Source organism: Pseudorasbora parva, chromosome 24 (assembly GCF_024679245.1).
Source record: "Pseudorasbora parva isolate DD20220531a chromosome 24, ASM2467924v1, whole genome shotgun sequence".
Classification (NCBI taxonomy): Eukaryota; Metazoa; Chordata; class Actinopteri; order Cypriniformes; family Gobionidae; genus Pseudorasbora; species Pseudorasbora parva.
This window is the reverse complement of record NC_090195.1, coordinates 3,846,023-4,094,418: the sequence shown is the minus strand read 5'-3', so window position 1 is coordinate 4,094,418 and position 248,396 is coordinate 3,846,023. Positions and strand designations below refer to the sequence as shown.

Here is a 248,396-nt window from a genome sequence, read left to right as displayed (position 1 = left end):
TACAAATACAGATATGGACTATTCTACAGAACTGGTGCAAACTGCTGTCCCACAACCAAAAATATATTTAAAAATCATTTAAGTATTCAAATCTTAGATGTTTACCAAGCTCCTTCTATATATACATACATATAAAATCATAATTTATTGGGTACTTTCAATTGGGAGGTGGCTGTCCCAAACCATAACCCTGTTTCAACCCTAAATTTTTGATAATGAAATGTATTCCTGTGTCCCTCTGTCTCATAGCAGATAGGTACCACTGTTCTGATCTAAATGTGTTCATTAGTCTGAAAATCTGTGTGTAACTTTAAGGAACATCACTACCAAGCACCTTTTTTTCTGAAATTAAGCAAACTTTTTTTTGGATATTATTCCTTACAATTTAGTTTTTATGTGCGTACAACTGTTGTGCTGATTAGCATCTTTGAGCTAGGCTCAAAAGTATCTAAAATTGTCTATTGTGACATACTTATTTTGGTAGTTACAAAAGGGAACACATAATACATAAAAAAAATGTTTAGTACAGTTATGCAAATTATTAGTATTTTAGTAGTGTTTTAGTATGCGAGTTAAAATTCTGTAATGTGATGTGGTCACTACCAAAACATCACCGAACGTGCAGTCACGACAAAACATATTTTGATATTTTGTCAAAAATTAAGTATATTAAATTACCAACTAAGATATTATAGTGTTTAACTTATTTTCAAACTAATGAATCCTTAACTTTGAAATCAGTATGATCAACTTTATGACTTTTACAAAGATGGGATTCAAAATAGAACAAATCTCATAAATTACACTTGAAATATTGTAAGAATTGTAATTGTTATTGATTTAGGAAGGAAGAGGCCATCCCCAAACATGAAATTGTCCAAAATGTCTTGGTATGCTGAAGCATTAAAAGTTATTTTTACTGGAACTAAGGGGCCAAGCCCAACCCCTGAAAAACAACCCCAGATCATAATCCCCCCTGCACCAAACTTTACACTTGACACAATTCAATCAGGCAAGTACCGTTCTCCTGGCAACTGCCAAACCCAGACTCATCCATGGGATTGCCAGACAGGAAAGCATGATTGGTCACTCAGAGAACACGTCTCACTGCTCTAGAGTCCAGTAGTGGCTGCTTTACTCCACTGCATCCTATCACGGTGCCACGCTTGAGTTCACTGAGCTCCTGAAAGTGAACCATTCTTTCACAAATGTTTGTAGAAGCATCTGCATGCCTAGTGCTTGATTTCATACACCAGTGGCCATGGAAGTGATTTAACTCCTGAATTCAATGATTTGGAGGAGTGTCCCAATACTTTTGGCATATATATATATATATATATATATATATATATATATATATATATATATATATATATATATATATATATATATATATATATATATATATATATATATATATATATATATATATGTTTGTGTATATATGCCAAAAGTTTGGCTAATATATTTATATATATTACTCACCTAAAGTATTATTACGAACACCTGTTCAATTTTTCATTAATGCAATTATCTAATCAAGTTCAACCAATCACATGGCAGTTGCTTCAATGCATTTAGGGGTGTGGTCCTGGTCAAGACAATCTCCTGAATTGAATGTCAGAATGGGAAAGAAAGGTGATTTAAGCACAACCATTTCTAGGGTTTACAAAGAATGGTGTGAAAAGGGAAAAACATCCAGTATGCGGCAGTCCTGTGGGCGAAAATGCCTTGTTGATGCTAGAGGTCAGAGGAGAATGGGCCGACTGATTCAAGCTGATAGAAGAGCAACTTTGACTGAAATAACCACTCGTTACAACCGAGGTATGCAGCAAAGCATTTGTGAAGCCACAACACGCACAACCTTGAGGCGGATGGGCTACAACAGCAGAAGACCCCACCGGGTACCACTCATCTCCACTACAAATAGGAAAAAGAGGCTACAACTTGCACAAGCTCACTAAAATTGGACAGTTGAAAACTGGAAAAATGTTGCCTGGTCTGATGAGTCTCGATTTCTGTTGAGAAATTCAGATGGTAGAGTCAGAATTTGGCGTAAACAGAATGAGAACATGGATCCGTTTAAATGCAACGGCCTACCTGAGCATCGTTTCTGACCATGTTCATCCCTTTATGATCACCATGTACCTTTCCTCTGATGGCTACTTCCAGCAGGATAATGCACCATGTCACAAAGCTTGAATCATTTCAAATTGGTTTCTTGAACATGACAGAGTTCACTGTACTAAAATGGCCCCACAGTCACCAGATCTCAACCCAATAGAGCATCTTTGGGATGTGGTGGAACGGGAGCTTCGTGCCCTGGATGTGCATCCCCACAAATCTCCATCAACTGCAAGATGCTCTCCTTTCAATATGGGCCAACATTTCTAAAGAATGCTTTCAGCACCTTGTTGAATCAATGGCACGTAGAATTAAGGCGGTTGCAACGCTATCTCACGACCAATTCGTACTAATTCATACGAGTGAATAAAAGGTGTCTAAGTCGTACAAATTTGTAAGACCTCACTCGTACGAATTCGTACGATTTGTCTAAACCCACGTGATGGGTAGGTTTAGGGGTGGGTCAAACACGGTATTAGTATGGTGCTCCTAATAATCCTTAGATGAGTGTACATCTATATATCATTGTTCTCTTAATATATAAATACAAACTCTATTTCACTGGAAGAGAGATGTATGTAAAAGTTTCTGGCCCACATATGGGCAACGGACCCCTGTGGGGAGTTTGAGCCCCTTCATAATAAAATCAATATAAGTGGCCTCTCTCCTTGTCCTGATTTAGATCTAATAATAGATAGTTTTAACCAGCAGAAACAATGCACTTTTTAGCACTGTATAGTATATATACATATATATATATAATGAACTCTCTTGCTCTCTTTGTGTGTGTTTGTGTGTGTGTGTGTGTGTGTGTGTGTGTGTGTGTGTGTGTGTGTGTGTGTGTGTGTGTGTGTGTGTGTGTGTGTGTGTGTGTGTGTGTGTGTGTGTGTGTGTGTTTTGAGGTCACGCTGTTAAATTCTCAGAATAAATAACCACAGAACTGGCAAAGGACCTGAGAGCGGACAAGAGCCATTCATCACCAGACCTCTATACAGAGCAATCACCTATAGTAAAGTCTGCCTTACTTAAGAGTGAGAAAGAGAGGTAAATCCAACAGCCCTGTCCGATATTCCAGTTTCTGTCTTCTCAGCAGTTATTCTGTATCCCACAGCTAAATCGCCCGCATTCGGCTGATAAAGACTTGTGCACAAAGGCATTACTTATTCACAGATTTCTTTACATACTTTCACTAACACACAAGGTCATCAGTAGAAGTGATCAGACACTAGTGAGTGATCCAGCACACGCAGATCAGCTAACTCCAGCGCTGTCAGCATCAAATAAACATGACTTCTTGTTTACTGCTTTTAGATGTCTAAACAAGGACACAGTCAAGCTCCACAACTAGATTACAGACTGACACTGGACTAGATTACAGCAGAGATTACACTGGATCACACATGCCTATCAAGACGACAATGAGCCTGACATTCTGGGACAAATGAGTCAGTCAGTCAATTACACTGCCGCTCAAAAGTTTGGAATAATTACGATTTTTAAATGTTTTTGTTTCAATAAAAAAAAAAAAAAAAAAAACTTCTGCTCACCAAGGCTGCATTTATTTGATCTAAAGTACAGGGCAATATTGTGAAATATAACTACAATTTAAATGAACTGTTTTTATATGACTATATTTTAAAATGTAATTTATTTCTGATACAATGCTGAATGTTTCACATCTTCAGTGCCACATGATACAAATAATCATATTATAATGATTTCTGAAGGATCATGTGACACTGAAGACTGGCGTAATGATGCTGAAAATTCAGCTTTGATCACAGGAATACATTTAATTTAACAACTATAAAAACAATTAATTTCAAATCGTAAAAATATGTCACAATATTTCTTAAAAGACATTTAAAAATCTTACAACCCAAACTTCTGAATGATAGTGTCCATGCAATCAGGTCAAAATTATTGTTAAAAACTCTTTGCCATCCCCCACCGCTCACCCCTCCCTCTCGGAGCAAATAGAGAAGCTACGGTGGCTGACACACCTTTATATTGTATATTATATTACATTTATGTCAATAGATCTTCATATATATTACACACGGCACCTTTAAAATAAAATTGTAACATCCACAAACCATCTGAATTTCATCGAGATGTTTTTACGCATGCAAGAGAAAAAAAATGTATGTTGATTAATATGTTGGGATCAATGTGGGGTTGAAAAAGAAAAGAAAAGTCATTTAAGAGAGAGAGCAAGTACAAAGATTAACATTTTGTGCTTTAAAATAACGCACAACACGTAATTGTGCACAATAAGACCAGCAATATGCAAGAAAGAGTTCATTTTATTTTCATGTTGACTGTATTGACCCTGTCATTTTACATTCCCACAGTCATCACAGCTCATCTAGAGCTTTTATCACATCTCAGCTAAACCCAGATTTCTGCATATAACCTGTTAAAATGTAATATTTTGTGCAAGGAACTTGATAACACATCAGTTCTGGAAATAGAAATGGTTACGAGTGGGAGAGACGGAGCTAGAGAGAGAGAGCAAGCATGCAATTAGATGACTAAAGACTTAATTGTCTTTCATCTATAAAGACATGTAGAACGCTCTGCTGTTCTGGCATGCAAATACAAAAAGACACATTCCCTCGCTCGCTCTCTCTCATCTCTTTTCATGAAGTCAGCGAATCAGACACTTATTGTAACCGCGATACACTAATAGCTTTAAGTGATTTTATTAACTGCTCTCTCAGGACAGATCCCTCCAAAGCTATTAGACTGCTTCAGACTACATGTATCTGTGTGTGTTTAAGTGACATTTAGACTTTGATTGCTTTATTATAGAGGTACACTTTCATCCCAAACCCAAATCTCAGAAGTGAAAGTTCACAGAGTTGACACTTAAAGGTGCAGTGTGTGAATTTTAGCACCATCTAGTGGTGAGGTTGTGAATTACTCACTCCTCCCTTTCGGAGCACAAAGAGAAGCTACGGTGGCTGACACAGGACAAAGATGTCATTGTCTGAGACAGCAGAGAGTTACTAGTGCTCTGTAGAGAAGTTTGTCCCTTTAGGGCGACTTCACTGTAAGAGGACCTGTGGTGTGTGTAGATAGAAACGGCTCATTCTAAGGTAATAAAAACATAATGGTTCATTATGTAAGGTCTTTATATACCACTGAAAACATAGTTATGGATATTATATTGCATTTCTGTCAATAGATCCTCATAAATACTACACACTGCACCTTTAAGAGAAATTCTGTCTGTTTTTACTCACCATCAGGTCATTCCAAACCCTCCTGACTCTTGTTTTCATCTCTGGAACATAAAACAAGATGTGTTAAAGTATGTTCATGCTGCTCCGTGATATGCACTTATAGTCACTGTCAAAGACAGCACAAAAATCATTAAAAAAAGTTCATAGAACAACGATAATAGTGCAGTTAAACTTGTTTTCTGACAGCAAAACAATAACTCTTCCAAATGGTTTGTCCATGTAATGTACAATTTGGAAACAATATTTTTTGATGGAAACTCAATGTAATGAATAAGTGATTCCCCACTTTTTCTTCCATAGCGATGAGATCACTAAAACGAAATATGACCCAAGTTATCTTACAAACCATTATGAATGATGCAATGACAAATCAATGATTGTCATTGAATGCAAGTATATGTTTTAGGTTTATTGCAAAACATTCAAATCAGTTCTATTTCAGTATCATTGAGATACCATTATATTTTTTTATATTTTGAATAGTATTTATATTTATATTATTTATATATTTTTTTTTATACGTTCAGTTTTCTTTACATTTTTTGTCATTTTTATTATTTATTTAAATGTGTAACATTTATTTAAGTTTTAGTTATTTTAGTACATCAAGTTAAATTAAATTAAAATGAGAAATGCTGGATATTTTTATAGATTCTTTTTTTTATTTCAAAAACAACAAATTTTTTTGGTTTAAATTTAGTTTTAGCAAGGGTGGATTAAATTGATCAAAAGACAATAAAGACATTTATAATGTTACACAATTTCAAATAAATTCTGTTTTTATGAACTTTCAATTCATCAAAAATCCAGATAAAAATGTATTTCCACATAAATATGAACTGTTTTAACATTGCTACTAATCAGAAATGTTTCTTGAGCAGCATATTAGAATAATTTCTGAATCATGTGACACTGAAGATGCTGAAAATTCAGCTTTGCCATTTTTTTGGACAAATTATAATATTTGTCAATATTTTAGTGTACATTTGATCATATAAATACATCTCTGGTGAGCATAAGAGACTTCTGATCCGAAACGTTCAAACATTTGCAAGTCATTTCGAGAATGTATATCTAAAGAGAAATTGAATGTGATTTTACTTCCGTTCCCATGTGAGTCTTGCTTCAGACGCAGAGGTCCCGAGTTCAAACCCCAGACAAGCCCCCAATTACATTCCACTTGAGCGAAACGCACTCTTAGTCTGTCGTTTCGCAGACTTTAGGTCAGAACAGGCACATTCACCAGTAACTTGATAATGGCATGAAATATTAACACACCCACATACCCCGTCCCCCCCAACACACACACACACACACACACACTGAATATTAATGCAGCATCCTTTTCTTGCAGATTGGATGTAAACATGCATGTCGTGTATGACACATGATCTTCCCTGTGGAGACGTGATGCTTTTCTTCAAGGAGTTGAAAACAGTCTGTCTCTCTCTCTGTCTCTCTCTCTGTCTCTCTCTCTCTCTCAGCTCACTTGTGGTCATCGAGTAAATTTAAGTAGTGATACATGGTAAGTGCTTTCCGTTAATTACGGCAGAGTGTTTGTGTGTGTGTGTGTGTGTGTGAGAGAGCAATGGAAAACTCATTAATGGGGCAGTTAATATTTGATGTAGGTTCTGGCGGTTTGGTTTACGGCCTGAGTGGGTCGTTGTGGTGATGAGGAGGGTGAGAAAGGGATGCCGTCGCCGTGGTCGCCCAGTGAAAGTGAGAGAGGGGTGAACTAGAGGAGACGATCAGAGGTGCAGCAGTTTCATTAAGAGAGAAATGGAAAAACACATCTCTGGCCAGATACCTCCACGTGTGTGTGTGTGTGTGTGTGTGTGTGTGTGTGTGTGTGTGTGTGTGTGTGTGTGTGTGTGTGTGTGTGTGTGTGTGGGCATGTTTTTGTGACATATGAGGACATTGGCTATGTCCCCACTTTTCAAAATGCTTATAAATCATACAGAATTAGTTTTTTGGAGAAAGTAAAAATGCAGAATGTTTCCTGTGAAGGGTAGGTTTAGGGGCAGTGTAAGGGGATAGAAATACGGTTTGTAGTATAAAAACCTACGTCAATGGAATGTCCCCATATGTCACCAAAAAAAGGTGTGTGTGTGTGTGTGTGTGTGTGAGCAGGTTTGTGCTTGTGAGGGCTAAATGTACTCACTTGTATAGTTAAAAAGGCTATAAATACATATTTTGAACATGTTTCTGTGGTGGACAGGTTAGGGGAAGTGGTTGGCCAAAGAAAATATCATTATACTGCTATAAAATCAATGAAAGTCTATGCAATGTCCTCACTGATATATGGTAGTGAAAAAAACGTGTGTTTGTTCTATGCAACATTTTATATCTTTACAAAGCATTGATTTTATGTCTGCTTGTTCATCTCTAATATGTATGAAGTGATATAATAATCCAGGTCAATATTTATTCTGCATTTATTTACTTCTTTTGTAAGTTACTGTGAAATAGTCAGGATAATTTACTGTCTGTAATCTAGTTATAATTGCAAAATTAACCATAGATTGACTATAGCAGAAAATACTGACTGTATAATACATAAAAATCTATATCTGAGTGAGTAAACAATTAAAGAGTTTAGGGTAAGTAAGTTTTAATATTTTTGAAAGAAGTCTCTTCTGTTTACCGAGGCAAAATTACAGTAAAAATGTGAAATATTATTACACTTTAAATCAGCTGTTTTCTATGTGAGCATATAGTAAAATATAATTTATTCCTGTAATCATAGCTGAATATATCCTCATTACTCCAGTCTTCAGTGTCACATGATCCTTCAGAAATCATTCTGATATGATGATTTGCTGCTCATAAACATTTATGATTATTATCGATGTTGAAAACAGTTGTGCCGCTTCATATTTTGTGGAAGCCGTGATACTTTTTTAAAGGATTCTTTAATGAATTGAAAGTTTAAAAGAACTACATGTCTTTACAGTCACTTTTGATCAATTGAATGCGGCCTTGTTATATAATATTCATTTTACAAACATATATCAGCATGATACTAAGATATATCATAAGCACCGCTTTTTGTCTTGTGTTCTTTTTCCAAATAACATTAATTACATCCAAATTGGATTTGTTAATTAAAGTTTCTCTCTCTCCCAGAAGAAATCCCACAAGCCCCGGCATTTCTTCTCATTACTTTCAGTCGTGAAACAGACACTTATTCCACTCACTCATTCAGGCAAAGGTCAGGAGGTCATTAGAGTCATTAATGCTAAAAGAAAAAGGAAAGGTCTCCTTACGCAGAGCGTGACCTCTGACGGCGGCCCGTCCTATCCTCATGGTGCCTGAAATCCAAGAATCGCTCAGCCCTTGACCTTGAACAACACTCTCTCCGTCACACACACACTTTAAGAGCTGTCAACCCTGTAAAACTCTACATTGAGAATAAAAGAGTGCGAGAGAGAAATAGACAGAGAGAGTTAAAGGTCTTTAAAAGCTCGCAGCGCTCCCGGTTTCCTCTCGGGAACGACAGTCCTAATGCAGGATGACTGCACTCTTTCTGTGAAGGAACGACAGACACACAGAATGAAAAGAAGAGCCGTCTGATGCTGAGTTATACTGACTTAAGATAAAGACAGACAGAGAAAAGCAATGAAAAGAAGAAATGAGGAATTTAAGAAATTGTATAAACTGATAAGCATTACACCACTCAATAGAAAGGTTATACGTTTCTAGAAGAGCTAATAAAGGCTAACTACAGCCTACGAGTTCATATATGCTACAACTAAAAGTTGTTTAAATACCAAATGAAAATGTACAGTTTGAGTGTTTATTGGAGAATTATCTCTGATATACAGTTGTTCATTTAAACTTAAGATAATAGTTCACCCAAAAAGGACGATTCCATCATCATTTACTCACCCTCGTGTTGTTTCAAACATTGTTTCAAACAACAAAGAAGATATTTTAAAGAATGTAACTTTTCTTCCATACAGGTTTGGAGCATCCCTTGAATACACAGAGTTTACAGATAAAAAAAAATCTACTGAAAATGTGTTTGAACAAAAGTTAAACCTTAAATTGCCCCACAGCCTACCACTGTAAGTGCATTACAGTACTCGAGTCAATGTTATTGTCTGTGGTTATCGATAAAACGCTGATTTAAAATTGATTTGAAACTATTTTACGATCTTGTCGTCAGTGTGACACCTGTATTCGTGTGATCGTGTGTAAAGAACTGTGCATGTGAGTGTGTCTGAGCCTCAGCTGTGTGAACTATGGGCTGGAGCAGCTGTCATTCATTCCCCTGGTGAAGGCGGTTCAGATGTAATCATGATGATCGTCATCAGTCTGCAGCGATTCAGACGCTTTAGATCAGTTATTGAGTAATAACTTCATACACACTGATGGGTTACACCAGGTCATGTTCTGCAGCCAGACACAAACATGTCCAGATCAGGAAACTTTACACTTTTTCTTTGCACTTTCTTAAAGGGTTAGTTCACCCAAAAATGATTTTTTTTTTTCATTAATGACTCACCCTCATGTCGTTGGACACCCGTAAGACCTTCGTTCATCTTCAGAACACAAATGAAGATATTTTTGTTGAAAGGCTTCAGAAAGGCCTCCATTGGCATTCAGTACATTCCCACTCACAAGACCCATAAAGGCACTAAAGACGTCGACACAAAGGCCATCTCACTACAGCGGCTGAACAATAATTTTACGAAGTGACGAGAATAGTTTTTGTGCACACAAAAAAATCAAAATAATGATTTTATCTGCCAAGTTATTGTCTTCCGTGTAGGTCTCGGACGTGAACTCAAGCGATAGCGGCTCCTCCTCCTCCTGGTCATGAATCTGAACGGCAGATCTGCGTCATATTCTCGCGCATTCGTCGAGTTCACTTCAATAACTTGGTGGATAAAGTCGTTATTTAGATTTTTGTGCGCACAAATTACTATTTTTGTCGCATTGTACAATTATTGTTCAGCCGCTGTAGTGAGATGGACTTTGTGTCGACGTCTTTAGTGCCTTTATGGGTCTTGTGAGTGGGAATGGACTGAATATCTTCATTTGTGTTCTGAAGATGAACGAAGGTCTTACAGGTGTCCAACAGCATGAGGGTGAGTCATTAATGAAATAATTTTCATTTTTGGGTGAACTAACCATTTAAGGCAGTCAGCAGAATAAAGCATTTACTTACAAATGTACTTATCAACTTTTAAATAGGAGATGACATTAGATCCTGTATATCCAATAGAGCTCATCAGTGCAAATGTTTTACAATACCGGAAATAATTCCTTTAAAATATGTCTGTCATATTTTCATAAATTTCTAAGCCTGATCTCATAATGGTAATTATGCCAGCTGAACCACATAAGGGACGGTCATTATTTTTTAATTTCAGGCCATATGCTGTGAAAAACTGAAACATGCAAACACAGACAAGATTAAAAACAAATGGAGCACAAAGAGGAAATTAAAGATGAACTTTAAAAACATGTATGTTCATTATACAGTCAACAACTGAAAATGTTTCATTACTTGGAAATGAAGTTTTCATGTGTGTGTTTCCATGTTACATCACTCTATGACCCATGGAATATCAGGAGATGACTTTAGGGTCTTGTTTCTTTATTTATGAACTCTTATAAGAGGTGTATCTCTGTCTGTCTAGAGAGATTGAGACTGTCTGACAGTAAAGGTGCTCTATCTGAACGATGCTCATCTCCTCCAAACTTTCAGATTTATGCTTTACGACAAGGTAGAGGACAAAGAGACGGTCAGTGTGTGTGTGTGTTAGTCCTGTCAAAGCTTGTTTTGTTTGTTTGTGTTGCTTTGTGAGATGACAGTGTCCGGAGCTGGCTGTGTGTGTGTGTCTGTTTGTGTGTGTGTGTTATAGTGTTGTCTCAAAGATACATACAGTAGCATAAAAAACAGATGTCCACACACACACACACACACACACACACACACACACACACACACACACACACACAGTTAACAAATAACAAGGAAAAACTACAAAAAATACTACATATTGGATCAAGAAATGTTTGGGTCATATTTTGCTCCTTAAAGGGTTAGTTCACTCAAAAATGAAAATTATTTAATTAATGAGTCACCCTCATGTCGTTGGACACCCGTAAGACCTTCGTTCATCTTCAGAACACAAATGAAGATATTTTTGTTGAAAGCTGAGAAAGGCTCCAGATAGGCCTCCATTGGCATTCAGTCCATTCCCACTCACAAGACCCATAAAGGCACTAAAGACGTCGACACAAAGTCCATCTCACTACAGCGGCTGTACAATAATTTTACGAAGTGACGAGAATAGTTTCTGTGCGCAAAAAAAATCAAAATAATGATTTTATCCGCCAAGTTATTGTCTTCCCTGTAGGTCTCTGACGTGAACTCAAGCGATAGCGGCTCCTCCTCTTTCGGGTCATGTATTGAACGGTGGAGCTGGGTCATATTCTCGCGCATGCGTCGAGTTCACGTCAATGACTTGGTGGATAAAGTCATTATTTTGATTTTTGTGCGCACAATAACTATTTTCGTCGCATTGTAAAATTATTGTACAGCCGCTGTAGTGAGATGGCCTTTGTGTCGACGTCTTTAGTGCCTTTATGGGTCTTGTGAGTGGGAATGGACTGAATGCCAATGGAGGCCTTTCTGAAGCCTTTCTCAGCTTTCAACAAAAATATCTTCATTTGTGTTCTGAAGATGAACGAAGGTCTTACGGGTGTCCAACGACATGAGGGTGAGTCATTAATGAAATCATTTTCATTTTTGGGTGAACTAACCCTTTAAATAAATTTTAAAAAAATGAAATGAGAGATGGTAGATAGATCTTGTTTTGAGCTAAACAGACTCTATTCCTGTAATGTCTTACACACACCTCATTGTCTTCATGCCCGACACACCCAAAATATCCACAGCGCACACCTGGAAACCTCTGGAACCTCCACCTGTCCTCGTCCTGTAACAGCAGGGTTTCACATCAATCTCTCTTACACACACACAAAGCGTGGTTTCATTTTTATGAAGACTTTCCATAGACACGATTGTGTACATTCTATCCTACCTCTAAACCTACCATCACAGAAAACTTTCTGTATTTTAAATAAAACAATTAAATTAAATAAATAATAATATGGGGTTTTATGCACTTAAGTATAACACCTGTAAAAGTCTAATAAAAAAAAATCGATATCAAGTTTTACAAAACTTCTAATGTAAAGAAAATTAGATTAGAACTAGAACCATTTTTTGTGTAGTTTTTTTTCTCAGTGGAAACTCACCTCCATGATACTATGGTGTTGTGGATGGTTGCCAGGGTGTTGCTATGCATTTAAACAGGTTTCTGTGTGGTTGCTGGTTGTTTTTTCTTTGTAAAGTGAAGCGAGTCCTGCAGCCTCCAGTCTTTGTGAGCTTTGGGTCGGTGATGCATCGTTCATATTCATAGTGAAAACACTCCAGGGTGAGTTAATATTACTGTTTGATCATACCACTGAATCTGGGAAACAGTGATAGTGATTCAGCTTCTCATAAAGCTTGCGTATAAGAAAGAGAGAGAAAGGCGCCTTGGGAAAGGCCTACTTTTCTGCCCAAAGATGCTCAGATTAAAATAACCCAAACTAGCAGGGGAAAAACAGCACAAGGATGAGCAAACAGAAGCGATCCGCATGTGCATTCCTCTGTGTGTGTGTGTGTGTGTGTGTGTGTGTGTGTGTGTGTGTGTGTGTGTGTGTGTGTTTGTGTGTGTGTGTGTGTGTGTGACACCTGGGCATCAACCGGGGACATGTTCTGAGCGAGGCAGGTGTGTGTGATGTGTCCAGGTAGTATTTTGGGGCTTTCTAAAAGCGGGCGGCACCATAACGAGCCCTACAGTCATGTGAAACAGCAGAAACATGTTTAACCCCGCACTGGAAAAGTGTGTGGTTTTTACAGAAAAACACTGTAAAAATGCTACATTTAAAAACATGGCAATTGGTTAACTGTAAGTTACATATACTATACACAGTGAAAAATGTTGTCATTTTACTGTAAAATACTGTCAAACTTTTGCTTTTTTGCAAGTAAAAACTATGAATTGCCATATAATTAGTAAAAACATTAACATTGCAAGAAGTGCTTGCATAAATATATCACAGAGTGTGATGTGTGTGGGTTTTGTCTGACTCTGTACACCGTATATTTAGGAGTAATCGACCATGTTTTATGAACAGGGTGCTTACGATGAAATATGATTCATCTTTTCATTTTCAGCTTTCTATTGTGCCACCTCTATTAATGTGGTGTTATTAGTACATTTTAAGATTAAAAGAGATTTTGGTAGATTAAGTATATTAACTTTATATAACTTATTGAAATATACAGTTATAAGTTATTAGTAAAATATACAGGCACACTGTAAAACTGGGATTTAAGGCACCCACAGCTGCCAGTTTTCACCATAAATTGAACAGAAATGTTAGGTGTGCAGTAAATGAGCGGAGCAGGTTTTTTACAGAGCAGTCAGACTCGAGTTTATGCTGTTTACTGGTCCGTTGTTTTCAGAAGAACAGGCTGAATCTTTAGAAAGAAAGAAAGAAAGAAAGAATATATTCACACCAAAAACCTTAAGGAAATCTTAAAACTTTATTTTCATGCTAATTAACTGATTTTCATGACGTTTAAAGGGATAGTTCACCCAAAAATGAAAATTTGACATTTATCTGCTCACCCCAGGCCATCCAAGGTGTAGGAGTCTCTGTTTCTTCAGTAAAACACAAATGGAGATTTTTAACTCAACCGTTGCTGTGTGTCAGTCATATAAACATGTCAACGGGGTCTAAATCTATCAGGGTAATAAAAAAAAACATGCACAGACAACTTCAAATGAAACCCTGCGGCTCGTGACGACACATTGAAACGAGGGGTTTGTGCGATAAATGTAAGCCTATTTTGGACTGTTACATTTTTTTGTTTTTACACATCATTTCATTTTTTGCACAATACAAATTATTATGTAAATGTCATGAAAAAGTCACAATGTACAAAAAACTAATAAAACATTAGCATGCAGAAAATGCAGCTTAGCATTACAATAAGAAATGTCATAAAAAATAGTACACAATGCAATAATTCAAACATTTATTTGAAAATACTTTGTAAATATTATTTATTGCTTTTTTTTTTTTTTTTATCTTACTTCCATGAGCTTCACACAATTAAAAGTGACTGAAGACAGATCTGGTGTACTGGTCGTTTTTGTAAGATGATCTTACAATCAAAATTATTTGCACTCACACACACAAATGTCCTTGTAACCTTATATAGACTTTTCTAATTACATTACCCTGCACGACTAATTGATATTCCCTAAAGGCGTGTGCGTGTGTGTGTGTGTGTGTGTGTGTGTGTGTGTGTGTGTGTGTGTGTGTGTGTGTGTGTGTGTGTGTGTGTGTGTGTGTGTGTGTGGTTTAATTCATTAATCCTTTTTGGATATCTGTGACTCATCTGATATCGTCAAGCTATTGTATGTTATTGGCTGCAGTCTGACATGATGGCTGACACATACACAATCACACACATACACACACACACACACACACACATTCACACACACACACACACACACACACACACTCACACGACCTCCGCTGGGCCGCTGATAGGACGTCACCCCCGCGAGGGATCGTCCGAACACTGACACCCGCGATCAAACCCCACACAGTCCAGCTTCTGAGCGATTCATGACTACAGGTTTGATGTACCTGATGTGACCTTTGATAACACCCAGAACCAGGACAAGCCAACAACTCACTAAGCAAAGAAATACACAAGTACTGGGTGAGTGAACAGTTCACATTATACACTGATTAGGCATAACATTATGACCACCTTCTTAATATTGTGTTGGTCCCCCTTTTGCTGCTTAAACAGCCCTGACCCATTAGGGCATGGACTCCACCAGACCCCTGAAGGTGTGCTGTGGTATCTGACACCAAGATGTTAGCAGCAGATCCTTGGATCGGACATGTTTGTTCAGCACATCCCACAGACGCTCGATTGGATTGAGATCTGGGGGATTTGGAGGCCAAGTCAACACCTCAAACTCGTCGTTGTGCTCCTCAAACCATTCCTGAAGCATTTGTGCTTTGTGTCAGGAGCATTATCCTGCTGGAAGAGCCACAGTCACCAGAATACCGTTTCCATGAAAGGCTGAACATGGTCTCAGCAATACTTAGGTAGGTGGAGCGTGTCAAAGTAACATCCACATGGATGGAGGACCCAAGGTTTCCCAGCAGAACATTGCCCAAAGCATCACACTGCCTCCGCCGGCTCGCCTTCTTCCTATAGTGCATCCTGGGGCCATGTGTTCCCCAGGTAAGCGACACACACACCCGGCCATCCACGTGATGTAAAAGAAAATGTGATTCATCAGACCAGGCCACCTTCTTCCATTGCTCCATAGTCCAGTTCTGATGCTCACTTGTTAAACTCGCTCAAATCCTTACGCTTGCCCATTTTTCCTGCTTAACTTGCTGCCTAATATATCCCACCCACTAACAGGAGCCGTAATGAAGAGATAATCAGTGTTATTCACTTAAACTGTCAGTGGTCATTCATCAGTCAATGTTATGTATGTATGTATGTATGTACATATATTTAGTAGCATATATATATATATATATATATATATATATATATATATATATAGTTATGACAAACATTATGACTACAAAGGATAAGTATGGTGAACAGTAGGACAGCTCCTTCTTATAATGAAGCTTTTAAATAAAAATAAATAAAAAGATTGTAATTTTATTTCTGGCACTGTATGTGGTAGTATCCATGACAACCGAACTGAGAATCACTAAAGCCCAGCAGTGTGTTGGTGTGATGCGTTTAAGTGTGTCCGCGAGACAAAGAGAGACAGAGGTGTAACCGCTGGTCATCACATCTTCACTAGAGTAACTCTTAAACTCACATTTAAACACATCTGCTGAGGAGCAACAGAAGAAAAGAAATTCCTTTAACTATAATCTTACTTAGCCACTCATTTTCACGATCACACCTTCTCAGTTTTGCTTGATTTTAGCTTTTTAGAGATTTGAGAAGCCCGTCTCGCCCTACAGTGACCCGCGCAGAGGTTCAGTGCCTGCGGAAAAGTGCAAGCCGTGCTGTGATGGATAAGCACTGAATTAGTCCGGCTAAATCCATGTGCACTGATGGGAACAAAGAGGGAATGAGGGGTCCGGACACGGAGCGGAAACACTGCATTACAGCAAAGCCTGCGAGAATGAAGCTGATGAAACAGCCCAGATATGACCACACACACACACACACACTTTACAGCACATGCATTTATTAACAGTGTTGCTCATACCACACATTTACCATGGTAGGTCACTATACTGAATTACAATATTTATATACAATATTAAATACACAAACTGACTAACCAAGTTATTTACTTGGCATTTTGATGATGATAATATCATATATAACATTCTAAATAATAACGACTAAACATTTTATGTTTAATCACTGATTATAAATTCAAAAACAGGTGTCCAGATGTGTCCAAGAAAAAAATATTGTAATAATTTTATTTATATTTTGCATAAAGATTAGGCTATTATTCTCCATTCTTCATACTATAACATATTTTTTGTATTTAAATCATTAAAAAGGCACAACAAATACAAGCATATATTAAATATTATATCATTAACATATTTAGTTCAAAATGAACAAGACTGGCTTTTGTTCAAAAAATGTTGAACATTTCTTTAATTTAAAGAAGACTGCTCACCAAAGATGCATACATTTGATCAAAAATCCTTCAGAAATCATTCTGATATGAGGATTTTGTCACATGCCTGTCCTGTCTTGTGTGCACATGTGGGTTTTGTCATTCTGAGCATGTGCTCCTGTCATTGTCTGATCCCTCCCCCTTGTTATCTGATTAGTGTTGATTTCTCGCACCTGTTCCCTCTTGATTTCTTCCCCTTATAAGCTCCTTGTGTTTGTCAGTCTGTGTTGGATCCTTGTTTCATGTATATGTCTTCCGTTCCCCCAGTGACTTCTGTTGGTATGTTTTGAGTTTAAGGGTGCGTTCACACTTGTAGTTCGGTTCGTTTGGTTAGTTTGGTCCGGACCAAAAAACAAAAACAAACATAATAGTCCTGGTCCGCTTAGCGTTCACACGGGCATTTTTAACAGCGAACCTAAAGTTACCGAACCAAAGGCACAGGGAGACGCTCACAACCTGATTGGTCGGTTTATATGACGTAGGAGCTCGTTTACCAAACATGCAAAACAATGCTGTGTGCGGATTACACGCGCGGGCATTTTATGCGCATATGGCATTATTTTTTACCAGAGAACTCATGAAGAGCTCATGAAATGTTCACAACATTCAAAACAACGCTGTGTGCTGGATTAAACGCGGTCATTTTATGCGTGTAACACATAGGCTATGGCATTATTTTTTACCAGAGAACTCATGAAGAGCTTATGAAATGTTCAAAACAACGCTGTGTGCTGGATTAAACGTGATCATTTTATGCGTGTACATGAAGCATTATTTTTACCTGCTGAGAACTCATGAAGAGCTCATAAAATGTTCAAAACATTCAAAACAGCAGCAGGATTTCCTCCGTTGTACAAAAGAGACGGCCGTTCTGTCGTCTGCTCCTGCTAATAATGGGCAACACAGGAACTTTGATGAGAAGAGCCAGGTATGCTTTTTGTGTTTTTTCTAGCATTTTCGAAACATGCTCGTCAGACCAAATATTGATGAGGCTCTTCCTCGTTGCTCTACGTTTGCCCTCTAACGTTAAAGTTACTCATTTTAGATAACGTACACCGATCTTTCCGCGTCGTCAAATCAGCTGCATTATGCGTGGCATCTTGTGACATTATACGTCCGGTTTTTGGTCCGTTTACATGTCTTTGGTCCGTGTTGCGTTCATATATCAATCGAACCGCACCAGAGTTCGTTTGGAAGCGGACCGAGACCCATCTTTTTAGCGGTCTCGGTCCGCTTGTTTGGTGCGCACCAGAGTTCGGGTGGCAGCGTTCACATATGTTCAAATGAACCGCACTAACCGAGCAACCGCACCAGGGTTCGTTTTAATCGAACCAAACATGACAAGTGTGAACGCACCCTTAGTGTATGGTCTATTATGTGTTTTGCCCCCTCGTGGGTGTTTGTGTTGTATTTGTTTTATTTTGTTAATAAATTATCACTTCTTTTGCAAATGAGTCCCACCATTTTCCCTTGTCTGTGACGTGACAGATTTGCTGTTCAAGAAACATTTCTGGTTATTATCAATGTTGAAAACAGTTACTAATATTAATATTTTTATGGAAACTGTAATGCTTAAACATTTTTCAGTAATCTTTGATGATTAGAAAGTTCCGAAGTACAGCATTTATTTAAAAAATAAATATTTTATAACATTATAAGTGTATTTACTGTCACTTTTGATTAATTTAATTCATCCTTGCTGAATAAAAGTATATGTGTTAATAAAAATAACAGTGTCATATAATATTTCTATATTACAGTAATAAGAATTGTTTGTATATTTCTTCATAAAATAAATGTTTAATCTATGATCTGAATATGTAGTTTTGTTTTTGTTTTATTGTGTCAGAACCTTTCATTATTGAGCTAAATAAAGTCAATGAACAGACTCAGTTACATCATTCTCTTTCTCTGTGAACTGCCTGAAGTTAGACCTTCTTGTCACTCCACCATATGCCTCAGCCAGTCAGCATATGCCTGAATAACCCATTTAACAAACACACACACACATACACTGCCAGGACCTGCTGCGTTAAATGTGTATCTCATGCTGTTTTTCCATTCACACCTGACTTGTGAATTGAATTGACTCTAAATCAATAGACCAAATTGTGATTTGTACTTTCTTCACCCTCATATTCTCTCCAACCCTAGTTGAAGACAAAGTAGGAGTTTTTGTCAAATGATTATGCACTTTATGCTGTAGAGTAACAGTTATCATATCTGTGAAGTTATACAGACAAAAAAAAGCATGAAAAAGAAAATGCATACACGTCTTCTGAAATCATATGGGAGATTGAAGAACAGCCTGACATTTAAAGGGGTCATGAACTAAGAAATAAAATTTTCCTTGAGCTTTTGACATATAAGAGGTCATCAAACTATATGAATATTAAGACTCAGAACTGAAAAATTCCTTGTTAGTCCAAAAGCAGCTTTTATTGTAACCAAGCCCAGAGAACGACTCATTATGTGAACTGAATGAGCCTATCTATGAGGTGAAAGATCAACGCCTACTTCATCATCACATCTTTGGCCCCGCCCACTGGTGTGTTAGTGAGATGACGAGGAGAGAAGAGCGATACAGGATGGACTAAAAATAACATTCCCTTCCATTCGCTACATTTCACTGTGGATTCTTTGGTAAATCAGTTGCAATTTGGGTGCAGTCTAATATAATGCTACAGATTTAAATATAAGGCTATTAATCAACACTAATAGTTACAAATAGATTACCTTGATAAAAACATGCTTAAAGTTTTTGAGAGAGTTCCACATGTAATACTAGCTATTTTATATGCAAAGATGTCAGCCAATTACAGCACTGGGCGTTTACATGAAATCTCACAGCAGCCAATCACAGCAGTGGGCATTACACTGAAGTCTTACAGCAGACACGCCCCTTCAAACAGTCAGTAAAACTAGCCAGAATTTGCATGTCTTGGTGATTTGTTTAAAGTCACAGTGCACCGGAAGTAGCGAGTGAGTTTTCATTAGTGCTGTGACGTATTTCCAAATAAAACAGATTATTGAACAGAGGGAAGAGTTTTACCTCAGCGCTCCTCTTCTCCATCTCTCGCTCATAGCAGACTAACATTCGGAGGGGTTTGGTTACGCATTTTAAAACCTAAGCCGTCAAACGGACATTAGCTGAGAAGGAAGGATGTTTCCAGACCGGAAGTAACGTTTCACATTTTGATTATAGATTACCACGGAAAGCCATTTTCTTCTGTGTATTAACTTGCACAGATGAATTGTTCACCCTAAGACCTGTAACATGTCCTAACAAAGTAAATAGGGTCAAGTTTGATTTCATGAGGACTTTAAATTAGCCTAAAACATTTAAATGTCTTTTGTCACTGTTTGCATTGGGTGTGGGATGTTCATAAAGCTCATAAACTCAGTATTATAGATCAGGTTTGACTTCATTTAACTGTAAATATCCTCACACACACTTACGTATTTTTGCTTATCTTGGTGCAAGCATACATAACTATATTTTCTGACTGATTAGAAAGTAAGTACTTTAAAGTGTCAAAACAAACGTTGATTTATTCTCGTTTTTAAAAAGCATCAATAAAATGAGCTAAACTACAAACAGGATGAATTATGAATGTAAAGCATACTAACCAATGAAAAAATATGTTTTAGTCCTTTTCAACCAGTCCGCAGAGAAGTCATTAGACACAAACAGAAATGTTCTATAATTTATATCAACTTTTTCAGCATAACTATGTTTTGAATGCAACCTTTGCATCAGCAATTTTCTGAAAGAACTCATAAAGACCTAAAATAATGCAGACAGGAACATATCTCTTGGCTGCAGTGTGTGTGTGAGTGTGTGTGTGAGTGTGTGTGTGTGTGTGTGTGTGTGTGTGTGTGTGTGTGTGTGTGTGTTCTGGACTAAACTGGGTTCTGCTGGCAGATGGATTTAACTCCCTGAGAGCCTAACCAGCTACAAATAGCACCAGTCACACACACACACAAACACTTGTCGATGCACAGGCAGACACACATCACTCTCTCTTTATCTCTTCGACACACACGTCTCTCTCCAGCGTGAGAGGTACTTGAGGTTAAGGAGGCTAAAATTAGCATTAAAAAGCGGATGAAGTTTACAGCCAAGAAATATTATGGGACAAACAGGTGGTAAAAAGTGAGCAGTAGAGGACATTCTCTTGTCCAAATTTTCCCATGATGCTCAGGGGCTGGCAAAGACCTGGCACACTCGTGGAGAGCCCCGCTGAGAAACGGCCAATCAGAGGGAAGGAGCCGTCGAAACACATCACATCTCACGACCAGAGAAAGTGGCACGACACCCGCACACTCGACACTGACCTGCCTGTGTGTGTGGGCATGTTTTTGTGAAATATGAGGACAAAAATGTGTATAATGCCATGGGTATGACATAGGTATTACAGGAGAAGGTGTAATATGAGGACATTACCCATGTCACCACTTTTCAAAAGGCTTATAAATCATACAGGATGAGCTATTTTTAGAAAGTAAAAATGCAGAATGTTTCCTGTGATGGGTAGGTTTAGGGGCTGTGTGTGTGTGTGTGTGTGTGTGTGTGTGTGTGTGTGTGTGTGTGTGTGTGTGTGTGTGTGTGTTGGGTAGGTTTAGAGGCAGGGGCAGTAAGCGGATAGAAAATACAGTTTGTGCAGTATAAAAACCATTACGCCAAAGGAATGTCCCCACATTTCACAAAAGCAAACGTGTGTGTGAGCAGATATGGAGTAATGGATCTATAATAAATATAAATATTGAATTTATTGTGGTCACCAGTAATCATAGACCAAATTTTCTAAAATATTTAAATCTTAAAAATTACTTGCAGCTGAAAAAAAGACCCAGCCTTAAGTTATGTATCATAACCTACATTAACCCATATTAAATTATTATAATAAAATATTTTAATATAGGACATTTTATTATTATGGTGCCACATTACAAAAATGCTTTATGGTTTTGGAAAGTGACCTGGACGTGTTTCTGTGAGACGTTTGTGTGGGTCTGTGTCAGTCACAGGGTGTTTAGCGCTGATCTCAGTCTGTCATTACGACTCCGCGGGTGTGAAAAACTATCAGCCATTAGATCCGCGCTGCTGTCACCTCTGTCCTCGCTTCTCCATCTCTCCATCTCTCTACACACTCCCCTCCACGTCAACTTTAACCCAACCCGGCTCTCTCTTTAACCTTGCTGAGTCAGTCTATCTCATATCTCCACGCGTGCACACACACACATACACACACACACACACACAGTTCAGTAGATATCAAAATAAGAACACCCCTTAGATTTCAACTGGAAGTTCAATAAGGTTTAATTAATCATAATAACTACAGATTAACTCAAACCCAAAACCTACCACTGAAAGAAAACTTTTGGATTTTTAGAACAAATCATGACTTACTTTATGTATGAAATGTTTTTCAATGTGAGTATGTCACAGGGACAGTATGTATGGTATGTATGTATGTTACGTTCTGTATGTGACGTACGTTATGCTCTATTTGTTACTCATGTATGTTATGTATGTTACGTGTGGATGGATGGATGGATGTTCTCTTCTATTGATCATATCTATCAGGTTGTAGTGGGGTCAAAGACATAACATGCATATTTTTGTATCCAAGTGCATTATTATCCTTTTTAAATAATTGTATAAATTCTTGAGCTGTATCTCTTTATTTTATTTAGCATAGACAAAAGCTAATACATTCATCCAAGTAGAAGTGTGTGTAATGTAAAATTAGTTGCAAATGTCAGGTGGTGCAACCAAAACGTCAGGTGGAGCACTGTCTCTGGCTGTTTTCACTGATGCTGCCCTCACGTGTTATCAGAATTATCATAAATACCTGGATAAAAATTGCACATGAACACTCTTTGAAGTCGGCCACTTGAATGCAACGAGCTAATCACAATTTCTAATTATGAAATTAGCATGTGAAGGCACCAGGAGAACAGAGCTATGTCGTTACTTTTATGACGCCATGCTAATTCATAGACAAGCATTTATTGTGCACAGTACAGTCAGATGACAGATGACTGAACATAAGGCTGAACACCGCTACTGACAGTTTCTGACATTTTCAGTGTGTGAGATTGTCCTGTTTTGTTGTTGCCGCAGGAGCATGAGCTCTTAAGGCTCCGCCCTCTTCTTTAAAGAGGGGGAGCAGTAGCTCATTTGCATTTAAAGGGACACACACAAAAACTGTGTATTTGCTCACCCTCAAAAAGTGGAAACTTTACCATGTTATAAAAAAATGATTCCTGGGTATTGTAGGACAGGTTTGAAATGTTTTTTTTTTTAACAATCGAAACCTAACTTTAAAAAAATATGCATATTTAAAAGCTTGAAGCTTTATTTGTCATTGACCCAGTGGCATACTGTGTGGTTTTGTAAAAATCACTTTCAGCCATACAAAAAGATCAACATCTGAGCAATAAAATATTCTGCTGGGCAAACAGACTTAGAGTCACACTTAGTCACTGAATGTTCAATGTATCCCAGAACAAAATCATCACTGCAAACACACAGCGTAAAAAAGAACAACAAAATATGAAGGTGTGAAAAGGGATAAGAAACAGAAAGCACATATTATGAAAGAGGAGAGAAACAATGAGAACTGGCTCTAAGACTAAATCTGAAAGAGAGAGAGAGAGAGAGAGAGAGAGAGAGAGAGAGAGAGAGAGAGAGAGAGAGAGAGAGAGAGAGAGAGAGAGAGAGAGAGAGAGAGAGAGAGAGAGAGAGAGAGAGAGCGCAAGTTCTCAGAACAATAGTCTGCATGTGGGAGGACAAGAATCTTCTATTTTACATTTCCAGAAGCGAACACAACACAGGAGTTTGAAGAGAGGGATGTAAGAAAACCTGGAGCTGCTTAGTTAGGGTTTTTTTTAGTCAAGCATCATTATTATTAGTGATCTTACTTAGGGTTAGTGCTTTGAACTCCTATCTGAGCTATTGAATCATTCCTTATATCATGCGGCCTGTTGTGCAACTGTGCTGAAAACACTAAAAACACTTTAAACGACACTAGCAATGCTCTAGCAAACCCTATTAACCACAAAGCAACATCTTAACAATCGTAGAAAGATTTGCATGGGATATCACCATTCACATTTTAGAAATTATGTTATGTGTTAAAGATGCCATCCTAAGTTTTGCCTCTGTCGCAATCTCTGTTTGAAACCCGTTTCAAAAACCTGTTTTTGAAACCTGTTTTTGAAACCTGTTTTTAAAACCTGTTGTTTGTGGAATTATCTTCTTTACGTGGGTTGTGCATCGGCGGCTCCTCCGCGCGGATGAATCTAATGTTTGAGGAGTGTGTGTCTGTCAGTCACCGCACCTGTGGAAACTTTACTTCACAATCACAGACTCTACGTCTTGGATGTTTCGAACTAAATAAGAATTTTCTCAAGTAATATGGCCACTTCTGTTCTGACCAACTGAGAAAAACATTACAATAAATCACGCTACCGACTGTGATTAAGGCCCTGTCCACACGAACACGGGTATTTTCAAAACCGCAGCTTTTTCTACGCGGTTTGGCTGTTCGTCCACACGCAAACGCTGTATCCGGTTACTAAAACCGGACTTTTTTGAAAACTCCGGCCAGGGTGAAGATTTTTAGAGACTCCGGTTACAGCGTTGTCGTGTAGATGGTGAAACCGGAGATTTCGTTTTTTTAAATTGAAGTGCGCGCCGTTCTTTCCTTTGTTTGATATCAGATTTTCCACATCTCCTTTTGATTTACGTGAGTCGATTCTATGCGGTGGACTCCACTAACAGCGCTTATCACACGTATATCCTACAGATACATGTTCAGTTATTTCATTGTATTGCAGAACAAAGGCGCCAGAATGCAATGATACAAAATAGTAAAGCAAGTGTGTGAAGCTATTACAGTCCACTTCGGCCCTGCACCTGTATACAGTTACCTGTCACTGAGTCCAAAGCAAAGGAACTTGTAGGAAGTGTTTCACTTGAGCCCATGGCATCCCTCAGTCAGTGCAATGTGCATCGGTGCAGTGAATGGGACCCATATGGAAATCAGGCAGCCAATCATAGCGTAGTTTTGCGTTCTCATGTGGACAGAATCTTTTTTAAAACCGTGCTTGTGTGGACGCGATTGCTTTTTAAAACGGAGGAGGAAAACTCCGGTAATAAAAATACCCGTGTACGTGTGGACTAGGCCTAAATCTAGCAATGGCTAAGCTCACATCACATCAAACCGTGCAATTATTATTATTATTATACTTTGTTCTCAAATTGTTAATGTTAAACACATCAGCAATGTGTGACTGAATGTGTTTAGTGTGTATTAGATTTACCTGTAGATTTCAACATCCGTACAGTCTAATCTTTGACTTTTGACTGCGGGTGAATCTCCAGTTGTCACTGATGATTGTCGTTTGGATCTTTCTGGATTACATTCTGCCATTAAAATGATGTTTAATTATTCCAGCTGCTGTGAGAAAAGGCTATAAATGATCCACACCTGCAGCATCCTCACATGCAGCCGGACTCCTCCTTTATGTGTACAGACGTGACGTAATGACAAAGACCAACGGCGCCATGCTCGAATTTCCCGCGGAAATCCACCAGTACCACTCAAATTACAACACAATACAAGCTTACCGTAGTGAATCGGGAAATAAGGAGATAGTTTTGAACATTAGCTGGTTATGTACTTGCTTAAAAATGGATTTTGGGTCATTTAGAACCCCCAAAAATTCACGGACTGCAGCTTTAATTTAATACTGACTGCGGCAGATGACAAAGCAACAGGGTGAGCGCTCTTCAACAGGTCTGTGTGAGATGCTCTTATTTAAGCCTCCAGTACTTCACATTTCCATCTATCTGTCCATTTCATTTTTGGAAACGGTGATGCTGCCGAGCTGTAGATCACCATGGAGACCCTGACTCTCTCCAGGAAACACCTAAAAACGCTTCAAAGCGCTGATAGCGTGCCAATCACCATGGAGACTTCAAGTGTTCAAAACCTGCCTGCCGGACACACACACACACAAAGAGGGGGGGGGGACTGTTTCACAACAGTTTTAATGAAAAGTGACATCTTCACAGTTTTGTGGGTAAAAACAGAACCGCTGATGTTTGGTAGATATCAAAAAATCTGAGCTAAAATTAGTGTTTTCACAAAATCTGTTGTGGCAAATACTTGCAAGAAGTGATAAAACTAGAAGAAAATCTTAGAATAGTTACTATTTTGTGATGCTAACAATAGAACTGAAGTGTGGTGTGTGCGTCATCCATCTTTTTTGCATTGTGACAATCCTGTCATGAGATTGATCCACGTAAAATCCAATCGCATTACTGTCATGCAATAAATTATATATTATTTAAATAAAATATTCATACATTATGATAGCCTAATACATTTTGATTTTATAATGAAAATGGTAACACTTCACAATAAGGTCTTATTTGTTAATGCATTAGCAAAGATTAAATATTTTAATTACAGCATTTATTAATCTTCGTTAGCATTAGTCAGTGGAAATCTAATTGTTCACTGCTTGTTCATGTTAGTTCACAGAGCATTAACCAACGTTTTACAAATGATAGTGTTCATTTTTCTACACATTATTGTCCTATAATACTCTTTACTACAATAATAAAAAAGATATGCATTTAAATTGTAATATATTTACTCATCATAATAGTATTTGTTGTTCTGCCTTTATTACTTGCTGATTTTATAATCAAATCAAATTATTTTACAATAATACTTTACTATTATACAGTAAAAATGATTCATTTAAATGTTAAAATATTTCCTCATCATAATAGTATTTGTTGTACTGCTTTTAATATTTGCTGATTTTATAGTTAAATGAAATTAATGTCCTATAATACTTAACTATTATAGAGTTAATATAATTAATTTAAATTGTAATATATTAACATTTTATAATATTATATTGCTATAATATATTGTTTATCATTATATATATTTATTGTACTATGATACTTTACTATTATACAGTAAACAAATTATACATTCAAATTGTAATCTACAAATTATAATATTTTTTATACATTTTTCAAATACATAAATAATATATTTGCTGATTTTATAATCAAATAAAATGTTTGTAATATAATACTCTTTACTATATAAGCATTTGTTAATATATAGTGTTTTTATTATTTTCAAATTAATGTATTATAATGTTTTACTGTAATACACTATAAATTACAGTAAAGCCAGTGTAATTTAGTAGTAAAATGTGCTCAGATGTCATAAAATTGTCACTTTGGGAAACCTTTTCATAGAGTAAGATGGAGAAAGTTAGTCAGGTTCTCTTTCTCTCGCTCGCTCTCTCTTTCTCTTTCTCTTTCTCTCTCTATGTGTGTGTATGTGTGTGTGTGTGTGTGTGTACGTATGACCACAGCAGAGCATCAAGTGACAAAACGCTGGAGCGCTTGTGCCGTGGGAGGGAGAAAAAGAGCGGGAGGGGTGAGAGAGAACGAGAGAGACAGACAGAGATGAGATGAGAAAAGTGCAGTACTGATAGATCTGATGGCAGATGAAGATGAAGTAAGCAGGTGCGCGAGAGAGAACTGCCGTATTCCTCCCTCGTTTTGTGGGGAAAAGAGGATCTGAGTACAGAAAGAAAAGAGGACAGTGTGTTATCCGTCAGGAGTGGAGGAGAGGAGAGGAGGAGGAGGAGGAGGACATGCACTTCTCCAAACTGAAGTATTTCTCCATGACTTTCTGCCCATCACGAGCTCACTGATGCTTTGATTCAGTCAGAACTCTTTCACTTAATCCGTTGGAGTGAGTGTTGGGGCCGTTTGTCCGTTTCTGATTTGGAATATATGTGCTTTTAAAATGGGAAGAATGAGAAAACAAGTGGAACATAGGATATGAATCTGAAATGGACAATGAGTGAGGTAGAGATGGCAGAGCTCTGGATCCCCATCACGAGCTGCACGAGCTCTCATCAAATGCTCCAGTTTGGATAACCCACAACGCCATAGCACACTTGTCCTGTCTTTGTGCGCGCGCACACACACACACACACATACACACACACACACAAACACACACACTCAGAGGGCGAGGACCCCTTACAAAACGCAAGGTAAGCAACATCCGTCTAAAACTTTACCAGTGTTTTCTAAAGTCTTGGTATTCAATATTATACTCTCATCTGCTAGAATCTCAATTGTATGCACATTTATTACACATTACATCATTGCTGTCAATGCAAATTAAAACAAAGCTCTATAAATAAACTGAGAAAGTTCATAAAGGGTTAAACACAATGACCGCACAGCAGCTGGGGTCTGTGAGTTTATTACTGCATCAAATACGACGGGGCTAAGCGTTAGCATTAAACTAATGCTTTAGAGACAATTAACATGAAATAGGAAGTTAACCAGTAAATATATTCAAATTAGATTGCATTATATACAATATTAACATATATATCATCACTAATTAATTCTTTAACAGTTATTTTAACTCCCAGTGCATGAATGTTTTACTGTGTGCTGGGAAGAATCAGTCACTGAACTTCATTAGAACATCGTTAACTGACCCGATTATAATGACCTGATATTGAGCAGAAAGTTATGCATGCTAAGTATGCATGCGTATTTTTCGGAGCATGCTGTAGGAGTATTTCAGAGCAATTTTTGCTGCTAAGTGAAGCAAAAATAAGGTACTATTAAGATAAAAATGGACAGTCTTTATCTCTGATGACGAGTCCCACTTTCATAATTTCCCTGACATTTCCGATCGTGAAGTACATCATAACACACTTCGGGCTTTGAATAACAAACACAAACACTAAAAGAAAACTTTCTGCATTCACTTATGAATTGTTTTCCTGAATGTTCGCTGACAGTTTTGTCCCTGACTCGCACATACTTCTGTTCAGGAACTACTTCAGTAAAAATGCGCAGATGAAAGTGTGTGTGTGAGAGCGTGACGGTCATGTTAATGTCATCCGTTGCCCTGCTGAAGAGGTCAGAGCTCCTCCTTCAAACTACTAGTTTCGCAAACTACTATTCATCTGATGCCCTCTTCAAAATAAAGGTGCTTTATTGACATTAATGGATCCATGAAGAACTTTGGAACATTTTAATTGCACAAAATGATCTTTAGATTTCCTGAAAATGCTTTATAATTTTTATATAATTTTATATTCTTTATATTACATAAAAATTATCTTTATTTTTAGGAGTACATTTACACAAGTTAAAATGATAGACTCCACCTTCATGATGACCAACAAAACAATGTAAAATCCACATGCATATGAATAATTTAAGCAGACGTGTAGAAATGCATCACTGATCACTTTCACATGGACACAAACAATCCGACTATGGCTTTACTCTGCATGATACATTACTTGTACTTGTGTTGCTCACGCAGCAGACTTGTATTTTTTATTTATTTATTTTTTTGCTTTTTGAGGCGTAGCTGAGCATGCAATTGTTTGGGACATGCATGCACCATTAAATAGAAAAATTCCAATAAATTTTTTTTAAATTGTACAGTAAAAATGTAAACTATTTATTTTATATAAAATTAGAGCAAAAGTTTCAAATTCAAATATATGCATGAAAAGGCTTGAATTTTAATAAAAAAAATATATTTTTATAATTATTATATCAACATTACCTAATGATCTGTCAAACATTGCATAATGCAATTTTTCTAAACGTTACCAATATTCCTGTAAATTAACTGCTTGGCACAGAAATTGCATGAAGAAAACCGCAGGAAATGTCAGATTAGCATTAAATACTGCAGAAAACTAGGCCGCAAACAGCAAACATGGAGTCATTAATCATGATATGCTCCATATCATAAGAACGGCTCTGTTAGGATGTCAAAGATGTTTAAGTATACTGTCATACTTAAACTAAGTCAAATACTCTGATATTTGGAGACTGACGTAGGCTTTGAACTTCAGGTCAGTTCATTGTCAAATGCATCCAAATCAACGTATGCGAGGTCAAAGTTCATTGTAGGAAAATGCCTGTCTCATCTACATGTTCTGGACAGAATCTCACCTGCCGTCTCTCCAGAGTCAGATGATGATAAAAAGCAATTCAATACTGCAAATTATTAAATAATTCATCAACCACATGGTAACCTGATTAAAAGCCGACAGAGAATTTGAGAGTGACAAACCGTTGGTTTATCTATCGTGACTAGAAATACTGTCAACATACAGTATCTGTTCATGTGACCTTCCGTAGTCTTGTTCTTTTGCTCATATTACATTACATCTTTGAATTTGCAACACAACTGAAAATGCTTGTTATATGTACTTATCTAAAATGAATTAAAGCAAACAATTGCTGAACATTTTGTTTCTACTTAATTTAATTGAGTCCAATCTACTTGAACTTGAGTTTACTTAACTTTTCTGAGTTGAAAAATGTTGTAGCATAAAATGAAACTGGCCAGTGGATTTTTAGTTCCCAGCATGCTTTGCATAAGGCTGGATCAGGAGAGAAAATGTTTTTGAGTAAAGGGAAATACCTGTTAAATGTTCAGCTTTTTTTGTAATTAGATGTAATGCATTGACAAATGTTAGATGTACAGAATTTCTTTAAGTGGTCTTTACTCAACAAATGGGACTAACTTTACCTAAACAAATGTGAAAAATATACTTTTCTTGAGTAAGTTTGTTTTTACAGTGTACACTTCAAGTGTATTAAACACTGCAAACACCGTAAACTTAAATTCTTACATTAACTTTCTGCTGTAATGCAAAAATTGTTCATTACTTGTTAAATATGCATGAAAAGGCTTGAGTTTTAATTCTGAATGTCTTATTATAACTTTTATAATTATTATTTTAACATTATCTAATGATTTGTCAAGTATTGCATAATGCCATTTTTCTGAGCGTTACCAATATTTCTGTTAAATAATTGCTTGGCACAGAAATTGCATGAAGATGATGCAAAGATGCACCAGGATGCACTATGAGAAGGCGGCAAACGCACATGTTCATTTGTGTTTGGGTCAATTTTTTAATATTTCCATGTCAAAAAAACACTTGAAAAGAAACCTGCCTCTGTCATTCCCATGACCTCCATTCTGTTCCGCTTCGGTTCACGGACAGACATCATGACATTCTCCGGTCGAATCTGCCGCTACAACCTAGAACTCACCGTTCCCTTACAAGTCAACTACCTCCTGAGGGTGAGCCGTAGCCCAAAAATCAGGCACCACACCACTGTACGTCACAACTTTAGGTACAAGCATTCGTTTTCTGATAAAAGATCGCTCCTTGTTCATGCACAATACCTAACAATTTGTTAAATTGCTTTAATATCTATGTAGAAGAGTTGTTAAAGAGCTATTTCTACCTGATCTGACCTTTAAAAATCACTTTCACTGGTGCAATTTTGACTATTAAAACTTGCCTTACTTTTTACATGGACATCACATATTGTTTCCTTTTTACAGTACATGCATATCATTGCATAAACTATATATATATATATATATATATATATATATATATATATATATATATATATATATATATATATATATATATATATATATATATATATATATTCTGAGTAATTTATTAATTTAGATCTATTTACATCTTCTCCATTTTAAATTTTAGTTGAAGGACAGCAGATTGTTCTCTAAAGCATTCACAAGCTTTCTCTTTCAAGCTCTGTTACCCAAGAAACCTGTGGTAAAAGGTCTGATGCTGGCCCTGAAATGATGCAAGACACCAAGAGCTCAGATACAAGACAATACTACAGTGCTTCTGTGTGTGTGTGTGTGTATGAATGCATGAGTGTGTGTACGGATCAGGTATCATGTTTTCAGGTAGAAGGCAGACAGCAGAGAGGCGCTTCAGCCGCTGTAATTATGTAATGATGTTATCATGTATCACATCAAACAAATGGACCTTGTTGTGAAAATTGTAAGAGGGAAGGAAAAGAAAATAGAAAAATCACAAAAAGTGCACTCTCTTCATAGTTAACCATAGTAACTAGATCGACTAAATCTGAATATCAGAATATCACAGAAACTTGAGGTTGCGTCAGTCACACTGTACGATTTTGGCAGTCTGAAACAAACTTTGTAAATCCTAAAAGATTCCTCTGATTCTAGGCCAAAATCTGAAGTCTGACCATTGCAATTAAATTTGACCTCAGATGAAATTCTGGCAGTGTCAGAGGTTGAGGCGCAGTCCTACAGTGTGACTTCTATCAAATGAAAAACCAATAGAAACACAGAACCTGATGATGCAATTAGTGAGACAACAAACAAACAAAACAGCAATTGTTCCACAAACACACGTCTTCCTTTTCCCCCAGTTTTCTTTTCAAGAAAAGCCATGATCAAAATTAACACTAGAGATTGTTGTCGTTTGCTAGCCACCATTTCAATCTAGCTCAGTCACTGAACGTACCATGGATTGATGTAAACTATGGACAAGTGTGTGTGTTTCGTCTGCTGTACAGTCTGACATTAATGACAGCTGAGATCACACAGTGTGATATGGCTTACAGTAGGGATCATGTTTGTACAGTCTGACAAACGACAGTCAAAAAGGACTATAATAGATCGTACAGTGTGCACTTTAGACCATTAGGCAAGCAGCCACCTAGCATTCACCCATAATCCCACAACAACCAGCTAGCCATGCTTGGGTGGATGTGCAACACAATTGTCACATGCTAAATTACATTTTAAAAGTGCATAGCAACACCCTGGAAACCACTCACAGCACCATAACATCATGAAGGAAACTTTTGCACAAGTTAACAGAATACGGACAGAGAATCAAAACACCAAGACACAGGAAACCAAGATAACACTAAAAAAATACAGTGTAACAACATACAAGACTTTGCAAAGAATGTGTGAAAACACAGGGCTTAAAGCTACACTGTGTGATATTTTCTCCCATCTAGTGGTGAAAAGGTATATGACCATCCAGTGTATAATAGTTTCTGCTCCTCTCAATTTCGATTTCGTTTCAACTCCTACGGTGGCCGATTTAGTCATGGCTTCCAGTTCGACCTCTTCGGTGAGTGTTGCTTCAACTCAAGTGATGAGGTAATTTTTGAAAACTATTATAATTTGCAGTTATTTAATTTACCAAATGATCTATGATCAAATTAATCTATGTAAAATGAATAATAGTTTTACGTTTTCGTTATTTTTAACCAGTTCATTGCTAACTTCAGCTATCAGGTTCCCAGACGAATGCAAGCTCTTAGTAAAGTAACTTTTATCAGTGCTATCGTTATTGTGTATATTGTACGACATCACTAGCGTAAGGCAAACAAATTATAATGCAATTAAAATATTAATCTTATGTTAAAATGTTATCCGTCATAGAACACGGATTTATGTTATAAGGTAAACAATACTTTTTCATCATTGACGCGAGGAAAACTATCCTAGACATCGTTCTAGTGTTATGCACAGCACACCATGATATAATTAGCCAAGCAACAATAAAACTTCCAATATACACAAATAGGCTGAATTAATATTACCTGTCGAGAAGAAAGCAGGCAACGTCGGCGTCCTTTTTAAAATCGTTGCTCCTCATGAGCTCTTTCCATCTTGGAAAGGCCACTCCCATATTTACTTTTGTCTTGTTGATTTGCCTGTCGCGTTGCCGTCTTAATTCTCTTTTCCGCTTCCTTGGCGACTCTGATACATATCCCGCAATGTTACTAGGTCCCCGACCCGGGTCGAATTCGGTAATCAATTCCGGGACGTGGTTGCTTTCACACAGAAGGCGACCCGGCAATGCTCCGGGAATATTGCGGGTCCGACGTGCAGTGTGAAAGGGGCTTAAGAGTGATGATCCTCCATCATCATATAGCAGCCTCAAGCAATCCCCCTCTTCACATTCGACACGGTGCCATCGAGTGTAAAAACGCGAAAAGCGAAGCTTGAATTTACGGGTATGTCCCTCTTTGGCAAATGTACTTTCAAGATGGAGGAGCAACATGGCGACCGCCATCCGAACCCTCAACACGTATGTATTTTCAATGGTATATTATAAAATTACGAGAATACATTATTACTTGAAAGAAGTAAATATACATTAATGAGCACATATATTTTTGAAAGAACTAAGTGATTTTAGCTAAGAATAAACTAAAAAAGTTACACAGTGTAGCTTTAAATAGGCAAGCATTAACAAGATAATGACACACAGATGGAAGTAATGAGACCATAATGAGACCAAATGAACAAACCTACTGCTCACATATAATCCTAAAAAAACTTTGTTCATAAAACCAAAACCTCCTTGTAGTGCCCAAGACAACTCGGGTATATAAAGGTGACCGAGCCATTGCGGTAATAGGGCCGATATTTTGGAACGAGTAACCTTTATCCTTCAGGTTTGCCACATCCCTGCTGATATTTAAGAAGTTGCTGAAAGCCCATTTTAATGTTGGGTGCATATACTGTATAAACCATATGTTCTTAAATGTTGTTTTATAAATTATGTTTTGTGTGTGAATGATTATGTAAGGCACTTTGGTCAACATCGGTTTTTGTTAACAGTGATATATATTGAATATAAAGATAATGAAGCAATGGGTTATAGGAAGTGTAGAGTAGATGGATGTCCTCTGGTGGAGATCATGGGCAGTCCACTGTCGGTGAATGTAACACACAAGAATTATATTGGGTCTTATGCAATTTTAAGACAATACACCAGAAAAGAGATATTGAATATTAAATGGGCATATGTATTGTGTTCGCCAGCGTTGTTATTGTTAACTAAAACTATTGACATCATTCAGGGATTGAAATAAAGCTGAAACAAAATATAATATATGGGAAAATATGTAACAATGAAAATTAGAAATGATGCCTTGCCACCTAACTGAAATAAAATGAGTTTAAAATGGAAAGATTTTAACTGAAATAAAATGAATAAACTAAGAATAAATACAATGACAAGCACAACAAAATGACTGAAACTAACATTAATTCAAATGAAAATGTGAAAAAAATTATTATTATAAATACTATAATACTATTACTATATAGTACAAAAATAACTCTAAAGCCAAACACGACTCAAAGTTCATTTAGAAAATGCAAAGAAATGATGCAAGACATTATAATCATAATTAAAACATGGGGGCATACCTGCATATTAAATGGACATGTGTATTGTGTTCTCGGATTTTGTTATTATTCACTAAAACCTTTTTTTTTTTTATTGAAAAAGCTGAAATAAAACAAAACAAATATAAGATGAAAAACTGAAAGGAAAATTAAAAATAGTGAATTGGAAATTAACTAAGATTAAGATAAAAAAAGTACTAATGACGCTAAAACAATTTGACATTCAAATGAAAATTTAATCTAATTCAAATTGCAATAAATACTAATGAATAATACTGAAATAACACTGATGTTGTCCAGAGGAACAGATATTAATTTGAAATGCAGTGTAAGTGTGACAGTAATGACGTTGCTCTACGATATGCAGAAGCAGGGCAGACAAATAAAGCACGAAACCTCTCTGAGCGCTGACCGTATATATTTAGATATCAGGCCACAGGGTTTCCTCCCTTCTTGGTCTTTGTCGTACATCAGTTCTGTCTCTCTCCCCTATTTTTTGCCTCATAACCTTCATTTTTTCCAAGTCTTATGTTAATTTTCTGTGTATGCCCAGCTAACTCTTCGCCCTCCCCCCCTTCAACCCACTTAGCGTCTCTAGAGGATTGTGGGACGGCACCCATGGTCGATGCCTCATACCGACACAGGTCTCCTGAGTGTCTGAATGATGTGTTTAAAACTCAAGCATGTGTGCGCAAACACTCATAAACACACACACAGGGCACTTGCACAGACTCCCACATTGTTAACACCCCTTTTACGTCATTTTTACTTTGGTGCAAATGTTTCGGAGGGTAAGATTTGAGTCTCTTGAGGCTCATCTGTGGTTATGGTTTGTGTGTGTGTGTGTGTGTGTGGTTTATGAGGACACACATTTGTATAACTACATGGGTATTACACTGGTATTACACTATAAATGTGGTTTATGAGGACATTTCAAATGTCCTCATATTTGAAATAGCTTTAAAAACATACTAAATTATGTTTTTTTGAGAAAGTTAAAATGCAGAATGTTTCCTGTGATGGGTAGATTTAGGGGCAGGGGCAGTGTAAGGGGGTTAGAAAATACAGTTTGTACGGTATAAAAACCATTACGCTTATGGAGAGTCCCTGTAAACCACATAGACCAACGTGTGTGTGTGTGTGTGTGTGTGTGTGTGTGTGTGTGTGTGTGTGTGTGTGTGTGTGTGTGTGTGTGTGTGTGTGTGTGTGTGTGTGTGTGTGTGTGTGTATGTGTGTGTGTGAGAGAGTGATCAGATAGCAAGAACATCTCTGTTGTGTTAAGCAGCTTTAAAACAGAGCTCTGATCAATAATGTAGAAGCCGAGAACAAAAACACATACATGAGAAACCTGAAATGAATCCAGCGTCCTGCCTCGACCTAGACACACTAGTTTCATACAATATCCAGCCTGTGCAATGACCAAATATCTTAAATATCAGCAAAACAATTTGACTGTCAATTCTCTTAAAATGACCCCCAACCAAAACAGCCTTATTTCCTCTTCATGATCATTTTTTAGTCCAAAAATAAAACATGCACCAATGTCACAGACTCAGTCTGAATCAAGGTGAAACTGAAGTAAGTGACTACACTTTATTTGGCACATTTTAGCTCTAAAACCTAGTGACCTTCCTACCCAGAAGGCAAAAGATCTCCTGTTGCAGGGCTCAACGCTAGGGATTTTTTCTCGGTCGGGCCATTGGTTCAACATTTTAACTTGCCCCACCACAAAAACTGTAATAGTAATTGTAAAAGTAATAAAAAAAGGCCTAGTTATTGTCTTCGTTGTAGAAATGTTTGCAGTAAAATATCAAAAAACGACTAGGCCAGTGTTATATACTTTGTTCCGTTGAGTTCTTACAATATCCCAAATGTTTCCAACTATTTGTTAATTGTGAGAAAATTGCTATTTTAACCAATGAACTGGGACGTGTGAGGGAGTCGCCTGTCAATTTCGTCATATCTGTGTTACATTCAGTTTCCGTTTTATTTTGCAGAAGTGCTTTACTCTTAGCAGTGTGAACATGTCACAGCAGCTGCTGAGCGAACGTACAGAGTAACGTCATAACATCATTTTCAACACACTCAAATGTATCTAATATGATAAACAGAGCTGCGTTACGTCATATTCATGACAGGAAAAGCAGATGCGAGCACATTTTGGAGTCTGCTCAAGCTGTCGCACCCGTCCTTTCATATTTATAGCAATACAGTACGTAACACAAATGCAGTAGCATGTCAAAAATCAAGATGACAACATAAGTTATAACCATAATTAACCTAACCTGTTCTCTCTTCATTCAACAGATATTCTCTCGCTCTGTGCATTTTACAACAGTTCCCACACCAGCGATTTATAGATTATCATGACAGAATATGCTAATCAATGTCTTGAAGATCATAAAGACTCTTTGAAGACTCATAAGTTAATTAACTAACCCTTCAGAAACATCGCCATCATTGTCCGACTCCGGTTTAAACATAAAAGGCTAAACAGTTTCAGACATTTTCAGTGTGTGTCTGCGTGAGGTAATCTGAGCGGCTAACACATGCTCTTAAAGCTCCACCCTCTTCTTGAAAGGGGGCCAGAGCAGCAGCTCATTTGCATTTAAAGGGACACACAAAAACTGCGTTTTTGCTCACCCTATGCTATAAAAATGATCTGTGAGGAATTTGAGCTAAAACTTGATATTCACACTCTGGGGACATCAGAGACTTATTTAACTGAAAAAGGGGTATTTTCGGACCCCTTTAATCAAAAAGTAATTTACTAATTTTTACTGTGTATTCATTTTACTAAACAAATATTTTCTATAATAAAAAAATGCTTTGCATAGAAACATCTGCTAAAACAATGACTTTGATATAAGAATGTTTTCATATGCAGAGTTACACTCAAATGCCACCATTCTTATTTACAGTTTTATGAACTGAGATAAACATGATGATCTGTTTCTTTTTCCCAAGGGTCTGAGGAAACCGAAGTGCTTCTACTGTTGACTGGATTTGTCCCAACATCACTACAACTAAACCACCCACCACCCTGGACTTGTAATACTATTAAACCACTCCAAAAGAGAGAGGGAACACCAGATTGGAAAAATAGGGAGGTGGAGTGCTTAAGAGAATGAGCGTGGGTCGGATTGGTCGCTACAGTATCGTGTCAACGGAGGAGGATGGTCTGCGTTTAACAACCATGCATGGTGGAGGGATGAATGGATATGGCAACGGCAAAATCCACACTAGACGGAAAAGTCGCAACCGCTTCGTGAAGAAGAATGGACAGTGCAATGTGCAGTTCACCAACATGGACGAGAAGTCCCAGCGCTACCTGGCGGACATATTCACCACTTGCGTGGACATCCGCTGGCGCTACCTGGTGATCATTTTCACGCTCGTCTTTGTGATTTCCTGGTTGGCGTTCGGCTTGGCGTTTTGGGTTATCGCGCTTCTCCACGGTGACCTGGACAACCCTGCGGGCGACGACAACTTCACGCCGTGCGTGCTGCAGGTGAACGGTTTCATCGCTGCGTTCCTGTTCTCCATCGAGACGCAAACGACCATCGGATACGGCTTCCGCTGCGTGACGGAAGAATGTCCTCTTGCGGTGTTTCTCGTGGTCTTCCAGTCCATCGTAGGCAGCATCATCGACTGCTTCATGATCGGAGCAATCATGGCCAAAATGGCACGTCCCAAGAAGCGGGCGCAGACTCTATTGTTCTCGCAGAACGCCGTCATCGCCATGCGTGACGGGAAATTGTGCTTGATGTGGCGGGTGGGAAACTTGCGAAAGAGTCACATCGTTGAGGCTCACGTCCGAGCGCAGCTTATTAAACCGCGAGTTACGGCTGAAGGCGAATATATCCCGCTCGACCAGCTCGATATAAATGTCGGTTTCGACAAAGGACTGGACCGCATCTTCCTCGTCTCGCCAATCACCATCCTGCATCAAATCGACAAGGAAAGTCCTCTTTTTGGCATCGCCAAGCAGGACCTCGAAACGGCGGATTTTGAGATTGTGGTCATCTTGGAGGGCATGGTGGAAGCCACGGCCATGACGGCGCAGGCGCGAAGCTCCTACCTGGCCAGCGAGATCCTCTGGGGGCATCGATTTGAGCCGGTGCTGTTTGAGGAAAAGAACCAATACAAGGTTGATTACTCACACTTCCACAAGACCTACGAGGTGCCGTCCACCCCTCGCTGTAGTGCCAAGGACATGATGGAAAACAAATACTTGGTGGTGCCCAGCGCCAACTCCTTCTGCTACGAGAACGAGCTGGCGATCCTGAGCCACGAAGAGGAGGACGACAGCAGTCCAGAAAGGATAAAGCCGGAGCGAGCAAGGAGCCTCAGCCCGGAGAGAACCCCTCGACATGATTTCGAACGACTGCAGAACCCTCACTGCATTGAGCAGAGGTCATACCGAAGGGAGTCAGAGATATGAACCTTAACTATGACCTTTTTGATACTCGAATTTCGTGTTTCGTTCCTGGAGACACTGGAGCTTCTAAACTGCAGAACAATGCAAAGTGCCATACGGAGAGAGTGAGCGAGTGAATGAGCGAAAAACAAACGAGTGAATGTGTTAAAGCTGGAGCGACGTGTAGCTGAGGGGAGATGCTGATTCGAAGAGAGAGAGAGAGAGAGAGAGAGAGAGAGAGAGAAAGGCAGTAGGAATCTTTTTATCCTGCACGGAAAACTTGAATCTTTTCCTTGTTTTGTTTCACAACAATAGTTTAGCTGTTAAACTCTTGATTCTTAAAGGGATAGTTCAGCCAAAAATGTAAATTCTGTCATCATTTACTCACTCTCATGTGGTTCCAAAACTGTATGAAGTCTATTGTCTTCCGTGGAATACAAAAGGATTTTTTCTGGAAAATAATAATAACGATATCTATAAAAAATTATAAATAAATATGAATTATAATAACTATATACACATTTGCAAAAAATATGTATTTTTTTAAATTATATTTAAATTATATATAATATTGTTCATTCATAAAAAATAAAAATATGTATACAGTATATATATATATATTACATTTTTTTTAATAAATGTATTATAAATTGTAATTTATTTCTTATTATGCGTTTAGATATATTTTATAGACACTGATATCCAACCTGCACCATTTTTGGTTGAAAAACTATTTGGTTTCCTTTCAGAAACCTACCATCTGGCTTCAGAGCCCTGAATAGAGTAGTATGGACTTGTATGGAGCCGTCGTCACTATGAGCTAGGGATGCAAAGGGGTAGAAAACTTCAGATTTTCAGAAACTTTCCATGGGAAGTTAAGCTGGAGAATTTTGGAAATATTCCAAAATTGGAAACTGTATTTTTTGGAAACTTGGGATAATTGATTCAAAATCTATCATATACAAACATAAACATAAACTTCGTTTGGTCATAAGCAGACATGCATGCAAACATTTTTGATTTGATTTATTTGAAATAATTTCATTGAACAAAAAACAAATAAATAAATAAAATAAACATATTCCCTATGATCCCTCCCCCAAAAACTCAGCAATATTTAAGTTCCCTCCCTGTCCTAATTTCTGTTCATTCCCATTTATTCCAATGGAAAGTTTTCCAACTTTGAAAATTTCCAGAATTCTGCAAGCCTACTATGAACTGACATTATTTAAAAACCCACTGTGGGAAATTTCTTTGAATAAATTAATCTCCTTTTGTTTCCACATAAAAACATACATGTGTATAGCATACACATTTGAAACAACATGAGGGAGTCAACTATGACAAAATAATTTAAAAATTAACATTATTTTTGGTTTGCTATTCCTTTAATGTGTAAATATTTCTGCATAGATACATGGTTTTGTGTGCAATATTAATTTCTAGCGAGAGAAAAACAAAGACAATGTTACATTTACAAAGAAAAGAAAGAAAGATAGAAAATTTATTTTTCCATTCAATCCAAGCACAAATGACAAGCAATGCCGGGGCAAACTATCCCTGGAGATCTACACACACACACTCATTGATCAGTGAGTCATGATAAATTCCCCTTTACAACTGCACTACCTAGACAGACCATGTGAACAATGTGAGCACCTGAGTGTGTGCGTGTGTGTGCGTGAGCGCGCGCGCGCGCGTGTGTGTGTGTGTGTGTGTGTGTGTGTGTGTGTATGTTTTGTGCAGCTGAGCACAATGCCTCATGTGAGACGCACAAGGAGAAGGTTAAATGGCAAACTCTCCTAAAACTACAACATGCTCATGCATATGTTAAATAGATATATTTACAGCAAAATAGAGATATATATATTTAGGTAAATATATTATATAGACATTATCAGTTTGCACCATGTAACCTAATATAGTGGCAGATCTTCAGAGAACTCACTGGGATAATCATCTTATTTTAACTATTTAGATACTTAATCTTTTGTCCCTGAGGCTCTGAAAGAAATGCCAGATAGATAACTCTGTGTGAATCCAGAAACTTCCCTTCAAATGTCGTATTTTAATACATCTGCCTCTTAATATATTTCAACTTCCTTCAGAATTTTTCATAAACACAATGGGATTCAAGAATGCCAACATTTACTGCTTTTCTGTAATTTTATATATATATATATATATATATATATATATATATATATATATATATATATATATATAAGAAAATACATGCCTATTAACTTATAAGGATTGAGAATGATAGTGTCAGTCTCAAAATATTCACTGATCTATGCACACGGTCGGATTGAGTGTCAAGTTTAATCTGCATTTCATCATCATCTCTTTTCTATTATTGCGACAAAACCTCACAACATCTTGATGGATTTTAGCAGTTAATTTAAAGGGATGTTCCGGGTTAAATAAAGCTGTCAATTATTACAGAAATAACATAATTTAATGCATGTCATGTAAAAGCAAACAAAAATCTTGTTTATAGTAATGCACTGGACTGGAAGTCTAAGGGGCAAGGCATTAAAGCAATAAATCACCCAAAAATGAAAATTATAGTTTACTCACCCTCAAGCCATCTTAGGTGTATATCGCTTTCTTATTTCAACCACACACAATCAGAGTTATATTAAATAATATTGTGACTCTTCCTAGCTTTAAAATGGGATTGAATAGTGTCTGTGTTTCTGAGGCTCCAAAAAGCACATCCATCCATCATAAAAGTAATCCATACGGCTCCATTGGGTTAATAAATGCCTTCTGAATGAAACGATGGGTTTGTGTAAGAATAACCAATATCAATGGAATGCGTGTTCATGCGAAGACATTATTTTTGGGACCAAATTCTAAAACACATCAAAAGATTGGCTTTGAACCAGTGATTCTGAGCACATATTAATGCCGCTTCAAGACAAAAACACATTTTGTTACGGTATAACCGTTTCGAAACATTTGGAAATTCATTCTCCACTATTGTGCATAGCTAATCTCGGAACAACTTTTTTTGGTTAAAAATGTTCCAAAATCACTTTTAGAGCAAGTACATAACCAGCAAGTGTTCAAAAACTATCTTCTTACCTTAGTCTTACCTTAGTTATAATTTGAGTGGTACTGGTGGATTTCCGCGGGAAATTCGAGCATGGCGCCGTTGGTCTTTGTCATTACGTCACGTCTGTACACATAAAGGAGGAGTCCGGCTGCATGTGAGGATGCTGCAGGTGTGGATCATTTATAGCCTTTTCTCACAGCAGCTGGAATAATTAAACATCATTTTAATGGCAGAATGTAATCCAGAAAGATCCAAACGACAATCATCAGTGACAACTGGAGATTCACCCGCAGTCAAAAGTCAAAGATTAGACTGTAGGCCTACAGAAATTGAAATTTTCAGGTAACTCTAGTCTCTAATACATATTACATACTAAACACATTTACATTAACAATTTGAGAACAATGTATAATAATAAATTGCACTGTTTGATCTGATTTTACCAACGTAAAGAACATAATTCTGCAAATAACTTCTATTACAGTTTTTAAACAGAGATGCCGACAGAGGCAAAATTTACAGACTGCATTTTAAATTTTCTCTTATTGCCTTGATTAGTCAAGCCCTCCATAAAACACGCCCGAAACTAACACAGATATTATACTAGATGTGTGATTATGGTATTTTATGATTTAAAATTAATTTAATTGTGTTTACTTTCAAGAAATTATCATTCAATCTGATTTTAAAAGATTGGATCCGACATTTGTAGGATATTTAGCTAAAAACATTGTTGGTATCACGTCTATTGTAATCCTCCAATGTGATGGTTCTTGTTGGCCTTGTGTTGCATATAAAATGCCATTTGAATGATCATTATGAGGTTCAGTTGAAGTGCTGCATTATTACAGACAGCAAGGCTGTTAAAATAGGTTTTCTTAAAAAATATGTTTTGGGGTTGTTACCACCACAACTTGTTGACATGGGATTATTGATTTAAAAAAAAACCGATGTAATTACCTTCATATGTACAGTTAAATCGAATCTCTTAGTCAGATCATGTAAAGCCTCATGTGCAACTCTTCCACGGTTTGTGCAAAGATACAATAAAGAGACTTTTCACCTGGAGAAAACGCCACCTATAGGCGTTTCCGTGCAGGAGTCGATGTTCATCCGCCTCGAAAAGTAGCTCCACCTCAAAGCGATGATTTAGGAAATTGTACCGCTAATATAACACACATTTCCACTGAATACTTAAAATAACCACTGCACATTATATGCCGCACATTTCTGAAATGTGTTGCCCCATAGATATCCATTATAAGTGCAGACACCATTTTTGGTGTGATCGACAACATGTCGCAGATGTTTGAGATGAACTTTAGCTGTATTTGACCCAGAATCATCACTCATTATTAGAAACTGTGGCTCAGATTGAATGTGCATGTGTGTGTGTGTGTGTGTGTGTGTGTGTGTGTGTGTGTGTGTGTGTGTGTGTGTGTGTGTGCGTGTGTGTTTGTGTGTGTGTGTGTGTGTGTGTGTGTGTGTGTGTGTGTGCCACTGTATGATGGTATGAAGGGCACATTCATGAAGCAATAATGAAAAGATCAAAGCAATATGTGATGTATCAACCACAATTTATCAGGACAAAAACATTTCGATTTTACCAGTTTGAAGTGAAGTGAAGCAATGTATTCATTGAGAAAGCACAGAGAGTTATAATAACTTTTGTGAGCTGTATTGTACAACTTTTTTTGTAAAAAAAAAAAAAAAAATTGAAAAAAATTGGAAAAAAAAGAAAAGAAAAAATCACTAAAAGAAAAAAATTAAGAAGTGAACACTAGGTCGGTCTCTGCTTCTGCTGTTTCATTGTTATTCCAAAGCTTTTTATTATGAGATGATACACATGTGAACTCATTAAAGATTCAATACACGGACATCAGAACACAAAACACAATTAATTAAAGGAATGATGAGGGTTATAAAACAGCCAAGTCAAAGCAGAGATCTGAATCATAGACATGAATTTCAGGGAGAAATGGGCAAAACTGAAAGACAATGACAAGAAACGCCTACGGGACGTGTTTTCTGCCAGAGAGAACGACACCTGCTACTGAAGAGAAAATGCCTTTTAATCTGTTTTACTGGAAACAAAATCTTTACAGAGACTCGTCTGACTGGTTATTTATTTCACACCCAGTATCGAAACATGCACACATTTAGGGGGTGTACAAACTTTTTCACATACTCTAAAGTCGTCAGTATTTCAACAACACTAGAAACAAATCACAAATCACTATCCGTTTTTGTTGCTTTAAAACAAGCACAATTTACATTTAAGTTTTACAGGTTGAACTTAAACTGTCAGTAATAAACATTTTATTTACTGAAATTATGTTAATATACCATAATAACACAGAACTAACATAAAACCCTAATGTATAACATACCAAAAACTAAGAAACAATGTCATACACACACACACACACACACACACACACACTCCCATCCATCCGCACACACACACACACACATACAGAGATTCTCTCTCTTACACACACACACACACACACACGCGCGTGCGCGCGCGCACGTGTCGTGTTTCCATGTTTTATGGGGACTTTCCATAGGCGTAATGGATTTCATACTGTACAAACTGTACATCCTATCCCCTTACACTGCCCCTGCCCCTAAACCTACCCATCACAGGAAACATTCTGCAGTTTTACTTTCTCAAAAAAACTCCTTCTGTGTGATTTATAAGATGTTTTCCTCATGGGGACCTAAAAATGTCCCCACAAGGACATGGATTTCGGATTTTGCGATCTTTGTGGGGACATTTTGTCACCATAACGTAGGGATTACCAGGTCACACACACACACACACACACACACACACACACACACACACACACACTCACTTACACACACATTTTCTCTCTCTCTCTCTCTCTCTCTCTCTCTCTCACACACACACACACACACACACACACATTCACTCTTATAAACACACACACACACACACACACAGAGAGGAAGACACACACACACACTCTCACACACACACACACACACAGAGAGAGAGAGACTCACAGTCACTCACTCTCTCTCTCTCTCTCTCTCTCTCTCTCTCTCTCTCACACACACACACACACACACCTCAATGACTCATTAGAACTCTCTTGCGTTGAATTAAATCCATTTATTAAGCATCAGACGTAAGTGTCACACAGGGAATTCTGGGAATGTCAGTCTATAGCTTTTCAATGTACATTATATGTTGATTTGTTTTTCTTACTTCCAAAAAGTAAAACTGTAAAATGACATGAAACGGAAGGTTCGAGTAGTTTGTCTCCGTTAAGGGTTGTTAAATAACGGCTGTTGACTTCTTTTCAGCCTGTCAGATCTGTGTCGAGAATGCATTTGAAGAGTTGAACTTTGAATTAAAGTGAGCTCAGATTCATATACTGGACATGTTGGCTTGATCAAGCCTTGTTTGACGCTGGTTAAACCTACAGATATGAGATGCAGTTGGTCAATTATACGGTTTTGTTTAATGCACATATTTGTGACCAATACTCCTGAGAAATGTTGATGATACCAGCCCGACTGAATGACCCCAGAGCAATCAAACACGACATTAAAGGGGTGGCTGCGTGCGATCTGACTTTTTTAACTTTAGTAACGGCAGTTTATTGCCTACAAAAACGGCCGGTTTGGACTACAACGAGCGTCTTCCTGGGTTGGTGACATCATAAACCCTCACTAGTCTCCGCAGATGTGACTTCAGTAAGTGAGCAAACACTGTTACTGCACTCCTGACATGTTAGGGCTGTGTGATGCCTCCAAAATCCAAACACAACACCTTGTTTCTATCAAGTGTTTAGTGACACATCACACATCTCTAGGCCAGACCCTCAGCCACTCCTCAGAGACGAAATACACACTTTAGATACATAAAGCAAAATCATAGGTGGAAAGACTCATTATAATAATATATGAAGATATTGATTAAGGCTTTGATTATGAATTTAATTAGAATATATATATATATATATATATATATATATATATATATATATATATATATATATATATATATATATATATATATATATATACATGCAGGTATATTGAAGCGGCGGTGAATTTCAGAATCTTTTACTGTGCCCATAAACACAACCAAGCCTAGAAAAAAACCACGGAAGCACCCCTTTAACACAGAAAACCAGCGAGTCTGAAGCCCTAAAGCAGAAACAGACACAGCCTACAGGTAATGCTTCAGATCATTTACATATGCATTTATTAATACACATATCTGCACCTCGCTCCGATGTGTCCTTCAGCAGGACGCTCGCGCTGGAGTTCAGCTCCGTCTCTGTGGTTTCTGTTGCCATGGAAACGCCTCCTCACGACGTGGTTCCAGGTGTCCTGCATCGTCTTACATGGGAAATAATAATTCGAGAAGAGGAAAGTATGGTGAAGGAAACTACGAAAGCGCAACTTTAAGAATCTTTCCTGATTAGATCATTACAGCAACCATGCAACAATGTCTAATTATTTATTTTTCTTTAAATATCAAAATAATTATCTACCACACGGGTGAAGAGGGAAACTAAAGCTATCACTGTTGATTAATCACATTCACTGTATTGCATTACAAGTTTTCTGAAAAGTTAAGTTTAAATATGCAAATGAGGCTTTGTATAATTTGCATACAATTCCAGAACAGAAATCTGAACACTCTTGTTTTGTTGACATACTGGAGCAGATTTTTGTTTTTGTTTTTATCACTCCATATATCCAAAAATACTGTCAAAGCCAGAAAACAAATGTATTTTCAACATGTTTTAGAAATTAAATATATGTAATATAAATCAGTGAATGAATACTTTATGAACAGTGCCTTCAGAATATAGAAATGAAACTGTAAAGTTTGGTGTATGCCGGTGATACTGACATGGACAATTCAAAAATGTTAAATGAATGTATTGTCATTGAAATGTATAGACACAAATAAGAATGTGTAATAACATAAACACTTAAAGATGTATTTTGGATGTTTTTTTTACATTATAGTCTAAATATGGAAGTAAAAATCTCAAAAAGTTCATGAAATAATGTTTTGCCTCCATCTTGTCTTGAAGCCTAAGTTCGCTACAATCAATAAATCAACTTACTGATATTGTGGGGATTGTCATTTAACATGCTATTAAACGTTTGGACACTCCCAAAATCCAGAAGACATATTTTAGACACACACACACACACACGTCCTTGAAGGATATCTTAGATATCCATCTATGTGTAAATGCAGTTATTGGTTGTCAGCCTTCTATTATAAAAATATGCTTAATTTCTTAAAAAGAGAAGTGTGTGTGGTTTGAATGGCAGCATGTGTTGAGATGAGTGACAGACATGAATTATGATTTTACACACTAAACCCACACATGCTCTTATATAACTGTGATTATAGAGCATTATAGCGGGAACATGTTTGTATTTGTGTGTGAATCCTCAGATGCTGCATCATTCTTCACTTCTGAGCAGCACAAACGCTCAACAAACGCCTTCCAGACAAATGATTCACAGCTCCGAAAGGCTTTTTCTCCTCCATCTTCTCAAACTGGCGATACAAGGGTCGTCGTGAAAGACCATCACATACAAATAAAGTTTCCTTTCGTGTGCGATATAATGAATCAAGATTTAAATTCTTTAACCTTTAATCAACACAAAGTTTTAACTGTTTCTTATAATCTGAAATACAAGCATAAAGTTTAGCCCAAAATAAAAATGGTCATCATTACTTTACCCCATCATTAAAAAACATTTATTATTAAAATGCTGTGGCATTTTGTGTTCACAAAAGATGTCATTATCAAAATGTCAAAAATGCTACTTTTAATTCAACAAAATGACATAATTACCACTGGCTGTCAAAGGCCATTGCAACTTGCTAGTTTTATTATAAAAAAGGTCAATATTTTGTACTCAAACTTTACAAGGCCAATTCAGGTACATTAAAAACTGAGAAAGTTAACTAAAACGTAAACAAAAAATATAAAAATTCATATTTAGATCTAAAAATAAAAAATTTATATTTAAAATATATATTTCAGCTAGTTGCCAAGACATTTTTCCTTTTTGTTTAACGTACTAATCTAACTCAAATTAAAACTGAATTAAAATACATATTAAAAACAGATTAATAACTACAAAAACACACTAAAATGAAAACATCTAATGATGTTTTTCATTGAATCTAATTAAATGTAAGAAAAACATTTCAATAATACTAATAGTACACTGTAAAAAAATATTTAGAAAAAGTTACCTGGTTGCCTTAAAATGTTGAGTTCATTGAAATTTAAATGTTGAGTTAATAATAAGAACATTTTTTGAGATTCAACAACCTTTATTAAAATATTAAAAGATTTTGTAAGCATATTGGGTAATTGTGTGTGTTTTATTTGTGATGACGCAGTGAAACATGCATAGAGCTATTTTCATGATTTATCAATTTTTTTTTATGTGGTTCAGATACAATATTTTGAGTTTCTATTTATTAAACAAATTTCCTTCATTGAATCAACTCAAATTTTTAATTTCAATAAACTCAAAATTTTAAGGCAACCAGGTTACTTACTTTTTTTAAGTTAAACCAACAAAAAACAAAACTTTTTTTTTTACAGTGTACACTGGACAGAAATGATCATGTCATGTATTTACCATAATTCCCCCTGATCTTGCTCGCTGGTTCTCTTGGGAAGGAAAAGAGCATGATTAAAGGAACATCCATGAAAATTAAGATTTAATTTAAAAAACGTAAAGCTGAACCGTGATTCCCCCTGCTGGCCAGTACCGGCATTCCTTCTCAAACACTGACGCATGTATGATCCTACCTTTTTTTACAGTCTATGGATCCTACACAGCAAAACGATTTTTTTGTCTCTGGACCGGAGCAGCGGCGGTTCACTGACACTATATGGAAAGCATATTTACACTCTTATACATCTACACCCTATATAGTGCACAATATAGTCACCATGTAGAAAATAGTAAAGGTGTGAACAAGTGAGCGACGTCAGCAGCAGCTTCAGCGTCTGTTTAGCATGTAGGGGGCATGCGTTTTTTTGTCTGTGTTAATAACAAAATCAAGGAAGTGTCTTACAAAATTCTTCATAGAATTTACCCCGCAAAACATGTTTTGGAAAGATTTAATAAAAAATGTCCTATACCTGTGAATTTGTGCACTGGAAAAATAAACTATTTTGCATTTGTTCTTTCACTGCATTTACTTAAGACTGTTTTGGAAAGATTTAGAAACTTTTATTAATATAAAAAATTAAGGGTATGAGAGAAATATGTGTATTCAATGTCCTCTTTTATACCCAGAAGGATAATTTAGAATGCAAAGAACAACATATTATACATTTATTAATTTTATTAGGAAAATACCATATACATAAAAAGAAGTGGGCTCAATGTAAACCAAATTTTTCACATTTTGTAAATGACTTTAAATTATATGTAAACCTCTTGGAACAAGCAAAAAACAAAAGCGTAAACATCTAATGCTTTAAAAGCACTGGACTTTATGTCATTTGTATTTTATTTTTTAATTCACTGGCAACTAATGTTAATGTGATACTATGAGTATGTAATACCTCTCGTTCTCATGGCATTGAAAAAAAGAAAAGAAAAAAAAACATGTAGGGGCGGGGCTTCAGATTATAGCGATCATTTGATTGGACATAAAATCTTTTCTTTTTTTCTGAAGAGAAAAAAGTGCAGTGATCAAAATCATTGATCCATATTGGCGGAAGTTAGAGACTACGTTTTGAACGCTTGTGTCTTCTAAACGCGAATTTTGTCCGTTTTGGAGCTTATAGATAACAGTATGGCTAACATATTAATACAAAAACTTCTATTTTGATTTCAAAAACATTTTTATTATTACAGATGTATCACATTCACACATCAAAATAAAAATATTCATACAGATATGCAATTAGGTGTAGACATACCATGTATAGATAGATATAAAGATATTTTTTTTCTCTATGAAGGCCGAGAGAACAGAATAAAGAAATTTCTCTAAAACCAAATATTTACAAAGCAAATATTGAATATTATACAGTGAGTTTTCTTTGTTGTGTGTTCAATACTTTCTGACTTCTGGAGCAGAAGGAAAATGGAATTACATGTTTCAAAACCAGAACACAAAAATCAACGACTCAAAGTGCTTCATATTCATGCAAAGGCCAGAATTAAACATCTGAAACAACACCACGAAACCATTCAAATGTCCCGTGTTCGAATTACAGGATGAAATAAGCTCACTATCAGTAGCCGAACGAACGCTTTACGCCGGAACACCCACAGCAGATATCACGTTTGGTTGCTCTATATTTTGAACGTTCATATAAACCAAAAGCAACACAAAAGCAATTAAAACAGCAATTCGATTCTCCCCAGTAAATGACTGAAGCACATAATCTCTCTGACGGTCAACAACACTCTACAAAACACACTCACACTCACGTTACCACGTCATTTCATCTCAAGGTTACAGTACTAGAAAGTCTGAAAAAGTGTTATCACGTACACACACAACTTATTTACAATATCATTGGCAAAATAACATCTCTCTCTGTCAATATTCTCTCAGAATAGTCATAAAAATGTCTCCAGCACCCACAACAGCAGCCAGTTCTCCATTCAGAAGATGTTCAGATGAGACGTCTATAGTGTTCTAGTTCAATACTGAGTGTGTTCATATATACTGTGATGATGAAGAACAGCTTCAAGGACTTATAGAGACCAAAAAAAACAAAAAAAAGTTAAAATATGAGGTTCATCCGAGCTGATGGTTGGCAATACAATGTGTCAATATTAAAACGTAACTCCCTTAATTCACAATATTAAAACAATCAGAAAGATACAGTTCTTTACCCTGCTTCATCTACCAACTGAGAAGATCTCAATGAAGACAATAAGAGTGTGAGAATACAAAGAGGAAGAAGAGAGTGAAAGAAAGAAAGTGTTATATCTTTCTGGAGTCTTTAGTTTCGAAGAGCTTCATCCTCTCCTGTACGGTCAATCCCTCCTTCAAACTCTGTAAGAGAGAGAGAGAGAGAGACAAAGAGATGAAAGAGAAATACATATGAATGAAACCAGTCCTTAATAAGACTTCAGTAAGCGCAGATAAGAGAACGCACGTTTTATGTCAATCATGTGATCTTATCATTCTGGGTGAATGAGCCAGGTTTACCAAACAATGTCTCTGCTGTATTTAATAGCCTGGAGGAAACTGGACTAAAAACTTCATTAAATAAATGTCAAAAATTTCTCCTCAGTTCTTCAAATTTAATAGCCAACATAATTTACAGTAAAATTACATTCCCGCCTGTATATAAATGCCTGCACACAACCGTAAATAAAACACAATAAATTATTAAAACTAAAATTCAGATTTTGTACATAATTTCTCTTCAGTTCTTCAAATTCAATAGCCAAGATAATTTATTTAAATTATTTTATCTGTTGTACATAACCTGAATATAACTGTAAAAAATAAATAAAAATGCAATAAAATATTAAATCTAAAATTAAATAAATTAATAATTTCTCCTCAGCTCTTCAAATTTAATGGCCAAAATAATTTACAGTTAAATCATATGATCTGTTGTATATAAAAGTCTGTCACATAGAAATATAAATAAACAAACCAACATATAAATAATATTAAATGATCAATGATGAATAAATATATGAATACTTGTTACATTGCATTTACTCATGTTTGCTCGATTGTCTAAAGTAACCACTAACAATGAACTAGATTACCATCAACTTTCATGACTTCCCTTGATCATATTTTCCAGACATGTTTATTCAGTTCATGTGCTTTAAACTGGACTAATGTGTGTTGACAACAGTCCACTGTGGGATCATGCACATTCCTTAAAGGGACATTCAAGGGGTTTTAAACCAAAGCCTGTTCCTTTATTCACTTGTTTTCCTCTAAATGGTTTTAGATCTATCTATCATTCACTGCCTGAGACTGTGGCTGCTTCATTATGCAACATGACACCTGCAAAAGACGGTCACATGAACACCACGTACCAACTCGACACACACGGGTGTCCGCTTTCTTTATTATTACACTATTAGATCGGTCTCATTGCCTTCAAGAACTAAACGAGACACACGACACTTCGTTTACTTCGTGTCATGAAGTAATGAAGAATTTGAGATGTTATTTGATGACAATTTACCCCAAGAGTACACAAAAATAGATATAAAAACCAATCATGTTTCCCAAGAAAGCGACGAAACAGGGTTTGAAGTAAAAATATATCCTTAAACATCCCTTTAAGTTGTCTAATATAGTCAGGGCTTATCACAGAGGAACACACAGGAAAAACGACAATGACACACAAAGGTCTATTAAGACGGTAATTGTTTTACATGCGAGTCAGTCACTGATTTAATTACATGTCAATGATTTAAAAATATTGGTGTTTGCCTCTATCCAACTATCATTAGCATGATATAAATCTAATCTGAATCAACGCATTTGAGTTATGGCAATATCATCAGAACCACGGCTGACTTTGTTGTACATATGAGGACCACAAAAGAGTGAAAATAAATGTGAAAATCTTTCAAGGGAGTCGTGCAAATATGCATTTACAAACAATTACCATCCAAATAGGGCTAAAGTCTTCTTAAAACACCAAAAAACACAAATCACACACACAAAGCAAGAAAATTCTGCATAAAAACAGTAAGAACACATAACATTCAGAAAAATGTGATCTGTGCTGATTATGTGTGGACTTTATGTGACCGTCAAACTGTTGGGAAGGTGTAGGACTCATGCAGGTTTCAAAGGCTGTGTTCAGGATGGAATACTAGCTCACTAAATAATGCACAGTATACAATACACACCAACTAGCATTTCAAATATATCATATGAAACAGTAGGTAGAATCCCATGCTAAAATACTATAACTATTGTTAATTTCACATTGCTCAGTGAGTGGAAATCCATGAACTAATTTAGATTTTTAAAGTGCCACTGTTATGCTTTTTCTGATATTGTCCTGAAAGTTTCACAGATCAAAAGACAAATGGAGTTATGGTCTCCTAAAAGCAAGAAGTGATTCGGATCTGCCTGAAATGAGTCACTGGTGAATCCAGTCTCATTTCCTGCTTACAAACCAATGTAGGTTTGCCGTCTGACCAATCAGAGCAGGCTCTCAGAAAGGCGGGGTTTAGAGAGACCGAATCCTTGATTAAACAGTTTCAGACACTGTGAGAAAAGAGCTGATGCTGCAGTATATCAAGTGTTTTTTTGAGCTTGGATGAATGTAAACCTGTGGTAGGAGACTCCAAAGCAAAACTAACAAACAATGTTTATTAACAAAGATTAGAGAGGAGGGCTTTCAGATAATTGAGGCCCCCGTCCACACGAAGCCAGAGCTTTCCCAATCCGATCTTTTTTTCCCCTCGTTTCAAGAAATATCTGCATCCACACGAGATCACCGAAACCGACTAAAAACAATGCCGTTTGAATGCCAGGCCAGTGTGTGGCGCTGTAATTCTGCCACAGAAATACACTAAAAATGGAGAAGAAGAGTTGTGGCTAGAAGGGGTATAGCAGTGGTCGGAGGTGAGGCAAAATCTAAAATAACAATAAATACATTTGCTACTTAACAGATGTGTTTTATTATGGTCTACACCTACCCCAACCCTAAACATACCCTTACAGTAATGCAGATACGTTAATTAAATGATACAATATTGATGTGCGCATGCCCGGTGCCTTTAGTTGTATCCCTTAACTCTTCACCGTGCTGGACGTAGTGTGATGACAGACATCACTGTTTCAGAAAATATACGGATTCGCTGTACACACGAAAACAGAAGATTGTCGTTTTCAGATTTATCCACTCTGGGACCCGGTTTCAGAAAATATCCAATTCATGCTTCCAAAACGCCGGATCCGTGTGGACGAAACGCTGATATGGTACTAAATGTATACGTATACAGCTAAACGCGTCTCTGTGTGGACGGGGCCTGAAACAGGTGCAGAGCACTCAGCTAATCAACAAAGAGGTGTATATATATATATATATATATTAGGGCCGGGACTTTAACATGTTAATTAATTACGCAAAAAAAAAAAAAAAAATTAACCACACTTATTTTTGCACCGCGGAACGTTTTTCAATGAATTAGTTTCGACGGACCGATTATACTGGAACACCAACTAGCGCTCGCTCCGGAGTCACGACAACAACAAACCATGGGTGCGTCTCAATCAGCTCCCTAGTTCAGTAGTCAGGGCACTGATCAGGGAGTCAGCCCATTGACTTATGTCTTGATCAGTGCCCTGACTAGTGAACTATGGAGCTGATTGAGACGCAGGGCATGAGTGAACATGAACGAAGAAGCTGATGAGACTGCTTTGCTTGGCTCCGTGGACGGGAAATTTTGTTTTAAAAAAACAAAAGAATGGAAGCGTCGTCAAGAGCATGGTTGTGTGCAAGCTATACAACAAGGAATTTGCGTATCACCGCAGCACATCGAGCCTCAAATATCACAAATATGCTTTTGCTAAACTTAATGGCAAACATTGTGCTGGTCTGCTGGACTGAAATAAATAAACAATATTTTGTTGATTAAGCTTATGTATTCAGTCATTATTCAATGGTATACTAAAAATACATGTGATAAATTACTTCTCATTGTTCTCAGGTCAAATATTTATATGTAATTAAAATGCGATTAATTTCGATTAATTAATTACAAAGCCTCTAATTAATTAGATGAATTTTTTTAATCGAGTCCCGGCCCTAATATATATATATATATATATATATATATATATATATATATATATATATATATATATATATATATATATATATATATATATAAACGCATTTAAATTTACTCTATATAATTATATGTAAGTGCGAACTCGTGAACCTTTAAAATATCATAACAGGGGCACTTTAATTACATTTTGTGTAAAAATGTTAAAATAACGGCTGTAAATGCTTTCGGTTCATTCCTCACACTGGATATGAAAGTGGGATGCTTTGCATTGTGGGATACAGTATTCTGTGCAATATGCTTCATATTCCATGCTAACATAACCGTACTCTCACAAGAGCGATAAATGCTTCACCTGTTGGACCTGATGGGGTCACAGCGGTCAGCTACCCCCGACAAACCCCTCACTCTCTGCCTGACAGGGCAACGTACACATGTGAGGACACACACACACACACACACACACACACACACACACACACACACACACACACACACGGTTCCATACTTCGTACACATAAATACTACGGCTGTCACTTAAAAAAAACTTAAATTAGTATGAATTCTGTATAGAAGCTTATTTTTACAAGATAAAAAGTCATTTTTTGTTCCGTAGTGGAAAAAAGCTTCCATAATTCTATAACATTTACTATTTAAAAAAAAAAACTGCACATAAAATTAATACAAATTATAAATATTTCAGATGGAATATAAGAATTTCACAAACTCGATTGTAAAATGAATTGTATATATTGACTCTTTGTATAGTATAGTTTATATCAATTTTAACTGACAGCACAAACACAAACAACATAATTTTCCACATAAATGTACAGGAATATCAGTACGCTGAGGGTTGTCAATGGCTGGCAAGAATGTTTATGACACAGACAGACATACACACTTTGAACTCTCACCTTTGACCTGACCCCACGTATCTGTCTGGATTTTTCTTTCTTCAGGAAATCTGGGTTACTCTTTGACTTCATAATGTCTGTATCAAACACAAACACACATCCGCTCATACATATACACAGACAGTCAAATGTTTAGTGTTTGTTCACACTCTTATTGTAATAATTTAGCTGGAGTTTGGCCATGATCTGAGATGATCTAATAGGAGTTCACCTGCATCAGCCAGCAACTGAGACTTAACTTAACAACTTAACTTGAGAAACATTATTATTAACAGTTGCAAAACCTACATTATTTAAATCTACATTTCTGTTTTAAAATATTTTAGGTGCATTTTATGGAAGCTTGTCTCCGCCACAAAGTAAAATATTTAAAAAATATATAATATTTTATATAGTTTATATAACTTCTATATATAAATATAACTATACTTATATAAATTATATAAATTCTGAGTTCTTTTCTCAAAATTGTGAGATATAAACCTGTAAAAATAATATAAACTCCAGATATAAACTACACAAAAAAATGGCCCTCAGAATTGGACTTTATAACTTGTAATCGCTAGTTTATATAAATAAAAAAATAAAAAAAATAACAAAATTCAGAATTGCGAGTTTATATCTCACAATTTTTACTTTTTATCTCGCAATTGCATGAAAAAAGTCAGAACTGCGAGATAAAAAGTAATTACCTTTTTTATTTTTGATCCTGTGGCGGAAACAAGCTTCCACAACATTTTCGTAAAAATGTAGTAATTTTTTTAATATATTTTTAACAAATAATATAATAAAAAATAATATATATATAAATAATTGTTTAATTCAGTGTATATGTGCTCTTCTTAACTGCTATAATTAAACAGATAATTAAACATTTATTTTACTCTCTAGTCATGAATATCAGCATCTGCCACTGAAACATTTATGATAACTGCTAGTACTTTTATGGTGCTTTTTTGGTCCTTTAAATACATTTTCCTTTAGTACACTACGGAAGAAGCCAATTCATGCGGATTTGAAATGCCATGAAGCTGAATGGGTTGCAATTTTTGTGTTCAAAAATCTCACCATATCCAGCAGTAACGCCACTTCCTTCAGCATCTAATTCCCCAAGAGCTTCTGTAGCAGCCAAAAGTTTCTCCCTCAGCTTGTTAATGTCACAGTCAGCTTTAGCCTTCACGATACTGAGCTCCGTGTAAATGTCCTTGTACTTATCTGAAGCATACTTCTTATCCTGCAACACACACACATGACACACATCAGAACGCGCTAGCATGTGTTCGGAGCTGTCAAAGAGAAACACGTGTTTGCATATTACTCGAAGTGCCGACTGCAGCTCGTCTTTGAGAGAGTTTATTTCCTGTTTGAGGTACTGGATCTCTGACTCCTTCACTCGCAGCAAAACCTGCAGCAAAACAATATTTAGATGATGTGCATGACACCTTTCATTGATGAAAAGGCAGATGAGAGAGTATGTGCTGTACCTCCAGTTCATAGATGTCTTTGCCTTGTGTCAGAGGGGAAGTTGATTTGTCTCCACTGATGCAGGAGTGCATTCTGGTGATCTCTTCATTCAGACGATGATTCAGCTCCTAAAACACACACACACTAATTTAGGTTTATATCATGGTGGGAAACGTTGACTACTTAAGGGAAGACAATACAGGAAAGAAACTTGGTCAGGCAAAGGCTGTTTAGCTTTTCATAACATGTTGTTTCAGATAAGTGGAAAAGAAACACTTGTAAGGGTTTATTTTATCGCACAATCTATTTTATGAGTCTGAAATAGGTTTTCTGAGTCAAAATGAGTCAGGAATCTCCAATTTAGCAGCACAAACTCCTATTTATATTCTGAAGGATTTGTTCATATATAATTTGCCTGATTTTATACAACATTTGTTTTGAAAGTGATGAATAGAGATATCCAAAATGTACATGTATTTACTGTAATGTCAACAAAATGATTTATATTCTGGAAATGCATGAACATGTTTGCATATTTAATTAGATAATGCCTCATTTGCATAATTAAACAATATTTCAGAACTTGAAATACAAAAACAATTATTACAAAAATTAAGTATCGCAGGGCTGTCACTAAAGGTTATTGTGGTAATCGAGTAATCAGCCGATTATTTTGATGATTAATCGAATAATCTGATATTTAATCTAGGTAAACAATAGCCTATAAAATGACTTAAAATACATAAATGATAATAACAAGGCAATACCTTTTGGTTCAAATTAAGTATAAAAACCAAGCCAAATGGCCATCCTAAAGTTTTATAGAACAACACTTAAAATACACAATATAATATAGTACATAATATAAACAATAAACATATGTATTAAGTGTTATACCAATCGCATTCAGAGGGAGCCAGTGGTCTGGTTTTGTTATTGTACCACTTACTACAGCAGATCAAACAATCATGATTATTTAATTATTTAACTCATTAAAAAAATATATTATATAAGACATTTTAGACTCTTTATCAAGCGGTTTTCCCTCTTGAAAAAAGTTTGTAGAAAGTTTTGATTGACCTGGTTGTGTATATGCAGTTTCTGGTTCTCCCGCTGGCACTGCCCTAACGCCTGTCTCTCTGCTTCCAGCGCTTGAGCCAAATGTGCATTTTCCAAACACTTCTGCGAATACTGCTCAGACAAAACCTCCAGCTCGCGATGGATAGACTGCAACTCCTCTCTACATGGACACAATGTCAATCAAACTTCCAAACATCAAAACTTCCATCCGCTTGGTAAAAAGCATCAATGAATAAATGTAAAACTTCCTAGGGACAATGATAAACGAGTGAGTGAGTGAGTGTTTGGTGTCTTACTCATATTGTCTGTGCAGCTCCTGGATGTCTGCGCTCACACCGCACATCTGCGACCGTTGCGTTTTCTCCAGTTCTTCGCGATGAGCATTTTTCATGGCCTCAATCGCTGCACACGGAAACAAACAATCCAGTGTGATGCTTCAACTCAGTGACAAACTTGTGCAGATTCCAGATAAATATCAATATTTTAATATCACATTACTATAATCAGGGGCGTGGGACTGGGGGGATAAAGGGTACTGAGTAACCAGGGCCCGAGGCAGGGAAGTCCATTTTCTATACATACACATACATGGTACGGGGGCCCAGCAAGATGGTTTGTACCCAGGGCCCAAAATTTGGTGCTACGCCCCTGACTATAATAAAAAGGAAAACGAGTGTGATTAATCTGATATTTACAACATGAATTAACTATAACATTTATTATCAGGGAGCTATACACCAATCAGGCATAACATGACATCTAATATTGTGTTGGCCCCCCCTTTGCTGTCAAAGCAGCCCTGACCCATCGAAGCATGGACTCCACTAGACCCCAGAAGGTCTGCTGTAGTATCTGGCACCAATATGTTAGCAGCAGATCCTTTAAGTCCTGTAAGTTGCAAGGTAAGGTCTCCATGGATCAGACTTGTTTGTTCAGCTCATCCCACAGAAGCTCGATTGGATTGAGATCTGGGGAATGTGGAGGCCAAGTCAACACCTCAAACTTGTTGTTGAGCTCCTCAAATTCCAGAACCAATTTTGCTTTGTGGCAGGACACATTATCCTCCTGAAAGAGCCACAGCCACCAGGAAATACCTTTCCATGAAAGGCTGAACATGATCTGCAACATTGCTTAGGTAGGTGGTGCATGTCAAAGTAACATCCACATGGATGGCAGGACCCCAGGTTTCCCAGCAGAACATTGCTCAAAGCATCACACTGCCTCTGCCGCTCGCCTTCTTCCCATAGTGCATCCTGGGGCCATGTGTTCCCCAGGTAAGCGGCGCACACGGCCCTCCACATGATGCTCATGTGCCACTGTTGGCGGTGGACAGGGGTCAGCATGGGCACCCTGACTGGTCTGCAGTTATGCCGCCCCATATGCAACAAGCTGCTCTGTGTATTCCGATACCTTTCTATCAGAACCAGCATTAACTTCTTGAGCAATTTGAGCTCCGGTAGCTTGTATGTTTGATCGGACCACCAGCCTTCACTCCCCACGTGCATCAATGAGCCTTGGCCGCCCATGACCCTGTGGCCGGTTCTCCACTGTTCCTTCCTTGGAGCACTTTTGATAGATACTGACCACTGCAGACCGGGAACAGCCCACAAGAGAGATGCTCCAAATCAATAATTTTTCCTGCTTCTAATACATCAACTTCGAGAACAAAATGTTCACTTGCTGCCTAATATATCCCACACACTAACAGGTGCCGTGATGAAGAGATAATCAGAGTTATTCACTTCACCTGTCAGTGGTCATAATATTAAGCCTGATCGGTGCATATAACGCTACATTAAACATTACATTAAAACACTTTTCACACAGACAGCTATTTTCAACATCAAAGCAAACTAGAAACAATTAATTTTCAATTAAAAAATGGTGCATTTTCTATTTGGTGGTTTTATTACCAGCAATAGTGGCATTTGTTTCCTCCTCCAACAGTCGTTCTTTCTCCTCCAGAAGTTTCCGGATCTCCCGCTGATGCTGTCTCTGGATGTCCTCGATCACTTTCTGATGCGTCTCCTCCATTGCTGTAAATCCACGCTCACATGTCGCCTGAGTTTCACAAACAAAATCAGATCACAAACACAAACAAAGACCAAACGATCTCTCTATCATAGCAGGCTCTATACTAGGGCTGGGTATCTATTGTCTTTATGGCTTGATGGTGAATAAAAAGTCTATATAATTTACTCAGCAAAGCCCATTTTTAATGTATTTGGCACTTTAATGGTCAATTTTGAAGTCTTTGAAAAAATTTGTAATCCATTCGTTTGACAAGGCATGCATTAAAGGGATCATGAACTGCATTGTTTAATTTTTTTATGTTTCATGTGGTGCAATTAGAATGGTAGTATGATTTTTACATAAAAATAAATAAATCATAATTTAGAAATAAAAAGGCATTTTTCCTACCCTGATTTTAGCCAACGCCCATTGCTCTGATTGGCTGACATCTTTTGCATATGAAATAGCAAGTATTACATGTGTAACTCTCTCGAAAACTTTTTTTTACGTTTTTACTATTACAGCTCTCAAGGTTAATTAATCGTGAAAAGTGTTGATTATAGCACTATATTTAGATCTAAAAAATTATATTAGATGAACAGTTGCAGTGATGAGCATTGTAGCGATCACTGATTGCATTAACGCAGTTATCTCATTGAAACTCGATTTCTGCACACTAACACAAATTACTGGTCACAGATCAGGCATTAGAATTAACACGGTTACTTACATGTTGTGACATTACTGATGAGTCCATATCGTAAAAGTCTCTTTGCAAATTGACCGAATACTCCCCAGTGAACCCACTACATTGGCATGTGTGATTCAATGGGCAGGGCTAAACAGGCAGTGATGTAGAAGTAGGCATTGATCGTCTTCTGCGGAGGCTGTGTTTAGCTACTCAATCACGTAATAAAGTGGCAAATTCCACATCCTGTCATTATGGCAGATTGACTTATATAAATAACCTCTTATATGTCAAAAGATCAAGGGAATTTTGATTTCTCAGTTCATGACCCCTTTAAATGATCAGTCTTGGGATCTTAAGATACAATATAATCTAATTATGCAAATGAAGAAGTTAATCAGAAAACCAATCTTTACCCAGCCCTACTCTCTACAGATCTATGGCAACCGGGACTACAAAAGGGTTGGGTAGCATCAAAGGGGATGGCTAGATTCATCATGTTTATCATTTAAACATTTGCTCATGTGATGAGAGATGATAGAGGGCACAGGAGTGAAGCAAATCAGCATGACTGATAGGGGTTAACTACAGCAAATTCATGCAATCAAACTCTCACACTAACACAGAAGACAATGCTAACACTGCAACAACACAAGGTGTTTTGAACAGAGGAAGTCCTAAGGGAGCACAGTAGAAAATAGTAATTTGTAAAGAGTAAAGAGTAAGTAAAGAGTAATTTGTGATAGGTTTCAATCAAGGTCATTGTGTGTGCTCAAGACTCCCAGTGCTGCTAATGTGCACTACAGCATTGAAAAAAGGGGAAAGCTTCATGGTTATGAGGCTACAGGGTTGCAGTGGTCATCCCAGCATTATTTCCAAAAACCCAACAGGCAAAAAAAAAACCTAGATATGTATAATACTTGTGCAGATTTGTAATTTTGAAATGTGTACCGTTTCTTAAACTTGTATAAACAAATGCAATAAGCAATATTCCCAAAATGATTATCATATAAAACCACTGCAACCCAAATTAGCAGCAACAGCCTAAAAACATGGGGCCATGGAGGTGATTGGGTGTGAGATTATATTTGAAAGGTGAAAGGTTAAACCTTGAGGCTGTCCAAGTCTCGCTGGTACTTCTCCCTCAGGCTGGTCAGATCTCCATCCAGTGGTTTCTGTTCTAGCTCCTCTCTCATTCTGCTCAACTGCATTTCCAGCTCCCGGACACGGAGCAGGGACTCTGAATCTCTGCACGTTACCCGGTCAGATCCATCCCCTTCCTCCATGGGACATGCGTCGACCTCAGCTTTGTTCTCCACTCTCTCGCTCATCTCCTCCAATGAGCAGATGGTCTGACTGTAGCATTCTTGTAGCTTGTGGAGCTCCTCCCTGTTGGTGTGTTCTAGTTTCTGGACCTTACCCTGAAATTCCTGCTCAAGTCTTCGGATGTGCTCTTTGTGCCTCAACTCAGCATCTTCCATTTCTAGCAGCAGGGTCTCCAGCCTATGTTGGTTGTTTGCAGCACGCTCCATTAAGTCAAGCTCTCTTGTTATCTGCTCCTGCTCAGCCCTTCCCATCTCTTCCGCATGCCTGCTCTTCAGCTCCTCTTTCTCCTTAAGAAACGCCTCTTCAAGCTGGGTTAAGTTCTGCCGTTGCTCCTGCAGCTCCCTGAGCTTATAGGATAGTTCCCCTCGTAGCATGTCATTCTCCTCCTGCAAGGAACTTATAGTGCCAGAGAAGCTCAGATGCTCTTTCTCCACGCAGCTTTGGTAGTGCCTTTGGATGGCTGCAACACTCTCAGCGTGTTCCTGGACGAGCACTGCCATGTTTCGGCTAGTCTCTTGGCAAAGAGAAAGTTCCCTGGTGTGACCTGCTCTCAACCTGCAAGCAACATATGCAACCTGCACCTGCATCAAGGCCTCTCGCATACAAACCGAGCTGGAGTCGCCACGCCATGAGCTAATTTGGATGGCATTCACAAGTCCGGAAAGTGAATTTGATTCCCCTTCCTCGCAGACCCTCTCAATTTCCTGAGAGAGATTTCGAAGGGCTTTTGAATGCTTCTTGAGCTCAGCAATAAGATTTTCCCAGCCTGTTTGCAGATGTGATTCTGATTCTGCGCCCTGGGATAGCGTGCCAAGTGCTAAGTGTCTACGGACAATCTCTGCCGCTAAACTTTGAGCTTCCTCTATCTCAATCTGCTCCATGTAGGGAGCAAGTTCAGGAGGAGCAACATCAGCAAGATGAACAGTATTGCTTTGGCCCATGCTCTCAATGTGAGCATACTTAGATGCACAAACAGCATGTTTCAGAGCCATGTCCCTTTGTTTCAAGGTTTCATTTGCTTTGACCAAGTCTTTTTCAAGCTCATCAAATTTTTCCTGAAAATTCATTGTTAGATTCTGAAGTGAATAGGCAAGCTCGGCACTAATGCAGGCATTTTTTATGACATCCTGTGAAAAACCGCTATTTGCTAGTTTACCCATCTCAAGCTTGTCCACCTCTGCCACGAACATGGTTTCCAACATAAGTTTTCTTGTAAGTATGTCAGCATAAACAATTGAGAGATAGCCATTGCAGTCCTTCTTGATGTTTTCAGCATCCTTGTGAATGGAGTTTAGGGCCGACATAATATCAGAGTTCAGGTCCTGCAGAGAGAAACCCATCTTCTCCAAAACTTCAGCCTCAAAGGATAATGTTTTGGCAAACCGTTTGATATTTTCCTTCATTGATTGCGCATCTGGTGCATCAAAGATCTGGCACGACTCATAGAATGTGCTGCCCTTCCTCAGGTACGTGGTGGCACAAACCAGCCGTTTCTCTACTTCTGTAAGGATACAAACGAGAGATTCAGTAGAACTGGTCTCTTTCTGATTGCTGAGAATTTCTCTGACTTTTTCTGTGCAAGACTCTACCAGTGCCAATGCCTTCTCATATTCATCAGTGTCCTGCTCACCAAAAGTCTTGAGGGATTTCTGACTGGATTCATCCATTGGTAATTCATCACATGTTTTACTCGTGCAGTCCTCCATGGTCGCTCTGGTGCTCAGCTGTTCCTGCAATGCTGAAAGATCAGGCCGGTCCCGTATCTTCTCAGTAAGGTGTCTGAGCTTCTCCTCTGTAGCCAATAGTTTGGTTTCCAAAGCATTTATGATGGAGATGAACTTCTCTGGATCTCTGCACTGCTGGAATGAACTGTCACTGATTACACTGATATCTTGGGTCAGGCTCAGGTCATGCATGTGGTCTAGGCTCAGATCTTGCGTCAGATCCAAAGACGTGTTTTCCATTCGAAATCGGTCTGCTCCCTGGGACTGGTGATAAGAATGGCACTGGATGGTAGAAAAGCGAATCCTCTGCCGCTTTACCAAGGACATTTCCGTCTCTGAGCTGCTTCTTGCAAGCATAAGTTGGGAGGGAATGGAGGATGAGGAAACATCATGTTGCATCTCTTTCAAACCCTCAAGCATGTCTTCCTGTGAGCGGCAACGCCGTATTCTGAGATCTGCATATCCAAGTCGCAAGGCATTGAGGTTTTCCTCCAGCTCAGCAATTCGATCCTCTGCAACCACCAGTTTTGCCTGCAGTTCCTGTTCTGCTCTTCGAGACTCTACTAATCCTGGATAGTCATGCTCCATTTTAGAAAGAAGTTCCTCTTTTTGCTGCAAGCAAACTTCCGTTTCTTCTAGACTACTGCCTAAGGCAGCCATCTTTATGAGGGCCTCGCTCAAGTCCTGCTCCTTCTGTCTGATTAGTTGCTCATACATTTCCTTTGTCTGCTTCACCTCCTCTTCCTTCTCTCGTAGCACATTACTTATCCTAGCAAATTCTTCTGAGACACGCTCATACGAGCTCTCAAGGGAATGATAATCTGTTTCCACCGTCGTTAAACACGCCTGTTGCTTTCCAACCTCTCTGTCAGCCTCAGAAATCTGATTGAGGAGTTCTTGACAGCGGCAATTAAGCTGGTCACGTTCCTCCTCCAGCCTCCTCACACTCTCCCGCAGCATTTCCACCATATCTGCCTGTCCCTCCAACTCCTGCTGAAGACGATGCACTTCCTCCCGGAGTCCCATAATTTGCATCCCACCACTTCCTCTCAGCAGCGCCTCCACCTGTTCTTGTGCCTCTTGCAGTTGCTCTTCTATTTCACGCCTCCTCTCTTCGGATTCTGCCAACCTCCAGGTCAGCCCCTGTCGCTCCCGCTCATGCTTTTCCTCCAGGCTCCGCTGCTCTTTTCTCTCCCGCTCATCTCGCATAGTCTGAGATTCCTCAATGGAAATCAGACGCCCAGTGACCTCAGAGAGTCTCTCCTGTAACCTCTGCACCTCTTTGTGCTGGTCTCTCTGCAAAGCTTGCTGCTGTTCAAGCTGTCTCAACTCCTGGTTCTTCTCTAGCAAACTGGCTTCAACTTGACGTAGGCGTTCCTCGCTCTCTCGCAGTTGTGACCGCAACGTCATCTCATTTCGGACCCATTCTTCCTCACGTTCTTGACAGCGAACCCGTTCAATTTTCAGTTCGCTGCGCATACGTGCCACAGCCTGCTCGCTCACTACAATCTCCGCCATGGCAGTTGTTAGCTTTTCCTCCAAGGCCTCAATCTCTGCCTCATGGTGTCCTATAATATCTTTCGCTTCACTGTAGCTACGCTTCAAGCTGCTAACTTGTTGATTTGACTTATCTTGCTTCCGTCGCTGGCAATCCAGCTCGGACTTTAAATCCTGGTTCAGTTTGCTGAGGCGCTGCCATGGTGCTCGGTGAACAGATGTAGACGCTGCATCAGGTGAAGGCTTTGCAGTGGTCGTGTCACTCTTTAAGAGATTAGGAGGAAAGTACAATTAGTAACAGGAAGTCTTCTCTTTCATAGCCACATACATGATGCTCAACAACATCTAGGCTGTGGCTGGGATCCCAGGAACGTTTGGAGTTCAATTTCCAAAGTTACATACTTACTCAAGCTTTCCACTGTGCTTTTTCAAGATAACATCAAAGATGGAGAAAATGGTGCTCAACAATGAGGGAAAAATGTGAACAACACAAAAAGGGAAATAAATGATCTAAAGAGGCTGTGGAACTACAGAATGCAACTATGAAATGCAACTGTGTCTTTGTGAATAATATAAATGGCACTGTACAGAGGAAACTTAAAAGTAGAAGGAAGAAACAGATGGAGTAACACTACACACAAAATTATAAAACAACTAAAGGAAAATGAAGAACAGACAAATGATACAACCACCATGCAAACTATGCAAAGAATGACAAGAGATGAAAGAGACAACAACAAACAATAGGTAGAAAAGCACAGCTGAAAGCTTATCAGATGTTTACATTTGTTATCTTCAGGAAACTTGTGGTTTGGTTACAAGAACTTTAACCAAAACCCAGTCAGAGCCCAGGGAAAGAAAGACATTGCAGATCAGTTAGTACCACTCATGCTGAGAGTTCCATTAACACCCCAAAATTATATTAGTATTGAAAGAGCCACAAAAACTACCGAAGATTTTGATTTCTGTATCTTTTCTGGCTAGGTTCAGTTCTGTTGGGGTACCTGTAATACGTATCCTTCCCGGGCGTTCTGCTCTCTCCCACGCGCATCCTGAAGTTGCTCCTGTAAGATGCTGTTCTGCTGCTGGAGTCTGGTTAGCTCCCTTTGTGCCTGACCCAACTTCAGATGAAAGCAATCAGATTTGAATGACGAAATTACACAAATATTCAGAACTCAACCCTATATGCACACCTTGGCAATAGAATCGCCATTGGCAAATACATTTTTTAGTTTAGTCGCCAGACTGACATACTTCATTATACTATACTTTTATACTAATAATATAATATATATATATATATATATATATATATATATATATATATATATATATATATATATATATACCAAATTTATCAATATCTTTGTAAAATGGCACAGCTTTTTAAACATCTGAACGTACCAGTAAATAACGTATACTCTTAACACCAGTCAATCAGGACTTAGACTATGTTATGATATTATGATAATCAAGCACTATTTAATTATAGAACTTTAGTAATTAGAACTGAAACTGTTGGTAACCATGTATGAATGCTAACGGTCGACCGATTCATCGGAATTGCCGATTAATCGGCCCCGATAGCTGATTGGTGGAACAATCAGATGTCATCAAAAATCAATATCGATAGTTTTTCCGGTTTGCGTCCATTGCGGGAGCGGCTGAGAAGGGTGCTGTCATTACACAGTAGCCTACGAGAGCTCTGAGAAGGGTCTGCTGGCATTATATAGCACGAGAGCGGCCTCTAGAGGCCAAATAAAAAACTATCACTGTTTACATTAACACCTGAGGGAGGCCGCGCGCTTCACCGAACGCTGCACAGAGTGTGCTGACACATCTGACATGCGTTTAAAACAGCGAAAGGGAAACGGTACGTCGCCAGATAGCTGAGAAACTCACGTGCTTATTCTGAGTGTTCAGCGAGTGAAACTATAGCTGTGTCTCATTTCGTTAAATTTCGAAGGCTGCATCCTCCGGAGGACACGTCCTGTGTAGGATGCAGTATACGGAGTGTCCTCAATCAGAATTAAACGAGACGTCCTTCGTAGGACACTCAGGCAGAAAGTATCACGTTGCTATGCCAACAAGTTCAGCCTCGTTGCGCTCTCACGCCAGTTATATGAATGAAAATTATTTATAATTTGAAAATGACTATGAAATGTTTCTTGTCTTGACAGCAATGTACTGTTCTAAACGTTTAAAATGCACTAAACAGTTGTAATCCTGTTTAACACAACTATCTGTTTGAGGTAATAGAGCTTAAAAAAAACAACAAAAAAAGCTTGAACTACTTAATTTAAACACCACACCTACGCTCACATGTATATCTGGCGGTGGTGCCGTTTTTTCATGTAATATAAAAAAAAAAATGACGGTTGTTAACGGAGACGCAAAGAATTGTGGGTTATCTCGAGCCGTGAAGGATACACCTCGTGCACACTCCGAAATCCTGTGAAAGAAGGACACATTCGAAGGTCGCATTTGAAGTGTCCTACTCTCTTTTTGAAATGAGACGGCCTTATGACGTATGCACCCTTCGAATGCGACCTCCGGAGGACGCAGCCTTCTGAAATGAGACAGCTTATATCTATGCTAAACTTATTCTTAACCGCTAACATACACAGGCGAGTAAAATCTAAGAATTTATTAGCCTATGGCTAATGATAGATATTATTTAGTAGCCCAGAGCGAACATTCACTCGCATATGCGAGTGTTTTACTCGCATTGTAGAGGGTTGGAACTGATCTGAATGCAAATCCTAAGATGATAAGTAGTCATCTTCGTCAGAATCCACAGTCATCATTTTATGATGGAGAATTAGGCAAGAAATAAATACGGATGGTTTTTACCTCCTTTTCCAATATGTTGGTCATCTCTTGTGGAGGGACTCTTTCTCCAACAGGTACATTTGAAATGTTAGGAGAGCTGCCAGCGATCGGTATCTGCTTTTCCTCTCTTAGGGGCGTTGTTTCTACCTGATGCCACCTCTGCTCAATTTCCACTTGGACATCAGAGTTTCTGGAGGCCGCTCGGTGACCATCAACCTCCTGCGCGTCTCTAAGTTGGTCCACATCCATTCTCCCCTGTTCCTGTGGCACTTTATGGGGAGGCTTTGACGAGAACTCTGACACCGTTGTCACATTGACTGCACTTGCCGTTGGTGTGTTCATATATTCCTGCACCACTTCTTCATCTCTCTGTGGCAACTTATCAGTATGGCTGGTGGTAGTGATGGAGGACGACGTCTGATGAGAAGAGGTGCTAGAAATGGGAGAAGAGGCTGAAGAGGAGGTGGAGGAGGAAGAAGATGAGATAATGATTGAAGTGTCTGCCCTCTTCATTGAGGGTTGTCTGCTCTCGTTTTCTTGTCCTGGGCGAAACTCGGACCAGTCAAAGGTTTTAGAGCGACCCTCTCGCCTGTTGACCCGACTCTTTTGCTCGGGAGGAGGCGCAGAATTTGTGATGTCCTCATGTGAGTTTTTAGCTTCAACCACAGAGCTGTTCAAAAGTTGCGAAGAATTAGGAGGGGGTTGGATGAAGGTTTGCTCCGCATTTGTTCTTGTTCGCTCTTCTGGAAGGGAACTGTGATAAGAAAGAATACTGAATCAATACACTGAGTATTTTAAAATTATTATTGGTGCTTGCTAAGGTAAGCATCACTGCCACTCTCTAAATATTTGTTCTATCACAAAAGACTGTTGCATATGGCATTGTGAGTCAATATAAAGGATTACCAAAGACACACAGAATTATTCCTTAATTGTGGACGTTAACTAAACCAAGATGAAAATGTGTTGTGAAACATGCACAGCATTAACAAAGAGAAATGTGCAACAGCTGTCTAAAAACACACCCAAACCACTGAAGACAGAATGGTTTGATTAATGGTTAGAAGGATGAGGAAAACCATCTGGTCACTGCATGGCATTCAACTCACATCAGTAAACACTCATGTGTGTCTGTGCACGGCTGCACGCCACAGGGTGCAATCTAAAAGTGGGCACTGATGCAATGCTATTTTTTCATCTCCTTCAAAGAATGAAGTGGTGTAACATCACAACAAAAAGATGTGAACTTAAAATGTGCTGTCCAGACCAAACTAACTACCTGCCATCCTGTTTACCAAAATGTCAATAGATGAAACTTCAAATTTTGAATCTGTTGAAACATGCCTGTAAATATAATTTAATCTGATTAAATTAATTAATCTGAATGCATTAAATTATTTTTTTAAAGAAAAATATATATTTATAAAAATGCCTCAACACCGTTTTATAATTATTGCATATTTGTTTTTAACTTGTTGGGCTAAAATAAGAATAAGTATCCTCCAATAACTGATAACGGATCATTGAAATCGTCATATAACAGCTTATGAAAGTTCAGTTGCATGTCTACCCTTATTTCTAATTGCCTTCAGAAATGACACAGAACAACACCATGCCTTAACCAGACATGACATAATTAAATGTTTTTTAAGTTGTCTGTCCACAATGAAAAGATTTAATATAGGTCTAGTGTGAAGCTGACAAAATGTCCATCGGTCAGACAGGATTTTACACGTATCATGTTGCGTCTGGTTAGCATGTGGTGTGAAACAGTTGGAATTTCAAATTAGTTAAATTGTGTTAAGTGGATTTTATAAATATAATACTCAAAATCTCAAATTAACAGCTCAAACAAAAACACTACTATGAAAAATAATCTGGACACACACACACACACCAAAATAACTACGCAAATATTTTTGAAGGCTGTTCTATTTCATCCATCTCTCTCCATTCTGTTTGTGGCAGAGAGGCTTATTTTTAACACGCTATTCACAATTAAATGAATTATACTAAATAAACATGTTAAATTAACAGCCTTATTATGAACAGAGCAAACAATACAGGCGAAAGGGAACAGGAATTACTGACATAACAGCTAGAAGATCATGAAAACGCATCGCTACACTCAGCTGACAACACCAGCCACAAATACACACACACACACACACACAGGTTAGTAGAAGAAGAACAGGAAATGCCAACCTGGGCATGAGAACTGAAAGTTTCAGAGACACATTTTTCCTGTGGTCAGATGAACAGAGCAGAAAAAACACAAGAAAATAAATTATACAGGTACGTTAGGAACAGAAGAAAACAGAAATAATAAAAAACAGGGGAAAAAAGAGGATAAATAAAAGCTGCCATCCTTCCTAAGAAGAGTTAATGTGCTCAAGTGCTTTACGGTAAGCATGTACTGTTTATATAAGGGTGTGGATGATTAAAGGTTAAGTTTCTGCATTACTAGCTGCACCAAACTGAACCTGTCTGCCGAACATTACTTGAGCCAGTGTTGTTTTATGCCAGGCGAATAGACGGAACAACAACTGTTGCCACTAGAGGTGCAGAAATGACACACTTCCCCTTTATTGCATAGATGAAAATATTTGGCCGCACTTAATATTAGGTGGCCTTAAGTACTACGTGCTTACATCAAAAATAAGTACAATGTACTTAGTGTGTTCAAATTGTATTGCAAAACACTTACGGGTAGAGTTAGGGACAGGTGTGGTGGTGTGGGTCAGTTTAAGGGTAGAGTTAGGGACAGGTGTGGTGGTGTGGGTCAGTTTAAGGGTAGAGTTAGGGACAGGTGTGGTGGTGTGGGTCAGTTTAAGGGTAGAGTTAGGGACAGGTGTGGTGGTGTGGATCAGTTTAAGGGTAGAGTTAGGGACAGGTGTGGTGGTGTGGGTCAGTTTAAGGGTAGGGTTAGGGACAGGTGTGGTGGTGTGGATCAGTTTAAGGGTAGAGTTAGGGACAGGTGTGGTGGTGTGGATCAGTTTAAGGGTAGAGTTAGGGTCAGGTGTGGTGGTGTGGGTCAGTTTAAGGGTAGAGTTAGGGACAGGTGTGGTGGTGTGGATCAGTTTAAGGGTAGAGTTAGGGACAGGTGTGGTGGTGTGGGTCAGTTTAAGGGTAGGGTTAGGGACAGGTGTGGTGGTGTGGGTCAGTTTAAGGGTAGAGTTAGGGACAGGTGTGGTGGTGTGGCTCAGTTTAAGGGTAGAGTTAGGGACAGGTGTGGTGGTGTGGGTCAGTTTAAGGGTAGAGTTAGGGTCAGGTGTGGTGGTGTGGGTCAGTTTAAGGGTAGAGTTAGGGACAGGTGTGGTGGTGTGGGTCAGTTTAAGGGTAGAGTTAGGGACAGGTGTGGTGGTGTGGGTCAGTTTAAGGGTAGAGTTAGGGTCAGGTGTGGGTCAGTTTAAGGGTAGAGTTAGGGACAGGTGTGGTGGTGTGGGTCAGTTTAAGGGTAGAGTTAGGGACAGGTGTGGTGGTGTGGATCAGTTTAAGGGTAGAGTTAGGGACAGGTGTGGTGGTGTGGGTCAGTTTAAGGGTAGAGTTAGGGACAGGTGTGGTGGTGTGGGTCAGTTTAAGGGTAGAGTTAGGGACAGGTGTGGTGGTGTGGATCAGTTTAAGGGTAGAGTTAGGGTCAGGTGTGGTGGTGTGGGTCAGTTTAAGGGTAGAGTTAGGGACAGGTGTGGTGGTGTGGGTCAGTTTAAGGGTAGAGTTAGGGTCAGGTGTGGTGGTGTGGGTCAGTTTAAGGGTAGAGTTAGAGACATGTGTGGTGGTGTGGTTCAGTTTAAGGGTAGAGTTAGGGACAGGTGTGGTGGTGTGGTTCAGTTTAAGGGTAGAGTTAGGGACAGGTGTGGTGGTGTGGTTCAGTTTAAGGGTAGAGTTAGGGACAGGTGTGGTGGTGTGGGTCAGTTTAAGGGTAGAGTTAGGGACAGGTGTGGTGGTGTGGGTCAGTTTAAGGGTAGGGTTAGGGACAGGTGTGGTGGTGTGGGTCAGTTTAAGGGTAGAGTTAGGGACAGGTGTGGTGGTGTGGGTCAGTTTAAGGGTAGAGTTAGGGACAGGTGTGGTGGTGTGGGTCAGTTTAAGGGTAGGGTTAGGGACAGGTGTGGTGGTGTGGGTCAGTTTAAGGGTAGAGTTAGGGACAGGTGTGGTGGTGTGGGTCAGTTTAAGGGTAGGGTTAGGGACAGGTGTGGTGGTGTGGATCAGTTTAAGGGTAGAGTTAGGGACAGGTGTGGTGGTGTGGGTCAGTTTAAGGGTAGAGTTAGGGACAGGTGTGGTGGTGTGGGTCAGTTTAAGGGTAGGGTTAGGGACAGGTGTGGTGGTGTGGATCAGTTTAAGGGTAGAGTTAGGGACAGGTGTGGTGGTGTGGGTCAGTTTAAGGGTAGAGTTAGGGACAGGTGTGGTGGTGTGGGTCAGTTTAAGGGTAGGGTTAGGGACAGCTGTGGTGGTGTGGGTCAGTTTAAGGGTAGAGTTAGGGACAGGTGTGGTGGTGTGGGTCAGTTTAAGGGTAAAGTTAGGTGTAAGGGAAGTGCCAACTTTGTAATTACAAATGTAACTACAGAAATTAATTACAGACGTAATTACATGCAGGCATTTTTTCAAATGTAAGTACAATGTAAAAACATGTATGTACACAATAAGTGCATTGTATCAAATGATTAATTACACTGCTAGTACATAGTAGTTAAGGCCACCTAATATAAAGTGGGTCCAAATATTTTAAAAGTTACAAGGGAAGTCTAATATGTACATTTTTGATGTCCTCTCCTTTTCAAACTAAACATGATGTGGAAGCTCACCGTGTGACATCAGGAGCGATGGTGGGCCGCATGTTCTTCAGAATGGCTTGAATCCAGTTTCGACGTATCCCAGAGGTCATGGCAGACAGTGTGAATGCCCCTTCCTTACTCTGAGAGGAAGACAAGGACAGGAATGATGAGTCGACTGATCAGACGCATGACAGCAGAGCTAAAAAAGACAATTTCTGCTCTCTTCAGATGTTGCAATTCAATTCGACTATAAGAATATACCGCATATGCAATGAGTTTCTATCATTTTTGCAAGACTTTTCCAGTCATGTTGACTGTACAACTGTTATTTTTAAGTTTATAAAAAAAAATATTCAAAGGTGATCTTGTAATATTTTTTAACCACTCTCAAACAAATAAGAATTTCTTAGTTATTTTTTCAGCTCAAAATATTTTGGATAGCGATATTTGGTCTTAATCCTGCTAAAGTGTCCTTATCACCTCTCCAATCAAATACTCTAGCATTCTGCTTAATAATTGCTAAGAGGCTTATATTAATGAACTGGAAAAATCCTTCCCCACCCAGTTATATCCATTGGATGCATGACTTGTTGCAGTTTATTCAAATAGAAAAAATCAGATTCACAATGGTCGGTAAATCAGAACAATTCCATATGATTTGGCTACCTTTCCTTTTGTACTTTAAAAAATAATTATTTTTCTAAAATACCTTTCCTTGGCATTTAATTCTTATTGGCCTTATTGTCTCGCTCCTTCCCGATTGATTAAGAAACATCAGAAATATTCATAAAATAAAGGGAAACATTTTTTTTCCAGAGACTCTCTATGAAGGTGCATGGTGTTTTTTTATTTATTATTATTATTATTATTATTTTATTTTTATTTTTTTCTCACTTTGTCTGTATGTAAGGAATGCTTTTGCTTAATTCTACCTGGATTTCTTGATCATTAAGCTGTAATAAATTCTGTATCTTCCCTTTTATAACAACTCTCAGATTGAAAAATATTAATAAAAAGAGTTAAACTAAAATATTTTGGATATACTGAAGAGGATTAAAGTCATTATAATGTGCGTTTAAACTCGTTTCATTTAGAGAAAAAAGTCTAAATAAAATGTAGAGAATAAAATCGTTACATTTTGAGAATAAAGTTGTGTTTTGAGAAGGAACACGAGAGCATCTGGCGCTTCAAATTATCTTTAAAGTTCGTATGCTGCTTATTATTCAGTTATAATTAGCTAAAGCTGATAATATTTCTTTTTTATTGAAAGAAAGCCTCAAATATAGCTCGACTAAGTGATCCAACTCTGTCATGTCCTCTATCAGTATGCACTGAACATAACACTGATCGAATGCGTGTTTATTCGCGACAATATTATTTAGACTTTTTTCTTGAAATTATGTTTTTTTTTTCTCGAAACACAATGACTTTATTCTCTATATTTTATTTAGACTTTTAACAAGACAAGCTAAATCTCACATTATAATAAACTAAAACCATCTTGAGATTAAAGTTTTTTTGTATTATTGCCTGGCCCTAATTCTCTTCCGTAAAGATCTAATGAAATATAATAAAATGTAAATGATTATATTTATATTATATATTACAAATAATAATATTTCAAAGCTAAGCATAAAAGTATAATAATTATAGGAAACATTATCAGATTTTATCTGATGAATTATTTTTACAGGCCTAGAAAAAAAAAAAAAAATCACAAATTTAAAATTCGTTGATATTTCCCTTTGCCATGACTGTGGGAACCTTGCACAAAATAAATGACTGAAAGTATGTCACAGTCCGGCATCTTTCTCTCAGCAACAACATTAAACCACAGGAAACGGTCCAATCACATACTGGAATAAAAGACCACGATATACAGCTCAAGTGAAAACTAGAATCTGACGGATCAGACGCGAGAGGAGCTTCAGATGGGAGTTTAGGATTACGATAGTTTATCCGTGGCATTCTCTATCCCAGGCTTAAAGATAGCAGGCTGAAGTTATATTTACAGTTGTTATTCATTTCTTGACACTGACGCCCCGCTGTTTGTCTGTACACAGAGACGGCCAACGCTTTCTGCTATATCTGACATCTCTAAAATAACTTTAAAAACAGCACCAGGGAACCTACAGTTATGAACAACACAATATCAAGTACATCTCAACAGCTTTATTAATAAAACACAGCCTCATGTAAATCAAACAGACTTTCTGCATCCACCAGGTGAAATTGCTTGTTTGCAAATTATAAATCACTAATCTTAAGAATGAATTGTATCGAATTAGTGTTGCTTAAATTTTAAATATGAAAAAAAAGTACAACTTTGATATTAAAAAACAAATATTTAATATATAAAAAATATGTATTTGCCCTTTAGTGAAGGCAAAAAAGCATTAGACAAAAACGGTGGCATTGGACCTGTGGGGTGTTATTTTAGAGGGAAGTGATGATGTCACAGCTGCCATGTGACATTAGTGATGAAACAATGCTTAGTGAGGAACAGCGTTAGAGTTACAACTAACATCACCAGGGCTTTATTTAGGTGTGAAAGCATGCCAATGTAATCCTAGTGACATATTTGTCTTGCATCAATAACTCACGAGCACAGGGATGGACGGCATCAACAAAAACATATGAGTTCGGGTTAGATCATCGAGCAGTTTTGGTATATACATAAACGTTTGGTACGCTTGGAATAATTAAGATTTCTGATGTTTTTGAAAGAAGAGTGTTATGCTCACCAAGGCTGCATTTATTTGATCAATAACACATTAAAAACAGCAATTATTTTGAAATATTATAACAATTTCAAATAAATGTTTTCTATTTAAATATATTGTAAAATTAAATGTATTCCTGTGATGCAACGTTGAATTTTCAGCACCATTACTCCAGTCCATGGAACCTTTCCATTGCACAAAAGGTTCTTTATAGAGGGAAGATTCTTCAGATAGAATGTTCTTCACACTAAGAATACAGACATCACTTTTGGAACCTTTATTTTTAAAAGGCCAATTGACACTTCACAGACAAACACCAACAAACATTTTTCACGCGACACGTGTGCACGTTGGAAGCGTTTCCAGGCAAAATAGAATAGGAAAAGATGTTGTCATTTTGACAAGAATACATATTAATACATGACATTTTCACCTTTGAAAGTCTGTAGGTTAACATAAATACAGATATAGGCCTAATTTTAATAATAAGAAACAACATAATTATCGATATTCTGTAGCCTATTTTGCCGTCAATACCATATATCTGTATGGTCAATAGGGTACTGCCGTTTTCTTTGCGGTATCAATAGGCAATATATATTCAACATGAAGTACAGGGCCTCCTGTACATCAATACCAGCAGAAGCGCCGCGTCAGACACGCTTCTGGTGTGCAAAGAAAGAGAAAACGCCACGCTCACACCACGTTGCCGGCCGGTTGGGGAAGCTTCTTGAAACACTTACGGCAAATTGTGTGGGTCTTGTCAACTACACGATTGCCATCCTTGTTCTCCACCGGGTAGCCGAAATGTTGCCGTACTTTTGACTTAAAAGTTGGACCTGGACAGGAAGGATAATTCTGGGGGTTGGAAGGGGTGTGACGCGATTCTGACTCCTCACATCGCGATACAGGTTCGTGGACCTGCGTATTGCAATTTCGATTTCATAACGCATATCATTACAGCCCTACAGCTTATCGATTCCTAATTTAGATTCCAATAGGCAAATAACTTAGATGTCATTCACATTTATTATAAGGCTAGTATTGCAAACCTTTTAATTGTAGCTGAATACCATGAACAAAAATCAGGCTAGCAACTTTTGCCTATGGTTTACAAATACCATAGCAAAAAAAAGAAAACTAATATAAAATTCAAGCATTATTAAAGACAAATAAACAAATTAGCAATTGCACAAATAAATACAACTGAACAAAGATAGGATTGAAATAAACATTTTCAGGTACTGTAATGGAATTTAAAACAACACTATTGATAAAACATCAAACATTCACAAAACTATTGATAAAACGAATATACAAATATAGATAAAAGTTATTCTGTTTAGAACAGCTAGTGAATTTTCTCGTCTTTTGTTGTGTGATTAACGTTATCAGAGTCGGCTTTGGGAAAATCTGCCGTCAACGACATAACCGGCTGTGTTTACAAGAGTATGTTGACATTTTTGTGTGTATTTGTCCATTCGCATGCTGTGCAAAAAGACGAGGAAGAGAACTCAGTTCATTCTCGCGCACTATTCATTCTCTATGGGAAGCTGTTCTGTGCGCACGTGTGTGTGTCTGCAGCACAGAAAACAGTGTGTGCGTCTTTTTTGCGCTCAAATGGTTAAAAATCACAATAAAATGCGCATACAGTAACTAATAAGCGGAATCGAAATGCGCGTTTCTAATCGAATCACAAGTTATGGCAATTTCGAACCGGTTCTAAATACCCATCCCTACTTGTTAATATCTTCTTGTTCTTTCTCTAGAATCGTCTTCTGATTTGTGCTATTTTAACTAAATAATAATAACTTACTATAATAATTATATAATTAACTAAGTACGCCCAGCACCTACACCCAGTCTTTTTTAAGGGACTTGCCTCATCTTCATGGCAACGGTTCATGGCCAGGTCAGATTATGTCACAGTTTGTTGTCGTTTGTAGGAGAATCATACCACACTGCTCAGATATTCCACGACCCAACAAACACCGATTGAACATCAGTCGGGAGAAAACAAACTCCAACCAACGACAACAAACACAGACCGGGGTATCACATCGATCCAACAAACTCCAAAAGACGTGTTTGTTGGCGTTTGTCTGTGTGGTGTGAATTGAGTATATAGAGAGTATGAAGAGAGTATATAGTCATCCTGCCCAGCCCTACAACACCACAGTCTTTATAGGGGTAAAATACAACCAAAACAAGAAAATAACATCACTCACGAGAATTTGGAAGCCATAGTTCCTCTGAACTGGGAACTCTGTCACATCGAAGCATGTGGACAGATCGATCTCTCCGTCCAGATCAGCAGCCTGAGGAACATGAGGGACATTGTTAAGTTAGTTAACAGTGCCGTTTTAATCGCTGATGAAAACACTCACCTCCTCGGCGATGGAGTCACGGTAGAACCTCAGGCTCTGGTCGGTCAGAACAAACCAGTGTTTCTTCCACTGGGACACCAACAGAGACAGAAGCAGAACAAAACCTTTTAAATAATATCCACCTTCAGCCGTTCAGCCATAACTAAAGCATTAATTCCTGAAAGGTGTTAAGCTGTTTAAGACTCATTTTAGACTCACCAATCCATCTTCGTACAGTTTGGTCATCCATCCTTTCTTAAAGTTCAGCAGGTCCGGCTAAAAAGAGATGAGAACAAAAAATTCAATGAATAAACTTCCTACATTAACAGGGAACAACCAATTATTAATAAACATTAATCAAGTTATGACCACAAACTGACCCCAAACTAAAATTAATTCAAAATGGATTTATAAATGATTACATTGTTTCATGAATGATACCAAATTACTTCTAGTCATTAGTCTTCTACCTTATTTGTATGATTTTAAATAATATTTAAACAATTATTTAAATAATGATTTTAAATAATAATTCAATAATATTGCTTGCTATATTTGTTCACAAATCATTTTTTTATGTACTTTACATGCAATCAGCAACTCTTTATAATAAGTCATCAACAGTTAAGACTTCAGAAACAAAATAAATTATTTTGTTAATATCAATGTGTGCATTTCAATACAACAAAACTAAATGAAAAGACAAAAGAGACTGCATTGAAAGTCCTAAAAAAGACTTTTGCATCATAAAACCACCACCAAACAGTCATAAGTCGGAAGAAGGGTGCAGAAGAAATAAACTGAGAGATTTGAACAGGCAGTGGCACCTATCAAAGCCATAAACAAACTAATCTACAACCTAAAATTACATAATCAACAACAATACAAGCGTTCTACCATAATATACTATAGAGCAGATCTGGTCCAGTCGAGATCACACCCACCAGACGTTTGCTAGTTCACCGTTCACAATACCTTAGTCTTGTTGAGTTTCATCTGTGACCTGTTCTTCACACTCTTCTGACTCACATGCCGTCTTTCTATGTGTATGAACATGAATCGGTGTTCTCATGTGTGCATGTGTGTATGTGTGTGTGTGTGTTTGGGCATGTGTCGGTGTCTCTGGTCCTAACTCTCAGAGTGAATGCTATTTATAATCGCGGGTGGTGAAGCGGTTCTGGGTTGGGTTTGCATGAACGCAGCGCTAACAGCTGAAACACAGAGACGCTCTTAAAGTCTCTTAGAAATAAACATGCTGTGTTCTTAAGAGCAATTAATTATATAAGTGCATTTTATAAACACACTTTAGTTTATGCAGCTCATATTCACTTTTGCATGTAATGCAATATAATTCTAACCAACAAAGTAAAAGTTAACTATTGTAAGAATTAAGCCAAGTTTCCGTCCAAGGAATAACATTTTTAACTAAAGTGACACATCACTCGAATTCAGAGAAACTAAAGATTAATGCCGATGATAATAAATGATGTGGCAAAATTTGAAATAAAAATTCTATATTCACAAAATTGACAAGTTTCTAAAATATATTTTATTTGCAATAAATAAAATTGGCTTAACTCTATGTTGGTGAATTTTAAAGGGCTAATTCACCCAAAAAATTCAATTCTGCCATTAATTACACATAATTAAGGTTAATGGCAGAATAAAAAATATTGGGTGAATTATCCTTTTTATATTCGCCAACATAGAAGTTCTATTTTGCTGTTTATAATTTCATAATTCGTTATTTAAAAATAAATAAATAAATAAATAAGATTCTAAAACTTTGTACCTGTATCATAAGCATTAGATTACTACCAACACTATTTGATGTAATACATCACCATATATATGTAACTCCTCCTGTTTGACCTGCCCGCTATATGCGGGACTCGAACTTGGCGGCATTAGTGTCGGATGCTCTAACAAAGAGGCTAAAGGCTGCCACCTCTAGTGTCAGTCGCTAGAGTGTCTCTTGAGGTCAGAAGAGTAACGCCGCATTCAAATGGGTGAATTGAATGGGTGACATCATCCGTTGCCGAACTGAATTGTGGGTTCCGTCGTGTCGCTTCTCTCGCGTTGCAAGCCAATTGCGTTCATTACTGCTCCGTGAACCATCCAGACGCAGCTCCCGGACCCCTACGTGATATTCTTCCCACTGTCGGCGCTTTTTCAGGATTTAATGTACTTAACAGCTTCGTGCACCTGTGCAGTGCACTGACAACCACTACACGGGCAATCGCACTCACACATACAACCAAATCGGCATCCATTTCGTCTCACAGACTAGCTGTCATAAAAAGGGGCTTTTTTGTGTTGTGTTTTGGTCCAAGCGGCAAGTTAATGTGATTGGCTGTTGTCACTATGACGATCGCGTCAGCACCCAGCTTCAGCCACGCCCTCCGTCAAGCGCTAACGCCTACGCCCCGTGTGAATGTGGCGTGAGGTTTACTCGCACAGCCACTACTAGACGGCCTCCGTTACTTATACAATACCGTAATTAAAAGATTCTTGTTAATTATAGCCATAATTAATGTGGATTTGTGTGTCATTTATGTGGTCTTACAGTCATGAGTGTCTCTGTGGCTCTGCGGTCCAGACTTTTGGCCCTCCGGTAACCAGCTAGTGAAGAAACTTCATCCGTCCGACTTTTAGAAGAATCCAATGAGAAATCCTGCAACAGTTTAAGACATAAAATTAAAAATGAATGAATTTCGAGAAACACATTACTGATGATTTTGATGAGTTAATGCTACCAGGCCATCTTGATATCATTATAAAACAGACATTTCTGATTCTGAAATCTGATTGGATGATCCAGACTGAACTGGCTTGAACGACACTGCAATGTACTGAACAATTAGTAAAAATGTTTAGTGCTGTACTGCAATTTACACACTATTTTCAACAGATGCAAAAGAGTAATTTTTTTATACAAAAATATATAATCATTAATTTAACACCATGTTAAATGAGTACCTGTTTCTGGCTGGAGAGGCGTCGTTCATTGCGTCCTGCTCTCTGATTGGCTGCATTAGAATAAGATGGGACGGGGTCTGTTGAAGAATTCGTTGTGTCCATTTGCTCTGGAGTGTTAACAGCGTCTTGACACTCAAATCTCTCAATGACCTGTGAACGTCTGCAGCAAAACACACACAAAGGTCAGAACAGAAACAATGGAAAATATGACAGATGCTTTCCTTTCATCACAGATCTTCTCCTAATCTATTTTGGACTCTAAGGTTTGCCTAAAATAATGGCTTAAATCATAAACCGAACAGAGTTAAATGCAATGCATTATAAACTAATAAACGCATTAGTAAATAAACTATTTTCAATATTTCTAGCAAACATTGCAGGATGTTTACATCTACAGAGGAAGGATGAAAAATCACTACTGGTGACAGCTGAGCCCATAAACAACCTCGACACAGTCATAACTCATACACAAAATGTGACTGGAAATAGTTTCTCATTGTTTTATGACTAAAGCTGTGACATTGCGTCAGAATGACATAAAACCAGAGGTGGACAGTAACAAAGTACATTTACTTGAGTACTGTACTTAAGTACACTATTTGAGTATCTGTACTTTACTTGAGTATAATTTTTTCTGGAAACTCATGACTTTAACTTCACTACATTTGAAAGACAAATATCATACTTTTCACTCCACTACATTTCTACAAATGTCCTCGAAGTCGAAAGTGGTTTCTGTAGAAGTTTTTAAATCAGTGGAATTTTTTTTTTTCTTTACAACATTTTGTTTTCGCAATTGAACCGACAAATAAAAGCAAAATGTCTGTTTTGGCGAGTATTCGCGTAAACAAAGTTGATTATGTCTTAAGTGAGAATAAACCGTTGGGAGAATGTGTGTATCAGATGTGTATCAGTGTATTGGATCCGTGCATTTGGCCTAAAAGTGACAGCAGCTTTGTAACTTTTAAACAAGTATTTGAAATGTGTTCAAGGCAGTCGTATGCTAGCATGTCGTATGGAGCATCACTGACTGGCACAAACAACCATGATGGCAAAGTGTGCATTTTTACAATGCAACAATAATAAATTAATACATTGACATAAAAAGGAAATTTACTTTTGATACTTCTGTACTTTTACTTAAGTAAAAATCTTTTTTTTTACAACTTTTTTGACCAGTAGTACTTTTACTCAAGTAATGGAGTTTTGTACTTTGTCCACCTCTGCTTAAAACAGATTCTAAAAGCCAGTGTAACGTAAAAAAAAGAAGAAGAAGAATGTAGCAACTTATTTATACTGCAGCAACTTTTGGCATGTATTGCCATTACCTTTGTAATTTGGAGCTAGCTAACAAAGACAAGCTTAATTTCCTTTGGAAAAAGCAATTTTAGTGATTGGAACAGCAAGCCTTTCTCAGCAGAGTATCTGAGATGTTAGCATGTCACTGATTTGTAGTATTTGTTTAACTAGATGAATTTCAGATGTCTTATACGAGCAGATGGCAGAGCAGAGGGACAGACACAGGAAACCAGCGACAGCAGCCATGAGCAGAACCCCAGACAGCAGTCAGTCTTTGTCCCAGTGTACACCCATGTGTTAGTAGGAAAAATTCAGCTTTTACACCCGTTTCACACCGGCATTTGTGCAGCATACGTATCGTTTCTGATGCACAACTGATTTCTGGGGTACCGCATTTAGCATTTTCTTTAATAACAGCCATAATTTTTCTAATGTATATAAAAATATTTGTATATTTTAAAAAAGTTGGCTAATAATGGAGCCTCATGGGGGCAGAGATCACATGAACAGATGAATATGAATCATTTATCTCAGTAGCTAGTTGTGGAATAAATTGAATAATATTTCGACAATGGTGCCATTGTAGAAATATTGTTCAGTTTTGCAATAGTGTGAGGCTGTTTAAGCCATTTTAGCAAAGCCTACAGTGAAACTTGAAATTCCACTCATTTAAGCAAAATTAAACTCAAACCCTATTGTGAAGCTATTAACTAATTTGTTTGTGCCACATAGTTGTCAGTCTGAATTCACTGTTAATCTGCTCATTGAAATATGCGCTGCTTGCCGTGTGTAAAAGGCTTTCGTCTTTATGACTTTGTTTTTGAGATGTGTATGTGTGTGTGTGTGTGTGTGTGTGTGTGTGTTATAGTTTGGCCCCAGCAGGTGGAATGAAAGTAAGCAGTGGGTGTGTCAGTGGGCGTGGCAGGGCGCGGCACAGGGCAGGAAGTGCAGAGTTTCAGAAGACTGCCTGAAAAAGAGGAGAAACAGATCAAATAAAAAGCAAAAAAGACATAAAAAGCACGAGGTAAAGAAAAAACTGAAATAAAAAGAGAACAGCGCAGAAGTAAAGAAACATTTTAATCACAGATACAGAACTGAACAGATACAGCGTTCACCTCTGCATTGAGATTTCATCAAAATGGAAGAGAGATTAGATTGGAAGTTCAGTTTTACACAGTGTTCACTAGGTGGCGCTAAAGCTGCAAGAATGAGATGAATGTCATGATTCTAAGTGCTAAAGGCACAGCAATAGCTCAGACAGACAGCAGCGCATCCTCCCTGCGTCTCATTTCGTTTCTGAACTTGCTCGTCCTGAGTGTCATTGACAGATAACAGGCTTGTTTTTTCCTGCCGGCTCCAGCAGGTGGAGATATAACCTCCACGCTGGCTCTGAGACGTAAACACAGCAGGCGTGTTGGCTGAGAGTGAGCGAGCAGATTGTGTTTATACTGCAGGGGAAGTAGCTGCGTATCTTAAGTTCTCTGTACAGAACTGTGTATCTCCTCAATTACAATCAGACTATAACCTATAAAGCCTAATGTGCTATAAAACAATTTCTGTGATGTATATTTAACTAGAATGTGTGTGTCATTGGCTCTGGTACAAACTCTCGTGACTTACCACCTAGACAGCATTTTTAGGCATCATGAGCTGATAAAATCTATTCCAAACAGTACCAATAATAGATATTTGACGTTTCATGTCACATGTTGACATTTCAAAGGCAATATCCTTTTGCATAACAAACCAGGAAATGGTGATTATACACTTTAGTCGCCACTGAAAAGAAGCTAATCAAATTAAAAACCAGTTCGTTCACCAAATATTTGGTTGTGCAGCATTATATTGTGCTACTTAGAGCAACAAGTAATTAACTTCACTACATATTAGTATTAAAAGTGCAGTAATATCTTTTTCTGTTAAAAAAAAAAACTTCAGAAGCTGAAAATAAATACACATTTACCTAAGACTCATAAGCGGGCTAATAATGGAGCTTCATGGGGGTGGAGATCACATGACCAGATGAATATTAATCTTTTTTTTTTATCTCAGTAGCTAGTTGTGGAATAAATTGAACATTTCTACAATGACATCGGAAACTGAATTGGAATCACATGGAGAGATAAATGTATACATTTTATTCAGTTTTAAAGATGCTGTCTAAGAAGATAGCTGTCTCACTTGGGTTTGAAACACTGCCTATAGCCCTATTCGGATGGTAATTGTTTCTCATGAAAGGTTATTCGTGTAATAACTTTCCAACATTTCAGTAATAAAAGTATAGGCTAGATCTTTAAATTCCATCCAAATTACAGGTAAACGCAACGATACGGTGCTCTGCTGTGGTAAAAAATTAAATAAACAGTTAATTTTGAAACAATCTCTTTTTGAAAACTCAGAGATGTGGATCCGGACGGCAATTAAATCATCACACGACCTTGGTGTTTGTAAAAAAACTGTAGGTAATTCGGCCGTGGATTTTAACACGGATGGTGGGAGAAAAAACACTGACATTCTGGATTCGGACGGCAATAAAAATCACAGACTAGCCACTGTAAATGATGGAAATAACTTACGACCCCACGAGAAACAATGACCGTCCGAATAGGGCTTTTGTGTATCAAATAGGCTATAGTAGGGTTTATAGGGTTAAGCGCTATAAGCTCTGCTGCCCATGTAGTGTTTTCAAATCAGTTACTTATAAAGATGCTGTCTAAGAACATAGCTGCCTCACTTGGGTTTGAAACAGAGCCTTTGTGTGTGTGTGTGTGTGTGTGTGTGTGTGTGTGTGTGTGTGTGTGTGTGGGCATGTTTTTGTGAAATATGAGGACACCAATGTGTCTAATGACATGGGTATGACATAGGTATTACAACGAGAGGGTGAAATATGAGGACATTGGCCATGTCTCCACTTTTCAAAATGCTTATAAATCATATAGGATGAGATTTTTTTTTTGAGAAAGTAAAAATGCAGAATGTTTCCTGTGATGGGTAGGTTTAGGGGCAGCGGCAGTATAAGGGGATTGAAAATACGGTTTGTACAGTATAAAAACCATTACGCCTATGGAATGTCCCAATATGTCACAAAAACAAACATTGAACCTTGAAACAGAGCCTTTGTGTGTGTGTGTGTGTGTGTGTGTGTGTGTGTGTGTGTGTGTGTGTGTGTGTGTCGCTCATCACCTTCGATCACGTCCGAACAGTCGTTCCACTTCCTCCCTGCCCGGGCTCCTCGCGCGTGCTCGCAGCTCCTGCCGTTTTTGGCTGGATCGGTACGCTTCCCGATGACTGAGTCTCCGTGCCCGCGGCACATCCGCCAGGGCGGCGTAACCCTGCCCACCTCGGCCTGCCCTGCCCAGGGCTCCGCCCACATGGCTCTCCGGACTCAGCTCAGAGTCCAAAGAGCTCTGAGAAGAGGACAGGGATGATGGGAGGATGTTTGCGTGGCATGTGTGTGAGTTTGGACTGGAGAGCGTGTCCGGGCTGGGAAGGGGACTCAGATTAGCATCCGATGAGGGTGGGAACTCCAGCGACGGGGCGTCCGCTGAAACATGCTCCACTGATTTCTGAAGTCTTTGTGGGTTGTGTTTGTGAGTGCGGGCGTTATATGTAACTCGCACGTCACTGGAAGTCTGTGTGTTAGCAGCAGTGTGTGGGTTGTGTGATGTGTGTTTGTGTGAGCTGACTGGAGAGCTGAAGAGCTCAGGATCAAATGAGAGATACCTGGAGCGTGAGGAAGAGGAGGGCGAGGTGGAGGAGGAAGAAAGCGGAGGGGACGGCAGCTGCGGCTCTCGCTCCTGCTGGCTTTGCTGCTGTCGTCCTTCGTCTTCTTCGGGTTTAGGTTTTTCCAGCGAAAAATATCCGCTCTCCACCCGTGGCTTCCGACCAGCACTCAAGTTTCCTGAGTCTGAGCGTGAGAAAGACGAAAAATCACAGTCAATAACCTTACAAAATTTACCATGGTAACATTACAGCTGCCAAAATACCTAGTTACTACTGTAAAATCATACCAAATTAATCTGGGATCTCCTTCAAACAGTGCAAGACGTCTGTCATTTTGTTTAATCTTGTTTTTAATGACAGTGGTGACTAACACCAAGTTACCACAGTTTTACTGAGGTCACAATCACTGTAGTATTTTGTCAGAAGTTATAGTTACTGTGGTTTTTATGAGTAAGTGAATCTATTTAAATGTTCTTTTCATTTTGCCTGAAATTGGAGGTCCAGTGACTTTATTATGTGTGAAGTGGACGTCTTTCTTCTAAGACCAAAATAACTAATGGTTCCTGGTGGTGTAATTCAACATTATAAATCATATGTACTGAACATGACGGTAATAGTAAACAGTGGCATAGACGCCGTAGTCAAGAAAACACATTTCTCTAGATTTTAAAGAAGAAAATTCGAGTACAACAGTACAACAGTGTTTGTCCACCTTTTAAGAGGCCATGGCTCTGAAATAATTTTTCCCATTAATGATTTTAAAACACACAAATTTAACTGCTGGTGTCACTGCTGGACAGGGTTGAGTGGTTTTAACACGCTAAATTTTGTAAAAGTTACATTGTTTTTTTTTTTTACTGTGAATTATTTTCTCATCCTCAGAGAAAGTGCCCCTGATACAAATATTTAAGTGATTTGAGAGCACTAGGAGACTGACTATCACATCATTTGCAGTGCTTCATGGGCGGATGTTAGAGTCCCTTTGGCAAGATTAGCTTGTGATTCCCTGACTGGTTGGAATTTATTTTGCATTTTTCATCATGGATAATTAATATTTTCACTATGAATTGTGCTGTTAAAGGGAGAAACGGGTCTAATGCTATTTCATGCATTCTGACTTATTCACACGTTTAAAGAGTTGATTCTCATGCTAAACATGGCCAAAAGTTCAATAAACGAGTTGGACGTATCACAAATACACTTTTGCAGGATTCAAGAATGTTTCGGAAAGTTTTTTCAGAGTATGGCGCTGTATGACGTTATAAAGGGCGGCATTCCAACCAGAGCAAGGGCAAGGGCAAGGGCAAGAGCAAGGGCAAGAGCAAGAGCAAGAGCAAGGGCAAGGGCAAGGGCAAGGGCAAGAGCAAGAGCAAGAGCAGGAGCAGGAGCAGGAGCAGGAGCAAGGGCAAGGGCAAGGGCAAGGGCAAGGGCAAGGGCAAGGGCAAGGGCAAGGGCAAGGGCAAGGGCAAGGGCAAGAGCAGGAGCAGGAGCAGGAGCAGGAGCAGGAGCAGGAGCAGGAGCAGGAGCAAGGGCAAGGGCAAGGGCAAGGGCAAGGGCAAGGGCAAGGGCAAGGGCAAGGGCAAGGGCAAGGGCAAGGGCAAGGGCAAGGGCAAGGGCAAGGGCAAGGGCAAGGGCAAGGGCAAGGGCAAGGGCAAGAGCAAGAGCAAGAGCAGGAGCAAGAGCAAGAGCAAGAGCAAGAGCAAGAGCAAGAGCAAGAGCAAGAGCAAGAGCAAGAGCGCGGCCATCAGCGAGCTTTGTTCGCAATACTACTCTATAGGTACTCAAGATTAACATGAGATTGGCAGAAACTGTGTGTTATGTACCCTACTTTAACAATTAACAACAACAAAAAAAATCTAAACAAAGAACAGAGCCTCTGCTTTTAAAAAACGACAAAAACGTTTATTCTAGCATCATCTATTGTTTACAAAAATATAAAATAGTACAATGTTAGTATTAATGGATCATGTGTTGAAGAAAAAGATGTGCCTTCAGCTGTTTCTTGAAGATAGCTAAAGACTCAGCAGCTGAGTGTATAAAAATGTAAGAATATTCAAAATATAAATATATTTTATATGTGTAAAATATATATTAAAAAAATCATAACATTAAGCAATTAATAGATTTAACATTTTTTACATCTATATCTAGAAAAAATAAATATCTCAGGTTGAGCTAGGCAGGTCATTCCCCCAGCTTAGAACACTCCTGGTAAAGGTCAGTGAAAGTTTAATTTACAAACACATTTACAAAATGATGAGAAAATGGCATTTTTGTCAAAAACTTTGTCTGGATTGGATTTAGAATGATGATCAAAACATAGATGGAGTAGATCGAGTCCATCAACACCCCAAACTCTCACAGAAATTACCGCTTTCTGGGTTGACATTTCATTCAGTACCATTAGGCAGTTTGATTTATATGCTGTTGAATGTTTGATGATCGCCTTACCTTGCTTGTGTGCAAGATGTGCAAGGTGGTTGTTTGCACATGCATACTTGTGTACAGAATGTTTTGTTCTAAATGTCAAATTTTAATTTAAAATGCATTTTTGTGTCATTTCAATCATTTCAATATTTTGTCAGCTGATTCCCAGGTTCACTGCAGTATGTCATAACCTTGTTTTTGTTAGTTTTAAATTAATTGTTTGTGTGTTGTTACCCAGTTGACTCAGGCTGCCAGTGCTGCAGCTTGTTGGCATAGTGGCTCGACTCCACGTTCCCTCCTGCCATAGGGTGGCCCGAGTGGGTGGCATTCGCTCTGCATGAGCTATAGAGCTGGGGAGACACACCATACTGCTGCTGCTGCTGCTACTGGTTACTGTCACCTTCGCAGGGCCTGGTTCCTGAACACGCACACACACACAGAGAAAGAGAGAAATGTACAGACAAGCATAATATTTAACTAACCCCTAGTCAAGAACAAAGAGCTCTTTGATGTCAAAAACACCTGTGTGTGTGTATGTGTATGTGTGTGTGTGAGCAGACAGATTGTAACTGTCTAAACTTGCAGGCTGATAACAAATGAGCTTTTGTGCCATGATTTCATACACGCTGATTTGCGTTTAGCACCACACCCCACACTAAACACACACTCGCAGATTAACGTCTGTGTCTTTCCTGTTTCCACCTGACCGCCCAGTAATACCTTTTTGATTAAATCATAAAAATCACTCAGCGCATTTTTCTGCATGAAACCAAACACACACACGCCTGCGTGAGCCACCCAGCATCCCAGCGGAAGCACACACATGAGAATTATTTACTGGACAAATTATGCCACTGTCCTATCATAGGTCCTCCAAAAACACCCATAATTCATGTATTGATCAGATTCCAGTGCCGTGCTGTGATTGGTCAGATCGTGCTGGTTTTGGACTTACAATAAACCCATTCATGTTCTGCTGGGAGCATCGACCTTTAAGAAGAGCATCAGCCTGACAAAACACAGGTCAGGAGGTCAGAGCAAAGTAAATGATCCCTTACAATACAAACACAATCCGCTTAAAACACCGAGCAAAAAAATAACCCCAAAAAAAGAGAAAATGGCTGAGATTTGTTCTAAAAAAATATTTATATATATAAAAAAAATACATAAAATATTTATTTATACATTAAATATAAAATATGTTTGTTTAAATAAAATAATACTGTATAAAAAAATTATTAAATAGAAATATAGCTGAGTTTAGGATTGTTTGTTGTAGAAAAAAAGTAAGAATATACAAACTATAAATATATTTTAAGTGTTTAAAATATAAATACAATATTAAATAAAAATTCATAAAATATTATGGAATTAGTAGATTTAACATCTTTAAGATCTTGATCTTTTTCTAGAAAAAAAAAGTGAAATAAAAGAAAATAATAATAATTTAAATGAAGTTCATATAATAATAAATAAGGCTGTCCCCCTAATTTTTGTATTGGCTATCCAAGAAGACCTGGGTCTTATCCTGCTTGGTAAATACTAGTCATTAAACCATTTTAACTAAGGAAGAAGGATTTTTATGGGCAAAGATGACATCAAAAAAAAAAAAGTCTCTTAATATTCAAGAGTGGATTTCTTTAGCTGTCATTCACCAAATGAGGTGAAGTTGAAATTAATTCAGATATTTTGCGAGGTTTTGTGTAGGTGTGTGTGTAAGTTTGTAACTATTTTCCAAGAATGAAAACAACGCTCATGCTTACGACACAACAAACACACATCAGTTACGTCCAGACAGAGATGAAATGCTGGTTAGTTCTGGTCTAGTGCTGGTTAAGCTGGAGGACTAAAGGCTGTGATATACTCCACAAGAACAGAGAACAAAAAAAAGTTCTCGTTCCCAGGGCTGCGAGAACAAAATGACGTAATTTTGTTCTCGCAGCCCTGGTTTGGGAGTTCTCGCAGCACACATCGTCTGAGCAGAATTTTTTTCTTGCGGATGTCTGAAAACTATTGTGTGATTGGTCATATGTTCAAAGTGGGCGGGGTTAATGCGAAGAAAAGCAGATGATCAGCACCTGCTTTTCTCTTAAAGTATGAAATGGACAGGCCAGAACGAACTTTGTTCTTGTTCTTGCCACCAGTGTGTGTGTACCTGTGGTGTAGGAGTTTCCACTTTCCGTTTCTTCTTCTGGTTTTGTTTGTTGGTTCGTGGGAACACCATCAGGGCCTCCTGCCACCTGAACACATATAGTGTTTGAGATTTAGTTAGTAATTGCTTATCTAATCACACAGATTGTAATGAATGCATTTTACTAAATTAGTATAATTGAATGGTGAGTTATTCATGGGCTAGTTTTAATTTTTGGGTGAACTATTCCTTTAAGATTAACTGTGAGATATGAATTAAGGCTCATTCTTCATCTGAGAGAGAATAACTCACCCATGTATGATCTCTTTGCTCTCAGCACGTATGTAATGGTCTTTCTCCGGTGTGCAGATGCACAGTGAGTGTTTCTGACCCGTCCGGCTCTCACCGTCCACAACATCCACACACTGATTCAGGTTTATGGTGCCCTGTGGAAGAGTGCTGGCCTGAAACACACACACACACACACACGATTAGTAGCTTCATCAGCATTTCAATATTAAGCAGCACAACTATTTTCAACATTGATAACAATAAGAAATGTTTCTTGAGCAAATCAGCATATTAGAATGAATTCTGAAGGAACTTGTAGAAAAAAACCTTATCACTAACTTACCATTTGACAAAAGATGTGTGTCTCTCTCAGCTATAGACTGAGGAATGATGGTAGCACTTTATAATAAGGTTCCATTAGTTAACGTTAATTAAAGCATTAATTAACACTGAGCAATTTATTCATCGTTGATAACATTAGATAAAAAAAAACTAATGTTCATTGTTAGTTCATGTCAGCTCAGATCCATTAAAGAATATTAACAGAAACAACTTTTGATAGTTATTTATAAAAGCTGAAAAAACTAAGATTAATACATGCTGCAAGTTTTTTCATTATTAGTTCATGTTAACTAATGTTAACAAAATGAACCTTACTGTAATGTAAACATTTTAGGGTTGTAGTTTGGATATTATAACTGCTTGATATAAAAACAGCAGAAGTCTATGGTACATCCTTATTTGGATAGTGAACTAAACCTGTATGTGTGTGCGTGTGTGTGGACATATGGCACATGACCTCCCTCAAATACACATCACAAAAACACCACAAACCGGTTCATTCTCCCTGCATTTCAGTTATTTCCTCACAAACCTCCTCTGACATTCATCCAAGTTTCTCTTTCACAACATCTCTTGATATTTTACTTCTTACTCTTGACGAGTCACAAAATTCCTTCTTTGTTTTGCAGCCAGCATTCTCACACACACACACACACACACACACACACACACACACACACACACACACACACACACACACACACACACACACACACACACACACACACACACACACACACACACACACACACACACACACACACACACACACACACACAATAACTCTTTCAACAGGGAAGACTGACACACAGAGAAACAGTGACCAAGCAACACACACACACTCATCAGAAATTTGGAAAGAGGAACAACAAAACCCTGAAAAAAAGGCCTTCACTAAACGTTTGCCTTTCAAAGTTGCACTTTCAGCTTCCTTTTAAATCACTTGTTTACGGTGATTCTCTTTGGGGCGGCTATTGAACAAGTTTGCTTGTTTTAATTTAAACCACTGATCACATGAAGCCGGCACGGCAGAGTGATGACAGCTGAGGTGCAGATAAAGCTGCTGAGGCATCATGGGAGAAATTCAAGTTCCATAAAAGAGACATCATCCATTTTTAAAGGCCGGCAGGGTTTTAGTCCATGTAATAAACCCCGCAGGGTTCATTCAAAGCCAAAAAACAAAACCTCCCGCAACTTCTTGCTGAATTTGTTCCATATTTGATAATTTGAGGATCATTGATTCTGTTTATTACTGTGAAGCTGATTTGACACAATCTGTTTTGTATAAACCACTACATAAATAAAGATGACTTGACTTAACTCCTAACCAGATGACATGACATTATGTAAGTTGCATGATTTCTATTTTCCAGAGATATATCAACTGTTCCATATTTTAAAATATGATTGAGCATTTCAGTTTACAGCAGATCATCATGACATCCTTTTAAAAAGATTTCCCATTGTTGGTCTCTCAGAAAACACTATCAAAAGGTTTGCCAACTGCCTTTCAGCGAGCACACAGTGTGTGTTTAAAGGATTGTACCTCATCTGTTTTGTCAGTCTCTAAAGTTGTCTCTCAGGGGTCTGTTCCGGGACCCATTTTAGTTTCCTTGTATATGAATAATATTTGTAATAACATTCCCAATGCTATGTACCCTCTTTATGAAGACGACACTGCTATTTATTGCTGCGCTTCAGTGGCTTCACAAACTCTTCATTTTTTACAGCCAGAATTTGATATTGTACTATATGATAAAGAATAAATGCAAACCTGATATATATAAAAGTGCTCCACATGGCTCCTGGGGGGTAATAAAGGCCTTCTGAAGAGAATCGATGTGCTTGTGAAAGAAAAATATTCATATTTAACACGTTATAAAGTAAAATATCTAGCTTCTGGCGGACCGCCTTCCATATTCAACTTACACAGAAAGTGTAACGCCTCTCACAGTTTAAAACGCGTCACACGAGTTACACTTTCTGCTCAAGTTGAATATGAAAGGCGGTCCGCCAGAAGCTAGATATTTTACTTTATAACATGTTAAATATGGATATTTTTTCTTTCACAAACTAATCGATTCTCTTCAGAAGGCCTTTATTACCCCCCGGAGCCGTTTGGAGCACTTTTATAATGAATAGATGCACTTTTTTGGGGGCTTTAGATTTTGGCTTGGAAAAGCCAGAACTTTTTTAATATAACTCTGATTGTATTGATCTGAAAGAAGAATGTCATATACAACTAGGATGGCTTGAGGGTGAGTAAACCATGGGCTAACTTTGTAAAATAAATATGTAGCATCTCCAACCTCTTTACCACTATAGGATTTTCTGTTTTATATGAATTTACATTATTAAAACAAAAAAACTTGATATCATTTATTATAGTGCTTTACACTTTATTACTGGCTATTAGGCACATCACTGCAGTTTATATGATAAAACCGAGATACCATCTTTCTATACTCAAAGAAGTTTGAAATGCTATCGTTTTATTTATAAGTCCATTTGTGGTCTCAGCTTTTCTAATACAAATGTTTGCTACAATCTTATCAAAGTTCCTCAGAACAGAGCTAGGTTAAAAAGCTTTAAAGGGGGGGGGGTGAAATGCTGTTTCATGCATACTGAGCTTTTTACACCTTTAAAGACTTGGATTCCCATCCTAAACATAGACAAAGTTTCAAAAACTAATGTTGGACGTTTGATGGAGTATTTCTGTGTTAAAAATACTCCTTCCGGTTTCTCACAAGTTTCGGCGAGTTTTTTTCGAGTATGGGTCTAATTGACGTTAATAAGAGCGGAAGGTCCTTGTATGGGCCGTACGGGCTCTTCTCCCGGAAGGGTGCGCGCGCGCGCGTAACTAGAGGGAGAGAGAGGAAATGCACGCTGTAAACAGTCTCTCAGGTGCAGATCCAGTCCTCCGTGAACACTTATGTCGCGCCCCGGGAAGGCAGCGCTGCATTTGAACCGATTTGAACGCAGAAATGACGGGAAGCTTCAAGGCATCGCTTCAGTCGCGTCGCAAAGTGGATTTCCACGGTCACTGCTGTCACAGGACTTCACCAAATCATACCAAAGAAGTGTGTTTTTGACAGAGCGGTCCTGCTTTGGAAGATGCCGGTGAGTAAATCAACTTCAAATGTCTCTGCTATTGGCTACCGTCGCATGAGTAAACATCAGTAAACGATACGATCGCGTGCTTCGTCATTCAAATGCGCTAACGGTTACTCCATTGTTGTTCTGTATAACGTTACACTAGTCTGACGTGCAAAACCGTTCTGCTTGCTACTTCTAAGGTCTAGTCGCATACAATAGTCCATAAACCGAATCATGTCCTCATACACTGTGAGTAAAGACACAGAAATGTGGAGAGGCCATTAAATACAGTAACTTACATACCACAGAGACGGACGTCCTGATGTTGCCGTTTCTCCTGTTCAGTTTATTTCAGCCTCAGATTTGATTGTGGATCATTATCTGTATTAGCTGAGATAGATGGGTTTCTCCACGCTTGAGGACGTCACCGCTTTGCGCGCTTGTGATTCTTTAGCTCCGCCCACACGATACGCCTCCATCATATTTAAATTTATCATTTAAATATGATAAAACTAAAGACTTTTCGGAGATATGAAGGATGCAATACTACTCTATAGGTACTCAAGATTGACATGAGATTGACTGAAACTGAGTGTTTCACACCCCCTTTAAATATAATATTTCTTCCCTTGGAGTAATTTACAAAACATCAACAGCTTACCATGCTTCCATCCCTAAACGAGTTTATCTGACTTTATGTACTTTTATTTATGGACTTTATATAACCGATTGTGTGTTTTATCCTTGTGATCCTTAATTGTGTTTTATTGTGTTGATGTGTATCTGTATGTTTGGCCTGGTCACTCTTGTGAAAGATATTTTAAATCTCAATGAGTTTTTAACCTGGTTAAATAAAGAATGAATTTCCATTTACTGTTCTTCTTCACAACATACATTTAACTGTCTATGTTCAACCACAGTCAAAAACAAGCTTTTAATTACAGACTGATTTGTTTTCAGTGAATTATATTTGCAGATCAAAGTCTCTCAAGCTCAAATATTGTGTTTGACTTCTCCCCTTTATTTACTGCCAGACTAGTTGCATCAAACTAACCACCACTGCACTCGTTTATCCACAACCTGTGCTCATCTCGGTCTGTTGAAAAACTACACGTCCAATTTTTGAACACCAAAAATGTATATCGATATATAAGGGAAAGCATTTAGGTGACTAGTCAACATTGCACCATTTTTGTCCTGCAGAAAATTTTAAATAGTTTACATTTATAGTAAAAATGTATTATATTAGTTTTACATAAAAAATGCACACTGTATGTAAAGGACAGTTGTAACTCTAACTAAATCACAATTTCACCATTTTGTTTTTGTAGTTTACTTAAATGTAAAACTGATTTGTCTAACTGCAGGACCATTTAAATCCAGAAATTAGTTGCAATTTTGTTTAATAATCATACAAACAGACAAAAGTTTAACATTTGTTTCAGGTGAATTATAGCCATATGTCAGACTGATTCTAGAAAGGCACTAATTTTTATATTTAAATTTCACAAAAATCCTTATTTAAACCAAAGATTCCCAAACTTTTCCATCAGCCAAACAAAGTAACCGATGAGATTTACAATAATTATTATTTTACAACACATACCCATGTTCATGGTTCACTGATGTCGGTTAATGGTCACATGACATAAATACACATATATTAATCTTAGGGCCGGGACTCGATTAAAAAAATTAATCTAATTAATTAGAGGCTTTGTAATTAATTAATCGAAATTAATCGCATTTTAATCGCATATAAATATTTTACCTGAGAACAATGAGAAGTAATTTTTCACATGTATTTTTAGTATACCATTGAATAATGACTGAATACATAAGCTTAATCAACAAAATATTGTTTATTTATTTCAGTCCAGCAGACCAGCGCAATGTTTGCCATTAAGTGTAGCAAAAGCATATTTGTGATATTTGAGGCTCGATGTACTGCGGTGATGCGCAAATTCCTTGTTGTATAGCTTGCACACAACCCTGCTCTTGACGACGCTTCCATTCTTTCGTTTTTTAAAACAAAATTTCCCATCCACGGGGCCGAGCAAAGCGGTCTCATCAGCTTCTTCGTTCATGTTCACTCATGCCCTGCGTCTCAATCAGCTCCCTAGTTCCCTAGTCAGGGCACTGATCAAGACATAAGTCAATGGGCTGACTCCCTGATCAGTGCCCTGACTACTGAACTAGGGAGCTGATTGAGACGCACCCAAGGTTTGTTGTTGTCTTGACTCCGGAGCGCTAGTTGGTGTTCCAGTATAATCGGTCCGTCGAAACTGATTCATTGAAAAACGTTCCGCGGTGCAAAAATAAATGCGGTTAAATTTTTAATTTTTTTGCGTAATTAATTAACGCGTTAAAGTCACGTAATTAATTAATCTTTTTTGTTTTATTTGCTTAAATTTCATTTTATGGTTTTATTTTGATTGCTTTTATCTCAAGATTTTATTGTAATTATTAAGCCTGTTAACTGTCAGTGACCCAGTTGCGGGACACTGTGCATTTGTATAATTGCCAAACAATTTTTGTGATATCTTCAAATTTGCAACACAGCTTGGTTAGGCTTTGATTTTCTAGCAATTTTAGGGTCCAAATTATTTAATAAAAATATATATCTGTATAAAATATTTTTTTTTAGTTCAGAACATTTGTTTTACAGTAAATTTAAAATTCTATAACTTTTTTTTTCACTTTTGCAATAATCTACTGGGTGATCGGTCTTAAATCTGTATTCCAAAACATGAATTAATTCATTTAAGTTGAGATCTCTAAAAGGAGAAAGGACTCTAAAATAGCTTTTCATCAACTTGTAAACCCCAGTTTGGGAATCCCTGAAAAGTCTAAGCAGCTGGCAAACTACAAAAAGAAACACATACGTGAATGGGACGATTGCAATAATGATAAATCACATTAAAACTCCTCTACTGCTGTCTTTAGAGAGGTGCCTCTGGGAACACTGCCCAACTGACTGAGCGTTTTACACAACACAAAGAGACTGCTGAATCTGTGCTCAGCAAACCCAATGCTGCCAGAGTCTGATGCACACCGCTTTAACCCTCGCCCGGCCCACAGGTCAACATCGGGGCAGATTAACCAAGGGCAACATGAACGTATTCAATAACCAGCCGTCTATTCAAGGCTCATTGGGGATGCACTGATATGAAAATATTGTCTGATACCAATAACTGATCATTCTTTATATTTAAAAGCCAATTACAGATATATGGGTCGATGAATCTAAATCCAATTTTTTATATGATTTTTGGAAGCCTGATTACCAAAACAAAAGTCTCACCACCATTAAAGCCACGTCCCAAGCACACAATTATAAATGTTCTCATTACAATATGACAGACTTGCCCTGCACGTTGCACTGAACTGTATAAGTGATTCCAATCATATTTCAAGCTATTCAAAACCATCATGGCGAACAGTGCGCATCTGACGTGTCTCAGCTGAAGGAAATAATGCATTTATCAAGTTTAAAGGGGTCATAAACAGAGAAATAAACTGTTCCTTGAGCTTTTGACATATAAGAGGTCATCACACTAAGAATATAATGCAAGACTCAGAACTGAAAACTTCCTTGTTAGTCCAAAAGCAGCTTTTATTGTAACCAAGCCCAGAGAACGACTCATTATGTGAACTGAATGAGCCTATCTATGAGGTGAAAGATCAACGCCTACTTCATCATCACATCTTTGGCCCCGCCCACTGGTGTGTTAGTGAGATGACGAGGAGAGAAGAGCGATACAGGATGGACTAAAAATAACATTCCCTTCCAAAGATCCTAATGCTAGGAACGTGCTTATTTATCATCAATGTGAATGTCTCAGTCGAGCATTATTTCTCCGCTACATTTCACTGTGGATTCTTTGGTAAATCAGTTGCAATTTGGGTGCAGGCAAACAGATTTTTACGATATGTGCTCGACAGTTATGACAAAACATCCAAGTAAATGTGTTAACTCTAATTCCTGATCTGAGATCAGTGATTTCTGATGAAATGATTAATGTACAGTCAGATGTTCTTTGTCTGTGTGTCAGTAAATCAAACCAGTGACTAAACGCTCAACTCCACATCGTTTCTTAGTAGGATGAAAATAAACTGTGATTAAATTATATACAGTAAGCCATCAAAGAACGCCCCCTTTACAATCTCTGGAGCTGTCAATCAAACAACACGAGTTTATCATTGACTGAGTTCTGGACTCTCACCAAAACTCCCGTAATACTATTAATCAACACTTCACAATTGATTACCTTGAGAGCTGTAACAGTAAAAATGTGCTAAAAGTTTTTCAAGAGAGTTCCACATGTAATACTAGCTATTTCATATGCAAAGATGTCAGCCAATCACAGCAGTGGGCATTACACTGAAGCCTCACAGCAGCCAATCACAGCAGTGGGCATTACACTGAAGTCTTACAGCAGACACGCCCCTTCAAACAGAGGCTAAAATCAGGCTAGGAATAATGCCTTTTAGATTTATTTTTGATGTAAAATCATACTTACATTATAAGTGCACCACAGGAAACATTATAAACAATGCAGTTCATGATCACTTTAATATATTGGCCAAATTTTTGTATCAGGCCAATAACGATTACATAAAAAATGTACATATATTGGCCGATATATTGTGTATCCCTAATTCATACAGAGATGCAACTGGTCTGAAAATAGCAGCCGAGCTTCTGTTGTAACCTTCCTCTCATCCTGTTCTTTCCTCCTACACATCTCTCTCCCTTTCTCTCTCCAGTGGCTTAAGTCCAACAGGGAAGGAGAGGATGATGGCTAGAAGGACTGTCAATCGAGTTTAAAAATACCATCAAATTATGTAACGTACAATATAATACATGCTGATTAATTCATGAAATGATTCAAAATCCATTGTCTATATCGATATAGAAGCCACAAAATAAGCTTTTTTGTGTAGTTAATGCCATTTCATTTTCACATTGATGCCATTTTCTGTCAATCAAGTTTAATATTTAATAGTTTTTTTAGGAAAATGGACATTTCCATGCACATATTATGTAATGTTTTACCAAATAAACATTTAACATATGACCTAACAATGAAAATGCTTTTAAAGCCTTTAGTAAATTATTTATGAATCATTTACTGTAAAGTGTTAACATTTATTTTGTCAACTTTTTAAAGGGGATGGGGGTGAAACACTGAGTTTCAGTCAATCTCATGTCAATCTGAGTACCTATAGAGTAGTATTGCATCCTTCATATCTCCGAAAAGTCATTAGTTTTATTATATTTATAAAAGAAAGATACTGTACCGAGTCTTTCCGGAAAAAAAAAAACGAGCGGATGGAGGCGTATCGTGTGGGCGGAGCTAAAGAATGACAAGCGTGCAGCTATTGCACTGAAAGCGTCTGAAAGCTGCGACGTCCTCAAGCGTGGAGAAGAAAACGTCACCCTAATTAAACCATGGCTATCAATCAGATTCAACTAATACATATATGATCCAGAATCAGATCCGGAGGCTGAAATAAATTGAACAGGAGAAGCAGCAACAGCAGGACGTCCGTGTGTTTACTCAGTTTATGAGGACATGATTCGGTTTATGGACTATTGTATGCGACTAAACCTTAGCAGTAGCAAGCAAAACGGTTTTGCACGTCAGACTAGTGTATACTTGCGACACGACTGAAGCGTGATGTGAGGGTTCCCATAATTTCTGGGTCCAAATGCACCGCTGCCTTCCCGGAATGCTATGCAGGCGCGTTGACGTCACCCATAGAAATAAAGTGGAGCGCGGCGCGACCATAGGGCGCGACAGAAGTGTTGCACGGATGAGTGGATCTGCAGATTGAGAGAGTGTTTATGGGCGTGCATTTTCTCTCTCGCTCTAGTCACGCACGCGCACCCTTCCAGGAGAAAAGCCCGTACGGCCCATACAAGGACCTTCCGCCCTGTTGACGTCAAGCGGACCCATACTCGAAAAAAACTCTCCGAACTTGTGAGAAACCGGAAGGAGTATTTTTGCAACAGAAATACTCCAAACGTCCAACTTAGTTTTTGAAACTTTGTCTATGTTTAGGATGGGAATCCAAGTCTTTAACAGTGTAAAAAGCTCAGCATGCATGAAACAGCGTTTCACCCCCCCTTTAATGTTACACTAGCATAAATGCAAACCTCAAATCTAAAAAACATACACTAAAAGTCATAATGCGCAACAACAGCAAAAGTTAACAAAGTTTTGGACCCCATTGACCCTTATACCATATACAAAAAAATTCTCAAAATATCTTTTGTGTTCTGCAGAAGTAAAAACAATTTTTCCTATAATAGTCCTGTAATAAGTTCCATTGTCCTTGTAAATGTTTCTGCTCATGCTGGGGTGTTCTTGACATGTTTCGTGAGATCCACCGCTATACTACATTCTATATTGTAGGATTTGAGTGGTCGTTATGGAAACAAATGTTGAAGAGCAGCTATAAATATAGCGTGAGGCTCAGAATGTGTTCTCGCTTTCTCCACAGACTCACAGAGAGCGTCCAGTCAACACCAGACATCCTGACCTCTCATGACACAACACTTCTGCATCTGTTTCTGATGGCACTGACACAAAGAAAACCTGCTGATGACATCCACGCACACACACACACGTCTAAATCATCTGCATTAGAAAAGGTTTTTAAGTGCGTTTGTGTGAAAAAGACAAAAACCCATGCCCAAAAAACTTGATTTAGACTTAGAAATAAAACAAAGACTCTATCAATGCTATGTCAGCATTCTTTATATACTATTAAAGTATTTATTAATGTTTGATAACTCTTTTTTTTTTATATTTCCAGTTTTAATTTTAATTTTATCTAAGGTTTTTGTCATTTTGTTGTGTTCCTTTATAATTTTTGTTTTGTTTATTAAATATTTATCTATAGCTTTATTTTTTATTTTTCAATTTTAGTACTTCAACTTAAACCTCTTAAACCCAGGCAATATTTTCTCATTTCCAATGAAGTTCAGATCTTTCATTTGAAAGAAAAGTTAAGTTTTAATTTTTAGTTTTAATACACTATATTGCCAAAAGTATTGGGACACTCCTCCAAATCACTGAATTCAGGTGTTCAATCACTTCATGGCCACAGGTGTATAAATCAAGCACTAGGCCTGCAGACGCTTCTACACACATTAGTGAAAGAATGGGTCGCTCTCAGGAGCTCAGTGAACTCAAGCGTGGGACCGTGATAGGTTGCCACCTGTGCAATAAGTCCATTCCTGACATTTCCTCACTACTAAATATTCCACACTCAACTGTTAGCGGGATTATAACAAAGTGGAAGCCATTGGGAACAACAGCAACTCAGCCACAAAGTGTTAGGCCACGTAAAATCACAGAGCGGGGTCAGCGCATGCTGAGGGTCGCAGAAGTCGCCAACTTTCTGCAGAGTCAATAGCTCCAGACCTTCAAACTTCTGTGTCCTTCAGATGAGCTCAGGAACAGCGTGTAGAGAGCTTTATGGAAATGGTTTCCATGGCCGAGCAGCTCATCCAAGCCTTAAATCCCCAAGAGCAATGCAAAGCGAGGGATGCAGTGGAGTAAAGCAGCCGCCACTGGACTCAAGAGCAGCGAGACGTGTTCTCTGAGTGACCAATCACGCTTCTCTGTCTGACAGTCCCATGGACGAGTCTGAGCTTGGCAGTGGCCAGGAGAACGGGACTTGCCTGACTGCATTGTGCCAAGCGTAAAGTTTTGTGGAGGGGGGGATTATGGTGTGGGGTTGTTTTTCAGGAGTTGGGCTTGGCCTCTTAGTTCTAGGGAACGGATTTCTCAATGCTTCAGCGTACCAAGACATTTTGGACAATTTCATGCTCTCAACTTTGTGGGAACAGTTTGGGGATGGCCCTTCCTATTCCACCATGACTGCGCTCCAGTGCACAAAGCGTCGGTCCATAAAGACATGGATGAGTGAGTTTGGTGTGGAGGAACTTGACTGTCCTGCACAGGGTCCTGAGCTCAACCCGATAGAACAGCTTTGGGATGAATTAGAGCGGAGACTGAGAGCCAGGCCTTCTCGTCTAACATCAGTGCGTGACCTCACAAATGAGCTTCTAGAAGAAAATTCCCATAAACACACTCCTAAACCTTCCCAGAAGAGTTGAAGCTTTTATAGTTGCAAAGGGTGGGTCAACTCCATATTAAACCCTACGGATTAAGAATTAAATCTAAGAATTAAAGAATGGGATGTCATTAAAGTTCATGTGCATGTAATGGCAGGCGTCCCAAAAAAAATAATATTTGAAAATGAAAAATGTGTCACTTGCGTATCCTCTTTCAATGACTTTCTTCTGTGGAACATGAATGGAGTTATTTATAGTTTAGGCCAATAATGTCTACGTAAACGGTTGTCAAGCAAGATTTTCAGTTTCAGCTTGCTCCTCACACTTTTTTTTCCAATATTTTGATGGTCTTATGGTGTTTTCGTGGAGCTCCTGCTCACCATTCACTTCCTTATTTCCTCAAAACTAGACCTTAACCTTAAAAAAAGTACAAACAACTGATCGCTTGTTAATCACAGCCTCATTTCATTAGTGTCAATTGTAGAATACAGTCCATATCTACAAGAACATTATCCCTCCCTTGTTAAATACTACTCGCATTTGCCCTTGTTTCTCTCTCTGCGGCGAGCGGTTCTACAGAACGAGAGTAATTGTGTACATTTGTCTCTGTTCCTGGATGTCTGAGTGTGGGAGGGAAGTGGGCACAGATGGATTGTGGGTAGTTTTACGGATGTAGCGCTTCTTCACCCACCCACACACTTACAGATCATCATCACCCGGGCCGGGTCGAACCCTGCATTTAGTGATGACGGACTTCAGGTTCATGTAGTTCCAGACACACACACAAGAACGAAGAAAAATGTTTATGCAAACAAACACGCACACAAAAGAACTCATGATCACATGTGGGCTGAAGTGGTGCTTAATAACGATCACAAACACGCATGAATGCAAATGATCCCAAACAGCTTTTTATCCTTTATGCTGCTCTTTAAACGTCCATCACTCACTTCCAGAGAAAGAGAGATGAAAGAAAAGCAAATGCAAAGAAGCAGAGACAAAGAGGAGAGGACTCAATTCAGCCTTTATACCAAGCAATGCATATACAAACACACACACAACATACAACAGGCAGGCAGTAGCATAAACACCCTGAAGGTCTGTCCACATAGAGCCGCCCACAGACTGCAGACAGAACATGGCAACACGTATATACAGGATGAGGAGCGAGAGCCACTGCATACACTCACAACACACTCACCATGTCATCCAGCGCGTAACGCAGGAGTCCGTGTTCATACAGAAGGAAAAAGCGTCTCTGCCATTTCTGTAAGAGAAACAATTATGATTGCATTAGCGAAAAAGTGAGGACAATATAGATCTTGAAAGCATTTCAAGTATGCTTTAAGCGTTTAAATACTTTTTAGTGCCACTATATATGAACTTTAATAATCATGAGGCGTGATTGATGCGGTGCCCGATTTATCTGGGGTCTCATTTGCTGTCATTAAATTGCATTAATTATATCCCTGCTCTTTAGATATCAGCAATAGCCATTTGGTTGACCATTGCATCCTACATATACATACTTATGTATACACTACATATGCTTTGGGTTATTTTTATAATTTTCCATCTCGTTTGTCAATCTGTGATTTCCTGTTTGCTGTCGAATTGTTTCCCATCCCACAAACTCCCTCTCCTGCTGTTTCTCACGAGTTCAGCCTGAGAGACCGAGAGTGAGTCAGCGACTCCACGGCCCCCTCAAGTGCGTGCGCACACACACACACACACACACACACACACACACACACACACACACACACACACACACGAGCAGCAATCTATTCTCACACACAATGTGTGATAATAAAGAGAAAATACTGGTTCTTTAGTGAAATAAATATGATGCATGAGAACTCGTACATATATTTTTTATATATTAAACTGTTCTAAAAAAAAATCATAATTTCACAAAGAATTGTGTTCTGTTGAGATGAACTTTTATTGATAAGGGTCCCAGAGACTCAATGGTACGCATATAAAAATAACTATTATATATGAATTATAGAATTATTAAAACTGAATTACTAATTAATTACAAATTATTCAATTAATTACTAACAAGTTATACAAAATAATGTTTATAAATTAATTCTAAAATAATAATCATACTCCATATTATATAATTAAAACATTCTTTATTAATGAAATAATGTACTAACACATTATTAAAAAAACATTTATAAAATTAATTCTAAAATAATAATTATTTTATTTCATATTATAGAATTATTTAAGCATTCTTTGTAAATGAGAATTTACTAACAAAAAATACAAATTAATTATAAAATAATCATTATTTCATTATAATTATTAAAACATAATTTATTAATGAAATATTAATTTACTAATAAAGGATAAAAAAAGATGTTTATAAATTAATTATAAAATAATCATATTACTAATCTCATATTATTTTGTCCTTAAATCATTTTAATAATTTAATCTGACCTAATCAAAGCCCAATGAATTTGACTTTAGTTTTAAAATTGTATTTATGTATTTTAATTTTATTTGTAAATCACATCCAATTAGGAAAAGTCTACACACACACACACACACACACACACACACACACACACACACACACACCGAAAAAATGGGGTGAAATATGACCTGGACATTTCTTGCCAGCATCCATGAGATTCACTTTATTAGTGCTGGTGAGAACAGCAGAACAGCACATTCTAGAATGTGTCTAAAAATAGTTATTGTTAGACATTTTTTGCCAAAAATGAACTTGCAAAGTAAAAAGTGCAGCACTGCATTATAATCCATATTCCGTGGCAAGTTCTTGGTGAAGTTTTCCCTGGGCTTTAAAGAGCCGTGCAGTCATACTAACCCGTGATCTGTGCAGAGGATTGTCAAAGTTTGTTCCTTCAGGTGCCAGGAGCAGCCATCCACCGTAGATGGGTTTTGCCTGAAACATGCAACACATGATGTTAAAACAATAAGACCATGACTCTAGTTCTTTTTAACACTGGTGTGACATCAACTATTTCAGATAAACCTGCTCCTACCGGCAAAAAGTGCGGTTGGGTGCTTTTTACGTCAATCATTTTGTCTGCTATGTGGAACTTTATTCTGATGGTCACGTCTCAATGCACATTAAACTGGGATTTACGAAAGTATTTTAACATCCAACACACTTTTATGGAAACATGCTCAAGAAAATCACCAAAATATCTCTGCACGTGACACTCCTGTGACTGCACAACTGAAGTGCCGACGGACGGATTTGTGATAGTACAGAAACTTCAAAGAAAGCGCATGTGAGAGAAAAAATACTACTCAGAGGTTCCTCTTAAGCTCAGCCGACTTACTGGAGATCTCAGATATGTTTCATTCTAGTACATAAAACTTGTTTTTATGTTTCTCCAAAAATGGCGAATAGACACAAATGAAACAATAGTTTAAATACCGTGAGTATTTAAAAAAAAAAATTTTTATCTCACCTAAATCAATGCATGCTCACTCTATGTATTTGTGTTTGACCAGCGGGGTACTTTTGCTACACATGAGTTTACACACAAAACAAGGGAGTTTGATTTTAACCTTGAATTGAGTTTTTCAAAACAAACAACAAATTACAAGCAGACGCACAAATAAATACAACAAAATATAAATACAAATAAAATCAAGAGTGCTTTAAAGGTCCACTGAAATCAAAATGCACGTTTTTTAGCTTTTAGTATGTCTGTGTTAGCCTTAAAGTTGACAAAATTTTCATTTAGGTGACATCATCGCAGACTTCACTTTCTCGTCAAATGTTCTGTCCAATCAAAATGCTCTCTAGAATCTAAAGCCCGCCCCCCTACACTGCTGAAGCTGCGGCTGAAATCGGTCCGTTGTTAACACACATTTACTAATTTCTTCATGGTGAAAGACACACAGCACACTCCTATATGTGATAGGAAACGATTCAATGTAAATATACTTTCATTTGAGGCGAATAAAATCTGTTTTCACGCACCGCAGCAGCACACACACCCCAACGGCTCTGGTCTAAATTTAGACTACAGACACGAGAGCGCAGCGTGGATCATAAGCGCGAGTCCGCGCAGACAACAAACATATCGGACCCATTTGAATTCTGCACAGAATGCTGCCTTTCAAAGCGATATGGAGGAGATTATGATGGTAAACAGTGTTAGAGGAAACTGGCTTTACCAAACAGAAAGGTCCGCTCTTGCGCTCTAGTCAAACTGTATATTAACAAAACGCTATTGGCTGTTTCAAAAAAGGGGAGGAGCTGCTAACAGCTGGAGCCATTTCAGAGGAAATTACGTCAACACATTGAATAATGCGGCGCGTTTCAAGGCACTTGAGTGGGCCTTTAAGGTTTTCACGTAGGTCTAAAAGTATTCAGGAATACTACAGAAATGTAATAAATTGAATGTTTCATTGTATAAATGAATTCTTCTCGGTATCTAATGGCTTTTGTTTAACACGATTGACAGACGGCAGCGGGAATATTAGGCTGCTGTCACTTTAAGAGCTAATGCTCGAATCCAATACAATGATACACATAAGCTTTCTTTCTCAACTTTTTACTAGGGATGTGCGAAACGATAGGTTTGTGCGAGAAACCGAACAGTGTTTATATAACTTTCTCCTTCTAATACACCGTCCAACAGACTTCAGCACGCAATCACTTCCGGTGAGTGAGGTCAATGTACACGATATGGCGTAGATATACGAACAAGAGATCCCTTCCAGCGCTTGTGTAAACTAAACCATATCGTGTACATTGACCTCACTCACCGGAAGTGATCGCACGCTGAAGGCTGTTGGACGGTGTATTTGAGGTAAAAAAAAAAATATAAATAATGATATAAATACTCTTCGGTTTCTCGCACAAACCCATCACGAGCTGCAGGGTTTAATTTGGATTTGTCTGTGTATGTTTTTTTTTACTCTCATAGATTTTACTACCATTCACATGCATTATATGACTGGCACACAGCAATGGTTAGAGTTAAAAATCTTCATTTGTGTTCTACTGAAGAAACAAAGTCATCATTATCTTGGATGCCCTGGGGGTCAACAGATAAACATCAACGTTTTATTTTTGGGTGAACAATAAAAATAAAATTAAAATTAAAGTTGTGCATATGATAAACTTAAGTAATGATGCAACACTAGCCCACTTGGGCAAGTGACAATTCTGTACCGAAACCGCAAGCAAAAGTCTAGTATCGCAGCGTGCAGCTCTCTTGTACAGCAGACGATGTGGTGATACCAGTTTATGTGATTTGCTCCTGGAGAAATGTTTGAGTTCACACTGAGATGTGACTTTTAATCACAGACTTTAGTATTTTGGCAAATGTGAGCATTTGAGATCTCTTCTGAAACTCCAGAGGGCACCCATGAGATTACAGGCGTCTTTTTCTCATAGAAGAAACATCTGAGAAGCAGGAGACTTCGGCAAAACTCTCCTTTTCATCTCTTGCTCAGTAGGAGAAACATGCTGATTTTTCTCCGCTAAGGTACCAGAGTGAGCGAATGAATGCCAGTTCATCGTCTGGTTAAAGGAATGTCGGTTTGACAACCTGAACGATGGCCCGTGAAAAAGCCTGAGCAAAAGAAAAACGTTTGCTCAGCTCAAGTGCAGGATGAAAAAAACAAAGGCAAACTAATTTCTCTGGTTCTTGCACCTGGTTAGAGTTTCAAAATACGAATCCTATATATTCAAATTAATTCAGGAGAACAGTTATCTGTGGATAAATTCAGTCTTCATTTGGTAAACCCAATCATATTTGCATACTGAATTGCATTTTTGTTTAACCAAAAGTTTAACACTATTCTTTTGCCGCACGTTTTCCTTTAGGAAAATCTAGTTTCTCCTGATCTGCTAATGGGAGACTCTGTGCTCTGGGAAATCAGTGATGAGGAGCGGACAGGGACGCAGAGAGAGGGAGAGTGAGAGAGGGGCTAATGTAGGCCAGATTTTCCTCTTCAATGGTTAAAGTTTGTTCTGTTTATTTTTACAGCCCCCCTTTTTCTCTCATAACAGCGGAACTGAGCACCGACTGTCTCACAGAGTGTGTGTGCGCGCGTGTGTGTGTCAAGGGGGAGGGTGGATACTAATAGCATGACAAAAAGCATGGATAAATATGTGTGGAATGAACAACTCAAAACCTGACCAACTGCAGTGAGTGAGCGAGAGAGAGAGAGAGAGAGAGAGAGAGAGAGAGAGAGAGAGAGAGAGATTGGTATATTGTTGTCTGACAGAACGACGGCCCTGAACCATTACATGCGCCGTACACCTGAACAACAACAAACAACACAACTAGATTTTTGCATTTTCTGATGACAATGCCAACAATATTTGTCGTGCAGAACTCACCTTATTGAAGCTAGTATGTTGTTGTTGCTTGACAGGCTATTCACAATTATTTAAATCTGAATCAAACTATCCATTTAAGTGAATTAATTCATAACTCAGATTCGATAATTATGGCGACACACAAAACGTTCACTGAAGTCTTCGCATGCCCCCCCCCACCACCACCCCAAGTATTGACAATGTTTAAGTAAAAAATATAATGTAAAATATTGCTGTTTATCTTCATGTATGTGTAAAACTCTTGACACAGAATCTTTATGCCAAGATAAAATCATAACTGACCACACAGTAAAATGGCATTATAGTGCAAGGTAAATCAAAAATTTTAAAAATAAGATTATAAGCAATACGAGAGTCGTAGAGATTCTTTGAGTAATCCTTTGAGAATGAAGTAAAAATTACAAAAATAAAGTCCTAGTATTAGCAATACACTATTGAAGTTTTATTGAGATTAAAAAATATTTTCATATTCATGCCGTTTCTAGCAATACTACTAATATTTTTTCTCAAAATAATTAGCTATTCACATAATATACTATACTGATAAACATGATTTTGTGGTGAAGTAAATACTACAGAAAAAACACGGAAAGGATTTAAAAAAGTAAGTAAATTCTACATTAATACTCAATTCAAGCTTGCAGAAATTAAATTGTAAATATCAGCGCTATAAAATTAAGGAAATCTACTCAACTTTTCCGATACTGGTGTTCCCATCATGCACTGGGGTTTGAATTAAGGCAGTTGATTTTTCACTGTATTTACCGGTGTCATGACAAATCCTGTCCCCCCTGTGAAATCGTGTCCGCTGGTAGCGGTTTTAAATGCCTGATCAAAAGTTGTTATACATGGTTCTGGACAATTAATTGTTTAAAAATAACTAAATAATAAACTAATAAACTATGAATTCATTGCCATAATAAGTACACACGCAAAACATTTATTTAAAATATTTAATTGATTGCTATTATGGGAGCAAAAACATGTTCTGAATTATATACTTATATAAGCACTTATAGCTTCAGTTATATACTACTAATATATGAAACATATGCTTTGTAAGACATTGGCGTGAGTGAGGGGCTGAGGGGCGGCAGTGGCTCAGTGGTTCATGTAGATTGTCTACAAACCGAAAGGTTGGTGGTTCGATCCCCGGTTCCACCTGACCAAGTGTCGAAGTGTCCATGAGCAAGACACCGAACCCCAGCTGCTCCCGATGAGCTGGATGGCGCCTTGCATGGCTGACATCGCCGTCGGTGTATGAATGGGTGAATGTGAGGCAAAAATGTAAAGCGCTTTGGATAAAGGCGCTATATAAATGCAGTCCATTTACCATTTACATTAAAGACTATTTTAAGACAATTTAAACAGCAAAAATCAAAACGCGATTGTGTAAGAATTGTAATCAGGCTCTACCTATTAAAATTTCTTTCAGCCAATAGAATCGCTCTTGGGGTCCTTGCGGACACGATTTCACAGGGGGACAGGATTTATCATGACACCGGTTCATCATTGCTTTTGTTGTTAGGTTTAGTAACTTGCCATTTTGTAACATTTGGAGTTTATTTTCTGCTCAAAATGACACATTCATACACAATCCATTGAATGTCACCATCATATTGTGTACTAAGTATTGATGTCTCTGTGTTAACTTATTATGTGGTATCTACAAAATATCTGTTTTGTTATTTACTTAGATATTTAGATTACTTAAAAAATGTAGTAAATTTGTGTGCAAAAACTTGCCAAAGAAAAATTAAGTCAATCTTACCTAATGTTTTTTTCAGTGTACTTTATTCTCAAAATATTGATTGACTTTAATATTGTACTGCTTTGGCTTTATTCTCGTAATGCTACGACTATCATTTTTACTTTATTCTCATTTTTAGGGTACAAGGTACATTTTTAACCTTCACGTTATTCTTATAAAAACATACATTTTCTGACATTTTCATAAATGTCACCAAGCCCTTTTACTTTTTAAACACCTGTACTGCAGAGAATTTCCCCCATCTCATCAGTTCTTGATGGATAGTATTAAGCCATTTGAATAACCTGATTCACTTGGCAAATAAATTGGTTCCTTGTGGACCTTCAGAGCAGGACGACAGAAGACATAAGAGCCAAACACTAAGGAAGTCTGCTGGGACTTAATTCTGAAGGCTATGACCACAAATATAAAACTAAAAAAATAAGAGGATACAACTCAATATACTGCTTTAACAGGTACTGAAGACCCGATTCACTTCACTGTGTCATCTCAATTTCCAAAGTGCTTTCTAAAAAAAGACTTCTGTGCTGCTTTGAGGCTCATTTCTCTGGAAGCGTTCACTTGCACGTCCAAATATTCAGTCTTTCTTTGCTTCATCACTTCATTCTTTGATAACAATCCAACCTATACAGTGAGACAGATGGCAAACGGAGGCCACGTCACCTCAGTAATATAGTCGAGACCCAGCTGTGGTATTTTTTAAGGATACAGTCTGGAAACCCCCTGTATCTGTGTGTGGCCTTACAGTAAAACCGTTCCGGAGCTGGAATCAAGACTCGAAATAGTTCTGACGCTCCGATATTAGATGCATCTTGGGTCTACAACTGGTGAAACGACACCAAACGGTTCCACTGATTAGTAAATCAGCAGACAATTTTAGCCAAATTAAAAGGATCAGTCTTCTTGCTCAATAGTGATGGGTTTGAACCCACAATCTTCCCGTTACCAGCCAAGATTTTTAATGACCACTGGTTTAAAACTTCGAAACAATGAATACAGCAGCTTGAGGCAGGTCGCTTATCTCTACCCTGTGCATCTGGTCAACTGCATCATTAAATACAACTAATCCCTAATTAGTCATCAGCCTGACACCTTTACCCAACACAGCAGTTCATCAGAAATGGGTCAGGCCTCAAGGGTGTAACCTGAGGTTAAGTGTCTCAATTAAAGCCCTAATGGTAATTCGTATGGCTTAACGTCTCTGGGGTTTGAACCTACAGCCTTTCAAGCAACCCTGATATTTAACCACTACACCAAAGCACACGCTATTGCATTACAAGCCTGTGGTCTGTATTTACAAATGAAAGAAAAAAATAAAATAAAATGGGAATTTGGATTATTCTGGCCCCTTTTTGAGTCATCTCAATGAGAAAAACTGGTTAGATTAGTCAATTTCACTTTATGGTAAGGAATGGTTACAATATGCATAATCAAATTACCTCCAACAATACCATGGAATCACAATGATTGACATGCCCAAAAATATGGTATTATTTTAAGACCAACTGCAATCCTCTAGAATAGGCTGTGCTCAAAACCTAATGGGCAGTCAACCTCGGCTTGGACGATGTCTAAAAACATAGTATTACCATAGTACTTTATTGGTATGTAGTTTTGAAGCAGTTTGGAGGTTTATCCAGTGCCTTAGATTGTCTTTAATGCACTATATATACACAATACTTCAACAACAGCATTTTCACAGTGCATTCACCCCCCCCCCAAATAAAATGATATAATATAATATAATTATATATATATATATATATATATATATATATATATATATATATATATATATACTATAATTCTCTAAAATAGAAACATAGCATTATCTTGGTACACTCTAAAAAATGCTGGGTTAAAAACAACCCAAGTTGGGTTGAAAATGCACTAACCCAACAATTGGGTTGATTTTACCCAACGGTTGAGTTGTTTTAACCCAGCGGTTGAGTTAAATGTTGCTTAAGACAACCCAATGGCTGGGTTAAAACAACTCAGCCATTGGGTTAAAACAACCCAATGGGTTAGTGTTGTTGGGTTAGTGCATTTTCAACCCAACTTGGGTTATTTTTAACCCAGCATTTTTTAGAGTGTAGGGTAGTTTTGAAGCAGTTTGGTGGTTTATCCAGTGCCTCAGATTGTCTTTAATGCACTATATATACACAATAAAGTATGATTTTCCATGATACTCCAATTATCTCCAACAATACCATGGCATTACCACAATACATGTCCAAAAAAACATTACTCATATTGTGCCAAATGTCATTCTCTAGAATAGAAACATATCATTACCATGGTACTTTATTGTTAGTGGTCAGCAGTTCGCTGGTCATTACTGATTTGACACCTTAAGTTATCAGACAGAGCTAATAATAAGAGATTATCGTGTAGTTTTGTGGTTATATTATTACCTGTGAGAAGTCTTCATCACTCAGCAGGTGCGCGTCTCGAGCCTTGAAGCAGTTCTGGCATTTACTCTTGTTGAAAATATTGGCCTGAAATTTTCGACAGGCGTTATCTTTTGCTGACATACTCTGTGCCATGAGTGTGTGTTCCCGTTTTCCCGTTATTTTAAAAACTGCGCAATAATTCCACCGGAGAGTCCTCCCCCGCGCGATGCAGTCCGACCTCCGGTCCGCCTCATCACAAACTCACTGCGATAATTATTTATTTATGCGCAATAATAATCTGACAGGACCCACACTGAGAGGACAATAATAAAAATAAAAATAACAACAATAATAAAATTAATTTAGCTAAAAAGTTTTAATTTAGCCAAGCTCTCCTGGATTGATTTCTGATGGGATTCAGTCCGGGACCTTCCGCGCTCTCGATCCATGCGCGTGCCCGCTCCCCCGCAGGCACACGGACGCGCGCTGATGCGTTACAGTGCGAGTTCCAAAATAATGAGGCAAACTTGTACAAACACTCTTAAGTAAATGGTGATGGACCGGAGGTGTTTACTTTCCACTAGCTCACAGCTTCCGACGAACCTTTCAGCGATACGCGAAGATAACTGTCCCGAAACTCCATGATGTGGAACAATGTGCCTTCTCTAGAGAGTTTACGCTCCGAAGACGGATTTGTGCAGGTCTGGATGGGCACAGTGGGTCCGTTTCCCACGGTCACAGCTGATCACACGGGTCCGGCTGCGCTCTCCACACATACTACACACTCCACACACACGCAGGAATGAAGGAGGCGGGGCACGAGTTAACTGACATGCGGCATTAACCAATCACAAGAAGGGAAACGCCCACTTTTTGTAGTCAGAGGACGCCAGTGTCCAATCAGATTGTTCAATCACACTGATTTTTATGGGGAATAACAAGAATCAAGGTCGGTGGACTGTGCACGGTGTAAACTGAAGTTATTTAAACTTACAGACAGGATCTTTATGCATTTAAACTGTGTTTTACTGAGTTTCGTCTGGTTATACAGTGAAAAATGACTATACTAAATAATGCATGCGTTAAGATATTTGATAACTACCCTTGTAACGCCCCCAGATAGTGACCAATCCTACCTGAGCGGCTCTCCAGTGCCCCCGTTTGGCTTTAATGTAGTATGAGAGCCTGGCGTTGAAAATAAATTTCAAAAATAAATTTTTAATTCAACTATTTTAAATGACATTTTATTGTATAATATAATAACACTCATATATATTATTACTATATAATATATATTTATTATTTTATATTTTATAAAAAGTTTGTACTATTCTATATTTTGTACTTGTTATTCATTTTTTGTTATTTTTTCCCTTTGTTGCACTTTGAGATTCTTTGGAATGAAAAGTGCGTTTAAAATAAAATCTATTATTATTAAAATGTACATATATATATATATATATATATATATATATATATATATATATATATATATATATATATATATATATATATATATATATATATAATACAAAACAAAACAATATATATTATATAATAACAATTTTAATGCTATGTATTAATGCTATATATAGCATTAAAAAGAGTAATATTATATTATACAATAAAATGGCATTTCAAATATTTTAATTAATAATTTATTTATATATATATATATATATATATATATATATATATATATAAACTTTATAATTAAAATACTTATTTTAATGCTATATATAATTATAATATATATTTAAATATATTATAACCATTAAAGGAGTATTGTTAATAATTATTTATTACCTTAAATATTAACAAATATATACTTATAATTTTATTATAAATAGATTATTATCGTTTTATTATCTAATTATTATTATTTATTTATTTATTGAAATTTTTGCTTGTGCATATAGTAATTGTGCAATGACATTTTTAAAAATTAACAATATTTATAATCTGGCACAACTTTATTTTTATTTTGTAAAGAAAAAAAAAAGCCTAAAAATGTACAAAATGCATATCAGTCAATCATTTTGTAATCACAGGCAGTAATAACACCTAAATCTGATCCATTTCATCATGTTTTTAAAATGACGCAACAGTAAATTTACAGATGAAACCCTCCTCAAATTAGTCAAACAGTAACATTGTTCATATGTGACAGAGCAGATGTTTGTTTGACATTATAAAACAGATGACAGTGTCAACATGTCCATACAAGCTTCCTCAATAAAAACATTATTTACCCTTTATTTCTGAAAGGATTTCAATAAACCTGGCAGTCAAGAATAGTTTAGGAATGGCCTGAACTTAAGTTAGCATTAATACTGAACATTATATGACACGCTTAGACCTGAGAGCTCAGTTTTCCCTTTAATAACGTCCAATGTCCCGGAATAAGGGAGAACAGAGAGGTCTTCTAGGTCCTGTTGATGGAGGGAGCGTTGCTGATGTCCTCGTTATCCTCTTCATTCATCAGCGGCTCTCTGTCTGTCTGAGCGGCAATTGGAGCCGTCGATCTCTTCGTTGTCTTATTGAGAATGCTTCCCTGTAAACACATGCATTTAAATAATATCTTATAACCAGAATATCTTAAAGCCAAGAAAAAACAGTTCATATACTGTACATGCACTGATAAATCATGCACAATAAGATCAGGAATGCAAGTTCATTTTCAGTTCATTTTCACCGCATTAGGTAATGAGCAACACTGTCACCGCAGAACAATCCAATCCACCTCTATTAAAATGAACTGATATGTTTTCAAAGCCAAAAATAACCTCTGCTATTCCAAAGTACTGTTGACTCAAAACTCACAGTTCATGTGTCACGCGCCACGATCGGACTATACGACGCCGATATCAGTTTCTCTATCAGTGTTGCTCATTTCTAAGTAATGATGTAGTAGAAGACAGATAAAAAAAGCTGTAAAATGTCCGTGCCGAAGATTATACTGTATACACTGAAGAAGTTTGTAAATGGAAAACGCTTTGGTGCGGAAGCTCAAAAATTTATGAAACCAAGTCCAACAAGAGAAGAAGCTTGTATACATAATCATACAATTTCTTTAAAGTAGAATTTATTTACTTAGAGTTATTGTTAAATCCTAACCCCTAACTGTAAATACTTTTATACATTAAAATAATTATTTAATTATATTAATTATATATATATATACACATTTTTAAATGTTTGAAAAAATATTATAATTATACATACATTTTTTCCGCCTGTTTTTCCCCCATAATAAAACTAATAAAAATAAATAAATAAAAAAATACAATATATATTATATATATATATACAACTGTTTTAACTATGCTTGTTTTAAATTTTTTATTTGTCCATATGGTATTCTTTTTTCTCATGTATTTGTTACCACTGTTTTAATTAATTTCTATGTAAAGCACTTTGAATTGCCATTGGGTATGAAATGTGCTATACAAATAAACTTGACTTACACACACACACACACACACACACACACACACACACACACACACACACACACACACACACTTGAAAAGGTACAATATTCTTAATATCTTGGTGGTACAAAACTATTTTTGATTTGTAAAAAAGCTTAAAAATTAACTTTGAGAATTGTTTTGTTAGAGATTTTCTACGATTATGTGCGTCTCTTGACAGACTTAACTAGACAATAAGGGGTAAATCAAGCTTTTCAGGCTCTGAGAACACCCTGTAATCACGCCGGTCAAGGTTGTGTGAAATCATATGTTCTTGAACATTACACCAATGTGAAGTGTCGCTCAACTCGTCCTGCTCCGCCTCACTCCGTGTTCAACAAACTCTTCACAGTTCTCATCTGTTCATACTGTTGCTATGGTTACCTGAGGTTACCCGTCTATAATGGGTGATTCAGAGATGTGGCAATAGTGGGTGGATATGTGTGAGTGTGTGCGAGTGTGTGTTTGTGTGTGTGTGTGTTACCTGTCTATAGTCAACAATGTTGAGTATTGTAGAGGTGATTATGCAGCTGATGGTATTGGCCAGCATGAAGATCATCATATATTGCCATCTCCACAGTGGGATCTTAACATCACTGACACACAAAACACATACTATGATACAGACATGTTACTATACATATACATATATTTTATAGTATAGATCTTTTTCAAAGACTTCAATACACATATTTTAATATAACAGGAGTAGTGCAGTAAAATATATTTAAATTAGATCAGGTATGTCATCTGTACTTAGACACTTATGATGATGTGATAAAGAAAACATGCCTTTTTGTTTTTTTTCTCTTTTGTATTTTTATGGACTCTGAATAAAGACTTTTGAAGATTTTTTTCTTGAAGGACATTGCGTGTGTGCTATTGTCACATTCAATCTGCACTTTATTTTACAGAATGTGTACTTACCTAGGAAAGTACTGGGTAATATAAGGTAACTACATGGGTTAAGGTTAGATTTAGGTGTAAGTACCTAGTTATAACAGAGTTATTGCAATTACTATAATAAGTACATAGTAGTACACGGGGAACAGGACTGTAAAATTAAGTGCTACCCATATACATGTTACTTTGAAGAATATCATGATACTGTCATGGTGCCTTGTCCAAAATACATGGTCATATAATGCAATGTGCATGAACATAAATGATGGCCATAAATGTCACCTGGACTTGGTGCCTAGTATCTGTCCCACCACAAGGTTGGAAATGCCGATGCCAATCATCTGTATGGATGTGGCCAATCCCATCGCTGTGCCCAAAGTGGCTTGAGGAACCACCAGGGGGATAGAAGGCCACATGCTCGCCTACAGCACACAAACACACAAAAAACATGCCAGTCACGAATCAAACATGTACATTAACCTGAATTCAGAATACTGGCACTATATTTGTACAATTAGACACAACACACAAACACAAGAGAAAAAAAAAAAGAAACACCCTGAAATATATATTTTTGTCTATTTCCCTAGAGGAAAACCTATGCAAAAACTGGCACAGCTTACCCCACTCAGCCCTACTGAGCTAATCCTGCATGAACATCTCAAATTTCTTCAAAATATCAGCATCGTCCTCAGTAATTGGAGAATCCTGAATACTTCAGCCAATCACAAGCTCTCTTACAGTGTTTGCTGACCATACAATTGAGCATGCTGCAATACTCCAATTACATTGTATAGCTGGCGTCCATCCATTGTGTGTGTGTGTGTGTGTGTGTGTTTGATACTCACAGCAGCAAATGAGTAAGTGATGCCGAGCCAGATGGTTGATACGAGAGGAGGGACGAATGTGAAGGCCAGCAGACCAAACACAGGAAGTGTCAACACGGCACAAAGCCCTGCGAACACACCGCGCAGCCCCACATAGTCCTACAGCAAAGACACAAACAATATTTTAATGTTTTACAGTAAAATCTGTAATCTTGTGAAATATTTTTACAATTCAAAAGAACTGTTTTATATTGTAATATACTGTAAAATATAATTGATTCCGGTGATGAAAGCTGAATTTTCTGCATCAATACTCCAGTCTTCAGTGTCACATGATCCTTCACAAATCCTTTAATATATAATCATTTAATATCTAATATGATTAAGAAAACATTTCTGATTATTATTAATGTGGAAAACAGCCTAATATCTTTGAGAAACTGTTCTTTGCTAAATATAAATGGCCTTACTGTCATTTTTGAGCAATTTAATGCAATAAAAGTATTAAGAAGGAAAACCTTAGAACAAGGTTATTATAGTTTCGCTTTTTTAAATTAGTTTTTATTTTATTATCGTTTTCAATTTTTCTACAAATTTCAGTTTAGTTTTAGTTAGTTTTACAAATGGTTTTGCTAGTTTTAGTTTAGTTTTTATTTTGCAAATACATTTCTATTTAGTTTTTATTTATTTAGTTTCAGTTTTAGTTTTAGTAATTATAGTTTAGCAGAGTTACCATAATGAAGTGTAGAGACCAAATCAAGGTTTTTAATTTCAGCAAAGTTTAATTAACAGATTAGAGTTTAATCTTACTAAACATCCTTAAGTGAAATAACTTAATAAACGAGCATTATTGTTTAAACCCAGGACGGTCTTACAAAACATGCATAAAGTTGGGTCTTCACCTTTGAGCAAAAAAGCTTGAGTCAAACTATGACCTATACAAACAACGATCTGGAGATAAAAATGAAATAAATTATATTTTGATATTAAAAAATTATATTTGATATTTTTGACATAGGCTAATACTCAGAGGATCTATCTTAAAGAACAAAATAAATGCAACGTAAAATATAAAAGTAAAAATTATAAATTCCAGACAAACTCACTCATAGCAGATGAAATATTGTTAAACAATTAAAAGCTTATTTTAATTTCTTCAGTAGTACAATGTAGGCTAGCAGTTTTGCTCTGTGTGTGTGTGTGTGTGTGTGTGAGTGTGTGTGTGTGTGTGTGTACATGTTTTTCTAGCCTGGTGAGGACTTCAACCTGAATGCACACAGACTCATGGGGACTCGTGTCACCGTGGGGACCTAAATTGAGGTCCCCATGGGTACAAAAGCTTATAAATCATACATAATGAGTTCTATTGAAAATGTAAAAGTGTAGAAAGTTTCCTGTGATGGGTAGGCTTAGGGGCAGGGGCAGTGTAGGGGGATAGAATATATGGTTTGTATGGTATAAAAACCATTACGTCTATATGGCAAGTCCCCACAAAGATAGTGCACCAGACATGTGTGTGTGCGTGTGTGTTTGTTGTGCTATAATTGTAAAGGGGACCAATGTCCTCACTTATCTAGTAAAATATTATGATAACTGACTAATAAGGACATTTGACTGGTCCTCACTAGTTAAAAAGGCTTATAAATCGGCCAAAACATGTCTTTATTTAAATCTATTGTTTTGCACGTTCTTGGGATGGGTAGGTTTAGGGATAGGGGTTGGGTTAGGGGATATAAAATATCATTAACCAATAAAATCAATGGAAGTCCTTACAATGTCCTCACTTATATAGTGAAACAAACCTGTGTGTGTGTGTCCTGGTATTCCCTACTTTGTGGGGAAATGTCTCCACACAGATAATAATATTATTAGTAGTAAATGATTATGATAACACCTTTGAGCCTGTCAATATTATGCAAACATGAAATCTCAAACGCACAGTAGGCTAGTAACGTTATTTGCTAATATAGTTGCTGACTTTTGCGCCTGCACCTCTCGTCACGTAAGAAACGGCATTCTAAAACAGTGAGCTTAAAAGAAGTTCAACGTGCATCTCATTACCTTGTGTTATTTCCCCTTTCACTGCCACGGACGCATTGATTCTTTGTGAACTGCCGTTTAAGACTAGCGATGTGTTGACTGTCTGCACGCGTCCGTCAGGGCAGCGGTTAATCTCCTCCTCAGCTCACGCGCAGTTGCGCAATAGACACTCCCTCAACCGCCACAGTCAGATTTTCCACCACATTAAAGAGAGCTTATTAATAACGAAAACGAATATTTATTTTTGCTAATTATTATTTTATTTCAGTTAGTTTTTTAGTAAGAGTAGTTAGTTTCGTTTAGTTTTAGTTTTTTATTTATTCAGATTTTTAAATTTTATTTCAGTTTACGAAAATGTTTTTTGACCAATAGTTTTAGTCTTAGTTTCAGTTTTCGTTTACGAAAATAACCTTGCCTTAGAACAGTGGTCTATGTATGTGTAAGCCTGTAAATTGAATATGTGGCGTGCATGTCATGTAATTGTGAGTTTAGTGTTAGTTTGACTCACGATGAGGATGCCGACAGCAGCAGACAGCACCAGTGAACTGTCATACACAGCGCCCGCGATGTACGCCGCCTCCTTCTGACTGTACCCGTCGTATTTATCCTGGATAAACTTACTAAAAACACACAAACAGCAACACATGAGCAATGTGTACAAACCCATTTTATTCTAGAAACATCTATGTGCTTCATGACTGTACCTGGCATCAGCGATGAAGGGGAAGATGCCATTATAGAAGAACATGATGGTAAGAACCAGCAGCCAGTATCTGAGAGACAGACGCTTCACATCCTGAACTCTCTGCACACACAATACACACCAGCTGTATCACAACAACAAATCATTGAATTGAAACTGGTACTTTGTCGAAAAAGAAAACGTTAAAATACTATATATACACACACATGAATACTATATAAATCAAGTTTATTATTATTATCAGGGCTTGACATTAACAAATGCGTGTGTATTTCAGCAGTGGTGTGTAACGGAGTAACTCCTACTAGCCACTTTGATGAGATTAATTAATATACTGTGTAATATGTACATTTTTCCAATCTAGTCTTTTAAAAAGGCATCTGAAATATTACAATGTAGTATTGTCGAAAACATAGATCTTTCGATACTGAAATATCTGAAAAGCTTCCAATACTTATTTTCCGCAAAACAGATTCACAATACCAGCGACACACAAACCTGCCTTCCCTCACTCACTCGTATCCTTCGCTCCGGATGAATATTGCTGCTGTTATAGGGCTTGAATTTCAACATAGGGTTGTGCATATTGCACATCATTTTAGTCATTCCTGCAGATTTTGTGCTGACACCCACATAAAACCATCTCAATACTAAATTGAGTTATTTTTGCTGCTCATTGTGCTTAAACAGTCAAAATACACACAAAATCATGTCAAAATGCTGGTGAGTAGTCAGGTAAACAGTTCTGTTTTAAGTGAATGTAAAGAGTTGAGAAAGAAAGCACATGTGTATCAGTATAATGGATCTGTGCATCAGGCCTTAAAGTAACAGCAGCCTAATAAACCTATTGCCAAATTATGAGATAATATAAAAAATATCTATATGGCAGTTTTCCCATTGGTATTAAATTTAAAATTGTGGCCAGTGAAAATGGTGAGTGGCTAGTAACTTTGGAAAACAACTAGCCACTGCAGTTGGTGAGCAAAAAAGTCAATGTCAAGCCCTGATTATTATCATCATCATTATTAAATTATACTGCAGCAATAGTAAAACTAGTATCCTGTAGTAGTGCCAGTCTAAACATAACCTTGGCCATCTATATCTCTGTCTCACCACTTTGCGTGACTCCTCCTGAATCACTCCATCCAATCCCAGCTGCTTCATCCCCATCTTATCCAGAACACTGACCGTTACAGCCGACAGGAACCCAAGAACACACAGGATTGTGCCTGTACACATAAAAAAGATGCATGTCTATTTCCAATATTCATAGGATGCCATATCAAAGGTTTAGTTGGTGCATGTTGTGTTTCTTACCTCCCCACAGCGTCCACTGCATACCATACTGAGACTCAAACCTCTGCGTTAAGAAGAAGTTCAGAACCGAGCCCAATCGAGAAAAGGCCAGGGTCAGTCCGAAAGCCAGAGCCAACTCCTTCCCGCGGAACCAGAACGCCGTAATACGGTTTTGGACAACTGAGAAAGAAAGAGGGACACATGAGATCCAGTGTAGCTTTCTCAATGGTGCTTTTTTTAAGGGTGTGTTTCTAAAGGCTTTGGCAATGAAACCCCTTTTTGATTTTGAGTTAGTAAAGAATCAGAGAAAGAAAAATTCCATTTGTGTGCTGTTGGATACTTTAGGTACTTGAATTTTGTGGGAAATTAATTTGAAATGTTTTATATGTTGGGGCATTTCTGGACTAGATAGAAGGAGAGTTTGTTAAAGTTAGTTCACCCAAATGTTTTAATCATTTACTCACTCTCCTGTTGTTCTGTATGAGTTTCTTTCTTCTGTTGAACAGAAAACAGTATATCGTAAAAAAAATAATTGGTAACTATTGTATTTTTTTCCTACTATGGAAGACAATGGGTGGTCAGTGGCCATCAACTGTCTGGTTACCAACATCTTTTACAATATATTATTTTGTTACAATATAAATTCTGTTTTTTTACAACATACCGTCAAATGTTTAGTTACAGACATTCTGTGACATTCATGGAACAACATGAGAGTGAGCAAACGATGACAACATTTTCATTTTTGGGTGAACTATCCCTTTAAAACATTTGACTAAATAACCATTAGACTAAATCATTATCCGAGTTGATAACCCAACAGTGACATCAGTGGAAAAGGAAAGTAATTTTTAGAGAAAGAGCAAGTTTTTTTAATTCTCAGTATAGATTGAAAAAGATTATGTTTTTCTTTGGAACAGGATGCACATATGAATCATGCACATGCATGTATTATTAAAATAAATATGGTCACGTTTGACTCGTATTAACCCTAACGTACAGAAACCAGGTGTAGGTAAAATGGGTGGGGGAAAAGCTGGGCAGATGAGCATTTTCATTTTCATTAGAATCTGAAAATAAAATAAGTAATTTATATTCATTTATATTTAATACATTTATATTAATTTTGGTGCCACTGGGGGTCCAGTTACGTTACAAAAATGTACTGTATTTAGAGTTAATTTCCTTTCCTGAAAGCCACAACAAATTGCTGTGCACACTTATTATCATTACACTCATCTGAATCTGAATTTAGAACTAAAGATGTGTCGTTTCTAGAGGTAAACCTCCACAATGTCAGTGGTGTTACGGGTGAATATCTGATGTCATACTGGTCAGGGATCCGTTTCCAGATCCAAACAGAAGTCGTCCAGTCAACATGAGGGGCAACAGGTACGTCGTGCCCTTAAAATGAGACCCCAACGCAAAGATCGCTGAGCCCAACACAGTCAGGAAGGAGAACAGAAAAACGCCAACTACAGGAGAGAAAACACAAACACTTGCGTCAAACTTTACACAAACACGATTCAAGAGATTGAATATTGACAATTCAGACGGATTTCAAGACAGCTTATTACGAAAAAAGAAAATCCATTTCAACTCACAGCGGTTTCCCAACTTATCAATGAGGAATCCTGCCATGATGACCACCACAGCATTCCTGGGAAAACAAAATAACAGCCAAAATAAGAGGCTGACAGACACTTAATTAAATTCTGGGTATGAGTATTAGAAATATGATATGACATGAAATATGATCTGAAATATGATGGTATGTCAGTGATACTAAAATAACAGTGGTGTGAGTCTCACGTCCAGGCGTAGATGGCGTAGAGCAGGTTATACTCCTGTGGCGTCATTCCCAGACCTTCCACACACGTTCCTGTGCCATTACCAGTGCTGTTACTCACCGTCCCGTTTGGACATGTCAAATTCTGTAGGAAACAACACAGTTTGTGCATTTACGGCCTTACTTTACTGACCTAGAGTCTAAACCACAGAGGTTTATATGTGATATTTGTTACTCTCATGATGTTAAAAGGGTCATATCATACATCATTTTATTACGTTAGTAAATACTTTTTCCCGTAAAACTGTCATAATTAAATTTGTCATGGTTATTTGGCTATTTATGACATGGCTTCAACAGGCTTCATGTCATTTTACTCTTATTGTTAGCTCCTCTGCGGTTTGGAACGATTGTATCGATCCTCCTCCCTCCTCATTACCTCACTGTGACTGGACGGGCCAAGTTTCTGGTCACTCAATAGGTTTCAATTAATGTAGGCGGCCAAATGTTCCCATGCATTCATCTGTCAGCCGCTGGAAATTTGCAGAAGTGTATGCAGCTCATTTTTAATAAATGCTCTGTTGTATATGTAAATGCTGTCGCATATACACCGATTAGGCATAACATTATGACCAATGACAGGTGAAGTGAATAACACTGATTATCTCTTCATCACGGCTCCTGTTAGTGGGCGGGATATATTAGGAAGCAAGTGAACATTTTGTCCTCAAATTTGATGTGTTAGAAGCAGAAAAATTTTAAGCGTAAGGATTTGAGCGAGTTTGACAAGGGCCAGATTGTGACGGCTAGACGACAGGGTCTGAGCATCTCTAAAACTGCAGCTCTTGTGGGCTGTTCCCGGTCTGCAGTGGTCAGTATCTATCTAAAGTGCTCCAAGGAAGGAACAGTGGAGAACCGGCCACAGGGTCATGGGCGGCCAAGGCTCATTGATGCACGTGGGGAGCGAAGGCTGGCCCGTGTGGTCCGATCAAACAGACGAGCTACTAGAGCTCAAATTGCTCAAAAAGTTAATGCTGGTTCTGATAGAAAGGTGTCAGAATAAACAGTGATCGCAGCTTGTAGCCTAAACTAGGATTAAGTGAAGTAAAAGTGAAGTCAGAGGTCAGTAAGTTGCTCCTCACCCCCTGAAACTGCTCCTGCAGGACACTGGGAATGTCAAAGCAGAAATAAGAGCCGAAAGTCAGCATACAGTTAAAAAACAGGACCACGAACCGGTAGTAGGCTGTAAATACACACAAAAAACACACCAAGACACACATACATTCACACAGAGAGAGAGAGAGAGAGAGAGAGAGAGAGAGAGAGAGAGAGAGAGAGAGAGAGAGAGAGAGAGAGAGAGAGAGAGAGAGAGAGAGAGAGAGAGAGAGAGAGAGAGAGAGAGAGAGAGAGAGAGTTAGTCATCATGTATTAGGTTACTACGCTAACAGAGAAAACAATGTGAGCTATCCCTGATGATTTATTATATTAATATTTTTAATAAATTAAACTTAGTCAATTCAATCACATCTGCTTCTGTTTACAACCTGAGAGCTCATGGCACCAAATTCACAAACATCCTGAAATCAGTGTGAAGTGATTCATTTACCTTGTTCTGCTGCTTTGGCCATCTCGACCCCAGATAAATCTCCGCAGTCTTCCCATATAACGACAATCTAGTGTGATTTCTTTTTGTTTATGTGGCCCAGAAAGGAGGCGAGCTTCAAAATGTGCAGCTTGTCCAGTAGCCGTCGCTATTTGCTGATCTATAAATCATAGCAAAACAGGGAAAGCTCCAAACTGCAGGAACAGTCGATCCATGTTTTCTAACTGACTGACTTTTCCTCATTTGGCGTTACGTCATAGCCTGGGCGTCATGTGACTGAGCAGATGATGTTGTTTTTCTCAGCGCTGACACAGCACTTTCAGTGATGATTGGGCAATCACGCAAAACAGTGGAGACCTGATTGACTGATTAAATACCTAGATAATTTGATAATTTAATCATTTATGCTTAATCATGCTTTAAACAAAACAGTGCCCATTCTCATGGCATGTTTACGGAAAGAAAATGTATGCTCGGAGTCAGCTGCTGTCTGGGTATATAGCCGAATTTAAAGCGCTTTAAGCATGCTTAAAAAGGCTGAATGGATTTAAATGAATTGTATATATTCTTATAATATATATAATCTGTATAATATTATCCAGCTATAAAATGTACATAAAAACAATAATATTATATTATAATATAATTGCAATTAAAGGCACAATATGTAATTCTTCACCGCTAGGGGTCGCTTATTCAAAACAAAGGCGTAGCTTTATTATTTCAAGGAGTTTTTATTCTGCCACAGTCACTGCTGTCACTTCTTCTGCTCATCTGTATGTGACGAACGCAGCGCTGTTGATCATATTACACACATCTGACTCTGAGTGTGTTAAAAATTATGTTATAATGCTACTCTGTGCGTTCGCTCAATGGCTGCTATGAGACACTTGTTCACACAATGCCATAAATCTTAGGCATGGTAAAACATGGTACTCGCGGTAAATCAAGAACAGATTTAACCAGATTTAAACAATAAGACTAAATGTGTTGAGCTGTAGAACAATGATTAGTTAATGATCGCTCACCTGTCTAATAAAACACATTATATATTATAATCGTATTTGGTGTTTCCATGGTTTCTACTAAATAAAACAGGAAATCAAGGGTACACGGGTATGGGGTATGATGTCATTGATAGGTCGACGCACAGACACTTTAAAACTGATTATTTCTCTGGATTAATGCTGCATTCACATTATGCTCTCTGAATTATCGTTAATTTAATTATTGAGTTTCCAATGTAAAAATTGCACATTTCAAAATTTGAAAGGGGTGAGCTCGTAATCACGACTTCAGAAGTGGGAATTATCAAATTTCCGATAGCATGTGAAGACGGCATTAAACATATTTTCAAACATGATTTGGGATAATGTAAGTTCACAAATCAACAAAATATATAAAGTGTTCTAGTAGTTTTTGGATATTTTAATTAAAAAAAATCTTACATTTAAACAAACAAATGAATATTTACTGCATTTCCCCCGCAAATTTTAATAATTTTCGAAACGCAATCCGTAGTAGTATTGTCCCTCTCACCATCCCGTATTTGTTTACATTCGCAGCCTGCAAACGCCTGCAAACTCTCACTGACAGCGGGGCTAATAAAAAAACATTAAATAATAACTGGTCAGGCTTATTTTACACATAATGACCATTTAACATACTGTATATTTAAGTATATCAAGTTTATATAATTATAATAAAATACCGGGAGCAAATTTAAAGGGATGTCAGCCGTCCATAGAGCAAACGCGTGGGAAATTTCAGATTCGGAGAATGAGAGTGATGAAAATAAACCTTCATCATCAACATCATCATCATGTGTGATACTCGATCAGGATTCGTCTATAAATGAAACACACACTTCAGCCTCAGCCCGGGCGGAACACGGCAGCATCAACGCGGATGGAGTGAAGATCTCCGGCAGGCGGAGGAGGACGCGAGAGGAGGTGCAGGAGGAGCTGGACATGAGAAAAGCTGCCAAAGAGAGAAGGAGAGAGGAGAAGGACAAACTGAAAGAGGAGAAACTACAAGAGCAGCAGAGAAGGAAAGAGGCAGCGGAGAGACTGATCCTCTTAAAGCCTGAAAACTTCATCAAGAGTCTGACAGCTCACATTCATGCAGGTGAGAACTTCTGACCACTGTGGAGGTGCAGATGTCACTGGTAAAGCTTGATTATATATAGTTTATTATTACTTTATCTTCTGACACAGGTGTGTTTCTTTCTCTCTTCAGTGCTGCTGAGGGATGCAGGCTGTGATGAACTGCTCAGGACTCTGGATGGGATGCAGTGGAGGAACCGGATAGAGAATCAAGGTCTTCCTAACAGCATCTGCTGGACACGACAAGCCTTCCAGGTCACTAGACTGTTGCTTCTTTCTTAGTCTGTCCATTATTTTGTTCCATTATTATTGTGAACAGCTAATTAATGTCTCAGCAAGTGTTTGTTCTCTATGTGTGTGTGTGTTGTACACAGCAAACTGAGGGTGAGGCTATAAATGGAGTTATTGAAGAAGATCAGGTCCTGATGGTGATATCCCATAATGAGTTTGAGCACATGGTGATGTCACATAAAACAGTGACCAATCAGTCGGTCAGTCATTATTATATTATTATTATATCATTACAATATGTAGTACCATTTAAAATATTGGTAAATATGAATACATTTTAAAATAACAGTTTTCTATTTGAATATACTTTAAAATGTAATTTAATCCTGTGATCAAAGCTGAATTTTCAGCATCATTACTCCAGTTTTCAGTGTCACATGATCCTTCACTAATCACTCTAATATGATTTAATACTCTGTTATTATCAATGTTGGAATATTATTTTATAACCCTTGATACTTTTTTTTTTAGAATTCATTGATGAATAAAAAGCTAAAAAGAACAGATTTTTTTTTTTTTAATAAATTGTCACTCTTTGCTGAATAAAAGTATTATTTTTACTTATTGAATGGTAGTGTTTATGGTTTCAACAGATTTCTATTTGAAATAAATGCTGTTCTTTTTTTCTTTTCTTTTTTTTCTTTCTTTCTTTAAAAAAAAACGTTTTATTCATCAAAGAATCCTAAAAAAATGGGAAAAATCACAGGTAAAAAAAGAAGTAAAATATTAAGCAGCACAACTGTTTCCAACATTGATAAATCATCATATTAGAATGATTTGTGAAGGGTCATGTGACACTGAAATGTAATGATGCTGAAAATTCAGCTTTGATCACAGGAATAAATTACAATTTAAAGTATATTCAAATAAATAAATAAAATGTTGTTAATTGATATTTCACAATATTACTGTTTTTTTCTGTATTTTTGTTCAAATAAATGCAGGTTTCTTTCAGAAACATTATAAACAGTAATGTTTCCAAACTTTTGAGCAGTACTGTATATCTCCATCATTCTAGACTCTTATTGGTGACATGTATGAGGGGGCGGAGTCTCTGCTGCAGCATCTTTCTAAGTACTTGACCAGAACCGCAGGGAAAGTGGTTACAATTCTAGTGATGATCAGTCATCAGCAACGGTAAACACACAATCTCTCTATTTAATGTTAAATCTCATAATATGAAGCGATAGAATGGACCTGTATAAGTGCATGTGTGTACAGATCAGGATCTTGGGGTGAAGATGATTTTGACCAGCATCATCTGGACCGAGAAGAGGTCAGATAAATCTGTCATCGCCCTTGTGATTTCTCAGTAATGTAACCTTCCGGTAACCATGCCTTGTTTCTGTGATGGGCAGCTGTTGGTTCACCTCCAGGTCTACTGGAATGTGGCAGTTCACTTCCTGTTGGGCTGGCAGGAAGTGACCGATCATGTGGTTGCACTTACCAAGGCTTTATCTAAGAGACCTTACAAGTGAGTTTTACACAGACATCACACTAAATAAAGCATCCAAAAGGCCTGGGTCTACCTTTTCTGTCAAATTAGATCTAACTGCTGTATAATATTTATTTTGAATTGCTTTTTGTGTGTCATTATGCAGAAGGCTCTGTTTTTGTTCTCAGGGCGTTGTGTGGCGACCCTGATCTGGGTTTCTGCATGGACGGCTCGTGGTCAGCGGGTGTGCGAGTGGACAGAGACGGCCACGGTCTCGCTCAGGTTTGGACACGTCAGATTCAGCAGCTGAACCGCGTCAGTCCAGCCATGGCCAAAGCCGTGACGAGCGCATACCCCTCCCCTTCGCTCATGCTGAAGGTAATGTGTGTTCACCATAGAAGGAAAAAAAATATGGACGTAGTGTCCGTGGCGTCACCCATATGATTTCGATAAGCCATTCTGAAGCGTAAAGTTGAGACAAGCTGGGTGTTGCCATCTTGCGAGCGAGTCTTTGCGTGTCACGCCCAGATAACAGAAAATGGGCAAAGAGGCGGGATGTGGGCGGAGCTTAGGTGACGCAAAAGGCTTGTTCGAGATCCATTGGCGCTGCGCAGACCGATCAGCATATGACATCAAAGTACCGCGAGAACGATTGTAGAGCAAACTACTCCTTATGCTATTGAATCTCTCTCGCTGTACTTTGATGTCATACACCGATCGGTCTGCGCAGCGCCAATGGATCTCGAACAAGCCTAATGACTAACAGACATCAGACAAACGTCAATCTACCTGCCACTCATAACCACGCCCTTAATTATCCAGAACTTTAATGCTTTATATAATGTAAACAAATGAGTTATAAAATAATTCACCTCCCTCACAGTTGTCATGAAGAGCAAAATTAGCCGTATAGACCAAAACCACAGTTTGTACCAGACTGTAAATGTTTTTTTTCTGTTGTAAATTAATTTTAACATGGGGCGCAATTAGATTCTGCTCCCTTCTGGAGCCTGTCCCTAGTGACCAGTCAATGAATTGCAGTTTAAATTACTTCCGTATTGGCTTCAACAGAAACTGGTGCTGCGCTCCACTCCACTTTAAGACATGTACTTGTGAACTTCAGGCAGCTTCATATACCACAATGCAACACGATTGTGACGTCACCACATATCGCGTCTAATTTACCCCATCACAAACAACTCTAGGATATTTTAATTATTTAAAAAAAAAAAAAAAAAAAACTCAAACACACCTATATACATTACAGAATGCTGCATTAAACAATTTGGTAAAAGAAAAATAAATCAAATAAATCAACTCCACAGTGGATTGCAAGTGATCAACGGTTTAGGTTGTTCCAGTTTCGTCCATTGCAAAGTTTCCTCCAGTAGTGGGAATCATGCAACGTAAGGAGACGCACATCCGAGTGAACGAGACAGAGGGAATTTAGCGAGTGAAGGGCATAAAAAAACCGAACTGGCCGCTCTTCATTGGCCCTCATTCTCCTCCTCTCCTGCTCCAACAGGCCTATGAGGAGCTGCCATCTGAGGAGGAGCGGCGCAGACTATTGGCTGATCTCACTGTAGTAGGCGGAGCCAAAGAGAGGCGTGTTGGTCCCGAGCTCGCTGGCCGTATACATCGCCTCTTCACTTCCCACAATCCTCATCTACTGCTGGATTAAGGCCAGGGTTGAGGAAGGAAAAAACTAATTTTGCACTTTATAGCCAGCAGACTATAGAAGATTAAACTTCTTCTAAATTAATACATTCATCCATCAAAATGAACATATTTGCTATAAATACTTGAAAAATGTAATATTACGTTTTGTAACATTTCAACGATACTAAAATAACTCTGCCTTGCCTTGTGAGCAAAGCACCATATGCACCATCTATCACTGGTTTGATTGTCATATAGATTAAAGGTGTTGTGTGTATGTTTTTTTTTTTGACTGTACTAAAGCATAAAAATACCTTCATATGTTTGGAGAGATTTAAGAAACATGCCGGGCAAAAAACATTTAGTCAAAAACATGCAATTATGAAATTAGCGTTTTTATTGTTGTCTTTTTTAACCGCAAAACAATGTAATCAGTAAGAAAACATGCAAAAGAGTACAAAATCATTCACTCATTAAATGATAAATCAATCAAAATGATCAGTAAAAGTTAAAATAATGAATAAAAGTTAAGTGAATAAATACAGAAGGAAGAAAACAGTCATATCTGAAAATACAATCTACAATGTTTATCAAATCAGATATGCATTTAGTTGTCATAGTAGCTCTCTGGTATTGAATTACGATAAAATACTGTAACGCTTTAATTAACAGACCAGTTGACAGGCTCAGATATTGATCTACTGTAGGTCAGTGCTGGATTGTATAGATGCCAGGAAGTTTTTCATTAAGTTTCTGATGTTCTGAGCCCATCTCTATGAGTCTGAATGAACAAACACAAATGCTGGAGATACTGTACAGCGCATATATTGAGAGTACTTACAGTCTCATTTAAGTAATCTGCTGCTTTTGAGGTTTCAAACAACTTATGGCCAATCAGAGACAGGCCACAGCTTCAGATTTCAACTAAAAGGAAAGTAAAATAAGATGTTTGGCATATCTTGATCTACCTGAACTCTTCACCTGACTAGCAACATTGGCACTGGAAATGAGCAAGTTTATAAGAAATTTAAATCTTCAACTCCATTCTGAACCCTAAAAATGATTAGAAAAAGAAACCTAAGAAAAAGGAGGATGAGTTTGATTGACTATATTTCATGACAATTATAATTCACAACAAGTCCAGTGGATGATGTTTGATAGTTTGGCAAGGGAAATGACGAAGGATGAGGCTTTGGGTTGAACTGTGTGCTGTTCATATTTAAGGAATAGTTCACATAGCTATGACAATTATGGCATTTACTCATCCTCATGTTGATCCAAACACCCATGACTTTCTTTCTTCTGTAGGACATGAAATGTTGATGAGATGTTACTTGCACGAGGGAAAAAAATTATCTGTGATTTAGTAAATAATGGACAGACTAAGAAAGAAGCAATGGTCTTGAGCAGTTATGCCAGTAACTTAGTTATGATTTAGATTGTTGCGATTATCATCATGATTATTATTATTATATATATTTTTATTATTATTACTTAAAGATAAACAAAATAAGAAAATAATATTTCACTGTAAAATAAAGAATTAGAGAAAAATTATTTAATAATAATAGTCCAATTTGACAGTGCAGCTGTAAAATTACAATACTAATATTTACTGTTGTCTTAATTTCTTCATTTTTAAACGTTAGATCATAAAGGTTTTAGCGGAGACCTTAAAGGGATAGTTCACCCAAAAATGAGAATTACGCCATGATTCACTCACCCTCAAGACATCCATGGTGTATGACAATCTTATTTCAGACGAATACAATCAGAGTTATATTAACAAATGTCCTGGCTTTTCCAAGCTTTATAATGGCAGCCCAAAATTTAAAACACACTAAAGTGCATCCATCCATTATAAAAGTGCTCCACACGGCTCCAGGGATTAATAAAGGCCTTTTGAAGCAAATCGATGGGTTTGTGTAAGAAAAAGATCCATATTCAACACGTAATAAAGTAAAACATCTATCTTTAGGCGGACTGCCTACCATATTCAACTTAAGCAGAAAGTGTAGCGCCTCTCGCATTTCAAAACACACTTACACTACATCCGACGTAATCGTCACGCCAGTTACACTTTTTCCACAAGTCATATACACCTAGGATGGTTTGAGGGTGAGTAAATCATGGGGTCATTTTTTTGGGGGGGGGGGGGTGAACTATCCTTTCTCTTTTGATGGTTTATAAGCAGTTCTCTACAATTTTGGGAAGATGGTTGGTTGCGCATGTTGTGTTTCTGCACTTCATAAGTGATCCAAACAGCTATGCAGCACATTAAAGGGTTAGTTCACCCAAAAATGAAATTGATGTCATTAATGACTCACCCTAATGTTGTTCCACACCCGTAAGACCGCCGTTCATCATCGAAACACAGTTTAAGATATTTTATATTTTAGTCCCAGAGCATAATGCAGTCAATGCCCACTTTACTGTCCATGTCCAGAAAGCTCATAAAAACATCATCAAAGTAGTCCAGATGAGACATCAGTGGGTTACATGGTTTCAGCATTTCGGATCGAGTCAAACTGCTGAAATCACATGACATTGGTGATCCGAATCATTGATCGATTCACTCATTTGTGACCGTTTAAATCTTTTTGGAGGTACACGGAAGAGAAGACAATGCTGAATAAAGTCGTAGTTTTTGATATTTTTGGACCAAAATGTATTTTCGATGCTTCAAGAGACTCTAATTAACCCACTGATGTCTCATATGGACTACTGTAATGGTGTTTTTATTCCCTTTCTGGACATGGACAGTATAGTGGGCATAGACTGCATTATACTCTGGGACTAAAATATAAAATATCTTAAACTGTGTTACGATGATGAACGGAGGTCTAACGGGTGAGGAACGACATTAGGGTGAGGAGGCATTAGGGTGACATAAATGTCATTTTTGGGTGAACTAACCCTTTAATGGATGAGACACAAAATCTGCTCCTGAGCTGCACTCGTGTAGATGAACACAATGCCATGCTTCACATATATTATGTAATAATTGCACTAAGTCATATTGTGAGTTGGGCTGACCTACCAGGGAAGGGTTTGGAGTAACATGAGGGTGAGTAAACGATGAACTATCCCTTTATTTACATGTAAACTTTCTGTGTCTCATGTCCAGCGGCAGCGTTTCCTCTTGTATGTCTCGAGATCTGAGGAGAAGTCATCCGAGTCACTCTCAGAGGCGGAGTCTGGCCAGGAGGTGTGGCCTGTTGGAGTGTAGGAGGAGCCGAGAACGCAGGAACCGTTGGGTTCTGGTTTATACACAGAACTGAGGTCATTTACCTTACGGCCATCACTGGAAACAGAGAGCGGGGGGTCACAACAAGGACAGTGTTGGCATTTAGGGTTAGGAAGGGAGTCAGAGGTGGGGGCGGAGCCACAGTAGAGGTCAGAGGGTGAGGAGGGATCAAAGTAACAGGCGACATCCACTATGGAGACAGTGTTTTGATAATGTGCATTATCTGGACAGGAAGCAGAATCAGGATATATGGAGGCTTCAAGACAGGAGGGAGAATCAAGAGGGTCGTCTTTACTGCAGTAAGAACCAGGGTTATCATGGAAGGAGCTTGAAATAAAGACGCGTTCAGTGCCAGAGGGATTGTGGGGAGGAAAGGGACTTGTGTATTTGTCGAAGTTGCCATCCTCTGTTTGTGTGGCCTTGTCCTCGCTGTTGTCTGCGCAGGCGTCGGTGCAGCCGAGGGTCAACACCCATCCCAGCTGGTTAGACAGCAGCAGACGCAGACCCGGCGGCAGCGGCAGCACACGCAGAGCGTCTGCGCAGTTGGGCAGCATTTGGCGCAGCTGTGTGCAGCACAGGTATTGTAGTGTGGTGGGCACAGAATGTGAACGGATCAGTTTCATGCTGCTCTTGGCCGCCGTCGAACACACCATCGGATACAGACGCTTATTTTGCAAGTGAGTTGCTGCTATGCCTGACAGAATCAAAGAAGATGATGGATGGATGGATATAGATAGGTAGAAGATGGATGGATGGATGGATGGATGGATGGATGGATGGATGGATGGATGGATGGATGGATGGATGGATGGATGGATGGATGGATGGAGATTGGTAGATGATGGATGGATGGATGGATATAGATAGGTAGATGATGGATATAGATAGGTAGATGATGGATATAGATAGGTAGATGATGGATATAGATAGGTAGAAGATGGATGGATGGATGGATGGATGGATGGTGATTGGTAGATGATGGATGGATATAGATAGGTAGATGATGGATGGATGGATGGATGGATGGATGGATAGATATAGATTGGATGGATGGATGGATGGATATAGATAGGAAGATGATGGATGGATTGATCAATGGATGGATATAGATAGGTAGATGATGAATGGATAGATGGATGGATAGAGATTGGATGGGTGGATGGATATAGATTGGATGGATGGATATAGATAGGTAGATGATGAATGGATAGATGGATGGATAGAGATTGGATGAGTGAATGGATATAGATTGGATGGATGGATATAGATAGGTAGATGATGGATGGATGGATGGATGGATAGATATAGATAGGTAAATGATGATGGATGGATGGATATAGATAGGTAAATGATGATGGATGGATGGATATAGATAGGTAGATTATTGGATGGATATAGATAGGTAGATGATGGATGGATGGATGGATGGATAGATATAGATAGGTAGATGATGGATGGATGGATAGATGGATGGATGGATATAGATAGGTAGATGATGGATGGATGGATAGATATAGATAGGTAGATGATGGATGGATGGATAGATGGATGGATGGATATAGATAGGTAGATGATGATTGGATGGATATAGATAGGTAGATTATTGGATGGATATAGATAGGTAGATGATGGATGGATGGATATAGATAGGTAGATGATGGATGGATGGATAGATATAGATAGGTAGATGATGGATGGATGGATGGATTTAGATAGGTAGATGATGATTGGATGGATATAGATAGGTAGATTATTGGATGGATATAGATAGGTAGATGATGGATGGATGGATATAGATAGGTAGATGATGGATGGATGGATAGATATAGATAGGTAGATGATGGATGGATGGATAGATGGATGGATGGATATAGATAGGTAGATGATGATTGGATGGATATAGATAGGTAGATTATTGGATGGATATAGATAGGTAGATGATGGATGGATGGATATAGATAGGTAGATGATGGATGGATGGATAGATAGATATAGATAGGTAGATGATGGATGGATAGATGGATGGATAGATGGATATAGATAGGTAGATGATGATTGGATGGATATAGATAGGTAGATGATGGATGGATGGATGGATGGATGGATGGATGGATGGATATAGATTGGATGGATGGATGGATGTAGATAGGTGGATGGATAAAAAGGAAGAAAAAGAAAGATTGTAGTTGCAACAGGGGTTTGAGAAGGAAATGCATTCATAAAGGAAAGAAAAGAGGTCATGCATGTCTTACCGATGCAGCGCCGGTTCTTGTAGAAGCTCAGGGTGCCGTGCCAGCTGTCCAGATGAACCCCGATTATAGACCCTTGACCAAACCGTGAAGAAAAGTTCACCTTTGACCCCTTATGATGGAGGTGACCTATACCAACATAGATGTAGATTAAAATACAAAGATTAAAGTCACATTAATACTACCAGAAAATACCTAAAATACAGTCAGAAATGTAAACCTGCTCTGTAAAAAAATTGGCGATAGAAGGATTTTTAATGTTGATGAATTCTCTTCTGCTCATCAAGGCTGCATTTATTTGATCAGAAATACAGTAAAAACAGTGAAATATTATTACAACAAGTTTTCTATGTGAATAGAGAAAAATGTCAGTTCTTCCTGTGATCAACGCTGTTTTTATCATCATTCCTCCAGTCTTCAGTGTCACTGATCCTTCAGAAATCATTCTGATATGATGATTTGCTGCTCAAAACACATTCATGATTATTATCAATGTTGAAAAAAGTTGTGCTGCTGCTTCATATTTTTGCTTTCATTTTTTTTCCAGAATTCTAAAATTAATAATTTATTTGAAATAGAAATCTATTGTAACATTATAAATGTCTTTACTGTCAATTTTGATCAATTTTACCACATCCTTGCTGAATAGAAGTACTAATTAATAATAATAAAAAAGACTTTTGAATGGTTAATGTATATAAAACTTAAAGTCAAAATATTACTTTTAGTCCATTTAGTAATTTTAAGGGTTAGATCAGGTAGTAATAGGTACAATGATAATATAAAATTTATGATATATGATAAATGTTGTGATAAAAAATATTATTGAATTAATTAAAGTATGTGATCCTGAAGTATGTGACCTCTGACCTCACCTGTGTAGGACAGACCCCAGCTGTCCTCATCATTGCCCAACAGACTGCAGAAACTATGTTTGAACTGATCCAGGTTCACTTCTGATGTCCCGACACCAACCATCTGTGCTCATGAACACACAAGATGCATAAAATATATATGACATATTTACGAATGTCTTAAAGGGTTAGTTCACCCAAAAATGAAACTGATGTCATTAACTCCTCCCCCTAATGTCGTTCCACACCCGTAAGACCTCCGTTTATCTTCACACACAGTTTAAGATATTTTATTTTTAGTCCGAGAGCGTATGCAAGTGTATGCACACTATACTGTCCATGTCCAGAAAGGGAATAAAAACATCATCACAGTAGTCCATATGAGACATCAGTGGGTTAATTAGAGTCTCTTGAAGCATCCAAAATACATTTGGGTCCAAAAATAACAAAAACTACGAATTTATTCAGCATTGTCTTCTCTTCCGCGTTTGTTTTCAATCCTCAAATAAAGATTCAAACGGTTATGAATCAGCGTATTGATTCATGATTCGGATCGCGTGTCAAACTGCTGAAATCACGTGACATTGGCGATCCGAATCATGAATCAATATTCACTGATTTATAACCGTTTGAATCTTTATTTAAGGATTGAAAACAAACGTGGAAGAGAAGACAATGCTGAATAAATTCGTAGTTTTTGTTATTTTTGGACCCAAATGTATTTTGGATGCTTCAAGAGACTCTAATTAACCCACTGATGTCTCATATGGACTACTGTGATGATGTTTTTATTCCCTTTCTGGACATGGACAGTATAGTGTGCATACACTTGCATACGCTCTCGGACTAAAAATAAAATATCTTATACTGTGTGTGAAGATGAACGGAGGTCTTACGGGTGTGGAACGACATTAGGGGGAGGAGTTAATGACATCAGTTTCATTTTTGGGTGAACTAACCCTTTAATAATAATAATATAGGCATATTTGCTTAGATGATCCGTATTGTACTCTCCGTATCTCACCATATCGGTGCCGTACACCGGTGAGGTCATCTTGATTTCCCAGAAGTGCTGTCCGTCACCGAGAGCCTTGGCGCCCCTGATGCCGGCGGTTCCACAGCTGTACTCCGAGTGGAAGCTCACCTTCCGGTTAGAGCAGCTCAGAGACACAGACGGAGCTTTGCCCTCCTCATCCCAAACCCAATCACATCCTGAACACATCACAACCCATGATTTCCAAGGATGAGATGGGGGTGAGTAAATTGTCAGGACATTTTAATTCTGAAGTGAACTAATCATTTAAATTATGGAAGGTCAAATTAAGATGTTTTAAGACCTGCAGAGACCCTGTTATTTGAAAAAAATACAGTAAAAACTGTATATTACTGCAATTTAAATAACTGTTTTTATGTGTTTTTATTTTATGTGAATATATTGTAAAGTGTAATTTACATTTATGCATTTGGCTGACGCTTTTATTCAAATTATCCAAAATGTCATTATGTCATGAAGAGATGAAAAAAACACAAAAGTGCTCTAAAAACAAAGATTTGGATATTACTCAGAGTAGCAAAAACCAGAATAGGGAGGAAAAGAGAAAAATAGAGGAGGAAGAGCTAGATTTTTTTTAATGATGAGAAAGTGCTCATGGAAGAGATGAGTTTTTTGAATGAAGTGACTGAATTTAATTTGAATTTATTCCTGTGATCAAATCTGAATTTATCATCATTCCTCCAGTGTCTCATGATCCTTCGGAAATCATTCTAATATGATGATTTGATGCTCTAGAAACATTTATGATTATTATCCATGTTGAAAACAGTTGTGCTGCTGCTTCTTCATATTTTTGTGAAAACTGATTATCAAGTTCAAAGACATTATATATATACATTATTGTAACATTATAAATGTCTTTACTGTCACTCACAATAATGCATTTCCTTCTCAAACCGCTGTTGCAACTACAATCTTTCTTTTTCTTCCTTTTTATCCATCCACCTATCTACATCCATCCATCCAATCTATATCCATCCATCCGCCCAATAAAAATATTAATGTCTCACTGACCCCAAATTCTGAAGGGTTGTGTATGGCAAAGTGCAAATCACAAAAGCTTGATTGACAGATGAACCTCACCCTGCTCCTCCTCTCCACAGGTGCAGCTGACCTGGGCGTCCGAGCTGAGTTCAGTTTGAGCTGGACACTGGCAGAAGGACTCGCCCGTCACAGGCACCACGGGGGGCATCTCCGCCGGCACACACACCGTCACGGCCTCATACACTGAAGAGTCAGCCTCCGACTGCACACACAAACAAAATTTGTGTCACATTTTAAAATCAAAAGCAATAATATTTTGCATTAAGAAAATAAAGCCTTTTTTATGCCTATTAAGTTTATTTCATTATCTTCTTCACTAAGATGCTCATTTAAGGCAGTGCAGCACACAGGGTGCGAACTACGGGGGAGCTAGGGGGAGCTCGGCTCCCCTAAATAAGACATGGGCTCCCCTGAAAACGTGATTTGAGAAATTTTGGGGGGTCTCAAAAATATTGACACCGTGTTATTTTGAGGTGCAATTTCAGTTTTCTGTAATGTGATCATCGTGGATTATTATATGTAAAATTGCTAAAAATATATAATTAATTCATGCATGACGGCAATTTAAATCTAATTCACTTCAATAAAGATAACTATACATGCTGTTCTTGTCATGACCATCAAGGTGTGGTGGCGCTGCGGTGCAAATTCCACTAATTCTTAGTACATGTCAACGCAAAGGTTCGTAGAAAAAACTAAAACGAATATCCACTTCTTGATCTTGGATTTCTGGAAGAACAGCAAAGGAAGCTGACCCCAGGCCTCTGTGGTCGATTCTGTGATAAGGCATGTTATTCCCAATTATGTGTTGTGGCTGGGTTGATATAGGTCTGCGCGACTATCGATGTCCTAATAAGACTAACGTTAATTAAATGGAGGAATTATGGTATTCTTCTGTAGCCTGACGAGTAACTTCAACCATTCATGTGAACTCAAAGACAGCCGGATGCTTTGTTTATAGACTATTTGTTGGCTTTTTGACCTATCAATTCTTGTTTTTTCTTCCTTCATTAAAATCAGAGATGTTCTTTAATGATTGTAAATTGTATATTAAGAGTCTCCGCAATGCATTAAGCAATAGATTGACCCGTTCACCAGTGTGTGAAGGAATATACACGTCCTCTCTTCCATGCGCACAACCCCCCCCCCCCCCCCCCCCACCACACACACACACACACACACACACGAAAAGTGGGCTCCCCCAAAGGCCACGATATAGTTCGAACACTGGCAGCACATGCTGTGTCACTGTAAACCGTTCATCTGAGACTCTGATTGGCCGGATGCCCAGGTAATGTAAAGCTGGTCCTAGTTAGCTTAAAATAAGCAGACAGAAATAACCGCAGCACGTGTGGAGTCACACACACTCATGCTCACCTGTGCTGCTGCGACGGCCTGTTTGTCTTCTGGGCTGAGGGGCGTGGCTTCAGTCTCCGGGACATTTTCACTGACAACATACAGATTCCACGACATTCCTGAACACAACAACACAATGAGGCTGTTATTTCAATCTGTCTGTCTGTCTGTCTGTCATCCATCCATCCATCCACATATCTGTCATTCTATCCATCAATCCATCCATACGTGTCTCTGTCTTCTATCTATCTATCTATCTATCTATCTATCTATCTATCTATCTATCTATCTATCTTTTGTTCTATCCATCAATCCATCCATCTGTCTCTCTGTCTGTGAATCTGCCATCCATTGTTCCATCCATTGTTCATCCATCGTTCTATCTATCTATCTATCTATCTATCTATCTATCTATCTATCTATCTATCTATCTATCTATCTATCTATCTATCTATCTATCTATCTATCTATCTATCTATCTATCTATCTATCTATCTATCTATTGTTCATCCATCTATCTATCTTTTGTTCTATCCATCAATCCATCCATCTGTCTCTCTGTCTGTGAATCTGCCATCCATTGTTCCATCCATTGTTCATCCATCGTTCTATCTATCTATCTATCTATCTATCTATCTATCTATCTATCTATCTATCTATCTATCTATCTATCTATCTATCTATCTATCTATCTATCTATCTATCTATCTATCTATCTATCCATTGTTCATCCATCTATCTATCTTTTGTTCTATCCATCAATCCATCCATCTGTCTCTCTGTCTGTGAATCTGCCATCCATTGTTCCATCCATTGTTCATCCATCGTTCTATCTATCTATCTATCTATCTATCTATCTATCTATCTATCTATCTATCTATCTATCTATCTATCTATCTATCTATCTATCTATCTATCTATCTATCTATCTATCTATCTATCTATCTATCTATCTATCTATCCATCTATCCATCCATCCATCCATTGTTCATCCATCGTTCTATCTATCTATCTATCTATCTATCTATCTATCTATCTATCTATCTATCTATCTATCTATCTATCTATCTATCCATCCATCCATCCATCCATCCATCCATCCATCCATCCATCCATCCATTGTTCATTAGGGCTGTAACGATACACCAAACCCACGATTCGGTTCGTATCACGATTTTTGACCAACGGTACGATACAAACCTCGATATGGGGGGGACAAAACAGTTTTATTCTGTACAGTATTCTGTAGCCTATTTTGCCGTCAATACCATATATCTGTATGGTCAATAGGCTACTGCCGACGTTCTCTTTGTGGTATCAATAGGCAATATATATTTAACATGAAGTATAGGGCCTCCTGTACATCAATACCAGCAGAAGCGCCGCGTCAGACACGCTTCTGGTGTGCAAAGAAAGAGAAAACGCCAGGCAGCCGCCCCGCGGATGGCACGCAACAGAAACGCCACGCTCACACCACGTTGCCAGCCGGTTGGGGAAGCTTCTTGAAACACTTACGGCAAATTGTGTGGTTTTTGTCAACTACACGATTGCCATCCTTGTTCTCCACCGGGTAGCTGAAATGTTGCCATACTGCTGACTTAAAAGTTGGACCTGGACAGGAAGGATAATTCTGGCAGTTGGAAGGGGTGTGTCGCGATTCTGCCTTCTCACATCGCGATACAGGTTCGTGGACCTGCGTATTGCGATTTCGATTTCATATCGCATATCGTTACAGCCCTATTGTTCATCCATCTATCTATCTATCTATCTATCTATCTATCTATCTATCTATCTATCTATCTATCTATCTATCTATCTATCTATCTATCTATCTATCTATCTATCCATCCATCCATCCATCCATCCATCCATCCATCCATCCATCCATCCATCCATCCATCCATCAGTAGTGCTGTAGCTGATCTGTAAGTTTCTCAGTTCCTGTATCCGCTGACTCACAGATGTCAGGCTTTGCCATGAACTTGTTTTGCACTGACAGACTGACCGGGCTGACACTGTAGCCTCATTCTGATTGCTCCATATGCCACGGCTGGAAACCTGAGACTCTAGTCTTACATGCTTCATGTGATCTGCTCAGATCGCTGATGTTTACACTGTAAGAGAGTTCTCAAAACAACCCATGAGAGTGACCAAACTTTAAAAAACATCACCAGACCAGGCTGGCACAGCAGAACACACTAAAAAACCTGAGCTCTTTACACACATAAACACAGAAACTGGCATGCCCTTGTGTTGTTTCCCCATATGTCTAATTTATTAAATGATTATAGGTTATAAAAGCATTTCAAATGTTTCTATACCCCAGATATAAATGTATAATTGGATAGAAAGTCCTAATTATTTCTGTCCTAATGTGCACGCGACACAGCCAGGTGTTCGCTAATTGATGGATAATGTGTACCATGCCCTGGATACCTCCACCAACTGGCCCATCTTTACTTGTGTGCTTCTGAGAAATGCAATGGCGCAATATGTTTGCATTACACTGGCATAAGCACATTTCTCATTCAATCTGCTTATTCATAAAAATCAAGATTGTGTAAGAAGCAATATGATAGGAGAGGATGCTGGTAAACACAACATTAAGATTAAGTTATAAGGAAAATGCATATTTAAAAAATAAATGTAACTTACATATTCCTGCACTGACTTTTTAAGTGCACGTACTGAATGCAGTCAATTATAATATGAGCTCATAAAACAGAATGCATACTAAGAATTAGAAAACAAAAGTATAGATTTTAACTTGCTCTTGCTATTATGTAGATCAACAATTTTATGGTGAATATGACAATAAATTAGCACAATCATTTAAATATTAATTACATTTAAAAACACTGAATACAACTTCTAACGTACACAAATATTAACACTAATTCTACTAACGTTAAATATAAAACTATGAAATATACTTAATATTATCATAATATCAATAAGGCACTAATAATGATCATACACTCAAAAAAAAAATTGCTGGGTTGTTTTAACCCAATGTTGGGTCAAATATAGACAAACACACCCGCTGAGTTTAAAATGTAATTTAAAAATGTACATGCTTGACTCAAATTTGGGTTAAAATAACTCAAAATTCTTTAGAGTGTATGTTATTATAATGCTTCAACAATTTGTATTAAGTTAGAGGTATTAAAATGCATTATTGTTACTATTATGAACAAGAAAACGTCTTTACATCCTTGACAACATTTTAGACGTATATCCACTGTTTCCTGGAGGCACAAAAAATCACGACACTTATAATACAACTTTTTCTTAACTAAAGTTGACATAATTTAAATATAAAACGCACATACCTTGTTAATGTTTCGTAGAGTTTGTTTCCTCTGCTTTAAACACTCGTTTCCATCCAGAGCTGGTGTAAGTGATATAGCAGGTTCGTGTCAGTGTGGTGACCTACATCTACACACACCAAACACACAACATAACACCGCCCAGTCATCAATCACACTATGGAAAAGGCGAAGGTCATTAATATTAAATAGCTCATGAAGACGTTGCCTGGTAACCTTTCTAATTAATATTCATAGACCCAACTGGGCGCCTACTTACGTCGTCTCCATTCAGCCAATCAGTTAGCCGTATTTGGGAAAACGTCTTTTATACGTAGTGAATATTCATTTATACAAAGCTTTCGCCATAGTAGGACTAGTAATTTGACAGACGGAACGGGTCATTCTGTCTATCATCCTCATTAAAGGCCGCTTTAAGGATCAGCGCGCGCTGGCTTTCCGTCAACTTTACCTTAAACGACGAATTATCTGACCTACAGAACAACATGTAAACATCAATGACGTGGTGAACTCAAAAGCCTGCAGAACAGGCTGGAATCATAGTATAAAAACAGCATTTTTGATAACAAAATTAATACACATACTTACTGTTAATTTATAATTATTTGCTAATATTCCAACCAGGCTGAAAACTTTAAATACTACAGGAGAATAACATGGGCGTGACTAAATCGGCTAAATGACCAATAGTAAGGAGAGACGCTCTGCACTCTAGTATCTGATTGGACGAGCTTGACGCAGAACGTCTTTATTACGTGTAACAATGCGGAAGTAAAAATAAACCAACATGGACCACAGCGGTAAGTGCGATCACATTGATCAGTAGTGTTTTAATAAACTGAATCACTTCACAACAATCAATTTATTTTGTCCTAAAATGCAACAGGATAAAAAAATGATAAACGCAATAATACAGGCATTTTGAAATCAATATCATTTTTTTTTGAACATATAGTAAACTGTTTTGTTTATGAACCACACCAATGTCATGTAAAAACATGGTTCATAAACAAAACAGTTCAAAAGACAACTAGAATGAAAATACAATGGTTTTGTTGTACATTTAAAATGATGATATGTACATGGTATAAATATATAAATACCATAGCATGACCTTCCAGCATCACGTGTCTTTGGGTTTAACTGAAAAGGCGATGTTTTTCTCAGAGAAAGGTAATCTGTCTGAGGTGAAGCGAGTGGTTCTGGTTCTGTCTGGTAAAGGTGGAGTGGGGAAAAGCACCATCACCACTGAACTCGCCCTAGCGCTCATACATGCAGGCAAGAAGGTGAGACTTCATTCTCTTCTATTCTGCCCTACTGCATTCTCTCTTCTGCTCTGTTCTATAATATTTTCCTCTATTCTATACCACTCTGCTCTATTGTAATATTTTCCTCTATCCCATTCTAGTAAACCTTCCTTTTCTCTTATATTCTGCTCTATTTTAATATCTTCTGTTGTGCTCTATTATAATAATTGTGGCTCTTTTTCTATTATCTTTGTATTCTATTCTACTTTATTGTAGTATATTCTGTTTTGCTCTATTATAATAAATGTTGCTCTTTTTTCATTATCTTCTGCTCTGTGTTATTCTATTCTACTATATTCAACTCTGTTTTAGTATATTCTGTTCTGCTCAATTCTGATATATGTAAACTTGAGCTCTTTTCTATTTTCTTCTGCTCCATTTTCTTCTATTCTGTTTTATCATACATCAGCTCTACTGTATTCTGTCATCTTCTGCTCTGTTCTATGCTATTCTGCTCTATTTTAATATATTTTATTTTGCTCTTGTCTACTATGTTCTGCTCTATTTGAATACGTTCTGTTTTGCTGCATTCGGTTCCACTCTGCTCTGCTCTGTGTGATCTGATGAGGTGGGGATCCTGGACGTGGATCTGTGCGGGCCCAGTATCCCGCGGATGCTGAGCGTGGGGAAGCCGGAGGTGCATCAGTGTGACGCGGGCTGGGTTCCCGTGTACGCAGACCCGCAGCAGAAGCTCGCACTCATGTCCATCGGCTTCCTGCTGGAGGATTCCGATGAGGCCGTCGTATGGAGGGGGCCCAAAAAAACAGGTCCGACCTTTGACATTTAAAGTGTTAGTTCACCCACAAATGAAAATTCTGTCATTAATTGCTCACCGTCATGTCGTTGGACCTCTGTTCATCTTCACACACAGATGAAGATATTCGTGTTGAAATCCGATCGCTCAGAAAGGCCTTCATTGACACCATGTCATTTCCTCTCTCAATTTTTTATTTGACAACAAAAAATATTCTTGTCTCTTCATCAAATGATTGTAGAGCCGCTGTAGTGAGATGGGCTTTGTAACGACGTCTTTAGTGCCTTCATGGGTCTTGAGAGAGGAAATGACATTGGTGTCAATGAAGGCCTTTCTGAGCCATCGGATTTCAACACTAATATCTGTGTGTGAAGATGAGCGGAGGTCTGACGGGTGTCCAACGACATTAGGGAGTGTCAGTCAGTGTATGAATGGGTGAATGTGAGGTATATGTAAAGTGCTTTGGATGGCCATAGGGTCTGTTGAAAGCGCTTTATAAATGCAGTCCATTTACCATTAATGACAGAATTTTCATTTTTGGTTGAACTAACCCTTTAACATGGCAGCTGGAGTTTTTGGACTTTGGTACCTAATGTGTTCTTGTCTCAAATGCCGGTCACTTTTCCAGCTCTGATTGGGCAGTTTGTCAGTGATGTGGCCTGGGGCGAGCTGGACGTTCTGCTAGTGGACACGCCACCGGGGACGTCAGACGAACACTTGGCGGTCGTCGAGAACCTACGCAAGCATAAAGTGGATGGAGCTGTCCTGGTCACTACACCGCAGGTAAACACACACACACACACACAAACACACACACACACACACACTGTGTAGATGTCCATACTGGCACTGTAAATCTCCTGTCTGCTGAATAACATGCATGAACACCCTTTATAAATGTCAGGCAGTTTCCACAGGAGACGTGAGGCGCGAGATCACCTTCTGTAAGAAGACCGGTGTGAAAATCCTGGGCATCGTGGAGAACATGAGCGGCTTTGTGTGTCCACACTGTTCTGTGAGTGTAAAAAACACACACTGCTGCACCTTAAATAAATCTAATAATCTATTTAAACTTTACGCTGATGTGTGTTTTTCAGGAGTGCAGTAACATTTTCTCTAAAGGTGGAGGTGAGGAATTAGCCAAGCTCACAGGATCTGTGTTTCTAGGTAATTCACTTCTGACTTGTGTTGTTCCTCTATTCACCACCTGATGGTGCACATCAGCTCACTGCGTTTAAATGAGTTTGAGGAGAGGATAGATATGAGACTTTTGTATTTGTCAGTCAATATAGTGGGGTCCAAATGTCTCTTAAATAAGGGAAATACAGTTTTAGAAGCATTTTGACTGGCGGCCTCAGACTTTTGGCCCCCTGTGTATATTTCACTGACACAGCAGATCCTTTGGCGTCTAAACACATGTAATCCTGTCTCCAGGCTCCGTCCCGCTGGATCCTCTCCTGACAGCGAGTTTAGATGAGGGCCGGGACTTCCTGCAGGCGTTTCCAGAGAGCAGCACATACACAGCCATCTGTGATATAGCCAACACTCTCCTCAGCAGCCTGGACGCCTGAGATGAAGCTTCACATTCAGGCTTCAAGTGATGTCATTTGTTATGAGAGAATTTATCTGTACATGTTTTTATGCCTTAAATATGAAGATATTAGATGTTATTGAAAATGCAGTGCGTTTCATACTGATGCAACTTAATTAAAAAAAACACCCTAAATATTAAACAAACAGTGCTCTTTGTGTTACTTGTAAATAATTATATGTAAAAATATGACTATAAACAGTGAAAAGCAAATTATGTGTTATTATAGACATGTTTTTGAAGACAAGAGAAATGCAGTAACTTTTACCCATTTTATGTCCTTCATCTTGATCACGAGGATCCCCTTTGGCCTGTTTTTTTTCTATTTCCATTTTACGTGAACAATGGCAAGAAAAATATAGTATTTAGTCTTTTTTAACACTTAGGAATTTCATATAATTTCAAATAATCTTATATTTTGTAGGTCAAAGATAGTCATAATCTTGTACAGTCCAGCAATCTATCAGATCGTTCACTAACCGCACGTGCTCATGAATATGCGCATGAAATCTGCATACAAACGGATTCGCGATTTATCAATAACTCGATTCGTACGAGTACAAGTACACATAAGTACTCTGTGTGTTTTTATAAATGTGTCAAACCACATATTTAATCTTATTAAATAGATTTCTTTGAACTTGTTTTGATATCACGCTTGTTGCACGTCATAAAAACAAAGGGGGGGAAGCCCATATATGGACATGGTCTGGGCGTGTTCTATGCAAATAACTAATCTTGGACACGTGGTTGCTCATTTGGAATATTTAAAATTCTTTGATATTATGACAGCAGTTCTAAACCAGAGCATCTCGACAAACTCAGCATGACTTTAAAATTAAATACTTTAAGTGCACTTAATTAAATTACTGTTTATAGTGAAAAACATACTTGTATCAGAATCTTGAATCATATAGAATAACAAAAAATTATCGTGTTTAATTCATTTAATATATACGCAGTCCCAGATCCTGTTAATTTAAAAAATAAAACAGTTTTGTCATAGATAGAGCAGGAAATTGGGGGGCCTTTTAAGTCAGAAGTGTTGAAACCCACTGAATTAGCAATTTAATGAGCGCACACAAATGTAATAATCAGATGTACGTGTGTATGCAAATAGAAATAATCCACATCATTATTAGTGCATGAGACCCAGTGTTTGATAGTGAATATTCAAGTCATTTACACTAAAAATGGAGTGAAAAATAGCTGTAGATCTATCAGTGCTGCTGGTGAATTATTATCAAGGTCGGGCTGAAGACTGCATACTCCGACACACAGCTGAACACATTCACACGATCTATCTGATGATGAAAAAGCACTGCAAACATAGACATATGGAAATGACACTTGTGAGACCCACGAGGGGCACACACACACCTTTAATACAACCAAACATCAGATATACACAGGAAACAACCATAAATACACACATCAAGCCGAAATACTCCCCAACACGGCACCCAGAACCCCGGCCAGAGCACGTCTATCCTTATATATATATCTGTATATATATAGATTTATGTTTATATAAATATCAATTCAAAGGATTTGAGGAGCTTCAAGTACATTTTCATGAACAATATCTTAATAAATAAAATCAGTGGAAAACAAAAATGGACGTCAACAAAAACTATTCCATTCCACATACAGATTCATCAGTGCGTTTTTCCACTTCACAAACACTTCTTTGACACCAACGTGGAAATTTATAAAACTCCCAAATCACGTGACAGGAAGAGACAGGAACCAGAGGCGTTCGTGCTTTTCCCTCTCTAGCGCGAAGGGAGCGAAAGAGAACGCGTGATTGGCTAACAGATCGATAGGTAGGAGGGGTGTGGGAAACAAATAGAGAATGAGATCTATTACGTTATTATTATTATTACTATATTTTTTTCTACACAGACACGACAAAATCACTATATACCGCATTTACAAGAAATCAAAACTATCAAACTGGACGACTGTACACTTTCAGAGATAAAACCAAACGCAAAACCTGTTATAATGTGTAGGATTATTTCCCCACCTCTCAATTCATCTAATTTCATTTTAGTTTAAGGTACCATTTTTTTTTCTTTCCTTCCCACTTTTATTTTTTGTTCCACATCCCCCTGTCGTGCGGTCCGGCAGCGCTGCATGCTGACTGCCAGTTTATTTGGTTGAGAGAATCAGGGCTACGATGAGGCCGTAGAGACCCAGGACTTCAGCGAAGATCAGAATGAGGATCATGCCCACGAAGAGGCGCGGCTGCTGGGCGGTGCCACGGACGCCCGCATCTCCCACGATGCCGATGGCGAAACCGGCCGCCAGCCCGCTCAGACCCACGCTGAGGCCTGCGCCCAGATGCAAGAAACTCCTGCGACACACAAACAATCAGACGTTAGGAAAACTAATATTTATTAAATATATAAATAAAATTGCAAAAAAAACAACACAATAATAAATGAAATTAATAAACGAAATGCAAAAAAAACCTAAGCGTTAAAAGGGTTTAAAAAAACAACAACAACAGAACTAATCTTTCTACTGTATCAGCAATACAGAGAGGTTGTGACAATTGTGAAAATATGCTGGAATCAACTACCAACATTTTAGCATTGCAACAACCATAATACTATAATATAATATAATATTCAGTGTTATTTTAGTATGATTGAGGTACTGTTATAGTATTTATAAATATTTTCCATTTTATTTAAAGCTTTAGTCATTTTTATTGTTTATTTCATTTTTATAATCTGAATCAGTGTCATTTCAGTAGATACTGAAAGTAGACTACTTGAGCATAAACAGTGTCTGCAAAGTTACAGCGCTGAAAGTTCAATGCAAACGGAGATATTGTCTTTAAAGTTACGGCAGTTTATTTCCTACAAAAACGGCCGGTTTGGACTACAACCAGCTTCTTCCTGGGTTGGTGACATCATAAACCCTCGCTAGTCTCCGCAGATGTGACTTCTGCCCGTAATGGGAAGGGGCGTGGCTAACGGACAACCTGTGCTTGGCACTTCAGCCAATAAAAATACAGGAAACTACATTTGGCCATCTGACTAATCTAAGACCATTGCGTTTTTCAGAGGGATGGGCTTCATAGAAGCAGGAAGCAAACGAGCCGTTCAAAGGACAGTGGAGACAGCGATGTGGAATAAAGGGAGAATAGAAGAAAAAAAAAGTATTAAGACAACACAACCAAGTCTAGAAAAAAAACACGAAACCACCCCTATAATATACTGTATTTTATATTCAGTGATGAATATGTTTTATGTTTTTGTTAACGCTGATATGCTCAGTCTCCGGTAGTGCTGGTGTTGAACTCACTTGTAGAGAGTAATCTTGTCTGAGATGCTGTTGGCGATGAGGACGGCCACCACCAGGCCGTATATAGCAATGATTCCCGCCATGACCACCGGGATGATGGACTTCATGATCAGCTCCGGACGCATCACAGACATGGCGGCGATACCCGTGCCACTCTTCGCCGTGCCGTACGCCGCACCCAACGCTAACAGAGACAGAGAGAAGACGGTTACTCTTCACCTTATGGCATCAAAACCGCAGCGGAAATACGAATGCCACATTATATGACTTGTGAAGTGCACTCAAACAGCGAGTCAAAAAGTCCACAATGGTCATATCCATCAAATCCTTTGCTCTAAAAGATGCAAAATTCATTTCATACAGATTTTCAATAAGAAACTGTCATTTTAGTATCACTGATGTACTATTATAGTTTAACCACTTCAGCTCTGCGCCCCACGTTTAGGTCCAAATTTACCTACATCATAATTATTCGAAATATGCTGCAGAGCTGAAGTGGTTAAACTTCGCTCCCTATAGACTTAAATAGCATTTGAAGGGACAGCCATTTGTATTGTGTCAGAAACCATAGTGGACATTATCGAGTGCACTCATTCAATCCCACAATGCACCACAATAACGAGTGTACAACTGATGTAAAAATCCAGCCAAGCCAGAAAGCGCCACCAATGGTTTCCTGTTAAATTACATTACATTTGTCCCAAATTGTCATTAATGAACACTTTGACTTCACCCTGGGCTGCAAGATACTTAAGTTTACAGCGTGAATAAAGTCTGAAACATGCAGGAGAACATTTATAATAAACATAGACCTTTCTAATCTTTCATTTTGCCCTGTTGTGAATTATGGAAATAATAGTGTATGGATATCGTGATCACAGCTGCTAGCTACTGGATTTACCAGGTCACAACACACACTTCAGTTGACTTCAATAGCACACAGTAATGTAACAATAACGAACAGGATGAATTCAGCTGCGTAGAGTAAGATTGCTGATGTTAATTCAGATACGCCCTGATCGAGGTAAAACTCTCAGTGACGGAGGTTAGCAACGATGTCCTTCATCATATCAATTTTGTTAACCACAAACGGGCAATACGAAGTGCGCATCCGGTGTGCGATTCCTCTGAGTATGTCCTAGATGCCCCAAACGCCATTCTGATTGCTTTTAGAGCGTTTTTAATCAGTTGCTACAGGCATTTCGATGGCACTCTGAAATGCTGCGAGTTGTTTGCTTACTGCTTCACCATTTTATCATCCACAAAGATGAAAATCATAAATCTGACCAGTTCATAAAAATGTTTAATACTTGGATGGTTGTTTTGGTGGTTTCAAAAAGCTGAATGAGCAATAGACGTAGTGAAGATTGCATTAGCAAACACACTTTCCTTTTTTAGTAAGGATGCTACTCACAATAATACTCATGGAGCCGAATATAATAATTTAAGCACCGGCAGTCGGGTGGAATTGAACGTGGGTTCAAACCAGGCAACTAAACAGAGTTAAAAAAAGTGTTACGTTTATTTGCAAAAGGACCGTGAAGTTTCCGTGAATCCTCAGTATTTTACGGCTGTCTGTCTGTGAGGAGATAGTGTTAATTCTACAGACCTGAACACACATACATACACACATACACACACACACGGTTAACCCTCTACTGCACATTACAGCTCGTTCATCCAGGAATCTTAGTCTAATCTTAGTTTCCGGGATTAAAGGGTAACCCTGCTGGAAATACCAGTCGCATTAACCACGATTACAACTACTACTGCAGCACAGAATCACCCAAACTAGCCAATAACAGAGTGTGTGAGTGTGTGTGTGTGTGTGTGTGGTGACAGATGGGCCAGTGCGATGTAGAGCTGAATCAATCCGTCAGTGTGCAGATGGCCACAGTCCAAACACACACTACTGAAGAACAACTCTACCTGCTCTGAGAACAACACTGAGACAGAATAAATACAGGTTCAACTGATCGGAGCACTTTTACAGGGTAACGATGACAAAAACAATGAACAGTTCCTTGAAGAGGTTTTGCAAAGAATGAACAACTTGTTTCTGTGATGACTCATTTATTTAATAATTCATTCATTCATTTATTTATTGCCACATCAGCATCAAAGACTATTTTCATAGCAAACTCGTTTTAGTAGAAATTAAAGTAAATCATAAATCATCATAAACAAGAAAATAATATATAATTTAACAATATAGCAATTTTATTATATTTATTAGCTTTATTTTTGATAGAAAATCTAAACATGTCAATTAATGACATTTCTGAAAAATAAAACTGATGCCCAATATTACTGAAATATGCTATAGCTAAAGTCTTATAACAGTCACATGCAGATAAATCTTCGCCATTCATGTCTTTAGTGACCAATGTGACAATGCATGGTTTGACTATGTCTATTTTCAAAACTTTTAATTAATAACGGGGACTGGTGATGCATAAATCACAGTAAACCCATGTGCAATTTAGAAACCAATGAACAGTTTTGGTTTTGGATAACCATTGAGAACCAGAATGATGGCTTAAGGGCTTACTCACCCTCCCTTCCGAAGCACATAGAGGAGCTACGGTGGCTGACACAGGACAAAAATGTTGTGGTCTGAGACTGCAGAGTGACTAGTGCTCTGTAGAGAAGTTTGTCCCTTTAGGCCTACTGTAGAAACATGATGGCAAAAAATGGCAACTTCACTGTAAGGGGACCCGCGGTTATAGAAACGGCTCATTCTAAGTTAACAAATATATATAAGGTCTTTATATTCCACGAAAAACATAGTTATGTACCTTTAAGGCTTATTCACACCAAGAAAGATAACTATAAAGACAACTGTAACAACAACTATATTACCAGCAGACAATATTGTTCTGTTTTATACTGAGGTTGTGTCACCTTTTACTTTAAATGCTTAAGATCTTTAAAGCAGGATGGATTCTGATTGGCTGTCAATGTTCATTCATAAGCTGAAAAAAAAATTCTTAAAGTGAACGGATTTGGTGTAAACACGCCTCTAGTCATGTGCAAAACTAAATTTAAATCAAAAGAATCAGAGGCCTTGTATAATGAACATTATAAGCATGACGTATTAAATATGCAACATTTAGCATGATGCACAATAATGGAAATAGATAGTTTCTCATTGCTTAATATGATCTTATGGACAATAACTGATATAATGACTAATTATATAAATATACTGGAAATGATTTGTGCCTTATTTTAAATTATATTTACTTAAAACTAATGCTTAATTGAGAAAAAAAAGGTATTTGCTGATACCAAACATCTCTCAAAATGTATTAATTAATCAGCTTTTTGATATCAGTCTATCATACAGTTCATCCCTAATAAAAACATGGCATATCGTCCTGAAGACAGCCATTTTGTTCTGCTATACTAGCCTGCTTTACTAAATATACACATTTATATAGTAAGACGCATCCTGAGAGACTTACAAATGCACAGGACTACAAAGACTGAACGGAGACGAGATGCCAAGTCAGGAGACATCTGTCAGATGAAAGAGCAGAACTCAAATTAGCTTCAGCTCTTCTAAAGACAGTCGCAGCAGAAATTATCTGTGAGCATCTCGTCTGTTAGTCACAACACTCATCAAGTCACTTTTTTTCCACCAGTAAATATAGTATAGATTAAGGCCCCGTCCACACGGAGGCGCGTTTAGCTGTATACGTATACATTTTGTACCATATCAGCGTTTCGTCCACACGGATCCGGCGTTTTAGAAGCATGAATCCGATATTTTCCGAAACCGGGTACCAAAGCGGATAAACCTGAAAACGATCATCTTCCGTCTTCGTGTGTACAGCGAATCCGTATATTTTCTGAAACGGTGATGTCATCACACTACGTCCAGCACGGTGAAAAAGTTAAGGGATACAACTACGGGCACTGGGCATGCGCACATCAATATTGTGTCATTTAATTAGCGTATCTGCATTATTGTAAGGGTATGTTTAGGGTTGGGGTAGGTGTAGACCATAATAAAACACATCTGTTAAGTAGCAAATGTATTTATTGTTATTTTATCGTGAGATTTTGCCTCACCTCCGACCACTGCTATACCCCTTCTAGCCACAACTCTTCTTCTCCGTTTTTAGTGTATTTCTGTGGCAGAATTACAGCGCCACACACTGGCCTGGCATGCAAACTACATCGTTTTAGTCAGTTTTCGTCATCTCGTGTGGACGCAGATATTTCTTGAAACGAAGAAAAAATAAGATCGGATTGGGAAAGCGCTGGCTTCGTGTGGACGGGGCCTAAATCAGCCTAGTCTCAATGACTAGTGCTATCAGGGATTCGCAGAATAACTCATTTCCTCCATGTGGAAATCTGACATAAAAATTCAACTGTTCCATCTGACTGTCTGGATCAACATCTAATTTAGTCACTAAATTAAAAGCACAACATGTAAGATTTGTGGATTGAAATATCCAAAAACCACTAGAATTATTTTGTTGACTTGTGTACTTACATTATCCCAAATGATTCCAATAATGTTTAAATACTGAGAAATAAGCCATTTTAACCAGGACACAGACTGTGTCGCCTATAAATAACATCGTATCCACGTTACCCTCGATTTATTTTGTAGAAACCATGATGTTTTATTAGACAGGTGAGCAACTGTTTGGATCATTCATCAACAGAAAACTAACCATTGTTTTCCAGCTCAATGTTTAAATGTGGTGTTCTTGATTTACTGATTTTACCATGCCTAATATTGATCTCTTACTGCAGTGTGAACAAGTGAACGCACAGCGTAACGGAAAAAGTGTAAGCGCTCGTCTGAGGCAGAATAAAAGCTCCGCGATATCAAGCCGTCATTAAGCTGTGCCTGTGTTTTGAATGAGCGACATCTAGATGCGAAAAATTACATACTGTGCCTTTAATGAAAAGTTGTGTGTTCAATATACGTTAAGCTCTAACAACAGCATTTGTGACAGTAAAAAATTTCTAAATCACAATTGCTGCACATTTAAAAGTGTATTAGAGCTATAAAGAACCTAGGACATCCTTTAAAACAGCAAAATTTTACATTTTTGTGGAAGCAATTGGATATACAACTCTGAATAAACTGGATCATAAAAGAGGCGTTACATACTACAGTGAATCCAGATGGATGGAGGGAAGGAGCAGGACATAAGAGGGCTTGGTGATGTCATTTGAGAGGCGGAGCAATTTATGAAGACTACCTTTTTTTAAGCAATAATGCATTAATGGTGCACAAAAAAGGTCTGTTTCCATAATGAAGGATGATTATGGTCTGTTAGTGTGAAAGCTCATAGCTATTTTTATAGTCGTTGTTGAACATGAATTATTGAATTCAAATCAAGTCAATTTTGATTTGATGTGTATTTTAATGGTAAACAGGACTCTGAGCGGCAGTCAGCTGTATTCTGTGTTCCCCATCTAAAGTAGCAGAATCCCTGAAATATATAAATAATAAATCAACTTCAGCTCTTTCTTCTCTAAGCTTCACTCTCATGTTCAGCGACGAACTGAAACCGGGAGGCACACTAAAGAAAACCCTCCTTTACTCACAAAGACAAGGATGAGAGAGACATGCCGCTGTTTTTTCCTGAGCTCAGTGTCGTTCTCATTAAGAAAGCCGTTCAATCTTAATCACACAGGCCTGGCAGAGCATCTACTGACCTCACCTAAGAGAAAAAATTCATTCTCTCCAACACTGTAAGCATTTCAAACACACACACACCAGCTGCAGCATTAGTTTGTTTGCATTACTGACGCTGACAAAGAGATAACATTACAGATAGAGAGCAAACAGGCCTGAAGTGCCGTCTAACAGTCCAGCAGAGAATACACAGCATGATGCCTTGAGCTGGAAATAAACACAAATGCATTTGATCATGTCGTGATGTCCCTCCCTACTGTAAATTGCACGTACATTTCAGCGTCGCACTATTTCTGCAGCATCAACCTGAAAATTTGGGGGAAATTATGGTCAATATGCATTTTAATGGGATTTTCATCCATTTAAAAAACACCAGATCTGATGCTAAATGCAGAGAGTGATATTTTTCAATCTATTTCTGGGTCATCTATCATCTGCTGTAAAGGATGGTACAGATGCATCCTGCTCATCATCACTGTTTTAATGACTAAAAGGTCGATCTTAGTATATCTTTTGGAATACCTTGCCGTTTGTGGTTAATTTAGCAAAATAACCCAATAAATCAGTAAATATCACACTATTAATATAATTATTTAATGCACAACTGTCAGGCAGCACCTTAAATTTAATAATTTAGCCTAGTGATCAATACTTGTGGGAAAAAAACCTGTGCAATAATCTCTTGCCATTTATGTCCCTTGCATAGAAATTATAATCTCTAAATCTACCCAAACCAGGGAATGCATTTCATCTCATAGCCGGTTAACCCAAAGGCTTGTTTCTCTACAGCAGCATTTACTGGCATGTAAATTAACATATCTGACATTTTATGATCAAAGTACATGCATTGCAATAGTATCAATAATGAATAATTCCAATAATAAATTCAACATTTCACCAGCATTATTTTTCCGACTAGCACATGTATGGTGACCATAAAGACATCATCATGTGAATGTAGACGTTAAGAAAGTGTTTTATTAAATACATAGAAGATTTTTTTGTACAATATTTATACGATAACGTTACTAGGAATAATGGAACCAGTACGGACAGGATTGGATTATAATCCAGCAGACATCATTTAGTTGATGATTATTAAATATTTTTAAAATATATCTTAAATAAGTGTACCTATTATCTTCGCATTAATAATGGTAAATAATATAATTAGAATGACATTTTATCAGATATCAAGAATAATGTGACCTCCACAGGGAGATCAAAGAATCAAGACTAAATAATTATGCAAATATAAATTATATACATATTAATCAATAAATGTTTAATAAATGTGTTAAATATTTTACCGCTAAAGACCATCGCTGCTGATGCGCCCATCACTGCGAAGAACGATGAGTATTCAGGGCTTCCCGACGACATTATTCCTCTAATTTCACCTCAAAACCCCAAGAACACCGAACTAATACTGCTGGACACAAGCAGAACCGTGCAAGCTGACGGGTACCGGGCTCTGGGGATAAAGAGTTTGGTAAAGAACAATGGTTTTAAATCCCAATCAAATGATGGAAACTGCTTGTCACGGATCCTGTCGGATGAATCTGCGGTACAAAATGGCTGAAAGCGTCACCTGACACACGGTGAGGAAAATACCATCCGACTCCTGGAGGGGGATTAGAAATATAAAATATAGGGATACGCCAGTATACTTTTTCTACTAGAGTCCAAAAGCAAATATAAAACTACAATCGTAATGCGTCATTGAATAGAAAGCATATGGATGCAATGCAGACAGTGATTTAACGGTTTTATGATTTCGTGACCTCCCCCATTTGAACTGAGAATAGTGCGCTCCGCTGCGGGCTTTCCCTTTAATACTGAAGATGCTAAAACCCTTAGAATAGAAATCATGCGTTTATAATCTGGGTGTTAACACAGTATACTCTTAAATGTATTTAATATATTCCTTATTATTTGAGACTGAATGGTGGGTTATTAGAACCTTTAGTCTCCATGGTAGCTACGCGTAGCCTAGCTACAGATTTTCCCTCATGAATTAACACGTACGCAATCTAATGTAAAATAGTGCGTTTTAAAATCCTCGTATTAAATGTTTGTATTCATTATGTTACTTAAAATGCATTTTTTTGCCAAATGAATGCAAAAACGTCATTGTGTGATAACTATTCGTTTGAACGTGCAACATTAACGTAATTGCATTCGTTATATTTTTATTTAACCGTTACAGAGGCTTTTTTTTCTAAGGGCGTAGGATTACTATACACATTGTTGGCGCGACACATTTTAAGGGTTTTTATTATTCAAAAATAGAATTTGGGTTTATGTAACGGCGTCTGATGTCTATTAAACGGCCTTCAGATATTTATAATGTTTATAATGAAGCTTCTTTATAATAAAGTGATATTATGTCAGCCACACAGTGAAGTGTGATGCAGTGGATGAGGATTCCCGAGATGAAGGTCATTCTGGGCAGTGACGTCAGGTGCAGGCCACGCCCACCGCCCTCTGTGTCAGCAAGAATTTAACGAGACTGACAAATATAGCCTATTATTAATGTTAATAAACATGAGCAGATATAGTGTGGGGTAGATAACAAATATTTATTTAATGTGCATTTCATTCCCACACTATAATGCTATATCATGTTTTATTTAATATAAAAATATATTCAATAAAAAACAAATATTTGTTAGAATAATTAAATAACATTTAATTTATGGTTTTGAACATATATTAACATTTATTTAATACTAAATATATATATCGTTCGATATTTTAAATAAAAACATAAATTGCATAAAATGTATCCAACTATTGTAACAAAGCCGTATTTATTTTCAGCGTCAGTCTGCCTGGTGGACACATGTTGTTCAGGAAACATGAGGGGAAGATCAATTAATCTGGTCTGATTTAGCCAAGGGGAGAATCTGCATTATAAGGTCAGACACACATATCATGAGACCAGAGCCGGCCCTAGACCTTTGGGGGCCCTAAGCAAAATTTGGTTGGAGGCCCTTTACCGTTTTAAGTAAGGCCTAAAGAAAAGCAATGACTACCTTATAACTATACTGTACATATATCTACTATGTTACTTTAAAATTTTGTAGTCTATTAAATTATGTTTTAATTATTCTATGTAGCCTACTGTATGATAATTATCTTTTTTTTACGCTGCTGGTCCTGAGTACGTATTTCGTTCTTATGTGGTAACATGTACAGAACGTCAATAAAAGACCTTGAGTTCTTGAGTTGAGTTCCATGTTTGATGTCTAACAGGAAAATTATGATACCACTGAGCTGAATGGCAGTGCAGTGCAATGAACACACACGGATGAACTTGCTGAATAAAAAGACTGATAAAGTGATTTTCACTGACCATCAAAGAAACATTTTTAATTGACACCAGAGTTTAAAAGGCAAAAACAGCACACGATAACACATTTTGCTGGACAATAAATTGGTCAAGAAATTATTGCGATAAATGATAAGATTTTTCGTTCTAAACCCATTTTCATCTAAAATAATGATAATGGCATAATAATGCAGGTACACCTTTTTTAAAGATCAATAAACTTTTATCTCTAAAGACTCTGATACGGAAAACATTTTAAATATCCACAATAAATTAACAAAACAACCAAAAAACAAGAAAAGCAATGGACTCTCAGTCTGTTAACAAAAAATACACTTGAATAAATACCAAAAGCAATAAATAAAATGGATGAAAACTGCTTTAGGTACACATTAGGGGTGGCACGGTTCACAAAAGCCACGGTTTGGTTCGTATCACGGCTTTAGGGTCACGGTTTTTAAGTTCTGTACGGTTGTTGTTGTCGTTTTTGCTTTTACTTGTTAACACTCCAGAAATTTACTTCAGCATAATATGATATATAGCTTACTTATCCACAATTCAGGATACAGTATTAACACTATTGTTATATCATGTAATCATGCACAAACTGAACTTGACTATCTCTGAGGAAAGCTAGGTGAGATTTTGATACAGCAAGAGAAAGATGACATGCTTTCATTTATTTGGCAAAAAAAAAGAGGAGAATGTGTATTGCTATCTCTACAGGAACTTATGTGCCTTTTTTAGACACAAATATTGAACTGAAGAATTAACTTGCATTTATCAAACGGCCAACTTCAGTGTAGCTTTAAGCCTTGTTTATACTTGACGCGTCCGCACGTGCACGGCAAAAATTGCGTCAACGAGGAGTGCGCGAGACCCAATTTCGCTTGGCGGTGTGCACGTCAAAATTTGTAACTTTGCGTGCGGCTCCGCAACCGAAGAAGCTCGAGGCGAATCTGGCCGAGCATGACGTCTCATCACGCCTGCAACCAGTCTGCGCTTCGAGTATAATAAACACCTCCCCAAACAGATGAGGCCAGGTGCGTGCGCTCTCTAGGGGGCCCTCTGCAGGCCACGGGGCCCTTTGCAATTGCAAGGGTCGCTTAGTGGCTGGGCCGGCTCTGCATGAGACCATGCGAGAGTTAAGAATGATTTTAGTGCGTAGTATTGGGTTATAGATGAGTTAGGGAGGAAAATAACTGCTGTGTAGTAAATTTACTGTACATACATTTGGATTAAAATAGTGACAGATACTAAGCAGATCATTCAAAATATCAATATGTGAATATCAGAGATTCACAGGTAAAGTTTTAGAGTATAACTAAATAAATGTGTATTCACTATAGACATATATATGCTAGGATCCTCATGAGGGTGCGCAAATACGACCATATCACCCCCATTCTAAAATCACTCCACTGGCTTCCTGTGTCGTTCAGGATCGAGTACAAGATCTCTCTCCTTACCCACCAGTGCATCCATGGTGATGCTCCCTCCTATCTCAAGGAACTCCTCACCACACAAACAGCCACTCGTAACCTCCGCTCTGTTTCGCTGTATCGCCTCAAAACTCCCACAGCCAATCTCCGTACTATGGGGGATCGGGCCTTCTGCTCTGCAGCCCCCAGTCTGTGGAATGCTCTCCCTGACCACCTGCGGACTCCACAGACTATAGATACTTTTAAGCGTGGTCTTAAAACCCACCTTTTTAGCAGAGCTTTTAATTGACTTTTAATTGACTTGCTACTTGTTTAATTTATTTTATTTTATTTTTCGGTTTTATTTATTTATTGTTGTTGATTGTTTTGTTTTTGTTTTTAAATTCTGTAGCACTTTGAGATTTTGTTTAATATAAAGTGCATTATAAATAAAATTTATTATTATTATTATTATTATATACATGAATTTTCCAAGCCTGAAGAAATAAATCACTCCCTAGTTTTCCATGACTCTGGGAGCTCTGTTGTGTAATAAACAAGGAATAAACAGTTCCATAAATGAAAAACTCAGGACAAAAACATGATTGACACAGGTTTTATTCTTCATCAGAATGGTTCAATCTGCCCAAACAGTCCTTCACAACTTCTATGAGCAGATACTAGATTACTACATATTTGACACTATCATTTAGGGCCGTTACCCATATGTTCTGCATGTTTAAGACTTTTTAAACACACACACACACCTGCTACACCTGAATGAGACACATAACGTATGCACACGTCACTTGATATGTTAACACACCACAATGTTCATACACAAACTCCTAAACAAATGATCTTAAAATATCCTGATACACATAGAAACTGAAATCAAACAATATATTACTGATATTAATTCATAGATGATTTACTAACATTCGGCAACTTAAAATAGGTTCAATTAGTGCAAAGAAAAGGATAAATCATAAAAATGTAATACTTCCACTTATAATAGTGCTGATTATGCCGTCATACATTGAACTCAAGCAAAGACCCATTAAATGATTAACAAAACAAACACTGAATCTCTACTACACTTTACATTGCAATTCAACCTGCCTACATTTAAAACCATTTAGCGTTTGACGCATGGTTCTTTAATATTCGGACGGAGAGATATGGTACTATTATATTCCATTGCTGAAAATAACAAACAAACAAACTACAAATTAAGATTTTCATCATTTACAGCATCCACCCTTGTATTGTTCCAAACCAGCATGACTTTCCTTCTCATGTGGAGCACAAAAAGAAAAGTTCACTTTGTTCTTTTCTGTGCAATAAAAGCTGTCAAGTGCACTTTATTTAAGAGCCAGTCAAAAGCAAGTGTGGTGTGAGGAACAGAATGTCCCGCTGCAGATCTCAAATCTCAAGCGCATATTCGAGCTGCGTCTGGTTTGAAATTGTGAATATGTAAATGAGATCTGAGATTTAGTGGCTGCTCACAAAAGCTACAAAAAACATGAAATGTAGTGCACACATTTTTGTTTTGTCCTTTTATGAACTTGACAGCCCTGATCAAATTCACACTGTAAACCCTAATAGTAAAAAAATTGGTTTTAGTTGGGTAAAGTTAAATTTTCAATTAAACAAAATTAACAAATTTGTTCAATTAAATTCACTTTTAAGAGTTTTTAGAACTTTCGTTTTGAATTCAGACACATTTTAAGTAATCTGAATTGTTTTTTATTCAGACAAACTTAAATTTAATTGAAGCTGAGCTGGGATTTCCCAGCATGCTTTGCCATGACACTCAAAAGGGAGATTAAATGCTAAAAGTGTTATATAATGTTTTTTTTGTGTGTGCCAGATTAATATCAAGTGGAGGATTTAGTAAACTGTAAACCCGAACAAGTTGGGAAAACAAATAAAATGTAGGCAATCAGTTGTCAAGAAATGTTTAAGTAAGCAGAACTTGCACATTTTTATGTTGTACTCATACATTTTAATTGCTTTTAACATGAAATATTTGAGTAAACTAATTCATACGTTTAATTTAAAATGATCATGTAATCTCAATTTAAATATTTTAGTAGTGAAAACTTGGATAGGTTTAACTAGCTAATTCAGTAAATGGTGACAAAGTTTTGATAGCATTAGCATAGCACTTTCTGAATGAGAGCAGCAACATAAAGCATTTAATATAGGCCTATATATCTGTTCTCATGCTCCACTCGTCACATGGCGATGGTAACCCTATAAAAACCCAAACTTCTAAACTTGCATAGCAAAATATTAAACACTACTAAATCTCCCAGTTAATGTTAATCTTGCACACACACAAAAAAAACCATTATATAACACTTAATTTCAGCCTTTTTTGTGTCATGGCAAAGCATAGTGGGAAATAGAAATCCCAGCCCAGCTTCAGTTAAATTTAAGTTTGTCTGAACGAAAAGAAACTCAAAACATTAATAAAACTCAAAGCAATGAAACAGTTCAGATGACTTCAAATGATTCAGTTTTGTGAACTCAAAAGAAAAAGTTCTAAATATTCATAAAAGTGATTTTTTGTTGTTGCGTGAAGTGAATTTACAGTGTAGTGTTTAATGTTTTGCTATGCTAACTTAAAAGAGTTTTTTTTTAAGGATTACCATCATGGTGACGAGTGAAGCACGAGCTTGGATTAAAAACAGATCTAAAACTCAAACATTTAAATTGAGATTACATGATAATTTGAAGTTAAACGAATTAGCTTACTCAAATATTTCAAGTTAAGAGCAATTAAAACACACAAGTAAAAAAAATTAATCTTTCTTAAATCTGAATTTCTTAACTTAAAAATGTTGATGTAACCGATTGCCTTAATTGTTTTGAGTTTTGCCAACATGTTTGGGTTTACAGTGCATTGAATGAAAAAAAGCAGCTGAGTTATTCTGCAAAATCTCTCTTTTTTGTGTTCAACAGAAGAAAGAAAGTGATGCAGGAATTGAAGGGCATGAGGACAACAAGTAAATGATGACAAAATTATTAATTTCTGGTTTAAAGGAACATTGGAATGCCATTTAAGCCTGCTGAATGCCCAAACGTGTTTCTGTTTTGACTAGAGATTCATGAAGAGCTAATGTTTTACAGCCTTCTTGTCCCAGGAACCTGGGAATCTGATTTTTCCCAATTGGCACACAGATGTATGGAAGAACCAAGGGGATTTTGGACGGAGAAACTTTGATCGCTTTCTCAAATTCTACCCCAAAATACTATATTTATATATAAACTTCCATCATATAATGAGAAAACTGATATATATATAAAAGACAGAAACAAATATCTCACATCTGCCTGGAATCACATCTACGACTAGAGAAGGAAGTCTCCAGTGTTCTAGTCTGCATTTCTTGAAGATATTGATCATTACAAACTGCATAAAATGCAAAATGTGACATTGATGAAAAATGATACTACACTATACTTCATCTCGATTCTTCACTCGTCTTCATCAACACTGATCTTCTGCTGATATTAATTTTTCACATATGTTTTGAATTGATAAATATACACAGTAAGCATTAGATCTTGACTGGAGCTCAGGGTGGATCTGTATCTCCATTACCACCTGCATGAAGGGGCGTCGTCTATCACAGGATCTTACAGCCACAGCCTCCATCAGTATCTCCTGCAGACGAGGCTCTTATGAAGCCATGGCATCTTTGAAGCCCCACACCTCCAGTAGTGCGATCTGGAAGGTCTCCGCACACAGAGGCGGGTTGTCAAAGGTCAGACAGCGCTCGGTTCGGCCGTGGTTCAGCTCACCATCGATGTACAGAGCGTTACCATCACCTCCTCCTTCACAAACAACAAAATACATCCAATTATAGAGAACAGAGTATTCAAGATTGACTATCTTCCTTTCTATACGATATCACCCAAATAATACTGGATTTAACAGAAGCTAGGACTGGGCAATAAATGTAACTTCATACATTTTTTTTGCTCTGGAATGGCTTAAAATGGTTTCACAAATCAGAGGAAGCATCATTTTCACCCAATAGTCTTAGCTGCAAAGTACATTCAAAATGTTTAATGCAAACAAAAGTAAAACATTTGACACTTGTCAATGGTCATAATGTTATGCCGGAGTTTATTTTAATTAGTTAATTAATTAATTTAATTGAATAACTTTCGATGTATAATATACCGTATTTTCGGGACTATAAGTCGCTCCGGAGTATAAGTCGCATCAGTCAAAAAATGCGTCATGACGCGGAAAAAAACATATATAAGTCGCACTGGACTATAAGTCGCATTAGGGCAGAGCTGGAGCCGCGCGCATGCGAGCACGCGAGCAGCCGCGCGCGCATGCGAGCACCTGCTCGCGTGCACTCGCTCGTGCCCGCTTCACTGCATAACCCGAGCAGAAGAAAGAAAGTTTGAAGTGAGTGAGAAACTTGTAAGGGACTGGCGAAAAGCAGAGGTTACTTTAACTGTGATGAAGAAGAAAAAGAAATCTACTTGCGGACTGTAAGCAAGATGGCCAGAGCTGAAGGAACGAGTCCACAGACGCTTGAACTCTCTGCCGGGAGAGGCTCAGCCGCGCGAGACGAACGCTGTGAGACTCGTTCTCCGCTGCATATTTTACAACATGCTGTTTGTGTTTTGCAGAATAAGATTTTCTTTATGGGGGCATTTTGTTTGTGTTCAGTCTTTCTAAGTTGTTGTCTATAAGTAAATATTAGGCTACAGGAGTAGCATAGAGCGCATTCTCGCGGCTATATGTTTATTCTTGTCAATCAGTATGAATTAAATTTTATATATAAGTCGCACCTGACTATAAGTTGCAGGACCAGCCAAACTATGAAAAAAGTGCGACTTATAGTCCGGAAAATACGGTATGTAGATGTATGATAATAATGTAGCTCTATAATAATTTATATTGGTTACACTTGGTGTCTTTGTTACACTGAGTTGGGAACAAATCATTTATACTTACAGTTCAAAGTGGTTTAAATCTGACATGTTATTAAAAAATCTCCATCTTAACAATCTCATATGAAATGCAACAGACACTTTAGGCCAAATTAATAAACACTAAATTTAAATGTTTAAGACACTTATTAGTCAAATATAAGGCACATATTCAGAAGGACTCTCCGTATTGAATGTGTAAGAAATTCCTGTAAGATTTGGTAGTTGAATTCAAGTGAAGAGAAAAATAATATTAAAGAAACACTCCACTGCTTTTAGAAATGGGGCTTATTCAACTTCTTTCCTACATTTAGATATGTGGGCAAATGCATTTTTGTCTTAGTGCATGCATTGTTTTAGTTTACTTGGTGCCCAAGTAGCAGTGCTTCGCCTGTGCTTCCCCATAATATAGTCCCACGTCAATATTTGCTAGGAAATCGCCTAGTCTTAATCTGCATCGCTATTTGTATTCATGAATATGCAGGCCAAAAGAAGTAATTAGGTGTGTTTTTTTATTTTTTTTGGATCACTTTTACTCGGGACATGCTAGCTGGCAACATAGGATTCCATTCATTAAGCTAAGCTAAGCTAGCGGCGACCCTGCCAAACTAAAATAATGCATGCACCGAGACAAAATTGTATTTGCCCACATATCTAAAATGTAGGAAAGAAGTTGAATAAGCCCTATTTCTCAGAACGGTGGAGTGTTCCTTTAAAACAAACCTAATTTGTGAGAAATTAGTATCTCACTGACCGATAATGATGGAGTCGACGTTTCCTGCCATAAACATGGAGGTGTTCCTTGAGTTCAGGTTAAAGTGTCGTGCGGACAGGAAGGGGGACAGTTGAGACGGGTCTGCGGCTGGTTTCTCTAGAGACAGCGGCCCACCGTTGTCTTCACCGCCGGTCTGTTCATCGACCGCTGGCTGAGCCGCGCTCGCCAACTCTGGGTGTTTGATTATCACCCACTCGTAACGCTCCACCTCTGGCTTCATCTGAAACAAACATGGAAGACATGTTATATAGATATATTTAACTCGTCTCTTCTGAAAACACACACCAGCAATGACCAGACCGTTCCAGTCGTTACTCTAGTGGTCAGAGGTCAGGAAATCTGAATGCATGCTGGGGAGGATAAATTGTGGTTAAAGGTCTGGGCTGCTACAAACTACAAACATTCACCCTTAAATTTCATCATTCTTAGCATGTAATTACTTAATTCTATTAAGTTGTATTTAATTTATGTTTTTAAGTTATGCTTACTTATTCATAAAAAAGTTCCATTTAATCAAAAAATATTAGTTAAAATTATTTAAAAGGAAGTCCATGTTACACCAACTTGAAATAATTAAGTTAGTAGAACTTTTTCTAAAACTTTACTTAATCTATTTAATTAATTTGAACTTTCGGGTTTACAGTATTGTCTACTTTAGATCTGCTAAATTAAAATTAATCATAAAGTATAAGCACATATCATAAGCAATTTACCACCTTTTAGATCTCAATAAAATCTCAGTTGTGCTCTGATTTGATAAGCTTTGATCCGATCCTTCTTTTAATACAATGTAAAATATTTTTTTATTAACTAACTTATAAATGAATAAGAACCCACAGTGAAACTGGATCACAAACACTGGTGATTAACTGGAAATGTGTTATTTTGATTTATTTTATTTATATGTACTTGTAATTAAATTTGTAATCACATTTTAATGTAATCACTTTAAAACTCAAATTACTTTAAATTTATCTAAATAAATGCCTTTCCTTCCTATTCCTATCAGATCCAAATTACATTTTTAGCTCTATAATTTTACTAAATTATAACTATGATTAATGTTACAAAGGATTATAGGGCAACCATCTGAGACAAAGTATCTGAGACACATTTAAAAGAAACATAACGGAGAACTCCATTAAATTACCAAAGAGCTATAACGTATTCCTCTGAGAGTGTTAGAGGATGAAATGATGATGGATGAGAGGAACTTAGTCTAGTCTAATACTTAAGACAATAGCGCCACCTAGTGGAGTATAAAGATAATCATTTCTAAACACTCAGTAACAAATAACACCTTGATATTATATACTATATTATTATTTACTAATAATCAAATTTATGTTATTTTTTATATATCCATATAAACAAATGAGTACCAAAATGACATGAAAAGAAATGTGACCCACTCTGAAGACGAAACACTCTCCAGTGCCAAAGAAGCTGAGCTTGTTCCCGCCTCTCTTGCGCTCCTCCCAATCAGTGGACAGGAAGGCCCCGCACACCTGGAATACAATTGGATGAGAGTAGTGCCAATCATAGACTAGCTAATCCTCATCCTGAACAACCTCCCTGCATCCATGTTCATTTACTATACACCCTACATAGTATGCAAGAATAACCACAGACCTTCACTCAAAAAACTTAAACCACCATTGTAAAAACCCATGGGAACCAATCAAAGGATGACGTTTGGCATGAACCCACTGAACGGCTCTATTAGAGCTCTATTTTTAGATTTCTGGTTTCAACCAGATCAAACGAAATCAGTTTTTCATGCACTATTTAGAGGAAATTATATTAGTATATATATAAATTTTAAATATACTTAATTTAAATCACCCTTAGTCTAACATAGATTAACTCAATAGACACTGGGCATAAATCAACTTGTGCTAAATTAATAAACGTAATGCAAATGTAAATATATCTGCTATGGTACTGAAACAGTGTTTGGGTAACCAAGTGTGCCGCGCACGTCCTGAAAAGTGAAGCCGAATCGCCTCGATCACCCCCAGGTGGTTGGTCCCAGTATAGCTCATAAGCCCCGCCCCTCCATGTATTCTATCTTGTATAAACAATCAAATTACACTTCAAATAAATTTTTTCCAAAGATGGTTTCTGTCATTTTAGGTTGTTTTTAAATCATGCTGTTGTAAGTTCAAGTGTACATTTTATTAAATAAGTTAGGTTTTAGTTATTTTAAGCTATAAAAATGGGATATGAGGTCATGATTGACAGCTTCTCTTAGCGAAGTCTCTGAGGCACCTACAGACCTTTTTTCTACATTTCCATAACTGTTTCACACTGACATAATGAGTTGTTTTCTCCAGTGAACTGTACTAACACACCACTGTACCACTGCACAGACTCTGGTCCCAAATCAGCGTAAGATGTCACCATATTTGGACATTGGCGGCTTCACTTTTCTCCAATGGAAGATAGTGAAGGGGCGTCGTCCATCTTTTTTACAGTCTATGATAAAATGGTAACGCATTACAAGTAACTTGATTTGCTGCAGACCTCCAACAATACAATTCAACCATACGAATAAGCAAAAATTACTTTAATAAGCGTCACAGTTTTTTAAAATTTGTATTATTGCTGAAGTAAGAGTTTCCTCTGAAACTCTGAATTGCTGAAAAGTTTTTCTGAGCTGCGTCCTCTACTGTACAGATGCGAATTTGCATTTTTTATTTAACCTGAGGCTTATTCATTTCACTTTATGGGCCCTATTCTAATGATCTGAGCATGTGGTCTGAAGCTTATGGCGTAGGTACACTTAGGGCGTGTCCAAATTTACTTTTGCTAGTTTAACGACAAAAAAAATGGTCAGCACGGCAGGCGCATGGTCCAAAAGGGTTGTACCTCGTCTCTTAATGCGTCATGGGTGTGTTTTGGGCATTACGTGCAATAAACCAATCAGAGTCTCATCTCCCTTTCCCTTTAAAAGCCAGTTGCGCTCGCACCATGTCGGATTCGCTGTTAACATGGCTAAATTTGCAAGGGGAAAGATTGAACGCTTCTCCAAAAAGGAATCCTTTAATTTTAAATATTTAAAAATGTGTGTGTGCTGCTGCATGTCCCTGTGTGTGTAATAAGCAGGATGTATGCACGCTGTGCACCCGCCTATAGGCTCATATTACTAACACGCCCTTTAAATAACATAAAAAATACTTTAATAAACATAAAACATAAATAAACCCCTTTAAAAAACTCTTTGTCAGTTCCTATAAAATAGCAACGTGCCAACAATGCTCCTGAACACTCCTGGTTTCCAGACCCATGGCCCATGGGCGAACAGATGCGCCAGTGCATTTGCTCTTTAAACAACATGGATGTGAAAATGATAACTCCGTGGGCTGAAACTAGCAAAAAACACTGGTTTATGATAGGTCCCTTAGTATGAAAGTGCATTTACATTTAAAAAATAAAATAAAAATGCAATTAAAAAAAAACATTCAAGCCCAGCCCAGATGAGAAAAATGTATGTAAAAGAAACATAACATTACTTTCCAAAAAAGTAACTATGTAAACAAATATATATTTTTAAAGAGTACCACAATATTGTGACGACGCATTACTTTTAAAACGAACTTTCCCCAACACTGTACCAAAATAAGTGCTAAGAAGAAATAAAATGACAGAGAAATAAAAGAGCGAGACAGGGTTTTGGTACCTCTCCATCCGTAGTTCTGATGAGCATTAGCGTCGGCTCGTATCCCTCACAGTGTGCATAAAACCTGAATAAAACATCACAGACAATATTTCAAAAACATTACAAGCGCATTCAGCTCTTAAAGACTGTTTGACTGAGTAATAAATATTACTCAGAGGCAGTGGCCATTACTCATGACTTCTTGAATAATTTTATCAATCTGTATTTGAGAGTTTAATTAGGTATGGAATCACTGCTTGGTATGGAAACCTGACTGTTTAATTAAAAACAAAATTAGCACGACTAGTACACACTGCTCAAAAAATTGTAGGGTTGAAGGATAAACAAATTATACAACAGCTGTACGAGGCATCAATTTTTAAACAAGCTAAAAAAATTGTTGCTGATGACACACATTTTATATTTTAATTTGTGACCATCAGGGAGACGATTTAGGGTTTTGAAGTGTAAGTCAAACCGTTACAAAAATTATTTCATGCCAACTGCAGTCAAAATCTTAAATAGAGAATCTTATGTCTGATATATAATGCTTTATTTTTTATATTAAAATTTAGGCTTTTATGTATGTAAGTATGTATGTATGTATTGTCCTATTGTACACTGGCCATGTCACGATGTCTAAGACAAATTTCCCAGTAATGGGACAATAAAGTATATTCTATTCTATTCTATAATATTCTTGTGCATAAGAATATCTTCCTTTAAAGCAGCACTAGGTAACTTTTCAACCTTCATAATATATTTTTTAAGACTCTTGTGATGATAAATCGACTTACAATAGGTTGAATGACACGTCTGCCATAGCCTGATGGGGTCTGTATCATTTTTAATCGTACTTTTAAACTTCGGGTTTCGGGTAGTAACCCGAGAACAAAAAGAACTACAAAATTCGACTGCTTTACGGCATAAACGTCACTTCCACCACCACCCACATTTCCTTACATTCGGACGTGCGAGCCCAACTTTGTTCGTCAGATAATATAGTCATGTCCGAAGCAGCAGAGACAAATAAGAAAGAAAAGGTTTTGTTGGAGGAAAGCAAAAAGAGGAAAGGAAAAAGGGATGTGATTAAAGGCAGGACGAGGATCAACATTGGCCCAGTGTTTGCTCGTCGGTGTGAGCTGAAGGAGGCGTGCCCGACCGATGCTGTCCTGCTTGTTACGGTGAGCTACCACTCAAACATTGAACTGAAGTATCATATAGATTCTGTAAAACGCTAACCAATAGACTACTATAATGACGCTGGCTTGTAAACGTGAGCATCGTGATTATTTGGCGTTTGAAAAAAAAAAACATGAAATTATATTCATATGACATGCTGAAACATAAGCCACTGACTGTAACGTTACCTGGGATGAAGACATTTCACACGCGCCGCCAGAACACCTGCATGTGAACTCCTCTTGCAGTGTTCAGGTTAACTGTTAGTGCTGCACCGACCCGCGGCGCCACTTTTATGAAGTTATTTGGCCCGCCCCGCACCACTGTATATATTTTTACAACCCGCCGCGCACCCACGACCATTAAATAGACATACAGGGTCCGCGGGTTATGGGACGACCAACGCATTACTAGCTCAGGGCTATCAGGGCTGTCATGTCAACAAATGCACGCGCGATGGCATCCCCTGTTGTAGGATGACAGAGCTTAAGACAGTAGATGAGGACATTATTTTTTCCAAACTGTAGGGGGACCCCGAGAGCAAAAGTTGCCAAGTGCTGCTTTAAAGTTGGCATGAAATGAAAGCTGCGATAGTCTTTTCTTCTCTATCATGAGGAGTAAAAAAAGTCTGAAACAAGGAAATATGTCAGGCGGGACTTGATTTTGCTCGTGAGGCTTTGATTGGATGGTTTGCTATTTGTTGATCTCACATGAGTGACAGGTTGTCCCACTCTTGCTATTAAACACATCCTCAGAGAAGAGATGTCGCTGCAAGAGGGAGAGGAACTTATTTTGATTAAAAATTACAAGGAAGGCACATAAATAAAAAATAATGATTTATGATACTGCAATTCCCAGAATTGTCCATTTTGATTTCATGGTAACTTTAAAGTAGAGCCACTTGCTTTGATATTTTGTTATCAAATGAAATGACGTTCATGCATTTTTAAGTGTGACTTGAGTATCCATATACTGTGTATGCATTGGAGTGTGTGTATTTGTACCGGTTCAGACTGCAGCCGTGTGTGGACGTGGTGAAGAGAAGCTGCGGCTGACACAAAGCGAAACGCTCCGGGATCCACGACCAGATATCTCTGATCTCTTTAGCGCTGACGATCTCCGAGCTGAAATTATCAGCATTCACGGCTAACTGGACATTTTGTCTGAAGAGATACAAAGAGAGCTGAAAATCATACATTTGTCACTGTGCATCAGTAAACCAACAACATAAAAAAACATTAACAGGTTGAAAATAGCCTAAACAAATAGAAATGTGTGAGGAGGAGGAGGATGAGAGATGAAGATGCCCACCTTCTGATGGAACTAAAGGACAGCACAGAGTGGAGAGCAGGAGAAACAGAAAAAACAATGAAATAATGTGAAAAAAATTAGGGAATGAAAATTAATTATGTATATCAGAGGAAAGATGCCAAAGACAAAAGATTCAAACATACATACTTAATGAACACAGACATTTAATATGAACAGACACTGCCCTAAATAACTCAAATTAAATCATTTTGTTATTTGTTGAATTTCTCATTATATCTTCCCACTTTTTTCCATGTTTTTGAAATAACACATGCAGATTTATTTGACATATTTACTCAATTAGAAGTAATGAATTGGAAAGTATATCAATATGACAAAAATGCAGATTTTTTTAAACATTTATTTATGCTTGTATATGATACAGTTTATATAAAGTTATATAAATTTCCGATTAATTCCCATCCATTTCCATATATGCCCATAAAGTTTTGAAATTGGAATATTTCCAAAAATCCCCCAAAAATTTACCATGAACTTTCTGTCCCTTTGTAATCCTAGTTATAACTAAATAGATTTGATATAAATTATTTTATATAAATGTTTTAATACTTTTATAAACAATTTATAGAGATTTCACTAGATTTTATTTTAATTTTTATTATTTATTTAATTATTTAGTTTTTTCTTACATAATGTTTATATATATTGCCTATGTATATAAATTGATAATTTTATTTTTGTAATTTTTTTATTGTATTCTTCCAGTGTTGTTTAGAAGTTTGGTTTTACTACTGTTGTTATTGTTGTTCTCTCTTATTTATTTTCTCTAGTTTTAGGTCTAATAACATCTGGCAAAGGGACTACCAAAAAAAAAAACCTAGCCTTTGTCGATTAATGTCCATTGTCCCTTTTTAAATTAATAAATGACAGACAGACAGACAGACAGACAGACAGACAGACAGACAGACAGACAGACAGACAGACAGACAGACAGACAGACAGACAGACAGATAGATAGATAGATAGATAGATAGATAGATAGATAGATAGATAGATAGATAGATAGATAGATAGATAGATAGATAGATAGATAGAGTAATAGCCCAGATATGAGCAACTAGATAAATGTATATAGAGGAAATGCACGTGACGTCGCTGCGGTTAGTGGCAGCATTAGTTTTCAGTGTGAACGCTGCGAAGAAAACACACAAAACAGGAAAGAGCTTTGACTGCAGAAATAGTTTTGACTAGAAATCTGAGGTATAATTTTACAGACTGCCGAAAGCTACAGAAAAGAGAAGCAAATGGATCGCTGTAATTCTCCAGGCAGCAAAACGTGGATTTGCACTTATCATGATGTGTGAATGTTAATTTTGTATTGTTATATATTGTATTGACATCTCATCAATTAAATATTTACTATCTTATTTTCTGCATAATTGGAGGTTTTTAAATAAACACTGACAAAATCTATACAAGTTTTAGGACTGGACGAGTCAATATAATGATATAAAATTAATATAAGTGATCATCCGGATTTAGACCCATCTATATTGTAATTATAAAAAGCATTCACAGGCAAATTTGCTTTATTTATTTATCCGGCGTTAAAATCAGGCTCATATAAATGTCAGGAATCACAATTCCTGGCTGACTGTCAATATCCATGGATGACTGGATCTTTGGGTGGTTGTAAGGAACATTACATCGAGTCCAATCTTTAGTTTAAACTGATAATCGTTGCAGAGGGAAAGTGCCGTCAAAGCATTCCCTCTAAACAGAAATGTCCAAGCTATATTTATTTTCTGCTATATAGATTTTTGCTACAAATATTGATTATAAAGCTGTCATACCTCTTCTGTTTGACGGTGATGCCTTTCTGCTGGAGTGATTTCTCATTGGCCAGCTGAAGCAGCGTGATCTCTTTCCGGCTGAACAGGCGGATGGAGAAAGCCTTTTCCAGCAGCTTATCCGGCGTCACACTTTTCCCGATGTTCTGCACGAACGTCTGTATATCACTCCGGACCGCCGCCGAGTCCTGCTTGGTCAAGGCCGAGCCGGAGGCCACACACTGCTTGCGGTAGAACTTCAGTATGGCCAGTGCGACGCGGTAAAGAACCTTGTACCCCTCCACCAAAAACACGTCCATCACGCGTGCCGCGAAGCTGAAGGGCAGGTCGCCCAGAACCCATTTCTGCCAATCAGAGTAAACCTCCAGCACGTCTGTCGCAGTGGCAACCATCAGCTTATGCGCAGCCGGGCAGTATTTATGCACGAGGTCGCCAAAGGTCATGCAGGCCGACTGATATGCAAGGAAAGTTTGGTCTAACAAACGCCGCCCAGGCTCGTTGCAGGCCAACATGCGACTGACGCTCTCAAAGCACTGCGCTTCATCCGCGCTCCAGTGCAGCAAAAGCGCCGCCACCACCGGCAAAGACGGGCAATACGATATATCCGGAAACTGCCCTGCCACGCAGGAAATTACAGCATGCACCGAGGCCACGGATTCAGCCTTCAGACAGTACCGCGGCACCGCCGTCCCATCCACAAACTCCGGCAAGAGGAACGCGGATTGGTTGCGTTTGCTGCTGTTGGAATTGCCCATGATATCCCGGTAAACTTCGGCATCCGGAGTGACGGTACGACACGGAAGGGCTTTGAGCAGCTGCTGGTAAACAGCTGAGCGCTGGCTGTGATTTTTGGCCCATTGGCCGGAGCGGGCGTGCTGTTTCAGCTCCTTTAAATCTTTATATTCGCTCTTACCGGGAGCCGCGTCACGAGACACATCGCCCATCTGAGACCAGTCCACGAACACGCCACAATCCACCGCCATGACCTCTGACCTCACACGTCAACCGGCACAAAGAAAGAGAGAAACACAGAGAGAAACTAGCCGGCCATGTTGCTCCAGCTGTTGAGAGAAGAATGATGTTGGCAATCAGATGATGCATAAATCTCAATTTTAAAAAATTGGTTTTGTGTAGGGATGCCACAATTCTCAATATAAAATTGAACTGTTCGGTACGGCATTTCCGGTTCAATACGCGCTTGTGAATTTCTTTCTGTTTATTTCGGCTCTGTTTGAGTGTGCCTGTGAGTCTATGCGCTGATATGAGCAAATATCCAATCATACGCACTAAAGTTAGGGGGTGTTTAGCCACGCTTGAAATGCTGGTGTCAAAGAGTTATTCTCACTGAACACTATAGTTATTCACAATCACGAAAGTTCATTATTTGCATGCGTTTTAAAGCCTTACCGGTTACACATTTCATTCACGTGCTTATGCACTGTTTTACATGCACTGAGCACGCACTTAACGTCTGTCAAACACACGTGATTACTGGACTAATTAGTCTTACTGCGCTAATACTGTCAAATACAAACAAGGTTAAAATATATAAACACAGTCGGTTATGTCTAAGGTGAATGTAAAATCGCGTGTGTCTGTGTATGAGACGGGAGCAGGTTTTAAATTGATAGCAGCGCAGCCAAGTGAACACTTGTCCTTAAAGGGACAGTGACCCTGAAAAGTCGAAGATTCGATGCATCGATATGCGGAGCCTGATTCGACCACCAATCTCAGTCGAATCTTCGCGGGTGTTATGAAACGAGGATTTTGGCAATATGGGGGTGCTCAATATTTTAAAGACGTGTCGCGGCGCTGAGCTAAACTGAGCATCGGTGTGCCACCCCTTTAAGGGCGCTGAGCTTCGCACCGCGCCTTTAAAATTAGAACACGTTCAATGAGTGTACACACACCAGCGGCAGCATTCAGCGCCTGTCCGCGGCCACTCAGGAAGTTGTTTAAAATCTTTCCGCACCACAGAGCGCTTTCGTGCAGCTCATCTGTCAGTCAATTCAAAATTGAGCTCGCGTGTATATAATGTGCGCGTCAGGTGGCGGTGTGAGTGAGATCCTGAGGCGCGCGGGGCTCAGCTTTGCGTCCTTCACCCCTTTAGGCACAATCGGCTTCAGAACGTGCATGTAAACGCACTCAAAGTTTTCTTTTCCTCTCTAGGCAGGTATTTTTTTAGGTTTATTTATCAAAATGTTCTTTTATATATTTGTGTGATGTTCTGTATTTCGATCGCGGCTTTAACATGTTATGAGAAAACGGTTTATTAATGTTTATCCACCACATTACCTTTTAGGCTATTTAAACCTAAATTAGAAAGCCATTGTCAGCTCGTCTGTCAGTTGGCAGGCAGTTTTGGTCGCTTTATTAAAAGTGTTTGCTGTGTGCAGTGTGTAGAGTTAAATAGAAATAGTTTTACCCTTCTGCTGACAAGTGTCTTGCCCCTCCCAACCCATTCACACACACACACACACAAAATGACTCGACTATCGGTCGGCCATAGAAAGATTCGACAATTCTGATTTGAATGTCTAAATCCTTAGTCGAGGACAGACCTAAAAATTATGTTACTAAAACAACAAAAGACAAAGAGAAAAACCCTCACTGCTCTTGAATAAAAAAACTTTAATACAGTAGCTTTTAATCAATGTATATTGTATATTGAAGACTGTAGCTTTAATTTTAGCCTACATTTATTCATTCAATTTCATACTTAAATGCTACTGTACATCTCTGAGCTGTCACTGTAAATCTTTATATATATATTTTTTTTTTATATATTATACAATACACAAGGAATGTGTACAAGTTTTTTTTTAAAGTAAAGTTTTAAGTTTAATTAAGTCTTGTAAGTCAAATAAAGAAAGAGTATTGCAATAAATACATTTTCTCCTTAACCTCTTTTTTGTTCCTGTTGCCTAAGAATAGAATAGCAAAAAAACAAAAAACGTGGTTAAACTGAGGTGTGTATTGAACCGTGGACTAACTGTATCGTTGCATCCCTATTTTGTGGTCCTGGGGCACATTTGGGTTTGTATAGTGCATTTTCACATCCATTCACAAGAAAGGAGGTGACAGTTAAGGGATTAAGGATACCCAAAATGGTGACAATATCTAAGAATGCATACACTTGTTAAAAAACGTATGTGTGAGTGCTTCAGATAAACGATTCTGCCAAATGCATAAATGTCAAATGTAAATAATATTCACATTTTAATCAGCATCCACATGAATTGGTTGGAATTGGAAGCACATATTATCAGAGCTTTTCCATTTTAAACAGCGCATTACTATGCATGCAAAAGTATTTAAATGTTATCCAAATTTTCTACCGTTCAATATAATATTTTAATGCCTGAATTCACTTGATTGGAGCTTTGAAATAGTCATTCTAGTCAAAGAAGTATTCTTTCAAAACTTCTTTCAAAAACATTTAATAGTCATACTAACCACAAACTATTAAATGGTAGTGTATGTACATATAAAAAACGGTTTAATGCCCTAACTCACAACAAAGAAATCCCCCAAACAGCTGACTTTCAAGCCTCCTGTGAGCCAAAATGTCTATTTGTGCCTTTCCGACTCAGTATCAGAGTTTTCCAATTACTTCCCTCGCTCTGTTTTCTCCTTCTCTCTCTATTTGATGGCATCTGCAAGCGTGTGCAGACACTGGACTCCTGTACTTTAGGGTTTCTGTGAGGTCAGAGCCCATAGGACGTCAACAACATGAAACTATCAGGACAAAGCAAAACACTCTATTGGATTTGCTGATGTAGCATAATAGCATCAGTGCTCCAGGGGTCAGGGGTCGGGGGTCAAGGGGCTGTAATCCATTTACACCAGGACAGGTGGACGTGTATCTGGCAGGCTGCTGTAGTGTCTTACAGTGTCAGAATCACATAACTGTGTCTATTATGATAACATATTATACCATTAGTAAAATGGCATGATTTCCTAGTAAAAAAAATTCTGTAGCAATCCATAAAAAGTATATATACTGTTATCATTGTAGTATTTGGGCACACTGTCCAACCTTATCTCAGAGAAACCATGTAAATATCATTATACTATATGAAACTGGTATTCGGTGAGTACCATGGTATTTTAAAGGTGCAGTGTGTGAATATTAGCACCATCTAGCTGTGAGGTTGTGAACTGCAATCACCCACCGCTCACCCCTCCCTTTCGGAGCACATAGAGGTGCTACGGTGGCTGACACAGGACAAAGATGTCGTCGTCAGAGACCACAGAGAGTAACTAGCGCTCTGTAGAGAAGTTTGTCCCTTTAGGGCTACTGTAGAAACATGACGGCGCAAAATAGCGACTTCACTGTAAGAGGACCTGCGGTGTGTGTAGATAGAAACGGCTCATTCTTGGGTAATAAAAACATAACGGTTCATTATGTAATGTCGTTATACACCACTGAAAACATAGTTATGTATATTATATTGCATTTCTGTCAATAGATCCTCATAAATACTACACACTGCACCTTTAAAGCAGGAGTGAGGGCAGGAAGGGAGTGTTTAGAAAAGTTTAGCAAAAATGAGATATATATATATATATATATTAGTAGTTGCCTTTTACATTTAAGGATGGGTGCTCCTCTCATGAGGATGGTCATATTTGGAGGTCTGTGGCATATAAAAGATTGGAAACCCCTGTAAGCTGTACAATACTTTATTGTAGGCATTGTAAAATCATAATAAAATCATAATAAGGATATATTTTATCTGTTTAAAAAGTGTTAGACGCTCCAGAAACTTTAAACTAATAGTTTAACTGTAGTAACTATAGTGAATAATAGTAAGGATGATGACGATGGCCGTCAGCAGCCAATCAGCAAGCAAGAGAAACGCCTCACGCGCGCGCCGTCAAGCCCACCTGGCAAGCGCTTTGCGGCTCTTCAACACGACCTATATTTCATGTCAACTTTCAGTCACAGTCTTAAACATTATGACACGAACACCGTCGTTCAACGTATGCTTGACTGACAGATGATGTTATAGATACTCTCTCTCTCACTCACTCACACACACACACACACACACACACACACTAGCATGCAAACACAACCGATTAACGCAGCAGACTGACAGCTCTATGGCGTAATCGTTTCTATTAAAAATGTCTTTAATACATGAAGACGTGCAAATGAAACGGCGACGCTAGAGATTAAGCTAATGTGAATAGCTCGTGCAGCTAATGTGCAAACTGAACTACATGCCGACGCCATTTAAAAGTCCCAACTGCAGCACGTCAAGCAGAGGAATCGCAAATAGATGCGTGGAATTGAGAAAATGTCAAAACTGAAATAAATATTTGAATGAAACGTCTTACCTGATTTGCTTTCGACTGTCTGTCAGGCAGCGGGCATGTTTGTGATTGTGTGCGCATGCGCAGTGAGTACTGCCGTCACAGTGCACGCTGGGTGAAGACACTTACAGAGATCTATCTATCTATCTATCTATCTATCTATCTATCTATCTATCTATCTATCTATCTATCTATCTATCTATCTATCTATCTATCTATCTATCTATCTATCTATCTATCTATCTATCTATCTATCTATCTGTCTATCTGTCTGTCTGTCTGTCTGTCTGTCTGTCTGTCTGTCTGTCTCACATTAAATGATATATAAGACAATAATAGTAAAATGTCTGTAAATGGTTATACAACCAGTCTAATCTTTGGAGTGTTCTATTATTATCTATGATTATAGAATTATTCAATTAATATACTTATATCTGACGCAGCAGTACATGGATACTCTTTTGCTTTCCCCATTAGGAGAAAAAGGAAAATCCCAGTGAAAGGCCTGTGTCAGCTGACCTGTTTACAGCTATATGAGCATCTCACTGGCCAGAGGTAATGAGACAACGGCCAGCCTTGTGCACAACATCCGCTGACACATGACAGTCATTAAGATAACTCAATCAAGACTGCAGTGTTGCACGGACACAGTTCTTGCCTTCCTAGAGTTTATAGACTCACACAACTCATAAAACAGCATTCACCTATAAATAAACAAGGAATATGGCAAACTACCCTACAATAATTCACTAAAAGCATCATATAATCCAAGAATGTCATGTAATGTGGTATTTTATGGAAGCATATGGGTAATATTCAATTTTAAACGTAATATTCAAAATGGCAATGCAATGTAAAATAGCAGTGTATTTCTGTGTTTAAATTGCACCAAATGTGCAATAAATGCTCATTAAAATTCAATAATACACTGTAAAAAATAAAAACGGAAAATGTACTGGTAATTTTATGCCAGTAGGATTATCCAGTAATTTTACGGAAATTTCTGTTAACCCTTGAAGCACAAACTAAGGTGTAATTCAAAATACAGGTAAAACACATGGAAAATTCCTTCATATTCATACAGTACATTGTGCTCTATTTTTACAGACTTTTTTTTTACAGTGTATAATTTAAAAGAGCTATTTCCTACAGTAGTTGCATTTTCAATTTCTACATTCATTGCGGGACATTTAATAAAAATGCAATTATGTCTTAACTGTGTGTAAATGCAATTAAGAAAAATAACATTTAAATATTAATGCTAATTTGTTTTCCCATTAAACATGTTGAACATCTCATAATTTCTGTAATACGTTTTGCTTTTTGCAACTTATAAAATGTTAAATTGTGTTTAAATGATATGTTTAAACTACTGAAAATACCAAAATAGCATTTTGCTCCAAACAATGCACACTTGGTCTGGAAAATGTCATTTAAAGGCAGAAATACATTGCCATTTTACATATTACATTTCAAATTAAATATTGCTACCCTGAACAGAATTAATAAGGCATTAGTATACATGGATATGGTTCACAAGCAGTTCAACCTAGTAAAATAATCCAGCATAGATAACACATAATGACGATGCGTGATCATGCATGGCTAATGAGTGACGAGGACAACAGGAACGCCTCCACTCCACACTTGAATACCTGATTACTAATTTGTTAAACTTCAGAAGCAAATAAATCATTTAATATTGCACAAATTAAATTACCTATCTGGGTACATATGAAGCTTCGGTTGGTCGTACAGTCTCTGTTATTTACATTCACAGATTTAAGTCTGCAACGAACATTAGCTTATGGACCAGCTTTAGCAGAAACGCTGAATGATTCTCAGGCATTAATATTAACACACACTATACTGCCAACAGTTTTGGGATGCCTGCGTTTATATGCACATTAACTGGACATCCCATTGTTAATCCGTAGGGTTTAATATGGAGTTGGCCCACTCTTTGCAGCTCTAACAGCTTCAGCTCTTCTGGGAAGGTTTAGGAGTGTGTTTATGGGAATTTTCTTCTAGAAGCTCATTTGTGAGGTCAGGCACTGATGTTGGACGTGAAGGCCTGGCTCTCAGTCTCCGCTCTAATTCATCCCAAAGCTGTTCTATCGGGTTGAGCTCAGGACTTTGATAGGACAACAAAGATAGTCAAATAATCAACGGTTGTGAAACATTTGAATATCGTTTTTTTATCTTTTCATTTTCATTTACATCTTTCATTAGTTAGAACGATAACCTTGCTTCTGAAAGAAACCCAGTAAAGATGTTCAGAGAATGTTAGCGAAATGTTCTTAGTATATACTTTTGTTAGCTGCATTACAGCTGTAGTTAAAGGGATAGTTCAAAAATGATCCCATGATTTAGTCACCCTCAAGCCATCCTAGGTGTTCATGACTTTCTTCTTTCAGCCAAACACAATCAGAGTTATAACTAATATAAATAAAACAACATTCTGGCTCTTCCAAGCATTATAATGGCACTGAATGAGAATTTAAAGGACAATTAAGTGCATCCATCCTTCATAAAAGAAATCCATACGGCTCCATAGGGTTAATAAAGGCCTTCTAAAGTGAAGTGATGCATTTTTGTTCAAAAAATATCCCTATTTCTTACTTTCTAAACTATAATCATGGCTTCCGGTAACGGCTGTACACAATTCGAGTTTGGCAGAAGAGTGACCTCTGACCTGACGTATGGTGTATGAACGAGTATAGAGTCAAACAAAACACCGGTCACAAATTAGTAGTCTACAATCTTTAAAGATGCATGTGGGAGGGTGAGTCATTTATGGGATAATTTTTAAACTCTTTAAAGTAATTTCATAATTGATGAATTTTGCAGCACTTTTTCCCCCTATTGTATAAAGAGCTATAGCAATACATGTGACTTTTTGAAATGCCTTGAAGTATCTTGTTCTTTTCCTTTCAATAAACATTTGATCACAAAAAAAAAAGTAATACATGTGACTTGACTTTTGAATAACTGATAATCTAGACTGAGGTGGAGCATTGAGGTGGGACGGTTGTAATGTCTTTTGCATGTCATGAGTTTTAATCTTCCTCCGAGAGCAGCTCGTTTCCATAACACCTTCAGACCTATTGAAGAGCCACTGCATTTTTAAGATGAATAAGCCGAAATTCACCCTTTCCGCCCTGACGAGTACCCGTGGCGCCCTGCACATAGGGCAGATTGTGGTGTGTGTGGTCACGTTTTTGGTGAGCTACATTTGGAGTAAGCCGTTTCACACCTACTGGATCTACTGTATGGTGGTCTGGGGTTTGTGTCCCATCATCACACTGGTCATCACCGTACTGGAGATGTTCCTCATCCACAAGCTCCTGGTGCTTTGCATGGACTGGGACGACTTCACGACCGGCATGGCCATGATGTCCTCGCTCTGCACGTTCTCGTGCACCGTGATGTTCGCCAACTTCTACATCTGCCGGAAGTGCATCTGGGGCTGGATTGTCACGATCCTCGCCGCGGTTGCGTGTGTGCTTTACTGCATTGAGGTGTTCAAGGACAAATGTGACGCGACGCGCTCTGCCTCGTATGTAGCCGCGCTTCCTGGCTTCGTTAAGATTCTCGAGGCCTTCATTGCCTGCATCATCCTCATTTCCCTGATCGGTTACGTGGGTAAACCGGCTCTGCTGTGGTGCATCGTGGCCTACGCCATTCCTTTGCCTCTAACCCTCCTGACCATCATCACCAACATCTTGACCAAGATAAAGAACTGTCTGCCCTTCAGCATTGATCGTTTCACCATGATTTTCCTGGTCATATCGGTTGTGCTGTACATCAGTGCCGCATTCCTCTGGCCCATTTTCAGCTTCAAAGGAAACCCGCGGCCCAAAGACTGTCCCGGAGACAGCTGCATATGGAGCATCCAGTTTGTTGTGACCTTCATGACCTATGTTAACCTCGGCCTGTACGTCATTGACCTGGTCTTCACCTGCTGTGGAATCTGTGGATTTAGACGTTCTTAAAAGAATCATTACTGTACACTCTTAAAAAGAAAAGGAGGTTTTCCAGAGGATTGTCACTGAAGAACCAGTTTGAGTTGTCCAAAAGCCACTCAGTTCTTAAAAGAGCCAGAGCTTTTTAATCATCTGAAGAACATTTTATGGTTCTATAGATGTTAAAGTTTCTTCATGAAACCATAGAAGCGGAACCTTTCTTTTTTAAAGTGTATTTTAAGATTCTGTTGTTCTTGTTTCTATATAGTCGTTGCATTTTGCTCTCATAAAATGCTTGATTGTTCTAAATAAATGTTTTTTTATACCATTTGTGTTTCTGTTTCACTTTCGATTGTAATCCATTGCATGAAGCTACAAACTAGTTTGACTGTTAGAATCAGAAGATAACTGTGCGCATGTTAAAATCGACGGTTTTGTGAGGAATGGAAATGTTGCATCAATGAAGAGACATGCATGAACCACTCACATTTCATGAACCTGGTATTTACTTAAAAATACCTTAATACATCATGCCCAAAATAAACATGCTAGGCCTACTTTTCTCTTTAAACATGCTACTTTTATTTAAGCAGTCGTTTTTTAACAGCAAAAAAACCTTTCAAACAAGGTTTTATTTTACTCATCAAAGAATCCTGAACCTAAAAAACCTTGGGGTCAATTAATATTAAGCACCATTGCTATTTTCAACATAAAATAAATGTTTCTTGAGCATCGAAATGATCATATTCGAATGATTTCTGAAGGATCATGTGACACTGAAGATGTCTACTATTCTAGTCCTTTAATGTTGGAAACATGCAGAATCCTTCACTTCTTCTAAAATGTCTCTTGTTAAGGTGTTAGCCTACTTTCATTCGCTCAGTAAACCAACTTATCGAGTCACATTTGAGATATGAACAGAGAAATGAATAAGCCATAGGCTACTAGACGTTATTGGAAGATTTTATCAATGTAAATCATGCCGTTTGGAGTTACGGTCCACTTGAGTACAGCTCACACTTGCGTGGCACCATCAGATGAAGAACAATGGGACTGTGCGGCCTGAGTCTCTCTCTGTGCTACCGGATCCTCGAGATCGTGTTCTGCGCGTTGGCCCTGATCATCCCCATGTTCCGGGGCCCCATGTCCAGTCCGTACGGGATCTGGTGCGAGTTTGTGTGGGTGTTCGGACTCATTGTGGCTGTGGTGATCTTCGTTTTCGAAAAATGCCTGTTGGATAAAATCATCGAGACCCTTGTGCTGAAGCACACCTGGAGCGATTTCTCCTGCGGCCTGACCCTCCTGTCGTCCCTCATGCTGGTGTCCGCGTCTATTATCTATTGCAGTGTGTTTGTGTGCGCAACATGCATCGCAGATATGATTTGCGCCATCGCATCCATTCTGGCTTCCATCGTGTATGTGTTGGACGGCGTGACGTTAAAACTAAAGTGTCCCGAAGGTTATCTCTCCAGCCTACGAGGCATCCTGCGCTTCAGTCAGGCGTTTGTGGCCTGCCTCCTCTTCACCGCGGTCTACAACTACTTCAAAGGGGTGGAAAACCAATTCCGGCCTGGTGGTTTGATCTGGTGCATTCTGGTCTATGTGGTGTGTTTCTTTCCAGCCGTGGTGGTGATACTGACACACCTGCAGAAGTGCGTGGATCTGCTGCGATGCTGCGACCTCAATAAGGTGGAGCTGGTGCTGGACATCGTTGCTGTAGCTCTGTACGTGTCTGCAGCCATTGTCTGGCCTGTGGTTGGATATAAAACCAATAAAAGAGACTCCAAAACACAAGGTTCTCGCTTTCATGACCTCAACATTATCACAGTCATGACGTATGTGAACCTGGGGCTTTACATCGCAGACCTCGTTTTGACGCTGATAGTCATTTGTAAAAACAGGTAGTCGTGTTCTACATTTCATGACATTGACAATATTTTTAAACAATTATTTCAATATATCAAAGATAAAGTCTGGTGTTTCATACAATATAGTGTCTTTGGGATATGTGATTGATTTTACCACAATATGGGAAAAAATAAGGATAAAATCTAGTACAATTTTTTACATTAATTCACACAAAAACTTGTGTAGCCTACTCTTGTACAACTAGTGGAGGAGGATTTTTTTTTCTTTTGTGGATTTGAAATGAGTAATATTTATGCTTTTGTTATTATGATTTAATAAAGTTTGCTATAAAAAATAAGAAAACTCTCTCATATAGACTGTTTAATAATCCTATACTAGTCTTTATTACCAAACGTTTTGGGACATCTGCCTTTACATGCACATGAACATCCCCTTCTTAATACATAGGATTTAGGAGTGTGTTTATGGGAATTTTTGATCTTTCTTCTAGAAGCGCATTTGTGAGGTCAGGCACTGATGTTGGACGAGAAGGCTCTCAGTCTCCGCTCTAATTCATCCCAAAGTTGTTCTATTGGGTTGAGCTCAGGACTCAGGGCAGGCCAGTCAAGTTCCTCCACACCAAACTCACTCATCCATGTCTTTATGGACCTTGCCAACCCCTGAAAAACAACCTCAAACTATAATCCCCCATCCACCAAACTTTACACTTGGCTGCTCGGCCATAGAAACCCATTCCATGAAGCTCTCTACACACTGTTCTTGAGCTCATCTGAACGCCACAGAAGTTTGGAGGTCTGGAGCTATTGACTCTGCAGAAAGTTGGTGACTTCTGCGCACTGTGACCCTCAGCATGCGCTGACCTTGCTCTGTGATTTTACATGGCCTAACACTTTGTGGCTGAGTTGCTGTTGTTCCCAATCCCACTAACAGTTGAGCGTGGAATATTTAGTAGTGAGGAAATGTCCGGAATGGACTTATTGCACAGGTGGCAACCTATCACGGCACCACGCTTGAGTTCACTGAGCTCCTGAGAGCGACCCATTCTTTCACCAATGTGTGTAGAAGCGTCTGCAGGCCTAGAGCTTGATTTATACATGGACATGGACGTGATTGAACGGGGTGGCCCAATACTTTTGGAAATATAGTGTGTATATAATAGTTCATTATTTAATATATAACTGTTTCCTGAAATTTTTTTTGAATTTAATAAAATAAAATAGCTCCTGATAGTTGCAGACTACCTGTACTAAATGTAGTGATGTTTGAACTGTCATTTCTATACTACCGTAAGCAAATATCTGATTTTGCATGTTAATCATTGAAGGACACACTCACTGAGGTATAAAATGCAGTTGAAGACACATTAGCATGCAGCTGGATATACTGTAAACGATTGTATATTTTAGTGTTACATTAAATGCATTGATCCCCATGTTTTCACATCACATTTTTATTTTATTCTTATATGCTCTGCATAGAAAAAACATCACATAACACACATTATACTGCTTCTAGACTCTCATTCAACACAAACTATTAACATCTGTCTTCAACAGACACTAATAAAATTGAGGTTAGAGAGAATAGAGGCGACTATGTGTCAAATTTGATTGATTGATGGGGTCATAAAAATTCCATAACCCCCCCTCCTTCCCCCCCTCCCTCCCACCGGACTGGACACCTGTTCCTGGACACAATTTCCGGACACCTGTTTTATGACTATCAGTTTGACCATCTGTTTTCTTACCACCCTCCTCCTCCTATACACCCCCCTTTCAAAGGAATTTATGACTGTTTTTGTAACTTTGTGTGTGTGTGTTTTCGTAACTGTTTGAAAACAATCAAAGAATGTTTCAAATGTACTCTTGAGTGGGGTTTTGGCATAGGAATAGCAGTGACAAGTATAAGATCATGGAAATCAGTTTTTATTAAACAAAGATTGTATTTCACATACATTTTAGATGTTTAAAAACATTAAAAACGTCTCTGTTAAATACAAGGGTATGGTATGTTTAAAGATAAAGACAAGTTAAAGTTTGTTTTTCTCTTTGACATACATACAGCTTGTTAAAAAAGTCAATGTTCAATCATTTTAAAAAGTAAATATAAAGACAAGTTATAGAGTAGGTTCAAAAAGGTATATGTATTAAACATATCAAAGAAAGAAAGTACGAATAATGTTATTTCACTTACACGAGTTTTCTTTAGGAAAAAAACAATGTTTTCTTATGGAGCTTGGTGTAAAAGCGTCCTCTCTCTCCGATGGCAGAAGCGGAATGAGCTGTGGGAGCGTGTGTAAAGACACACCCCCAGTCCCCGCCCCCAACACGCCCATCGGCGCTGGAGAATGCACCTGCTCCCCCCACACTCCTTGCGGTGTGTGTTTAAAAGGCCGGGCAATTCAGCAGTCTATCTAAACACAGAAAGCAGCTTGTGTTTTTATTTTTGTTTTCAAATAGAAAACTATTCTGTAACAATGGCTGAAGCATCTGCACCTAAAACTCCAGAGAGAACCGTTGTCGAGTCTATGGATCATCTATCTTTAGCCCCGAGAAAGAAACACGGGCCTTGCCTATCCAGGTTTCTCCATGAACCGCTGGATAATGTCAAATACGATTTTCATTTGACGGGCACTCGTGTGTGTAGTTACAATTTTAACAAAAACGCACGAGAGGTTAGGTTGATCAATATCGACAACGATGATAGATACACGGCGAATACACCGGATGACCCAAAACTGGTTTTCACAGAAAAGGAATGGATTCTATTTTATACACAAGTGTGGCGCGATTTGAAAGACGGAGGAGACGAGCCCCTGTTTATAGCCGAGTGGAACGGGTTGACGGGGACGAGATTCAGACTGCTCGGAGATCATGTTAACAAACACCCCGAAGATTATGTGTACATACTCGGAAGCGATTTTGGAAAGGAACTGCCGGAGCGTACGTGGCCCATATCTGAGGCGGATCATTTGAAATACTATCGCATTAAATTTATGTTTCAGTGGAAAGACGTACCTGTGCTGGAAGATGTATTTTTTAAAATAGACAGGATGTTTAAGTGGTGTGAAGCGTTTGATCGCTACAACAACGTCAAAGTGAAGCTATTTCACCCTGAATGGTGCGTTCCTAGTAGGCGTGGTGTTCATGTAGCCCCACCCACATTCTACAAACATTAAATATCTGCCGCAGAAGAAGCCTCTACAGCATTCAAGCATCATGTCTCAAGAAAACGAAGCTACACCTCTCAACACCGAACAACTTTCATTGTCTACAGATGGATGTCATCACCAAAAATGCAACACCTGGCTGACTACGCTCTGCACAGAACTGGGTTTTAATAATCTGGCATTCCTCGCAAACTATTCTCCCCCAGGACCCCTCGCTGGGGTTCCCGATGAGGATAGTGTGGATGGCTGCATTGGTGTAACGGGGCACAGAATCATTAAGGCCGTCGTTACAGTCCTTCTGGAACACCTGATCGATAAACGAATGAAAAAGGAATGTGCAGGCTGCGAAGTGGATCACCCGTCGCAAACAAGACACTCATGTCTGTTTGAACCTGCTCCCTATTATTTTTACGGCTGTTACGACGAGATCAGTCAAAAACTGCTTAAGCCCGAGCTAAAAAACATTTTAGCAAATACGCTGAAGCCGTTCGGTCTAACACCTCATCTGCAAAGAATCCAAGGTACTGTTGAATCTGTCTTGTGCGATCTAAGAGATGAGATCTACATTGTGGAAGAACTGGCCTCTATGAGGCAGAAGCTTGTGGATGAAAGCTGCGAGGAAGTGATTTACAACGCCGTTGACAACTGGAAGTTAGCCGCCGAGGCTGCTGCTGCCGTTGTTGATTCTACCTGCTGATCCTGCAATGGGAAACCTTCTCTGCTCTAACTGCCTGTCTGAATATTTCTTTAAACAACGGGTCAGGTGTGAAATATCAAATTTGCTGTACAAGATTGTTAATGTAACAGACAGTGATGTGTGTAGACGATTAGTGAAATTAAAGATCCAAATGAATGTTGTGAGGAGATTGTCAAACGAATGGGGCGATATGATAAACATGGCTATTGGCTGCAATGGTATACCATGTACAACTATAACAAATATTCTCGAAATGATGCCTGAATGTAAAGAATCCTTTAAAATAGGCAACATATTATGTCTTTGTACTTATGTGACTGATGTATGTGTAATACTGATGACAAGAAATGAACCTGACGATGTATGTAAAATTATAGATACATTGGTTGATTACATGTTAGTGAAAAATTATGCAACGTGTGTGAATTTTCTTTTTTATTTGGACGAGATATAATTTGTCCTTGTAAAACATGTACTTTTTATATATTCTGAAATAAAAATTTGTATGTCACCGTTCATCTGATCATTATTTTGTGAAACGCAGAGAGAGATAGACGACATGTCTGAGCTCATGAAAAAAATATATTACAATCCATCAAGCCCAGGCGCTTTTGGTGGTAAACAAAGATTAAAGCAAACAATATTACAAGAATATGGTATACGTCTGAAAGATAAGGATGTGACCGACTGGCTGTCCAGTCAAGATACCTATACATTACATCGGACGGCCCCTATAAAATATAAGCGAAACAGAGTTGTAGTGTACGGAAAAGATGTACAGTTTCAAGCGGATCTGGTCGATATGTCTGCTTATTCAAAGGATAACGATAACATTAAATTCTTACTAACGTGTATAGATGTATTTAGCAAATATGCATGGGTGCGACCGTTGAAGAATAAGACGGGACAGGAGGTGACTAAAGCGTTTGAATCGATATTAAAAGAGCAGCGGGTGCCAGAAAAGCTCCAAACGGATCAGGGAAAGGAATTCCTCAATAAACATTTTCAGCAATTAACAAAAAAGTATAACATACATCATTTTACCACAGCCAGTGATTTAAAAGCTTGTGTGGTCGAGAGGTTTAACAGGACTCTAAAAGGCCGCATGTGGAGATATTTAACGGCCGTCAACTCTACACGCTACTGCGACATCTTACAAGATCTAGCCGACGGGTATAACTGCAGTTATCATAAATCCATACGAATGAGACCAATTGATGTTCATAAAGAAAATGAAACAACCGTATTCAACAACTTGTACGGAAAGCTCCGTAAAGAGACACCTGTCTTTGCTTATAAGATAGGCGATGTTGTTAGAGTGTCTAAAGTCAGAAATATATTCTCTAAAGGATATGAACAGAATTACACAGAGGAGTACTTTACTATAGTAGCGTGTATACCCCGACAGCCACCGGTATACAAGATACAAGACTACGATGGAGAGGTTATTGATGGGTGTTTTTATGAAGAGGAACTACAGAAAATTATTGTGAGTGATGATAAATCATTCAAAATAGAAAAGATTTTAGATAGACGTCGTAGGGGTAAAACTATGCAGGTTCTTGTAAAGTGGTATGGCTGGGGACCAAAATTTAACTCCTGGGTATCTGAAAAGGAAGTGGTGAACTTACAGAAGCCCTTAAAGGCTTAGGGTTTGTAAGACACCTGTCATTTAAGGAGAAAAAAATTATTCATCATGATCGAAGAGGGTTTCTACATTACATTACCGTGCAATGCATCGAGGGTCGTCTACCCAGAAAACAGAATATCTAATTACAGAACCCGACTGGGAAAAACTATAAATCTGAAGGGGCCGTGGGAAGTGGCTCTAGCTGAATTTGAATATCCCATATCATGGCATACCTTTAATGAAGAGGACGCTTCCTTTATTATCAACTGTGACCAAAAGCTGCTACAGCCTGTTGCCGGGGAACATTTTAACGTTAGTGACGGTATTAATATACATATCGATAATAAGGCTCAAACTATACCCGTGCTGCGTAATAGTTTAAAGTCCGGATATTATGAGGATGTACCATTTTTGCTCCGGGAGATAAATGCGTCGCTACCTCCACAAACACATCTCGGGTACGATCATATAAGGAATAAGGTTTTTCTAAAATCCTCTCAAAGGATCTCATTAACATTTTATGGAAAACTGGCGGTCATCCTGGGGGTCCAGCCAGGGGTTTCTATAGAAACGAACCCTCACATCCATGAAGGTCAAGAACCCAGAGCTGTGACTATAGTATATGCACCGTACCAATCAGACATAAGGGGTGGATTTTACACGTTATATCTGTACACAGACATTATAGATTATCAATCGGTCGGTGACGTATTCGTTCCTTTATTAACAACCGTACATATAGACGGTGAGCCAAACAAGATAGTCAGTGTTAGATACGACAAGCCTCATTACGTACGTGTTAATAAAAGCACTATTACAGAGATTACAATTGAAGTGAAAGACGACCAAAATCAAGACGTACGGTTCACTTACGGAAAAGTAGTCGCCAAGCTTCACTTCAGACCTGTGAAACATCACCTGTTTTAAAATGGCTCATCTCACTCCATACAGACCCGATCCCGATCGATATGTTGAATATTATCGGAACCAGGCCGGTAGCGGTTTGCCGGGTTTTATTGGGTCGAACGCAATGTATGGTTCTGGAATCGGTGGAATTTTTAAAAGTTTTTTTCGTGCGGCCCTACCGTTCTTAAAAAGGGGATTCAGTATAGCTAAACCTCATTTAAAAACGGCTGCGAAAAATATATTCGGCGATGTTGTTACTACAGCTCTAACAAAGCCTTATAATAATAATAATAATAATGGACAGGACGGCAGTGGGTTGATGGTCATGACCCGTAAAAGCTATAGGCCCCCGGGGGTTCGGGTGAGAAGGGGGAGTGGCCGTCACGTGAAGAAGAAGACTAGAAGCACGAGCAGAAAACTCTCAGTTGCAAAGAGACCTCGGAGTCGTCGTGTGAAAAAATCTACAAGAACTAAAAGACGCACAAACACTATTTTCTAAAAGTATGGCGCTGTTACATTGCATGTCGGATGAATGTATTAAATCGGAATTAGACCTTTTTACAGTGCCTTTGACGCAAACGGCAATTGAAAAAAATACCTATGTGGAGGTTCCGCCCATTACGGCTATAACAGACAACTCTCCACTAGAGTTTTTCATAGCAGGTACTGGCGAGGATTACACAGATTTGAATAATACCCTGTTATATACACGAGTCAAAATCACAGGACCGGATGGCTCTAACATACCCGACGGTGCACCTGTCGGTCTGATAAATTATCCTGGAGCGTGTATATTTTCACAGGTTGATGTCTCTTTGGGGGACCGTCTGGTTTCACAAAGCTCCAATACTTACCCTTACAGGTGTATCGTGGAAGCGCTTATGAACTATGGAAAAGATACCCTGGAGAGCAACTTTTCACCCGGTCTTTTTTACAAAGATACGGCCGGTCATATGGACATCACAGATCCTGCAGGTGCAAACGCCGGTTTAACGAAGAGGGCCGCTTTCACAAACGCGAGCAACATCGTAGAATTATTAGCCCCAATCCATAGTGATATTTTCTTTCAGGAGAAATTACTGCTAAACGGTGTCGATATAAAGATTCGTATGACCAGGGCAAAAGATGAATTTTGTCTAATGAGGAGTGACGCTGTTGCTTATAAACTCAATATTTTATCAGCATCTCTTTTTGTGAAAAAAGTGACGGTTTCACCGGCAGTGCGTCTGGGCCACGCCCAAGCCCTTCTATCTACCACTGCAAAGTACCCCATAGAACGAGTGTGTGTAAAGAATTTTTCCATACCTGCTGGCTCACGAGTGTCTAATCAGGAAAATCTCTTTCTCGGGACACTACCGAAATCTATCATCGTGGCGATGACAGATAACTCTGCTTTTACAGGTGCATATGATAAAAACCCCTTTGCCTTTAGACATTTTTTTCTTGAATTTATGGTTCTATCGGTCGACGGAGTGAGCATCCCATCCCGTCCGCTCCAGCCGCAGTACGATAACGGGTCTGCTGTTAGAGAATTTTATCAGCTGGTCCTAGCGACAGGAAAACATCTCAAGAATCAATCAATGTCTATAGACCGTGAAGATTTCCTCAACGGCTACACACTCTATGCCTTTAACCTTAGCCCCGATGAAGGCTGTGGTCAGCATGTGTCTCTAATTAAAACAGGTAACATCAGATTAGAAGCACGGTTTCGAGAGCCTCTCAGACAGACCGTTAATATCATCATTTATTCGATCTTTGATTCTATCATCGAAATTTCCAACAGAAGACAGGTACATGCTGAATACTACTGAGTGAAATGAATACGATACAGCTGACAGGTGTCATGGAGAAAATCTCCTGTAACGCTCATTTTTTAGGAGTATTCCCATGTGATCACCTCCCCAAAGAGCCATTAATGGACTTACCATGCTATTTTATAGCAAACACCGACCCCGCAAACATGGCTGGCGAGCACTGGATTTGTGTATATCTAAACAAAGATGGAGTGGGATGCTTTTTTGACAGTTTCGGCAACAAACCAGACGCGGAGTGCTTTCCATTATCCTTTCAAGACTTTCTAAAAAACAACTCTCGGCACGTTCAGTACTCTAACAAACAAGTTCAGGATTATGCATCTGATGTTTGTGGACAGCATTGTGTGTTTTTTCTGTATCACATATCAAGAGGTTGCAATTATGAGGATGTTATGAAGTTGTATAATGATGATTTAATTAAAAATGACTTAATGGTATCTCTTTTTGTGAAGAAATTGAAGCCTGGGTCATGCTGTGGTAAAACATTTAAGTGTGTCCAGTGTGTACAAACTGGAAAAATGTTTCAGATGATGTGTTAATCACTGCTGTGTGTGTGTGTGTATACCCATGTTTAACAAATAAAAAAGGATTCATAAAAACCTTTACATTTTCTTTTTCCTTTATTTATTGTCAGCATAAAAATATACATACATAAATGAGTGATCACAATCACATAATTATGGTATACATCATTTAAACAAAAGAACTAATAAATTAATAAATGACCATACACAGGCCTACAGACTTAAAAAGTCAACCACTGACTCGAGTCCAATAGAGGCGAATTAAATACATTTCCATCTGAAATATTACCTCGGAGGGGTGATGATGGAGGGGGGTACGGTTGTTTTCCAGACTTGTGTCTTTTCTTTTTAGACCTTATAGGTGAAGCAACTTCAATACCATCTATAGACGACTTGCTTTTAAAAGATTCAATCATACGTTTAACATGATGATTACTTATCGTCGAGAATGGTATGTTTAAACCAGCAAATGCCTCCAGAAATTCATGCCAGCCTACTGGTCTGCGATCATCACGTATCATATGAGGCCTTGTTATGCTTTTCAACAGATCAAGCATGTGTGATCCTGCAATGGGTTTTCCTTTAAACACAAATTCTCCAGAGTCTGTCCATGAGCACACATCCTTAGCTTTACCCATTTTATCTAGAATGTATTTGATATTTTTTAAACTCCTCTGAGGGACATTGTTTAACACTTCGTTCACAATTTCATCCTCTGCATTCACACTGTCACTGTTAGTGTCAGGCCTATTATGGCCCTCAGCCCCTGCTGTGTGCGCGTCACCGTAGCGTGAATCGGGTTGAGGTAATGTAAGGGTTAATGAGTTACTCTCAGCGTCGCCTTGTTTAACCAATGCCAGAAATCTTTGCAAAGCTTTAGTGTAAAGCTTAGCTTTTCCGTGTGCGTCCAGATCATTCCTCTGTAATATGTCTCTTATTGTTACGTCCAAGTTGTCCTCAACAACTTTATGAATTGTTTCACGGGGATACCCCGTTCGCAACTTATCCAGCTGATGTTTCGGTACGAGATACATTTTCTCGGCATACTCCATACTTTTTCACTATCTAGGCGTTATCAGACTGGTAATAAATGGTATGGCAACGCTCAAGAGTGGCAGTAGAAACCCCCCTCTTTGATTAATCATGCGTCTTTTTCTCTTAATGTTAATTTTCTTATTAGCTACGTATTTTATCTCAGTTTTCCTCTTTCTTAATCTTCTGTGTTGATTCGCTGTAAGAGGTATTATACCGTGAAGGACGTTAAGAGCAGCTTCGCATAGGGCCAATATGAATTCATCAGAGGCCGATTGTAAAATAAGTCGTCTTTGCTTGGGCGTACCTTTGTATAATAACTTTAAAAGAGGTAAATTTCTGGAGAGCCTCGAACTCATGGTGATATCTGCTTTGCTACTTTCTGCCCCTCTGTATGTATACCACTGGGTTGGATGAGAGCAAATCTGTTCTGAGCCTAAATCTTTCAGGCGTTTTTGCTTTATAATCTATTAGTAAATAACCATATGGCAATTTTGTAGCATCTTGATATGCCTCTATAAAGAATTTTGCTTCCCCGGGATACATCTGTCTCCCCAAAACACCGATTTGCTGTTTATCTCTAGGATTTTTAAAAATAATTAAATAATTTGCATTAAGACTTATAGTCCGGCTAGATCTCCCCTGAAAAAACAAGTTTTGAATTATTAATATTGTACTTATTGAATTGTGATGAGTATATTGCGTGAACGCTCGCTGAACTTCTGTATTAGAAGATGCATTATCCATAATATCATCAAGGATTAGCAATGATTTCTTATGGGGAGGGAATAAAAATTCATCATTCAGTGATTTTGGTATACCTTCAATAAATTTAATATCAAACACTTGCATCAATTCATCATATAGTGGCTGCCAACAGCTGTAAATGTATATAAAATTGTCAAATTTTACAGAACACATCTTTTCTGAATTATACATCAAAGTTTTTACAAAATAGGTTTTCCCGCTGTTACTCGGCCCTGACACCAGGGCTGAGAAGGGATGTTGCAGTCTAAAGTCAAAATCATCGGTTTCACACATGTTACAATGATTCAAAATATTACTAGAATCCATAAGGTATGGTTGTATAATCAGACAGGAGCACACGTTTGTTGTACACGACTCTGAAGCTTTTTACAATTGTTCTATTGTGAAGTGTGAATCTCCTCTTATCACGAACAATGGCATCTGTCTGCGCCAGCAGGTGCGATGTGTCACGTGATTCTACAAAACCACGGACCAGACCAATCAGACTCTGTAGGGACACTATTTGGGAATTCTCAGCAGTAAGCGTAATGCCTTTAGCTTTAAGACAAACATGCCCTTTCGCGGTTCGATACCCGTATGATTTTGGTCCTGAAGAGCAGAACTCCTGGATTAGATCATTTGGCTCTAATTCACTCGTAAGATCACCTAGGTATGGACCACATTCCGGAACCCAGTCCCCGTTTTTGGATATGAAAATGACAGAGTCTGTATCTGTATAAACAACACGCTCCCCTAATTTATCCAACAGCTCGTAAAGCTCCAAACGCGCGTACGCAGTTGTAAATGCTCCAATAAATACATTAACGTCACGTGTCAGGCACTCATCCTGCCCCGCATACGACCACTGTATCAAAGCAACCTTGTCAGATACGAAAGAAAAATGGTTTATCACACGCCCCGTACCAAAAATGTACTGCGCAAACTCTTCGGGCTCTGTCAAAAGCTCCGTAGACGGCTGATTTGGGCGTAATGCGAATCTTCCCCACAAAGAATTCAACATATATTTGGTTATAGTTCTTTTTGCCGGATTGTGTGCTATTTTTTCAATGTCAAGCGTAATCCCCTCTTTATCAAGATAATTCTTGATGTATGTCTGTTTGTCGTCGTCTGTGACTACGTGCGAGGGAAATCCTGATGCTTCCTGTTTGACTTTGAGAAATGTCTTCACGTAGCCACTGAATAAGCTGTCTGACGTCTGAGAAAAATGCCAGACTTCGTCTATTTTCACAACTACATAGCCGTGTTTAATAGCTCGCGCCAATTCAACACTGACCCAACAGCCGCGCAAAATTCTTTGCTCATCAGTGTGGTTACAGGGGATTGTCTGAATCTCGCCCTCAGCACACGTCCTACAGAGTGGAAACATTAATTTTTTCGCACATCTGTAAGGCAACACGGGGTGAAAGAGTTTTCGTGGAGGCAGCACTTCGGCCTTAATGAGTCCAAAATAATTCTCCACCGGCTCAAAATCCTTAAAAATAATTCTCGGGTGGCCGGTCGGATATGTTTTATGGGACTGTACGTAGGGGTAAAGTGAACAGAAGTCAAAATAATCAATGCGCTCTTCCTCTGTAATTTTGTGATAAAGTTTTATGGCATTCGTACGTCCACCAAATAACGCGTCCCGTGGCCTCAAGCGCTCGGGAGTGGTGTAAGAGGCCATAAAGGCCATAACACCCGGGTCACGTTGCTTTAAACGTTCCCATTCGCACTCCCATAAAGAGATCACACGTAAGGAGTACACGTCACGCAAAACCTGCAGTTTATTATCAGACTGTCTCCTGAGAACACCGAAAGGCACGTTTGATAGTGGATTTAAATCGTTTGGATTAAATCTACAATCATGCCCATGATAAAAACACCCGAGGAATTCTAATGCTATTTTCTCACCACTAGATTTTTCGTAATATCCATCCACATGATAAGGCCCAAATTTAACTTCACCGTAATTTAATGCGTGATGCACATCCACGTTTTTCGTTTCTTTAATGTACTCCAACCACTGGATTGACGTGTTGGAGTATGTCTTGAACTGATTGACGTATGCATTATTATGCGTCAATGCCAAAGTGTCTCGACTCAGAAAATTAGCTTTGAACACCTTCATACAGGTACCGGCCAGCGTTATGCATTTAAACGGATCAATTTTTGAACACTCCACAAATTCTGCCCGATAGCTAATACACGCCTCCCGCAGAATGATTACATCATTGCGACAGTAAAATGCCAACTCCTTTTTAAGGTCAAACACGCCACCCTGTACGCAGGTGTACCACGTATCAAATTTGGAACGATCAGCAGTGCTCATTTTGTCATACCCGTAAAGTTCTTTAGACGGGTACGGACCTACGTAATCAGCGTTCTCTATTCTGTTAAATAAATGAGGGAAAAAACCTTTATCTCTTACGGGAAGATTAAGCGCGGCGGGTATCTTACTCAGAGACATAGCCATATAACTCAGTGTATCTATATATCTCTGTTTGAATGCCGTATCGTACATATAAATAATTCTACAACCTTGCATAATGATCTTGGGGGCTATCCCTTCGCTTACGAAATATTCCAGTAATATGTGCGAGTCAAACCCTGATGCGTTGTGGGCTAAAAATGTGTAATTAGAGTATTTTTTACGTCGAAAGTGTTTGATCATGCTCTCCACACAAGTTGTACCAGCCGCTGTAAACTCTTTGCCGTCGTGGGTTATCGCACAGACATAATTAGGTACATGTTTGCCTCCCTCGTACATCGTTTCAAAATCATAATATACGTATTTCTCGTCAGTTTCATCCGGTTTGACAGGTTGTATGTAGCAATTATGTATGCCTTCAGGTGCCAAAACTGCATCGCAATGTATGCAACGCTTGGGGGCGCACTTGTGCTTTTTTTTATTTTTATTTCCGCCACCTGTCATTCTGTAATTCACACAGCACTTGTCACAATATTTCACCACATCGCACTGTGGCCTCTCACCGGGTACTCGAGACTGTTTATGCTTTGCGTAACAGTATGCAGATCTGCAAATTCTGTTGCAATCATTGCATCGTGAGGTTTTTTTAGTGTGCGTGTGACATTCAGAGTCGAGGCAAATATCGCATGCGTACTTGCATTTGTGTAGCCTGATGTCGTTAAACCCTTTGTAACAGAATTCACACACAAAGTTATTGCCTATGAATGCTTTGAGATTTTTGATCAGATAGTAGTGTGATTCATGAATGAATAAATGGACCGTCTTTGGGTGCAATTCATCACTATTTTTGTACACTAACAATTTCCCTGAGCAGTCTCTATGAAACACAACTATTTTCAAGTCAAGAAATCTCTCGAAGATACTGATGTCATGAAAACCTATTTTGGTCTGTGTTGTATAACCAGCCCTAGTGTGTATCTCTTCGGCTATTTTCTTAAGCTCATCGTCGGGAGCTTTCGGATTCAAGAAATGTGCTAGGCAGTAGCTAAAACACATGTTGTCTTCGACATTTATGGGGCAGAATAAATTCATTTTATTCTTTCGGATTGTTTCGGTGATTGCCAAATCTGTAATTTTCCGGCGGGCGCCACCAGATCTATCCATCGCGATCGATATCCTAAAATTCATTTGAGTATCATTTGAAACCTCTTTATTACTTTGAGCAGCCCGTTCTATCTGATCTATGAATAAATCTGCATTGTGATTATTTTCAGGCGTTAAAACAGCATTAATAGCCGTAGGTAGATTGGCCCCTGTTAGTGAAATATTGATATACCCCGTATCCCCAGCCATTAACCTGGAGAATGTAACGATTTCATCTAAAATCGTATTGAGAAGAATGTTATAGGCAGCTAGGTCCGTAGTAGCTATATCGCCCGGGTTTAAAGTTCTGTGAATTTCTAGACCATTGAATCTTGGACGTGCTACTACTGTGAACTCTCCAAAAGTGCCCCCTTCTGTGGCAAGTCTACGAATTTCGTCTTGGTTTAAATTAATATTAGGCATTAAGGATTCTCTAGCTGATGGGATCACGCCCCCGACCTGATCGTTATTATTATTATTTTGTGTAGTCAATTGCAGCCATTCATGCTGGTTGCTTATGAGATTTTGTAACGTTTCAGTTCTGTTAAGGATATTGGGGTTTATCATGGTTAGTTGGTGATTTATCAGATTACGCAGTTCACCGCTTCTAGATCGGTTAGACTCTGGTTCCCCATCAGTTTCCCCGTCTTGTAAATTATAACATCTTTTAGAAGCCATTGTTTTTGCTTTTTGTTTTAGTTTTATTGTAAAGAGACAAAATTTATATTATAGCAAAACGTGTGCCCCCGTTGCCATACACATACATGAATGTCAAGTGTTTTACAAATAACAAGTACACATGTAATACATAGAAATACCCAATAATGACGGTACAAAATATTGTAAACGAATCAAAAATGCATAAATGAAATACAGATGAATCAAACGGTTACATCAACAAAAATGAACCAAATCAGTTACTGCTACTACATCAAGCGAAATAGCAGAACTACAAAAATATTATCATCTTCTATCCCTCATAATTATATCATACAAATCAGTCAACACTCTTTGAATAATGTTTAATCTCTCGCTAAATAATGACAGTGTTATTACTGAAAGCTGTTGCTCGTCTCTTACTTCGTGTAATGCACCGGCCAGTTCCATGCGTAGTCCACGATTTTCCTGAATAATCTGCTCGTGGCTATTCATCCAGAATTCGATCGCCCGGTCTAGCGTTTGTTGGTGTTGAATCTGAGCGTCGATTATGGTTTGTAGATTAGCGGCGATGGTGCTTTGAGAAGCACGCACGATCTCCTCGGTCTCTTGATACGACAAGGGTCTCCCCACAAGATCTAATATACGTTCGAAATTACGATTCGTACGACGCAGGGTGTCATAAGACAACCTGTGTAGATCTCTTTCGTTGAACAGCGGCTGTATTTCCGCGTGGCCCGAATCGCTCTCATCAGAACTTGACTCGGCTGAGTCTGAGAATTCAGCGCCGTTCCACGCGTCCAGCTGGGAACTCGTAAATAACTCCAGTCCTCTATCTTCGTAGTCTTGTCCTGTAAAAAAAAAATAAAAAAAAAAATATATATATATACATATAATTTATTATTATTATTATTATTATTATTAAATATATATATATATATATATATATATATATATATATATATATATATATATATATATATATATATATATATATATATATATATATATTAGGCTAGGTAAAAAATTATGATTACACATTGATAACTTACCGTTATTTTCTGATGTTCTTAAACGCTGTGTACCGTGAGGGTACACGCGATCGCCATAAACTTCCCTGAGTCGCTTTTCCCCACGGGTTGATGTTGTCGGTATAGCACTATCATCGGGTAATGCGGACGAATTGCTTGGTCCCGCTGACACCTGCTGTGGAGCGATGACGTCTTCAGTGACGCTGCTCGAGCTGGAATCTGGTACGTCACCTTGTATCTCTGATGGAGCATCTCCAGCCACTGAAATATAGCAAATATATTATTATAACAATAAATAACCCTTTACAATATAACGACAACAATCGCTGGCCTACGGACTCTCACCATTAATAATATCTTGAACGACATCCCCGACCAACAACGCTTCGTCAACTATAAAAGACATACACGTTATTAAAAAGTATCGTTATTAGATTCTGCAATGGTTGTTCTTTTAATAGATAGTGGAAGAACACTTACATATTTCGTCCAGAATTATTTCAAGGCCTTCATCAAAATATAGACCAGATTCGGACACATCTGTAATGTTGAAAAGTAAAAATGTTAGGTCTAATACACACACATGATTCATCGAATATCTAAAATATGTATAACAGACACAAACGATATAAATATGTAAATAAAAATGTTTATACCTGCGTTAGAATTTGATGCCCATGATGTTGGAGTTTTGAGTAGACGACTGCACCCACGGGAGACTGAGATCGAATTTGTTGTAATGTCTATAGGTCATTATCTACATTTTAAAGGTTTTTCAGCTTGTCATAAAGTTTTTTTCTTTCTCCAGAACTCTAACACCCCCTACTATCACCTGGCACCCCATTCCTCCCCTTCGTAGTTAGTTTATTGTTTAAAAGGCTCACGATGCTCTCTTTTTCCCACGCAAAAACGCACTAGACCAGCAACAGATATTTTTAAATTACAGCTTATCGTGATTGCAGCTATACCCTTTAAATTTTAACACATGCCAGATCTGCAGTCGTAAATAACGGCGTTTTTCCCCGCGCAAAAACCCACCACGGGATTTTACACGTGTGTGTGTGTGTGTGTGTGTGTGCTGCGGGTGTTTGCTACGATAAACTCGGATGACTGGTTTTATGGATCCGAACCCTTGTCAAAGTTCACCGGCCACTGACCGACCAGTCACCCCAATCACTATGTCACGAACCATCTCTAGAATATCTAAGAGAAAATAATTATACGCAGGCCTGCTAAGGTGTGATAACCCGTCACAGCATGTGTCCCCCTCTCCCCCTCTGCGCGCGCGCGTGTGTGTGTGTGTGTGTGTGTGTGTGTGTGTGTGTGCGTGTATGTGTGAGAGAGAGAGAGAGAGAGAGAGAGAGAGAGAGAGACTACAACTACAATTAGAGTTGAAAGAGTTAAGAGTGAATAACTAAAGATAAAACTATGATGAACTAAACAAAAATGTTAACTAAAAACTACCATTATTTTAAGTGTTATTTGTTTTTAATTATTTTACCATTATTTAGATCCTCACCTCTGTATAGACTGGGTGTTTTCTTCTGCTCTGAGGGGAGTGTTAGGGGCGGAGACTGGGGGGGGATTTTACACGTACCCCTGGCTCTCACTGACGATTTAACCATCGAAGGGAGAGGATGCTTTTGCACTGAACTCCATAGGAAAACATTGTTTTTGTCTAAACTAAATAAAAATGTAATGTGAAAATAACTTAATATTATTTTCTTTTAATGAAAAGTGTGTGTGTGTGTGTGTGTGTGTGTGTGTGTGTGTGTGTGTGTGTGTGTGTGTGTGTGTGTGTGTGTGTGTGTGTGTGTGTGTGTGTGTGTGTGTGTGTGTGTGTGTGACTTGAAACAATTAGAGTTGAAAGAGTTAAGAGCAAATAACTAAAGATAAAAACAAACAACTAAAAACGACCATTATTTTAAGTGTTATTTGTTTTTAATTATTGTACCATTATTTAGATCTTCACCTCTGTATAGACTGGGTGTTTTCTTCTGCTCTGAGGGGAGTGTTAGGGGCGGAGACTGGGGGGGATTTTACACGTACCCCCGGCTCTCACTGACGATTTAGCCATCGGAGGGAGAGGATGCTTTTGCACTGAACTCCATAGGAAAACATTGTTTTTGTCTAACTAAATAAAAATGTAACGTTAAAATGTAATGTGAAAATTACTTAATATTATTTTGCTTTTATTTTTTATTCATTTTAATCACTGCTGTGTGTGTGTGTGTGTGTGTGTGTGTGTGTGTGTGTGTGTGTGTGTGTGTGTGTGTGTGTGTGTGTGTGTGTGTGTATGTGTGTGTGTGTGTGTGTGTGTTGAAACAACTAGTCTTGATAGTGTCATGAACAAATAAATAAACTACATTGAACTAAACAACACATGTTAAAACAAAAATAAGTATTATTAACTTTTATTCACTATTATTGAACTCTAACTGATGCATTCTCTAGCATTGAGGGGGAGTGTTAGGGGCGGAGACTGGGTGGGGAACTTTACGCAGCCTCAAGCAGCTCATTCCGCTTCTGTCATCGGAGAGAGAGGATGCTTTTGCACTGAACTCCATAAGAAAACATTGTTTTGTCTAAACTAAATAAAAATGGAACATTACAATCTAATGTGAAACAACTTAATATTATTTGTTTAGCTTTTATTTTTTATTTTACTTTTATTCGTTGTACCAGATCAATGGGAGTGTTAGGGGCGGAGACTGGGGGTGTGTCTTTACACACGCTCCCACAGCTCATTCCGCTTCTGCCATCGGAGAGAGAGGACGCTTTTACACCAAGCTCCATAAGAAAACATTGTTTTTTTCCTAAAGAAAACTCGTGTAAGTGAAATAACATTATTCGTACTTTCTTTCTTTGATATGTTTAATACATATACCTTTTTGAACCTACTCTATAACTTGTCTTTATATTTACTTTTTAAAATGATTGAACATTGACTTTTTTAACAAGCTGTATGTATGTCAAAGAGAAAAACAAACTTTAACTTGTCTTTATCTTTAAACATACCATACCCTTGTATTTAACAGAGACGTTTTTAATGTTTTTAAACATCTAAAATGTATGTGAAATACAATCTTTGTTTAATAAAAACTGATTTCCATGATCTTATACTTGTCACTGCTATTCCTATGCCAAAACCCCACTCAAGAGTACATTTGAAACATTCTTTGATTGTTTTCAAACAGTTACGAAAACACACACACACAAAGTTACAAAAACAGTCATAAATTCCTTTGAAAGGGGGGTGTATAGGAGGAGGAGGGTGGTAAGAAAACAGATGGTCAAACTGATAGTCATAAAACAGGTGTCCGGAAATTGTGTCCAGGAACAGGTGTCCAGTCCGGTGGGAGGGAGGGGGGGAAGGAGGGGGGGTTATGGAATTTTTATGACCCCATCAATCAATCAAATTTGACACATAGTCGCCTCTATTCTCTCTGAGGTTAAGGTTGGGTTAAAATATCCAGTATTAGTTTTGTTCTTCCTCCTCTTTCATCTCCAGCAGTCCACAGAAAGAAATGTAGTGAGCGTTGCCATAAATGGGTGCTTTGTTGGGGCTTTTTGGCAATTGTTCAGGTTTCAAAGAGCTGAAGGGGTTTGAGCCGGAGTCCTTAACATGCATCTCCAACTCCAAGAACATCTGAAGAGAACGCTGCAGCTCTGCATCACTGAAGACAGACAGATAGACAGACAGAGAGAGAGGCAGACAGACAGAGAGAGAGGCAGACAGACACACAGACAGACAGAGAGAGAGAGAGAGAGAGAGAGAGGCAGACAGACAGAGAGAGAGAGAGGCAGACAGACAGAGAGAGAGGCAGACAGACAGAGAGAGAGGCAGACAGACACACAGACAGACAGAGAGAGAGAGAGAGGCAGACAGACAGAGAGAGAGAGAGGCAGACAGACAGAGAGAGAGAGAGAGAGAGGCAGACAGACAGACAGACAGACAGACAGATAGATAGATAGATAGATAGATAGATAGATAGATAGATAGATAGACAGACAGACAGACAGACAGACAGACAGACAGACAGGCAGGCAGGCAGACAGATAGACAGGGAGACAGACAGATCAGAGTTAGTAAAACAGCTATTATTCTCAGATATAGAGTCCTGTGCAGAGTGTGTGAATGTGTATTTTTCACATACTCGATCATGGTGAATAAAGTCGGGATATTATAATCCCGTAGCAGTAGGAGTGTAGGCAACCAATCCTGATTCACTTCCTGTCCGTCAAACTCTGCAAATAAAGTTCATAATCAATGAAGCTCAATCACGACAGTGAGTTTAAAAGTATAAACAGCAGAATCAGTGCTTTAGATTTATCTGTTACCCAGATGAGAGATCCTTAATATCCCTAATATTAAGCAGCAAAGCTATATTCAACATTGATAATAATCAGAAATATTCCTTGTGCATCAAATCATCATATTAGAATGATTTCTGAAGGATCATGTGACACTGAAGACTGGAGTAATGATGCTGAAAATTCAGCTTTGATCACAGGAATAAATTACATTTTAAAACAGATTCAAATAGAAAACTTTTTTATAATGGTAATATTTTACAGTATCACTTTTTTACTGTATTTTTTATTAAATAGATGCAGCCTTGATGAGCCTAAAAATAAAAATCTTACAGACCACAAACTTTATACTCGTGTATGGATGTTTTGCGGAGGTTTGTTTGTACCTGGGTGAAATCCGACCACTAGATCTGGTTTGGCCGCTTCTCCTTTCTCTACAACTTCCTCCCAGAACTGGTGGTAGAGGCCCTTGTAAGCGCTGATGTACACTCTTCCCCGGGGCCCGAACGCCCTCAGCGGAGGCCTCATGATGGGCCCCTGGACCACCTCGGGCCCCACCATCACCACCTCTAGCCCCTGGTGCCCCGGGAACATGCGGCTGAGCTCGTCCATGTCTGTGCTTCTGGCTCCGAGGGTCTCGTTGTGACCAGCGCCAACCACGTGGATGGTGAGAGGCCGAGAGTACGGATTTAAGTTAAACATCCTCAGTCCCATTCCGATCGTAAGAGGGCGAGAGAAAAACTCACTGCACACCCGCCACACAGACTCACGAAGCTCCGCCTCCTCCGGCCGCGGCCTGCAGGCATTGGTCCAGAGCTCTGTCATGTTTTGTCCAGACAGGATGGGCTCCAGGCGGGCTGTCAGATCTCCTTGCATCGACAACCAGTCGTTCCAACAACTTACTTTGTTAGCAGGACGAGACCACACCTCCACAGGGAAAGGAAGATCTCCTATTGGATATTAGGAATAATTTGAAACAAACCTAAAAAGACATTAATGGTGGCCCGCCTGCATCTTCCTCCTCCTCACCTTTATAAAGGAGCCACTCGACACGTCTGTCCACCGCCGCCATGCGCAGTTTGTTGCAGTAGAGTTTATGTTGGCGCCAGTCTTTCTTCTGACACTCTTTACTGCAGTAATACACATTCAGACAGCTGCAAGACAGAGACATTACAGATGTGAGATATAACATGCAGTCTCGCCTCATCAAAATCATGTTGTCGTCGTCGTACCGTGTGCATCGCTTTAGTGAACCCGTGACTTGTGATGGGAGTCTCTCACACGCTGCACAGATTTTAAATGATTCCTCCATTTTCTCAAACATCTCCTTCGTTGAGCGGAATGCAATAGGCTTATTGGCCTTACTGTCTGAAACACTGGAGAGAGAGAGAGAGAGAGAGAGAGAGAGAGAGAGAGAGAGAGAGAGAGAGAGAGAGAGAGAGAGAGAGAGAGAGAGAGAGAGAGAGAAATGAGTGCTTTGTCTGTTCTGATAATAGGAAAAAATAAATGCAAATGAAAGCTGAATATTCAGCTTTGCATCAAAGGAATAAAACAGACTAAAAGAGAGTTTAAATATATATTTAAAAGGTTCTACAAGGACAGATGAACATGCATATTTTAGTCTATAAAGTTGTAAATATGGATATTTTTCTTATAAAAAAGGGGCCACTTCACTTTAGAAGGCATTTTTTAACCCCCCTGAGCCGTGTGGAGCAGTTATATGATGGATAGATGCACCTTTATGCAAAAACGACACAACCATTCACTGCCATTATAAAGCTTGGATTAGCCAGGATATTTTTCAATATAACTCTTGATAGTGTTCATCTGAAAGAAAAAGGTCATATACACCTAGATTGGCTAAGGATTTTGCGTGAACTTTCCCATTAAGTCACATTTAGAAACCAAACACTCCATTGTGCATATTTTTGGGCCTATGGAGTTCATGTTAATATCAATAAAGTTCACTATAAACTTTGCCATTGGACAACCTCGAGTGTGTTAAAGAGTAAGATTGGTTTCTAATAAAGACTATTTCATTTGGAGTGAATGGGAATCGAACACTAGAGATATTCAGTGCTTGTTTAAAATTATTAGCCTATTGTTTTAATAAACACAAAAATACAAAAGAATGCAGGGGGGGGGGGGGGACAGGAAATAAATGTGTAAACAGCAGATTGTCCTGTATTTAATTAGGCTATTAAATAATAATTGAGAGCATTCGTAAGGCCAGAGTGAATGAACAGAAGCACAAGCAGCTGCTGGGATATTTATATCACCTCTCAAAATATACAGCATGCAGTGAGACAGCTGAGACGAGACACATTGCATATTTAATGCAAGATATACGCAAGTCAATAAACACACAAAGACATAACTAGGAACAATTCAATTATAAACTCTCGAATAATAACTTATACAAGTCTGTTTAGAGATTAAAAACTTTAAAAGTGCACGTGTGTCAGTGCATAAGGTAAACAATCCAGACTGGAATGGATCATCACGTGACCTCATATGTCTTGCAGTAAAGTATTACTTTATTCACAGAAATATAACAGAACATGGTTTTAAAACGTGGCTCTTACCTGTTGGAGTCGTTCATTGTTTCCGGTCACACGTTTACATAGGATGAAGTGAGGCTGAGCGTGTGTGCGTGTGTGTGTGTGTGTGTGTCGGGTGTTTTATACTCGCGCGCGGCTGTGCGGGTGTTTTCTCGAGGCTTCTGTGAGACGATTCTCGGGGTGTCTACCCTCTCTCATCTCTCATAGATTTTTTTGTTGTTGTATATACATATTTTTATTAAATCAATATATAAGCTATATAAGCCCAGTTTGGGTTTCAATGACAGACAGACACTTCAAAAAAATTGCTTACATAAATGTATTAGCTTTAGAATACTTCCATATCAATGAAATAAATAATATTCACTTAAGTGAATCTAAAATAAAACAGGGATAATACACAATCTGACACAGAAATCAAAACAGACCTTTTGTTTTAAAAATAAAAACCTGTCATTAAAATAATAATATATAATTGATTATATTAAGAAGAAAAAAATCATTTCTTCTTTCAGCAAAGGCAGATTTCAGCACTAGGGGGCGTTCAAGTTTCATACATTGTGCAGCAAATAACAGCAGTTTTAGATGAAACATTTATTTAACACTTCTTAAATAAATGCTGTAATCTCATAATAAACTGTAATATGTGTTTTTCTTTTCTTTAAGGGTATGTATGTGCCAGCCATTATCCAGTCAACACACTTGAGGTAAGTATAATCGATTTATTTCCAACCAAGATTTTGTCCAAAGAGAAAAAAATAGACATGGGCTGCGTCTGAAACCTGCCTTCAGAGGACACATATCAAGAAGGCATCGGAAGGCATCAAGGCACGTCCGAATAATGTTTGCTTTACTTCCTGCCTTCTGAGAGACCTTCATCTGATCGAGTTTTGAAGGCAGCATAAATGTATCCTTCACTGCTTTTGATATCCCAGAATCCTGTGCTTTCCATTCTGTGACAGCTGAGCTAGAAAAAAAAAGATGCTGTCCGAAAATTGCGCTTGCTGGTCAGTTTGTGAGTAAATGTACGTTTGTCATTTCTAAAGAGAAATTACTACTGTAGTAATTCAATATTTGTTTAGTTCTCACCAAAGCTCTCTCTATTTTGCTGTAGATCATCAAACTGTTACGCTGTCTGAAATCAGTTTCATGAGGTGCCTTCGTGCGCAAACGCTGCCTTACAAGTCATTTGCTGCGTCCCAATACTACATCCTAAAAGTATGTACTCTTTTTGTGAAGAAAAAGTACATACTTTTGAGTGTGTAGCAGAAAAGTATGCAAGCTTCGGGACATATTACTTCGTTATCTTTAACGGACTCGTCGCTTAGTTACGTGCATCCCATCACCGTTTAAACTGCCCTGTCAATCCTCGCCAGATTCGTCAGTTCAAATCCTCCACATTCAGTTTAATTTCCTATTATCGGAGAGAAATGTAGCCGCACGTTGATCTGTCATGTGTGTGTCTTTAATGCAGACTCTCCTCGTGTGTTTGCAGTTTAAATATATTGATGCATTTAAAAGTTAACGGCCAAACATATCAATACAAAAGTTCTCAATGCTGCTGCAGGTGAAATATAATGTGGACAACACTGAATAAATATCTTTTTGTCAGGTTAAATACTGATAATTCATCACTCAAACCTTTATCTAAACCTCACTACTGAAGCGTCGGCCTCGCACATCCGTCATGTTTGTAGTTTTCTAGCACTTTTTATTTGCGTTTGTAGTTCTTATCGAATCCTCGTCCACATTGCAATGGGCTGTGGGTAATATTAAAGTGCGCGTTGATCTGCACTTCGAATTCAGACCGGAAATAGTAAACCGTCCGGGTATCTTTTTAATACTCTTTTCTGCATACTACGATTTGGGACATAGTAATTCTCATTTCAAATACTATTTAGTATGGATAGAATGGGACGCAGGGATTATCTGATGAGCCAGTGAGGCTACAAGTCACTGCCTGGGTTTTCAGACGCAGCCGTGATGTAAGTGACAAATTGGGTCCTCCCTGAAATCTCTACCCACTGCATTCCTCCACGAGTTTGGTTGTTATCGGAAAGAGTCGATCCAGCTTATCTGTCTTTTATAAATCTAATAAAACTTTTTTTTGAGATACGAAGGATGCAATGCTACTCAAGATTAACATGAGATTGGCTGTAATACCCCCCCGCCCCCCCTTAACTGACAGTTTAGGGAAACACGATTTTGAGGGAGGACTCGATTTGTCATGACAAGATTAAAAACAGTTTTTTGCTTTACTGACAGGCATGTTAGACTGACTACTAAATGCCTTTAAGCAGGACCCTACAGGTGTTATCAGTTGCCGAACACTAGAGGGAGTTATTCAGCTCAGAGATATTACTAAAAAACAAAACCCTCTTAATAAACAAGACAAACATTTATAATACTCTAATTCCAATAGAAAACTCAAAGAAAATGAAGATGCCTCTTACAGGGTATTATTTGCAACCGGTGCCCAACGAGAGAAATGCATTCAGAAAGCAAATCTCAATCTACTCTTCCTCCTGTCGTGACTCCAGCAGACCCTGGAAGTAAATGTAAAAAGCGTTGCAGTAGCTGGGGGGTTTGTTTGGGCTGGCCTGGACCTGCTCGGGTTTCTGGGAGCTGAAGGGATTCGGTCCGGTGTCTTTAACGTCCATCTCTAGTTCTATGAGGATCTGCAAGGAATACTGCAGCTCTGCATCACTGCAAACAAAGAGACACAGCAGAGATGACCGACACAGTAGAGCGGTCCAGGAACGTGTGTGATTGTGCAGTGCGTGAATCTGAATTTAATCGACATCAGCAATAGATCAGACTTCACAGTCTGCAGTTGCGAGCGCACTATGGTTAGGGTTAGCCTACCTAACCCTAGGGTTAACCCTCACCTTCACAACTCTGCCACTAGGTTACGTCTAGATTTCTAGGCTAGTTTAAAGTAGTTTTAAAGTTTAATATTTTAAAGGCAATAAAGTCTATCACAAAAACAGATTCACATGATTTTAGCATATTGCTTGCATGTTCCTTGCTTGATTTATCTGATGAAATCCGACGGCTCAGAAAGGCCTTCATTGACACCAATGTCATTTTCTCTCTCAAGATCTCTCACTACAGCGGCTCTACAATCATTTGATGAAGCCACGAGAATAGTTTTTGTGCGCAAAAAAATCTAAATAACGACTTGTATAGTGATGGGCCGATTTCTGTTATGAATCAGTGAATCGATTCATGATTCGGATCACCAATGTCACATGATTTCAGCAGTTTGACACGCGATCCGAAACATGAATCGACACACATGAAACATAAAAACTATTCTTGTCACTTCATAACATGATTGTAGAGCCGCTGTAGTGAGACGGGCTTTGTAACGACGTCTTTAGTGCCTTTATGGGTCTTGAGAGAGGAAATGACATTGGTGTCAATGAAGGCCTTTCTGAGCCGTCGGATTTCAACACTAATATCTTCATCTGTGTGTGAAGATGAACGGAGGTCTGATGGGTGTCGAACGGCATTAGGGAGAGGAGTTAATGACAGAATTTTCATTTTTAGGTGGACTAACCCTTTAACTGGAGAGTATATGACTGGGTGTCACCTACTTGTACATGGTGAAGATGGATGGGATGCTGTAGTCTCTGAGCAGCAGTAATGTGGGCAGCCATCCCTCTCCTAACCCCTGAGATGCGTGAAACCCTGCACGAGACCACAAACACAGAGGGAACCAGAGGAGGACAGGTGCAGAGCCATCAGAAGGAGTTTAGCTGGATAATCTCGGTCTTTGTTTGTTTGTCTCCACTTTATGATTGATAGCACGTATATATCCTCTATTCCCAGATTAGAAGTGTTGTCATGAGTGTTTGGATACGAGCAGATTTAAAGTTGATAAGCGCTTTCAGGGAGCTAGAAAAGCAGCAGCAGTGCTATAAAGGGTCAGAATGATGGAGTGTGTGTCACTACTGCATGGGTTTTCAGCAAGATGATGTCGATATGAAGCTTGTTTGGAGGAAAAGCAAGCTTAGCACAGTCCAAAATGAATGTTTTGTCACAAAGGAGTGAGCTGAGAAAAATGACCAACTTGGAAGCAGTGTTATTTTAGTATCATTGAGGTACTGTTGAGGTACATATTTTTTAATTTTAGTTAATATAAAAAAAAAATTTAATATGAATATAAAAATAAATATATATGTTTTTTCATTTTTGACCAATTAAAAAAAAATATATATATATAATTTCATAGGAATCGCACAAAACTTGGTAAAAAAAACAAAACAATCATGGATATGATTCAAAAAGGTTAAATATATTTTAGTCATTTATCAGTAAGAATTCTTCAGTTTTTACATTTAAAGGTGCAGTGTGTAGTATTTTTGTGGATCTATTGACAGAAATGCAATATCAAATACATAACTATGTTTTTAGTGATGTATAAAGACTTTACATAATGAACCGTTATGTTTTTATTACCCAAGAATGAGCCGTTTCTATCTACACACACCGCAGGTCCCCTTACAGTGAAGTCGCCATTTTGCGCTGTCATGTTTCTACAGTAGCCCTAAAGGGACAAACTTCTCTACAGAGTGCTAGTTACTATCTGCTGTCTCTGACGATGACATCTTTGTCCTGTGTCAGCCACCGTAGCTCCTCTATGGGAGGGGTGAGCGGTGGGGGATTGCAGTTCACAACCTCACAGCTAGGCAACGCTAAAATTTACCACTAAGTAAATAATTACCTGCTAATTTAGCGGATGCTTTGATTCAAAGCGACTCACAGCTCACTTATTACAGAGATAATCCTCAGTTAGAGCTCATCTTATATCTCACAGGGTTAGATCCAGCAACCCTCTGGTGACCAGTCCGGGCTTTAACGACTTCACATCCCCGGTCATGGAAAATGCTAATGTTACTGCTACAATACTGTCTAGTCAGTGTGTGTGTGTGTGAGAGAGGTTGGTCATTCTGGTAAACTGCTCAGGGATCTCTCAAACTCTCAGCTGTTACTCTGAATCACGGCTAGTAAAAGTCAGACAGAGATGAATTACGGCGCTGATGAACAGGCACCTGTCTACAGAACGATTCTCCCTAAAAGAAACGTCCGTCTGATGCTATAGATGGAAACTAAACCCCCCACTTGAGCTCGAAGGGTCAAACGTGTGAACACGAAGACAACAGACCGCAGTGAAAGTCATATCTCTCTCCTAGTAAACTCCTCAACACCTCAGACTCACTATACACATCGAACATGCTATTCATTTCAATGAACTCCCTGATTATTTTGAGTTTTTTTTTTTTTTTGTAGAGAATTATTTAGTTAATGAATGCTAAGTATTACATTAGCGTGCTTTAAAGGTTAATTAGGTTAATATGAGTTTGATGTTGTGAGCCTAATTAAGATCCTCAATGCTTGTGAGCATGATCAATATATCAAGCATAATTAATCCTATAGGTCAAAGCAGTTAGTTATTCTGCTGGACAGATAATGATAAAGATATCGCTCTAAAAATCGTTTTCTTGATTTACCTCGGGTACCATGTTTTACTAGCCTAGTGGCTAGCAAGCGGCAGCAAATGTAATTTACAGCCAGGGCGTCTAGCAACTCTCCATTGGCTTGCAAGCTTGAAAAACCAAACTTTAGTCAGGCCAATCAAATTGTGGGTGGGCGGGCTTAATATTATGACGGCAGAGTTGCGACGGTTCCGTGTGAATTTTCTTCTACTTCACAGCTAACAAAGAATGGCATTGAAGTAATTCTTATAAAAGGAAGATGTGTTCGGATTTTTGCCGACCGAATACGGCAAAAGTTTAATCTGTCAACTAGCTCCGCTGGTGGGAAAATGCGTGGGACTCACCACTGATAGCGCTCTGGTTGGTTGTAGCGCTATCCGATTGCGTGCAGGGGAATTTGAAAGATAACCGTTTATCCCGCCCCAATGCCAAGTTCCCAGACCCAACATCTTGATGTGGGTCTGGCTTGTCAGGCTAATGTTTTAATATTGATCTAGCTCACTGCAGTGTGAATAAGTGTCTCATAGCAGCCGCTGATCGAACACAGAGTAGCATTCTAACGTAACTTTCTACACACTCAGATCAGATGTGTGTAATATGATAAACAGCGCTGCGTTACCCCACACACACACACGAGCGGAAGAAGCCGAAGCGCTCGCTGCGGCAGAATAAAAGATCTGTGTAATCCAGGCGTCCTCAAGCTACGCCTTTGTTTTAAATAAGCGACATCTAGCGGCAAAAAATTACATATTGTGGCTTTAAGTCTTTATCTGTTAGAACTGAGGACCACTGTTGGTACAGTTAACTAAAACTATTAAGAATTAGCTTTCATTCACTGAAATAAAGTGGAAATAAAATAAAATATATATTTAAAATAAATACTGAAAAACCTAAACAGAAAAAAGTTAAATTTTAAAACATTAAATGAAAACGAAAAATGTTGCCTTGACAACTAATTTAAATAAATAAGTTTAAAGTAATAAAATAGTTAAAACTAAAATTTAAATAAAAAAACAAATGCAAACGAATAAAAATGGCAAAAGGACATAACTAAAACTAAAAGGAAAACTGAAATTAATGATTAAAAGGATCAATAAACATTATAATAGTATGTTATTAATACTAAGATAACACTATTGAAGCACATCTAAAAGTTGAACAAAAAAAACTCAAACAACTTTAAAATGATATAATTGCGTAGATGACTCATTTTACACTTCATATTTTCATCTCATCTAATGTTACTCATTATTCTAGTATTTATTTATATATAATAGAATACATTAATATTTTGCTTTAATTAATTTTATTTAGCTATTAGTCAATAAAGATTCAAACGGTTATGAATCAGCGTATTGATTCATGATTTGGATCGCGTGTCAAACTGCTGAAATCACGTGACATTGGCGATCCGAATCGTGAATCAATATGCTGATTCATAACCGTTTGAATCTTTATTTGAGGATTGAAAACAAACCCGGAAGAGAAGACAATGCTGAATAAAGTCGTAGTTTTTGTTATTTTTGGACCCAAATGTATTTTGGATGCTTCAAGAGACTCTAATTAACCCACTGATGTCTCATATGGACTACTGTGATGATGTTTTATTCCCTTTCTGGACATGGACAGTATAGTGTGCATTCAATTGCATACGCTCTCGGACTAAATATAAAATATCTTAAACTGTGTGTGAAGATGAACGGAGGTCTTACGGGTGAGGAACGACATTAGGGTGAGGAGTTAATGACATCAATTTCATTTTCGGGTGAACTAACCCTTTAAAATTATTTCAGCTCTATTTAAATATGATTTTTAATAGTTTTAGTTTATGATATGTTATAGATGTTTTGCAGAGGTTTGTGTGTACCTGGGTGAAATCCGACCACTAGATCTGGTTTGGCCGCTTCTACTTTCTCTACAACTTCCTCCCAGAACTGGTGGTAGAGGCCCTTGTAAGCGCTGATGTACACTCTTCCCCGGGGCCCGAACGCCCTCAGCGGAGGCCTCATGATGGGCCCCTGGACCACCTCGGGCCCCACCATCACCACCTCTAGCCCCTGGTGCCCCGGGAACATGCGGCTGAGCTCGTCCATGTCTGTGCTTCTGGCTCCGAGGGTCTCGTTGTGACCGGCGCCGACCAGATGTACGGTCAGAGGGCGGGAATACGGGTCCAGGCGGGACATTTGAATCCCGAGGCCCACCGTCAGTGACCGAGAGAAGAATTCGCTGCACACCCGCCACACAGACTTGTGAAGCTCCGCCTCCTCCGGCCGCGGCCTGCAGGCATTGGTCCAGAGCTCTGCCATGTTTTTTCCGGACAGGATGGGCTCCAGACGGGGCGTCAGATCTCCTTGCATGGAGACCCAGTGGTCCCAACACTTGACGTCTTTAGCTGGACGAGACCACACCTCCGTAGGGAAAGGAAGATCTCCTATTGGACAGAGGTGGACAGTACTTAAGTACACTTTTTGAGTATCTTTACTTGCAAATTATTTTCTCTGAAAATAAATTATTTTAACTTCACTACATTTGAAAGACAAGTATCGTACCTTTTACTTAAGTATTTTTACTTTTTACACTATATTCTATCAAGGTTCTCAAAGTCAAAAGTCGTTTCTGTAGTAGATTTCAGTGGATGATTTTTATTCTTCTTTAATAAGTTTTTTTTTGCAAACAGTAATCAGTAATCACCCTTGTAGGGTCATGCTTTGCAATCATTATTGAACACTGATCAGTTTAAAGCAAAATGGAAGAAAACGGTTTCTTGGCACAGTGTGTGCACTCATGGGCATAATTAAAAAAAAAATATATGTTTCAGTTTTCTGAAAAGATTAAAGATTAGCTAATTTGGCTTGTACACTTGATATATGTCTCATAAAATGTAACAAAATGTAAACGTCTGGGAGAAAGAGAAGAGTAAACAGATAGGAGAATATTAGATGTGTATCAGAGTATTGGATCCGTGCATTCAGCCTTAAAGTGACAGCAGCTTTGTAAAGGGCTTTGTAAATTTTATACAAGTGTTGAAATGGGTTTGAGGCAGTCGTATGCTAGCATGTCAGATAGAGCATCACTGATGGGGTTAAACCATCATGATGGCATAATGTGCATTTATACAACAATGCAACAATAAAAAAAAAAAAAAAAAAGAAAATGTACTTTTGATACTTAAGCACTTTTAAAAACGAATACTTCTGTACTTTTACTTAAGTAAAAATCTTGTAACGGAGTAATATTTGACCAGTAGTACTTTTTCTTTTACTCAAGTAATTGAGTTGTGTATTTTGTCCACCTCTGCTATTGGACCACAGGATGATTGACAGAATATTACCTAGCAACCACTCACGACTCCCTAGCGACCACATATACGCCGTTCTCTCTCACCCGTGTGAACGAGCCACTCCACCAGCCTGTCGATGGAGACCTTGTGGAGCATTTTACAGAACTTCTTATGCAAAGACCAGTCCTTCTTCTGACAGTCTTTACTGCAGTAATACACATTCAGACACCTGAGACGACAAAGCACATCGAGAAACACACAAACACAGACGTTAAAGAGTTAACACATTCTAGCACTAAACATATTACGTAATATCATTGAGTCGAGGTATCAACAGACAGATTAAAGAGGTCTGAGCTGTTTTTAGAAGCTGCCCTCATCATTTCAGTACTTTAAGTTTTTATTGTGGCGGTGCATCATGTGGTGTGTGTGTGTGTGTGTGTGTGTCACCCTGTCATAAACATTTCTCCTCTGCAGGCTTTTACAAGAACAGCTGTCAGAGACAAAAGGAGACATAACCAACTATCTTATTTTATATTAAAAATATATAAAATGATGTATATTTAACCAAAACTAACCAAAACTTTACCTGCCTGGTTAAAAAAAAGTTGCTGTCTGGTTATGATTATTTTGATAGCATGTTTTATGTTTGACAACAGTTCTTCTAACCCTCACTGATGGAGTGTGTAGCTTTTCATTTCTTCAACAGCCATGTAAGAAGACGCATCATTCCAGGATGATGATGTCACTATGCAAGACTTTGACCAAAAATGAATGCACCTCTTGATGGAAATAAATGTTGAGATGTTATTTTCATGAAGAGGTGCATCAGCTTTTGGTTCAGATCTTGTATTGCCAATGCAAGAGTCCAGCAGTGTGTAAAGTCTCCTCTGCACATCCCAAAGACTTTCAGTGAGTTTAAGCTCTGGACTTCATGTGTGTGTGAATGATTCTTCATGATCGCTCACAGCCATTCTCTCTCAGTCTGAGCTGATGAATCTGGACATCCTCATCCTGGAATATGGCCATGATGGGTCTTTCACATGACTGTTAAAGAAATAAAAAAGCTACACACTCCATCAGTGAGGGATAGAAGAACTGTTGAGAAACATATAACATAATAATCACTGCAATAATCATCCAATCATAGACTCTTAAGGATTTGCCTATTTAAATCCAATTAACGCAGCGTCCGTTTTTTTCTGTCATGGCTAGCATTACATTATATGATCACGCACTTATTCAAGTTCTTTTAAACCATTCAAGTGCAACAAAAGAGATGCGCTGTCTGTAAATGTCCTGTCACACACATGACAGAAAGATGTGCACCAGTATCACACGCACAGACAGTTTACACAGCTGTGAGAAAATGGGAAATATGCCATACTGCCTTTATGTTGTTTCTCCATTAATTTGGAGGTTAACTGTAAACTTATTACATTATAAAATATATACAAAAAGTAAATTTGTAATCGATTGACAACACTAATATATATAATAATACAGTTAGTCCACGGTTCAATACATACCTCAGTTTTTAACCACAGTTTTCGGTTCGGTTCGTTTTTTTTGCGCGCTCGGTGCATTTGAAACAGTGCATAAGCACACGAACGAAATGTTTAACCGGCAAGGCTTTAAAGCGCAGCTAAACACACCCTAACTTTAGTGCATATGATTGAATATTTGCTCATATCAGTGCGTAGACTCACAGGCACACTCAAACGGAGAAGAAGTAATCAGAGAGAAATATAAATAATTCATTTAAAGCAAAACCGAAAAAAACAAAATTCACAAGGACGTATTGCACTGTGAATGTTGTACCGAAAGGTTCAATATTATATTAAGAATTGTGGCATCCCTAATATATATATTGTTGTTTTGTTTTACATATTTTCATATATACTATTTATATATTCATATATAAAAACAAATATTTTAAATATGAAATATGCAATTCTACTATATATATATACACATACATACATTTTTTTGTTGTTTTATACATTTCATATTTTCATATAAAAAAACAATATTTATAATAGCCTATTCAATATGTAATTGTACATTTTATATAGAACTAATATATTTAGTTTGGATTTAATATATATATATATATGTGTGTGTGTGTGTGTGTGTGTGTGTGTGTATATATATACACAAAATCCATATTAAATCTATAAATTCTATATAAAATGTACAACTACATATTGAATAGGCTATATGTATTAGTAGAGTGGCTTCTTCTTAAGTAAGGTTAAGGCTGGATCATTCCTGGAGGAGCTCTTTCTCTCGTGTTGCTGAGGCTGGGATTCTCTCAGCACAGAATGAGACTCAGCACTCTGATCAATGAAAGCCTGAATGGAAGAAACCCAAATGGCCTCCAGCGTTACTCAGTACTGGGTGAACAGTGTGTGCTACTATTTTTAGGTGGATGTCTGTGGTCGGATCTTTGCAGTATCTTATTCTTCAGGCCCAGAACAGTGTCAACTGAACTACACGAGGGAAATTCGGGGTCAGACAGGCAATTCAATAATAAAAAACAAGGTTGCACTTGCAACTTTTATACTTTTTTCTAGGATTTTACCACAAATAAAGAGTTTACCGTAGTAAAACTGTGGCTGCTATGATTTGAAAAATCACAGGTGAACCATTTACTGAAGTCAAACGGCTTATTTCATAAGTGCTGCATTTGCTATATTTTTACTAAAAGTATCCCATAGAGTTAAACTATGATCACTGTGGTTTTGAACAGGCTGAATTGTTTAATGGGTTATCATTAGCAGTGCTGAGATGCTAGCATATTAGCGCATAGCATTACGTCTTGGTTTTCAGATAGAGGTGTCAACTTCTTGCATAGGCTGTGTATGTGTTAATGAGCGGGTGCTAATGTGAGGGCAGAAGCCTTCAGGAGGACTGTGATCCGACCTCCACGCGCTGCGGGACAGACAGCACCAGCTGTGTGGGATAGAGGGATTACTGACAGACTACTGAGAGAGAGAGTCAGTGAGTGACCAGACGTCCCCGTTTTTGGTGTTTTGTCCCAGTTTTATGTCCCTGCTTTACCTCATGTTCAAAACACTCCACAATACACTGCAAAAAGTCTGACCTACATGAGGAAGCCCAGTTACACCACATAAGAAAAAGAAATCATGCTTAAGTAAATATTATTGAAAAATCATTAATATAAGTCATAATTATGACAATAAAATTCGTTGAAATAATGACTTACAATATATAAAGGAACTCCATTAACATGTATATCAGACTGCTATTAATATCTGTTTTGAAAAAATTCCTTTTGATTTATTTTATTTTTTATTTTTGATGCTCTAAATTAATTTAACTGTTTATCTGTGGCTGTTGTTGATTTACTAATATTTATTTATTTTTACTTCCTGTCTTTTTAGGTTTTGTATATTCTGTAACATGAATAGAACTGTATATTGTGTGTTGCGAAGGTATTAATGTAAATTTTTTACTGTGGGCAAATAAAAATTAAAAAGTGAAAAAAAAGAAGAAAAAAAAAGAAAAAGAAATAATGACTTACTGTCATGACTTTGTATGTCATAACTTTCTATGCTATAACTATGATTTTACCTAATTTCTCCTTTTTATATCACAATTTATATTTTTTTATGCCATAAGTTTTTGTTATAATTTTGACTTTTATGTCCTTTTTTTGTCAGTTGACTTTTCGTGTCATAATTTTTTGTCCTAATTTCAATTTTATGTCCTAATTTAGCTTTTATGTGCCATAATTAATTTTTGTTATAATTTTGACATTTGATGTCATTTTTTTAAAATAATTTTCTTGGACTTTCCATGTCATAATTTGGACTTTTCATGTCAATTTCGACATGTGTCATAATTATGATTTTGTTTGTCATACTTTTGACTTTTTATGTCAAAATTAAGCGATTTTTAAAAGTAAATATTATGATTTTTAAATTTCTAAGTTTCAAAACGTCTTGTCATAATTAGGATTTCTTAAATATGACTTTGTAAGTCAGAATGTTGACATTTGTCCCAATTTTTACTTTCTAAAGTAATAATTATGATCTTCAAAGTCATAATTTAGATGACTTGCCATAATTATGACTTTAAACCAGATTTTTTTATTTCATAATTTTAACTTTTTAATGACGTAATTATTTTTAATGTCAGTTTTTTCATAAAAACTATAAGTTTGTCATAATTTAGACTGTCATCCTTATTATTTTTAATCAATTTCAATGTCAATTTTGACTTTTTATGTCATAATTATGATTTATGTTTTGACTTGTTATAATTTCAACCTTTTATATCATGATTTTGACTTTTAATCTCATAATGATGATTTAGTATGTCAATTTAAATGTCATAATAATGATTTACAAAAGCTTGATGTTTTTCCTCGATTTGGCCTTGTAGTTACTAGAGCAATCGTGTTAAAAAAGAATGAAATGTATGAAACTATGAAATGTCCCTGATTTGCATATCATAAATCAGTTCCCCTTATTGTCATCAGTGCTTCACACTCACTTGATGCAGCGTTTGAGCGCTTTAGGATCTGGAAGGTTGGGCGGTAGTTTGGAGCAGCAGGCACAGAATTTAAACGTGTCTTCTAGATTTTGAAACATCTCTTTGTGAGAGCGAAAGCCCACCTTGCCTTTGCCCTCCAATGCTGCCCTGAAAGAGAGAGTAAGTGTGACAACATCTAAATAATGCTACAAACTCTGTTTACACTGTGTGAGTGTGTGTGTGTGTGTGTGTGTGTGTTTCTCACCTGTAATCTTTGTAGTCTTTCATGTTGAGTTTGTCTAAGATGACCTTAGAAAGTCCAGGAACGTTATAGTCCAGAGAGTAAAAGCCGAACTGATCCGAGTAAACGCTGTTTGAAGTCGGAGTAAAAGAGTCTGGGAGTGCTGGAACCGGACCGGCCATTGTGGACGAACTCTTCACCTGCACACAAGATTCTGTTCATGCAAGTGTCTTTAGTCCTTTCAGTTACAGCCTGATTCTCAAACCGTTCACATCTCAGCCATTAGTTTATGAGCGCACAAGCAGAAATACCGCAGACACTGTGGCAATACAGTAATACTTATTTTGGGTCATACACTATATTGCCAAACGTTTTGGGATGCCTGCCTTTAAATGCCCATGAACTTTAATGACATCCCATTGTTAATCCGTAGGGTTTAATATGGAGTCGGCCCACCCTTTGCAGCTCTAACAGCTTCAGCTCTTCTGGGAAGGCTTTCCACAAGGTTTAGGAGTGTGTTTATGGGAATTTTCTTCTAGAAGCTCATTTGTGAGGTCAGGCACTGATGTTGGACGAGAAGGCCTGGGTTGAGCTCAGGACTCTGTGCAGGCCAGTGAAGTTCCTCCACACCAAACTCACTCATCCATGTCTTTATGGACCGACACTTTGTGCACTGGAGCGCAGTCATGGTGGAACAGGAAGGGCCATCCCCAAACTGTTCCCACAAAGTTGGAAGCATGAAATTGTCCAAAATGTCTTGGTATGCTAAAGCATTAAGAGTTCCTTTCACTGGAACTAAGGGACAAAGCCCAACACCTGAAAAACAACCCTACACCATAATCCCCCCTCCACCAAACTTTACACTTGGCACAATGCAATCAGGCAAGTACTGTTCTCCTGGCCACTGCCAAGCTCAGACTCGTCCACGGGATAGTCAGACAGAGAAGCGTGATTGGTCACTCAGAGAACACGTCTCACTGCTCTAGAGTCCAGTGGCGGCTGCTTTACTCCACTGCATCCCTCGCTTTGCATTGCTCTTGGTGATGTAAGGCTTGGATGAGCTGCTCGGCCATGGAAACCCATTCCATGAAGCTCTCTACACACTGATCTTGAGCTCATCTGAAGGCCTCAGAGGTTTGGAGGTCTGGAGCTATTGACTCTGCAGAAAGTTGGCCCTACTCTGTGATTTTACCTATATATTTTATTTTATGACAATTAAGCACATTTAAATCCTATTGTAAGTAGCTTTTTATGTAAAAAAAAGAAAAAAAGAAAAAGAAACAAAAGAAGTAAAATACACATTAGTAATTATAAAATATTTTAATTATAAAATTATATACTGTTAAGTACTTTTACAGAATTAAGTATCACAATAGTATTTGTTGTTGAGTTTTTTCACCATGCTGCACTTATCTGATAAAAAAGACAGTAAAATGTGAAATATTATTACTCTTTAAAATAACAGTTTTCTATGTGAAAATACTTTAAAATGTTATTTATTCCTGTGATCAAACCTTTTTTTTTTTCAAAGAGTCTTTAGTTGGTGAAGCAGACATTTCTTTGTGAAAATCACCCTTGCATTGCTCAACATTATCATAACGTCCATATCTGATTGACGCATTAAACAATTTTCACCAACAGATGTGAATCCTTGACATTAAAGCATCAGCGCAAACTCTTGTGTAGAGACACAGTGTGAACAAACATGATAAACGGCACGTCAGGGCTCCAATATTTCACATCAGACACTCACAAGCAAAGCCATCAATCTTTAAAACCATAAAAGCGAAAGGACAGACGGAGTGAGAGGAACAGAATAGTTCTATCACGTGAAACTACTGTACATATTTCTAATATAGTTATACCTGCACACTCCCATATAAGAGATGCAGAAAATAAACCCAAATATGATATCTTGAAAATCCGTACTCACAGAGAAAGTTCAGTGTGTAGAGTTGATGAGAAGGCAGATGGTCTCACGATGTGCTGCTGCTTCTGCAGGTCCAGACGGCCGCAGTAACTCCACCTCTCTTTGTCAAGCACTCATCCCTCTCTCCTTTTTTGGGATGAGGGGAGAGACTGACACTCGTCCAGGTTGGGTCTTTGGGTACATGTTCAAATTACCCAGAAGATTTCTTGCCCTGCTTCCAGCCCTCCGCCCCCGACGAGGCTCTAGAGTTTCCTGAAGAGCTCCTGACCCCCGCAGATCCAGACGCCCTCGCTCTATTATTGCCCAAAATAAGCGCTCTCGTCATCCCCGGATATCAATAAACATGCAGTGATCCTCAGGAAGGAACTCGGAAGATTAGAAACTGAAAAGATATCTGCTGGAATTTGCTATCAAATATTAAATGCTTATCTATGATCAAAGTTTTTATATTGTGTGAAAGTTCTGGGTCGTTTATTGAATTATTTTTCATCATATAAAACATCATTTATTTATTAAATTGTATGTGGAATAATAATTTCATAATTTTGTATAACATTTATTTTGTCATAATTATGACAATTTAATTTACTTTTTATTCTCTCTCTCTCTCTATATATATGTATATATTATACAATGAAATAATATAGAATTATATATTTTTATTTTTTTATTATTTCATTATATAATACATAATTATTTTATTTAATTATGCATGGGATACTAATAATTTCATATAATTTTGTCAATTACTTTTAATTTTGTCATAATTATGAATTTGTTTAATTTTATTTTTCATTATCTCAAAAATATATTATTTGATTTAATTATTCATTTTATTTTGTTTTCATATAATTATATGAATGAAAGAATAATAATTAAAATCATATATATTATAAATAATGAAATAAGATATATAATATAGAACTGTATGATTCTTTTTTAAATATTTTAAATTATATTTCAATAAATACAATTATTAATTATATATATATATATATATATATATATATATATATATATATATATATATATATATATAAAATTTTCTAATTTGATTTATTTGTCTTTATTTTATCTCTGTTATTATTGCGTTTTGTATTATTGTTGTAACTGCACTATGGGCAACATCGTTTTAAAGGCTGTTATGTAAATAACATTTACGTAAAAGTTAAAATTAGTTTTTACATAATTAAGCAGGATACTGATTTTATTCACATAATTTGAAGGATTTTCTCTGTTAATCAATTTTAAATGTACTTATTTTAATAGAATATCATTTAATTTGCAAATCCTACATCACTATTTTATTTTAAAGAATTATACAGCTTTTGTTTTTTTAAATTGCCTCCATTCTGCAGTTTTAAGACTAAAACACTTTCACCATCTCTTTCAGAGAAAATGCAGAATTCATTAAAATAGTAAGAACATGAATTTCAAACAGATAAAAAATAAGGATCTGAAATGCACCATTTCCTGAGAGTGACCCATATAAACATCTGACTCGTGACTGTATAAACCTATTGGAGATTATCATCATAATAAACATATACTGTAGGTTAATATAAAACAGCATTATCTAATGAACATCTTCCAGCTGCCTCTACACCAACATCACCGACACGCTTCACCTTCAACATCCGGAAAAACAACGCCAGGAATTGAATAAAAAGGCAGTAACTCACATGTTCCTTGATTTAAAAAAAAAAGAAACAAACAAAAAACTTTATTTGTCATTTGGTCCAACAGAACCTGAGATTGCAAATGAACCGTACAGATTTTTAGACTTTTATACATTTTTTGTCCAAGAATCAATAAAATCTTCTACATATCATACTCCAGCCCGACAGATCTGTATAATTACAGCGAGTACTTTAGATTGTGCAGAGGGGAACAGCGCTGTACAATTTACAAAAGAAAGACAGAGTGTGTGTGACGTCACATGGATCAGACGACACACACCAACAGAGGGAGACAATGAGCAACAACATCCAGAGGGAAAAAATACACGAGTACACAAGATGCAGAGACGCGGACAAACGATCAGTGCACAGAGGAAGTCGAACACACATCATCAACCCGCCGGCCAATCACATCCAGCACAGGTGAAAACATCATCAGTGACATCATCGGGCTCACAGACCAGCTCGCGCTCAGCAACTCAACTTGTGCTTCTCTCAGAAAGATTCAGCTTTACTAAAACAAATAAATTAAAAGATGGTTCACGCATGTAACGCGCCCACATATGCGTGCAAACACACAAACCCCTCGCGGCCGGTGAATTAACACACGCGGCCTTCCACTAAAATCAAGTATTACCCTTTGTCGTTACATAACCCATGAGACAGAACATGTGACCCCAGAACAGTTCGCTGATTGGCTGTCAGAACGGCGATAAACCTAAATCTCACAAAACATGTCAAGAACTTGGAACATTTCACCCTAAGATTAAAAGAAGAATAAAGATTTATTTTCTTTAATGAAATTAAACCTTTATTTTGGGCTGTTAGGATATCCTGCAGTGAGATGGCGATGTTTTCATGACAATTTGTGACATTTTTACCCCAAGAAAAGACGAAATAATGGTAAAATGATATATTATTTCAAATATAATAAGATTATTTATAGAACATGGTAGCATTGTTGTACTGCATTTAATGTGGTTTAAAAATATATATTTTTACTTTTTTTTTTTTTTACAATCTAGTAAAATATTGTATTCAAGTAATAAGAATCTTGTGAAAATAATCCTAAATAATAAAACTTATAAAAAGAATTTTCCTAAAGCCTTATAGAAATGTAAAATTGAGGGAAAATGTACTTAATTGATGTGAAAATAATGTAATATAGTTGAACCTATAATATTAATAATAATGAATTGTCCTGGAAGCTATAAGTCTAAAAGTAATGTGAATTTGAGGAAAATTGTCATGAAAAAAATCTAATACAATTGGCATTGTAAATGAACCGTGTGTGTGTCTGTGTGCATGTATCTATATATATATAAAATCCCCAAAACAGACTCAATTTAGCTTTTTTTAATATATATTTTGATATTGGGTGAAATGAGCCACGTGAAATATTTTTGTGAAATATTTTCTCTGACTGAACACACACAAAAGAAACTAGAAACTGAAGTCAGCTGACAGGAGACGCACGCGAGACCCCAGGAGCGGATCTGAATGACAGTTCATCATGACACGTGTGTGCAGTGGGCGGGTCTTGGCTCAGCGAGCAGACGTGTGATTGGCTCAGTAGTTCCACCCAGACCCTCTCAGTGCCTGCGTGTGCGTTCATCAGCACGGGTCTGTATTGGTCTATGTGATTTCATGTCTGTCTATATGTGTGTGTGTGTGTGTGTGTGTATAAGCGTATGTCAAAGCGGCCGCGGCCTGTGCAGTCCGTCAGTGTCTGGGGTGAGTTGGGGCGAGTGTGTGGCTTTACTAGACGTCCAGTCGCCCAGAGACGCCTGCGCTGCTTTCCTATGGGCCAGTCTGTGTGTGATGGAGAATCCGGCGTTCCCCTCCAACTGGGACAGGACCACAAGTACCTGCCTGCAACACACCACAGGAAACACATCAAATTAGTAAAAACATGCACAGAAAGCACTTTTTAGGCTTTTCTAAAAAATAAGCAGTAACATTATACTAAATATAAAAATATTTTTTTCCCCTAATTTTAAGGCAGCATCATGTTTACTTTGCAGAGAAGATGCATTGCAATGCTGTCACTGAATTAATCTGAAACGGTGGATTCACAGAAACACATCCACTCAATGCTGACAAGAAGGCTATAGAGAAAATATGGATTAAACACAAATTAATAAAGTGCTGGGCGATTGATTAATTGCATCCAAAATGAAAGTTTCTGTTTACATTATATATGTGTGTGCTGTATAATTATTATGCATACATAAATACACACTCCTTCATGTATATATTTAAGAAAAATTTGCATGTTTACATTAATATAATTTATCTTATATATAAAAATGTCTTAAATATATACATTAAGGAGTGTGTATTTATATATGCACAATAATTATAAGGGCACACACATATATTACGTAAAAATATTATGTATTATGTATGCTGTTTTATTTTGGATGCGATTAATCGATTGCCCAGCGCTAAAATAATTAATAAAATAATATATATAAAATGTTTATTTACTGCCAACACTAAAGTCAACTGTGAGTCTAAGGGAAATGTACTTAATTGTGATGAAAATAACCAAGTGAAATAAAAATGAATATAATAATGATAATAAAATAATGGTCATATAAACCAGGCTTCATTTTCCTTTTTAAAAATAATTTATGGTGGATGCATAAATAAGATATTTATAATAATATAAAAAAGTTATCTTTATTTATTACTTGAACTGATTATTTAATTGAAATAAACAACTGTGTTCACTGAAACACCAGCAGTAGAGTGAGAGTTGAATGTGATTTGGCTATGAATAATTCAGAGGTCATGTGGCTCTCGCTGTGAACAAACGTTACATTAAAACACTTCAGGAACTAACATTCACAACGGCCGGCTCTCGTTCCTCTTGCTGTTAAATAAGGAAACCTCGAGCAAGAAGTCTGCGAAAGTTCCTCGGTAATTCAGAAGGGAATGACTCTGGGTGCACAGCGTGTGTTTACCTGTGCAAGGGCGGCACGCTGTCGATGGTCTTCAGGCTACCTCGGGTCGACACCACATTGAAGCTGTCAGTACAGTCACATGACACATGGAGGTAGTACTTCGGGTGACGGTTCTCCACGACGACGATAAGCCCCGCCCACCCGTGAGTCAGGTAGTAACATGTCATCCCTTCCCGACCCTGAGAGACGACATAAAGAAATCACACCATAGAACTGACAACACTGTGGTTTACAATTAATTCATTATAATTAATAAAACAATTAAATGTGTGTGTGTGTGTGTGTGTGTGTCTGTATATATATATATATATATATATATATATATATATGTGTGTGTGGGTGTGTGTGTGTGTGTATGTAAATGACATACATATAAAATATATACATTTAAGCATATACACATACTATATAATAATATTAAAAATAGTTTGTTAGAATTGTATTATTTTATATTATTTATTTCATAATATAATAATATTTCTATACATGTTTATTTATTATTGTACATTATTGTTTATTATATATATATATATATATATATATATATATATATATATATATATATATATATATATATATATATATTTTTTTTTTTTTAATTATGACTAATACTATACATAGATTTATACTATAATTATAAATGTCTTAACATCTTATACAGTATAAAACTTATGATATATAATAAAATATATAAATATAATTATTTTCATATTATTTGTATATAAATGTATATAATAATTATATTATTTTATAAATATACAATTACATCATATATACATAATACATATAAATTATTTAAATGTTTGATCTTATTATTTAAGTATATACACATACTATATATTTATTATAAATATAATAATATTAAAAATAGTTTGTTAGAATTGTATTATTTTATATTATTTATTTCATAATATAATAATATTTCTATACATGTTTATTTATTATTGTACATTATTGTTTATTATATATATATATATATATATATATATATATATATATATTTTTTTTTTTTAATTATGACTAATACTATACATAGATTTATACTATAATTATAAATGTCTTAACATCTTATACAGTATAAAACTTATGATATATAATAAAATATATAAATATAATTATTTTCATATTATTTGTATATAAATGTATATAATAATTATATTATTTTATAAATATACAATTACATCATATATACATAATACATATCAATTATTTAAATGTTTGATCTTATTATTTAAGTATATACACATACTATATATTTATTATAAATATAATAATATTAAAAATAGTTTGTTAGAATTGTATTATTTTATATTATTTATTTCATAATATAATAATATTTCTATACATTTTTATTTATTATTGTACATTATTGTTTATTATATATATATATATATATATATATATATATATATATATTTTAATTATGACAAATACTATACATAGATTTATACTATAATTATAAATGTCTTAACATCTTATACATTATAAAACTTATGATATATAATAAAATATATAAATATAATTATTTTCATATTATTTGTATATAAATGTATATAATAATTATATTATTTTATAAGTATACAATTACATCATATATACATAATACATATCAATTATTTAAATGTTTGATCTTAATATTTAAGTATATACACATACTATATATTTATTATAAATATAATAATATTAAAAATAGTTATAATTGTATTATTTTATATAATTTCAGTGTCTCCCACAATTAAAAAACATACATATACATACATGTTTATATATCTGCCCATGCATTTTTGTGCTCTTATTAGGTTTAAAATGAGTAGTCATTGTGTGCATGTGTGTGAGTGTGTATGTGTGTGTGTGTGTGTTCCTGTACCTCATGTCTCTCTCCCTTGTTCTCCGTCAGCAGGATGATGGCATCAGCGAGTGTGGTGGACATGGCCTCCACCTGCTCCACCATCACCTGTCTGGAGCTGTAGATGGCCAAGATGTACCCTGGGAAATCCTGACTGGGTCTCCGAGCGTTGGTGGGGCTGGACACTGTCAAAACACGCACAACATGGTTACTTAAAGAGGACTTTTCTCCAACTTCATCTTTCTTTAGTGTGTAATGTTGCTGTTTGAGTCCCTCCAGCGGGAGCTCTTCTCTATATCGGTGCCTCCATTGTCTTGAGTTTTTTTCCAGGAACGAACACGGCCACAATATTACCCATTTAAATAATTCATACGCAGAATAAGAGGTGGGGCTTGGTTGAGTTAGTTAGTAGCGTTATTGAAACTGGCAGTTATGGTAAGGGGCGGGACATTTCCCAAACATGCTTGAAGCGTTTGACCAATGACAACATCAGCAGCCATATCACCCTGTAGCCCAAGATTGCTTTCCCACTGAAGCTACTGGCCAGTGCCTGGATGGGAGACCAACTGGGAAAATCAGGAACTGCTGGTAGAAGTGTTAGTGAGGCCAGCAGGGGGCGCTCACCCTGTGGTGTGTATGGGTCCTAATGCCCCAGTATAATGATGGGACACTATACTGTCAAAGAGCACCGTCCTTCAGATGAGACGACTTTCTGTGGTCATTAAAAATCCCATGGCACTTCTCGTAAAAGAGCAGGGGTGTACCCCGGTGTCCTGGCCAAATTCCCTTGATTGGCCCTTAACAATCATGGCCTCCTAATAATCCCCATCCACTGAATTGGCTCTATCACCCTCTCTCCTCTCCACCAATTGGTGGCATGAGTGTAAAGCGCTTTGGGTGTACAGTAATACATATAAAAGCGCTATATAAATACCTCATTCATTCATTCACTGATCCAGCCGACCAATCAGAGCACATTGTGCTTTTTAGAAGGAGGGGCTTCATAGAGACAGGAACTAAATAATGATTATTTTCTGTGAACTGGTTCTTTGGGACAGCTCAAAAAATGCAATTCACATTATCACACAATGATGTCACTTATACGCAATTGTATTATTAAAACACCCATCACTGATGTGAAACGCGGATATTTTACATATCCAAGGCATATATAGTGAATAAAGTAGAAACATTTAATTTCTTGTGAACGCAAATGCTCAAATCAGCAGCTCATTGGTTCAATGGTTCACAGTTCTCAGCGTGTGTCAAACATGCCCAAGAGACTGTTCTCAGTTCAGTGTACTGTTGGACTAACTGGAGCGCTGAATGAGTTGGCAAAACCGGCATCATAGGATCATATACTCCTGGATACTGCCTCATTTTGAGATGGAGGGGCTGTCATACGCATCTGAAAGTGAGTTTGATTGAGTAACTTGTAGATCTGTGATGGCCAGTTTTCTAGCCAGTTCACTAAAAACCGAAAAAAAAGAACCGATTCGTTCACAAACTGGACATGACTAGAACTAAACAGCGTTACTGACAGACTGGGAAGAGAGGAGCTGCAACATTGTAGAATATGAGGGAAAATGTTTTTTGAAAAATCAAGCATGAAAACCTGTTCTAGTAAAGCTCAAATATTAAATTAAGCCTGTAAATGTGCATAACATGGCCTCTTTAATCTTGTCCAATGTTAATCCAGCGCCGTCGCTCATCTCTCATCTGTACCTGGTGTTGACGTCCCCGTCAGGTCCATCTGCCAGTGGTTGAAGGCACAGCAGACCACCGCGTACTCTCCCGGCTCCAGCATCACATCACATCCTACAAACTTCTTCACCGCACGCTTGCTGTGTGCTAACAGACGCCCCAGTACCAGCTTATTCCCGTTACCGAACGAGGCCCGGAAGACCATAATGCACAGATCCAACAGGTGACTGTCAGCCGTGTCTGAGCGCCTGGTGGATTGAGAGCCATTTTATTATGTTGTTGTTTTTATGATTATTATTTTTTGTCTCATTCTGTGTTTATTTTGGTGTTGTTTACCTGCTGCCCTCCTGGAAGAGGGCGAACTCCAGCGCGGTTCTCTCCAGGACGGTGAGCGCGGTTACGGTCACCGGTTTACTCGCCCGGCAGGGGAAGCAGCCCTGCAGACGGACTTCCTGCCAATCAGGATGAATCTTGCAGATATCCACCGAATCAAAGTACCTGTACACAAGATTCATGCTCCATTTAGTTAACATGTTCTGGTTACTTTACATCTACTGATAGACTGACGCATTAACGGAAAACCTTATATTTTGAGCATCAGTTGATAATCAAACCTTATTAGTTCATAAACAGAAATGTCTTCCAAAATCCTGTTTGTTAATTGATAGTAAAAATGAGTACAAAAAGATAATCATTATATATATATATATATATATGTTTCTTCTCATTTTTATTATTAAACAACATGAATAAAATATTAAATTAATAATTTTGAATTAATAATTTTATTAAAACAATATTTTTTTTTATAATTGAATAAATATGGTGTAAAATGCCTTTAATTGTTGTTTTCATATTCCTACAGATCTCATTTGCCATCATTAAATATGTATACAAAAAATGTATTCTATGTATTTTTTTAAATGGATAAATGTCTTTAATTTAAAATGTATGTAGATCTCCTAATGCCATTATTAACAATTTAAAATATTACATTCATTCCATTTGAATATATTTATAATTAATATAGATTAAAAACAAATCTTGTAGATGTAGATCTCCTTTGTAATCATTAAATATGTATTAAACATAACAATTTTTTATATTTTCAATAAATATAATGTAAAAGTACTATTTTATTTTTGTTTGCAAATGTATGTAGATCATCATTATATATTTAAAACAAATTGAACAATATTTTTTAATAAATGTGTAAAATATGCTTTTTAAAAATGTAATTAGATTTCATTTGTCATTATTGAGTAATGTGTATATAATATACAATAAAATAAAAGTTTAATAGTTTTTTAATTAGGATTTTCAGAAAACAATGTATTCATATTTTAATCATTTAATAATTTTAACTTTGAATATTTAAAAAAAAAACAATGTATGTAGATCGCATTTGCCATCATAAATATGTATACACATGTATACCACATCATATAATCTAATGCAATATAATATAATGCAAACAGTATACACGCCATGAGCCTCCTGCAGATTTATATCACTTCTGCCCACTAATAAGATCCTCTTTATTTCTGGAAAGCTCTGATGAAGATCATCTCAGATTAAAGGTCAATTTAGCGCAGATGAAGCGGTTAATGACTCACTTAATGAAGTCTCCGTATTCCATCCAGAACACGCCTTCACTGCTGCCGTGAGCCATGAGCTCGTGACGCAGATGCTGCGGCCAATCGGCCCACTCGTCCGACCAGGAGCCGTTCCAGGAGAAGCGGCCCCATGGGTTCCTCAAACGCAGCAGTCTGAAACAGAAACCCCGCAGTGCTTTGTGATAACCACTCACAAGTAGGGTTGGGTACCAAAACCCGGTGTCTGTATAACCGGACCGAATCAGAACGCAGATTTCGGTACTTATATATTTAAGTATACTTTATAGGAAATGTATTTCAATGAATCATAAAATTGCCCTGATATGTCACTAGACATTAAGAAATCATGTTAATTTCAAATACTTATATCACTGACAACAGTAGTCCGACCAGGATATTGTCATTTAAAAGTTGTTGTTGCAGCCCTTAACTCATGTTGATGTTGACATGTGTTTTGGCCTGAAGCTCCACCCTCCACCTATCGACCAATCCCGAAGTCAGCATCTGGGTTGCCAGATCTGCTCTAGTTACCACAGTGCTAATACAAATGTTCCTGCAGCCAATCTGGCAACCTCGAGTCAGGGGGAAGGGGAGAGGGGAAAGTGATTGCAGTACCAGTTTTGGCCACTATCTTACATACACTTCCTTTAAACTTTTTATAAATTGTTCAATAATAATAATAATAATAATAATTCTTTAATGTCATCCACTGTCGGTCACTGTCTTTTTTTTCTCTTTTTTTTTAAAGTATCGGTTCAGGCACTAGTAACATTTTAAAAGTATCAGTTTGCCACCGGTATCATAAAAAACCCAAACGATACCCAACCCCACTCACAAGATTCACAACTTTGTGGATGGCTTCATTATTTTGTCACAATACAATTACAATATAAAAAACAATTCACTTCCTCAAGCGTGTGAAGACATCAGAAAACCAGTATGGACTGCATTTTTGCATTGCATGAGAGTGTGAATCATTTCCATTCTATGGAAAGCAGTGTTATACGTCATCGCTTGTGTCATACGGGTGAACAAACCCTTTTTCAACAGAAAGTGTTGTAAATGCGTGTCTAACCTGTAGCCCTGAACGTCTCTGACGTCCAGTATGGAGTAGGCGTGTCTTGGGCGGAGCCCCAGAGATTCATATACAGCATCATCCACCTTCATGTTGCCGCCTCCACAAGACGCCCCCATCAGAAAGCTGAGACAAAACACATATTTATCATTTATTATTCACTTATATATAATTATAGAAGTGTTATTTCAGTATCATTGAATAGGTTTTTCATTTTTAGATTTTCCTTTTTTCATTTAAATAATATTTTTATTATTTGTTTGTGGTAACACTTTACAATAAGATTTCGTTTGTTTATGTTAGTTAACATGGACTGACAATACTTCTAAAGCATTTATTAATCTCAGTTAATATTAATTTAAACATTTACTAATCAATTATAAAAAAAAGTTATCTGTTAATGTTATTTAATGGATCAGAGCTAACATGAACTAACAAGGTATTTTATTAATTAATTTTTACAAAGATTAATAAATACTGACTATTGCTCAGTTAATATTAGTTAATGCATTATCTAATGGGACCTTATTATAATATATATTCTTTATTAATTATTTCAGTATTAGTATTTTTATTTATGTTAGTACTTCAAGTTGAAAATGAGAAATGTAGTTGTATTTTATATTTTATTTCAAGTAACAATCATTTTATTTTATTACTTTATTTAATTATAATAATAACAACCCTATTATATAAAAACCATATGAATATTGAAATTACAAAAATAAAACTTCATAACACATTCAATTCAAAATATGTACGTTTTAATCTTGTTTATTAATTTTGGTGCATATATATTTAAAAAGACTTTTTTTATTCCAATATATTTACAGATTCCAAAACTAATAAAAATACAGAACACACTAGAGAAATTTGTGTATACGTTTTACATTATATATTATATTAGTTAATATTTTATATTAAATGATTACAACATGCTTGAAAATATGTTTTAGACACAATATAATATTTATAAATATTCTAATAATAGTTACAGACAATGTTTATAAATCCTATGAATACCAATCTTTTGCTGTATAATTTGCGTTGTTCAGTTGATACTGTGTGTATGTGGACTCTAATTGCCCGTTAATTTGAGCCCTGTAATTGCCAAGTAGTCTAGAAACACTTAAAAAGGCACTTTCCAATTTGTAGTGGCACACTTTAGAAGCATTTTTTCATTTTTTAATCCAATTCTCTTGCCTTGGCTTTTTGCCTTTATTATAAAGGATGAAAGATTTCTTGTCATCTAATAATGTGCCTTGAAATGAGCGAGTCCAGTGCACAGTGAATTAATTACAGGGCCAAATTTACAGGACAATTAGTATAATAATCTAGAGTGTGTGTAAGCCGTACCCCGCCTCTTTGGAGCTGAGCATTTTGGCCCATATGAGGTCTGTGTCAATTGGTTCTTCACGGGGGTTGGTTGAGCTGACCTGCAGCATCAGACTCTCACAGGGGGCGCCAGTGAGCGTCGCCAAACCCTCGATGGCACGACCGGCCTGCAACGCAAAATACGAGCCGTGCAGCTTCGCAAGAGCCTTTTCTATCAGAGCGACCCACAGCTGCCTCCGCTGAGCCTAAAAACAGGAATAAAAAGAAAAAATTCAAACAATGACACAAGCCTTTAGCAGAGAATATAAAGCAGCAAACAGGGATGGAACATACTTTATATATACACACCAATATACACATATCAGGCATAACATTAATAACTATTATTGTGTCGGTCCCCCTTTTTGCTGCTAAAACAGCCCTGACCCCTCCAGACATGGACTTCACTAGACCCCTGAAATTGTGCTGTGGTATTTGGCACCAAGATGTCAGCAGCAGATCATTTTAGTCCTGTAAGTTGCAAGGTGGGGCTTCCAGCAGAACATTGCCCAAAGCATCACACTGCCTCCACCGGTTCGGCTTCTTCCCATAGTGCATCCTGGTGCCATGTGTTCCCCAGGTAAGCCACACACACCCGGCCATCCACGTGATGTTAAAGAAAACATGATTCATCAGACCAGGCCACCTTCTGCCATTGCTCTGTGGTCCAGTTCTGATGCTCACGTGCCACTGTTGGTGCTTTCGGCGGGGTCAGGGGTGATCATGGCCACCCTGACTTGTCTGCGCAACCACATGGGCCAGCCTTTGCTCCCCACGTGCATCAATAAGCCATGGCCGCCAATGACTCTGTCACCGGTGAAGCTTTGGAGCACTTTTGATAGATACTGACCACTGCAGACCGGGAACAGCCCACAAGAGCTGCAGTTTTGGAGATGCTCTGACCCAGTCGTCTAGCCGTCACAATTTGGCCCTCGTCAAACTCACTCAAATCCTTACGCTTGCCCATTTTTCCTTTTTCCAACACGTCAATTCTGTGGACAAAATGTTACTTGCTGCCTAATATATCCCACCCACTTACAGGTGACATGAGGAAGAGATCATCAGTGTTATTCACTTCACCTGTCAGTGGTCATAATTATGTAATAATTTGTCTGATCAGTGTATATACGCATGTGTGTGTTTGTATAATATTAATAATATATATACATACATTTCTTTTTTAGATTAAAAAAATATTTGATATCCATTGATTTACAATGAATTTATCATTACTTCACATGTTGCTTAGTAGGTAAAAATGTGCAATTGTTTATTTACTTTGGGTGGCAATATTTAAAACTGGACACAGACCTGTGAGAACAGCAGAAACCCGTATTCGTCACAGGGCAGCATGTCATCCACCAGAACCGTCGTCCACGTTCCATCTTTACAGAGCCGGACCTGATACGCTCCCTCATGGCATATGGTTCTGGTGATCATCACACGTTCCACCAACTCAGGCCGCTCCGCTAGCACTGCCAGAGCGCTTAAGAACCTGTGAAGTACAGCAGCATGTACAGCAGCATAAGAGCAACATTCAACATTTCAATCCAACATCACTTCCTCTAAAAACTTGAATACGCCGCTGAACGAACCACTAAACTGGGGCTGAAATTATTGTGTGCCTTTTGAACACACAACATCAAAACCAAGATGATAACTAGACAATAGTATGCAGTCCACACTATATATTGAGCTGTATGCAGTACACTAGTTCTCCATTTCAAACACAGACATGCTTCTCTTACCAGCAATTTCCCAGAAGGCCTTGCAGGATGTCAGAGGGGCGGGGCGTCCTGAACACAGACCACTTCACACCGCGATCCTTAAAATTATTGCAGTTAATCTCATGAGGGCGGAGCCACTTTTTGATTCGCTGCTGGACGCTGTCATTCTCTGGGAACCCAACCGAACGTGGACCCGGAGGGAAACTGTCATCCACGAAGTTCACCGCGTTCTACAACACACACACACACACACACACACACACACACACACACACACACACACACACACACACACACACACACACACACACACACACACACACACACACACACACACACACACACACACACACACACACACACACACACACACACACACACACACACACACACACACACACACACACACACACACACACACACACACACACACACACAAAAAGATGCATTTGCCATCATTCACACAAAAAGATGCATTTGCCATCATTAAATAATGTTTATATAATATAAAATACTTTTTGTTTTAATTAAGCAAACAAAGCAATACAGATAAACGCACAAAAAATTAAGACAAATATTGACCTGGAAAATACAAATAACAGGCAAATAAGCTAGCTCACGAAAACAAGAAATACATAATACAAGAGGAAACAAATGAACAAACATAAATGTGAAAGTGCAAAGCATTGAAAGTATGATATCATTTATTGTTTTTACATAAAAAATAATTACATAATTAAAAAATCATTTAAAAGTGTAAAATACATCTCAGTGTATAATATTCATATTTTAATCAATTAAAATATGTATTCAAATGTATGTAGATATCATGTGATCATTAAATAGTGTATACAATATAAAAATAAATTCTACAATAATATTTGTTTAAATATGGTGTAAAATAATTTATTTTTCAAGTTCAAGTAGATTTAATTTGTCATCATAATGTAAATTAATTAAAATATTAATACAATATCTGTAATTAATATGGCATAAAAATGTCTTTTTCTTAAATGTCTTATTCAAATGTACGCAGATCTGATTTGTCATCCTTTTCTTAGCAATATATTTACTAAGTGAAAGTAGTGATATATTCTATATACACCATGTAAAAGTAGCAGTTCTTTGCAATATGTGTATATAGTAATGGCATGCAATTTATACATTGTTTTGACAGATACATACTATTTGTACGTCAGTATTGTTGTACATTAACAGGATGCAATAATAACAGTGTAAATTATTATATTTATTAAAATTATTAAATGGATGCATCCTTAAAGCCCTCCCTCCACTTACACATAACCCTACCTATAAAAAAATGCTTTTATTATTATAAAAAATTTTTTGGGGCATTTTATTTCCATTTTTCATTTTTATTGAAAGTAAATGCCTTTCCGATGTGATATGTGATGGGAAAATTTAGAAGGATTCAAACCCGGGTCGATCGCGGCAAAACCAAGATTCTTAGGTGCCATTGAACACGTTGGTTTTTTTTATCTTGTTTTTTCCAAACATGCATTGTTAGTCAGAACTAGTGTGAACAGCACTTGCTAACAAGGCACGCTATTTGCACTTTGTGTGAATAGACATTTTGTTTTTTGTTTTTTATTAAATATGGTGTCAAATAATTACATTTATGTAAATGTCTTTTGCAATCATTAAATAGTATGTTTACAATACACACTGGAAGTAACTGTGAATTTTATTCAAATCATCTAGACTTTATTTATTATAGTTTAAGCTATTTCAAATAAACCCCCTTAACCGGGAAAGAATGCCAAGTCACCTTAAAAACAACACTTCTAAATCACTGTCAGTATCACAGCTTCATAAAGTCTACATGTTGTGCATCAGTAAAAATGCAATAAACCAGTGCAGAAGCTTCTGGACCAAAACTGCACCAGATATTCTGCAGTACCGTATATTGTCATGGGTAGCAGCTCACACTGCACAAGATTTTTTTTCCTTGCAGGAAAAACATGTATATGCCGGAGAAATAGGGGTCATTTTGCCTCTGGGGAGCCGTTTAATTGCTGCTGCAACCATTTCTAAAAATACGTCTCCCAGGTTGCGAGCGCAGACAGTCGCAGATCGGACGAGTTACTGGGAAAGATGTGTTCAGACATGGAAATGTGGTGAAAATAAATGCCAACTTGCGTTTTAGATGTTCGAAATCCCATTCGCAAAGAGAAGGAGAGTGTCAGAAGTACTCCCTGATTATTAATCATATTATGTTAATATACAATGTGCCAGTTATGCAGAAAAAACATCAGGCTCTAAACTTAGATAATGATGCATCATCTTTTTAATAATGCAACTATTCTGAAGTGAGAACATCTGGGTCAAACCACAGCTGGACATATAACTGAAATAACATTCATCTAGGTTGATCTGATCACAAGTAAACAGACTACAGATCAGACAAGTTCTCAGATCAGATCAGATCGCTCGAAGCATCTTAAGAGGTGCTCAAGGACGCTTACGGCCACGTCACATTTGCAGTGTAAACACTAATGCAGCCTGATGTGCCCTAAAAACACTGTGCAACAAAAAAGCAAAAGGATTCATCTTAACTTGGCCCAGAGAAAACCTGAGGATTCATATCATGTTGTATCGACCCTGCTGCGGAAATAACGCATGTATTCCGGAAACCAGAGACCCTAGAAAACCTCAGATCATAAGAGGTCATCGGACAAGCATTTGAGACGTGGAGTGTCTTGTAGTAGCATACAAATATGTTCAACCTCTAAGATGATAGTAAGTACTTATTGACAGGTAATGTTGAGATCACAAGCTCTACACACGGAGGAAATATACATGTCCAATTTGATTTGACTACCAATCTCAAGGATACAATTTAAAAATTAGGCAAAGGCTTGCCAAAACACCAATCCATTTCTAAGGACTTCATCAGAGATATCAACTTGAAACATAACTGAAAGGAAAACTCAGATCTATGAAAAGCTGTTGAAGTTTATCTCCAGGCAACGGAAGACCAAGCCTGCATTTATGAGTCTCATAATCAAGTACGTTTAAAGGGTTAGTTCACCCAAAAATGAAATTTGTCATTAACTCCTCACCCTAATGTGGTTCCACACCCGTAAGACCTCCGTTCATCTTTGAAACAGTTTAAGATATTTTAGATTTTAGTCCCAGAGCATATGCAAGTGTATGCACACTATACTGTCCATGTCCAGAAAGGGAATAAAAACATCATCACAGTAGTCCATATGAGACATCAGTGGGTTAATTAGAGTCTCTTGAAGCATCCAAAATACATTTTGGTCCAAAAATAACAAAAACTACGACTTTATTCAGCATTGTCTTCTCTTCCGTGTTCCTCAAATAAAGATCCAAACGGTCACGAATCAGAATCGATCAATTTCTGAAGACAATGGAACGACATTAGGGTGAGGAGTTAATGACATCAGTTTCATTTTTGGGTGAACAAACCCTTTAAGACTCGTAATTTAAAGTCCCCAGAGTGTGAATGTTAAAGTTTTAGCTCAATTTTTTTTACAGCATGATAAAATTGTCACTTTTTGATGGTGAGCAGAAAAACACACAGTTGTTGTGTTTCCCTTTAAATGCAAATGAGCTGCTGCTTCTTTTCAAGAAGAGGGCGGAGCTTCAAGAGCTTGCGTTAGCAGCTCCGATTACCTCACACTAAATATGTACGAAACTGTTCAGCCTTTTATGGTCAAACCGGAGTCAGAAAGTGATGGAGACGCTGAAGAAGAAGTGACAACATGTAGAATGAAGCAGGACGTTTCTGAATCAATTACTTGAATTAATTTATGAGCTGATGAATTTATGATTTAATTATCTTCAAGTCATTGATTAACATATTCTGATAGTCTATAAAAAGGTGGTGTGGGAACTGTTTAAAGGTGCACAGAGCCAGAGAAAATCTGCTGCATAAAGAGAGAACAGAGATAGTTTAGTTTAGTTGTTATGATTATAACTTCATCTTGCTTTAATATTTGTGTTCGTACTGTATTGCAATAAATGTGAAGACTGATCTGACAGCTTGAGCGACTCCAAATGTGTCGACAAAAACAACGCCTCCTTTTCTCAACATGGCCTTTGTTGCGTATTCCTGGGGGTGGGTTTATGTAAATTTGAGGGTTAGTGATGTCATTAACCCATAGGGGTTGCACAAACTAAACTCGAATTTAATGCTCTGCCATGACGGTTTGAGCTTGATGTCGACTAGTCGCTGGCCTATAGAGGGGACAACAGGACAAACCACTTCCTGACACTCATGCTCTGTTTCCAACAGTTAAAATGACAAATAGATTCATACTCTGAGAGAGCACCATAAGAACATAAGAAATGTTTGATTGTGCCATCTAGATGCTTAAAACTGGTCAGGAGAACGCATGTTTTAAACAGCTTATTGCACATGAAAGTTAATCGGCGTTCTTAACTAATGTACTGCTGCATTGTAATGCACACACATAGCTCGCACATCACTCAGAGACTGCGCGGGCCACACACAGAACCATCCAGTAGTGCAGAAATGTAGTCAAAACTGTTCACTTATTTTTCAATCAACTAAAAAGGAACTAGCATGTTTTTAGTAACTAAAACCCACTGCTTCACTATTAGTAGACACTGCCAGGTAGAATTAATTCACACGCAATCTCTCTCTCTCTCTCTCTCTCTCTCTCTCTCTCTCTCTCTCTCTCTCTCTCTCTCTCTCTCTCTCACTAATGCATTCATTTAATGTAATCTTTATTGTGCTACTTTATATTATATATAATATAAATATAACAACCCAAAGACAAAATAACTGATAAAAAAGCTGTTATGTAGGAGCAATAACCTTGTGGGCAGCGCTGTGTCATATACCACAGCTGTCCTCTACACAACAAAACCTGAGTTTGAGTCTCAGCTCAAGGTTCAGGGTTATTTGTTCATTAATGACGTCATCAGTCGACTCGACCTTCATCACATAAATGTCGACTTTAAAAAAATCTGAAGTCGTTCAACTCCTACTAACCCGTGAAGATGTTGTAGTCCCTACCAGCCGTTTGTTGCAGTCCTTTATAAGCTATTTCTGTAAAAGGAAATATCTCCCTTTGCTTTAAACATCGTAACTGTGCAGATGTTGTTTATGCTCAAACATCAACAGTCAACCACCACTTTAAAGTACAAAGCATAGAAATGTTTATGCATAGTTAAAACTGCTCTGTGTTCTCTTCTGAAACATTTATTGAAAATGGACAGGGATCAAGAACACAAAGTCTGGTATCAGACTCTCTCGACTTCATCCTTTCTGCCTGAACAGAACATCACAAGCTGTACAACTGCTGTCAGCATCTCCTCAAACACAAAGTCTGACCACTTCCCCTCTAAGAAGGTCAGAAATGTATCAAATATTTAGCAGATATATGGGCGCCGCTGGTTTCATAATGCACTGTGTTTTTGATACTGGCTCGGTTTCAAAGATGGAGCTGTGGTTTGATTCCAATGAAATGTCAAGAGAACAGAGTAGAACGGATGTTTAGATGATGCCTATTTAGCTGGGTGTGATAGAGATATATATATATTACAGTATATTGTGAACACTACAAATATCTAGTGATGCACCAATGGATCAATCACTGACATTTAAACCGATATTAAAACAGATTTATTAATAATTAATTAGGTAGATCTAATGTGTTGGATATATTTTATTCAGCAAGGATGTATTAAATTGATGAAGACATTTATAATGTTACAAAAGATAAACGCTGTTCTTTTGAACTTGGTGGAAAGTCATTGTACTAAATCAAACTGACAGTGTCTTACCTCTCTACAGAAGCTGACGATATTTTCCCACAATTCCTTGGCCTCTCCCTCATCCGTGCGTCTGCGGGCCTCCACATGCATGCTCTCCCTGCGTTTGAGCGGTTTTCCTATTTTCCGCAGATTCAGGTACTGCTGCGGGGTGTGACACGCCGCGCAATGCTTCATCCTTCCTTCGTTCAGCAGCGTGCACGCGGGACACGTCCACTGACACACGCTCTTGTCCTGCGGCGACGGAGACGAGACGGAGGAAGATGAGGCTGAAGTAAAGGCACGCGAGTGGGAGTGCGGTTGTTTCCGAGAGCACGACGAGCAGTTGGACGGCTCAGAGAACCCGTGCAATTTGGACGATCCGCAGGCCGTGCAGTGGCCCGTTCCCGTCGGATTGCGCAACGTACATTTGGAGCAAGCCCAAGAGCTGAAGTCCGGACTGGACGGCGACGCTGGCGTGAAGCGCACAGACTCGCCGAGCACGTCAATGACATCACCGCCCGAACCGGGCCGCGACCCTCGACAGGCGTCGCACCGGCCGGCAGATGAGGAAGGAGGTGCTGTTGGGGCGGAGCATCCGGGACACTTCCAAGAGGGCGGAGATGTGACCGGAGGGGCAGGGTTGTTAGGCTCCTCCTCCTCCAGCACACTGAGGCGCTTAAGTGGGTAATTGTCTGATGGTGGGATGGGCTTAGATTTATTAGGGGGGCAGGTTGAGGGTGATGTTGGTGAGGGGGCGGGGTTTGGAGGACGTCCAGGGGGAGGGACTTCCCTCCGGCTTCGAGGCACGGGATTATTCTGAAGCGAGGACAGGGAAGGGGGTAGAAACGGGACAGGGGGTGGAGACGGGGTTTCCGAAGGTACTTGGGGTGGGGAATCTTCGGTCAGATCAATGAGAAGAGGTGCGGACGCTCCCGCCGTTTGTGTGGGAAACCCTGCCACAGGTGTACGCACTTCTGGGACCACTAGCGCTTCGGGAGGGATTTTCGGTAAGGAGAGTTTTCTAGGGCCACCACATGCTGAGCATGACAACGCCACCGGGGTGTTCACTAAAGTACAACGAGGACATGCCCACTCACCCCCTGACCCCTCCCCACTCATAGACACCTCCCCGTTGGACTCGGCACATAGGGACTCCCCATTGGCTACCTGCCCTTTGGCTTCAGGGCTGGAGATGGGGTCTACAGGAGTGGGCGGGGCCGGCTTGGGTGCAATGGGTCCGTTGGCCGTAACTGGAGCGGCTCCGCACACAGAACATGAGCCTAATCCATGGTGATTGGTCAGGGTGCAGCGTGGGCAGGACCAGCGAGGTTCCTCAGCACTGCTGAGGCGCAGAATGTGGTTCAAATCCGGCTTCTGTCGGGGAGCTTCACAAATGGAGCAGCGCAAGGAACCGCTGGAGTTAAGAAATGTGCAGCGTCCACATGACCAGTCAGAATTCCTCACAACTGCTGCCATCGAACCAGGAGAATGAGAGTGACTAAAAGAGAAAGAGAAAAAAAGAGATTAATAATAATTAACACTGGATATGAAAATTCAAGTTCCGAGCACAAAATACATACACAATACACAAATGTGGGCAGAACGGAGATCACAACGAAAAGATGCAGATAAGAAAACCATACGGTATTAAATTGAGTTTAAAACATATTTGGTCATATTATATATATATATATATATATATATATATATATATATATATATATATATATATATATAAATCAGGCAAATAGGCAATTAATATAGTAATTAATTTAATTGATTACTATATATATCTTTACAGAAAGACTACATTTATATTGTAAGATTTTTAGTTTTTTTTGCTGTCAGTGGCTTAAATAATAACTAATTAATTGCAATTGTTTTTCGGTAAATAAATCACAATTAAAAACATCAGTTTTTTTATATTTTTATAGTGTAATCATTTCACACTTTCCAAATTAATGTATACTTTAAATGTTTGTTGTAATGTCATCTTTTTATTAATAAAAGCCAGCATCACTGATATTAATACTGATGTCTATATTATTTTTTTTACATCAATGATAGACATTCATTACAGTATAACCTAAAGCTATACTAATTTCAACATATTACACTATTTTTCATTACATTATTATTATTGCTTAATTGCTTTTACCGTTGATATATAGGGAGCAGGGTGGATAATATAAATACATAAACAATACTACTAAATACAGGCTTAAGATCAACCAAGGATTAATAAGATTAAATAAAAAAGAAGAAAATATCTCCGATATATATTAAGAACAGGCAAGCCATGAACACGTTTTGAACACAACTGTGTTTTATATACTGTTGGTCTTTGGGTCGGTTCCCTGTGAGCATGCGGAGACATTTGGCCCTGAGTCTCCAGAAGCCGTCACACACACACAGTAAGACATTTGTACTGCGAGTCACAGTCATTAGCACTGGTCAAACAGAACTGGCCCTCATCCCAATCCTCACTGCGTATGTGTGTGTGTGTATTATATGACTCAGTACTGATACTAACTGTCGGCTCAAAGAGGATCACACTGATAAATAATGCAAAGAATCAAAGCTTGTGTAAGTATCCGAGTGTATGTGTGCAGGACAGCAATATCCATACTCTGGATATTGGCATTCAAAATCCAGAGTATGGGTGTGTTTGTGACCTATTAACACAGCTGGAAAGAAGGGAATTATTAGCGGAAATAGTTTATTCCGCGTATGTGATATAACAGCATTCCAACTGCATCATGCGTTTGGCTTCAGGCTGATGAACATAATGTAGGAACAATGCTAACCAGAATCCGTTAAAACACTCATATTTGAGTCACATAAGGCAATCTGAAATCTGAGGCGAGGAAACACCTTTCACTGCGCAAACGAGGAAAGGACATACGAGGTGAGAGAGCCATCAGAATTCATAGAACAATCCATTTTTATGAATTAATATGGACGTGTGCACTCAGGCTTGACGTGTCCTATATAGAGACGACGACACAGGGCGAGCTGTCATACTTTTCTCCAGATATTATATTTCTCAGCGTAGGTCTATTTTTAAAAGTCAATTTCTACAGACACAAACCTTGATGGCTCAGCTACAAAACAGTGATTGTGTTTGCACAATTATTGAGCAGGAACACACACACAGTTCATCAAAC

The 248,396-nt window shown here is 37.9% G+C and overlaps 13 protein-coding genes across 30 annotated transcripts in view; 5 read left to right on the top strand and 8 right to left on the bottom strand.

The window, feature by feature from the left end:
• Positions 1–27,669: 27,669 nt before the first annotated feature.
• On the top strand, positions 27,670–41,844 carry kcnj12a (potassium inwardly rectifying channel subfamily J member 12a). Its single transcript, XM_067435380.1, has 2 exons — positions 27,670–28,264; positions 38,254–41,844. The coding sequence occupies exon 2, from the start codon at positions 38,414–38,416 to the stop codon at positions 39,728–39,730; it is 1,317 nt and encodes a 438-aa protein (XP_067291481.1). The 5' UTR covers positions 27,670–28,264; positions 38,254–38,413; the 3' UTR covers positions 39,731–41,844.
• An 8,791-nt stretch (positions 41,845–50,635) lies between these two features.
• Positions 50,636–114,640, bottom strand: si:ch73-103b11.2 (protein outspread). 7 transcript variants are annotated; one of them, XM_067434553.1, is made up of 27 exons: positions 113,876–114,640; positions 106,184–106,261; positions 104,540–104,605; positions 91,830–91,981; positions 91,542–91,626; positions 90,342–90,395; positions 89,621–89,804; positions 86,420–87,143; positions 81,938–82,097; positions 81,525–81,632; positions 79,178–79,234; positions 78,980–79,048; positions 78,821–78,910; positions 73,900–74,009; positions 71,306–71,344; positions 69,122–69,854; positions 67,273–67,389; positions 62,831–66,532; positions 60,934–61,081; positions 59,317–59,422; positions 59,021–59,180; positions 57,961–58,068; positions 57,795–57,881; positions 57,545–57,710; positions 56,477–56,553; positions 55,915–55,974; positions 50,636–51,828 (listed from the first exon to the last, which is right to left on the bottom strand). In XM_067434553.1, exons 1-26 carry the CDS (start codon positions 114,005–114,007, stop codon positions 55,942–55,944), a joined length of 7,545 nt encoding a protein of 2,514 aa, XP_067290654.1. In that variant the 5' UTR covers positions 114,008–114,640; the 3' UTR covers positions 50,636–51,828; positions 55,915–55,941. The 7 variants fall into 7 exon arrangements, with proteins under 7 accessions (XP_067290654.1, XP_067290653.1, XP_067290652.1 ...); XM_067434552.1 differs by having other exon boundaries at positions 55,915–55,970; XM_067434551.1 differs by lacking the exon at positions 55,915–55,974.
• Positions 114,641–115,808: 1,168 nt separating this feature from the next.
• mfsd1l (major facilitator superfamily domain containing 1-like) lies at positions 115,809–126,719 on the bottom strand. Its single transcript, XM_067434523.1, has 13 exons — positions 126,492–126,719; positions 126,028–126,128; positions 124,909–125,030; positions 124,701–124,756; positions 124,428–124,571; positions 123,118–123,276; positions 122,914–123,029; positions 121,802–121,902; positions 121,606–121,717; positions 119,079–119,216; positions 118,513–118,652; positions 117,812–117,923; positions 115,809–116,408 (listed from the first exon to the last, which is right to left on the bottom strand). The coding sequence occupies exons 1-13, from the start codon at positions 126,511–126,513 to the stop codon at positions 116,280–116,282; spliced, it is 1,452 nt and encodes a 483-aa protein (XP_067290624.1). The 5' UTR covers positions 126,514–126,719; the 3' UTR covers positions 115,809–116,279.
• Positions 126,720–128,039: 1,320 nt separating this feature from the next.
• LOC137063450 (crossover junction endonuclease EME1-like) lies at positions 128,040–134,504 on the top strand. The gene is made up of 8 exons (XM_067434569.1): positions 128,040–128,615; positions 128,727–128,848; positions 128,968–129,084; positions 129,903–130,021; positions 130,106–130,160; positions 130,243–130,358; positions 130,508–130,697; positions 131,845–134,504. The coding sequence occupies exons 1-8, from the start codon at positions 128,219–128,221 to the stop codon at positions 131,998–132,000; spliced, it is 1,272 nt and encodes a 423-aa protein (XP_067290670.1). The 5' UTR covers positions 128,040–128,218; the 3' UTR covers positions 132,001–134,504.
• Positions 134,505–134,809: 305 nt separating this feature from the next.
• On the bottom strand, positions 134,810–145,268 carry spsb3b (splA/ryanodine receptor domain and SOCS box containing 3b). 2 transcript variants are annotated; one of them, XM_067435321.1, is made up of 7 exons: positions 145,115–145,268; positions 141,804–141,901; positions 140,466–140,628; positions 139,353–139,540; positions 138,350–138,452; positions 137,478–137,603; positions 134,810–135,919 (listed from the first exon to the last, which is right to left on the bottom strand). In XM_067435321.1, exons 2-7 carry the CDS (start codon positions 141,897–141,899, stop codon positions 135,096–135,098), a joined length of 1,500 nt encoding a protein of 499 aa, XP_067291422.1. In that variant the 5' UTR covers positions 141,900–141,901; positions 145,115–145,268; the 3' UTR covers positions 134,810–135,095. The 2 variants fall into 2 exon arrangements, with proteins under 2 accessions (XP_067291422.1, XP_067291423.1); XM_067435322.1 differs by lacking the exon at positions 145,115–145,268 and adding an exon at positions 143,742–143,814.
• A 497-nt stretch (positions 145,269–145,765) lies between these two features.
• On the top strand, positions 145,766–148,909 carry nubp2 (nucleotide binding protein 2 (MinD homolog, E. coli)). Its single transcript, XM_067435323.1, has 7 exons — positions 145,766–145,911; positions 146,279–146,397; positions 146,987–147,185; positions 147,801–147,955; positions 148,077–148,187; positions 148,270–148,339; positions 148,607–148,909. The coding sequence occupies exons 1-7, from the start codon at positions 145,899–145,901 to the stop codon at positions 148,741–148,743; spliced, it is 804 nt and encodes a 267-aa protein (XP_067291424.1). The 5' UTR covers positions 145,766–145,898; the 3' UTR covers positions 148,744–148,909.
• Positions 148,910–150,103: 1,194 nt separating this feature from the next.
• atp6v0cb (ATPase H+ transporting V0 subunit cb) lies at positions 150,104–159,325 on the bottom strand. The gene is made up of 3 exons (XM_067434911.1): positions 159,057–159,325; positions 152,082–152,265; positions 150,104–151,122 (listed from the first exon to the last, which is right to left on the bottom strand). The coding sequence occupies exons 1-3, from the start codon at positions 159,127–159,129 to the stop codon at positions 150,918–150,920; spliced, it is 462 nt and encodes a 153-aa protein (XP_067291012.1). The 5' UTR covers positions 159,130–159,325; the 3' UTR covers positions 150,104–150,917.
• Positions 159,326–163,103: 3,778 nt separating this feature from the next.
• tbc1d24 (TBC1 domain family, member 24) lies at positions 163,104–181,631 on the bottom strand. The gene is made up of 7 exons (XM_067434947.1): positions 181,553–181,631; positions 176,210–177,267; positions 174,089–174,247; positions 171,924–171,987; positions 169,654–169,749; positions 168,221–168,461; positions 163,104–166,347 (listed from the first exon to the last, which is right to left on the bottom strand). The coding sequence occupies exons 2-7, from the start codon at positions 177,187–177,189 to the stop codon at positions 166,193–166,195; spliced, it is 1,695 nt and encodes a 564-aa protein (XP_067291048.1). The 5' UTR covers positions 177,190–177,267; positions 181,553–181,631; the 3' UTR covers positions 163,104–166,192.
• Positions 181,632–184,659: 3,028 nt separating this feature from the next.
• On the top strand, positions 184,660–185,523 carry LOC137063284 (myeloid-associated differentiation marker-like protein 2). The gene has a single exon (XM_067434335.1). It carries the CDS (start codon positions 184,660–184,662, stop codon positions 185,521–185,523), a length of 864 nt encoding a protein of 287 aa, XP_067290436.1.
• Positions 185,524–186,170: 647 nt separating this feature from the next.
• Positions 186,171–187,436, top strand: LOC137063972 (myeloid-associated differentiation marker-like protein 2). The gene has a single exon (XM_067435302.1). The coding sequence runs from the start codon at positions 186,541–186,543 to the stop codon at positions 187,396–187,398; it is 858 nt and encodes a 285-aa protein (XP_067291403.1). The 5' UTR covers positions 186,171–186,540; the 3' UTR covers positions 187,399–187,436.
• Positions 187,437–196,291: 8,855 nt separating this feature from the next.
• LOC137064109 (uncharacterized) lies at positions 196,292–203,786 on the bottom strand. 2 transcript variants are annotated; one of them, XM_067435445.1, is made up of 4 exons: positions 203,621–203,786; positions 203,486–203,533; positions 203,162–203,401; positions 196,292–202,960 (listed from the first exon to the last, which is right to left on the bottom strand). In XM_067435445.1, the coding sequence occupies exon 4, from the start codon at positions 202,128–202,130 to the stop codon at positions 198,198–198,200; it is 3,933 nt and encodes a 1,310-aa protein (XP_067291546.1). In that variant the 5' UTR covers positions 202,131–202,960; positions 203,162–203,401; positions 203,486–203,533; positions 203,621–203,786; the 3' UTR covers positions 196,292–198,197. The 2 variants fall into 2 exon arrangements, with proteins under 2 accessions (XP_067291546.1, XP_067291547.1); XM_067435446.1 differs by having other exon boundaries at positions 200,210–202,960.
• Positions 203,787–206,618: 2,832 nt separating this feature from the next.
• Positions 206,619–225,602, bottom strand: LOC137063546 (putative protein MSS51 homolog, mitochondrial). Of its 6 annotated transcripts, XR_010901398.1 has the most exons (8): positions 225,471–225,602; positions 223,562–223,737; positions 223,318–223,464; positions 218,901–219,025; positions 217,384–217,947; positions 213,615–213,708; positions 212,469–212,721; positions 208,695–208,830 (listed from the first exon to the last, which is right to left on the bottom strand). XR_010901398.1 is itself a non-coding variant. In XM_067434776.1 (7 exons), exons 2-7 carry the CDS (start codon positions 223,717–223,719, stop codon positions 212,529–212,531), a joined length of 1,281 nt encoding a protein of 426 aa, XP_067290877.1. In that variant the 5' UTR covers positions 223,720–223,737; positions 225,471–225,602; the 3' UTR covers positions 211,788–212,528. The 6 variants fall into 6 exon arrangements, 5 of the variants coding, with proteins under 5 accessions (XP_067290878.1, XP_067290879.1, XP_067290877.1 ...); XM_067434776.1 differs by lacking the exon at positions 208,695–208,830 and having other exon boundaries at positions 211,788–212,721; XM_067434777.1 differs by lacking the exons at positions 213,615–213,708; positions 217,384–217,947; positions 218,901–219,025; ... (1 more) ...; positions 223,562–223,737; positions 225,471–225,602 and adding exons at positions 206,619–206,817; positions 207,298–207,388; positions 207,841–208,404; positions 208,484–208,608 and having other exon boundaries at positions 208,687–208,830; positions 212,469–212,640.
• A 1,559-nt stretch (positions 225,603–227,161) lies between these two features.
• Positions 227,162–248,396, bottom strand: part of capn15 (calpain 15) — a 42,176-nt gene continuing 20,941 nt past the window's right edge. For all 5 annotated transcript variants that reach the window (XM_067434573.1, XM_067434572.1, XM_067434574.1 and 2 more), the window contains 11 exons: positions 245,260–246,727; positions 239,479–239,687; positions 239,042–239,225; positions 237,713–237,936; positions 236,357–236,482; positions 235,282–235,434; positions 234,002–234,163; positions 233,687–233,913; positions 231,983–232,146; positions 230,116–230,294; positions 227,162–229,018 (listed from right to left, as the gene is read on the bottom strand). In XM_067434573.1, coding sequence (XP_067290674.1) covers positions 228,841–229,018; positions 230,116–230,294; positions 231,983–232,146; positions 233,687–233,913; positions 234,002–234,163; positions 235,282–235,434; positions 236,357–236,482; positions 237,713–237,936; positions 239,042–239,225; positions 239,479–239,687; positions 245,260–246,727 — 3,274 coding nt within the window. In that variant the 3' untranslated portion in view covers positions 227,162–228,840. The remainder of the gene's footprint in view (positions 229,019–230,115; positions 230,295–231,982; positions 232,147–233,686; positions 233,914–234,001; positions 234,164–235,281; positions 235,435–236,356; positions 236,483–237,712; positions 237,937–239,041; positions 239,226–239,478; positions 239,688–245,259; positions 246,728–248,396) is intronic.

Bases quoted from the DNA above. Each gene is read 5' to 3' on its own strand.
- kcnj12a (XM_067435380.1), top strand. From the start codon at position 38,414: ATGAGCGTGGGTCGGATTGGTCGCTACAGTATCGTGTCAACGGAGGAG.
- si:ch73-103b11.2 (XM_067434551.1), bottom strand. From the start codon at position 114,007: ATGGCACAGAGTATGTCAGCAAAAGATAACGCCTGTCGAAAATTTCAG. The intron at 106,262-113,875 runs GTAATAATATAA...TGCATGTTTCAG, and splicing joins GTGATGAAGACTTCTCACAG to GCAAAACCCATCTACGGTGG. The intron at 78,911-78,979 runs GTGAGTGTTTTC...CATGTTCCTCAG, and splicing joins GTGACTCCATCGCCGAGGAG to GCTGCTGATCTGGACGGAGA.
- mfsd1l (XM_067434523.1), bottom strand. From the start codon at position 126,513: ATGGCCAAAGCAGCAGAACAAG. The intron at 123,030-123,117 runs GTAAGAAACACA...TTATGTGTACAG, and splicing joins GCAGTGGACGCTGTGGGGAG to GCACAATCCTGTGTGTTCTT. The intron at 116,409-117,811 runs GTAACACACACA...ATGTGTTTACAG, and splicing joins ACATTGTTGACTATAGACAG to GGAAGCATTCTCAATAAGAC.
- LOC137063450 (XM_067434569.1), top strand. From the start codon at position 128,219: ATGTCAGCCGTCCATAGAGCAAACGCGTGGGAAATTTCAGATTCGGAG. The intron at 128,616-128,726 runs GTGAGAACTTCT...TTCTCTCTTCAG, and splicing joins GACAGCTCACATTCATGCAG to TGCTGCTGAGGGATGCAGGC. The intron at 130,161-130,242 runs GTCAGATAAATC...TGTGATGGGCAG, and splicing joins ATCATCTGGACCGAGAAGAG to CTGTTGGTTCACCTCCAGGT.
- spsb3b (XM_067435321.1), bottom strand. From the start codon at position 141,899: ATGTCGTGGAATCTGTATGTTGTCAGTGAAAATGTCCCGGAGACTGAA. The intron at 139,541-140,465 runs GTGAGGTTCATC...TGATGTGTTCAG, and splicing joins CTGTGGAGAGGAGGAGCAGG to GATGTGATTGGGTTTGGGAT. The intron at 137,604-138,349 runs GTGAGGTCAGAG...ATGTTGGTATAG, and splicing joins CTGGGGTCTGTCCTACACAG to GTCACCTCCATCATAAGGGG.
- nubp2 (XM_067435323.1), top strand. The intron at 147,186-147,800 runs GTCCGACCTTTG...TCACTTTTCCAG, and splicing joins GAGGGGGCCCAAAAAAACAG to CTCTGATTGGGCAGTTTGTC. The intron at 148,340-148,606 runs GTAATTCACTTC...TCCTGTCTCCAG, and splicing joins CACAGGATCTGTGTTTCTAG to GCTCCGTCCCGCTGGATCCT.
- atp6v0cb (XM_067434911.1), bottom strand. From the start codon at position 159,129: ATGTCGTCGGGAAGCCCTGAATACTCATCGTTCTTCGCAGTGATGGGC. The intron at 152,266-159,056 runs GTAAAATATTTA...TGTCTCTGTTAG, and splicing joins AGCAGCGATGGTCTTTAGCG to CGTTGGGTGCGGCGTACGGC. The intron at 151,123-152,081 runs GTGAGTTCAACA...TGTGTGTCGCAG, and splicing joins GACAAGATTACTCTCTACAA to GAGTTTCTTGCATCTGGGCG.
- tbc1d24 (XM_067434947.1), bottom strand. From the start codon at position 177,189: ATGGCGGTGGATTGTGGCGTGTTCGTGGACTGGTCTCAGATGGGCGAT. The intron at 174,248-176,209 runs GTATGACAGCTT...GTATCTCTTCAG, and splicing joins ATCACCGTCAAACAGAAGAG to ACAAAATGTCCAGTTAGCCG. The intron at 169,750-171,923 runs GTACCAAAACCC...ATTGTATTCCAG, and splicing joins TCAGAACTACGGATGGAGAG to GTGTGCGGGGCCTTCCTGTC.
- LOC137063284 (XM_067434335.1), top strand. From the start codon at position 184,660: ATGAATAAGCCGAAATTCACCCTTTCCGCCCTGACGAGTACCCGTGGC.
- LOC137063972 (XM_067435302.1), top strand. From the start codon at position 186,541: ATGGGACTGTGCGGCCTGAGTCTCTCTCTGTGCTACCGGATCCTCGAG.
- LOC137064109 (XM_067435445.1), bottom strand. From the start codon at position 202,130: ATGGCTTCTAAAAGATGTTATAATTTACAAGACGGGGAAACTGATGGG.
- LOC137063546 (XM_067434776.1), bottom strand. From the start codon at position 223,719: ATGGCCGGTCCGGTTCCAGCACTCCCAGACTCTTTTACTCCGACTTCA. The intron at 217,948-218,900 runs GTGAGAGAGAAC...TCTGTCCAATAG, and splicing joins GGAGTGGCTCGTTCACACGG to GAGATCTTCCTTTCCCTACG. The intron at 213,709-217,383 runs GTACACACAAAC...GGTCTCGTGCAG, and splicing joins AGTGGTCGGATTTCACCCAG to GGTTTCACGCATCTCAGGGG.